This window comes from Mastigoproctus giganteus, chromosome 2, assembly GCF_048544385.1.
Source record: "Mastigoproctus giganteus isolate SK-2022 chromosome 2, ASM4854438v1, whole genome shotgun sequence".
Classification (NCBI taxonomy): Eukaryota; Metazoa; Arthropoda; class Arachnida; order Uropygi; family Thelyphonidae; genus Mastigoproctus; species Mastigoproctus giganteus.
The window spans coordinates 195,511,740-195,763,109 of NC_143576.1; the positions used below are offsets into that span (position 1 = coordinate 195,511,740).

General features: G+C 36.5%; 2 protein-coding genes across 4 annotated transcripts; both read left to right on the forward strand.

Annotated features, from left to right (window-relative positions):
- Positions 1–16,998: 16,998 nt before the first annotated feature.
- Positions 16,999–167,235, forward strand: LOC150089885 (WD repeat-containing protein 89). Of its 3 annotated transcripts, none has more exons than XM_090368884.1 (14): positions 16,999–17,128; positions 51,417–51,588; positions 65,565–65,656; positions 76,238–76,322; positions 78,319–78,368; positions 106,480–106,591; positions 112,067–112,130; positions 112,663–112,794; positions 112,986–113,072; positions 131,781–131,831; positions 137,704–137,780; positions 146,207–146,312; positions 151,579–151,680; positions 166,997–167,235. In XM_090368884.1, exons 2-14 carry the CDS (start codon positions 51,455–51,457, stop codon positions 167,051–167,053), a joined length of 1,149 nt encoding a protein of 382 aa, XP_090225010.1. In that variant the 5' UTR covers positions 16,999–17,128; positions 51,417–51,454; the 3' UTR covers positions 167,054–167,235. The 3 variants fall into 3 exon arrangements, with proteins under 3 accessions (XP_090225010.1, XP_090225011.1, XP_090225012.1); XM_090368885.1 differs by lacking the exon at positions 16,999–17,128 and adding an exon at positions 17,404–17,498; XM_090368886.1 differs by lacking the exon at positions 16,999–17,128 and adding an exon at positions 43,872–43,972.
- A 22,656-nt stretch (positions 167,236–189,891) lies between these two features.
- Positions 189,892–237,992, forward strand: LOC150089886 (serine/threonine-protein kinase H1 homolog). Its single transcript, XM_090368887.1, has 3 exons — positions 189,892–191,082; positions 228,943–229,184; positions 237,911–237,992. The coding sequence occupies exons 1-3, from the start codon at positions 190,138–190,140 to the stop codon at positions 237,912–237,914; spliced, it is 1,191 nt and encodes a 396-aa protein (XP_090225013.1). The 5' UTR covers positions 189,892–190,137; the 3' UTR covers positions 237,915–237,992.
- Positions 237,993–251,370: the final 13,378 nt, after the last annotated feature.

The window sequence follows — 251,370 nt, forward strand, 5'->3', positions numbered from 1 at the left end:
ATGAAGAAATTAGGCACCAACTCAGCATTGTGATGGGCGTCTATGAGAGTTTGAAAAGAGTAAGATACCCTCAAAGGAATTAAAATGGGGGAGCTCATAAGGCTCCCGGCTTATTATTCAGGCTGCCCAACTCGATGCCAGAGCTCACGCTTGAAGATTAGGCAACACAGCAGCGGTCTTCAAATCAGGATCCGCTGGTCCCACAGAAGCTAGTTATTGTCGGTGACTCAATTGTCAGGGAAAGACATTGTGTAAAAAAGATAGGTGGCTTAGGACCAGGGTACGTCTGCCATCGGCAAAAGCTGATTACATTGTAGAACAGATATCTTTTAAGGGCACAAAATGTGATATGGTTGTGTACGCTGGCACTAATAACATTAAGAGTAGCAGACCTTCGAACTTACTTAACAAATTAGGTCAATGTCGAAAAAAAGTCAGGAGTTAGGGTTAAATTTGAAAGTTCCTGCAATTCTGCACACGATAGACGAGAATACATGATCAGAGCCTTCTCAGTGAATTCGGCCTGGAAAGACTGCGCAAGGCTCTGGGGCAGAATTTTTTTTCAGTGTGGTCTGTGCTTGTTAACAGGAGAGAGTGCATCAATAGGAATGGTATACACTTAAATGGAAAGGGTGGAAGTTATCGAGGCAGTGTTATGTGGGTATAAAAACTGCTAGCTTCGGGGTTTTCACAGACTAATAGATTTACAGTAAAGTAACAGTAACAATAGATTAAAAGTGATTCTTGCACTGCTTCTATTGGAATGAATAGCAGCCTGGAAAGCAAGTAGCTGGGGATTTCAAGAACTGCTTGTGGAAATCATCATGGAACAAGTAAACACATGGGCTGTGTTCTGTAACTAAGACTAAGAACATATGCATGCATACTTGATGTACACCAATTCTAGGAGTATAGTAAATATATTTGATGAACTTGGAATGCTGGTCAAGTCATCAAAGGCGGATATTGTTAGGATATCAGAGATGTGGTGCCACTCACATATATGTGGCGCAGAATTTGAATTTAGGGAGTACAACTTGTACAGAAAAGAAAGACAGGAAGAGGGACGACGCTGTTAGTTAGGAACCAACCTTAAATCTAAGGCAGTGCATCCAGTTTACATGGATGTCAGGTGCAATATAGAGTCAATGGGGTGTAACATAGACACTGGGAAAACAAAAATGAGAGTAGGTGTGTGTGTGTGTTATAGGCCTAATGACTCGGATGAGTACAACGAACAATGGTACAGAGAAATAATGTGTGCCAGTAAAACAAAATGTCTTTTAATGTGGGATTTTAACTTCCAAGACATTAATTGGGTCTTGTGAGTTTTGATATGGTTGTGTACACTCGCACACTAGCAAGACTTTCCTGCATTTATTGGATGATTATTTTCTACAGCAGCATGTTCGAGAGGCAACCAAAGAGTGTAATACTCTTGATCTGGTTATCAGCAGTGATTATTCGTGCATTAAGAATTTGCAGATAAAGGAATCACTAGGTGGCAGTGATCACAGTGTACTGATGTGGGATTTACTTAAATATGTAACTAGCATCAAGGGTAAAGGAAAGGGTTTTTGTTTCCTTATAGGTGACTACAGTGGTCTCAAACAGTTTTTAAATTCTATACAATGGAACCAATTTATGATATTACCAACAGCAAATTCTGAACGGAAAGCATTCAAGAAATTAATTTGGAGGCTACTAGGCTTTTCATGCCAAGAAATACTGGACAACATTTAGGCCTAAATGAATATCAGATGAACTAAATAGACTCGTAGCAGATATGATAATACATGCGATGCATAAATTATCCGGCGACACAGAAGCCTATGGTAGATATTAACTAGTCTGTAATCAAGTTACAAAGCAGGATAGACAAGAGAAGGCAGATTACGAGAAACCTTTTGGCAAAGGATGCAAAGAAAAACAACTGAGACCTCTTTACTTAAGTAAACTGAAGAAGGAATGGAATGAATCAGATTGGTCCACTTGATATCGATAGTTCGACTGTTGATGATCCTGCTCAGGTTACTGACAAACTGAATGAGCATTTTACATCTACATTCACACATGAGGAACTCTGTAGGGAAGTGGAGGCCAGACGTTTCTCAAACTCTAACAGGGAGCTAAATGATTTTGTAATAACTGAGAGCAAAGTGGAGGAGAGACTGTTCAAGTTGAACATTAGAAAGGCACCTGGAGTGGATAGGATCTATCCAGTGGAGGAGATATTAATGAGGCAGCAAAGGAAGTAAGCGAACCCTTAGTCATAATTATGAGGGCAACCTTAGATTCGGGGGAGGTCCCCACGGACTAGAGATGTGCGAATATATGGCCAATGCACATAGGATGGTCAAAGGGTGGCACGAGTAATTACAGACCTGTTAGTTTAACTTCTGTTCCGGGGAAAGTAATGGAGGTTAAAGAAGCATTGTAGGATCACCTTTGACAACACTGTAGTTATAGTTTAGACAGAGCATGGATTTGATAAAGGGAAATATTGTCTGACCAATTTAATTCTATCCTACGATCTGGTAACAAAGAAATGGATGCAAAAAATTATTTTGATATCATGTACTTGGATTTCAGGAAACTTTTTGATACTGTTGCATATGGAAGACTACTGTACAAATTGGAGCAGTATGGCATTAAGGGCAAGTTGCTGCTCTGGGTAAATGGATGGTTGAGTGGGAGAAGACAGACAGTGGTAATCAATGGACACTGCTCTTGTTCAGTGTTGAGCCATTATTGATTTGTATATTTATCGATGATATTACAAAAGGTGTATCAGTCTTAATATCCAAGTTTTCAGACGATACGAAGGTTAGCATTGTTGTTAACGGCAGTAATGACAGTACGTTACTGCAACAGGATCTAGAAAACTTTGGCACATGGAGTGAAAGGCAGCAACCGAAGTTTAACATTGACAAATGCAAAGTACTGCATATCGTCATCATCATCACTCATTTTCAATCTCAATCCACTGCAGGATGAAGGCCTCTCCACCAATTTTATAATTCCTTCTGTTTTGTGCAATAGCTATCCATTTACTACCCATGAACTCGTGAATTTCACCTTTCCATCTCCGTCCTTGTCTTGCAGGTTTTCTTCAAGCAGCTTTCCATTTCCCGAAACAAACTGTCTTTGTCTAGTCTAATAAAGGAGGTAGCGTTCTCATATATTTTCTTCAAAATCCTAATATATGGGGTATCTATGCATTGTCTTTCCATTACCCGAAACTTGGGTATATTCTATTATTTTCTTAGTCCATCTGTCCTCATGTCTTCGATCTATGTATCCTACCCAAGACCATTTTAGTTCTTTAGGTTTGAAAAGAATGTCCTTTACTTGTGTTTGCTGCCTAATCCATGTGTTTCTCTTATCTAAGAGTCTGATTCCTAATATAATTCGTTCATTTTCTCTGTGTAGTTCTCAGCTTCTCTTCCATTCTTTTGGTGAGTGCCCAAGTTTCACTTCCATAAATTGTAGTGGGGAGTACACATTGGTTCATTAATTTACGTTTCAGAAAACTTGGGATATTTCTCCTCAGTATGTGACTATATTTTCTGAATGCTATCCATCCAAAATTTATTTTTCTCTTTACTTCCATCCATTTATCATTTTTACAGCTAATGACTTGTCCCAGATAAGTATATAAATACACCTTTTCAATTATTGGTCCTTCAATGATTATATCCATTTCTGTGACAAAATTGTTCATCATTACTTTTGTTTTAGCTATATTCATATTTAGTCCGAAATTCTTACTAACTCTGCATAACTTATTAAGATTTTCCTCTAATTCTTTGGGTTCATGGCTTATGATCAAATGTCATCTGCAAATCGTAAATGGTTTAGGTACTCTCCGTTCACAGTGACTCCTTTCTGCGACCAGTCTAAACTTCTGAAAACTTCCTCAAGTGCAGCAGTAAACAACTTCGGAGACATTATATCTCCTTGTCGAACTTCTTTCTCAAATTTAAATTTCCTACTGTCTTTGTCTAGTCTAATAAAGGAGGTAGCGTTCTCATATATTTTCTTCAAAATCCTAATATATGGGGTATCTATGCATTGTCTTTCCATTTCCCGAAACATTGCTTATGCTGCATGGAGTCAAATGCCTTTTCATAATCCACAAATGCCAGGCATAATGGTGTTTTATATACATTTGCTTTCTCCATTAGATGTGATATTACGTGAAGGTGATCCATAGGTGAGAATCCTGTACTAAAACCAGCTTGTTCTTTCGGTCGATTCTCATCAAATATTCTTTCTAATCTGTTAGGAATGACCCTTGTGAACAACTTATAGATGTGGGATAACAATCTAATTATTCTATAATTTCCAATTTTTCTGATTTATCTCCTTTCTTATGAATCAAACTATGATTGCATTGTTCCGCTACTTAGGCGTCAAGCGTAAGGAGTGCAATAGGGAATACTGCATATGGGAATACAGCAGTAACCCCAGAAAAAATTACCAACACTGTGGTACTACACTGAGGGTAGTGAAGAACAAGAAAGACCTGGGGGTAATTGCACAGTCAGATATGAAGCTTTCTGAGCAGTGGCGGCAGGCTGACAGAGTAGGTCATGGGGTCCTGTCAATGATATACCGGAATTTTCCTAGCAGAGATTACAAGGTGATTATCCCCTTGAATAAGGCAATGTTCAGGTCACACCTTGAGTACTGCATATAGATCTTGTGGCCTTGTTTTAGGTAGGATGTAGTGCTGCTGGTACGAGTAGAGAGAAGGGCAATGAGATTGGGCAGGGGAACCAAGGGTTGTTCTTACCAATAAAGACTTAATTTCTGAAAATTACAGCGTCTGGAGACTAGGCATTTGCGAAGTGATCCAAAGTGAGATGTATAAGGCCTTGAATGCTTTGAACAAGTTCAATGCTGATGGGATTCTTCTTCTTCTTTTGCTTAGATTATGCACCTGAGGGGCCATAAATTTAAATTGAGGAAATATAGTTGTAGAGTAGATGAGCTGAAATATTCCTTTAGCCAGCCAATGATGGATTGCTGGGACAAACTTCCATCTATCGTAGAAGTTGTTAGCGTAAATAAATTCAAGGAAGAAAGGGACAAACGTTTGGAGTGAATGGATGGGTGAAATGGAATGGGTTTTTTTTTTTTTTTTTTTTCGGCTGATACTGTGTAAACTTGCTTTCTTGCGTCACATGTCTCTAGTAATGCTAATCTAGAAAATTCCTTTCAGAAATACAGAAATTGCCGTCGAACTTAGATGCCGTTAAAAATGCCACAAAAATGAGTAGGCAAGGAAAAGATAACTATTAGAAATCAATTACAGGGGCTAACATATGGTGATTATAGGCTGGGCACACCCATAGTCCTGAGGCGGATGTCATCATTCTTCTCTTTCTTGCTCACTCAGGGTTCTGAGCAGGATATCATCATTCCTCTCTTTATTGGTGACTCTCTCTCTCTCTCTCTCTCTCTCTCTCTCTCTCTCTCTCTCTCTCTCTCAGGGGAATACTACAGAAAATTTTTTTGGCTGGTGCAGCATAAGCCTCAGGCTTCCCCCCATCATATAGCTAATAATAATTGGCTAAAAGAGCAAACAAAGAGAACACTGATTTCAGTAGCAATGGAAAAAAATTAGGCGGGAATGATTAAAAATGCAACAGTAGCTAATCCAAATAGGATTGATGTTTTAAGGAAACTCGGCTTAATTTTTATGGGGTGATCTTGTTTAACTAACTTGATAAACTCGTATTATAACTGTCTCTCGTTTAAGTTGGCTACAGAAAATAATTTTGACGTTGTTTATTTGGACTACTACAATACATTTGACTTCATCCCGGACGAGGGCCTGCTATACAAGGTGGAATACATTAGAATTAAAGATAATGCGCATAGTTAGATTACTGGATGCAAGAAAGTAAGCTTATACAGCATCAGCCAAAAAAATATATATATTTATTGCACTACGTGCAGCTTTTTGGGAAACAACTGGCGCCGCCTAACATACACACTACGCCGTGCGGCCACTTTATTAGGTACATCCTAATAAAGTATAAATGATTTGCCCACAACGTTGCAAGTCACATGACCACAGTTGTGAATATAAATGCAGCAGAACAACCTTTCTAGTATCAGTTAAGCGAACAAACTGTAGCAAGAATGGGGAAAAGGAGTAATCTAACGGACTTCGAACATCGCATGGTAGTAGGTGCAAGACGTGCTGGACAAAGCATCTCTGAATCGGTAGTTCTCCTAAACTTTTCACGCACCACAGTTTCAAGGGTGTGTCGAGAATGGTGCAACGAACAGAAAACATCCTCTCAACGGCACTCCTGTGGAAGAAAATCGCTTGTTGATGAGAGAGGTCAGAGGAGGATGGCTAGAATTGTGCAAGCAAACAGATGGGCCACAATGTCGCACATCATGTCAGAATACAACCTTGGTGCGCTGAACAAAATATAGCAACGGACCACTAGTCACACTTTGTCGCGAATGGGCTACAACAGCTGACGGCCACATCGCGTACCTTTGTTATCGATAGTCCACTGCATCATATTGATGCACTGGACTAAAGAGGATTGGAAAACAGTTACTTGGTTCGACAAGTCGAAGTTCCAGGTGCATCATGTTGATGGAAGGCTCCGAATTTGGCGAAAACAACGTGAATCCATGGACTCGTCATGTCTGACAACTACTGTGCAAGGTGGTGGGGGCAGTGTTATTTTGTGGGGAACGTTTTCTTGGCACACGTTAGGTCCATTGATTCCCATAGATTCACGTCTGAATGCCACATCGTACCTAAACATCGTTGCTGACCAAGTGCATCCGTTCATGTTGCAGTTTATCCTCAGTCAGATGGTTATTTCCAGCAGGATAATACGCCGGTGCACAAAGCTCAAATCACTATGGAATGGTCCCAGTAACATGACAATGACTTTTCTTTGCTGCAGTGGCCCGCTCAGTCCACGAATCTCAATCCTATTGAACATCTTTGGGATGAGCTGGAAAGGGCTGTTCACTGCAGGCTTCTGTCGAATCTCAAGGAACTGCGTGACACACTCATGTCTACGTGGTATTCTATTCCTGCACAACGTTTTCAGCATCTTGTTTAATCAATGCTTAAACGAATTCAGGCTGTTTTGAAGGCTAAAGGAGGATCAACACGCTACACGGAGGATCAACGAGTTACGTAATAAAGTGGCAGCACAGTGTATGTCCATCATGTCCGATCAACTGCTTGAGGAGGTGGGTAGATTGAAATTTTACTGTATAAGGCAATTGCACCACCTGGAACATGGTCTCCTGTGTCAGACTGGCAAAGTGACAATTATATATCTATATATTATCCCCAGATTTAGGACTCTAAATTATCAGAATTTTATGTGTGTTACGCACCACAGAAACTAAAGCTGTGAGTAGCCAGTATATAATTGCGTATATTCTTCTCTTGGTTTGACGGATTAAAAACCAAGGAAGGTTGAGTGGGAGAAGTTTTTCCGACAAGCTTAAAAAACAAAAACATGCACTCATCGCCTGAGATCAATAACTCTGCACGTTCTAATAAATTATCAACTAAAATTCGTGTCATTTATAGAATTTGAACTCAGTCTTCGGTGGAGTGTGTAACTATTGTGATTGTAACCATTGTCCTTCTCACATAGGTAGTTATTAGAACTTAGTTTAAAAGTTTGCTATTTAATTCGCTCTTCCAATGAATTATTTAATGTTCAAATAATTTCTTGAATAGGCCTGGTTGAGAATCGTTTATCCACAAAGGAATTTCTATCGGCTTTCTTTTTTTCGTATGTAATCGAGTTATTTTCGAGTAATTTCATGGTCGCCTCCATTAAACTGCGAATATTCATCCTGCTAACTAGCAGATTGACCACAGAATATATGAAATTTACAGATATGATGTAATAATGCTACATAACTTTAGTTATATCTCTAATATCAGGGGAGGTACCCATAGACTGGAGATGTGCAAATGTGACCCCAATTCATAATTAAGGATCAAAAGGCGACAGGTAATTATAGACATATTAGTTTAACTTCTGTTCCAGGGAAATTAATGGAGGCACTGGCTAAAGTAGCACTGCAGGATCATCTAGACAAGACTTCAATTGTAGCTCGGACACAGCATGATTTTGTTAAGGGGAAGTCTTGTCTGACCAATTTGATTGGATACTATGATGTGGTCACAAAGGAATTGGATGCAGGGAATAATTTTGATATCATATATTTGGACCTTAGAAAAGCTTTTGATACTTTTGCACATGGAAGACTGCTGCACAAATTGGAGCAGTGTGGCATTGGAGGCAAATGGCTGCTATGGATAAAAGGATGGTTTAGTGGGAGAAGACATGAATGGTAATCAATGAACACTGCTCTTCGTGGACTAATGTCTGTGACGAATTAAATAGCAAACTTTTAAACTAAGTTCTAATAACTACCTACGTGGGTAGTAAAATGGTTACAATCACAATCCTACACACTCCACCGAGGACTGAGTTCAAATGCTATAAATGACACAAATTTTCCTGGATAATTTATTAGAACGTGCTGAGCTATTGATCTCAGGCGATGAGTCCATTGTTGTTTTCGGTATTTATAAATGATATTGATGATGGTATATCAGGCTTAATGTCCACATTTACAGATGATACGAAGGTTGGCAGGGTGTTAATGATAGTACCCTGCTGGAACAGGATCTAGAAAAGTTGAGCAGATGGACTGAGAGGTGGCAAATGAAGTATGACAAATGTAAAGTACTGTACTGCATATGGGAAGCAGAAACCCCAGAGTAAAGTATCAACTCTGTGGTACTGCACAGACAGTGGTAGAGAATGAAAACGACCTGGCGGTAATTGTGCAGGCAGATATGAAGTTTTCCGATCTGTGCAGACGGTCTGCAAGAGTAGCTCATGGTGCCTTGCCAATGATATACAGCAATTTTTCTAGCAGGAATTAGGAGGTGATTATCCCCTTGTATAAAACAATGGTCAGGCCACCAACTTGAGTACTGTATACAGGTCTGGAGGCCTCATTTTAAGACGGATGTAGAGCAGTTGAAACAAGTACAGAGAAGGGCAACAAGATTAGTGAATGGAACGAAGGGTTGCTCTTACGAAGAGAGGCTTAAATTTTGCAGATTACAGTGTTTGGAGACTAGGCACCTGGAGGGATCTGATTGACATGTATAAAGCCTTAAATGGTTTGAGCATGTTCAGTGCTGATGGAATTCTTCCTCTTGCTCAGAATAATCGCCTAAGAGGGCCTAAATTCAAATTGAGGAAAGATAGTTGTAGGATAGATGTGCGGAAGTTTGCCTTTAACCAGAGTGTAGTTGATTTGTGGAACAGACTTCCATCTTTTCATGTTGAAGTTGATAGGCTAAATAAATTTAAGGCTGAGCTGGACAGGTATTAGGAATGAAGGGAGGGGTGAAATGGGAACGGTTTTTTTTTTTGGCTGATGCTGCATAAGCTTGATTTCTTGCATCATATGCCTACACTAATGTTAATGCTAATATTATAAAAAATTACCCCAACATTTAATTAACTTTATTACATTAATTTTAATCAAATATTTGCCGCATGTTTCACTTGTATTTTACTCATGTAAAAATATAATCCTTGAGGTTGTCACAGACATTTTCTCAGATAGGCCAGACAAGTTGTACTTGTTTCCTGTGAGACTAAAATGCTGATGGAACTGATATTCGGGTAACACTCAAGTCAAGTGGACCCAATTTTGGCGAAGTCCGGACAGTCTATGACAGCCAAATAATCCGCTTGCACCTTCACGATGGTGGGACTGTTTAGTAATCCTGGGTATAACTTCCATGCACAAGTACATGGTGCGTGACCATCCAGGTGTGAACCAACGTAAGCAGGTGTCGAGGTGTGGCGCCGACACCACATGGAGGAATGTCGCCCTATGTGTTACCAGGCAGTACTAGGTGGTAGATGACTCTCATCAACCGGCGAAATACCACCACTTTGCTTGGAGGCTTGAAGTGGTGGAACCCATGTTTAGTCTCTAGAGCAAAGTTCCGGTCAGCCCTTCCCTATCTCTTCCATCATGCAGTATGATTGATGACTTTTGAGGTTATGATGAACATCGTGGCGAGATCCAATATTCTTTACATTTCGAGAGTACAGCTCTAAAACGGTGTTCGCAGGCCGGCCGCTAGTTAGTACACCGGACCGAACCTATTGGTAACTCTCTAGGAGGCTTCCGGATCAGCTAGTGTATAATCTTGCTACCTCTACTCTGCCAGATAGTGACTGGAGGGAGTCCGAGTAGTGTGTATGCGGGGAGCATTGTCGAGGCCACGTTATGTCAAGGATCTGGGTATATTCTTACCATGTGTACGCCATATCCAAAAATTTTATTACTTCATACAGCATGTCCCATCCACTTTTTCTTAATATTGAATACACCATGAATTGTCAAACTAATAGAGCAAGCTTATCTGCGAAAAGGTCTAAACCTCCCAAGTACTTCCTAATTCATTTCACAAATATACGTGGCCTCAATTCTAATCTCAACGATGTCCATTTCCACTTGCAGTGTAAAGTGTAAAGTGTAATTTGTATTAATGTCTAACGGCACCAGGGGTTTCCCCCATCTCCGCGTTGCTTTCATTGGGGATGTACCAGTTCACTGTTCAGGCCAGACATTTAAAAGTGTATGGATTTTGTATAAGTGTAATCTTATGTATCGTTGTTCATCTGGCCATTTAGCCGCTGGACCCCTACTGAGGCCCAACGTTGCCCACACTTGGCCCCGTGGAGGCAGATCAGGTACACAGTAGTATGGAGCTTTACTCAGGCAGGCCCTTCCACCTAGTTTCCTGAGATTTCAGTGGCTAGGGCCTATGTAAAAAAAAAAAAAAAAAAAATTGTAATGCAACACGCAGCGATTTTCAGGGTAAGACGCTAAGAGATTATTAGAAGCCAAAAGGGCATGCGTGACTTGATTTGAACAATTAAAATTTTGGTAGTGTGGGGCATATGCTATGATATTTAGTCAGAGTGGGGAGGAGACTGAAGGCTGGGGGGAAAAGTCAGAAATATGGGGTCCATAGAGAAGACGGCCCCAGAGAAGATCAGTGGGGCAATCCCATGCTCCACCAGGAGGAAAAGAGGGGTGGGCGAGGGGGAGAGAAAACCAGCAGAGCCGTCCCCTCTGTCCCCCACCCAGGAATTGGAGTAAAAGCCCTGTGCAAGTGAGCACAGGTGTAGGATCGCCTTGTGGCGTCGGCAGCAAAGCTGCGTGTAGTCCCAGTAGTTGAAGTGTCCAAGCCGTGAAAGTTCGTCATTCCTGGGACAATCCCGACCTGTCTAGTAGTAGTACTGTATATCCATTTTTGTGCAGGCGATGCATCAGCGGGTATCCTCACACTCGTCATTCATATTTCCGCGTCTCTCTCAGATAGGTTGTTGTGCTAAGAGCCCGCGAGGTCCCTCCGTCTGCCAAACCCCGTGTACTTTTTCTAACAGAATCTCAGTTATCGGTTGATTCAACTACTGCTGATCTCAGATGCCCAAATTATTCGCTGTATGAATCCTTTCGCCTCAAAGGTGGTACTTGTGCATATCTCCGTTCTGATATTCCCTGTCAGAGACTTGGCAATTTGGAATCTCCTCCCTTTGATCTTCTCTGGCTTAAAATCTCTCTACCTCATTTTGTCAAATTCATCTGTTCTCTCTACCGTTCTCCCAACTCCACTAATCACTTGGAGCTCTTTGACTTCTTCTCTTTGCAACTTGACTTTCTCCAGTCCAACTTTCCTAACAGTGAGGTAATTTTCCTTGGTGATTTTAATGTTCACAACTCCAGATGGCTTCCATTTTCTAGTCACACCAACCCAGCTGGTCGAAATGCTGAGGCATTTGCAATTACTAATGACCTTGCACAGATTGTTCATTTACCTACAAGAATACTGGACAATCCTAATCATACAGCCAACATGCTTGATCTTTTTCTCACAAACAACCCTTCTAAGTACACGGTCGAAGTGAGAGGTCCTTTAGGCATTTCAGATCACAACTTGGTGATTGTCTCTTCTCCAATGGAACCTTTATCTCATGGCTATGCGCAACCTTGTGTTGTTTGGCCTTACAAGAATGCAAAATGGGATGACCTGCGAGACTTCTTGTCTTCTTTTCCTTGGTCGGATTACTGTTTCAAAACTTCTGATGTCAAAGTTTGCTCAGATCGTGTCAGTGAAATTATTCTTGCAGGAATGGAATCCTTTATCCCACAATCCAATTTAAAATCTCGTACTTTATCTAAACCTTGGTTTTCCAATAAATGTGCTAAGGCTCTTCAAGAGAAGAATGTTGCATATCGTAATTGGCTTGTTTCTAAATCTTCAGTTTCATTTTCTGCCTACACCAAAGCTCGCAACAATTGTAAAGCAGTTATTAATCAGTCCAAACTAGAGTTTGAACAGGCTAAGAGTAGAAAACTTGCTTCTTGCCCTAATGGTAGCCAAGCATTCTGTTCTCTTGCCAAAGCTATTGACCGCAACTTTTGCCATCTCTGCCCCCACCTCTGTCCAAACCAGATGGTTCTGTTTTCACTTCAGCCAAGGATAAAGCTGACCTGCTAGCATCCCATTTTCTTCCAACTCATGTATTAAGGATCTTGGTAAAATACCTCCCTCGATTTCCAACACGCTGCATTCAATGCCTCCTGTGGTCTTCTGTCAAAAGGATTTTGATAAATCTTGATGGTAAGAAAGCTCCAGGTCCCGATGGTATTTCTCCACTTGTTCTCAAAATCTGTGCTCCTAAACTTACTCCTATTCTTTGCCGCCTTTTTTCACTTTCTTATTCCAAAGGTGTTTTTCCTTCTGCTTGGAAATTTGCTCATATCCAACCAGTTACTAAAAAGGATGACAAATTCCTCCCATCCAAATATCGTCCCATTGCATTTACTTCTACTCTTTCTAAAGTAATGGAGAAATAAATTAACCGCGAACTCTTAAACTACCTAGAAACCTTCCGTCTGATCAACGATCCCCAGTATGGATTATGTTCTTTCAGTTCTTTCACCCATTCTTTTCCTATTGTATATTAATGACCTTCTTCCATTGACTGGAAATCCTATCCATAGTTTTGCCGATGATAGCACATTGCATTTCACTTTTCATTTTGAGAAACCTTGCCCTGCTCAATCAGCTTCAACTTCTCGAATATCTGCTACCAATTCCTTAAATGCCGATCTCCAGGTATTTCTCCAGTGGGGCAAAGACAACTTAGTCGATTTCAACCCTTCTAAAACTCAGTCTTCTCTTATATCTCGCAAAAAGGATTCTTCTGCTCCTATGCTTATCTTTAGTGACACTCCGATTTCTAGGCAAAATGATATATCTCTTTTGGGGATTACCCTGACTTCTAATCTCTCTCTTGGCACAAACACATTACAAATATTGCTTCGTGTGCATCTAAAAAGATTTGGTTTTCTGTTTCGCTCTCAGCGTTACTTTTCTTCCAAACAGCTGTTCACTCTGTGTAAATCGCAAATTCGCCCTGCCATGGAATATTGTTCCCATAACTGGAGTGGTGCCCCCAAAACCTCTCTCAGGTTTCTTGATTCCATTCCGAAGAGGGCGGTTAGGTTAATTAATGATTCATCTCTAACAGAGTCTCTCCACTCGCTGTCTCATAGACGTACTGTTTCTGCTGCATGCCTCTTCTACAGATACTTCCATGGACACTGTTCTTCTGAATTGGCTTCTATAATTCCATCTCTATCTTTCAAAACAGTCCGAACACGTGCCGCCACCAGCCAACATCCATTTACTGTCCATCTTGAAACTCACAGAACCAACTTTTCATCTTCTTCGTTTATTCATTCAACTGCCGTTTTCTGGAACAACCTTCCTTCATACGTATTTCCTGAAAATTACAGTCTACAGAAGTGTAAGTCCAATGTCAACAAATATCTTCTTTCGTCTTCTCAACTATCCAAGCACGGTACTAAGTACTATAGGTTCTAACACCTCTCGTGTTTGGGGTTTACATTAAAAAAAAAAAAAATATATATATATATATATATATATATATAAAGATATATATATATATATATATATATTTGAATATTTATTTATATTTGAGTATACCCACTATGTAAGAGATCTGCAAAAGGTAGGCTTTTGATTCAGTTACTAGCTATCATTTGTTTTATTTGCAGTCATATTGTTAGGAGATGGCCTCGTAGGTAGCATAGTTAGTATGATCACCTTCCTCCCCCACACTGGGTGTAAAAGATCTCAGTTTTAATTTTTTCAAATTAAAAATATATTAATTTTATTTAGTTTTAGGGTCCAACTGCATTAATTTGCTCTTTTCATGCCCAATAAACTAATTAAACATTTTCAAGTGTAAAGTTTCTTTTATCAAATTTTCTTTCTTAGTAGTATATCCACATAAAGTCTTCTTGAATTGGAATTTATATTTTATTATTAAATTTCGTTTAAAATTGATAGTTATTCCCAAAGTCAGGAACAAAACATTATTATAATAGGATAGGATTGTCAAATAGTCGAGAATGTGGCTAATTTCACTTACTCAGTAGTTTAGCCAAACAAATGTAAGGAGACGGCTTAACACCTAACAAAGTAACAGATTTTGCTCACAATTATGTGTGCTGAAATGTTTATATTTATACTTGGTATTTCTAGAGCTGATAAGAAAAGAGTAAGACGAAGGTTTCCAATGGCGTTGAAAAGTGACATTAGCAAATGTTGTCTATTGAATTGATAATTAATTACCCGGGGGGAATTCAATTCTGCTACCGCAATCCCGAATATTATGAATGTGGCTCGCAATTGTACTCTGGTCCCCCTATGTTCTAGCCTATTAAAACTTGCCCCAGAACACATATTTCTTTCGACACCACAGTCCCAACTACCAAAACTATGTTTTTGAGCACTCACTTTGCTTGCTGTCTCTACCTTGACAGTATAATGATTTCACCATTTGCAGCTCGTTTGAACAAGTCGGCGCTTTGAATTCCGTGAAACGCTAAAGAAATTCTTAAATAACTCCTCAATTGGAGCTATAGTTAGCTAATCACACAAAGGAGAGATCTTGTCTGACCAATCTGATTAACTGCTATGAGGCAGTCACAAAGGAACTTAATGTAAAAAATAATTTTGACGCCATACACTTAAATTTAAATAAAGCTTTTGATACCATTCCACATGAAAGTTGCTGTACAAATTAAAGCAGTGTGGCTTCACAGGTAAGTTAATGCTATGGATAAAGAGACGGTTGTGGGTAGGAGACGGAAGTTGGTTTTAAATGAGCACTGCTGTTCTTGGATTAATGTTATTAGTTAAACCTCTCGGAGTTCAATGTTTGGTCTCTTGCTGTTTTCAATATTTATTAAAATATTGATGAAGGCATTTCAAATTGTTTAAGTTGCAGATAATACAAAGGTTGGCAGGGTGGTTAATGAAAGGCATTAAGCCATAGTACTGCAACAAGATAATTAGGCAGATGGGCTGAGAAGTGGAAATTGAGGTTTAACACTAATAAAGGCACTTGTTGTTGTAATAGGGTTTTAGGAGCATCAACGACTAAGGCCATATTGCTCCTTATACACTGTTTGTAAATCGTGTGTGTTCTGTGATCGATTTTCTGTTTGCTTGGTGGAAAACCGAGTTTACGGGAGAAAAAAACCATGATATCCTCGCCTGAGACCGACTAAATCAGCCATGTTATGAAAAAGGCCCATAAAAATTCCTCACGTTATCGACAGGACTCGAACTCGGGTATTTTCCACGCAGTGTGTGGAGGACGGCGAACCTTCCAACCATGTTGCCTACAAAGGCCAATAAAGGCATATGAGCAGCAGTAATTGATTGTTGGAATAAACTACCATCTTGTGTCATGGAAGTTAGTGGTATGAATGAATTCAAGGAAGATTTAGATTTAGAAAAATTAGAGTTAGATTTCTGTGGTTATATGCCGTTCATTAATTAAATTTACAGAATGTGCGCCCTAATTTATTTCTGAAAAAAGGAAACGGAAATAGAGAATGATCTCACAACCCTAAGAACCAAAATTTTATTTAAAACTAAATGCGGGTTTTTTTTTTTTGGTTCAGACAACTGCTTTGTCAGATTGATTTATGATTTGAATTTCTGTGGTATTTCACTGAGTCAACCTGTAATTCGCTATTTCTTTGGAACGATCCAGATTCAAGTTCTTTCCCGACATGACAGTTGTAGAATAGATGTGCGGCAATTCGCCTTTAGCCAGCGGGTGGTTGATAGTTGGAACAAACTTCCATCTGTTGTAGTGGAGTCAGCAACTTAAATAAGTTTAAGGCAGACTAGACAAACATTTGTAGTGAATGGGTGGGTGAAATGGGAAGGGTTTTTTTTTTTTTTTTTTTTGGTTGATGCTATATAAGCTTGCTTTCTTGCATTATATGTCTCTACTAATGCTAATGAAAAGAGCTTTTGGCGCTTTTTCAAATGAAGCTGAGTTAGCTACTCAGGCTAACTCTTTGGCCCAGGATTACCTTTTTCTATTGTACAAACATAAATCGATTTCAGTATACTTCATTTACAGATAAGATATCGATATGCACTGGGGAACCCTGAGTTGCATTAAAGTGTAAGCAAAACATGCTTTAACTTTTGCTAGGACTAAAACCAAGGATTTTTTTTTTTTTTTTTTTTTGTGTACATGATAATAAAAATAATATGAAAATATCATAAAAACATGATAAAAGTATTATTTCAACCGTAGCATGATACGCTTTGGTTACTTCAAACTATTAATAAATCAAAATATTACATTGGCCAAAAGAAGATACTGTGCTTTAATAAAAAAAAAAAAAAAAAAAGCGTTTCATATCTATTAGCTAAATAAGTGATATCAAGTTCACCAGACGGCGCAAGTGTCTTTAATGTGACAGTGGAATATGTATTCTGGCTGTTGTGAATGTGTTCCTCTACCCACGTGTTGCTGTGGTGGTAGTAGAGTTCTATTTTTTTTTTTTTGCTTCCAAATTTTGTTTTCGCTAACGATATTGAATTCAAAAGCTATTTGAATTAACTTTGACGAATTCTATATCAGTATTCCAAAGAAAATATTGCGGACAGGTATATTTTTCTTTTATGTTTGGAATTCCCCCGGGTGATTTTGTTTATTTCTTTTTTTTAGATGTAATCTTAAAAGTTAAAAGTTGAATTTAATTTATTTTTGGATCCGTAAAATAAACTTTATGGTATTCAATTCTAAACACGACTCGTCGTTATGCAATCTGAAATATTTTTAAGTGCAATAAAGTTTTTTCCTTTTTTTTTTTTTTTTAAACATAACACATCGGGTTATGTTGAGCAATAGTCAGTTTTAGTTGTGATAACCAGACATTTTTGGTGCCCTAATTTCTAATAGAACTTGTCAGATTTTTTCTGTGCGCTTTAGTGTTTCCGATTCAAGTTAATAATGCATTCCCATTGTTAAATTGTTGTAAGTGTTTTAACTCTCACAAGCTTACTGTTATTTTGATGCCTTAAAAAGTAAAATAAGATGAATTTAGATAGATAGTTCTAATGCTGTTTACTTTATGTTTTATCATGTTTTTACTTTCAGGGAGGGAAAAGTGAAGGGTGCATCAGATTTGTATATGTTCAAAATATTTGCAATTAAAAGAGCGCAATCTTAATTGAATGCTTAAAGTAAATATTTTATATAGAACACTTCGTATGGTGCATATTGGCAAGAAGATAAAATTTGGAAAACGGTAGCTTATACAGTGGGTGATAATTTCTTGTACTTAAGTAGAAAATTATCGCAGCATATATTGGCTGCAGTTGTTTAATGACAGATCGAAATTATTTTTATACATTAAATGATTGCTTTAGTTTGAGTTACATATCAAGATTTCGAAATAGAAAATTTCATTATTCTTCTTTTCTTTAGTTGTTGCAAAATAATACTAAAGTAATAGTTACTAAGCTCTGCTTTGTGAGATTGGGAATCAACCAACTTTCAAAAGCGTCCTCTTTTGAACATTTGTTCCTAGAATAACTTTTAACAAAATGAAATGTATTTATTTACTTTAACTCAGTATGTATCGAAGGGTTCGAGGGTCAGATATGTTGTACAGTAATCATTAACGTTGGAAAGAACCAAAAATTTTTGTTGTGTTTCCAGTTTCAAATGTTTTATATTGCAAAAGGCAAACATAATCCATAACATATGTATATTCTGGAATCGACAGATTTGCTTTGACAAAATTCACTGGATTATTTAAGTTTGCTTTCCTAAACATGAGAGTTATTCCAGAGTAGTAATATGAGAATAATTTTCAAAATGTACTATTCATTGTGTTCCATTTGTACTAATTCGTTATTAATAATTAAATATAATCACACAGCTCCTCATGGTAGTATAGTGGCATCACCATGCATTACCCATTTCAATGAAAGATGAAGTAAACTTAAGTTTTTTCCTAGATCAGCCTGGAATGCATACAGTTTGGCTCAGTATATCGATCCCCCATGGATATTACTTGAATGGAGAATATTTACAAATGGAATGTTAATATTTGGCAACAAATATGAGATTAGATGTATTTTTTGTTAAAAATTAATCAATTTGTACAAATATTTATACACAAATTCTCAGTGCTTCTGATATTTGTATGTTGCTGTTTCAATGCTGATGGGATTCTTCCTCTTGCTCAGAATAATCGCCTGAGAGGGCATAAATTCAAATTGAGGAAAGACAGTTGTAGGATAGATGTGTGGAAGTTTGCCTTTAGCCAGCGGGTGGTTGATTGTTGGAACAAACTTCCATCTGTCGTTGTAGAAGTTGATAGCTTAAATAGATTGAAGGCAGAACTAGACAAACATTTGGAGTGAGTGAATGGGTGAAATTAGAAGGGTGGTTTTTTTTTTTTTGGCTGATGCTACATAACTCTCTCTCTCTCTCTCTCTCTCTCAGGGTAAGTCGGGGAATTTTTTTTTTTTTTTTTTTTTTGGCTGGTGCAGCATAAGCCTTAGGCTTCCTTGCACCATATAGCTAATAATAATAATAATAAGCTTGCTTTCTTGCATCATGTGCCTTTACTAATGCTAATGTTGCAATACTTATTCCCTGCAGTGACCATAATGTGTGTGACAGACCCATACATTTATAATTTTGTTTGCCCATTACTTATTTCATACAATATTGTTGCTAATCCTGGTAATAACCCACCTCTTCCACTTCTTGCCATATTATCAATTAGTTGTTTGTGGGCTTTGGTTTAGGAAATCTACCAGTACTTTTTTTGTTATGGTCTCAGATCTGACCCAGACAGCGTTACGTAAAAGGAGAGTTGTTTTTTGCAATTTCTGCTTGTTAGATTTTTAAATAATGTAGTTAACTAACTTCTGTAAACTTCATAGATTACTTCTCTTCTTATTTTAATGCACGTTAGCAGAGATGTAAGAAATGTTTGCTGGATTGATTATGATTGGTAAAATTACATAACTGATAGTGAGCATAAACAATTATGCTTTTTTCAATAATATTATGAATAATTTTCATTATTTTTGAAATTAATTTGTTGTCAGGATGGCCGAGCGGTCTAAGGCGCCAGACTCAAGAGTAAATCTTACCCATATATATGGGGTTGTGTATTCTAGGCAGCCATAGCTGAGTGGTCAGGTACTTGGGTGCATAAGTACATGTGCTGTGAGTGACCGGGATTCAAGCCCGTGACTGCTGAATATGGTGCTGTTTCTTGTATTCTGTCTATCTTGTGAACTCCTCTGACCATTTGGTTGTCCCGGTGTATAAACAGAAAATTTATTTTAATTTGGATATTAAAGAAATTATAATTTACATTTAGATTCGTGAAATTAATCAGATGAATATGTCATGATATAATTCATATATTAATGAATATTAATAAGTTGATCATTTATTGTAAATTTTTATTTTGTTTCTCCAATATATATATATATAGATAAAAAAGGTAAAAATCAGTATATTTGTGTATATGGTAGGGAAGTTGAACTTCAGGTGTAATAACCATGGAAGGATATGGAGAACCTGTAAGTAAAAAATCAATTTACCTGAAATAAAAATAAAATGCAATTAATAAGGGCATAATTATTGCAAGAACATAAAGCTGTGGGTCCTAGAACTTTAACTACTTCTTGTTTTTGCCCCATCTCTTAGATTTTTTTGAGTTTACATTTCAATCTTCTCTTTCCACAAGATTTTATTTATAATTTTTTAATTTATTTTATAGTTTATTTATTCTTTTATTCTTCTTTCTGGTCTCTGTCTGGTTGACTGTAATGTATACTGTTTTCGTGTACATCATAATAGTAACAGAGACCTGGCCTATTGTCGTGGCTCCTACGATTTTCACTGCCAACCCTTTTGTAGAAGTAGTTAAAAGTCCTAGGACCCACATCTTTAGGTTCTTACAATAATTATGCCCTTATTAATTGCATTTTATTTTTATTTCAGGTAAATTGATTTTTTACTTACAGGTTCTCCCTATTCTTCCATTGTTATTACACCTGATGGCTCAACTCCCTTACCATATACCCAATATACTGATTTTTACCTTTTTTGTCTATTATTCATTATGGTTTCCGGTCTTTTCTGTGTTTACCGTAGTACCCGGATCCATAACCCTGTCTTATATACATTTTATGAATTTTGCTTTAACTCTTATAGCTCATTCCTGTTTGATAAGACTTTTGTAATTTAATTGCATCTTTATCATTTTATATATACAAAGGGTACTAGGAAAGTTTTGCAATACAGCTTTGTTTATTTAATTTTTTCAAAGTAATTTCCTCTACATTCAATACACCTCTCCATCCTCCGAAACCAATCTTTAAACCAGTTCTGCCAAGTTTCACTAGGGAGTAAAACACACTCGTTGTCCCAAGCCCGTAGAAGGTCCTCATCACTGGAAAACCGCCTCCCTTTTAGCTTCATTTTCACATGCGGGAACAGTGCAAAGTCGCAGGGAGCAATGTCTGGGCTGTAGGGAGGGTGCTCCAGAAGTTTCAGTCCTGTCGTGGTCAAATATTCGGTGCAGGCTTTGGCGCGGTGAGCTGGAGCATTTTCGTGATGGAGGTACCAGGTGTCCATTCTTGACTTTGGCCGCAGGTTCTTCATAGATCCAATGACTTTAGGCAGGCATTGTTCAGTATACCACTTAGCTGTTACTGTCTTCTGCTTGTCCAAAACGACACGTTCCACAATTCCACTCGATTTGAAAAATACAGCTATCATTTTCTTCTTTTTACAGATCGGGATTTTCCGACAATTACGGGTGTGTCGTCATCATCAAAGACCCAAACTTTGTTTTGAGCCTTGGTCGGCAGATCGTAATAGTACAGCCAAGTCTCGTCACCTGTCACGATGTTGTTCACATACTGAGATTGTCCCTTATCAAACTTTTTTAACATCTCCCGGCACCAAGTCACACGTCGTGTCATCTGCTCTTCAGTCAGTTGATGCGGCACCCAGAGAGAACAAAGTTTCTTCACGTGCAAATGATCTTGCAGAATCGAACGAATTGCTGGTGCATTTAGGCCCAAAGTATCCTCTATCTGTTGGTAGGTCACTCGCCTGTTTTCGTCAAGCATTTTCCTCACAGCAGTAACGTTTTCCTCCGTAACTGACGTTCGTGGCCTTCCCGGCCTCTCAGAATCCTCCAGAGTGAAATTTCCCCTTTGGAATTCTCTATACCACCTGAATATCGTTGTACGATGTGGACAATCATCATCTAGTGCAAGAGTCATTTCTTCTAAGCACTGGTCTATGGTTAAACCACGCACGAAATTATACCGCAAAACTGTCCTTATCTCATTTCGTGACCACGATGCCATCGCAAGCACTTTACACTCTCACTACTAATGAATAACTGAACCCATCGACTTGGCGCGGCGGCTACTATGCACGTATGAACATGTCTCAACATGCAGCAACAAGCAGCTTCCTGTGATTCATTGTTGCGTCATATTGCAAAACTTTCCTAGTACCCTTTGTATATATATATATATATACATAATGAATATAGCAAATAAATTAACAATTATTATGGCAAGGTAAACAATTATTATAGCAAATTATACAATAAAAAACTAAAACTGAAAGGAGGAGAAGAACTGATTAATGCCATCAATGAATGTCTAGATAGAACATTACATCAGTCTTATTATGTTTGAGCATAGTTTGAGCAGTTATTAAACATGCAATTTATTAAAGGCAAGTATATATAAGCTGGTGGCAACTAAACGCTATAATAGTTATAACTAGTCCATGGTTCTAGCTTGGTAAGGATACACATAAATAATGGAAATAACAAATATTGAAAAAACAAAATAATCAATAAAGCATAAATGTAGAAAATAATAACTAAATACATATGTCATACCAATTATAGGAAAATGGTGATACATTGAAAGGGACTTTATCAAGGGCTAACCCCTTCAATGGGTCCTCCTACAATTAGCGAGCTATCAGTTTCTGATATCATCTGCCTGTTAATCCATGCCGAATGGTAATAAAAGAAGGATAGCTATAATAAAATGTGTATATATACATATACACAGGTAACCGTCATATTACACGATAGTTGAGTTCCTATAAAATCTCATATAGCGCAAAACCGTGTTATATAGGACTAAGAACCAGTACAGAAAGGTGGTTACGTTCCAGAAGCTAACAAAAATACATCATTTTTTTTATAACTTTCGTAAACTTAATTTTTATGAAAAATAGTAATAACAACAAATGTCTTACAAACTGTGATACATATATGTCAGATAATGTACGTTCATTTAATTTTCTTCCTCTTCATTGCTGCTAAGCACAATCAAACGAGAATGTTTTCTCTGTTGCAGAATATCTTCAACCTTTTGAACTTTCTTCTGCAGAATCAAGATTTTGTATATCTTCTGCTTTCTTTAAAAACTCAGTAGTCTGGGATTTTTTGCTTGATAAATCTTTGTAAATCACATGGTATGGAGCCAAGCATTTTTTAAACTCCCATTTGAACTTTGTGTTCTTTTCAATCTAAGGATTTGCATTCAAAAAATGAGATTCTGATTGCTTGGCTAAGTTTATGCCTTCCTGTATGCTTTTTTAGTGTAAAATTTGGAACTTCAGAATTTTCATCTGCACTGTCATCCTCTGAATTGATTTGGCTTACCTCCGATGCATTTCAACCAAATCTGCTTTGCCAGCCTCTTTTTCTACCAGTAATTCTTGAATGTCTTCAGTGGTTATCGTCAAAACCTTCCCCTCCTACTAACTTAGCAAGTTCTACTATTGCACTGATTCTGTTTTCTGCTGGTTCGACCACATTTCCTGAATGAACTGACTCTGGCCATACATTTTTCCAACACACACGTGTTGACGGTTTTACTTCTTTGAGTGATAAAGCTATGATTCCAATACAGTCCACAACTGAGAAATGTTTCCATGCCTGCATCACTTCAATAGATTAGGAATCAATTTTTTCCAAAATGTATTGTAACGATTTTCTAATGTAATGAGTTTTGAAGGTAGATATAATGCCTTGATCTAATAGCTGAATTAAAGAAGTTGTATTAGGTGGTAGGAACATTACTTCAACGTTTTGAATGACTTAAATCTTTTCAATGGCCTGGCGCATTATCCAATAGTAATAAAACTTTTAAATCTAGAATCCAATTCATTAGTTTTCCACAGCTGGCACAAAACAATTTAAAGCCATTCTTTAAATAAATCGGCAGTTACCCAAATTATGCCTAAGTTCCTTAGGCATAATTAGGGCTGGAATTTAATTCACAACAAAGAAATTTTTCCCATACAGTTCTTAAATATGAAGTTTAGTATACATACCCGAAAAAATTTATAAACGATCAAATAAAAACCAATATTTGAAATAAAAACCTTAAAAGTCGTGAACTGTATGCTTCAAAGTCACAATTTTTTATGGTCTCAAACAAGCACAAGTTCAATAGCACAAAACCTAACACTGGGATTTCCCAATAATTTTTTTTGCATAACGACTAGTGAGTCAACAGCGGGGATTCACAAAAAAGAATGGAAATGTTGAAAAATTACATCCAATATAATAGCAGGTTTATTTCGCACAAAATCTCAAAAACACTGTGCTATGAGTAGTTTGCTGCAATTTTCTAACCGTGTTATAAGTACCGTGTTGTGTGAGGATTGCCGCAATTTATCAATCGTATTAGAGTGAAACCATGTAGAAGTACTGTGTTATATGGGGGTTGCCTGTATTTTTTATTCTCCCCATAGATCTGAGACCCAACTGGAGTGATGGACGTTTTCTCACCTGGCCAGTGAAGGGTTAATTACGAAGACACTCAAAATTCTAACTATCTTAATATTTTTATAATTTTAAAAAATGGAATACATTGAACTTAACTTAGAAAAGTAATTAACCAGCACGTTATTCCGAGCCCAGTTCAGTAAGGCTGTAATACTGCTTGTAGCTTTATTTAATGGTTTATTATTATTAAACTCTCTCTTTATTAACTCCTTTTTTTGCTACAAAATCGCAGTTCACTTAGTGGTAACCACAGTATCTTTCAAGGAAGGTTTTAACCCAGATTTTGCTTTGTAAAGGTTTGAAAAACCTTTATAAAGGATGATAAGTGAGCCTTTTTCCTGGTCATCTTTATCCTAGTAAAAGTCATTTGGTTGCTGTTGGCATTGAATGACAGCCTATTATCATCCATCTATAATTGATTTCTTGCCATATCACATTTTGGTTTCCTAATACAATTTCCTAATGCACTGTTTGCTTGATGTTTGCAGAGCAATCGGGTACGGGACATGATACTGCCATGGGGGATGTCTTTGTGTGTGCGCGCAATGCAAGGAGTGTATCGATATCAGGCAACAACTCAGCTTTCTTGTGGGCCTATATGAGAGCTTGAAGGACAGGGTGGATGCCCTCGAAGAAACTAAATTGAGGGACCCATCAAGCTCTCAGCTGCCCACATCAACGCCAGAGCTTGCACTTGGGCATCACGTGACACAGAGGCAACCCCCAAGGCAGAATGCGCTGGTCCCGAAGGAACTAGTAGTTGTTGGTGACTATTGTCAGGGAAACGGGGAACATGCTTTGTAAAAAGGATAGGTGGAACAGGACCAGGGTATGTCTGCCAGGGGCAAAGGTTGATGACGTTGTAGAGCGAATATCATCTTTTAAGGGCACAAAAGGTGATATAGTTGTACACGTTGGCACTAATGATATTAAGAGTAGGAGACCGGCAGAATTACTTAACAAGTACAGGTCACTGTTGAACAAAAGCCGAGAATTAGGGTTGAATTTGAAAGTGTCTGCAATTCTGCCCAGACACGATAGGAGGGAGTATATGATGAGAGCCTTGTCAATCAATTCGGCCCTGGAAAGATTGTGCAAGGCTCAAGGGGTAGAATTTTTTTCAGCCTGGACTGTACTTGTTAACAGGAGAGATTGCTTCTACAGGAATGGGATACACTTAAATAGAAAGGGTGCAAGAATATTTGCTGATGCTATCGAGGCAGTGTTAGGTGGGTCTGAAAACTGCTAGCTTGGGGGGAGACAAAGACCAATAGATTGACAGTAGCCACTGGCAGAGGTGAAAGAGATTCTTGCACTGCTTCTATTAGAATGAGCAGAAGCCTGAAAAACAAGATGCATGATATTTCAGAGACTGCTGGGAGCCATTGCGGTACAAGTAAACACATGGGTTGTGTTAGGGTAGCTAAGAATAGAAACAGGTGCAGGTATACTTGCATGTACACCAATGCTAGGAGTTTAGTAAATAAATTTGATGAATTTGAGGTATTGCTCAAAACATCAAAGGCAGATATTGTTGGGATATCAGAGCTTTTCTAGCAGGGATAAGGAGGTGATTATTCCCTTGTATAAGGCAATGGTTAGGCCACATCTTGAGTACTGTATACAGGTCTGGAGGCCTCATTTCAAGAAGGATGTAGAGCTGCTGGAATGGGTACAGAGAAGGGCAACAAAATTAGTGAATGGAACAAAGGGTTGCTCTTATGAAGAAAGGCTTAAGTTTTGCAAATTACAGAGTCTGGAGACTAGGCACCGGCGAGGTGATCTGATAGAGGTGTATAAGGCTTTGAATGGTTTGAGCATGCTCAATGCCAATGGGATTCTTCATCCTGCTCAGAATAATCACCTCAGAGGGCATAAATTCAAATTGAGGAAGGACGGATGTCGGATAGATGTGCGGAAATTTGCCTTTGGCCAGCGGGTGGTTGGTTGGTGGAACCGACTTCCATCACTTGTTGTTGAAGTTGATAGCCTAAACAAATTTAAAGCTCAACTGGACAGGTATTTCGAACGAACGGAGGGGTGAAATGGGAGTGGTGTGTGTGTGTTTTTTTTTTCTTTGGCTGATGCTGAATAAGCTTGCTTTCTTGCATCATATGCCTCTACTAATGCTAACTTATCTTGGAAGCTACTAGGCTTTATATACCAACTAAGAAATATTGTTCAAGGTTTAGGCCAAAATGGATGTCAGATGAACTAATGAGCCATATGGCAGAGAAGAAAAATGCATGGGATACTTACAAATTAACACATGACACAGAAGCCTATGATAGAAACAAGTTGATAAGCAACCAAGTTACAAAGGAGGTTAGGCAGGCGAAGGCAGATTACGAGAAAACCTTGGCAAGGGATGCAAAGAAAAACAGCAAAGAGTTCTTTACTTATGTAAACTCTAGAAGGAAGGGGATGAATCAGATTGGTCCACTTGATATTGATGGGTCAACTGTTGATGATCCTGCTCAGGTAGCTAACAAACTAAATGAATATTTTGCATCGACATTCACACATGAGGAGTTATTCAGCAAGGGGAATGCCAGAGGTGTATTCAACTCTAGCAGTAAGCTACAGAATCTTGAAATAACTGGGAGTAAAGTGGAGGAGAAATTGTTGAAGATAAACTCAAGAAAGGCCCCCGGGGTGGATGGGATCTATCCAGTTATATTAAAGGAGGCGGCAAAGGAAGTAAGCAAACCCTTAGCCATAATTATGAGAGCTTCCTTGGACTCAGGGAAGGTACCCATAGACTGGAAATGTGCAAATGTGACCCCAATTCACAAAGGAGGATCAAAGGCTGACACAAGTAATTATAGACCTGTGAGCTTAACTTCTGTTCCAGGAAAATTAATGGAGGCACTGGTTAAAGAAGCGCTGCAGGATCATTTAGACAAGTCTTCAGTTATAGCTCGGACACAGCATGGTTTTGTTAAGGGGAAGTCTTGCCTGACCAATTTGATCGGATACTATGATGCAGTCACAAAAAAACTGGATGCAGGGAATAGCTTTGATATTATATACTTGGATCTTAGAAAGGCTTTTGATACTGTTGCACATGGAAGACTGCTACACAAATTGGAGCAGTGTGTCATTGGAGGCAAATTGCTGCTATGGATAAAGGGGTGGTTGAGGGGGAGAAGACAGAGAGTGGTAATCAATGGACACTGCTCATCGTGGACTAATGTTATTAGTGGAGTCCCTCAGGGCTCAGTGTTGGGTCCATTATTGTTTTCTGTATTTATAAATGATATTGATGATGGTATATCAAGCTTAATGCCCAAGTTTGCAGACAATACAAAGGTTGGCAGGGTTGTCAAGGACACTGCTGACACTATGCTGCTGCAACAGGATCTGGAAAGGTTGAGCAGATGGGCTGAGAGGTGGCAAATGAAGTTTAACATTGACAAATGTGAAGTTCTACACATGGGAAACAGCAACCCCAGAGCAACGTATCAACTCTGTGGTACTACACTGACAGTGGTAGAGAATGAAAGGGACTTGGGGGTGGTTGTGCAGGCAGATATGAAGTTCTCTGAGCAGTGCAGACGGGCTGCAAGAGTAGCTCATGGAGTATTGTCAATGATATACAGGAATTTTTCCAGCAGGGATAAGGAGGTGATTATTCCCTTGTATAAGGCAATGGTCAGGCCACACCTAGAGTACTGTATACAGGTCTGGAGGCCTCATTTCAATAAGGATGTAGAGCTGCTGGAACGAGTACAGAGAAGGGCAACAAGATTAGTGAATGGAACAAAGGGGTGCTCTTACGAAGAAAGGCTTAAGTTTTGCAAATTACAGTGTCTGGAGACTAGGCACCAGCGAGGTGATCTGATAGAGGTGTATAAAGCCTTGAATGGTTTGAGCATGCTCAATGCTGATGGGATTCTTCCTCTAGCTCAGAATAATCACCTGAGAGGGCATAAATTCAAATTGAGGAAAGACAGATGTAGGATAGACGTGCGGAAATTTGCCTTTAGCCAGCGGGTGGTTGGTTGGTGGAACAGACTTCCATCCCTTGTGGTGGAGGTTGATAGCCTAAATAAGTTTAAGGCTCAGCTGGACAGGTATTTTGAACGAACAGAGGGGTGAAGTGGAAGTGGGTTTTTTTTTTTTTTTTTGGCTGATGCTGCTTAAGCTTTCTTTCTTGCATCAAATGCCTCTACTAATGCTAATGCTAATAACATCAAGTTTCAAGCCAGTATTCCATTGCTAATTCAATATATGTCTCAAACTCAAAATGAAATAAGTTTATGTTAAGTAATGAAAATTGGTGAAATAATGAGCACTTCAACCTATGTGGAGTTTAATCTACCTTTAATTTCTTAAAGAATTATAGATTATCCTTAGACATTTTGTGCTACTTCCTGTACCACTTGTTCGAAGACTGTAGAGACAGCAGAACTGGTAAATTATGGTGACTTCATTTACAGAGAGTTGTTATTTGATTACACATTTCTTACTTGTTAATATTTAGCCTTTAGTTCTTGTATGCTTGATAGAATATGAATTAGTCAACAAATAGCTGTTAGTAAACGTCTGGTAAAGATTAATTTTATCAGTTTAAATAATTTTTAAATCAGTTAATAATTTAGTTAATAAGATTAAAATTTTAAGAAAATTAAATAAAATAAATAGATAGCCATTAATTAAGTAAATAGATATACATGAATTAAGTAAATAGATAGCCATGAATACTTAAATTCCTGAAATGCTATCCTATGACACAACGAACCTCACATATCAGGACAGTGGTTTACAATTAATTATATTTACATATTCTCTACTGTACTCTCAAACTAAGAATTTTTGAATCAAAACTCCAGTTAAGGTCTCCTGGGGCTAATCACAGTTTTTATCAGAGGGTGAGGATATTCAGAGAGCAGAGAGAGAATACGAACTTGGATGTTGTAGGATTAGATCTGTTTGGGGACTAGTCTTTGTGAGTGTCATAATTGTGTGGGTGGGTTCAAGATTACATTAGGTTTTTTTTTTTTTTTTTTTTTATTAGGTATAATTATTTTGGTTTCTATTTTTGTTTTATTACTCCGCTTTTGAAAACATGCATGTGGTTAATGTCTATCTGCATGTTTTTGTTTTGGTTAATATTGTTGATTATGCTTAGTAATAATGAAGGATTCTTTGTACAGTCTGCAATTCCTACCTGCCAGCGGTTAGAAGAGATATTTCCCATTGGTGATCCTCACACCAGATGTAGGATTCAGAAACCCATTTTGTTATTGTGATGTGAGCTATGTCATATTTATGTTCTGATAGAATAATCTTCTATCAGTTTACTCAATATACAATTTTTGGCAATCCTTGCATTCTAAATTATACAAGGGAGGGCTTTTTTTTAAATAATTTTTTTTTAATGGTGTTAATTCTTGTAAATCTGGTGTACAACTCATATTTTTTTGGCTATGGTTTTGATCTGTTCATTAATTTGGGGGACATAGGGAATGGTAATGTACTTTTTTTTTTTTTTTTTTTTTTCTTTTTCTGGTTCCTTGCTTTGTCAGATGACTATGCTTAAATAGCTCTCTTTTGTTGTTTTAATTGTTTTCATATGGATTAGTATTAGTAGCGGCAAAGAAAAACTTCTCATTTCACCTATCCATCCTGTCCAATGGTTTTTTTAGTTCTTCCATGAATTTATTCAAGCTATCCACTTCCACAATAATAGATGGAAGTTTGTTCCAACAATCAACGACCCACTGGCTAAAAGCAGATTTCTGCAAATCTATTCTGCAACCATCCTTCCTGTTTTGAATTTATGCTATTCTGAATTTATTCTGAGCAACAGGAAGAATTCCATCAGCATTGAGCTTGCTCAATCCATTTAAAGCCTTAAACACTTCAATCGGATCATGTTGCAGGTGTCTAGTCTCCAGATGCTGCAATTTGCAGAACTGAAGCCTTTCTTTTTAAGAGTACCCCTTTGTTCCCCTCACCAGTCTCGTTGCTCTTCTCTGTACCGATTCCAGAAGCTCTACATCCTTCCTAAAATGAGGCCCCCAGGCCTGTATACAGTACTCAAGATGTGGCCATTTCATTGCCTTATACAATGGAAAAATCGCCTCCTTATCCTCGTTGGCAAAATTCCTGTATATCATTGACAAAGTCCATGAGCTGTCCTGGTAGCGTGTCCTTGCTGCTCGCAGAACTTTATTTCTGACTGCACAATTACCCTTGGTTCTTTTACATTTTCCACCAACCTGGGTGTGGTACTATACAGTTAATACATTACTCTCGGGTTACTGATATGCAGTACTTTGCATTTGTCAGTGTTAAACTTCAATTTCTATTTCTCAGCCCATCTGCTTAATTTTTGTAGATCTTAAGTTTAAAAACTTAGGCATTAAGCCTGATATACCTTCATCAGTATCATTAATAAATACAGAAAACAACAATGGGCCCAGCACAGAACCCTGGGGTATTCTGTGCTAATAACTTTAGTCCATAAAGAGCAGTGTTCATTGATAACCACTCTGTCTTCTCCCACTAAACCATCTTTTTATCCATAGCAGTAACTTGCCCTTAATGCCACACTGCTCCAATTTTTTCAGCAGGCTTTTATGTGCAGCTGTATCAAAAGTTTTTGTGGATATTCAGTTTTTCTAAATATTTAGGAAATTTTGTCAGTTTATTTTTTTAAGTGCTTTATCTCTGAATTGCTGGAAATCTCTAAGAATGAAACTTGTAAGGATGCCTATTTTTGTGTTCATAGGTTGATTGTAGTTTAACTTTATAGTAGCACCATTGTTTGTTGGTTTCTTATATGGTCCTGTTAGGAGAGAGTTATTTCTTTATCAAGAGATCCACGAATGGTCTCTCTCTCTCTCTCTCTCTCTCTCTCTCTCTCTCTCTCTCTCTCTCTCTCTCTCTCTCTCTTAGACGCCTCCGTAGCCAGGTGGGAAGGAGCAGCAGTGTGTAGCACATGCTTCTTGATTACATGGGGGTTCGAGCCCATCACCACCAAATACGGAGGATGTGGAAAGGTCAGGGAATGACCACCACATATTCCTGGAGCAATATGGCCTTAGCATTAGCATTAGCAGGGGCATATGATGCAAGAAAGCAAGCTTATTCAGCATCAGCCAAAAAAAAAAAAAAAAAAAAACCCACTCCCATTTCACCCCTCCGTTCGTTCGAAATACCTGTCCAGTTGAGCTTTAAATTTGTTTAGGCTATCAACTTCAACAACAAGTGATGGAAGTCGGTTCCACCAACCAACCACCCGCTGGCCAAAGGCAAATTTCCGCACATCTATCCGACATCCGTCCTTCCTCAATTTGAATTTATGCCCTCTGAGGTGATTATTCTGAGAAAGATGAAGAATCCCATTGGCATTGAGCATGCTCAAACCATTCAAAGCCTTATACACCTCTATCAGATCACCTCGCCGGTGCCTAGTCTCCAGACTCTGTAATTTGCAAAACTTAAGCCTTTCTTCGTAAGAGCAACCCTTTGTTCCATTTACTAATCTTGTTGCCCTTCTCTGTACCCGTTCCAGCAGCTCTACATCCTTCTTGAAATGAGGCCTCCAGACCTGTATACAGTACTCAAGATGTGGCCTTACCATTGCCTTATACAAGGGAATAATCACCTCCTTATCCCTGCTAGAAAAATTCCTGTATATCATTGACAAGACACCATGAGCTACTCTTGCAGCTCGTCTGCACTGCTCAGAGAACTTCATATCTGCCTGCACAATTACCCCCAGGTCCTTTTCATTCTCCACCACTGTCAGTGTAGTACCGCAGAGTTGATACGTTGCTCTGGGGTTACTGTTTCCCATATGCAGCACTTTACATTTGTCGATGTTAAACCTCATTTGCCACCTCTCAGCCCATCTGTTCAACCTTTCCAGATCCTGTTGCAGCAGCATAGCGTCAGTATTGTCCTTAACGACCCTGCCAACCTTTGTATCATCTGCAAACTTGGACATTAAACTTGATATCCCATCATCAATATCATTCATAAACACCGAAAACAACAATGGACCCAACACTGAACCTTGAGGAACTCCACTAATAACATTAGTCCACATTGAGCAGTGTCCATTGATTACCACTCTCTGTCTTCTGCCACTCAACCATCCCCTTATCCATAGCAGCAATTTGCCTCCAATGCCACACTGCTCCAATTTGTGCAGCAGTCTTCCATGTGCAACAGTATCAAAAGCCTTTCTAAGATCCAAATATATAATATCAAAGTTATTCCCTGCATCCAGTTCTTTTGTGACTACATCATAGTATCCAATCAAATTGGTCAGGCAAGACCTGCCCTTAACAAAACCATGCTGCGTCTGAGCTATAACTGAATTCTTGTCTAGATGATCCTGCAGTGCTTCTTTAACCAGTGCCTCCATTAATTTACCTGGAACAGAAGTTAAACTAACAGGTCTATAATTACTTGTGTCAGCCTTTGAACCTCCTTTGTGAATTGGGGTCACATTTGCACATCTCCAGTCCATAGGTACCTCCCCTGAGTCCAAGGAAGCTCTCATAATTATGGCTAAGGGTTTGCTTACTTCCTTTGCTGCCTCCTTTAATATAACTGGATAGATCCCATCCACCCCAGGTGCCTTTTTTATGTTTGTCCTCAACAATCTCTCCTCCACTTTCCTCTCAGTTATTACAAAATCATCCAGCTCACTGCCAATGTTTACTTTACCTACATCATTCTCCTTCCTGAATAACTCCTCATGCGTGAATGTAGATGCAAAATACTCGTTTAGATTGTTAGCCACCTGAGCAGGATCCTCAACTGTTGAACCATCAATATCCAGTGGACCAATCTGATTCATCCCTTTCCTTTTCGAGTTCAAGTATGTAAAGAACTCTTTTCTGTTTTTCTTTGCATCCTTTGCCAAGGATTTTTCATAGTCTGCCTTTGCCTGCCTAATCTCCTTTGTGACTTGGTTACAGACCAACTTATATCTATCATAGGCTTCCATGTCACCCATTAATTTGTATGTATCCCATGCATTTTTCTTCTCTGCCACATGTCTCATTAGTTCATCTGACAACCATTTAGGCCTAAACCTTGAACAATATTTCTTAGTTGGTATGTAAAGCCTGGTAGCCTCCAAGATTAGTTCCTTGAATGCTTCCCATTTTGAGTTTGCTGTTGGTAACATCATCAGTTGGTCCCACTGTATAGAATTTAAATACTGTCTCAGACCATCATAGTCGCCTTTACGAAAACAAAAACCCTTCCCTTTACCTCTGATGGTAGTTACCTCCTTGAGTAAATCCCACTTCAACACACTGTGATCACTGCCACCTAGTGGTTCATTTATCTGCAGGTTCTTAATGCATGAAGAATCACTACTGATAATCAGATCAAGAGTATTGCTCCCTCTTGTTGCCTCACGAACATGCTGATGTAGAAAACAATCATCCAATAAATCCACAAAAGCCTTGCTAGTGTGCGAGTGACCAACCCACAAATTCCAGTCAATATCTGGGAAATTAAAGTCCCCCATTATAAGACTCTCTGATTTACTGGCCTACTCTATTTCCCTGTACAATATCTTATTATACTCATCAGAGTCATTAGGCCTATAGCACACTCCTACTCTCAATTTTGATTTCCCTATGCTTATGTCACACCAAACTGACTCGACGCTGCCCTGTCCATCGATGTCGACTGGCTTCACTTCCTTGGACTTTATGTGTTTCTTAATTAATAGCATAACCCCTCCTCCCCTCCTGTCCTGTCTATCCTTTCTATACACATTGTATTCCCCAAATTCCAGTTCCGCATTACTTATATCTGTGTGACACCACGTCTCTGATATCCCAACAATATCTACCTTTGATGTTTTGAGCAATACCTCAAATTCATCATAAATTAGTTGCTGATGCTCCTAAAATCCAAATAACAACAACAACCTCTCTCTCTCTCTCTCCCCCCCCCCTCCCCTTTCAGAAATTTTCATGAGCATATTTGAAGACATAGCCTAGGCAATTTCCTTCTAAAACCAATATACAGTGGTAGATATATTGAGACCATGCTAACCATTTGGCCACATGGATTAGAAGAATTAAACAACTTTCATAATTATATACATACTTTAGATTAACACAAAATTTAAAATAGAAATAGAGAAAAACAATAGCATGGCTTTCCCAGATCTCTTGTTAAAGAAATATAATAACTCTCTTCTAATGGAAATATATAGGAAATCAACCGATACTGGTGCTAAAGTCCAATCACCTCATGAACCCAAAAATAGCTGTTCTATGCAGAGATCAAGCACTAAAAAAAAAAAAAAAATCAACAGAATTTCCAAAATATTTAGAAACATTAGTTATCTACAAAAGCTCAAAGTGAAAAGGGTTATTAAAAGAACAGGAGAGAGGTGGGTAATTCAGTGCAAATTCATCTGACAAAGAACCAGGAAAAGAGTACATTACCATTTCCTAGTGAACGGGTTAGTGCCAATGCAATATGCTTTGTTTGTAGTGAGCTGCTGAAGTAGTTAATTGGCATCATTTTAATTGTATCTCATATTGTGAATACTTTTACAATGAGTTGCCATGGTATTGCACTACTTTGAGTAACGCTTCACCAGTGGAGAAGACTATTCTTACTTATTCTCGGCAGATACCACCACCACCAAGATAGCACCATTTCAAGGCTTGTGGCCTGGCCTCTCCTCAGTGGGCAGTTAGTTACCCTCGTGTTGCAATCATGACAATTCAGTTATGAAGTTTATCTCCACAATATACACCCAGGGTCCTGAGCTGGATATCATCATTCTTCTCTCTCTCTCTCTCTCTCTCTCTCTCTCTCTCTCTCTCTCACACACACACACACACACACACACACACACACACACACACACACACACACACACAGTAACTCAGTATTTTTTTTTTTTGGCTGGTGCAGCAAAAGCCTCAGGTTTCCTTGCACTATATAGCTGATGATGATGATATGAGAGATGGCTGATGGTGACCCGTTCACTAGTGAATCTTACACATAGTCTCATGCTTTATGCAAAATAATCATCTTAGTTTATACTATTACACACATGAGGTATCTCTCATATTGATGCATTGGCACTAATCGGTTCACTAGTGAATCTTATATGTAGTATTGTGCTTTATGCAAAATAATCACCTTAGTTTATTACCATTTCCTCGTACCCAAATTAGTGAATAGGTCAAAAATATAGCCAAAAAATATGGGTTGTACACCAGATTTACAAGAGCTAACCTTTAAAAAAATATGATAAAAATCTGGTCCCCTGATGAAGACCCTTTCCACTAAACATTGAGTGTATAATTTACAATGCAAGGATTGCCAAAATTCGTATATTGGGCAAACTAGTAGAAGGTTATTCAAAATAATTAAAGAACATAAATACGATATAGCCTATGGCCTAATTAACAGAATTGGGATCTTGGTGCGAGGATCACCATAGTGTCTATAGACACTATGGTGATACGAATTTTGGCAATCCTTGCAAGGATCACCAGTGAGATTCAAGAATACTTCTGTTCCAACCACCAACATATACACAAAATATAGACTGTACAAAGAATCCTTCATTATTGGCATAGCCAACAATATTGCCCCCCCATCTAAAGTAATCTTAAACCCGCCCACACAATAATGACACAAAGATTAGCCTCTCCCCCCCCCCCCCCAAGACAGATGTCTAATCCTGCAACATTCAAACCACTATTCTCTCTCTAATCTGAATATGAATTATAAATTTACACATTTATAATTTATAAGAATTATAACTTCTTTACTTCTCCACACAGGTTGAAGTGATCATTATTTCACCAATTTCTATACCTGTGCACCATGCTACTAAAAAAAATTTAAGATCCATAAGTTAACAAGTTAAATGGAAAAAACGAGTGCCATAAGCTAGCAGTTAATTTGGCTCATTATCATTATTGGCCATATGGTGCAAGGAAGCCTGAGGCTTTTGCTGCACCAGGCAAAAAAAAACAAAATTTCTGAATTATCTTGAGTGAGAGAGAGAGAGAGAGAGAGAGAGAGAGAGAGAGAGAGAGAGAGAGAGAGATAAAGAAAGAAGGAAGGAAATCACCAAGAAAGAGAATGATGATATCCAGCTCAGGACCCTGGGTGTGCCAAGCCCATACTCACCAGATTGTTAACTCTAAATAATTACATAATCACTATTTACAAATGCAGAATTTACCAGTTTATATTTAATTCATATCAGGTATAAATGATTTTATCAGTAGTAATGCTAACATAGGAACCAAAACTTGAGGTTGTGCCTTCAGCCCAGAATGGCCAACCCACCATGTGATAATGTGCAACACTAAATCTGATATTTAGTAGAAACTAGTATATTCAGTTTGTGGCGCCTCCGTAGCCAGGTGGGCAGGAGCAGCAGTGCGTAGCACATGCTTCTTGATTAAACCGGGGTTCGAGCCCGTGACCACCAAATACGAAGGATGTGGAAAGGTCAGGGAATGACCACTGCATTAACCCCAGAGCAATATGGCCTTAGTTGCTAATGCTCCTAAAAACCAAATAACATATTCAGTTTGTTTTTGACAATACATTATATGTTTATTGAAATTAACTGGCATCATATTTAAAGATGGCATAGCATTGGACTCTACGAGCAAAAAACAGCATGAATATTTCCCAATATGTTTGATATTCTTGATTTTTTTTTTTTTTTTTGTTTTGGCAGTGGTGATTAGTATTAGAGTTAGCAGCATAGTGCAAGGAAGCCACGGGCTTTTGCTGGCAGAAGTAATAGCAGAAATTTCCATTACATACTACATCACTTGCTCTCCATTTCATCATACCGCACCATGTGCCATTCAGAGTGCATTTCAATCTGTTACACAAAGTGCCACAATCTTTCTGGTCTTTGGGACATTTAGTGTAGGCCTTTCTGAATTGAACCCAACTTGGATGATATGTGGGCAGACCATGATTTATGCCTACTTTACACTTGATTGTACATCATGATAGTATAGTGTTTTTGCCACTTTCTCATTTGGAGAAGGTTGGGTTGGTCTAAGAGAAGTTCAAATCTCTTAGAACTTGGAAGAATCCTTAAAAGTCCTTTTCAGTGAGGGCTATTTTTAGCCGATCTCAAGCAGATGGAGTAAGACATTTCTGTGTGTTGGAGTTTTTCAGCCCACACAACATGGAAATTTACCTATGAACATATACAGAGAAGATGATAATGCTACATAAAAATCAGTAACAATAACTGAATCATGCTGTGCCAAGATACATTGAATATTCCTGTCACTATAATCAGCACCCACGTCCATGCATTTGCACATACAAAGTTGTGCCACCTGCCTCATTATAACCCTGAATTAGCTGCACTTTCCCCCATATATCAATCTATGGCAGCAAATAATTTATCTTCAGTCCCCAGAAATTCTCTTTTACTTTTTATTCACTTTGTATATATCTGCTGTATATATAACATAATGAGAAATAGTTAACAAAAAATTGCAGCCGGAAAGGAAAAGTGAAAATTGTTACAATTTTTATTTTTAACAGTCGTGGCAGGTGCCCTTTGCTCTTCAGAGATAACATTCCTGCATTTCCAGAATTTTAATCATTGATGTTAATCAATGATTAAAATTCTAAAAATTTTTCTACCTTCTAAATGCAATCAAACTTTTACTGCAATAGTTTCTGAAGTGATTTTCTTATGGTTTTCTCACAGAAATTGGATGCAAGAACCTGTCAGGTGCCCCATCACTATTTTTTAACTATTTGGATTTCACATAAAGAATGGCATGGTACTGAACAAGTGCTGATGCGATGTTTGTTTAAAGTTTCGGGTTACTTGTTTTACTTCTCCCACTGGATCAATAAACGTCTACCTTCTTATCCTAGTTGTTTTTGAAAGATTTATTATTGTTTTTGTGGCAATCAAGATGATAACACAAAACCCAGTATTTTCTCAAAATGGCTATTACTCTGTGAGAAGTGCAGCATACATAGATTAAAATTTCATGAGCTGTGAAAAGGGCACCAAATATAATGCTCAGTTGTATTAAATTAGAAAGGAAGACTAATATTATTATCAGTTCACCTTCAAGAAATGGTTTCATTTAAAATGGAACTTGAATCATCGAGCCACTGATGTCTCACATCGCTGGCAGACTTTTGTCAGGTCCACTTTTGCAATAAGTTGCAGCATTAAGGGGGGAAAAAAAGACTGAGGTGAGTTGCTCACTTCTGTATGCCCATAATCTTGTCCATGCATTAATGCCAGAATTTCCCGAGGACATTTGAGGAGTTAAATTCCAATTACTTTATTAAGTTCTGGAAATCAAATTTTAATACCAGTGATAACTCAGAGTACTCTAAAAACTTATCTTTCCAGGTAAGTTTTCCCCTTAGTTTCTCTTTTAAAAAATCAAGAAATGTAAATGTGTTAACTGTCAACGTGACTTTCATTCATGTGTTTTTACATACCAGCTAGCAGGCATATATGACTTTATTAACTGATAAAAAGTTGCATTCTTTTACCTTATTATAGTTGTTTTTACATTACCGTCATTTTTTTCTTTGTGATATTGGGCTTAACTTTGTTTTAAACATTATTTCTTATATGTAACTTTTTAATACAGTTTAATAAGTGAAAAATATTATGTATTAATGACTACCCAAAATAAATACTGTTAAACAATAATAATGAATTCTTGGCAACAGTGCTTTTGCTGCAAGCCCTTTATGAGTCAGATTTGGCATGCAGGTTGTCAAATGGTAACTGCTGTTAAAACTAATCTTATCAAACAGTTTGTTCGCCATACTCTTTCATAAAAGCTGACACTCCAGCACCTTTTTTTGTTTTCATGTTTATCGATGAGTTCAAGTTTTGTTGTATTGAAAGAACAGTCCTTTTTCTTTTTAACATGATTGGTAACTTTTGAAATAAATGCAAATAAAATGCATATGTATTTATTGAAAACCGCAACTCGAAGTGTGCCCACACATTAACTGATGAATAATGAATACGTACCTGTTTGTATGCACACGTGCCTAAGGACTGAAGGAATCCCTAAGGAACAGGATTGTACAGTAGACGCTTAGTGGTGGATAAAAGGTTTGTGGGACCCTAAGCAGTATTTTTTTTAAACATTTAAATTTAAAAATGCATTATTGTAAGTAGGTACTGTTAACTAGGGGTTTAGAGGGGAACAGGTATCCTGTGTGTTATCAGACACTCAGTCTAAAACACTGATGGATCCAATATCTCTCTATTACAGAAGATTTAGGAGAAGTCCTGTTGGCCTGCCTCCCTAAAATCCACTCATGCACGCCTTCTCGATGGTAAGCCCTGTTACATCACTTAGGTTGCAACGAACGGGCAGAGTGGTTCTCTTCAAGGCGCCTGGTCAGCGTGAAGAGGAAAAGACCAAACCCTCCAGCATATGACAGCACGACAAAACAAATGGCCCTCAATCCCAATCCCCAGCAGTTTTCACTCTCCCTCTTACGGCAGCAAGAGGATCAGAGTGGAAGCAGAAGGTGCTAAGAATCTCTGGGTACGACCAGGCTGCCATGCACGGAAACTGAACTTGGCCTGTTATAACGTAAGATCACTCATCGGTGAAGACAGCATATTAGAGCTGGAAAAGGAATTAGAAAATGTGAATTGGAATATCATCGGTTTGGCTGAAACAAGAAGAAATGAATCACTTATAAGTTTATCAAGTGGAAATCTGCTGTACACTAATGGAAACAGTGAAAGGAGTGAAGGTGGAGTTGGGTTTCTGGTCCATAAAGATTTTAAAAACAACATTTTGGAATTCAAAAGTACATCACCAAGGGTGTCAAGACTAATACTCAAGATTTCGAAGAGGTACAAGCTAAAGATTATAATGATTTATGCACCAACATCGAGCCATGATGATGAAGAGGTTGAAGAAATGTACACTGAAATTGAGTCTTCTAGATGAGCAGAAAACCCACTACACTATTATTATGGGGGACTTCAATGGTAAGGTTGGAAAAAGACAAAACAGTGCAGAAAGGGGAACTATAGGAAATTTTGGAATTGGTGAAAGACTTGTGGAATTTGCAGAATCTCAAGGACTGTCAGTATTGAACACTTTTTTTCAAGAAAAGGGTGAACAGAAAGTGGACACGGAAGAGTCGAAATGGATTAACTACTAATGAAATCAACTTCATCCTCACTAACAGAAGATATATTGTGAATGATGTTACCATCCTGAATAAGGTAAATGTTGGAAGTGATCACAGAATGGTAAAATGTACACTTGATATAGATGTAGGAAAGGAAAGGAAAAAACTGACTCGGGTAAATAATACAAAGGTCTTTGAGATAACAGAAGAGGAGAAAAAGCAGTATTTACTGGAATTTAAGAACAAGTTTGAGCTTCTGCAGACTGCTCAGGACCAAGATATCGATGAGGAATATTACAACTTTCTGAGGCGCCTCTGTAGCCAGGTGGGAAGGAGCAGCAGTGCGTAGCACACGCTTCTTGATTAGACCGGGGTTCGAGCCCGTCACCACCAAATACGGAGGATGCGGAAAGGTCAGGGAATGACCACCACATATCCCGGAGCAATATGGCCTTAGTTGCTAATGCTCCTAAAAAAAAAAACCAAAACAAAAACAACTTTCTGAAAGTGATGAAGCCCAAGAAACCTATAGGAAAAAAGAAATCCAAAGAAGAAAAAATTAGTCAAGAAACACTTGTCATGATGAACCGAAGACGACAAACGAAGAGCAAGAAAAACACTGACAGGGAGAAAATTGAGTATACTGAGTTGTGCAAAGCTATTAGAAAGAGACTCAGAGAGGACATAAGAAGATTTAACACAAGAAAAGTAGAACAAGCATTAAGGGAAAACAAAGGATTTAAATCAGCAACCATGAGAAGTAATACAGAAAGACAAATGATACTAAAACTGAAGAATAGCAATGGTGTACTTATAAACAGCAGAGAAGGCATAATTCAAATAGCAGAAGACTATAGAGAATTATACAAGGAGCAGGGGAATGATGCCAGCAGTGGGGAAGATGAATTGCAAAGTAGCAACAGATACGACATACCCGATATTCTTCCTGATGAGGTAGAACATGCATTGAAGAATCAGAAAGCCCTGGGGGAAGATGAAGTTACTGTAGAGTTGTTAAAATTGGAAGGAAGAGACATAACACAAAAACTGGCAAGGCTCTTCACAAAGTGCATTAGAAAAGGTGTGACGCCTAAGCAGTGGAATAATGCAATCATAGTTTTGCTGCATAAGAAAGGAGATAAATCAGAAATTGTAAATTATAGACCAATTAGCTTGTTATCCCACATCTACAAGTTGTTCACAAGGGTCATTACTAACAGATAAGAAAGAATACTTGATGAGAATCAACAAAGAACAAGCTGGTTTCTCAACTATGGATCACCTTCACGTAATATCACAGCTAATGGAGAAAGCAAATGAATATAAAACACCATTATGCATGGCATTTGTGGATTATGAAAAGGCATTTGACTCCATACAGCATAAGGCAATGTTTCGGGCATAGGAAAGACAAGGCATAGATACCCCATATATTGTGATTTTGATGAAAATATATGAGAGTGCTAACTCCTTTATTAGACTAGACAAAGACAGTAGCAAATTTAAAATCGAGAAAGGAGTTCGACAAGGAGACACAATATCTCCGAAGCTGTTTACTGCTGCCCTTGAGGAAGCTTTCAGAAGATTAGACTGGTCGCAGAAAGGAGTCAGTGAATGGAGAGTACCTAAACCATTTACGATTTGCAGATGACATTGTGGTCATAAGCCACGATCCCACAGAATTAGAGGAAAATCTTAATCATTTATGCACAGTTAGTAAGGATTTTGGACTAAAGATGAATATGGCTAAAACAAAAGTAATGATGAACAAATATGCCACGGAAAGAGAAATAATGATTGAAGGAGCAGTAATTGAAAAGGTGGAGTCGTATACTTATCTGGGACAAGTTATTAGCTGTAATAATGATAAATGGCTGGAAGTCAAGAGAAGAATAAATTTTGGATGGATAGCATTCAGGAAATATAGTCACATACTGAAGAGCAATATCCCAGTTTGTCTGAAACGTAAAATAATGAACCAATGTATACTCCCCACCATGACTTATGGAAGTGAAACTTGGGCACTCACCAAAAGAATGGAAGAGAAGCTGAGAACTACACAGTGAAGAATGGAATGAATTATATTGGGAATCAGACTGTTAGATAAGAAGAGCAACACATGGATTAGGCAGCAAACTCAACTAAAGGACATTCTTATCAAAACTAAAGAACTAAAATGGTCTTGGGCAGGACACATAGCTCGAAGACATGATGACAGATGGACTAAGAAAATAACAGAATGGTATCCAAGAGGAGCTAGAAGAAAACCTGGAAGACAAAGGCAGAGATGGACAGATGAAATTTATGAATTTGTGGGTAGTAAATGGATGGCCAGTGCTCAAAACAGAAGGAACTGGAAAGTTGCTGGAGAGGCCTTCATCCTGCAGTGGATTGAAAATGGCTGATGATGATGATGACTGTTAAATTATTTTTTTAAGACATTTAAATCAAAGTTTTTTTTGTCCCCATTTAATTCGCAACCCAGTTAAACTGCCCCTGGATAATCGAGAGTGGTTTAACTGATAACTACTGAACTTTCACTCATTAATTCTACTTCATTATTCTTATTGCTCTAAACAACTTAGCCCATAATCTGTTGTCACCTGTGTGATGATCATTTTGACCTTCATATTGGTCTTTTGCATACTAAAACCATTCTATTAACCCGGCCATAATTTCTACCTTTTAAAAAGTTTTTTTGCTTAGTTTCTGTATTAAAAATTCTCTGTTGATTAGGGTCAAAACGATTCCGTATGAGAGCTTGTGCAAGTGTCACCCAGTGAAATAAACATGTATTTATATTGCATTATAGTTTGATATAATCTAAAGGTAATAGCATTATTATAATCTTTTATACTTTGATTTTTTATATATATTTTTATTATATTAAGTAGCTTAATAAGTTTTGTTATCATTCAGCTGATTATCACATTACATCTTTGCCCGTGTATATTAGTTGCACTGTCATATGCCCCCCCCCCCAGCACTGAATTAATTAGAATTAGTATACATATCCTGCATAAATGTTTTATATCCACAAGTAATTTATTGCTTCAGATAGCAAAATTGCTATTAAATTAATATTTTATAATTCATTTTTATGCAGTTTTCTATTGCAATAGATAACTGCATACTTGGGTGTCATAAATTATAGAATATTAATTATAAAAAAATTATTTTGTTTTAGTTAGTTCTAATTATTTTAATTTGACTTTTGTAAATTATGTACCCCAGCCACCACACAGAGATGCTATCCCAGGGCTCAGCTGTTGGACAGAAATAACAAACCTGGTTAACCTGAGATATATTTGGTATGTGTATTCTGTTCAAGCTTTTTCCACCTCTAGAACTATTGGATTTACAAGAGGAATGGGGATTTCTGTTTTCCTGTAACCAAATATATTTCATCCCTTTTAGCATGAGTGTCAGACAGAACCTGCTTCTATATACTAGCCCTCTGACACGACTACTGGATTATCTCATCTGATAAACTTCAGTATGGTTGTATTTCTGTGAAATTATGCCTCTATCATATTAAAATATGTTTATAATCTATTCCAATATATATGTGTATGTTTAACCCAGGGTCATGCCATAGTTTGTTGCAGTGGAGATTGTGCTTGTGACTAACTTTTTTTTTTTTATTTATGGAAACATTTTTGGAGTTTTTTGAATTCTGCTTGCAGTATACCAATATATCATATTTTCTAAATAGATTTCCATACTAATTGTATCTTAACTTCTTAAAAAAGCAATTCTGCTGTAAAGAAAAAAAAATGAAGTTGCAGCCATAAAATATAAACATGAAATTAACAGTCACTTTCATTTTCCAGTGCATAAAATGGTTAAGAGCACAATTTTAAAATTATGCATGCACATAATTTTAAAATTGTGCTGAAATAAGTGTAAACTTCTATTTTATTAATTTTGCTGAAAAAAAGAAAAATTAATGTCAAAATATAAACGTGAAACTTTTAAACATTTTGATTTTTGAATTGATAAAATGTCCATGTTAAACCCACAAAATTTCAAAATTGTGTGCGTGTGCATATATACTGTGTACTACAATTGATATCTGGTGACCTGCATATCTACAAATAACCTTTATTTATTACTTTCTTTTTAAAGAAAATAACTTTTAGCTTTTATTATAACCTATAGTCTCCATGGAGCACTTTCTATTGCTTTTTTATAAATGTTCTCCAATATTTTCCACTATTCAGCCGTCTAAGTAGTGACTTATTTCAGCGGCACCTCTGTAGCCAGCTGGGCAGGAGCGGCAGTGCGTAGCACACGCTTCTTGATTAGACCTGGGTTCGAGCCTGTGGCCACCAAATACAGAGGATACAGTAAGGTCAGGGAATGACCACTGCATATCCCTGGAGCAATATGGCCTTAGTTGCTAATGCTCCTAAAAACCAACTTATTTCAGCTCTTATTTTTGGAAGATCTCTCCTCACACACGTACCCAATGACCCAGTTTATTCAGAGGTTCTCTATAGGATTGAGGTCATTGCTCTGGGCTGGCCAGTCCAACTTTTTGATGCTCATACCAGTCCTTCACAGTGCAAGCAGTATGACATGGATCATTGTCCTGTCGTTGCAGATATGGGCATCCCAAATGTGTAGCTACAACATAGGTAATGTGTTATTGTGCAGGGTGTCTAAACCTCAGCATTCAAGATTTTGTCCAAAACAACTGAAAGTCCTAGGCCAAACCATGAAAAACAATCCCCAGATTATTTGCTGCTTTTACCAAACTTTCATTTTCAGGACAAATACAGTCCAGCAGGTAGCTTTCTATGGGCATCTATCACAACCAGGCATGATTGTTAGGCTGGTAGACCATGTACCATAACTTGTGACTTCAAAGCACAGATTTCCATTGTCTATGGTCCAAGAACAGTAGGTCTTACACCAAGCTAGATGGCACCTACCATTGGTTGGCAATGGCTGCATGATCATGGTAATCTATATTGTGCAGCATCCTGCATGTGTGCTGTGACAACGTTAATCTGCATTCTGAGTGCAGAGTTTTCCCATCATGTTTGTCCAGTTTCATAGGTTTTATGGGTTGTTTGCCATGGTTTCAGCAACAGTGCTCTTCTATTTGCAGATCAGATAGTCAACCTAGGGATCTTCAGTGCCATTGAAAAATTGTGTAGAGACTGATTACTTATTGTTATTATTAGCCATATGATGCAAGGGAGCCTGAGGCTTTTGCTACACTAGCCAAAAAAAAATTTCTGAGTTACCCTGAGTGAGAGAGAGAGAGTCAGAAGTAGAAGAGAATCACCAGGAAAGAGAAGAATGATGATATCCAGCTCAGGATCCTGGGTGTGGCAAGCCCATACTCACCAGATGTGTTGCACCTTATTATTATTCCATGCTGGAAGTCTGCTAATTCTGTTGATCACAGCATTTTGCATTCACAATTGTACTACTGTCTCCTCGAATGCCTATGAGCATATTTATAGTTGTCTGATATGCTTGGGTAGGACAACTATCAGTGAAAGGATATCCAGTATTAATAATGCGTAATGATTAGAATATAACTTAATGTATAAAAAGATTCGGTAATTTTATATTAAAAATAAAAACTAAAAAACTGGAGAATTGTTATTTATTCTCATCTGATTCTTTATGAAAACAAACACAGGAAGATTGCAGGGAAGAAAAAGCCAGTTTTTCCTGTTGCTTGTTTCTAGCTAATTATTCTGGAAATGCTCTAAAATATTCCTACGAAAGCTAAAACTATACTTTATTTAGAAAGTTAGAAATCAGAGAGCATAGAGTGCATTTCTTTGAACTAGAACAGCATGACACTACTTTTATTTTTAATTTACTGTTATTTGTTTAATATACTGTATTTGTCGCCTTATAAGATGCACTTTTTTCCCTTATAAATATCTTAAAAATTGCCCTGCGTATTATAAGCTGAATGGGACAATACAGCACATCCACAAAACCGAGAGTCAACGTATAGTAGTTAACCGACAGTTAAGTACTTATATACATTAGGACTGAAAACATAGAAAAACTGGCAGAAATTATGAACACAAAATTGGCAGTAATTCTCTGGGTGGCTTAATTTCCCAGTTACAGCCGTTAGATGTTAGCATCAATAAGCCATTCAAGAATAACATGCAGAAGCAATGGAATAAATGGATGATAGAGAGGAACCATGATATGATGTCTACGGGAAGGGTGAAACGTCCATCAATAGTAGTAGTAGTGGCATGTGATGCAAGAAAGCAAGTGTATGAGCTTATGCAGCATCAGCCAAAAAAAAAAAAAAAAAAAAATTCACACAACCATTCTCTCTAAATGTTTGTCCAGTTCCTTCTTAAATTTATTTAACCTATCAACTTCCACAACGACAGATGGAAGTTTGTTCCAGCAATTAACCACCCACTGGCTAAAGGCAAATTTCCACACATCTGTTCTACATCTGACTTTCCTTAATTTGAATTTATGCCCCCTTAGGTTTGTAATCTGAACAAGTGGAAGAATCCCATCAGAATTCAGCATGTTCAACCCATTCAAGGCCTTATACACCTCAATCAGATCACCACGCAGGTGCCTAGTCTCCAGCCATTGCAATTTGCAGAACTTAAGCCTCTCTTGGTAAGAGGATCCCTTCATTCCCCTCACCAATCTTGTTGCCCTTCTCTGTACACGCTCAAGCAAAATTGTACAAGTGTGTGAATGGGTGCTGAAGCCATGGCATTGATGTTAAGACTGAAATTATGGTCAAGTCTCTGTACACGCTCAAGCAAATTGTACAAGTGTGTGAATGGGTGCTGAAGCCATGGCATTGATGTTAAGACTGAAATTATGGTCAAGTCCTTTAAAAAATGTGGTATAAGTAACGCAGTGGATGGCACTGAAGATCATTTATTGTATGAGGGGTGACAGTGATACAGGTGAAGAAGATGTTGATAATGATGACGTTGAGGATGAGGATAATAATGATCGTCAGTAATTAATCTGAAGTTGAATAATACTAAAATAATAAGAGTAATAATCCTATACCTTTCTGTATATTGGCTTTTAGGTTTTATTTTTATTGAGTTTTACGTTTCCATTGTATTAACAATAAATTTTTTTCAAAAGTTTTTTTTCTTAAATTTACCATTCTAAAATTAGGTTAAGTCTTCCACGCTGCGGAATTTTATAAGCTGACAAATACATTAGTGTTTTGTTGTTACTTCTAGAAAATAAACTAAAAAAAATGCTACTTCTAGGAAGTGGAAGAACTAGAACAGCAATCATTTGATGCATCCAAAAATAGGAATGTCACCTGTGAAGTTTCACATGCCTGTAAAAATTAATTTGAAGAGAGGGTTGCACTGCATCTGTCAGGTTCTTTCATGAAATTACTCTATGAAAACCATCAATATTGCTTCAAAAACAACTTGTTTAAAACCGAGTCTCTATATAGGACAGTAGAGAAAGTTTCAGTCATTAATCTTAAACCAACAAAAAATGTGCAGAACTTTTTTTTGCATAAGTCACCTGATCCTTCATAACCACTGCTAGGATATTTAAAAACAGCTTGGTTACAGATGCTGGTATGATACATTTTGTAACTCTTGCAAAGTTTCGTGTCCTTTTTTATATCTATCATAATGAGAGAACATATACGTCATTTTTCTTCAGTCTCCAAAGAAAAAATTGTCTAGCTGACCATTGAATGCCACAACTTTAACATATCAAGATAACTGAGTATTAGTGATTGTCCATTTGGGAAAGAATATCACAAAAGACATCCACATACCATTAATTCATATAACATGCCCTCCCCTTTCCTTATTTCATGAATATATCATGAATAGTTAAACTAATGGCACAAACTTATCTGAAGAAAGATCTGAACCTCCTAAACACTTACTTGTTCTTGTCACAAATATATGTGGTCACAATTTCAATCTCAATGATGTCCACTTCCATGTACAGTCTGCCAAGTGTCACTTACTTTTTCTTGCCAACTGCTCATCCCAGTTGTCCTAATTATTTGCTGTACTATTCCTTTCATTTCAAAGGTGGTACTTGTGCATATGTCTGCTCTGATATTCCTTGTCAGAGACTTAGTAATTTAGAATATCCTCTTTTTGATCTTCTCTGGCTTAAAATCTCTCTACGCCATTCTATCAAATTCATCTGTTGCCATTATTCTCTAAATTCCACTAATCATTTGGAACTCTCACTTCCTTTCTTTCAAACTTGACTCTCTCCATTCCGACTTTCCTAACAGTGAGTAATTTTTCTTGGTGATTTTATAATGTTCACGACTCCAGCTGGCTTCCATTTTCTAGTTGCACGGGCACAGCTGGACAAGATGCTTAGGCTTTTGCAATTGCTAATGACCTCATACAGATTGTTCATTTACCTACCAGGATACTGGACAATCTTAACTACACAGCTAATACTCTTGGTCTTTTTCTCACAAATGAAACTTCCAAGTCAAGGTGAGTTGTCCTTCAGGCACCTCATTTCACAACTTACTGATTATCTCTTCTCCAGTGGAGTCTTTCTCTTGTGGCCATTCTCAGCCTCATATTGTTTGACATTAAAAAATGGGATGATCTGCAAGGTTTCTTTTCCTTGGTTGGATTACTAGTTTAAATCTTCTGATGTCATTGCTCAGATTGTATCAGTGAAATTATTTTTGTAGGGATGAAATCATTTATTCCATACTCCTCCTTAAAATCTTGTCCTTTACCTAAACCCTGGTTTTCCAATAAATGTGCTAAGGACGTTGTATATCACAGTTGGCTTGCATCTAAATCTCCAGGTTTGCTTTCTGCCTCCACCAAAGCTGGAAACGATTGTAAAGCAGTTTATTATTCATTCCAAGTAGATTTTGAGCAGGCTAAGAGTAGTTAACTCGTTTCTTGTTCAAACAGCTGAGCATTCTGCTTTCTTGCTAAAGCTATTGGCTGCAATTTTTGCTGATCGGTACTCCCACGTCTGTTCAAACTTTATAGTTCTATTGCCATCCCAGTTGAAGATAAAGCTGACCTGCTTTATCTTCAATATCCTACTTTTCTTCTAAATTTTGTCTTGATGATCTTGTTAAACCATCTCCTGCCATTCCCAGTATATTCCATTCAGTGCCTCCTGTGGTCTTCCACCAAAAGGATGTCAGAAGAATTTTGAGCAATCTTGATGCCAAGGAAGCTACAGATACTGCTGGTATTTCTCCACTTGTTCTCAAAATCTGTGCTCTAAGCTTACTCCTTTTCTCTGTTGCCTTTTTACACTTTCATATTCCACTGCTGTTTTTTCTTCTGATTGGAAATTTGTTCATATCCAGCCAGTTTCTAAAAAAAAGGGTGACAAATTTCTCCCATCCAGCTATTATCTCATTGCACTTACTTTTACTCTTTCTAAAATAATGGAGAAATCCATTAACCGCCATACAATGGGCCTTTGCTACAACAGTCAACAAATGTCATAAGAAAATAGTTAATCATGAAAGCAATCTTCTGACACATTTCAGTTGTACATCAAAATTCTGATTGCAGGTATCAGAGAACTTGTGGATATATATTTCTGAAAAGTTCATGGGATATAAATATACATTTTGACTTTTTTTTATTTGGCTTTTAATTATTATTTGAATAATTCCTACCAAATACAGAATTTGCTGTAGATCATTTATCAGGATTCAAAATACATTCATTACAATGACTGTTTTGTACCGTTATGTTGGCAAGTAAGGGATGGAACATCCTAGTATATATACAATGAAAACTGTAAAACAATTATAAAATGCATATTGTTTAAAAACTGATGATAATCTTATGTTATATTGTGTGATAAATAAAACTGATTGTCATCAGTTTTATTTATCACAATTTAAAAACATTGTATTTTCAAGATGGCAGCACCCTTGCCATCATGCACCAAGCTAGAGCTGTGGTCTGTAATCCAATATTTGAATACAGAAGGAATAAAACCACATGAAATTTATCACAGAACATTGGCTCAGTATGGTGAAGCATGTACCAGAACTGAAGGAACAATGACTTTGATTTGGCATGTACTTCTTGGATGAGTGTGAAAGAGGTGCCTTCTTAGAAATACATAATGACTGGAAATAAATCCTGGTAACACTATTATGCATCAGAAAATAAATGCACAAGTTTAGAGCATAACCACTTATTGGCACACTTTGACCAAAGGAAAAAAAGTTGGTACCTAGTTACCTGGCATTAGTTAGGAAAGAATTGCTCACCGTATTCTGGAATCAAAAAGGAATATTTCTGTAGCATTATTTGGAGAAAGTAGAAGCAGTAATGAACAACAAATATTGTGTTATGCTTCTGAACCATTTAAAGCCAGCAATTCAAAAGAAACATGGTTTGTTGTCTCAGGTTTGAGTCTTTAGCATGATAATACCCAACCTCACACCACCTATTCTACAGTGAATCAAATATAGGAGATGAAATTTGAGGTATCACCCCACCCTCCATATGCAGCAGACTTGGCTCCATGTAGTTGTCATATTTTTTGGCCACTAAACGATGCACTTTGAGAATGCCACCGGTTATCAGATGAAGAGGTCAAAATAGTGGTGCATAAATGGCTTCAACACCACTTACAAAACTTCTCCTCTCAAGGAATCCAGGCATTGGAGGTGTGTTGACTGTAAATAGGGACTACATTGAAGATTGACAGTTTTCATGTGAAATACAACTCCTTAACTTTTTGCAGTTTTCATTTGAATCGCCTTCATATAAATAGTGTGTCCTTTGTTAATGGGTATCTTATTGCAACACCTTACTTTCTCCTTAATACTTTAGATCATTTTACGTAAAATAAGAGTGAACTGTATTAAAATATAAAATTTGTTTAAAGTCTTGATATACAGTATATCTCATTATGATTGGACTGTCTGCTAATAATTTTCTGTCTGCTATTCTGTATTTCAGGTTATTGTGATTGAGGTGGGGAAAGCACAAGAGCAGCAATGAATGAAGTAAGTGAAAGTACTCTTAAAAAGAAACATAATCCAGAAAGTTTATTCAATACATATACCCTGGAGAAGAATGCTAGACTATCTAAGACAAAAGAAGTATATGTTATTGATATGGACTTAAATAAGTAAGTTATACTTTATAATATATGCAGTCTTTATGAAATCCTGTTGCTTATTTGTATTAATGCAATAGCTTTATTTTTAAACTAGGTATTAGAAATAGGTGAAGAAAACTTAATTAGTTTAAAATTACTTAAATAAAAGAAAAAGCTGTGACTTATCAAAGTGATATTAATTTATGTAAAAAGTGTTGAATTCATGATGGTCAAGGACCTATAAAGATAAAATGTCATACTAGAAGGCTGCGTTGGCATTAAAGGGAAAAATTGAGACAGAGAGGCAAAGCATCAATTTAATGTGTATCTTGCAAATTGAACTTTGCAGACACCAGACTTCAGACATTTGTTCCTATTAGTCAATGATGGCATGACAGCCAGAATGTCATGGTAAATATGCTAATTTGTTTTTGGGCTGTGCTTCTCTTATCTTAACAAGAGCTAACTTAAGTCGGTTAATTTTTATGTAATTATGCAAGCTAGAATAAGAGGAGTGCATCTATAAAAATTACAGTGTTCAGTGCATTTCCTTTTAGTGTTTGCCACCTGTATGATGTACTACAAATCTTATATTATTACAATACATATATATTTTGCTATGGGTGTTACATTTTTATGTGCATTCACATATGGGGCGATTTTAATTTGCCTCTATTTGATTCGAGCAAATTGGAAGGAAACTTCACATGGGGGACAATTTTTAAATCAACTAGATGATTGTTATTTGTATCAACATGTCAAGGAAAGTACTAAGGAAAAGAATATTCCAGACCTGATCATCATCCATGAACCAGATGACATAATAGGGCTGACAGTACAAGGACCAGTAGTAGGTTTGGTTTTTTTTTTTTTTTTTTTTTTTAAGGAGCATTAGCAACTAAGGCCATATTGCTCCGGGATATGCGGTGGTCATTCCCGGACCTTTCCGCATCCTCCGTATTTGGTGGTGATGGGCTCGAACCCCTGTCTAATCAAGAAGTGTGTGCTACGCACTGCTGCTCCTTCCCACCTGGCTACGGAGGCACCTACCAGTAGTAGGATATGATCACAGAGTTCTACAGTGGACAATGAGGAGAGTTTTTGTTGTTATTTGGTTTTTAGGAGCATTAGCAACTAAGGCCATATTGCTCCGGGGATATGCAGTGGTGTCATTCCGTGACCTTTCCACATCCTCCGTATTTTGGTGGTCACGGGCTCGAACCCCGGTCTAATCAAGAAGCGTGTGCTATGCACTGCTGCTTCTGCCCACCTGGCTATGGAGGTGCCAATGAAGAAAGAGGTAGCAGTAGTTAAAGGCAAAGGAATTGAATTATGGTATACCTTTAAAAATTAATCACAGAAGCCTTGAATGTGTATATACTATTAAAAAATACTCCATGAGGATGATTCCAAGTTGGATGAAAAATGAAGTTGCCAGATTACTTGAGCAGAAAAAGACAGCATGGAAAAGTTACATAGCAATAAAAAGTACTGAAGCCTATAACAGCTACAAATTGATCTGTAATAGTGCCACAGAAAAGGTTAGGCTGGCAAAGGCAGATTGAGAAATCCTGGTAGAGAGAGCAAAGAGTGGGGATAAGGAATTCTTCACATATATAAATGCAAAGAAGAGAAGAACAAATTAGATTGGACCCTTATGTAATAGATGTGGGGTAGTATTAGATACCCCAGCTGATGTTGCAGATGAACTCAACAGTTACTTTTCATCGATATTTACAGAAGAAAAACCCTTTATGTGAATGAGAAATTATGGGAGTGAAGTTGAAAAATATATAATTAATGATATTGAAATTTCACATGATTATTTAATGAAAAACTTTCAAACCTACAGGCAAGTAAGGCTCCCGGTGTTGATGGCATATACCCTATAATTTTAAGGGAGGTGGCAGGTGCATTGAACCATTAAGGCTATTTATGAGAGCATCACTGGACTCAGGAGAGATTCCGTTGGATTGGAAAAGTGCCAATGTATTGCCAATATATAACGGCAGATCTAAGAGTGTAGTGGGAAATTACCGACTGGTAAGTCTAACTTAAGTAGTAAGGAAAATCATGGAGGCAGTGAACAAAGGAAGAATTCAGGATTGTTTAGATAGAAATGGAATTCTGAAGGATCTACAGCATGGATTTGTAAAGGGAAAATCATGTTTAACATAATCTGGTTAGCTCTTTTGACAGGATCACTCATGAGCTGAATTTAGAAAATAATTTTGACACTTTATTTAGATTTTATCAAAGCATTTGACTCACTTCCACATGAGTGGTTACTTTATAAGCTGGAACAGGTTGGAATCACATGGAAAATCCTTAGATGGCTTCAGGGAAGGAGGCAGAGGGTTGGGATAAACTGTTATTATTACAACCCTCTATCAGTATTGAGACTGCTGTTTTTGATTTTCTTAAATGATATTGGATCGAGGATGTGATGTCTAAATTTGCAGATGATGTGATCTAGATAGACTTCAGGGATGGTCAGAAAAGTGGCAGCTATTTTTTTTATTCAACAAAATGGATAAATTCCCCCTTGCACCTGGGGAACAGTTACCCCAAAATAACCTGTACACTTGGTGGAGTTGAACTAAAGTCATTAGTGGAAGAAAGGGACTTGGAAGTTACGATATAGTCAGCCATGAAGTCCTCCAAGCATTGTAGACAGGTTGCAAGGAAGGCCCATGGCATCTTATCGATGATTTATTGAACATTTGCTAGTAGAGATAAGGACATCATAATCACATTATATAATAAGGCTATTGTTAGACCTCACGTGGAATACTGCGTTTGGGTATGGGAGACTACACCTAAAAAAAGACATCAAGTTTTTTGAAAGGGTCCAAAAACAAGTAACTCACCTGGTGAGATCGGCAAGATGGTGTCCATATGAGGAAAGACTTTGAATATGTAGGTTGCACAGTTTGGAAACTAGGCACCTTAGAGGAGACTTGTTTGAGGTGTTTAAAGCTCTAAGCAGCAAAAATAAAATGAGGATGAAATAAAATTTTCATGGTTGAAAATGTTTGAAATTATAGCCCCTAGTTCTAGAATCAACCATGAAATAAAATTTTCATGGTTGATTCTAGAACTAGGGGCTATAATTGCAAGTTACAAGGGGGCTGTTTAGACTGGATTGCAGGAAATTTTATTTTAGCCAGCAAATTATTGATTACTGGAATAAGTTACCTACATGGGTGGTTGAGGCTGTGACAGTTTGGGGAAATTCAAAGGTCAGTTGGATAGGTCAGAAGCCAGAAAGGTCAGCTTACCTACGGGAGGAGGGAAATACATAGGTTGTCTGTTTTCTTTTTTTTTTTATGAATTAATTATTTATTTTATTTAATATATTTCTATATATTAAAATAATATTCCTCCTAGTAATATATTTATTCAGCCAATGGGAGAAGAGGGATGCGGGTTAAGTGGTAATACTTAACAAATACTAAAATACATAACAGAAGCTTGTTTTACTGCGGTAAAACAAGCTTCTGTTTAAACGTGGTCATGCTAGATAAACCGCATTTACCTAGCATGACCACGCGGCACCATTCTTGATTTTCATATGTAACATATTTATGTATTCTTTGCCGAGGAAGAGAAATGCACAGTGTTAAAAGTGTCTGTAAGTATTTTTTTTTATCAAAAGAAGCGAGCATGGTGAACAGGGGACAAAGCCCCCTAGTTATTATTATTATTTTTCTTTTCTTTTTTTTTCTTTTTTCTTTTTCTTTTTTTTTTTCTTTTTTCTTTTTCTTTTTTTTTTCTTTTTTCTTTTTCTTTCTTTTTTCTTTCTTTTTTTTTTTCTTTTCTTTTCTTTTTTCTTTCTTTTTTTTTCTTTTCTTTTTTCTTTCTTTTTTTTTTCTTTTCTTTTTTCTTTTTCTTTTTTCTTTTTCTTTTTTTTTCCTTTTTTTTTCTTTTTTTTTTTTTTCTTTTTTTTTTTTTTCCTAGTGCAGCATAAGCCATAGGCACCATATGGTCATTACTAATATATATGTGCTAAGCACCTATTATCTTCATGTCTCCCTATTCTGCATGTAACTAAGGGACTCCCAATGTGTGGATTTTCATTAAATTTTGTATTTGTGCTTATTAAAAAAATATTTGTTGTTCTAAAACAAATTTCATTAAAATCAGACAAATAGAAACATAGCAATTATTATTTCTTTTTTCCATACAATTTATATGGAAAAAAGAAATTCATAGATTAAATGTAGTTTTGTTCAGTATTTAGTTATTCCAATGCAGCAATAATGCAGTCGTTTGTTATTATGCATAACTCATGAATGTGATGTCGCTTGTGAAGAGATAGATATATACAGAGAGAAAAGAGATGAAAAAAAACAAAAAAGAGTAATACATGAGGAGAGTAATAAATATACAGTTGTAATTACATTCTATGTACTAAGTGGCTAATTATAGAGACATAAATCCATAGTTTTATTTGTAAAAGAATAAGAGAAGTTTATTTCAATATGATACATAGAACACTTCCATATGATACTCTCCAGAAATTAAAATGAAAACAATTAAAAAATCGAAAATCTTTTGTTACAGTTAAGAAATAATTAACAATAATTAAAAATTAATTTAATGAAAAAAATTGCAAAACGATTTTCCTTCCTGAAGCTGACGATGCTTTTCGACCAGTGCAATCATTTTCATGATCACAGGAATGAAAATTACCGAATAGGGGTGAGCACGGAACTTAAATAGGGATTATTTGTCTTCACGCATGCGTGTAAAGGACCATAAGTCGGAGATTAGATATGGCTGGCGAACATTAACAGAATTCTCATGTAATTTAATTTCGATAGTTTTTGCGATTAATAGTCTCATATAATTACGTTGGACACTAAGTATTTTGGCCTTTTTAAATAAAAAAGTATGTTTTTCATTAACGGCATGAAAGGCTAATTCTGACACTGCTGAACGAGAAGCACGAACTGAGGCCGCATGTTGATTAACACGAAAATTCAGAGCAAACAGCATAGAACCATGATAAGACGAGTTGCAATCACCACAAGAAATATTGTATACTAGGTCATTTATTTGTGTTGTGAATGAGGAAAGGACCGAGCAGTTGTTCAGTATAGTGTGTAATTTCTGTTGTCCTGGCTACAATTTTAAATTCGGTATCTTTAAAGAATCTGTTAAGTTGTTTATGCCACTGTTAAATGTATGGGACAGAAATAAAGTATTTTTTGATATTACTATTGTTGGTTGGTGTATTTTTTTTATATTCTATCCTTAGCTTGTCCCCTAATTCTGTCTATTGTAGCAAATGGGTTACCCCTGTTTAAGAATCTGTTGGTTAATATTTGTATTTCTGAACCGAAAGCAGATTCCGTCGTCAAATATTTATAAGCATTGAGAAATTGATTAAAGATAATCGATCTTTTGTAGGTGAATGGGTGATAGCTATTATAATGCAGAAGTATGCCGGTGCTTGTAGGTTTACAATAGATGTTAAATTGGATTTTATTCGCATCCCGAGTAAGCGTGAAATTTAGAAAATTTAATGACATAGTATCTGTATTCTCCCTCTCCAGTGTAAATTTGAGTCTAGAATGAATATTATTAAACAAATGTAAAATGTCTTGGATAATCTACTATCGGTAACGACTAGAACATCGTCTAAATACAACATAGTATGTGATACGGGGTAGAAAAGCCGTCAAATGTATATGTTCAATTGTTGAAAGATAGATCTCCGATATTAGACCGCTCAGGCTTAATCCCATTGGTAAACCAAAAATTTGTTTGTATACTTTGTCTCGAAAGGTGATATAGTTGGCTTCAACTAAGAGTTTAATTAAGTGAAAAATTTCCTTAATAGGAAGCTTCGTATAATTAATCGGCGTCAAGTTATTATTTAACTTATTCCAAAGAATATCTAATGTACATTCAACAGCATATCCGAAATGGCAAGGCTGGTGGGATGCTCACAGTCAGCCGTGGTTAGTACCTACTGAAAGTGGTCCGAGGAGGGGGGACCCACGAACTGTCTGCAAGGTTTTGGATGACCACTGCCCATCGATGCTCGAAGTGAGCGAAGGCTCTCCCAGATGGTGCATGGCAACAGAAGGGCAACTGTGGCGCAACTTGCCAGTAATTGAAATGCTGATGACAGGAGTAATGTGTCACAACACACACAGTACATCGAACCATGCTGAAAATGAGGCTGTGTAGCTGCAGGCCACTCCAAGTGCCCATGCTAACCACGGTTCACCGATGACAGTGCCTACAATGGGCATGTGAGCATCGAAACTGGACCTTGAGTGATTGGAAGAAGATCGTCTGGTCCAATGAATCACGTTTCCTGTTGCACCATGTGGATGGCTGGGTACATGTGCATCATTTACCTGTGTAAGTGATGGCACCTGGATGCACCATGGGGCGAAAACAAGCCAGTGGCGGCGTTGTCATGCTTTGGGCGATGTTCTGAATGGATACCCTGGATCCAGTCATCCATGTGCAGATATGATCCATATGTTACGTACAATCCAGGCACTCTGACGTCTACCACCTACCTAAACATCATTGCTGACTAGGTACACCCTTTCATGGCAACGGTCTTCTACTCTGGCGGTGCCGTCTTTCATCAAGGATAATGCGCCATACCATACCACCCGGATTGTTCGAGACTGGTTCGTGGAACATGAGGAAGACTCAGGTATTGCCCTATCCTCCAAATTCCCCAGACATCAATCCCATAGAGCATCTGTGGTTTGTGTTGGAAAGACAACTCCGATCTGCAGTGTCTCAACCACAGACCTTACAGTAGTTAAAGGATCTGCTGGTTACGTGTTTGTACCAGATACTGCAAGACACGTTTAGAAATCTTGTAGCATCCATGCCTCACCAGGTACGAGCTGTTTTGGCTGCATGTGGAGGACCAACATCATATTAGGTAGGTGGTCATAATATTTTGGCTCATCAGTGTATTACTGTACCATTGTTAATGGCACACTCTTCATTTGTAATACATATAGCTACGCAGATCATGTAACAGGGTAATTATTCGCAATGAAAATTTTGCCTCTGCTGGTGATTTTTGGAACTAGTTTTGTGTTTTGTGCAATTCTGTTCCACATCTTCCATAGACCATATCTGTGATTTAGCAGATATGATCCATATGTTACGTACAATCCATTCTAAGGGATCATATGTAACACCATTTAAATCCATAACATCCATTTATAGAACCATTTGCATTGCTACAGAATAAGAGATCCTGTCTTGCAGTAGAAAGGAATGAATTCTTTTTCTCTGTATCTATACCAAGTAATTGAGGTACCAAGCACCAGCTGATTCTTTTTCGCTCAAAGTGGAGCCTAAGAGTTGTGCTAAATTCTTTGGTAAATCCAAGTCCTGTACCAAATCATTCACTCAGCTTGCGTGAACTGTTGTCTTCTTTGGCGTGGCTTAACTTCTCCATTACGTTTTAAAATTCATTAGGAGAAAAATCCAGAGTCAGTGTTGGAAGTACCAAAGTTCTAAGCTTTAGCTGGTATTGGTACACCTCTGCTGTGAGGAACAGAACAAATAGCTGGTAGCAGATTTGGATATTCTGTTGCAGCTTTGTTCTTTGTGCAGTATCCTGTAATATTGCATATGCAAAAATAGCAATCTGATGTGTGCTACCTATCTTTATTCTGCATATACAGAGTGATTCACTACCAGTGCGACAAACTTGCAGGAAGTGTAGGGGGCACAAAGAATCGGAATCACATAGCATTGCAGGGTCCGAAATGCCTTCGTCATGCGGTAGAGGACGTTGAACGGGAGGTCGTGTGAACAGCGATCCTGCTGGAAGTCAGCATTTGCGAACCGTTTCTGTTGAAGAAACCAAGTAGCAAAAGTCCTCCGGAGTGGATAATCTGCAGGCTCCAATGATTGGACGCGTTGCAGATGGTATGAACTTATTTGGTTTGTTGACAGTATCCTCCATACAGTGGATTGGGAAATACTCAATCATTGGTCTAGCGCTCGAGTACTCATACTCGGATTGCCTTCTGCAAAACATAGGACATTCTCCTCATTGTCTGGCATCCTCGTCGTTCGCTCTCGATTCATGGTACCTCTCGTGAAACAACCAGTCTCACGTAACCGGGGCCGACCGGGCTAGCCGGGTAGGCAAAGTGCCTGCCTGGCAACCCAAAGGTCGCGGGTTCGATTCCCGCCTCGGGCTTGGATCAAAGTACTGCAAAAACCTTGGGAGGTGCATTATGGCCACAGAAGTCTATGCGCCAACAACTACCAAAAAAAAAAAAAAAAAAAAATCACGTAACCGTCTGTGCTCACATGCGAAAATCGTATGATGAGGAGCACGCCTGTGTGGGAAACGTTCCTGGTACAAGCGCAGAGCGGCGCGCCCATTACAGTCCGCAGCTCCATACGCGAGGTGCATGTCGGGCAGTTCAACGTTTGAATACTTGTCCATCCTACTGCCTCGGAAACCTGTTCGCAAATGCTGACTTCCAGCGGGATCGCTGTTCACGTGACCTCCCATTCAACGTCCTCTACCGCATGACGAAGGCATTTCGGACCCTGCAATGCTATGTGATTCCGATTCGTCTTTGTGCCCCCTACACCTCCTGCAAGTTTGTCGCACTGGTAGTGAATCACCCTGTATATATACCTCAAATGCAAGGGATTTTTCATAATCCATTAATCCATTCTCTCATTTTTCAGTGTGCAAATGGCAGGCAAAATGAGTATCTAGTCCTAAGTCCTAACTTTTTTTTTTTTTTTTTTTTGTAAAAGCAAAAAGGGCTTTTGTCATTGTAATTGAGGCAAGCCTGATTATGAGAACTGAGTTGTTTAATGAATTTGTTTTATTCCTATGTGTCAATGCACTATTTTCTTATGAAAAGTAATGGAACACTCTCATTGTAAAAAAAAAAATTGCGTGTGCAACTATGAAATAGTCAAAATATTTTTGTCTGTAAAAATAATTAGCAGTTAGTCTGGAATTCATTTCAGACATATACAAATGTGCACGTAATAAGAGCCAACAGAATGTATAAGGGGAATGATAGCTCTACGTCATGAGCAGAAGTGTGTTCATTCTATTGCTCCAGAATTAATATTCCCAAGTTTTGTCAATTCATGCTGAAGCAACAGAAATCCAAAGCTGACACTAAACACAATAAATGACCAGGTAGACGTAAAAATACTGAGAGAAACTGATATGGCTCAAATTACTGGTTACCTCATTCCACCATCATACTCTAGAGCAGTGCTTGTCAAACTATCTGTAGTGAAGGACCAGTTTCTTTTATTTCCAGTCTGTCACGGACGGGTACAGGTGACCCCCGCTTAACGCTGATAATTCGTTACGGAAAAACAGAGCGCTAAGTGAATCCACGCTAAGCGAGCGCCGCATTCCCATAAGGTAACATATGTATTTGTGAGTTGCGGTCAGTGCCATAGGATATTTCCTAATCAATAGTAAACGGTAGTGAAAAGATGCGCAAATGTCGGTCAAAATATTTAATATTCAAATATTTGTACATATAAAATATTCTGCATTACATACATATATAATTATGTGGTAACTACTTACGTATCAAAACTAAACTTAAAATTCCAATTAAAATCATGAATTTAATTGATCTAAATTGATTTTAATTGATGAATTTAATCATGAAAAATGTGTCGATTTTGGGTTGAACTTTGGCCCTCTTCCAAATAAACTAAAAGGGGTATTAATTTTAAATCCCCTGCAGCGTTACCACCCAACAATAAAGTCAACCAATCCTTCGCCGCTTGGAAACCTGGCATGTTTTTTTCTTCTTTCAGTATGAAACTTCTTTTAGTCATTCGTTTCCACAAAAGTCCTGCTTCATCTATGTTAAAAACTTGTTGAGAAGTGTAACATAATATCCCTATTCAACAATTTTAACAAGTTCTCTTTTGAAAGACACCTCCCTAGCCAGGTGGGCAGGAGCAGCAGTGCATAACACAGCTGCTTCTTGATTAGACCGGGGTTTGAGCCTGTGAGCCACCAAATATGGAGGATGCAGAAAGGCCAGGGAATGACCACTGCATATCCCTGGAGCAATATGGCCTTAGTTACTAATGCTCCTAAAAACCAAATAACAACAACAATCTCTTTTGAAAGTTTCGGCTCCTTCATCTGCACTTGAGGCTTCTCCCTGGATTTTAAATCTATTCAACCAGTCCTTACCAGTTTTAAATGGTTCCACATTTTTTTTTTTTTTAGGGGAGTTTTCTTCAGATCATCATATTGGCTAATCTCTCTCTCTCTCTTTTATAACATTTAACTTAACTGAATTCTGCATTAGATATTATCTTCAATAAAATTAGTTAAAAGTCTTTCCATTTCCATTTCAATCCTGAGGCGCCCCCGTAGCCAGGTGGGAAGGAGCAGCAGTGCATAGCACACGCTTCTTGATTAGACCAGGGTTTGAGCCCATCACCACCAAATACGGAGGATGTGGAAAGGTCAGGGAATGACCACTGCATATCCCGGAGCAATATGGCCTTAGTTGCTAATGCTCCTAAAAAAAAAATTCAATCCTAATAGTCGGCTAGCCCTAGTTGCTTGCAGTGGAACAGCTATCTTTCCCGCTGCTAAAATTAATTCTTTATTTTTTTATAATTGTTCTTACAGTTAAACTTGCAAGTCCTAAATTATGGCACACATCCGCTTATCGTTGACCGGAATCGATTCGCTTCAAAACATCTAATTTAATTTTCAAATTCAGTCTTTATCTTACATTTATAATCTTCGTACTGTGCCCAGACGTTGCTTTTTCATTCTTATCGGCCATTATTAACTCCCAAAATGTAACTGCATTGGTTACATTAATTACGATACAATGTTCAAGTAAACTGTCCATTACACACGATGTCTAGACTTCAGATAAATGCATATAACGCAAATATTACAAGCAATATACTTGATAATTTATTAAAATGTTGATCTCGGAACTACGTAAAAAGTCACTGTACTGTAATTAAATTAGCATGCAAGAAAATTTCACTGAACGTGGGAAAATTTCTCAAGTCGGCGTGGGAAACGTTTTAATGCCGTTTTGCTATTCATTTTCAAGCTATCGACTCCATCAAATGAAACGATTTCGTTGAATATGCTAAAAGTGCAATCTGTAAAAGAGTGTTATACTGATTTGTGACAGCGTTATAGTCAGATACGGGTTATAATATAAGAACAGCGTTATAGCGAATCAGCATAAAGCGAACCGCATTATAACGGGGGCCTGCTGTAGTATTGTAAAATACAAATCTTGTGGACTGGTAACATCTGCGACCAATTCCCAATTCATTGTGAACCAGTAACAAACAGTTTGCAAGACCACACTTTGAGTAGCACTGTTCTAGAGCTGCAGTTCCCAACCTTTTTTGAACCACTAAGCCTATATTCTCTGAAATCAAATAATAGTTCTGAATTTTTATTTTAAAATATTTCCTGTACTACGTTTTTATTAGCGGTATTGTGTATAATAATATAAAATCATTATTAAGTACCTATGCATAACAATGGCCTTTGAGAATGAAAAAAAAAATTTAGTATGGAAAACATTTATTTAAGACGATATACTGTAAGATGATGTAATATACCTGTATTGTCATTATACAGAATGTCCTACAAGTTCATTTCATAATTTCATGAGATTATTTTGAGTGAAAATTCTTTTAACAACATGGGTCTGATTCTCATTGTTTGCTAACCTGTTAATATTTGAAATGTAGCTCGATTTGGAATCGGAAAAAAAAAAAACGTAATATCGAACAAATTGGAAAATAGATATATTTTACAGTTTGTGTATTTTAACCTATAATTTGTCAAAATTTACAGAAAAACAAATTTGGAAGTTACTTAGCACTGTTCCTTGCAGATTTCCAAGCACAAATGGGAGTTTCTGGTATTGACCCAATTGTGAGTAAGTGGTCTTGTCAGCGAGCAAATAGCAGTGCAAACTGGGATGTGGTACAGGTACAGCCCTTCATTATTTGATGTTCTCTAGACTGTTGTGTGCAAAACACAGGTGGGTGGAAATTATTTGAGTACTAACTCAAGGACTGCATGATCTCACTTCAGTTATATAGGAATTTTTTTAGCAGGGATAAGGTGATTATCCCCCTTGTATAAGGCAATGGTCAGGCCACACCTTGAGTACTGTATACAGGTCTGGAGGCCTCATTTTAAGAAGGATGTAGAGCTGCTGGAACGAGTACAGAGAAGGGAAACAAGATTAGTGAATGGAACAAAGGGTTGCTCTTATGAAGAAAGCTTAAGTTTTGCAAATTAGTGTCTGGAGACTAAGCACCTGTGAAGTGATCTGATTGAGGCATATAAAGCCTTGAATGGTTTGAGCATGCTCAATGCTGATGGGATTTTTTCTCTTGCTCAGAATAATCACCTGAGAGGGCATAAATTCAAATTGAGGAAAGGCAATTGTAGGATAGGTGTGTGGAAGTTTGCCTTTAGCCAGCAGGTGGTTGATTGCTGGAACAAACTTCCATCTGTCATTGTAGAAGTTGACAGCTTAAATAGATTCAAGGCAGAATCTATTTAAGCTGTCAAAATTTGGAGCGAGTGGATGGGTGAAATGCGAAGGGGTTTTTTTTTTTGACTGATGCTATAAAAGCTTGCTTTCTTGCATCATATATGGCGCCTCCGTAGCCAGGTGGGAAGGAGCAGCAGCAGTGCGTAGCACACGCTTTTTGATTAGACCGGCGTTCGAGCTCATCACCACCAAATATGGAGGATGTGGAAAGGTTGGGGAATGACCACCGCATATTCCCGGAGCAATATGGCCTTAGTTGCTAATGCTCCTAAAAACCAAATCTTGCATCATGTGCCTTTACTAATGCTAATGTTTCCCTCCATGCCATATCTTGTTGTATTGAACATTAATAAACACTTGTAAACCTAGGATTCTTCATTGAGAAATTGTCAACATTCCTCAAAGCAGCATTGGCCTTACCATTGCAGAACCTGTAAACAAAATGCCTGTTTGCATATTCTTCACTGGAAAATGTTAATGGCATTTTTCTGTTAAATTTGTGGTGGCCTAGGTGACCAGCTGCTTCGACCTTATGTGTTCCCACAGTGTCTGACAGGTGACAGTAATGTCAGATTTTTACATAATGAACTACAGCCTTCCTAGACAACATTCCTCTGCTTATGCAATTACAGATATGCTACTAGCATGTTGGAGCATTCCCACCTTTCAATAGGCACCTCCGTAGCCAGTTGGGTAGGAGCAGCAGTGCATAGCACAAGCTTCTTGATTAGACCGGGGTTCGAGCCCATGACCACCAAATACAGGATGCAGAAAGGTCAGGGAATGACCACCACATATCCCCAGAGCAATATGGCCTTAGTTGCTAATGCTCCTAAAAACCAAACAACAATCTTTCAATAGGAAATCACATATCTGAATGAATGGTTCCTTCACTGGTAGATTGGCCACCATATTCATCTGACTTCAAACACTTAAATTCCACGTAGTAGGATCACATGAAAAATATGGTATATGAACTTAAACAAATTTTTGATCCCTCAAATCTCGTAATGATGCAGCAGTACTTCATAATATTACATATTCCGTAGTCAAACAGGCTAGGCTGTGCATCCGAGATGATGGTGGACATTTTGAAAAATTATAGTAGATTAAAATACATAAACTGTACAATGTAATGTAATCTTTTTCTTAATAAAAATATTTTTTCAAATACCAGACTCCTTAATCAAGCTACATTTCAAATAGCCATAGCTCAGTAACTGTTGAGAATTGTAAACATGTTGATAGAACATTTTTTACTTAGAATAACCTCAAGAATCTCCTCTTGAAGTTGTGATATAAAGTTGCAAGACACTATAGTCTGTTTACCACTTTTGAAACTGGGAATTGTAACAAAAGTTGCTATATGTCTAGTATTCTTTCATAATGGCATAGAAGGATTGCATCATTAAATCTTACTTTAAAATTGCTTTTCAGAAATATAGATTTTCTTGTTGCTGCATCACTGTCCGATTTTACTGTGCAATTGATTTCTGGAGAAACACTACAGGGGGTAGCATCTCTTAAAGGTAATAATCTTTTGTCTGTTGAAATGATTTTATAAAATTGGCACTTGCTTTTAATAATAGTGTTGTTTATATATATATATATATAGAATATCATTAGAAAAAGTAAATCAATCCAATAATAAGAATACCATCAAGGACTTAAGAAAACGCAAAAAAAAAAAAAAAAAAAAATTATTATTATCGCTTTTTACCGACAATCTAGATGACTTCAACTGGGGCCAACCACCCAGAATGAAGGCAAAAAACGACAAGAAGTTCTCTGTTTCTGTGATGATCAATATATGCTAAGTAAATTAAATCTAAACCAAATATAAACCAGTATAGGCCGAATATAAATCGAATATAAATAAATCGAATGAAGATAATTAATTAAGAAAAATTTTGAAATATTAGAATCAAAGGTAAGAAATATAAGTAAAATATAAATGTAAGCATATATTAATCATCGTTGACCCGACAGAGAACGTAATTTAAGGATTAAAACAAGATTAAATATATAATACATACTACATTTGACCGTATCTAGGACATAATGTAATAGTCGTCAAAATAATATGTGGTGCCCCCTATGTGATGGATACGGTAAAAATAAATAAATAATTAATTAAATTAAATTAACGCAAAGAGAAACATGCAGATAGTAAGAAGAAAAACTAAAGGAGTAGGAAAAATAGAACCTGAACTCCACAAAGGCGAAAAATAGTGGTATAGATAAGAAATAGTTTCTCCTACGTCCTTGGATTGCCCTAATAATTTCGGAGAAATAAAAATAAAGAGTGTAGGACAGCTTAAAGGCATTACAAGATATAAGTTGTAGCTCTATTTTTCCTACTCCTTTAGTTTTTCTTCTTACTATCTGCATGTTTCTCTTTGCGTTAATTTAATTTAATTAATTATTTATTTATTTTTACCGTATCCATCACATAGGGGGCACCACATATTATTTTGACGACTATTACATTATGTCCTAGATACGGTCAAATGTAGTATGTATTATATATTTAATCTTGTTTTAATCCTTAAATTACGTTCTCTGTCGGGTCAACGATGATTAATATATGCTTACATTTATATTTTACTTATATTTCTTACCTTTGATTCTAATATTTCAAAATTTTTCTTAATTAATTATCTTCATTCGATTTATATTCGGCCTATACTGGTTTATATTTGGTTTAGATTTAATCTACTTAGCATATATTGATCATCACAGAAACAGAGAACTTCTTGTCGTTTTTTGCCTTCATTCTGGGTGGTTGGCCCCAGTTGAAGTCATCTAGATTGTCGGTAAAAAGCGATAATAATAATTTTTTTTTTTTTGCGTTTTCTTAAGTCCTTGATGGTATTCTTATTATTGGATTGATTTACTTTTTCTAATGATATTCTATAGACATTGTGGGTGTATTGCATGATTGCTTGCAACTGCATTAACCCATAAATATTAGTTCTTGTCTTTTAACTTTCTTGCTTTTCTTTATTTCTTGCTTTCCTTTTATCACTAATATAACTATTTATATATATATATATATATATATATATATATAATTAATTACTACTGTAAGAGTGTAGTTAGTACCATATAGGTACTCAAAGTGTGTTAAAACTTCAGCATAAAAGTACTGGCCATTAAGCCAAAAGAACCTATAAAGACTAAGATAGCCTGTGCTGGATTACTTTGTTATACCTTAAAAAAAAAAAACATATAATTAGCAATAAAATAAAATAATGATTATGTGGCTAATTATTGATAATTGGACGTTGAATGGCACTTTTTCGAGGGCTAACACCATTCAATATACCTCATAAATACTTAGCAAGGCAATCTATATTTAAATTTAACAGCAAACAGGCAAGATAACAGCTAGCCCAACAGATAGGTTTGAAACAAATAATTAATTAATTAAAAGAAAAAGCTTTCTTGTGAACATGTATAAATTTAAATGAAAAACACCACAGCTCAAGTGAAAAAATTATGGTTGGCACTCATTTTCTGTATTATTTTGAGTATTATTTGTTACAAAGCTCTCTGTCAGGCTAGCTATTATCTTGCCTGTTTGCTGTTAAATTTAAATTTACGTACAGATTGCCTTAATGTTTATTATTTGGACCTAGTTAAATAGGCAGATAATCAGAAACAGATGATGGGATATATTGAATGGTGTTAGCCCTCGAAAAAGTGCCATTCAGTGTATCCAGTTATCAATAATTAGCCACATAATCATTATTTTATTTTATTTTATATTTTTTATTTTATTGCTAATTATATGTTTATTTTTAGGATATAACAAAGTAATCCAACACAGGCTGTCTTAGTCTTTATAGGTTCTTTTGGCCTAATGTCCAGCCTATTACTTTTATACTAAAGTTTTAAAACACTGAGTACCTATATGTTACTAATTACACTCTTACAGTAGTAATTAGATTATAGACTGATGTAATGTTTAATCTATAATTGATGGCAATCTGATGTGATATACCTTCTACATTCCATTATTTCATGATATAAGCATACGTGTGTTGTTTATTCAATTTAAATGAGTTTGAAGTTAAAAATTCTTAATTCAAAGTACTGGCATTTTTATTCTTGTGATTGTTAGGATAATATGTGGGGCTTGCCAGCATCTGTTTAGTCAACTTTTCCATCAAAATCTTGTCTCATTCAGTATAACACCTTAGGCCATGGGTCTCGAATTAATAAGAACATCTAGGCTGTGTGCATCTTTAAAGGGTTTGTAGGCTGAACTAATATGTAAAGGAAGTGTGCAAAGAAGGAAACTTAATTATCAGGCTACAATTCAGTTATTGTTCTTAAAATTCCAAAAAACATTGTCAGCAGAGACATGTTAGAATGGCCATTGACAAGAGGAGAATCGTGCATTAATATTAGTAGCAACAAAGTGATGCAAGGAAGCAAGCTTATACAGCATCCTACTTTTTAAATTTATTCAAACTATCCACAACTTCAACAACACCAAATGGAAGTTTTTTCCAGCAATCAATTGCTATGTGGTTGAAAGCAAATTTTTGCTAATCTATCATCCTTTCCCAATTTAAATTTACAAAATTTTGTCTGTGTTATCCTAGATAGAGCAGAAATGTCATCAGCATTTAGTTTACTCAGTCCATTTAAAGCTTTAAACACTTAAACAGGTCTCCCCACATATGCCTAGTTTCCAGATCTTGCAATTTACAAAACTGAAGTCTTTTTTAGTAAGTGAACCTTTTGTGTCCCTTACCAATCTTGATGCTCTCCTCTGCACCTATTCCAACAGATTCTACATCCTTCTCATATGAGGCTTCTAAACCTGTCTGTGGTATTAAAGATGCTGTCTAACCATTGCATTATACAATGGGATAATCCTGTTCCTACTGAGAAACTTCCTGTATGTCACTGACAGAACTGTGAGCTATATTAGCAGCCTGTCTGCACCACTCAAAGAACTTCATATCAGACGGTTCAGTTCCCCTAGGTCTTTTAAGCTCTCCATTACCATGGGTGGTACAATGAAATAAGTAGGTTATTGTGGTATTATTGCTACCCAGTTGAACAGATTTGTCATTAATCACCTTTGTATCATAAACAAACTTAACTATTAAATTTGATATGCCTTCTTCAGTATTGTTAATAAATGTTGAAAACAGCAAGGACCACAGCACTTTACTATGAGTAACAATTTATTTTAATTGTTATAAGAAGCTTGATAGCTTCTTATACCAGTTAAGAGATATTGTTCAAATGGGACGCTTCCCATTTAGCATTTGCAGTTGTTAACAATATCAGTATTTGAAAAGTATTTAAAAACTGTCTAATAGCTTTACAGTCACTTTTGCCAAAGCAGATGCTTTCTCTTTGCCCTTGATAGTAGTTATATAGTACGTAGTGTTATACTATTTTATATAGTAGTTATACAAGGGGTGGACAGAATAATGGAAACACTTATCACAAGATTACAGATATGCACTAGTATGGTGTTGGGCCACCCTTTGCTTTTCAACTATCTATAGAGAAATATTAGACCATTCTTCATAGAAGAATGAGTGATGAAGGTGGAGGAAATCTGCTTTTCACTCTCCTCTCCAAATATACCTACAGTGGCTCAATAATGTTTAAGTCTGTTGACTGTGCAAGCCATTGGAGATGCTTAGGCTCAGTTTCATGCTCCTCAAACCTAGATTGGACACATTTGGCTGTGTGTATTCAAGCTTTATCATCTTGAAACAGTGCCTTTGTGTGGAAAACAATTTTTACTCCCCATGGTATGAACCTGGTCACTCAAAATATTGAGTTAATCAATGGCAGTAATTTGCCTTTTCTCAGTGATGACAGGTTCAAACTGTTGTTGATCCTCCTCCATATTTGATGTTTGGCACAAGACAGTCAGAAGAAGGCACAATGCACTTCCTTTGGCATTTGCCAAACATAAACTCTCCCTGGTGTTGGAAAAAGCACGAATGATGATTCATGTGAAAATATCAGGTTTCCATTCATCAAGTGCCTAGTTTTTGTGTTCCTTACGCCCACCGCTGTATCCTCTTGCTATCATTATCATCAGTAATGAATGGCTTAGCAGAAGTGGCTCTGCCATAAATTTCAGTTTTATGAAGTTCTTGCCAAACTTTTTTGCTAGAAACTGAATTTCTGAGACTCACACTAAGTTCTGTACCACCAGTAGTTTTATGTTTTTGGGCTATAATCTTTTTTCAGCATTTGGCAAACTGTTTGTCAACTTTGATTTTCTGCCACAATCCATCCTATCAGACTTGGTTTTTCCTTACTTAATGTATACATCACTTTTAATATAATTGCTCTGGATACTTTAAACAAATCAGTAGTTTGTCACCAATGACCCTGCTAAACGTGCACCAGCAATTTGAGCTTTTTGGAATTCAGACAGATTGTTCATTTTCTTTGTGTGCCTTTTTATATCACCTCTAAATAAACAATAGCTTTTATCATCTTTCTTTCACAGTACTACCTGCTAGAAACAAAAAAAAAAATCTTCGCTGCATGTTCATAAACACGTCATGCAGCCATTTTTTCTCTCTCTCTCTCTCTCTCTCTCTCTCTCTCACACACACACACACACACACACACACACACACACACACACACACACACACACACACACACACACACACACACACAAAATGCCTAGGTTCAATTCCTTTCACTGGCAGAGTTGTGAAATACTTCCAGTTGACTGAGGAACTTGTGGACTTTTTCACAATATAGTCAAGTTAGTCATCCTTGAATTGAGGGGTGTGTGTTTTAGTAAGAGTTCAGTTAAAAAGCAATCCTTGGCATGCCTCCTCGTGGCCAAGGTTAGGAGTCTGGGTGCAGGGTACCAGATGTCCCCTGCACCCTGGCTGCAAAGTCACCAGGTGCTGGCACTGAACATAACACACTTACATACGTACACTTGCCGGCCTTGACCTTTTGCCTTTCCAGATGCTACTGCAGCATATACGGGAAACTGTGGAAGCCGCAATTGAAACAAACACACCTTGACCTTGTGTGTTTTACAGAAATTCTGGTTTTTTATTCTGCAAACTGACCATAGAATACATGCAACTCACAGACATGGTTATACTGATGCTTCCTGACCTTAATTATACCAGTGCAAATTCTAAACAACTCTAGGTTTAAAACTCTCATCTTTGGTATTCCAGTTTTGAACCTAGGGTTGTTTAGAATTTAAATCCTGTTAGTTAGACATGTAAAATTGATTGCTGTAGTACAGGAGTGAGCAACCTCCAGCCTGCAAATGTGCGTAATCCGGTCTGTGGTTGTTTTCAAAATATATATAAATATATATATTTGAATTAATGGAATTTCTGATGCAAAATTTCAAAATACGCTTCGCATTGCTAGGACAAATATCGATTCACTGATAAAAATAAACAATATCAAATCTCTCATTAAATATTATAAAAATAAAATATTGCAGTTTTTGTTACTGGAATTGTATTTTGTTACTGTAATTGTATTTTTGTAATTTTATCTCGAATTTGTATTTCGTTTTTCTTATTAATAAAATTATGTATGTGTATGTATAAATATTACAATAAATATCATAAAACTGTTTTTTCATTATACACTTTTAATCCTAAAAATTGTGGAAATTTAAAAAAAAAAAAAAAAAAAATTGTCCACGTGTACCTCATGCACATTTTATTTGGCCCACCATTCATAAAGGTTGCCCACCCCTGTTCTAGTACATGAACCCCTTTATGACATAATCTAAAAGTATTGTAAAATTTAATTATTTGTTTTATAACCATTGTATGCACTTGGGATATTAGCCCTTTGAAGTATGTTGAATGTTTCTTAAAACAGTGTGACCTATATGAATTGTCTTAAATTTTCCTGTTCATGCTGCCATGTTTTATGTGTTTCCAACTAATTGTAGACCATTTGTAATTTATGATATCACGAAAGTAGCCTTGCAAGTATACGAGGAAAAGTTATCTAAATTATTGAAAAAAAAGTAACAATGAGGTTCTGTTTGTTTTTCAACAATTTTTTTGTGATTAATAAAAAAATTGACTTAATTTTTCACAATAATTCCCTCTATTATTAGACAGTCAGATAAAATAAAAACATTGCATCTGGTAAGCTCCACATATCCAATTTGTGGGGCTTACCACAAATGGTAATGTTAAAAAAGCCAAAATTGAAGAAATTCTCTGGAATTCAGTCCCGAAAGTTGATAAAATTGAATCGTGTTACATAAATAATGTATATAGTATGAATCAGAGCTGAAATACTCAATATGTTCTACGTTGATAATAATATTAGTAAATTAATAAGAGGAGTTTACCTCAATATAGTACGTGGAACACTTCCGTATGATACCCTCCAGAAATTAAAACGGAAAAAACGAAAAAATCGACAACTTACCGGTACATTAAAGTAAAATATAAATAATCAATTTAACACAATTCAAAACAATTAAAATTCAAATTAACGCAATTAAAAGAATCTAACGAAAATATTCAAAACGATTTTCCTTCCTGAAGCTGACAATGCTTTTCGACCGACTGTCGTGATCACAGGAATGAAAATTACCGAATCCGGCTAAACCTGCACCTTAAATAGTGATTATGTGTCTTCGCGCATGCGCGTAAAGGTCCACGCATCGGAGATCAAATATGGCCGCCGAACATTAACAGAATTCTCGTGTAATTTAATTTCAACGGTTTCTGCAATTAATAGTCGCGTATAATTACGTTGAACGTTAAGTATTTTGGCCTCGTTAAATAAAAAAGTATGTTTTTCGTTAATGGCATGAAATTTTGGATTACCAATGGGTTTGAGCCTGAGTGGCTTAATGTCAGAGATCTATCTCTCAACGATTGAGCAGATACATTTGACACCTTTTCGTCCCCGTATCACATACTATGGGAGGTATTTAGACGATGTTCTAGTTATTACCGATAGTAGTACTATCCAAGACATTTTACATTCGTTCAATAATATTCATTCTAGACTCAAATTTACATTGGAAAGGGAAGATACGGATACTAAGTCATTAAACTTTCTAAATTTCACGCTTACCCGGGACTCGAACAAAATACAATTTAGCATCTATCGAAAACCCACAAACACCGGCATGCTTCTACATTATAATAGCTACCACCCGTTCACCTACAAAAGATCGATTATCTTTAATCAATTTCTAAATGCCTATAAATATTCAACGACGGATTCTGCTTTAGACTCAGAAATACAAATATTAACTAGCAGATTCTTGAACAGGGGTTATCCCATTAACACAATAAATCGAATTAGGGTACAAGCTAAGGATAAGATACAAAATACTGCACCAATCAACAATAGTAATATCAAAAAATACTTTATTTCTGTCCCATATGTTGAACAGTGGCACAAACAGCTTAACAGATTCTTTAAAGATACCGAATTTAAAATTATAGCTAGGCCTATACGGAAGTTACACACTATACTGAACAATCGCTCGGTTCTTTCGGCGTTCGCAACACAAATTAATGATCTAGTATACAACATTTCTTGCGGTGATTGCGACTCGTCTTATCAGGGTTCGACGCGGTTTTCTCTTAATATCCGTGTAAATCAACACGAAGCCTCAGTTCGTGCTTCTCGTTCAGCAGCGTCAGAATTAGCCTTTCATGCCATTAACGAAAAACATACTTTTTTATTTAACGAGGCCAAAATACTTAACGTTCAACGTAATTATACGCGACTATTAATTGCAGAAACCGTTGAAATTAAATTACACGAGAATTCTGTTAATGTTCGGCGGCCATATTTGATCTCCGATGCGTGGACCTTTACGCGCATGCGCGAAGACACATAATCACTATTTAAGGTGCAGGTTTAGCCGGATTCAGTAATTTTCATTCCTGTGATCACGACAGTCGGTCGAAAAGCATTGTCAGCTTCAGGAAGGAAAATCGTTTTGAATATTTTCGTTAGATTCTTTTAATTGCGTTAATTTGAATTTTAATTGTTTTGAATTGTGTTAAATTTATATTTTACTTTAATTATTTATATTTTACTTTAATGTACCGGTAAGTTGTCGATTTTTTCGTTTTTTCCGTTTTAATTTCTGGAGGGTATCATACGGAAGTGTTCCACGTACTATATTGAGGTAAACTCCTCTTATTAATTTACTAATAAATAATGTATAGAGAATATTATTGCATCAAAAAAAAAAAAACACAACAATGAGGTTCTGTTTGTTTTTAACAAATTTTTTTATGATTAATAAAAAATTGACTTAATGTTTGACAATAATTTCCCTCTAATAGTAGACAATCAATTAAAATAAGAACATATATTTAAAAGCATTTATTCACAAAATTTTCATTTTTCAAAACTGCAAAATTTCAATTAGAAACTGTCTAGAGAGACCACCATTATTAGAAACTTTTTACCCTTATTACATATACAGGGTGTTTCAAAAGTGATGGTAAATAATTTAAAGGTGAACTGTACAGACTACAATATGGAAAAAAAGCCTAGTAAATGTGGGCCCTTGAGTGAATCGTTTTCGAGATATTGCACATTTCTAGTTAGGATCCACCACTGACAAGGTGAACTGTACAGAGTTGGGATCCACCACTGACTTGTTTGTTTAGCTTAGGTTATGCTCATTCTCTCCCTTTCCCCTCTCTCAATGCTCTGAGATGTAGCAGGCATACTAGTACTTGTCAAAGGATAATTAACATGGAAAGAGGTTACAGCAACGAAGAGTATCCGGACATACACTTCATGTATGGTAAAGCTAACGGGAGTGAGCTTGAGGCTGCACATTTGTACCAAGAAGCATTTCCCTGCTGAAGGCAGCCCAACAGGCACTTAGTCATCAGGGTACATAAATGCCTTAGAGAACATGGGCACTTCACACGTGGAGTATGAGCAAGTAGGCCCAGAAACATAACACCTGATGTTAAGGAAAGGGTGTTAGAAAGAATAGAAAAAAATCCAGGAATTTCGACAAGAAGAATTGCTCTGCAAGAGTGTGTACTGAGTCATAGCAGTGTGTGGCAAATTTTACATCGCCAGTTACTGTACCCCTACCATATCTAGCGTGTACAAGGTCTCAGCAATACAGACTACCCTCCAAGAGTGAACTTCTGCCAGTGGCTGCAACAACAGTGTGTCCTGAATCCCCAATTTTTAAACAACATTTTGTTCACTGACGAAGCTGGGTTTACTCGTGATGGTATTTTTAATTTTCATAACTCATGTTTGGTCCAACAAAAATCCTAATGCAATTCACAAGTCACAACATCAGCAATGTTTCTCATTGAATGTCTGGGCAGGACTACTAGGAGACCATCTAAATGGACCACACTTTCTGCCAAACAGGCTAACAGAAGAGCTTTACCTTCAGTTCCTGCAGAATGTGCTTCCAGACCTCCTTGATGATAATGTTCCACTTCAGCAATGCCAGAACATGTGGTTTATGCACGATGGTGCACATTTTGCTCAAGTTGTGACTCGGTATCTAACTAGAAGGTGGTACGGTCAACAGTGGATGGGTAGAGGTGGGCCTGTAATGTGGCCTCCCAGATCACCAGACTTAAATCCCATGGATTTTTTTGTATCTGGGATCATATAAAAAGCTCTTGGTGTATACTTTTGACATTAACACAGTTGAGGAATTGCAGCGTTGGGTTGAAGGAGCCTTTCAGCAAATCAGAAATGACTCGAGAAATGACAGGAATGCTCGAGAGGATTCGCAATTCAATGCAGAGAAGACTACAAGCTGCGTACGGATGCAAGGACAGCATTTTGAACACCTTTTGTAACATCTGTAAAATCCTGTGGTGTTGAAACCAAAAATTAAAAATGTATTAGGTTCATTTGCGGCCTGATTTTCATTGGGATTTTTTGCTTATTTTAGTTTGTACTTTTCACCTTTAAATTATTGACCATCATTTTTGAAACACCATGTATGTTAGTGAAACTCATTTGTGAAAGGTTTAAAATTACAGATTAATTTCTTGTGAATAATTCAGTTTTTTCTATCTAAATGTTTATGTTAACTAGTATGATTATCTCCTGTCTCTCTCTCTCTCTCTCTCTTTCTGCAGGCCATCAGAACACTATTACAAGTCTTAGGTTTTGCAAAGTTAATCCACATTATTTGTTATCATCGTCTGCAGATGGTACTATACGGTAAGCCTGTGTTATTGTTTGTATTTTATTTTTATTAATATGATCTCATATATTTGTAAAAGTAATGACCTGCAAAATTATCAATAGCAGAAGTTTCACTTTTTTATACCATACGCTGAGGAAAGTCTTTTCACAGTGACATTGATCTTGTATTTGCAAGGCTTCTGCTGTGGTTTGCCAAAGTGTTGACTAAAATAAATAGCACTTCTCATTTTTTTAAGAAATGCTGTTGTATTGCAGATATATTTTGTTCTATAAGTCATATTAATGGATAACATAGATATGAAATTAATAATAATATTAATTGTTTTGGTTTTTCTCTATATCAGTGGTTCCCAAACTACTGAGATTTATGGATCCCTTCAAAAATCAAAAAAGGTTTGCGGACCCCTTCAAAAAAGAAAACCCAGTATGAACACTGGGTTTTCTGAAAAGAAAATTCAAAGTTTAAAGTGTGAAACAACTTTATTCTTATTTTTATACAGATACAGTACATAATAATAACTTTACTGATGAGCCAAAATATTGACCACCTACCTAATATGATGTTGGTCCTCCACGTGCAGCCAGAACAGCTTGTACCTGGCGAGGCATGGGTGCTACACGATTTCTAAATGTGTCTCATAGTATCTGGTACCAACACATAACCAGAAGATCCTTTAACTCCTGTAAGGTCCATGGTTGAGACTCCGCAGATCGGAGTTGCTGTTCCACACAAACCACAGATTCTCGATGGGATTTGATGTCTGGGGAATTTGGAGGCTAGGGCAATACCTGGAAGTCTTCCTTGTGTTCCGCGAACCAGTCTCAAACAATCCAGGCGGTGTGGCATGGTGCATTATCCTGCTGAAAGATGGCACTGCTAGAGGGAAAGACCATTTGCCATGAAAGGGTGTACCTGGTCAGCAATGATGTTTAGGTAGGTGGTAGATTTCAGAGTGCCCGGCTCATGGATGATTGAACCCAGGGTATCCCAGCAGAATACCACCCAAAGCTTGACACCGCCACCACCGGCTTGTTTTTGTCCCATGGTGTATCCAGGCACCATCACTTCCCCAGGTAAACGACGCACACATACCCGGCTGTCCACATGGTGCAACAGGAAATGTGATTCATCGGACCAGACGACCTTATTCCAATCACTCGAGGTCCAGTTTCGATGCTCGCATGCCCATTGTAGGCGCTGTCGCCGGTGAACCATGGTTAGCATGGGCACTCAGAGTGGCCTTCAGCTACGCAACCCCATTTTCGGCAGGGTTAAATGTACTGTATGTTATGACACATTATGCCTGTCACCAGCATTCCAATTACTGGCCAGTTGCGCCACAGCCGCCCTTCTTTTGCCACATACCATCCGAGACAGTCTTCATTCACCTCGAGCATCGATGAGCTGTGGTCGTCCAACACCTCGCCGGCAGTTTGTGGGTTTTTCCTCCTTGTACCACTTTCTGTAGATACTAACCATGGTTGACAATGAGCATCCCGCCAGCCGTGTTCCAGATATGCTCTGACCCAGTCGTGTGGCCATTATAATTTGGCCTCTGTCAAACTTGCTTAAATCTGCTGCCTTTCCCATCTGAAGAACAAGAATAAGACTGATTAACAGCTCAGTATCAGGTTTTTTTTATATACTGTGTCCCAACCCGTGCACGTGCCATAGTTCAACTGAAGTTGCTTCGATTTGCTTAACGACTCACTGGTCATAATGTTTTGGCTCATCGGTGTATTTATCAACAATTTGCTATACATAGAACGAATAATTTGAAATATGTTTACAATTATATACACGAATCTTATCGAAGATAAGTAATATTCTATGACAAAGTTCGTTGTGATTCTATCAGTATATTTTTTAAGAAAATAAACACATATCACTTGATACCTTGATACATCCGTGGAACTGGTCCACGGACCCTAGTTTGGGAAACTCTGCTCTATATCATATATAAATTTTCATAAATGGCAATAATAGACCAAACAAATTGTTTTATTTCAGATTGTGGGATATCCGTGTAAATTCTGGTGAGTCTTCACAAGTACTGCAAGGTATGCTGTTTATGAACTTTATAAAATTTTCAAATATTGCCTTAACATGTTGCACATGAATTGCATTTTTGCTATCAGAGAGAAGGATATTATCATCCTTCTTTAAAAATGAATAGCAAATGCTTAGAAAACGGTACTCACCTTGTATAAATCTGCAATAAAAATTTTTTTGATAGATGGTGGTTAAATTTAGGTTGTAAGAAGCATTAAAAAGAACTAATGGGGTGAAAATATTTTAAACAGATTTTAAAATGAGCGCAAGGAAGTAGAAATGCAGATCTCCAATCCTTGGTTGTCATAAAGAGGTTAAAAGACGTAAATGATTTTTATTGCAGATTTATTACTTCTCTCTGATAGCAAATTTTTATTGCAGATTTATACAAGGTGAGTACCGTTTTCTAAGCATTTGCTATTCATTTTTTAGTCAGATTTATCACAGTATTATAAGGTTACTATAATTTCACTATTATCCCTCTTTTTAAAATAATGATGAGACCATATTTGAAATATAGTATTCGGGTCTGGTGGTCTCATTTAAAACCATGCTGGGTTTTTCGCTATCCCGTATTCTCGCTTTTGTGTTCACCTTGCCTATGATGTGGAACGTGCACTCATTACTAAACACAAAACATTTAAGATGCTCTTATTTTCTGCCATGTTAGTAAACATGTCCACACAGAGTGCCTGATGATCTTTGAGAAGCTGCAGATGGTACAGCAAATTGTACCATCTGCAACTCGTATAGCTTTAGATATAACCACTTATTCTTGCCCCAAGTGCCAAGCGATTCTCCTAGTGCAATTTATTAGTGCCTTTCTAGTGCAAGTACTAGCTTTTCAAAACTTTCTCCACTTGCAATGTTATTGCTAACTGTTAGCAATGCACTTCCCTTCTGATCACTTAGTCACACTTTGTCACAGCTCCTGCCTCCATGGGGTAGGACCAGTAACCTGGAGGAAAAGTCATCCTCCAAGGCTGAAAGGAGCAGTCATGGATTATAACTAGCCTGCACTTGAGCCTAGAAGCTCATCTTACTGTGACCCAAATGAAACAGACCATGACTCATCTCAATCCAAGAGACTATGCAGAAATGAGTATCAGCTGGTATATTTAATATTCCTTCTTATTACACTCTATTTTGTCCAAACCTATTAATACCCTTTCACTGTTTTCAATTCAGAAATGTTTAGGAAACATGGTTCACTGAAAATAGTGAAAAGACTCCAACCTGGAGATTTGTTTCAATAAAACAGATAACTATCGGCATTCTCAGGCTCTACTGAAAATGCCAACTTTTGGTGGAATACCTCTACCGGTATCTTTTATTCTACATTAAATAGTTCCAAAGGGGCAATTTCAGTGAGACCTGATGAGTGGTGTAATGACAAGAAATTCAGGAATTAAAATAACAAAAATTCATTCAAGTAAAATGAATAATGATTAAAAAAGAGGTGAACTTTTTCCTACTGGACACATTATTCTTACATTTAGTATGCCAGCCTTACCATTATGTGTCAAAGGCAGATGCCTCATTTGCCATGTATGGTCCTATATACTCAATCCAATCAGATGCTACAAATGTCAAAATTTTGGACATTCTCAAACAATGAGTTGTGAGGGGACTGTGTGTTCAAACTGTGGCTTTAAAGCCAAATAGACAGCACTTTAGAAATGCTGCAATGCCTAAATTGTAAAGGCCAGCATCCAGCCTACTCACTAGCCTGCAAATCTAGAAGGTAGGAAAAAAGGTTCAAAAAGACAAGGTTGACCAAATGGTTTCCTTTCAGGAAGCAAGTTATGCTCAACATCCCAAAACTCACTTATGCTGCAACAACTGAGAAATGCTAGTCTATAGCAATGCAAATAGCTGTCACCCATGTCATTTTCTGATTGGTCTCGATCCGGGCTCTCATCTTCACAACAGCCACATACAGAGCAACATAAAATGAATTGTGCTAGCAGCACTCTACTAACAATCCCACCAACTGCTTCTGATATTCTGCCAGAAAATGTAAAATTGAAAGGATCAGCCCCCAACTAAGAGACTAGCTGTGCTTGGCAAATATGAATATCGATGCAAGTACCCTTCAAGGTGAGCCACCCTTAGATCTACATGCTGAAGATGACATGGATATTGGACACTATCTTTACAAAAAAGAACAAAGTGAAACTAGATCAGTACCAAATAAAACCAAATAATGCAGAACCTTATACAGTGGAAGAACTGTAGAGGCTTGTGCAGCAACATTTGTGATATTTATGATCTAATCAAATATTACTATCTAGTAAAGATCTGTATCAGGTGACCCCAGTAATTAAAAACTATTATATATCAACAGGACAAAAACATCAACTCAACAAGAGGAGGTATTAGCCATCTTGTCAACAGCATGGTTCTTGCCAAACACATCCCACTGCAGACAAAATTACAGGCTGTAGTGTTACATGTTGTTTTGAGTTTTATGCTAACCATAGTCTGTATCTACCTTTCCCTAAACAAAGAATTCACTTTGAAAGAGCTGGAGGATCTTATTATTCAGCCTCTGCCTCTCCTCTCTGTCTACTGGGGGATTTCAGTGGACACCACCCTATGTGGGGATCTCCCTAGATCAGAGGTTCTTAACCTGGTGCTCATGAGCACCCTTGTGCTCTTTAAAAAATAAATTTTGCTCGTGACCAGTCCTAAAATGGGTTCTCATGAGCTCCTTCACTTAAACTAAAAAATTTATGTACAGTATAAATCTTTGTATTTAAAAAAGGTGCTTTCTATTTCTTAACTTTCTGCGATATTCTACAAACCTCCATGCCAATCTTCGCTAGAAAATTGTTTCTTTTGTTAGTGATTGGAGGAAAATTATATACTTTGCAATGTTTTAATCTCAAAAATGGTCAAAGTTTGCCACTTTAACTGTAACATTTTTTTACCGTTAAAGTGGCAAAAATATTGTTAATTTGACATTTATTTAGTAAGAAAAAATTTTGCAAAATACTTTGAGAGTATGAACATTGTTGCCCTAGTGTCACTATAGACCGAGGATACTGCCTCATGTGATTTTCAGTTGTGCTGCTGCAGTAGGTACCATATTTGTATAGTTCTGACTTTAAAGGTGATGAAAGTGTTATAGTAAGAAATGTTTTGATTTTGTGTGCAAATGCTTAAATGTATTTTCTTTTAACAGATTTAGCTAAAGCTACTAAACCCTTTCAAAATGGATAAGTTTTTAAAAAAAGAACATGATGAGAAAAAAAAGGTGCATTAACACTACCTTTGCAGTCGATAATTTAGAACAAACATTTTTCAAATGCAAAGAAACAAAAAATTAAAAAGTATGCATTTCACTCCTCTTGGGAATATGATTTGGTAATAGATAATAGTAGTGGAACTGATGTAATTTGCTTATTATGGCAGACGTTTTTGGCACAATTCAACTTCTGATAGTCAGAAGTTGAATTGTGAAAGACATTACCAAACATGCCATAGGAATTTTAATGACGTTTTTCTCAAATTTAGTGATATTAGAAAAGCTTAACTGCAAAAAGAAAAAAAAATAAACTTGAAAGACATAAATATTTTAAATTTAAGTCAAGCTAATAGTAGTGAAGTGTTAGCGAATGAAGGTTCATTTAATTTATCAAATATAATTGCAAAGAATTCATTGCCTTACACTAGTGGTGAAATAATAAAAAATTGTGTAGTGTCATCATTAGAAGTGCTTGCTAGCATCTTCCCAGAAAAACAAAGCTACCTTAATTAGCTCTGCCAAAAATGTTCCTTTGAGTAATGATAAATGATAGTTTTAAATTGAGTTCATAAAATGGCAGATGCAATATTCAGTGAATTATTAGGTAGAATTGAAAGTTATGTATTTTTTTCACTGGCACTTGATGAGTTGACCGATGTTTCGGGCATATCACAGCTCATGTGCTTTGTTCATTTGATTCAACATGATGACAGCTGTGAAGAAGATCTTTTGGCTATTTTGCTGCTTACTAGTCATACAACTGAAAAAGGTGTATATGATGCACTTATGAAATTCCTCACAGTGCACAAAATTGATCTGAGTAAACTTGTATCAATTGATGCTGATGGTATGCTTTCCATGATAGGTAAAAACAAAAGCCTTATTGCTTATCTTAATAGAGATGAAAGGATACCTAATTTTGCGCATTATCACTTTGATTGATATTGAGGTCTTATGTTCACAAATGAGAGATCAAAAAGAAATTATAGGATGTCTTGAAATCATTATTAAAGTCATCAACCATTTTATTGCTAAATCACTAAATAAGCGACTTCTAAAAATATTTTTGGAAGATCTTCAAGCACCATATTCTGATCTTATTACCCATGCAGAGATTCGTTGGCTCAGTCTTGGAAAGGCACTCTCCAGAATTTGGGAGGTGTTTGAAGTAAAAGCAATAAAGAAAACCTTTTTAATGAAATTTTTACTGAAGATTTTAAGATTACACTTTCATTCATGGTTGACATCTTCAGCCGTTTAAATGAGTTAAATTTGAGGCTACAGGGAAACGATAAATTTGTGGTAGTTTTATACAAGGAGATTATTGCATTTGAGTAAAAAAAACTTCAAGTGTTTCAGAATCAAGTTTTAAAAGTAAATTTGCTTCATTTTCCTACTCTTAAAAATGTCCTGGAGAAAACTGCTGGGAGTGACCATCATTTTTAATGAATGTAATCAAAGACCTTAGTGACCAATTCCAAGGAAGATTTGAATACTTGAAAGAGCACCTCCCAAAATTTGAATTAACAATAAATTACAGAAATTTTGAAATCACTAACTTGAAATAAATTTTCAATCAAATTGAAGTAGCAGCTGCTGAGTTAGAACTTGTTGATGTGCAGTCGTCTTTAGCTCTGAAATGTCTTTTCCAACACAAAACTATTTTAAAATTCTGGGTTCTTCAGACTGCAAAAAAATTTCCTTTATAACAAAGAGAAGCATTCAAAGTACATTCTATGTTTGGATCAATATACACGTGCGAAAGTGTTTTTTCATTAATGAAAAACAAAAAAAGGACAAGATTGTTGACATCAACATTGGAAGAAAATTTGTGTTTATTACTTCATAATGGAGAAATTAATTTCAAAGGTTTGTCATCATCTCTTCAAAGTTCACACTGACAAGGTAATAAATATTAGCCTCAAAAATTTTAAATGAGAATATAATTCTTGTATGCGTAATATGGCTTAATTATTAATAAAAAAATGCATTTTTAATCTTTAAGCAAAAAAATTTATATTTTAACATCTGGTGCTCGCATTGTATTGTAAGCTGCAAAATCTTCTTAAAGCAAAAGGTTAAGAACCCCTGCCCTAGGTGGATACACAAAGAAAACCTGTTGAAACAGTCCTTGACAAGCAGACACTTTATTAAACACTGGTGCTGACACTTATGTCCGCTTTCCCACAGGAACATCTACCGCATATAGATCTTTCAATATGTTCCCTCCCAGTCATTCAGTGGATAGTTTTAGATAACCCATTGAACAGTGACTATTACCTGATTATATTCCATTTTATGCAATTGTCTGTGTAAGGTCCAATTTATTGCAACAAATAGGACCTTGCATACAGACAATCACATAAAATGAAAATTCTCTGAGGCAAATTGGAACATGTTCAGCTCTGCTATTTCCTTTAATAACCAAGTCATCAAAAGCCAGCCTGTTGATGACATTACTGGTCACATAATAACACAGATAATAACAGCCACAGCCTTTTCTTTACCCAAATCTTAGTTGGTCCTCACAGACTTCCCAACATCTGGTTGGAATAGGATCTATGCCGTGTTGCTAAAAAAAAAAAAAAAAAAGAGCTGAATAAAGCATAAAAATCTGTTCTACAAGTACCCAAACAACTGAAAACTTGATTAATTTCAAGAAACTTAAGCCAAGGCACACGATATACAGAAAAAGTGAAAAAAGACTTGATCTGATTTGCTTCCACTATTACAAAGAATATAGACAGCAGAAAAATCAGGAACAAAATCAGAAATCTGATTGGTAATTCCCTTCCAGTATCAATGCTTAATCTAAGATGGAATGGCAAAGACTTTTTCCCCTCTCCGGTGGAAATTGCAAATGCCCAGGCAGAATCCTTTGCTCAAATCTCAGCCACATCAACATACGAGTCAGCCTTTAACTGTATTTCTGTCCGCTTGGACCCAGTTCAAAGTTCAACTAATAAATTCTATCATTTTTACTCTATGGACACAGCTGAAATTCGCTATAGGTGAAGCAAGAACTGTTTTCTTCGATTTTCGAAAATTCTAATGAATTTCACGCAAACGACAAAAATGTGACATCAAGTGTGCATTTTTAGGCCTTTTTCAGTTATTTTTCCCCCCACCCTAGCTAGCCTAGGGCTTATGAAACACGATACTTGTTTCGTTTGTTTGTTTTGGAGTGGGAGTTTCTGTTTACTTGGAGCGGAGCGTGGGAACCATCACTCCGTATTGCGTCACTTGTCCGTACATCTATGTCGAGAAGGCAAGAAAACAAACAAAAGACTAATGCAAGCTACTGTTAGTTGCCATAAGAAGCAATAAAGTGAAACAATAGCAACAACTGTTTCTGAAGGGGCGAAAATATCGTATTTCCTTTCTTCAATGTGTATTGCACCTTCTAACAGAAAATCAAGGAAATTCATATATTGGAAATGGAAAAAACTGGTGTAAAACTGATTCTGAGCTGCAAATTACATTTGCAGCTCAGAATGAAATTCAGGCATCCAAACATATGACACTTTATGATGAATTTTTTTTGGGTGTGTGATAATGAAAATTCAATTTTTCCCTGGAAATTTTTTGATGGTATCAAATGCATATCAAGGAAATATCGATGTATTCAGTAACAATTACTTACAATTTCCCAATCTGTTACTACGAGACGAGTAACAGATTGTGAAAACAATCCGTTGCTTTGTAGCGTATTTTTTTATTTATTTTTTTTTTTTCGTTTGCACACCAGGTAAGGATGCATGCAAAGTTCCTTCGACATCAGTTTTCGAAGTTTATAATGCTGATATAGTCCTCTAAAAGGGCTATATCGAAGTTTATAATGCTGTTTCTGATATAGTCCTCTAAAAACAATTACAATAAAGCGAAATTTTTTTTTTATGAAATGCGCATTGTAGTGATCAGTTTTATGACAGTTTTTTTTTTTTTTTCCTCCATTTCCACTGTAGTTTCTAATAGATAAATTTCCTTGATTTTTTTGTTAGTAGATACAATACATATTGAAGAAAGGAAATACGATGTTTTTGTTTTTCAAAAACAATTCGTTACAATTCTTTCGTACAACAATTACGAAAAGCAGTAAAGCAAAATGTTGTTCGCAAGTAATGATGCTTAACTGTTTGTTTTCCAAGAAAGTTGCTTACTTTTATTTTCTCCTTGGATCACCTTGGTAATGCTAATGACATAAGCTTGACCAGTCAATTATATCTCGCGTGTGTTGATTCGTTTTAGCCAGCAGCGCCAAGATGACGCACCAAATTCAAACAAATGCAGTAACTCGTATCAACAAGGGGATCTGCCGCAGTTTTTGGAGGTCATAATTTCGTAAATTGATATGTGATCGTACATTTTTGCTGTTTTCGACGTGAATTAATAGTTTTTGCTGCAGTTTTAAAGGTAGGAAATCAAAGAATATACTTCTGTTTATATATATTGAGAGTTTCGGTTTTATAAGAAATTATGGAAATGATTAGTTTTTTTCAGGGGGGGGGGAATTTTCAAGGTAGGCTTAAGAAATAGGGTTACTGGGGGGACTGGATTACAAAGTAGGTTAAATCAAGAACAAAGCCAACATGGAATGGTATAAGCTTGAACTTCAATACAAAGGTACCTCTTCCATACAATCGGTCTTCTACAATTTTTGAGCTAGAGTGCTTGCAAACAGATCAGTAAACAGTGCACAAGGACCTGATGGGATATACAGGACCATAACGTATAATTACATAGCAATTTTTCAAAGTAAAATATGTGATTATCTGTCATTGCAATTATCCAGACAGACCTTATGCACGTGTTGGCACTATTATCTTCTCTCTCTCTCTCTCTCTCTCTCTCTCTCTCTCTCTCTCTCTCTCTCTCTCTCTCTCTCTCTCTTCTCTCTCTCTCTCTCTCTCTCTCTCTCTCTCTCTCTCTCTCTCTCTCTCTCTCTCTCTCTCTCTCTCTCTCTCTCTCTCTCTCTGTGTGTGTGTGTGTGTGTGTGTGTGTGTGTGTGTGTGTGTGTGTGTGTGTGTGTGTGTGTGTGTGTGTGTGTGTGTGTGTGTGTGTGTGTGTGTATTGATTTGTCTATATAATGATATATTAATAAATTTATAGCTTAAATGAAGAAATTTTTCATATCTTTGTTTATTGAAAAAAAAATGCAAATACTTAGCAGTACTTATAAATAAACCCATCAAAACAGCTAGTAATGTGTAGACAAGGTATTGATAATACGTTGTCTACAAAATGGTTTAAAGACATGCTGTAAGTTTTAAAATTAAATTAACATCCAATTCACCATATAAACTTTTACTTTTGAAAAAATAAATAAAATGTTTTGCTCTGTGGTTTTGCATATTTCTGCTCATACACTGTTTTTTAAAGCAGCCAAAGAATCTCCCAGTTGTAGCAGTACTCTAGCATACATATGGATTATCTAAGGGTAGCACTTCCATCACAGCTGTATTTGATAATCGGCAACAGCCTCTTCCTCCTCTTTTGCTTCATTTTCCTTGTTTCTCTATCCAGCACTTAATTCCTTATCCATAATATATCTTCTGTTTGTTTGTAATGTAGAAGTGTAATGGACCTTGCAAGGTCCATTACACTTCTTTTTCCATGTTTTTGGGCACCTCCTCCTTTTGAAAATCTGTCAGAAACTTCAGACACATCAGGAAGATGTGTCCGAAGGGACACATTCAGGACTGTTTCGGGTTTAACTGAAGCCTATGCATTGGACAGGAGGCGAATTGCATCAAGCACTGTTATGGACCTTGGAAGTTTTAGTGCACTCTCAAATTTCCCGCTATAAATCCAGCAAATAATTACTATTATGGTAATTGTGATTTAAATTTTTAATAATCCCTTGATGTAATTGTTCTATGAAGCTGATCTTGTTTGGGGGAAGAAAAACATTTCCATGGCTTGGGTCTTAACATTAGTTTTGTGGGATGTGCAATTATCTAGTAGGAGACATCCCTTACACTTTCGCCTAGTTATGTATTCATTGAATTCTATGAGCCACTCTAAATGATGTTGACTGCACTCCATGGTGACGTACTGGGTTGGCTGATATATCGATGTTAAATAGCTTTCTCTTATCTGTTTCTGTCCAGTTCCATACAACAAGGGCTATTATTCTTTCTTTGCTCACCTTGGCTCCAGATGGTTTTTCATTTGTGAAAATGAGATCACTATCCAGGAGGGCAATGTAATAGAACCCCATTTCATCACAATTATTGATGTCCTCTGCTTTGTAATGTTCATGGTTGTCAGGCCAAATGATGAGTAGCCAACGCTCCACTGCCTTGTTGTCATTATTTTTCTTTTCACCACGTAGCTGTTTGAATTGAATCATATAGTTGCTTAGTTAAAGCTTCTGCTATTTCAAGAATAGTGGCCTTGGGTGTACTAACAAAATAGGGCTTCATCACCATCTCTTGTTGATTCTCTTTGTCCTTTCTTGCTCAGATTAGCATTTCTTATAAATTCATCCATAATTCCCACCTGATTTGTTTTGATTTGTGATATCTGTGATTGCAATATTCCATACTGCTTTGCTATTTCATTTTGCGACAGCTCACTGGCCAAGTCCTTGATAACACTGACTTGTTCTCTAAGAGTTAAGTCCTTTTGTTTTTGTGACAACACTGGATAAAAATGTTTAAAATATGTTTTAACTTATGCCTTCAGTGATCTTGATTCAGGAAAGTGCAACTGACTGTAGGCTAGATTCAGCTGCTTTACTACAGAAAGAATGACCTTGTTACAACATGCACTTATGTAACGTGAGACCATAGATACATTGTGTATATTACGTTGTATTTATGTCTGTGCAAGAAATATCTTCAAGAACCAGCAAACTGGAAAACCATTGGTTAATGTAGAATTAAAATCATAGAATTAAAAACGTTATTGACCTATAGGAAAACAGTAAGCCAGTATGTTCATTAAAGTAAACATATGATAGAGTGGAAAACATAGCATGAATGTTGTGTTGAATGTAATTGCTATGTAAGTGGAAATAAAAAAATATATATTTTTAGAAAGAATAATTATTTAATTAACACATTACAAAATCAAAATGTGTTATGTTAGAAAATGTGAAATTCGACTCAGCTTGGCTATTCAAAAAAGCATTACCTGCGAATTATACAATTAACTGGACAGATATATAATAGAAATATAAGAAACAGTTTGCGATTTTTACTTTACATGCAAATAAGTGTTATATGCAATTAAATGTAATGGTCTTTATTATCTCATGCTTCAGCACCTTGACAAGAAAGCTTTGAATTCATTACTGTTGTATTTTTTAGGAGGCTACTACCCTTGCTCTTGGTGCACTCAATAGTTTTTTGCCTTTCCTAAACTTGTAAAGAATCAGTCAGATCCATAAAGCTATCGACCAGTATCTCTTAGCAGTTGCTTTGGTAAGTTTGACTTGGCACATTATAGCTTAAGACGCTGTTGTGCCGAAAACCCCTAAACAGACAAAACAAACAAATCCTTGGTAAGACATTACAAAAAATGATTCGCAATCAGTTAGGATGGTATATAGAATCTCGTTTGGTGGTGAATAAGCATATAAACACAAACTCAGTGTAAGAATGAGTATGGCTTCCGAAAAAATGGATCAATTTATGGACCTTATGATCAAAGCAGAATCCAGCATAAGAAATGCCTTTATCCAAAATAAACATCCTGGACAGTGAAAAAACCATTGAAACCACCTTGTGCTATGGCATTATTCAAACTCTGTATACCACAGTACTTTAGGATCGGCTAGCACTAATGACACCAAGCTTTCTCCAAAACAACTTTTCAAGTGTGTTACTGCGATGCTCTATCCCGAACAGTGGTCCAAGAAGGAGGAATCTCACAAGGATCAGTTCTTAGTGCCACGCTCTTTGCAGTTAGGATAAAAAATGTAGCAGAGAATATCCTGGCTAATGCTGATACCTATCTATATGCAGATGACTATGTAATATCCTGTGACTCAAAATATGCACTCCACTGAACAACAACTCTCTATAAATAAATTAGCATCATGGGCATCCTGCAGTGGCTATTGCTGCTCTACATTAAAAACCACTGCCATCAAATTTTGTAAAAAAAAAAAAAAAAAAAAAAGGATCAGCTCCATCCAGATCCTGAGCTAACACTGGGAACCCAACAAATACCACTTAACAACAATATCTGATTCTTAGGCCTAATACTTGGTACTAAACTTACCTACCAGAAGCATATAATACAAACACAAACTCAATGTATGAAGAAGATGAATATACTTAAAAGTTATCTCTTCTCTGGCATGGAAAGCAAGTCTGAGTCTCATGCCATAGAAAACAATGGAGACCAGTTTATGACTCTGCTCATAAGATGGCTTTGGCTTGGCTCCATCCAGCATAGTGCTCTCGGGATTACCCTAGGAGCTTTTGGACATCCTCAGTATAGTGTTTGTACACAGATGCCATTGAACCTCCAATATATCTTATGAGAAAGGTTAGCTTCTTAACTATGCAGTCAAAGTACATAGCCTTCCTTCCCACCCCATCTGGACATATCATTTCGATCCTCGGTGAGTAAACATATATTGAAACAAACCTAATGAAAATAAACCTGCTGCTATCTGGTTACAAGAACTTGCACAACAGTGAATGATGTCCATCTTTCAAATATCTCTCAAGCTTCAGACATAGTGCAACCACTATGGACAGTGTGCCTCCTTGTGATAACCGTGTTTTTTTTTTCCTTTAGAGGAAACACTCCCTGTGTCAAACCAAAATTTTAGAAAGTTGCATATGGCTCATGCCTTGGCCAATGCATAAACACTTCAGATACATATGTATGGATGACTCAAAAACTGACACATCTGTGGGAGCAGTCTTAATCCTTCCTTCATCCCCTGTCTCTGTCCTGTTACTCCACTGTCTCTGGCCTAAATTCAGTGTGTTTACAGCTGAACTCTGTGCAATCAAGATGGCTTTGACTCTTCTTAATAACCTTTTTAAGTTCACAGGTCATAATATATACAGACTCTTAAGTGCAATGATGGCCCAACAAAGTAAATCGCAGGATTTCCACCCACTTCTGACACAATTCAGATCTTGGTTACTTTATCTCAATGAAAATAAACTGATTGTCAAGTTTTGCTAGATATCTGGGCACATTGGAATACCAGGAAATGAGCATGCAGATCAAAGATCAAGAAGCAAGGCACCCTGCTGGCTATGATTCCATCCCATTTCCTTATACTGATTACAAGCCAGCTATGTGATGCATATATATTGACTTGTGGTCACAAATGTGGTGTTCCTAGGCATATAACAAGCTTCTTGAGATAAAATGAAATCCACGGCATCTGGAGGTCCAGTTTCCAATTAAACAAACATGAAGAAGTTGTGCTTGTGAGAGCACTGATTGACCATACACCTGCACTTCTTTTTACTGCTAGGGGAGGAACTCCCCAGATTGCTTGTGCTGCAGTTCCCTACTTACCATTAAGTATATTCTCATTGAGTATGCATTACCATTCAGCCAGAATTGCATCTTTCAGATCACTGCTTAACATACACAAAACTTTGCAACTGACTCATATTAATAGAGATGCGGCCAATTTGTCTTTTACTTAAAATGATTAGTTTATGTAATCACTTCTAGATCTGTTTCCTTCCATATTTTGATCTAGATCTATTTCATTGCATATTTTGATCTAGATCTATTTCATTGCATATTTTGATCTAGATCTATTTCATTCCATATTTTTATCCATTACATAACAACCACCACTTATTGAACAATCTGCACAATGCTTTTTGTGGTATGCCAATTTCTACCGGATGAAACTCCTCACTTTCTCAATGGTTCCCCGACATGATATACCTGCTCTCATGCATAGAACATCTGGTAACTGCAGAAGTCTTATGCCAGTCATAGATTAAATGTCTGCTTGGTGAAGATTTATCAGACTTTGTATGAAATTTTTACTTATATCACAGACTTCATTGCTTTCATCCAAAAAAATGCATTGCACTATTTCTGCACTGGAGCATGTCACCATTTCTGTTTACACCGTGGCATCACTGCAGAGGATGCTACAGCAGTCAGTAACAACTGGGTATGAAAACTTCAACTTTTAACTCTATTTTTACCACCGTCAGTGTATGTTGACTGTAGTGAACACATTTACAAACTTTTAAATCTGTGATACTACAGTCAGTCCTCGTATAACACGTGTTTACATTACATGAATTCGATCATACGTGATTTATAAATAGGGGAACAATATCTTATATAACACGAACCGAATTCGCTTATGCACGATTCGCCTTTGTGTTTACAAGAAATGACAGTCGAACGCGGAATCACCCCAACTGAACACACGATAGGAATGACGAGAAGATTCTGAAAATGTATTTATGTGTTTTATAGCAGTGAAGGGGAAACACATTTCACCATAATAACGTAAAAATCAACACAATTCCAGCTATCGGTATAATCGCAAATGCAATTAGATCGAGTTTACTACCAGTTTATAACAGATTCCACTAGCAGGAACGCAACTGGAAATTGTTTTTATTGTTTTATGGTAGTAACCCCTAGAACTGTGCTTTAGTAAAATGTGAGGTGTTAATAGTGTATCTCTGCCTTTACGGTGTTGTTTATTCAGTTGCTACACGCGCGCAGCTTTGTTTATGTGTATCAAGCTTGTCTCGTTTTGAAATTGTGCTTTATTCCCTAAAAATGAATAAAATACTTAAAAGGTGTGAAAAGGAAGTGTCCTAGTGAAGACACTGCAGATTCAGAGAGAAAAAGAAAAGCAATATTGATAAACAGAGGCGGACTGCGTCAAAAATTCTTACCCGGGAAAATTTGTAGTGGCCTCATTCTAGCTTTTATGGCCAAAATCACACTGGCCTCCGGCCCACCTCGGTTTCCCCGGTAAGGCTTATGGCCAGTCCGCCTCTGTCGATAGAGAAAAAATATGAAATTATGAAACGCTTTGAGCGAAATGAAAGACCATGTGATATTGCACATGCTACAGACCTAAATGAGGCAACGCCAAGAATTACAAAGAATGCAGAGAAAATAAAAACAACTTTCATAGCAGGAACAACTCAAAGTGTAATTAAAACCCATTAGATTAAGACACAAATAATTGGAAGAGATGGAACGGCTGTCATCTGTTTGAATAAACAAATCAAACAAAAAACAAGTTTGCTTACGATAGAAGCAAAAGCATTAGCAATAATAAATTTTATTATGTAATAGTCGTAATAAATAATAGTCATTCAGGACATTTTGAATAAACTGTTAAGTTGCATTACACAAAAAAAAAAAAATTAAAAATTGTTTGATATAATGTGTAATGAAACTTGATTAAAACTGCAGGGGTGTGTTGGGTTGCTAACCTTGTTGTGAGTGTACTATTGGATATTTATGATTATTCTGGCACAGTGATATCTTCCTAGTAAAGAAAAAAAAGTTGCAGTGAATGAGTTAAACCTATAGTACTATTTTCAAGTTGAATAGGGAAAAATATATTAAAAAAAAAAAAAAAAAAACACCTTTGGACTTAAATGTAATTTTCAGAAAATATGTAAGGAGAAAGGTTGCCCCAATATATAGAAATAGGGGGATGAAACAAGGATAAAAGTTGTGTGAAGATTATCAATTTTAATTTTGCTTCTGCTGTCTGTCTTCTCTGCGGATATTTCCACAGGCACTGTTTAGACAAATTTCCTGTGGATATATTGGCATAGCAGAATGCAATTTAAGATTTATACAGAATAGAATTTGCTTTTCAGAAGAAAAGCAACATGGCAGGCAGACAGAGAATCTAGATTTTTTTTTTTTTTTTCATTGTTAAGGAAGTGATAGATGTTTTAGGCGAAAATTTAAGGTATTTCTTGAAGTAGAAAAATATGATCTTGTTAGAAATTTTAGGTATACCTTGAGCATGGTTGAAAAAATTTCTTTTTATAATAAAAATAGGATTGAGTTTTACTAATTTTTAAGTTGGGTAGTTTATAGTTTGGTTATTTGTGCACTGTAGGCACAAAAAACCAAAAATTTCCAAGATTTATAAAAAACAACTTTTATCTATGGTAATAAATATAAAAAAAAAAAAAAAAAGTGCCTTGTGTTAATAAAATTTTTTGTCCATATTAACATTTCATATCGTAATAAGGCATTACCTTGCTGTCATGCTTTAATTAGTTAGGGAAATTAATTTTGAGAATACCTTTCCCATTGCAGTTTAGGTGTTCACTGATTAATTTCAAAACCTAATCCCCTTTGCTTGTTAGCTCTTAACAAAAAAACAAGTATAAAATCCTAAACTTGAATTAAACCCTAAGATTGAAAGACTTGAATTAAATACCAGTATCTTTATTGGTATTGATTTTAATTGGTATTAATTGTACATATACACTGCCCTACCATTAATTTCCAAACACCTGCACATATCGGCAAATAACCTTTATTTACAGGAAAACTAAAAAATATGTGCTGAAACCTTTAGCCTTTGACAGCCTCTATTCTTCATGGAACACTCTCTTCCAGTTTTTGTAAATGTTTTCTGATGTTTTCCACCATTCAAAGATCAGTTTGGTGAGCAGTTCTGCTCTGTATTTTGGGCAGTCTGTCTGAGCTGGCCAGTCCAACTTTTCAGTGCTCATATCCTCAAATCAGTCCATCATAACACGAGTAGTATGACATGGAGCATTTTCCTGCTGATACAGATATGGCCCTTTCCCGATGTGCTGTTGCAACATAGGAAATGTTTACCTCCAGGATTCTAGACAGACTTCAGCATTCTTGGATTTCTCAAAAACAACCAATGGTCCCCAGGCCAAACCATGAAAATCAGCCCCTAGACCATCATGCTGCTCTGCCAAACTTCACTGTCAGGACAATACAGCCTAGGTAGCTTTCTCCAGATATCTACCACACACAGGCATGACTGTTAGATTGACAGACCATCTACATTGACTCAGCACTCAAAAGCACAGCTTTACATTGGCCTGTGGGCCCTACACCAAGCTAGACTGCTTCTTACATAATTAGAATGATTAATGTGTTTGTGGACAGTTACACAACTTTGATAACTCGTATTGGCGGCATCCTGCATACTGGTGCTGATGCATTATAATCGTCTCACTGGGAGTACCTATGTCTGCTGCAACAACATTGACTTGCATTCCAAGTGGACAATTCTTTGCAGGACTCTCCTGTCATATTCCATTTTCTTGATAGTTTACCTGGGTCATTTTGTAACAGTTTCAGTGCTGGTCCACTTCTATTTGCAGATCACATCACCAATCATTGACTAGGGAGATCTTCACTGCCATTGAGATGCCACTTACAGACTAATTACTTATGTGGCACCCTGTTATCATTCTGTGATGGAAATCTGTTAACTCTATGAATCACAGCATCTTGCATTCATAATCATACTACTGTCTACTCAAAGACCTATGAACATATTTATAGTTGTGCCTTGGTGCTTGTGTATGACATCAACTATCAGCAGAGGAATGTATTTTTCACAAATGTGCATTGTCACTCTCCTTTCAAAACTAAAGGATTTATTTATCTTCTTCATCAAACAAGAACAGGTTTTGGAATTCATTGGACCTGTTTGAGAATTAGTTTGAGTGCTCAAAAAGTGAATTTTTGTGATTGTCACTTTATAATGGCAACTTCATTTCCATATTGAAGCATTATTTACAGAGAAATCAATTCACAGTACATTGCCAAACAGTTAATCGCTCAGTTATATAACCAAAGCCTTCAATATAGAAACACATCTTCAATGAGTGATATCACTCATCTGTGCCAGTATATTTGGTTTCATGGCCTGCTGCATAAGGGAGTACTGTATACACTTTCTTTTTTATTTACACCTTACTATACAGTATAATAAAATGTCATAATGTAAACTTTTATATGAAAGAGCAGAAATAATTAAATTAAAAAATAGACAGTGACTTTTATTGTGCATTTCTTCCACAGCAAAGGCTGATTATAAAGAAGGAAGTTGGCATATGCTGAATTAAGGACAAATTTCCAAGACAAAAATAAGGGCCAACCAGAATATACAATAATGGCAGAGAATGTAATGTGCATAGATCACAATGGATGGCTACACGCTCATGCACCATTTATTGTTTGAATAATTATTTTAATGTGCATTATAAATTACATTAGTTTTTATTTTACACTTTCACATTTTCATTCCACAACAAGTTTTTAAATATTGGATAAACACATTTTGTCATAAATAAAAATTGAAAGCTGTATAATCAATATTAAATACCAATATATATATATATATATATATATATATATATATAAAGTATGAGTATTTTTGTTAGAATAATCATCATAATCTAAATCTGTTATACTGAGTGGGTTTAGAGGTCACTTTGACAGTATAGACATATAACATTGTAGCATGGCAGTGATTAAAAAAAACAGAATTGATTATTAAAAATTAAAAAAGCTATATGATTGTCCAAACAAATTTTAAATTTAATTGATCTCTATATTTCTTTCTCCTGCATCTGGAAAAATTAATGATCTGGCAGTATAAAAAAAATATATTAATACCAAAATATATATTTTTTAAAAAATAAGCTGAGATCTCTACCCCTCTAGCTTGCTCTTCATGGACATTTTCAGGTACTTAACACTCATAGTTGGTGAATTCTTTTACTGTAATCAAAAGCCATTTTCAATCCACTGCAGGATGAAGGCCTCTCCAGCAACTTTCCAGTTCCTTCTGTTTTGTGCAATAGCCATCCATTTACTACCCACAAACTCTCAAATTTCATCTGTCCATCTCCATTGTTGTCTTCCAGGTTTTATCTTAGCTCCTCTTGGGTACCATTCTGTTATTTTCTTGGTCCATCTGTCGTCATGTCTTCGAGCTATGTGTCCTGCCCAAGACCATTTCAGTTCTTTAGCTTTGATAATAATGTCCTTTATTTGTGTTTGCTGTCTAATCCATGTGGTTCTCTTATCTAACAGTCTGATTCCTAATATAATTTGTTCCATTCTTCGCTGTTTAGTTCTCAGCTTCTCTTCCATTCTTTTGGTGAGTGCCCAAATTTCACTTCCATAAGTCATGGTGGGGAATATACGTTGGTTCATTATTTTATGTTTCAGGCAAATTGGGATATTGCTCCTCAGTATGTGACTATATTTCCTGAATGCTATCCATCCGAAATTTATTCTTCTCTTACTTCCAGCTATTTATCATTATTACAGCTAATGACTTGTCCCAGATTATATCCCTTTCTGTGCTGTGGCATACTTGTTCGTCATTATTTTTGTTTTAACAATATTCATCTTTAATCCAAAATCCTCAGTAACTCTGCATAACTGATTAAGATATTCCTCTAATTCTTTGAGATCATGGCTTATGATCACAGTGTCATCTGTAAATGGTTTAGGTACTCACCATTCACATTCACTACTTTCTGCGACCAGTCTAATCTTCTGAAAGCTTCCTCAAGGGCAGCAGTAAACAACTTTGGAGATATTCTGTCTCCTTGTCGAACTCCTTTCTCAATTTTAAATTTGATACTGTGTTTGTCTAGTCTAATAGAGGAGGTAGCATTCTCATATATTTTCTTCAAAATCATAATGTATGGGGTATCTATGCCTTGTTTTTCCAGTGCCCAAAAAAATTGCCTTATACTGTATGGAGTCAAATGCCTTTTCATAATCCACAAATGCCAGGCATAATGATGTTTTAAATTCATTTGCTTTCTCCATTAGCTGTGATATTATGTGAAGGTGATCCATAGTTGAGAATCCTGTCCTAAAGCCAGCTTGCTCTTTCGGTTGATTCTTGTCAAGTATTCTTTCTAATCTGTTAGTAATGACCCTTGTGAACAATTTGTAGATGTGGAATAACAAACTAACTGATCTATAATTTACAATTTCTGATTTATCTCCTTTCTTATGCAGCAAAACAATGATTGCATTATTCCACTCCTCAGGCATCACACCTTTGCTAATGTGTTTTGTGAAGAGTCTTACCAGTTTCTGTGGCATGTCTCTTCCTCCCAATTTTAACAACTCTACCATAGTTTCATCTTCACTCGGGGCTTTCTGATTCTTTATTTTCTTCAATGCACGTTCTACCTCATCAGGAAGGATATTGGGTATGTTATGTATGTTACTAATTTGTGATCCATCTTCTCCACTGTTGGCATCATTCCCTCTCTCCTTATATAATTCTTTATAATAGCCTTCTGTTATTTGAATTATCTTCTCTGAGTCTCTTTCTAATGGCTTGGTATAACTCAGTATACTCAATTTTGTCATTGTCAGTGTTTATCTTGCTCTTCATTTGTCGTCTTTGGTTCATCATAACAAGTATATAATTTTCTTGGTCTTTATCACTTTCAGAAAGTTGTAGTATTCCTCATCGATATCTTGGTCCTGAAAGGTCTGCAGAAACTCAAACTTGTTCTTTAGTTCCAGTAGATACTGCTTTTTTCTTCTTCTGTTATCTCAAAGATCTTCATTATTTACTCGTGAGTTTTTTCCTTTCTTTTCTTACATCTATATCAAGTGTGCATCTTGCCATTCTGTGATAACTTTCATCATTTACCTTGTTCAGGACATTCACATTCATCATTCACAATATATCTTCTGTTTGTGAGGATGAAATCGATTTAATTAGTTGTTAATCCATTTGGGCTCTTCCATGTCCACTTTCTGTTCACCCTTTTCCTGAAAAAAGTGTTCATTACTGACATTCCTCGAGATTCTGAAAATTCCACTAGTCTTACATTTCTTTCACAAATTCCAAAATTTCCTATAGTTTCTCTTTCTGCACCGTTTTGTCTCTTTCCAACCTTAGCATTGAAGTCCCCCATAATGATAGTGTAGTGGGGTGTTTGCTCATCTAGAAGTCTCAATTTTAATGTATATTTCTACAACCTCTTCATCATCATGGCTCGGTGTGTTACATAAATCATTATAACCTGTAGCTTGTACCTCCTAGAAATCCTGAGAAGTAGCCTTGGCACCCTTGGTGATGTACTTTTGAATTCCAAAATGTTGTTTTTTATATCTTTATGGACCAGAAAGCCAACTCCACCTTCACTCTTTTCACTGTTTCCATTGGTGTACAGCAGATTTCCACTTGATAAACTTATAAGTGATTAATTTCTTCTTGTTTCAGCCAAACCAATGATATTCCAATTCACATTTTATAATTTCTTTTCCAGCTCTAATATCCTATCTTCACTGATGAGCAATCTTATGTTGTAACAGGCCAAGTTCTGTTTCCATGCATGGCAGCCTGGTCGTACCCAGAGATTCTTAGCACCTTCTGCTTCCACTCTGATCCTCTTGCTGCCGTAAGAGAGGGAGTCACTGAAAGCTGCTGGAATTTGTTTTGTCATGTCATGTGCTGGAGGGTTTGGTCTTTTCCTCTTTGTGCTGACCAGGCATTTTGAAGAGAACCATTCTACACATTTATTGCCACTGAAGTGACGTAACAGGGCTTACCATTGAGAAGGTGTGCATGAGTGGATTTTAGGGAGGCAGGCTAACCGGCCTTCTCCTAAATCTTTTGAAATAGAAAGATATTGGATCCATTAGTGTTTTAGACTGAGTGTCTGATAACACACAGAATGCCTGTTCCCCTCTATTTTAATTTAGCCTGTGCAAATACAGATATGCTTAAATCCTTATTTCCTGCAAATGAATATTCATTAAACATACATGAGGATGTTACTCTGAAGGAGAAACTGTTAAATAAAATGTAGCTCAATGTAAATAAGAGTGGTGGGAAGGAAGAGTAAGTGCAATTGAGTAAGCAGGTGATAACATAGGTTGATTTGAGAGAAAGGTGTATAGCTTCTGGGGATTAAGGAAGTCTTTAATGAAGGTAGAAATTTTTTGAGGAAATAAATAATAGAATAAGTAGAAAATACAGGAGAGCAATTAAACTAATTTAGTTGGGGCAAAAGAGAAATTAGCCAAAATACAAAATCAGCCATACTTCTATAATACAGATTTTAATCATGTTTTAGCATGTGAAATTGAAAGCTGGGTAAGAAATAAAGAAATTGATCAAAAATTAGAATCTTCAGAAATTAGAGTTTTAATAAAAATGAATAGAACTAACAAATGGAAACATTGGCATGACAATATTACAAATGAGAAAAAAAGCAGTAACAAATATCCACTCAGAAGTAAGTGATGGATAAAAACAATAGAAGAAAGCAGATTAATTAAACAAGTATTTAAAAAAAAAATGAATGGTAATTGGCCCAGAGGCAGACTATGAGGAAGGTGGGTTAATGGTGTTGTACAAGCATTTGGAGAAAAAAGGCTAACTCTGGTGTGGGATAAAGGTCTAAAAGTATGGAAGAAAATAGTGAATGAAAGACTGATTTTTAATACTGTAATGACTTGTATACCTACTAGGTGTAATCAGCTTGGATGATGATGAGTAATTTTATATAACATCACTCATGATATTATATAGTGTTTTTTCATTTTAGATCAATTTTCTAATTATTTGAGGTGAGAAGTGAATTCTACCATAATAAAAATTACATATTACATTTGAAGAAATGACACCTTCACTGGATGCTTCATCAATCTAAGAATTATGATTGGAAATGAAACTACAATTTTTTGCTGCCTTACTCAGTTGTGATCTAGCAACTGTGGAACTGAGTCAGAAAAGCCCAGCACCACTTTTTTTTTTTGTAAAAAAAGCTGGCTAACATCTTAGATGTTTCACTTCTATATGGCAATCTGATGTGTGTGAACAAGAAATTTCAGTTCACTGCTGCTATCTTCTGGCCCATTCTCTGGCTATCTTGTTCATCAAATTGTGACATCTTTGACTTTTTTTTTTTTTTAAAGAAAAATTAGGAATCAGGTTTCTTTCACCACTTGTTATTTTAAAGGAAAGATATGTGTTGTTTCTGGGAGAATTCAGCTCAATATTTTATGAACTATATGGCAAGAAATTGGGTGTCTTTATATCTGCAGAGCCATACCTGAAGTACTTATGAACATTATCTTGAAAGAAAACTGAATCTTTCTACCTAAATATAACTGCTTTTCGGTGTAGCCAAAGTAAATTTTGAAATCAGAAAATTATTTCACAATATCCTTTGTATGTGCATGTTCATTTATTCCTTTTCATAAAAATATTTAAAGTTTATATGCATGAGGGCTGAAAATGTTCTAGTTTTGATTTTTATATCAGGTATAGGGTAATCAAAAAGATTTGAAAACGGCATCTATTTATGGCAGATGCACATTTTACTGGTAGCGTAGTGTAAGTTTACTGGTACCGTAGACTAGTGGTTGTTTTTTTGCAGGAAGTTCAAGCAGGTGGGCAGTGAAAAGGGCATTATTGATAGGGAACAGTGGAATTCATTGACCAGCACTTCACATGTTAATGAAGCATTTAAGTGGAATGGCCATTACAAAGTTGACACCAAATGTCAAGAAAACAAAATAACAAGTAAGATTGGCAGCATTTCTCTATAAGATTTAAGTGCACTATGGGGGCATTTGAATCTTATAGGGAAACATTTTTACATTCCATTTCTGTATATTTTTTCAAGGAAATTCTATAGTTCCTTGGAACACCTGATTTAGAGACAAAGGCTCATTTTTGCCTCTGTAGTTATATAAACAAAGAAAAATACAGAAAAATCTCATTAGCAAATATCATTTTAACAAAATTTTCACTAAAATGAAGTGCAATGAATTATTTTCAAGGTCCACCTATACTTAATTTACTGGTTCACAATGAAAGAAAAATTATGAAAGGTTTTGTGTAGCCCGAATTGTATAAATATGGTTATGGGAGCTACACCCTCTAGTCCAATATTCCAGCAGTATCTTACAAAAAAAAAAAAGTCTGATTTTAATTTTGGATTTCTATAGTCCTCTCATCCCTTTATTTTGCAGAGTAAGTTTTAAAAAAAACACCGAAATCAAAGAAAGCATGCAAAAGCCAAATTGGGGGCAGTGGAAAAACAGGCCTTGTTTTTTCATGATTTCAAGCTCTTCCACTTACATTTGCATAAGCAGTTCACTTGATCAACAAAAAAAAAAATGTATGCGAATTGGTAATTGAATCCAAGTTGGTGCTAGCTGAACCCACATATTTTCAATTACACTAAAGTTTAATTCCCATATTAATGCTGAGATAAAAAGTTTCAGCATTAAAATCAAAAGTTGATGTATTAATATGTGGAAAGTAATATTGTTGCATCTACTATATCATATTTCTGAATGTGTGATATTTCTTATAAATAAAATATATTTTCAATGATACTCTAAAAAAAAAATTTTTTTTTTTATCCTTTTGTAGTACCCATTTCAAACCTCTCCCCACAAAGGAGACTAGGCACCAGCGAGGTGATCTGATAGAGGTGTATAAAGCCTTGAATGGTTTAAGCATGCTCAATGCTGATGGGATTCTTCCTCTAGCTCAGAAAAATCACCTGAGAGGGCATAAATTCAAATTGAGGAAAGACAGATGTAGGATAGACGTGCGGAAATTTGCCTTTAGCCAGCGGGTGGTTGGTTGGTGGAACAGACTGCCATTCCTTGTAGTGGAGGTTGATAGCCTAAATAAGTTTAAGGCTCAGCTGGACAGGTATTTCGAACGAACAGAGGGGTGAAGTGGAAGTGGGTTTTTTTTTTTTTTTTTTTTTTGGCTGATGCTGCATAAGCTTGCTTTCTTGCATCAAATGCCTCTACTAATGCTAGAGTACTGTATTCAAGAAATTCATTATAATGTGTTAATATTACCATGTATGTTATAATGGATTTTACTATGTATGAATATGGGTCACAGAAAATCTCAGTGTATTATAGAGGAACCATTACATTCATAAACATGCACACTGTGGTGTGTTCCAGCCATAGGAATTTTTTATTGCATTTTCTTCACTGATACAGTGATATCTGAACATTTAATCTAAGGTCCTTGAAAAAGACTTCTTCCATTTCTCCAAGGCTGAAGAAGTGTGGCAGGTCTTCATTAGGTTTTCAGTTGTAGGAATACTTTTCAAACAATATGAGGTTCAGCTGCATGTTCTCAGTGAGTATTTTTGTAATTGTGGTATCACAATTTGGGGGGGGGGAAACTGAAATACCACATATACATAAATTCCCAGACAATGAGCTGAAAAGAAATTGCACCTATATACATGGTCTTTCAGAATCACTGTTGACACTAAACTGAACAATTTCTAATTATCAACAGACTACAAATGTCAATGTCACAAATGTCAGTTGTCAATGTTGAAAATTTATCTGTGTTGGTCACAAATGTCAGTTGTCAATGTTGAAAATTTATCTGTGTTGGTCTTGAATACCAGTGGTTTGCATTGCATGCTGAAATTTGTTTTCCTTTGATAGATTATTCTCTGCTATCAGTTAAGTCTACTGTATAAATTAACACTGAAATCATTCCTGTTATACTAATTATACTGAAAAATATATGCATTCTAAATCAAAGTGACTTTTTTAATAGAATCCTGTAGACTTAGTATTTGTGTATTATAAAAATTCATATATCAGGAAAACCTGAAATTCTCTGTGCGCTGCAGATAGTTTAGAGCAAGATGGGCCCACAGTGCCTTTTTGATGACTTTTTTTGAACATTTGCTTCCAGAGATAGGAGTCATAATCCTATTATACAAGGCAATTGTAAGGCCACATTTGAAATACCTTGTCCAAGCATGGAGACCACACTTAAAAAAAGACATTAAGCTTCTCAAAAGGTCCATGGCAAGCAGGGTGCCCATGTGAGAAAGACTTCAAATATGCATCTACAGAGCTTGGTAACTAGGTACCTTAGAAAAGACATGGTTGAGGCCTACAAGATTCTGAAAGGGGAAGATAAAATTAATAATGAATGTGGGCAGAATTTTCACTATTATAAGTTATTCCAAGAACTAGGAGCCATTATTCAAATTACGTGGGAAGAAGTTTAGACTGGATTCAATGTTCCCTCTTAATTTTTTTTTACAGCTGCATGGACCTGCCACTGCTCTGAGCAGAAAATTTTTACATGACCTGATATCTGCTTGGCACTTTAAAAGTTTTTTGTAACTTACATAATAATAAGAATATTTACAATGAAAATTGTAAAACTTCATATTTTATATTTTATTTATTAATTGAATGGTGCAATAATAAAAATCAGTGCAACAAAAAAATTATTTCACATTTCAAGAACCTTTTCTTGTCTGTCCTTATTAGAAATCCATTGATTATAAACACTATCTAGATTAATTTCACACCGAGGTGAAAGGTACATCTTAATCATCATCAGATCATTCAAATGTTCAACTTTCGGTCTGTTTCTAGATTTACATGATGAAATTTTACATTTGCCTTCAGCACTAGAAGCTTAATGTCCAAAGATCTCGGGAAGAATTGACAGTTCTTCAAATTCTTCGTTTTGAGCAAGTAGTTCAACATTTCAGTGAACAACTTAATTGAACCACTCTTAACCTTCTCTGAAACAGCGAATTTCAAATCACAGTATTGATGTGATATTATTGTGGCAGTGCTTTCATTTATTGTAATGGTAGCTGAGTATTTTTTTATTAGTTGTTTAACATTCTCTTCTCCAAATTCAAATTTGGTTGTGTTTGCCATAGCAATTGGGTCAAAAGCTTGCTATTCTCTTAACTCATCATCAGGAAATGTATTGTCCAAGTGATCACGCACACGTTTAATGAATAGAGTAACAGGCATAGTATCGACATCAGAACTTATAGATGAAAGCAAATCTTTTACTTTGTCACTCCAGTAAACAGTATGGCCAAGATACTTTGACCTTATCTTGTTAATTTTTCTACAGAGAGATGCCAGATCTTCTAAATCATCGTTAAGAACAGTTAGCACTACTCAGTATTGTGAATTGTTCAAATCCTTCAGGCAGTAGTTACTGGTTGGATTTTTACATTCATTAACTTGCTCTTTACAATACTGGATTAAAACCCATTAAAGCAGTTACGGCAAACTGTCTTGCCAACCATCTCACTTTGTTTAGTGGTCGAAATGACAAAACATCACATTCTGTGACATTGGCTAATTCTTCTAGCTTTCATTTTTTTTAATAGACGGCCTACTGAACATTGTATATACTGTTCGTAACGGTGTTTCTATATCCCACATGATTTTTTTTTTCCACGCATCATTTAATCCGGGTCTTCTCTGTGGACAATGCAGTGTTGTTCAGATGGATGTTTTATTTCTCGCTTCTTGATTAGACCGGGGTTTGAGCCCGTCACCACCAAATATGGAGGATGCGGAAAGGTCAGCAAATGACCACTGCATATCCTATCCTGGAGCAATATGGCCTTAGTTGCTAATGCTCCAAATAACAAACAAACAAACAAGCTTTATTTCTCATCAAAGAATTGCTGCCACAACATTATTCTTTCCAAGCATAACATGTGCTCTGTCTGATGTAAACATTACCATCTTTTGAAGATCAAGATTATTCTTATTGCTTCAACAATAGTTGTACTGTCACATGCAATTAGTTTCAAAATACCTGCAAACAATCCTGTAGGAAGTTTCATTTTCTGGTCGGAACTTAAAATACAAAATTAACATTTTCTGTACAGAAATGTCTGTACTTTCATCAGCAATTAATGTATGGAAAGCAGATTTCTGCATTTCTGCCATTATTTGTTTCTGCAGTACAAAGTTGATACACTCAACAAATTCAAATGCATAGTTCTTGCTGCGCCAACTCTGGTATATTTACATATTTGGATACATGCATGAATTTCCTGCATGGAATGCATTGTAGCATTAATTTTGATTGCTAAGATAATGTTATCAATCAGCACCTTGGCCATATTAGAGTCAGACTTCTTTCGTGCATCTTGTTCCACTCTTGCTTCAAGCTCTTTTGGAGTTTCAGTTAACATTTTACAAAATTCCACCTTTCTTCTGGTTGCATAATTTGGTAACTGCATTTACATGAATTCTCTGGTTGAAAATTAAGTAATGTAACTTCCATTCTTCCCATATTTTTTACACTATCGAAGTCACCCCCCAAATTTCTCTTCCACACAAATGGTGCATACAACATTGCCAGTATCTCAATATTTAAAAATATCGCCAATTGTTATTTTGTGTTTTTGATGCGAAGATAGTAGTTCAATTTCTACAAGCTGCAAAAAGCCATTCCTTCTTAAATCTTGCATAAGCTTTGTTCTTCAAAACATTTAACTCTCCTTCAGTCTTTCTTTTTGATATCGTAAGGATACTAAAAATAATAATTATTATTATAATTTTAGCAAAACAACTACTGTCATACAAATAATTTTATAGAAACTAAAATTTACCTTGTGCTAACAATTTTTAATAAAAATTAGAATCAGGGTGCACCTTCCACAGCTTCTACGTTATTATCAACCAGTTTTGTATGCATTCCTTGTGACAGTGCTTCCAACAGCGTTTTTAAAGGAAAATTGCAGCAACTGTGCACCCCACGCAGCTTAGAGGGAACATTGACTGGATTGTAGGAAGTTTTCTTTTAGTCAGCCAGTTAATTACTGGAATAAGTTGTTTCATGGGTAAGGTTGACAGCTTGGTGAAATTTAAACATCAGCTAGATGGGTGGGAGGAAAGGGAATCATACATGGTTTTTTTTTGGCTGGTGCAACAACAAAAGCCTGGTGGCTTCCTTACACCATATGGCTGATACTAAACTCTAATAAGCTTCAAATCATCTTGTTTCTTTTTGTCAATTTTGGGTAATTTAACCTTTTATTTAAATTTCATTCATTGAAGAGAAAGTATGATTTCAATATGATTTAAACCAACTTATTTTTCAGATGACACTGAGGGGAAGCCAAAACCACTTTGTTCTTTTGATATTGATCTCACTGAGAATTTTATCTGTGCCGGAACAGAACTAATAAAGGATGATGTCTTTCTTTTATTTTGGTACGTCCATATGCCAGTAAATTCCATGAAAGCTAATCATTGACTAATTTTCAGTATTCTAAATGTAATTAATTTCATTTTGTATTTGTATCCTTAGGACTTGAAGTTTTTTAATATTTCAAAAACTAAATTGCAAATATCTTTAATTTATGTACTAAACATATATATTTGTATAGGAGTGTACTTTACAGCAATATTTTTAACCAGTAAGTTTTAGCTCCAGGGGGTCTCAAAGGCCTTGGGGGGGGGGGGGCAGTCATGGCAAAATAAAAAAGGAAAACAGTCACTAAGCTTATGATCTGTAAAGGATCACATGATGGTATGAGTTTGTGAATATGACTTTACATAAAGTTTCTAGGATGTATACTACTCCAAAATAAGGAGGGAAAAGTCATATAAACATAAGGGAGTAATAATAATAATACTGTACACCCAGTGGATCAGTAACTAGATTTTTAATAAGTTAAGATAATACAAGGAGCTTTCAGGGTAATGAACCACTTCTTCAGCAAGTGAAAATAAACGCATACTGAATACTAACAAAATATAGACGTTACAGATAGAATAAAATAAATACCAAACCATGTATTAGACAGGTGCTTACTACGAGCACAAGAACTTGCAACTCATCCAAGGCTGTCCCCCCCCCCCATGACAGTGTACCCACTGCCTATATTCCTTACTATCTGTGCACGTCGGACCAGATTTCTAAGATCCTATGTAAGTACCGCATGAGATGCGTACAATTGCATTCTTTCATACTGTGTATGAAATAATGTAATGTGACAAAGAGCTACAGGGAATATAGAACATGCTAAGATCCACTTGGTTGTCACACGAGGTAATTCCTGGTGTTGATCACTATCCGAATAACTGGCAACTGCCCAGGAAGAACCAAACCAGAAGTGAAAGGGTTGTTTCTTAGGTTGATGAAGAGGAAAAATTTTTCTATTTCTGGTGGCACTATGACTGGAGCGTCTGAGTGGAATGTTTTGAAATATGTTGGTATCTTCTGTAGCTGAAGATGGCCTGGCAGGTAAAATTGTCTGGTTAATTCTACTTGTAAGGTCTGTTCATTTTGCCATCCTGAATGTGGGAGTCGGTGCCTGTTGCAGGTAGAGGGAGATTATGCCAAGGCTCTGCATTTGCAAACGCGTACCAGGTCTTTCTTAATTAGAAGCCCCTTGGACCTATTAATGGAATGGGGGAGAGCCCTAATGAAGAACAGTTCTTGTAAACATCTCCTCATCCTGTGCCAGTATCTGAAAAATGTAATTTCAGTAAGTTCCAACAGTGTCCAGTATTAGCAGAACATAGTATCAGACCTGGGGAGATATGGTCCTACATTCTTTCGCAAGGTGCACTTTGCTTATCTGTTTCAAGGATCCTTTTGAACACCTTCCAAAACTCTGACCAACATAAACGATTTCATAAACCTCCCACACTTGATGTAATACACAGGGTGTTTAATTTCACCTTTTGATAGGAGAGGAGGAGGTTTGAGGAGTTCAGATATTTCTGGAAGCAAGAATCTTATTGAGCCTAGGAAACACTTGAACCATGAAATAAATACAGCAAGTTAATTATTGCTGTTAGTAGGGTATTAGGTAATCGAGGTGCTCCTCTTATGAACCTAACACCCATATATCAAAAAAATAATAATAAATAAAATAAATTTGATTTGTTGTTGTTGTAGTATTTTTCACAAAGAAATAACTGTCCATTGGCTAATGAAAGCTAATGTGCATGTGACAGCAAGAGTGCATGCAAAAAGGTTATAATCACAGGAGAATCATCACTGCTGGCAATTCTGCCATCAGTCATGTATTGTTTTGTGTGTTATGACTAACTTTTCTAGGTAAATCCATAAGCTCTTTTAAATAAAATTTAAAATTACAAAGTATCTAGCAATAAATTCAGAAGACTTCTGTTTAATTACCTTATATAAATATGTATGAATTATACTGCTTGTTACACTAAGTAAAGTTCTATAGGAGAATTCTTACTTGTAACATATTTCTCTACCTGCAGTATAGGCACTGATTCCCACATTCAGGATTTCCTGCCAAAAAGAAATTAATCTCCATTAGCTAGTGAGAGCTTGGCATACATGTAACAACAACAAAAGTGCAAGCAAAAAGACTATAATCACAAGAGAATCATTGCTGGCAATACTCTGTGAATATTAAGGCTCTCTGAATATTAAGCTATAACTTTTTAAATACTTAGCTAAAAACAAAAATAAGCTAACATACACAAGATTGTAATAATATTTACAGTAATATTATAAACACTATACCATTTATATTCAGCTAATTAAAGTATTTTATTTTTAATTACGCAAAGAAATTTTGTTTTGGTTCCAGAAATCACTGCTGGTAATTCAAACAAGTGTTTTTGAAATACTTGCTTTAAGTAATAAATTTGATTATGTTATCAGCTATAAGAACTAAATTTATTTAATAGCTTTAATTAGTTTAATAACTAAACAGTTTTAATAGCTATAAGCTAAAAACTATTTAGCTTATAGCTATTAAATAAAATTTAGGTCACAAATAAATGAAAAAAACTTTGGAACATTTCAAAAATTCACCAAAAACTTAACTAGCTTCACTAGCGACTGGATCAGTTCCAGTTGCTGTAGAATGTCCTCTTGATAATCATTAGAAAGCATTAAATTATTTAATGATGAATTCATATTTCCTCATATGCCAAAGTCATAACCTGGATCATTATGAAATAACCTACAGCTGAACTGCGTTCATGCTTTGTCTCTAGTTTTCACATTGCTATTAAAATGTCCAAATGATTTATTGTAGAGTTCATGGAACTCTACAAAGAAAACCCCTGTTTATGAAAATCTAAACTGAAAGACTAAATAGATTAAAAAAAAAAAAAAAAAAAAAAAAAAAAGGTTGTAAGTCTGCACAAAAAAACATTCTGTGTAGCAAAAATTCCAGATCAACAAACATAGGAAAAAAGCATTGCACGTAGTAGCCAAACAAAGAAAATTGAAGGAAAAATTTCCAGAGAAGCTACTTTTGACAAAGCCATATGCCTTAAGAGAAGAGAAAAGTAACTTCTGTGATTATGAACATTGATATGTTTTAAGTGATTATGAAGTTTGATATGTCTGTGGAAAAAAAAAAGCCAAGCAGGCTGAGTAAATTGTCCAGTTAACTTCTAAATAACACCCACTACACTGATGTGAATGTGATATGTAAAATTTGGATTAATATGAAAACAGAACTAAAAAGTTCAATAGGTTTTACATTGTAACAATGTAAAACCTATTGAGGTGTAACCTCTTTTATCCTTTTGCTTATAAAAGTATAAAAGAGGTTACCTCAATCTGGTATGTAGAATGACTTCAGACTGATGCTCTCCAAATTTAGGCAGATAAAATAATTTAATGAATTCTTGCACTCACAGCACCATGAATGATTCAGCACACCCCGGAATAGGACGTCAAGGGCCCCAACCTGAACATAAAACACATCAAACCACCCCCACAAAACTGAGTGAAAGAAGACATTGTATCCAAAATTAATTACAATGAAAAAATTTTGATGATGGCATTAAAATAAATTAAAATCACTAGGATGAGAAATAAATCGAGATAAGAAATTAAAAACAATTTTAAAAACTTTTCTTCCTTAAGCTGACTAAACTTACCAATGAAGCACCTTGAACACAGGTTGGAAATAACATGGTGTGTATGTCTCAAGATTTCAAATGGAGAGGTTATTTGTCTTGTCGCATGCACATAAAAACCATGAATCCAAAATGAGGTAGGGGCAACGTACATTGATAGAATTGTATTTTATATAAAATACAATTCAGCATTTACCGCAAGCCTACAAATTCAGATATGTTTCTGTACTGTAATAGTTATCACCCGTTCACTTACAAAAGGTTCATCGTATTCAACCAATTTTTAAATGCTTATAAATATTTCACATCTAAGCTGGCTTTACACTTAGAGATTGAGATACCAACAAGCAGGTTTTTAAATATGTGATGTTATTTAAAAACCTCTCACCACTATTAACCAAGTTAAACTACAAGCAAAAGACAGGTCACAAAATATCATACCAGTCAATAGAACCAATAAAAAATGCTTTATTTCCATTTTGTATATTAAGTAATGGCATAAACAACTTAGTAGACTCTTTAAAGATGCAGAATTTAAAACTGTAGCAAGACCAATGCAGAAACTACGTACTATGTTAAAAAAAATCACATAATCCTTTCTTCTTTCTCAGTACAAGTAACCAGTGTCGTGTACAATATATCCTGTAGTGAATGAGACTCATCTTATTAAGGCTCGACCCTGTGTACCCTAGATCTGAATAAGGCTCTGTGAGATATATTAGTAAAATGAATGAAGGTGGAATTTTCAATGTTATAGAGAACTCCAGAACTCCGGGACATAAAGAGGGTTGTGATTATTGGATATTCTTCAGAGTGGTGTAAAGTCGGGAATGGAGTTCCCCCAAAGATCGGTACTTGGACCACTGTTCTATCTGATTTTCATAAACAACATTGATGATGGGAGAGAAGGCTTGATATCAAAATTTGCAGATGATGTAAAGATTGGTAGAGTAATTAATGAACAGTACCAAACAGCACTCCTTCAGGATGACTTGGAACAGGCTGCAAGAATGGTTACAATGCAGCAAAATGCAAGGTCTTACACTTGGGGAATAGCAACCCCAAAATAAATTATCCACTTGGTGGGGTTGAATTAAAAAGAGTAGAGGAAGAAAGGGATCTGGGAGTTATAATACAGGCAGATTGAAGTTTTCTGAGCAGTGTAAACAGGTAGCCAGGAAAGTTCATAGTGTCTTATCAATGATTTATCAGACTACCTTGTAGAGATATGGTGGTCATTGTCCCACTGTATAAGGCAATTGTAAGACCACATTTGGAATACTGTGTTCAGTTAGGGAGACCTCATCTGAAAAAAGACATTGAGCTTTTTGAAAGGGTTCAAAGATGGGCAACTCACATCATGAGATTGGCAAAGGGATGACCATATGTGGAAAGTCTCTGATTATGTGGGCTACAGCACTTAGTAACTAGAAACCTCAGAGGTGACCTGTTGAGCTTTATAAGCCTCTGTGAGATATGTTAGTAAAATGAATGAAGGTGGAATTTTCACTGTTATAGAGAACTCCAGAACTTTTGCAGGTAGTTGGTTGAGGATTAAGTATATCAATTTCTTTGATTAAAATTAAGGGAAAAATATTAAATAAAAAACATTTAAAAATGTTTTGGATAATCAAGATGTTGAACAACTGCAATCCTACTATGTATGAGAACCATTTTTCTCTTTGAATCTGAATTTTTTAAAATATATTCTTCAAAATTGACAACTGAAAACTGGAAAATTATTAAAAATTTATAAGTGTAAATATATATATGTGTATTTCTTTGTTTTATCTGCTTAAATTACGATTTTTTAATTTGTAGGGATTTTAGGAAGTATGAATTACTTGGTGGTTACTGGGATTCGCATTCTGATGATATAACACAGGTAATTTTTTTTAAAACTTTCTAATCTGAATTATTATTTATTTGGAATAGTGCATGCATTACAATGCTTAAGCACTAATTCAGTTCAGTGCATAAATACAAAGAAAGTATTAACATGAAATTAAAATAATCAATAATATGCAACTATTATAACATGAACAACATGTAATAACATAGGAATTTTAAAGATTGAGATAATAATACCCTTGTTCTGTCTTTACTGAACATGATAGATTAATAGTTAAATAAAAAGGAAACAAAGTTACTTTAGCATATCAAGAGTCAACTTCCTGAATGAATATTTGGGAACAAAAATATCAATCCTGTGAAGATTAATTATTTTCATACCACGAAATACCAGACATTGTTATTGATGATGTTTGTACATAGTACATAGTTTTTATACCCCAAATTTTTCGAAAAAGGGTGCATCTTATACATGGGGAAATACGGTAATTGGAAGCAGATATATATATATGCTTGCTCTTTGCAGCATAATAGATTTCTATCCTCACTTTTTTTTTTTTTTTTAGGTGAAGTTTCATCCAGAGAAGAAAGATTACTTAGCATCTGGTTCAACAGATGGATTAATAAATATATTTGACATTGGTGAAAGAACTGAAAATGGTGCATTGAAAAATACTTTTAACACAGAATCCTCTGTGGTGAGTTTAATTAGAAATTGTGCTTTTAAGTAGTTAATATTAAGAAATTTGGTTAGTGGATGGGAAAAAAACATTATTTAATTTTATATTTTATATAAATGTCTGATAATAACAATGTAAATATTTTAATATTTTGTAGCTTTCATATTTATTAAATAATTTGAAAATTTATATCTCTGAATCATAATTAGGGAATACTCAGTTGGACAACTGGGCCACAGGATGGATTATGTTGCATCACCCATACTGAAGAGCTGCAAGTGTGGAACATTGATGGTGTATGTATTATAAAAGTTAAACATGCTCCCTGTTTATAAATTTGTTTATTCTTAGTTGTTATACCCTTATAGCTAATATACCTGTATTTATTTAAAATATAACATAATAGCCTTTTTTACATATTTTAGTGTCAAAATGAGATGTGGTCCAGCTTTTTAATCACGACCATTTTCTGTGTTTCACAAAGAACATTGCATTCATGCCATTAAATCTTATTTATTAAAAACATTTTTCAGAAAATAAATATGAACATAAATTTTATTTTCAATAGCTAGGTAGCAATCTACTTCATGAGTAGTCAAAAAATAGTTTTGCTCATAATTCAGAAACTAAGGAATGAATCCTCTCAGTAGTTCACAAACTATGTGCATTAAATAGTATATTTAATTTTTATCAAATAAAATATTTGTGCTGTAATTTAATTATTAAACAATTAGATTCATTAATTTAATTTAGATTTATTTTAATATATTTATAGAGATTATCCTTTTATGTCCAAAATAAGATACAAAATTTAAATGAATCAGTATAGTCCACAGTTAATCAGTAGGATTCAAAATTCACTGAAAAATGCCAAAAATTATATATCTAAGTATGGTTAGATTGAAAATAACAGGCGAGTTAAAATTTTTACCAAAGACACAATAAATTATGAAAAAATTAGCATCCAGAAGAAAATTCTGTATGGCTTAGTTAATCTACAGTATATTTCAGCCCAATAATTAAAAAAAGAAAAAAAAGACTTCTTGAAACAGGATATGGTGTGAATAATCTTTAGTGTTCTCTTATTGATTACGAAGAGTGTAGTTAATTATAAATGATGACCTGAAATAGGATTTGATGTCAAACAAGACAGTTGATAATTATAGACAGATTAGCCACATGGTGAAAGTGCATAATGCAAGCACAGTTGTCTGCATAGGACCAATAAGTTTCTGGAATATTGTAGAAATACTGGTTGTTGCAACAGAACACATTTTCCAAGCCTGAAGGAAAAGTTTTATACATGAGCAACTGGTAATGGTAACTTTAACTAATGCTTTAAAATTGGTAATGACAGAAGAATAAGAAGCAATAGATAGTATGATAACAGAGTCATTCTAGTTCCATTTAGCCAGTGTTTAACAGATGGGACTATTTTTACAGAGATGGGATGCATTTTAGCAGTTACATGGGCTTGAACCATGCTCTAATCAAATGTGTATGCTTTTGCGCTGTTGTGCATGACCAATTGGCCACACACTGTACTGGCAAGGTAATTTGTATGCTGTTACAATTTCAAATATGTAGTATGCTTATGTCAGAAGCTGTATGACTTTATAAATTTGGTGAATTTTAGACGTAGTTTGACACTTTCTATCATGAATTCCTTACAGCATTTGTAAGTCTGCTAGCTCCATATGGAACTCGTGAGATAGCAAATTGGCCAAGTAGATTATCAAAAACATTAAGTTAAAATTATGTTAAATGAATATAATCATATTTGGAGGACCAGTTCATCATCCAGTAATGTTATTGAAAGAAAAAGCTTTTTGAATCAAACCAAATTCATGATAGGAAGAGTGAAATTAATCAATTTGGCAAAAAAAAAAAAAAAAAGAAAAAAAGTTTCTAGTTTTTATTAATAATTCAAGGTAAAGAAATAGATATTTTGTCAATCAGTTCTATCACTTTCCGTATGAGAACCTATCATATACTTTTATAAAATAAAAAAATAATTAATGCACAGTGGTCCTTGGAGAACTGGTAAGTGCACAAAGATGAATGAAATATAACAAGTTATCCCAAATCAGTCATGGCATTTGAATAATTTCTCATAGTGGTGTAGAGTATCAGAGAATATTCAGCCAGGTGGGGGGGGGGATGGACTGAATTTGCATATATTTCTGGTGTACGTCTCTTTATACAGTTTTGGAAATGCTCTTTGCAGCCAAGTCATTGCTATAAACCAAACTTTAACTCATCATTTCTGAAGGGTTGCAAAGTCTGCTACATTATCTTTCTTGAAACAGCCATAATCATAAGGTCTAAAATATAGTTCCAAACAGAAAAATATTAGATAAGCTAATGTTTCAAAGCAAACTGTACTAGTAAACAATTTATATAATGTGTATTTGCCAGTGAAATTTAATTGCTAGTTTAGTGTGTACTTTAGAAAAGTACACACTGCACTGGTAATTTAAAGCTTTTTTTTTTTTTTTTTTTTTTGAAAAATCTCCTGTTCTCCTGCCTGCAAATATCTAACTTTAGATATTAAACTTTTGACTGAAAGTCAAATGTTGATAGTTATAAATTAGATAAGGAAAAAAAAAAAATTTCCATCTTATACAGAGCTCAGTTTTATTGACAGATTGAACATAAACAACAGTAAATAGTGTTATTGAGGTATGATGTAACAATAAGTATAATTTTGAACAGTGCCATAAAAAATGAGAAAATCTGTAACTAATATCCAACTTAAACAACTTAAAAGAAGAACCAGTTATAATCATCAATTTATGCTTGGTATAAATTGTTTAAAGAATGATACAAAAGATGTTACATAATTGTTATGAGGATTATATGTGTCTTAGTTTCTTGCATTGATTCGATAGTAGTAGCATACGCTGCTACAACTGTTGCATGCCACCATGAGTTGGCAATGTTATTCTTTAAAAAGAATAATTAATGGATGTTTTTGAACTACAGCCACTCCTTGACTTACGTAAAGGTTGCATTCTACAGAATGCTATGTAAGTCAATTTCCCTAAATTTATGCAGCACTCACAACTATGCATGCTGAATTTGATTGAAGCAAAAACGAAATTAGCATTAGCATTAGCATTAGTAGAGGCATATGATGCAAGAAAGCAAGCTTATTCAGCATCAGCCAAAAAAAAAAAAAAAACCCTCTCCCATTTCACCCCTCCGTTCGTTCGAAATACCTGTCCAGTTGAGCTTTAAATTTGTTTAGGCTATCAACTTCAACAACAAGTGATGGAAGTCGGTTCCACCAACCAACCACCCGCTGGCCAAAGGCAAATTTCCGCACATCTATCCGACATCCGTCCTTCCTCAATTTGAATTTATGCCCTCTGAGGTGATTATTCTGAGAAAGATGAAGAATCCCATTGGCATTGAGCATGCTCAAACCATTCAAAGCCTTATACACCTCTATCAGATCACCTCGCCGGTGCCTAGTCTCCAGACTCTGTAATTTGCAAAACTTAAGCCTTTCTTCGTAAGAGCAACCCTTTGTTCCATTTACTAATCTTGTTGCCCTTCTCTGTACCCGTTCCAGCAGCTCTACATCCTTCTTGAAATGAGGCCTCCAGACCTGTATACAGTACTCAAGATGTGGCCTAACCATCGCCTTATACAAGGGAATAATCACCTCCTTATCCCTGCTAGAAAAATTCCTGTATATCATTGACAAGACACCATGAGCTACTCTTGCAGCTCGTCTGCACTGCTCAGAGAACTTCATATCTGCCTGCACAATTACCCCCAGGTCCTTTTCATTCTCCACCACTGTCAGTGTAGTACCGCAGAGTTGATACATTGCTCTGGGGTTACTGTTACCCATATGTAGTACTTTACATTTGTCAATGTTAAACTTCATTTGCCACCTCTCAGCCCATCTGTTCAACCTTTCCATATCCTGTTGCAGCAGCATAGCGTCAGTAGTGTCCTTAACGACCCTGCCAACCTTTGTATCATCTGCAAACTTTAAACTTGATATCCCATTGATGATGGGATATCAAGACATTAAACTTGATATCCCATCATCAATATCATTCATAAACACCGAAAACAACAATGGACCCAACACTGAACCTTGAGGAACTCCACTAATAACATTAGTCCACATTGAGCAGTGTCCATTGATTACCACTCTCTGTCTTCTGCCACTCAACCATCCCCTTATCCATAGCAGCAATTTGCCTCCAATGCCACACTGCTCCAATTTGTGCAGCAGTCTTCCATGTGCAACAGTATCAAAAGCCTTTCTAAGATCCAAATATATAATATCAAAGTTATTCCCTGCATCCAGTTCTTTTGTGACTACATCATAGTATCCAATCAAATTGGTCAGGCAAGACCTGCCCTTAACAAAACCATGCTGCGTCTGAGCTATAACTGAATTCTTGTCTAGATGATCCTGCAGTGCTTCTTTAACCAGTGCCTCCATTAATTTACCTGGAACAGAAGTTAAACTAACAGGTCTATAATTACTTGTGTCAGCCTTTGATCCTCCTTTGTGAATTGGGGTTACATTTGCACATCTCCAGTCTATGGGTACCTCCCCTGAGTCCAAAGAAGCTCTCATAATTATGGCTAGGGGTTTGCATACTTCCTTTGCTGCCTCCTTTAATATAACTGGATAGATCCCATCCACACCAGGTGCCTTTTTTATGTTTATCCTCAACAATCTCTCCTCCACTTTCCTCTCAGTTATTACAAAATCATCCAGCTCACTGCCAATGTTTACTTTACCTACATCATTCTCCTTCCTGAATAACTCTTCATGCGTGAATGTAGATGCAAAATACTCGTTTAGATTGTTAGCCACCTGAGCAGGATCCTCAACTGTTGAACCATCAATATCCAGTGGACCAATCTGATTCATCCCTTTCCTTCTCGAGTTCAAGTATGTAAAGAACTCCTTTCTGTTTTTCTTTGCATCCTTTGCCAAGGATTTTTCGTAGTCTGCCTTTGCCTGCCTAATCTCCTTTGTGACTTGGTTACAGACCAACTTATATCTATCATAGGCTTCCATGTCACCCATTAATTTGTATGTATCCCATGCATTTTTCTTCTCTGCCACATGTCTCATTAGTCCATCTGACAACCATTTAGGCCTAAACCTTGAACAATATTTCTTAGTTGGTATGTAAATGTTTGACGAATATGTAAATATAATTATTTATTTAATTTTTTATCTCATTCACAGGAAAAACTACAAAAGTGTGCAATTACGAGAAATTTTACTTTAACGTTGTGGAAACCAGAATGATACTTGAACCTATTAAACCACCTGTTGCTTGACACAAACTTGGCTTAGAGTTTGCCATACTTATTCTTAATACCTTCATAAATACTTCTTGCTTTTGCTGGAATGGCCATTAGACTCAGGGGCACTCACTTCTGAATCTAATTTTCCACCCATATTATTAATAGCTTTTCCCTCTTCTAGTACCTGAGTGCTGTTTTGTGATCACTGTTGATCTTAAATGTGTTGATCCTTTAACATGTTCTTTTATATGCATACTGTCCTTTAAAATAGTATTCACTGTTGAAGCAACGAGACAATTCCCTTACAATAGATGACAAACTTTGTCCTGCTTTGTACTTCTTAATCATTTTCATCTTCCTCTCTAAATCAATTTTGTTTCATTTCCTAGCACTGCCACCACTTACAATTTCTGTTGGTTGCTTTCCCTTTGTCATTGTAATAAGTAAATAAGAAGTGAAGAGAAGATTCTGAAAATTTGTTTTTTATATAATTTAAGATTTCAGTGAAGGGTTCACCATAATAACGTAAAAACTCACACAATTCCAGTTATTGGTATTGTAAATGCAATAAGATCGAGTTTACTACCCATTTATAATAGATTGCACTAACAGAAAAGCCCAATAAACTGGAAAGTGCAAATTGTTTTTGTTTTGTGCACTGCAGAAAATATCACAAGGCGTTCAGAATTGATTCTTTTAACAGAACATATGATAATGATGAAAGTTTAGTGCATTCTCCGGCCGCACCAATAGTAACGTTTGTAAACGTGTTGACTGCGTGTTTTGTTTTTGCATCCTTTAGTTAAAAGTGATTTTTGTGTTGTGCTTAATTTATATAAAACTAATACAATTTCCATTATAAAAATTACCTTTTAGGGAGATAAATAGCTTAGTTGTATATTAAAAATTTTCAACTTCCGAGGTCTTGGAACGAATTCCAAGACCTCGGAAGTTGACTTTTTTTTTTTTTTTATTTACACCCCGGCTGGAAAAAACTTACGTAAAGTGAAATTGACGTAAATAAATTTGAGTATTATGTAAGTCGGTGAGTCCCTGTATTATGGTGTTTTTTCTTGTATACTGTATGAATACATTTCACCATCATCCAAATCTGTTTTACATCTTTAGTGTATGGGTAACCATGATAATAAAAATCTGTCTTTTTGGACTATCAGCCTTCCATTCACTATTTTCTTCCATGCTATCCAGTTTCATCATTTGTATTCTAAATTTTGATCAATTCTTTCTTTTATTTCTTAATCAATCCACATACTAAGAGAATCTATTCCAATTAAACAACATTTGTACAAATAACAATGATATTATTCTTTTTACTTAAAATATAAAAAATTAATTTGCAATATGCTAGATTGCAATTTTTTTTTTTTTTTTTTTTTTTTTTTTTTTTATGAAAACCCCAAGCACAAGAGGTATTAGAACCTATAGCACTTAGTACCATGCATGGGTTGAAGGTTGAAAAGATGAAAAAATATACTCGTTGAATTAGGCTTGATTTTCTGTAGATTGTAATTTTTGGGAAATACATATGAAGGGAGATTGTTCCAGAAAAAAGGAAGTTGAATGAATAAATGAGGAAGAAGAGAAGTTGGTTCTTTGAGTTTAAAGTTGGACAGTGAAAGGATGCTGACTGGCTGTGGCTTGTGTTTGGACTGGTTTGGAAGATAGACCAGAAATTATAGAAGCCAGTTCAGAAGAACAGTACCCGTGGTAGTGTCTATAGAAAAGGCATGAAGCAGAAACAGAACATCTATGAAACAGAGGGTGATGTGACTTTTTTAGAGATGGGTCATTAATTAACTAACTGCCCTCTTTTGAATGGAATATAGAAGCCTGAGAGAAGTTTTGAGGCCACTGCCCCAGATGTGGGAATAATGTGCCATGGTAGGGCCAATTTGCGATTCCTACAGAGTGAGCAGTTGTTTGGAAGAAAAGTAACATGCAGAGTGAAAGAGAAAACCCATTTTTTTTTAGATGCAGAGGAAGCAATATTTGTGATGTGCTTATACCAAGAGAGACTAGAAGTCAGGGTAATCCCTAATAGAGATATGATATTGCCTAGAAATCAGAGTGTCATCAAAGATAATAGGAGCAGAAGAATCCTTTTTTGCAAGATATAAGTTAGGACTGAGTTTCAATGGGATTGAAATTGACCAAGTTATCTTTGCCCCACTGGAGAATTACTTGACAATTAGCATCGGGAGAATTGGTAGTGGATATTCAAGGAGTTGAAGCTGGCTGAAGAACCCTATGAGGTCAGGGGTTGGATACATATTATAATTTCTTGCATGCACCAATGAAGAAAAAATAACTTTAAAAGGGAGCACATACACACAGTTAAACAAAGCATGTAACCATTGAAGCTGTTTGTGCGAGGCAAAGTTTCTCAAACTGGAAGTGGAATTCAACATGCTATCATTAGAAAAACAGTGGATAGAATTTCTAGTCAGTGGAAGATCATTAACATACAAGAGGAAAAAGAATGGGAGAAAGAACTGACCCTTGGGGAACACATGCATTAATGGGAAGTTAGAAGACATGCCCATTTACCATCACCCACAGTGAGCAATCAGAGAGAAAACTCTATACCCAATGACAAAAATACAGTTGGCAAACCCTAAGATGGGAGCTTATTTAGAAGACCTTTATGCCAAACACAGATCAAAAGCATTTGAAATGTGAAAGCAACTGCATGAGTTCTGCCAAACATTTCCATTGAATTTGTCCATAGATGGATAATCAAGCCAGTATGTTACCAGTGTATTGACACTGATGGAATCCATATTGGTGATCATTGATCAGATGGAAGGTTTCTATATAGTTTAGAAATTGGCAGTTAATAGATTTCTCTATTACTTTAGAAAATGTAGAAATAAATTCAGTGGGACAATAATTGGATGGGAGGGATTTGTCACACTTCTTAGAAACTGACTGCATATAAGAAAATTTCCAAACAGAAAGAAAAACACCAGCAGAATAAGTGCAAAGAAGGCGATGCAGAACAGAAGTAAACTCGGGAGCACAGGTTTTAAGAACAAGTGGAAAAATACCATCAGGACCTGGCACTTTCTTGGCATCAAGATTGCTTAAAATTCTACTGACATACTTTTGACGGAAGATCACAGGAGAGACATTGAATGGAATATACTGGGAATGGTAGGAGGTGGTTTATCAAGATCATCAATACATGAGCTAGAAGAAAAGTAGAATGTTAGCAGGTCAGCGTTATCTTTAGCTGAGATGGCAATAGAACGAACGTTTTATTAGAGGTGTGAGTACAGGTGGGCAAAAGTTGCAGCTTTGGCAAGAGACCAGAATTCTCTACTATCATTTGGACAAGAAGCAAGTTTTCTATTCTTAGCCTGTTCAAAATCTAGTTTGGCCTGATTAATGACTGCTTTACAATTGTTGAGAGCTTTGTTGTAGGCAGAAAATGAACTTGGAGATTTGCATGTAAGCCAATTGTGATATGCAACATTCTTATCTTAAAGAGCCTTTGCACATATATTGAAAAACCAGAATTTAAATAATAGATGAGATTTCAAGGTGGAGTGTGGAATAAATGATTTCATCCCTACAAGAATAATTCCACTGATATGATATGAGCAAATGTTTACATCAGAAGATTTGAAACAGTAATCTGACCAAGGAAAAAAAATCTTGCAGATCATCCCATTTTGCATTCTTATGTTGTTGTTGGTTTTTAGGAGCATTAGCAACTAAGGCCATATTGCTCCGGGGGATATGCGGTGGTCATTCCCTGACCTTTCCGCATCCTCCATATTTAATTCCCAGTCTAATCAAGAAGCGTGTGCTACGCACTGCTGCTCCTGCCCACCTGGCTACTGAGGCGCCATTCTTATAATACCAAACAGCACAAGGTTCAGAATGGCCATGAGAGAGAAAGGCTCCATTGGAGAAGAGAACATCACCAAGTTGTGATCTGAGGTGCCTAGAGGACTGCTCACCTCGACCATGTCATTAGAAGGGGTGTTTTTGAGAAAAAGATCAAGAATGTTGTCTGGTATTTTGGTAGGTAAATGAACAATGCGTGAGGTTGTTAGTAATTGCAAAACCTCAGCATCTCGACCAGCTGGATCCATGTGGCTAGAAAGTGGAAGCCAGCTATTAAAATCACCTCAGAAAATTACCTCACTGTTAGGAAAGTTGGACTGGAGAAAGTCAGGTTTCAGAGAGAGGAAGTCAATGAATTCCAAGTGATTAGTGGAGTTAGGAGAACGATAGAGACAACAGATGAATTTGACAGAATGTGGTAAAGAGATTTTAAGCTAGAGAAAATCAAAAAAGGGGGATTCCAAATTACTAAGTCCCTAATAGTGTCAGAGCAAACATAAGCAAAAGTAGCCTTACAGCAAATAATTAGGACAACTGAGAAAAACAGTGGTTGAATCAAATGACAATTGGGATTCTGACAGAAAAAGTATGAAGTTTGGTGGGCTGTAAGTGGAAATGGGCATCATTTTGATTGAAACTAAGACCCGTATATTTGCAGTGTGAATATGGAGGCATTGTTCTAAGTGTGCGAAAAAGCAAAAGAAAAGAAACTGTATATAAAGACATTTTATATATTTCTGTTTGTAACATTTTATTGTGGGAGATGAAAACGTGATTATATTGTTTTAAAATAAATTAAATTTAAGAAAAATTTAACCAAGAAATAAATACAGCAAATTAATTTATACTGTTAATAGGATTATAGGTAAGGCAAGGTGCTATTCTGCTGCTATGAGCCTGACCACCCCTATATCAAACCAAAATTGAATAAATAAACATGAAAATAAGGTAAAGAAAAGAAAGAAAAACCAAAGCAACACTTGCACTCAGAGGACTGAACACTTGGCTCCTCTACCGTTTATACTTGTTTTTATACTCTGACTTGGTGACCTAATTCGTTAGGCCACTGAAAATTTTACTTTTTATGACTAGGTTTTGGCACATTATAGCCTTAGTCGCTAATGCGCCAATAAAACCCAAGCAACAACAACAACAACAACTCGACTCCTCACCCACAGAGACATGCGCGCACCCCACAAGAGTAAGCTCTACTAAAATAATGACACAACAAAAAACAAGGGCCCACATTTGCTGCCTTTTCAAGGAACACTAACATGTATTTCGAAAGTGGGTTTTACTTCAACCACTAATTGCTATCCCAGCCAAATATTAGTGGATGTCCAGAGATGCCCTGGACTTTAAGAAAAATAACAAGCTAACTAAATGTAAAATAATGCAAATTTAGATGTCAACTCCTATTATCAGCAAATCCAAAACAACATGCAAATAGCTACTCAAAATTAAGAAATCATAATAAACAGAGATTGAAGTCAGTTAATTAGATTACTTAATAGTAATTGTATTAATTGAGTTATTTAAGTTCAGTCTTTGTTTATTATGATTTCTTTATTTTTATATACAGGGTCATCGAAAAAAGTGTCCATGAGTTTTCTTTTAATTATCTTTGAAAATATTTGATCAATTGCTGATTGTAGCAGCAAACAGTATGGTAACTCACCAAATTTTATTTGACACCTCAATGATGACCTTGGCTGTGCCGTGAGTGTGCACAGAATGACTTCTACGCACACTGCCTGGGTCAGTGTCAGTAAGTGTGTGTTGTGTTGTGTTGTGGTATGCTGAATTTCAATATCGACGTTGCACTGTTACGACAGATTTAAATTCAGCATACTACAACACATGCTGCGCTTTCTGTTGCATAGCCAGCTTACTGACGCTGACTGAGGCAGTGCACATAGAAGTCATTCTGTGCATGCTCACAGCACAGCCAAGGTCATTGTTGAGGTGTCAAATAAAACTTAGTGAGTTACCACACTGTTTGCTACTACAATCACAGCAATCGTTCAGATATTTCCGAAGATAATTAAAAGGGAAATCACGGACACCTTTTTCGACAACCCTGTATTAGCATCAGAAACCACTCCTAATATTAGATAAATGAAAGGCTTGCAATGATATTAGAAAACTGAAGAAAACACTACAAGCACCTTACTGTGAATTACAGTAAAAATTCATAATCTTGGTGTTTTCCAAAATTTAAGCAAATGAATACTAAAAGTTTGTGCATATTATCAAGCTATTTGAGGCATGAATGGCACAAATTCCACTTGATAACATGCACAATAATTCTGCTTGGAATAATCTATTACTTTTGCCATATAACAAAAAGAACTTGTAAATTTTTGCATTTATATGTTGGAAATAAAAATGTTCTTGTTGTTTTCAAACTAATTGAATTTTTTTTTATTTTGTCACATGTCATGTGACAAGCATAAGTAATGTTTACCTCCGTATTCCAGTAATCATTAATCATGGCCTTCATATATTTCATCAGTGAAATATGGCGGAGGTGGGGTACTAATTCATTCTTGGAAAACAAGCCTTGAGCTTCGGGTTGCATATCACTATATACTTTCTGTTCACAACCAACAAATTGATTTAAGTTAAAATGAATACAAATTAAAATGAATATAATTCTGCCCAGACACGATAGGAGGGAGTATATGATGAGAGCCCTGTCAATCAATTCGGCCCTGGAAAGATTGTGCAGGGCTCAAGGGGTAGAATTTTTTTCAGCCTGGTCTGTACTTGTTAACAGGAGAGACTGCTTCTACAGGGATGGGATACACTTAAATAGAAAGGGTGCAAGAATGTTTGCTGATGCTATCGAGGCAATGTTAGGTGGGTCGGAAAACTGCTAGATTGGGGGGATACAAGGACTAATAGATTAACAGTAGCCACTGGCAGAGGTGAAAGTGATTCTTGCACTGCTTCTATTGGAATCAGCCGCAGCCTGGAAAATAAGATGCAGGATATTTCAGAGACTGCTGGGAATCATTGGGGTACAAGTAAACACATGGGTTGTGTTAGGGTAGCTAAGAAAAAGAACAGGTGCATGTATACTTGTGTGTACACCAATGCTAGGAGTTTAGTAAATAAATTTGATGAATTTGAGGTATTGCTCAAAACATCAAAGGCAGATATTGTGGGGATTTCAGAGACGTGGTGTCACACAGATATAAGAAATGCAGAACTGGAATTTGGGGAGTACAATGTCTACAGAAAGGATAGACAGGATAGGAAGGGAGGAGGGGTTATGCTATTAGTTAAAAAACACATAAAATCCAAGGAAGTGAAGCCAGTCGACATCGCTGGACAGTGCAGTGTCGAGTCAGTTTGGTGTGACATAAGAATTGGGAGATCAAAATTGAGAGTAGGAGTGTGCTATAGGCCTAATGACTCTGATGAGTATAATAAGAAACTGTTCGGAGAAATAGAGTGGGCCAGTAAATCAGAGAGTCTTATAATGGGGGATTTTAATTTCCCAGATATTGACTGGAATTTGGGGCCTTGTCACTCACACAGTAGCAAGGCTTTTGTGGATTTATTGGATGATTGTTTTCTACATCAGCATGTTCGGGAGGCAACTAGAGGGAGTAATACTCTTGATTTGATTATCAGTAGTGATTCTTCATGCATTAAGAATCTGCAGATAAATGAACCACTTGGTGGCAGTGATCACAGTGTGCTGAAGTGGGAGTTACTCAAAGAGGTAACTACCATTAGGGGTAAAGGGAAGGGGTATTGCTTTCGTAAAGGCGACTACAATGGACTGAGACAGTATTTAAATTCTATACAGTGGGATCAACTGATGATATTGCCAACAGCAAATTCAAAATGGGAAGCATTCAAAGAACTTATCGTGGAAGCTACTAGGCTTTACATACCAACTAAGAAATATTGTTCAAGGTTTAGGCCTAAATGGTTGTCAGATGAACTAATGAGGCATATGGCAGAGAAGAAAAATGCATGGGATACATACAAATTAACACGTGACACGGACGCCTATGATAGATACAAGTTGATCTGTAACCAAGTTACAAAGGAGGTTAGGCAGGCGAAGGCAGATTACGAGAGATCCTTGGCAAGGGATGCGAAGAAAAACAGCAAAGAGTTCTTTACTTATGTAAACTCTAGAAGGAAGGGGATGAATCAGATTGGTCCACTTGAGATCGATGGGTCAACTGTTGATGACCCTGCTCGGGTAGCTAACAAACTAAATGAATATTTTGCATCGACATTCACACATGAGGAGTTATTCAGCGAGGGGAATGCCAGAGGTGTATTCAACTCTAGCAGTAAGCTAGAGAATCTTGTAATAACTGAGAGCAAAGTGGAGGAGAAATTGTTGAAGATAAACACAAGAAAGGCACCTGGGGTGGATGGGATCTATCCAGTTATATTAAAGGAGGCAGCAAAGGAGGTAAGTAAACCCTTAGCCATAATTATGAGAGCTTCCTTGGACTCAGGGGAGGTACCCATTGACTGGAGATGTGCAAATGTGACCCCAATTCACAAAGGGGGATCAAAGGCTGACACAAGTAATTATAGACCTGTGAGTTTAACTTCTGTTCCCGGAAAATTAATGGAGGCACTGGTGAAAGAAGCACTGCAGGATCATCTAGACAAGACTTCAGTTATAGCTAGGACACAGCATGGTTTTGTTAAGGGGAAGTCTTGCCTGACCAATTTGATTGGATACTATGATGCAGTCACAAAAGAACTGGATGCAGGGAATAACTTTGATATTGTATACTTGGATCTTAGAAAGGCTTTTGATACTGTTGCACATGGAAGACTGCTGCACAAATTGGAGCAGTGTGGCATTGGAGGCAAGTTGCTGCTATGGATAAAGGGGTGGTTGAGGGGGAGAAGACAGAGAGTGGTAATCAATGGACACTGCTCATCGTGGACTAATGTTATTAGTGGAGTCCCTCAGGGTTCAGTATTGGGGCCTTTATTGTTTTCTGTATTTATAAATGATATTGATGATGGTATATCAGGCTTAATGTCCAAGTTTGCAGACGATACGAAGGTTGGCAGGGTTGTCAAGGACACTACTGACACTATGCTGCTGCAACAGGATTTGGAAAGGTTGAGCAGATGGGCTTCGAGGTGGCAAATGAAGTTTAACATTGACAAATGTAAAGTACTACATATGGGAAACAGCAACCCCAGAGCAACGTATCAACTCTGTGGTACTACACTGACAGTGGTAGAGAATGAAAGGGACCTGGGGGTGGTGGTGCAGGCAGATATGAAGTTCTCTGAGCAGTGCAGACGAGCTGCAAGAGTAGCTCATGGTGTATTGTCAATGATATATAGGAATTTTTCTAGCAGGGATAAGGAGGTGATTATTCCCTTGTATAAGGCAATGGTCAGGCCACACCTAGAGTACTGTATACAGGCCTGGAGGCCTCATTTCAGGAAGGATGTAGAGCTGCTGGAACGAGTACAGAGAAGGGCAACTAGATTGGTGAATGGGACAAAGGGGTTCTCTTACGAAGAAAGGCTTAAGTTTTGCAAATTACAGTGTCTGGAAACTAGGCACCAGCGGGGTGATCTGATAGAGGTGTACAAAGCCTTGAATGGTTTGAGCATGCTCAATGCTGATGGGATTCTTCCTCTAGCTCAGAAAAATCACCTGAGAGGGCATAAATTCAAATTGAGGAAAGACAGATGTAGGATAGATGTGCGGAAATTTGCCTTTAGCCAGCGGGTGGTTGGTGGGTGGAACAGACTTCCATCCCTTGTCGTGGAAGTTGATAGCCTAAATAAGTTTAAGGCTCAGCTGGACAGGTATTTCGAACGAACAGAGGGGTGAAGTGGAAGTGGTTATTTTTATTTATTTATGTTACTTTTTTTTTTTTTTTTTTTTTGGCTGATGCTGCATAAGCTTGCTTTCTTGCATCAAATGCCTCTACTAATGCTAATGCTAATAAATTAAAATAAAAACGTTAAAATACATAGGTAAAGAGCAATAAAACAAGACAAAATACACACACACACACACACACACACACACACACACACACACACACACACACACACACACACACACACGCACACATATATACACACTGTACGTTAGATAAAGTAACAGGAGTTGACTGGGCATGATCATCAACTACAAATCCATAGTCGGTAATACATAATTACATATACGTCACGAATAGCAGAGCTAAACACACTGCAGAATGGTGGACTACATAATGGGGTTTTTTTTTTTTTTTTTCTTTTTTGTTAGTTGTCGGCACATCAGCTTCTGTGGCCATAATGCACCTCCCAAAGTTTTTGCATTTTACTCTGATCCAAGCCCAAGGCGTGATTCGAACCTGCAACCTTTGGGTTGCCAGGCAGGCACTTTACCCACCTGGCTAGTCCAGTCGGCACCATAATGGGGTGCATGTGTATTCCCCTATTATGGTCCATAGTACTGTTGCAGTTAACTATGTGCAGTGCCTCAAGCTATGAGTGCTGGCGATAATCACATAAATAGTCTATGATCTCAATGTCACATTGAGGTCATCAACTGCATGTACAGGGTGATTCACTACCAGTGCGACAAACTTGCAGGAGGTGTAGGGGGCACAAAGACGGAATTACATAGCCTGCGGATTATCCACTCTGGAGGACTTTTGCTACTTGGTTTCTTCAACAGAAATGGTTCGCAAATGCTGACTTCCAGCAGGATCACTGTTCACGCGACCTCCCATTCAACGTCCTCTACCGCATGATGAAGGCATTTCGGACCCTGCAATGCTATGTGATTCTGATTCGTCTTTGTGTCCCATACACCTCCTGCAAGTTTGTCGCACTGGTAGTGAATCACCCTGTATATCAAACGTATATATACACACAGTACACCATTCACTGACTAGCTGAAGAAGGGACACCTCACCCCAAAGCTACTATTTTATTGCTCTTTACCTATGTATTTTAACAATTTTATTTTAATTTATATTCTTTTTAATATTATATTTTATTTTATCTTAATAAAGTTTATCTTAAATCAGTTTGTTGGTTGTGAATAGAAAGTATATTGTGCTAATTCATCCTTATATAATGCCAAATAAAAATTGACAAACTAATTAAATGAGATCCAGTGAAATTGCAGTGTGTCTATGTAGCACAGTTATGCACCTGACAGTATGCAAGATGTGCTGCTAACATCTGGGCTATTTACTGAGCCAAACCATGCCTATAACCCTCACAGCAGTTATGCCCATCCTACAGTATAAAGCATGAAATAATATGACAGCCGAAGAGTAAAATATTCCAGTATAAATATGCAAGTTGGGATTTTTTTTGTGTGGGGGGGGGGGGTTGATTAATTTATCCACAATTTGAAAAACTGTATATTCAAGGCACCACCACCACCATGCTGGAATTTGGAAATTTTTGCTTCACTTAATCACCATTGATTACACTTTTTGCTGTAGTGAGGGATTGAATGCTATGATCTGATTCCACGACCTGCCATGTTTAACAGGTGTTAGATCACTAGGTTTGATTTTTATGAGTTTTGAGCTTAATTTTCTCAGTTTTTCCAACTCCGGTGGCAAACCAATGATTTTAAAATAAAAATTATTGAAACAGTTGAGGCAAAGATCTTTATACTGGGATATTGATAAAAATACTTTCGGGGAACACTTACAGAATGTTTTTAGCACTTTAGTAAAACTTTAAGCTTCTCTGAAAGAGTGGGACAGATTGTTCTATCTTCTTTTTTTGCATTTAAGTTGTAAACATAATTTGTGTTTGCTATATACTTTTTTCTGTTGTTCCATTACGTAGTGTGCCATAAACAAATTGCTCTGTGATTTTCTTTTTTGATTATAGGACAGAAAATGGGTTTTGAATGGAATAATATTAACATTTATTTTTGTTAGTATTGAACTCAAAGTATTTTTTTCTAATAAAAATTAGTGATTCTTTTGCATGTTACCTTTTGCAGTGCTGCCTTTTTCTTTCCATTCTAACTTTTTTTTATTATTATTATTAAAGGTAGTTTCTCAACACAGTACCACATACACCATGCAGACAAAATATAAAATATAAAAATATAGACAAAGTAGTCCTTTGACATGCTTACTCCATCATACCAGAAATGACTAGGCATGTGTTAAGAAATAGTAAGTCATGTGGTATATGCATATTTACTTCTAAATTGATGTATAACACAAGTGACTCACTGTGTTCTTGGGATAGTCTATGATAGCCTATATCAGTGGTGTCCAACCTGTGGCCCAAGAAAAATTTTTATGTGGACCCCATGGAAAATGAACTAAATTATCAACCAGATTTTTTTTATTAAATGTTAACTTCTGTTCAGTAAATGTTATTGTGTATAGTACTTATAATAAAGTTTTCAAATAATTTCAATTTAAAGTGTATCATTATATTTATTTATTCACCATAATATTGAAAAGCAGTGATCCTTTTCAGGTTGTAAATTTTCTAAAGTGAACATTTAAAAGCAAAAGTAATTTTAAAAAACAAAAATAAGTCATTTTTATAATTTTAATAAAATTGACTGACAGATTTGTTCACATAAAAGTGTTGGGAATTGGCATTTTTTATATATAGCCTGAAAATAAAAAAAATGGTAACATGAAAACAAACTTTCCTTTTACATGTAACAAGATATGGAAACTGTAACACACTAATTTTTCTCGAATCATTCAGTGCGGCCTGCAAAACAAATCTAACTTTAAATATAGCCCCTGTACGGGAAAAAGTTGGACACCACTGGCCTGTATGATCACTGGCAGAACCTGAATTCATTCAAAAAATGTACACTTGTTGTTAATTGAGTGATAATATACACTGCCCTACCATTAATATCCGGACATCCATGGATGGGGAAACAGGTCCTATGCATGCAACACGTCACAGAACCTGCTATAAATATGCATACTGAGCTTCGAACAGACAGTTGCAAAAGTGGGCATGCAAGAAGACACATTCAACAGAATTGATCACAATGTCTGTGGTTTCCAGAATCTGTTAATGTTCGCCGGCCATATCTGATCTCCAATTCATGGGCTTTTACACGCATGTGTGAAGACAAATAATCCCTATTTAAGTTTCATGCTCGGTAATTTTCATTCCTGTGATCACAACATTCAGTCGAAAAGCATTGTCAGCTTCTGGAAGCAAAATCGTTTTGCAATTTTTTTGCTAAATTCTTTTAATTAATTTTCTTATTTTTAATTGTGTTAAATTGATTTTTAATTATTTGTTACTCTAATGTAAGATTTTCGATTTTTTTCGTTTTAATTTCTGGAGAGTATCATACAGATTTTGTTTATTTTTAAGTGATAGTTTACTTATTCTGTCTTGATATTAGCTACTTTACTGGTGCACTCCTGCATGTCTGTGACTGTCCTCAGCAGCTAATTAATTTTGATTACATTCAGTCTGTAAATTCTTTAGGATCATATTATTTTAATACTTCATTGTGAAGAAGCTTATGAATGATTTGGACAGTGCCATCCTTCAGGGAGCAAAATTACTGAAACTAATGTACATACCTTCACCAAAAGCGAAATGCAGAATTTATGTTACTCATTTTCTTCCCTGCCAGAGAATGGCCCATGAATATGCATATACAGACAATAAACAATGGCACAATGGTCATAGTTCTTTACTGAAGGAATTTGATATTCAATCAAAAATGTGTAAAAGTTTCTGATTGTTCAGATATTGAATAAAGCAGTTTCCTTGCAACTTGTTGCTTAGTGTACTTTTCCTTAATAATTGTCTTACATATAGCAAATGCTATTTAAAAAGCAAGCTACCATTTGATATTTCAGGCTAGCCGATCTAATGTATTTGCTAGAGAAGATTTTGGAAGCTCTCTTTTGGTAAGTTTAGATTACTTTGCTGTAAACCTTTTGAAAACAAATTTCCTTTAAATTTTTTTTACAAATTTATATTACAGAAACAGATTTTATTTGGTAAAAATTGTTCAAAAGATCCCTCTTAAAATTTATTAGAACTTAGATGATCATTAACCCTTCTTTTGAAGGCCAAAATTATTTTGCTTCCCATACAGTTCAGCTCTTAAAAACCTCAAAAAATAATTACTCAAAATCCTGCAATCCTGAATTTCTGAAGTATGTCTCATAATACTAAATCATTTCCTTTCTCTCACTTCTAACGCTTCCTTCGCTGCATACTACACTGTCTTTCTTCTTATTTGGATTCCCAACTTTCACCACTAAATGAGGAGAAACATTGTCTCTTTTGTATTTACCCTTGATAGCCTTGTTCTAGAAAAAATGTTCTCATTTCAGATGTTTCCTACCAGCTGAACAAACATCTTCTTTCAAAACTGCTTGTAATGAAGGTTATTTTAGGATGTATCTGCTATTTACATCAAGAAGAAAAGTGTTTGCAATTGAGAATTCTAAAAGTCAGAAAAACTTGCTTCACCTTTTCACGGATTTTCGACTTAACAAATAACTAGCATAGTAAAAGCTCCATCTGCAGCATCCATATTTCTTGTATATTCACAAATAGTGACTAGACTTTTCAGTTTGATTTGCCTTCTCCCTCCCTCTTTAATATTGCTGTTATTACTTCAGTTTTGGAATATTTTTTTTGATGTCTTCACTCTGATTGCAGTCCCTTCATATTTCCCATAACAGAGCCTCCTGGTTTACTTATTCTGCACATCAGAAGTATATTTAGTTAATGAATTTCTTCTGCTAGTTGAGGATTAGTGTAAAATCAGTCAGTGAATAAATGAAATCTGCTTCCTTCAATACTGTGAAAGTTTTTGGATGAGATGAAGCATGATCTGTGAGGTGAAAGTCAAGTTCTCTTATCAAGCTGTCAATAATAGTAGGCTTTCCAAAGTATGACACAAGAGCTGATATAGAAATTAAATATTTATTTCAGCAGACTCAGAGAAAAATTTGTTCCTTGTATTATATTCTGCCTATATTTTCATTCTGTAAACCTTTTACTTGTAAATCATTGACCTGTCCTGACTTTTGGTTCCTATTGTATGAGTAAAATAAGCAAAACTTTTTTTTTTTAATCTAAATTGAAGTCAACAGTTCTATTGTATCCTTTTATTATAAGCCAGTTGTTGCTGATTTGTAGGATACAGGGTAATTCACTACCAGTGCGACAAACTTGCAGGAGGTGTAGAGGGCACAAAGAAGAATCGGAATCACATAGCATTGCAGGGTCCAAAATGCCTTCGTCATGCGGTAGAGGAGGTTGAACGGGAGGTCGCGTGAACAGCGATCCCGCTGGAAGTCAGCATTTGCGAACCGTTTCTGTTGAAGAAACCAAGTAGCAAAAGTCCTCCGGAGTGGATAATCCGCAGGCTCCAACGATTGGACACGTTGCAGATGGTATGAACTCATTTGGTTTGTTGACAGTATCCTCCATACAGTGGATTGGGAAATACCCAATCGTTGGCCTATCACTCGAGTACTCGTACTCGGATTGCCTTCTGCAAGATGTAGGACATTATCCTCATTGTCTGGCGTCCTCGTCGTTCCTCTCAATTCATGGTACCTCCCGTGAAACAACCAGTCTCACGTAACCTTCTGTGCACACATGCAAAAATCGTATGGTGAGGAGCACGCCTGTGCAGGAAACGTTCCTGGTACAAGTGCAGAGCGGCGCACCCGTTACAGTCCGCAGCTCCATATGCGAGGTGCATGTCGGCCAGTTCAACGTTTGAATACTCGTCCATCCTACTGCCTCAGGAACTGGTTCACAAATGCTGACTTCCAGTGGGATTGCTGTTCACGCAACCTCCCGTTCAACATCCTCTACCGCATGACGAAGGCATTTCGGACCCTGCAATGCTATGTGATTCCGATTCGTCTTTGTGTCCCCTACACCTCCTGCAAGTTTGTCGCACTGGTAGTGAAAGTGAATCACCCTGTATATATCATTTTTCATAATACTGTAATACAGTGCTTCCCAAACCACCTTCATGTGTTTTGCCCATATCCATATACCACTTATGTTATTATTTACTTAATATTTTTCTTTAAACAATATGAAAAGGTGAAAAAAATTAAATTAGGACTTAAAAAATTTGCCAATAGAATGTGCGTGTTATTTGGGACACTGTAAATAAATTATAGTTATTAAAAATGTTGGTTTTTAATGCAACACTCACGTTCCATCAGAAATTTTGCTTTGATTATATTCATTTTCCTCATTTGAATTGTGATAATTTGATCATGTGACATTGACTATTTTGGGCATTCTTTATAAATGAATTATAGCCGTTAAAATGGCTATAATTTATTTATACAGAATACCTCAAATAATATGCACATCCTTTGGGAAAAAACCTTTCAGTCCTAATTTTAATTTTTGCAGCTTTCTTTTTTTTTTTTTTTTTTTTGTAGAGGATGCCATTAAAGGGTAAGTACTGCAAAGGATTGAGATTGTTCTCAATTAGCTATGACTACTTGGCACTTAAGGTTTAAATCATTAATTCTTGATCTTTGTATAGTTAATTTGGTAATTTTATTGATGAGGTTGATCAGATAATCATTATTTTTAAAGGTACTTAAAATGTAACTGAGTTCATTATTGAGAGCTTGCCCCTTGTGTAATCCTGCTGCTTTGTGTTGATTGGGCCCCACATGTCTCATAGGATTAACTCTTCAATAAATTCTGTATCCACTTACTGCACACAAAATATAAAATAAACTATTTAATAACTTATGCAAAACTAAGAAAGGTAAATACAATAAATCAATTAAGAACTGGTAATTGATAAAATATAGCTAAAAGCAAAAGCAGAAAATAAAGAAATAATTTTTTGAGGCAGAATGCTTTCTCAACATTTTTATCCATTATATTTTATGAGTTCTTAATTGGTTTTTGTTTTGTTTCTGTTATATTTACCAATCTTGAATATTTATAATTTATTAAATATTTTATTGATGTGATTTCTGATGCTCAAGGCCTTTTTGTCTGAAATGAGCTCCTTCCATGCATCTAAAAACTTTACCTACCTGGCCTTTAAGTTTAATTTGGACATGGAGGGTAACAACTGGATCTACAATAGGAATTGTTGCAACTTGCATACAAGCAAAAAATTGTTAAAAAAAAAATCAAACTATCGTATGAAAATGTTTATTCTACATTTTATTTTATATATATTTATTCTTTTCATTGAGAAATCTGAAATTTTAAAATTGTTTGCTTGTATGCAGGTAGCAATTAGGACCTCTTAAGGTTGGTTATAATGAGCATAATTAATCAGTTCATTCACTCTTATTATAACCAAGTTTCACTATTTGAAAATGAACTTCATATTTTTAATTTTTAGGTAATCCAAATTAGATAGTATGAATCAGAGCTGTAATACTCAATATGTTCTACGTTGATAGTAATATTAGTAAATTAATAAGAGGAGTTTACCTCAATATAGTACGTGGAACACTTCCGTATGATACCCTCCAGAAATTAAAACGGAAAAAACGAAAAAATCGACAACTTACCGGTACATTAAAGTAAAATATAAATAATTAAAGTAAAATATAAATAATTAAATAATCAATTTAACACAATTCAAAATCAATTTAAAACAATTAAAATTCAAATTAACGCAATTAAAAGAATCTAACGAAAATATTCAAAACGATTTTCCTTCCTGAAGCTGACAATGCTTTTCGACGGACTGTCGTGATCACAGGAATGGGAGGTATTTAGGCGATGTTCTAGTTATTACCGACAGTAGTACTATCCAAGACATTTTACATTCGTTTAATAATATTCATTCTAGACTCAAATTTACATTGGAAAGGGAAGATACGGATACTAAGTCATTAAACTTTCTAAATTTCACGCTTACCCGGGACTCGAACAAAATACAATTTAGCATCTATCGAAAACCCACAAACACCGGTATGCTTCTACATTATAATAGCTACCACCCGTTCACCTACAAAAGATCGATTATCTTTAATCAATTTCTAAATGCCTATAAATATTCAACGACGGATTTTGCTTTGGACTCAGAAATACAAATATTAACTAGCAGATTCTTGAACAGGGGTTATCTCATTAACACAATAAATCGAATTAGGGTACAAGCTAAGGATAGGATACAAAATACTAGACCAATCAACAATAGTAATATCAAAAAATACTTTATTTCTGTCCCATATGTTGAACAGTGGCACAAACATCTTAACAGATTCTTTAAAGATACCGAATTTAAAATTATAGCTAGGCCTATACGGAAGTTACACACTATACTAAACAATCGCTCGGTTCTTTCCGCGTTCGCAACACAAATTAATGATCTAGTATACAACATTTCTTGCAGTGATTGCGACTCGTCTTACCAAGGTTCGACGCGGTTTTCTCTTAATATTCGTGTAAATCAACACGAAGCCTCAGTTCGTGCTTCTCGTTCAGCAGCATCAGAATTAGCCTTTCATGCCATTAACGAAAAACATACTTTTTTATTTAACGAGGCCAAAATACTTAACGTTCAACGTAATTATACACGACTATTAATTGCAGAAACCGTTGAAATTAAATTACACGAGAATTCTGTTAATGTTCGGCGGCCATATTTGATCTCCGATGCGTGGACCTTTACGCGCATGCGCGAAGACATATAATCACTATTTAAGTTGCAGGTTTAGCCTGATTCGGTAATTTTCATTCCTGTGATCACGACAGTCGGTCAAAAAGCATTGTCAGCTTCAGGAAGGAAAATCGTTTTGAATATTTTCGTTAGATTCTTTTAATTGCGTTAATTTGAATTTTAATTGTTTTAAATTGATTTTGAATTGTGTTAAATTGATTATTTAATTATTTATATTTTACTTTAATTATTTATATTTTACTTTAATGTACCGGTAAGTTGTCGATTTTTTTCGTTTTTTCCGTTTTAATTTCTGGAGGGTATCATACGGAAGTGTTCCACGTACTATATTGAGGTAAACTCCTCTTATTAATTTACTAATATTAGGTAATCCAAATAAGAAAAATAAACACTTATTCAACACAATTTCTTTTACAACATTAGTTATGAAAGACAACGTTTCAAAAATAAATTTTTAAAGAGCAAACCTGAATTTAAGTAATGGAATCCATAAATATTTCATTATTATTAATACAAGAGCTTAATTGTTTTAAAATGTTAAGAGAAGGTATTTGCCATTATTTTAACTTAGATATTGTAATTCCAGTATCTTTCTCATCTTTTAAAAAGAATGTTTTTCTTTAATGAGTGGCCTTGATAAAAATTTAGTAAGAAATATGTGGGTAGCATTCCAAAGTTGTGTACAAACTTTGACTATAACACCTTGAGAATTGTGCTGACAATTTGACAGTTTATTTTGAAAAAGTGTTTGTGCTTTTTTTTTTTTTTTTTTTTTCTCTTTATAATGGATCCTGAAGTTTCAACCTAGTATGAGTTTAGCCCTGTTACATTTTTTGCAACCTTAAAGTAATGAAGATATTTAGTACTTCACATTGTATCAAGCACTGAAAATCATTCTAAAATAATGGATGCCGAGTACATCCTATCATTAAGACTAAATATACTAACTTGCACAATCGTATTCCATATTAAATTTAAGTACAGAATTGTTAATCATGTGTAACTCACAAATATGTTAACTGTCTTTCCTATTCTTTTCTCAGTATTTTGGTAACTTGTACACTTTGTTAAGGAAATGAACAAAATATTTGTTAATTTAAATACTTGCTAATTTTCTTATTTTTTTCTAGGATAATTTAACTGTTGACTACTTAGCAGATGTCTTTCAAAAAGATGATTGTGTTTATCTTGTAACTGGCTCCAAAGGGTAATTCTTTTATCAGTTTTTTTTTTTTTTTTTTTTTTTTTTTTATAAAGCAATAGTATAATTTATTTTTATAAATAAGAATTAGTAAAATTTCAGAACTGCAAGGTTCAATATCTTCCACGATTTTTCAATATATTAAAAAAAGTAAGAGATTACCTCAATCTCTTTTTTGTGGAATGCTTCCAGTCAATTCTCTCCAAATGTAACAAAAAAAAATAAGATGAAAAAACGAATTAATGAATTCCCTCACTTGTAGAGATACGACCAAATTCAATGCCCAATGGAATCAAAAGCCGAGAGCCCCAACCCAACCCCGAAATACATCAAACCACCGCAGCAAGACCATGCGTGTGAGAAGACATTGTGTCAGAATAAATAAATTAAAACCACTTCCGATCGTAAATAATTAATATCACAATTAAAATTTGAATGAACACTTAAATTAAACGAAATGCACAGCTATTTCCCTTCCTTAAGCAGACCACGCTTTTCAGCTGATCACTGTGTTCACTGGATGGGAATATCGCGAAGTTTTTTTGTGTGTATTTGGCTCCTAAAATAGAGGGATTAGTTGTATTGACACATGAAATCCAAAATTAGGTAAGGATGTCGCACATCATTGATAGCATTTTCGTGTAGTTTCGTTTCAGCAATCAATAATTTTATGTAATTGTGTTGTATGTTTAAAATTTCCACTTCATTGAATAGGAATACGTGACCATCATTGACCGCATGAAAGGCCAACTCCAATGAGTTTGTGCACGATGTGTGGACGGAAGCAGCATGTTGCTTGACACACAAATCTAAAGTACAGCGAGTGGACCCCTCATACGATGAATCACACTGACTACACAAAACCTTGTATACAAGATCATTTACCTGTGCCAAGCAAGAAGAAAACTGATTTTTTTTTTAATATATTATGGAGCTTCTGCATAGGCCTGGCTATAATTTTGAATTCAGTATTTCTAAAGAGTTTATTGAGCTGCCTGTACCGTTGTTTGACATACGGTATGAAAATAGTGTTTTTTATTGGTTCTATTAATGGGTATCATATTCGCTGTTTTATTTTTAGCCTGTAATCTGATTTGATTTATAACGGTTGGTTAGTTTAACCTGTTGGTTAGTTTAACAATTTCTAAGTGTAAGGTGGGTTCAGAAGTGGAATATTTGTAAGCGTTGAAAAACTGGTTAAATATAATGGATCTCTTATACGTGAATGGATGATGATCATACGCATAATGAGGTGACACATAAACAAGTTACTAATTTGTCTTCATACGTGTTATCTGAGGATCAGATTTCACTCCTTTCGAAGGGTCTGAACTTTAATTTACCCCCTCATAAACTCCCCAAGAAACAATTTATGATAGACTTTGAATATGGTCTCCACAACATTCCGCAAAAAACTTATTGGTCCAGCAAGTCAATCAATAGTCAGTAACTCCAAAACTCTTCGGGTACCCAAACTGAATATGAATGAAATTATAGCGTTGCGTAGTCTTAGAGAGAACAAAGGTATTGTTATCCAAAGAGCAGATAAAGGAGACACTGTAGTTATTATGAATAAAACAGATTATTTTAGAAAATTGGACTCTATTATATCGGACAGTTCCACTTACAGGGAGATAGACCAGTCTGTATTCACAAATTTAGTAAACCAATATAACAAAACCCTAACCGCATACCATAAGAGTGGTTTTATTTCCATGGTCCAATTAAGAGCTGAAAGCGAGGACATATAATATTCCTGTACTTTTTGGACAGGTTAAACTTCACTAACCCCGTTTTCCCATATGCCCTATTGTATCATACAAAAATTCAGCGTTTTCATACTTAACTGCACACTTATACAACATCATAAAACCATTTAGACAGTTGATAAAGTTTGGCATAAAAAATTTTCACTTTATTTAATAGTATTAAAGATGTTAAGCTTAGCGTTCATGATAAATTATTTTCGTTAAATGTTACCTCCATGTACACCAATCCAGGGTTTGGGCCGTCCTGGTGGTTGCTGACCCCCTCATTACTGTAATAAAAATTTCTAGTCTTTGCTCCGCACATGCCGCATGTGCATGCTTGGAAGGCTGTTTTGAAAAAAAATTATGTGGTTTCTCTATGCCCAATGTAGTCAGGCCGGGCAGGCCATAGAGCCATTTCTAAATTACATGGAAGACGTTTTGATCCGTATCTGTTTATCTGGTTTTCCTGTCATTTTTATGATCGATGTTAATGCTCACTCCCAGCTTTGGAATAGCCCTACTACAGACTCTAAAGGTGAGCTTTTGGAGGAGCTTATTCAGTCCAATAACTTCACTCTGTGGAATACCCCAGACCATCCGCCTGCTTTTGTTTCTTCTCTGGGTCAGTCTTATATTGACATTACCCTTTCAAACTCTACTCTTGGTTATGGCATTTCCAACTGGCTTAGCCATGCTCCGTGGTGCTCGAGCGACCACAATGTCATCACTTTTGTGATCAATCTAAGCAACAATCCTCAGGTGCTGTTTTGATTTCCTGCGGTTTAAGACAAAATGCATTGATTGGAATATCTTTGTAAAGGTTCATGAGCTTATTTCAGAAAAAAATAATTGTCCAACTTGGCTTGCTTCCTGCTGATATGCAGGTTTCTAGGTTTCAAGAGATTCTAATCACTGTCTGTGAGTCCACTCTAAAAAGAAAAAAACTAAAAATGAATAGTTTCATGGTGGACTCTAAATCTCACAATTCTCAGAAGAAAACTTACAAAATGCTCCTCGTAATTTTCAGACAGCAAAGAGAGCTAACAGGCCCAGAGATGAGATTGACAGACTTGGTGAGTTTGTATAAATCCTTCCAAGTGAAGGAGTTATTTCAATACCATTTTCCAAGAGAAGAAACTTGCCTGGAGAAGGTTTGTTCAGCATAACATAAACGAAGATCCGTGGGGATTACCCTACAAACTTGTTACTAACAAGGTTCATCCCGGTGATGTTATTTCTTCTATTATTGTAAATGGTAATGAAACCCTGGACTGGAGTTTGTCAATTAATGCCATCTTGGACGGCTTGCTCCATGAGAACACTGCCTCCTGTGAAAACACCATCCAAACTACAATGAGATTAGATCATTTATCATACCAAGGGCCCCGAAGCGAAACTCCTTTTACGGATACTGAGCTGGAATCTGCTATTTCAATCTTAAGGGATGGTAAATGTCCTGGACAGGATCTCCTTGAGGTTTCTGTACTTAAAAGGTTTTGGAAAAATTGCCCATTAATTATATTAAATCTTTTGAATGCTTGTCTGTCTTCGGGATTATTCCCGCTGGCTTGGAAACAGGCTAGACTTAAGCAGAAGTTAAGTCCTTTGACAAACCCAATGATCTGGCCTCTTACAGGCCCATTGCACTGCTGCCCATCCTTGGCAAAGTCTTGGGAAAATTAATTATTTTCCGTCTTCTAAATTACTATTTAGACAGAAACCTAAGTTCCCCACTTCAATTTGGCTTTACACTTGGAAGGTTTTCTGTTGATGCTATTTGTCAGGTTTTGAGTTCTGTTCAAAATTCCAATTCTAAATATGTCTTCGGTCTCTTTGTTGATTTCAAAGGGGCATTCGATGCTATTTGGTGGCCGAGTGTCCCGGTGAGGTCCAGGGAGGCCAGGGTCTCTGCTCCTATTTACCGCCTCCTTTCGAATTACTTTGATTCTCTTAAATTTCTTAAATTTAAGAGAATCAAAGTAATAAATCAAAATAATAAGAGAATCAAAGTAATAAATTTCTTAAATTCTCCTTGAATTTCTTAAATTTCACTCTCACACGTGACATGCAAAAAAATCCAATTTAGCATTTCCTGAAAACCCACCAATTCGGGGATGTACCTGCATTACCGGAGTTATCATCAATTCACGTATAAGAGATCCATTATATTTAACCAGTTTTTCAATGCTTACAAATATTCCACTTCTGAACCCACCTTACACTAACTGACAGGTTTTTAAATAGAGGCTATCCTCACTCCATTATAAATCAAATCAGATTACAGGCTAAAAATAAAACAGCGAATACGATACTCATTAATAGAACCAATAGAAAACACCTTATTTCCATGCCATACATCAAAAAATGGTACAGGCAGCTCAATAAACTCTTTAGAAATACTGAATTCGAAATTATAGTCAGGCCCATGCAAAAGCTCCATAATATATTAAAAAATCACACAGTTCTTTCTTCTTGCTCAGCACAGGTAAATGATTTTGTATACAAGATTTTGTGTAGTCAGTGTGATTCATCATACGAGGGGTCCACTTGCTGTACTTTAGATTTATGTGTCAAGCAACATGCTGCTTCCGTTCGCACATTACGTGCAAACATGTCGGAGTTGGCTTTTCATGCGGTCAGTGATGGTCACGTATTCCTATTCAATGAAGCAGAAATTTTAAACACAATTACATAAAATTGATTGCTGAAATGCTTGAAATGAAACTACACAAAAATTCTATCAATGTGTGATGTCCCTACCTAATTTTGGGTTTCTTGTCTTCTTTAAGCATGTGTCAATACAAATCTCTCTATTTTAAGAGCCAAATACACACACAAACACTTCGCAATATTCCCATACTGTGAACATGCCGATCAGCCGAAAAGCGTGGTCTGCTTAAGGAAGGGAAACAGCTATGCATTTCGTTTAATTTGAGTGTTCATCCAATTTAATTGTGATTTTAATCGTTGTTGTTTTTATTTGGTTTTTTTAGAAGCATTAGCAACTAAGGCCATATTGCTCTGGGGATATGCGGTGGTCACGGGCTCGAACTCTGGTCTAATCAAGAAGCATGTGCTATGCACTGCTGCTCCTGCCCACCTGGCTATGGAGGCGCCCTTTAATCATTATTTTAATTATTTATTATCGGAAGTGGTTTTAATTTATTTATTCTGACACAATGTCTTCTCACACTCATGGTCTTGCTGCATTGGTTTGATGTGTTTTGGGGTCGGTTTGGGGCTCTTGGCTTTCGATTCCATTGCGCATCAAATTTGGTCGTATCTCTATGAGTGAGGGAATTCATTAATTCGGTTTTCTTTTTTTTCCATCTTATTTTATTCATTACATTTGGAGAGAATTGACTGGAAGCATTCCACAAAAAAGATTGAGGTAATCTCTTACTTTTTAAAAATTTTTTTTTTACAAAAAAATTTATCACACAAAAGTCTGTAAATTTTATTTAAATCAGTATTATTTACATGTGGTTACCTGCACCCCCTTGAGGTACTCTTAGTCTCCAAATAATGCTTGAAATTTTTAACCTTGCTGAAGCCACTGATACAAATTATAAAATATAGTAGAACTTGTTAAAACAACCACCTGCATATGATGGCTTGTCTGTTTAAACTGGCCAAAATTTGATGGTTTCAACAGAAAAGTTATGGATCCTTATGTGTGGAAAGCTTAGTATAATGTGCAATGTGACCACTTTGAATGGGTAATTTTGATTTTATATATATATATATATATATATATATATATTTTTTTTTTTTTTTTTTTTAGTTTTTTCAAGTTACTTTTAACTCTTTTTGGGATAAAAGAGTGAATTATGAAATGAAACTGAATTATAGTGTGATTATTTTCTTTCAGAATAACAACATTATACATCAAAATAGGCTTTTAAATAAACTAAAATAGTAATAAAGAATTATGCTTATAGATGAACAAGATGGAAACAATTGGAGACAAAAATATAGTAAAATAAAATCACATGCAGTTTTAAAATAAACCGAGTAACAGAAAATATTAATTTTACAGTTTGCTATAACACCTTGGGAAATGTGTTGCCCGTGACCTTTCTTAACAATTTATTTCAGCAGTTAGTAGATTGATAACTGCAGATGCATTAGTGAGTGTGTGAAGGCTGAATAACTTCTTTATTAAAAAAATTTATTACTGGGAAGATCATATCTACCTACTGCTCCGCATCCTCCTTTCATGCTTATTCCTCATTTGGGCATAGTTTGTTTAAAAATTGTGCATTTTAGTGGTAGTCATGATACTGAGTAATCAATTAGAAAGAATTAACAAAAAGATAAAAGTGATAAAATTTAAGAAAACTACACTGAAATAAAAGTTGCAGAAACTTTCGGAATAACAAAGCAATAGTATAATTAGGACAAAACAGCAAAGGCAGCAATATCAAGAAAGGAAAATTGAAGTATCTTGAGCAGGTCAAAAATAGTAGATTATGTAAAAAAAGTAAGAAAAAACAACAGTGATGAAATTAATGAAACAACTCTCCTTTGGTTCTACAAAATATGGGCATTGAGAGCCCACATTTTATGTCCTTCAATAAGCAGCTCTATTTCTCAAAAAAAAATTAAGTGAAAGATTTTCAAGAAACAGTGGATGGTTAGATAATTGTTGGTTGCTTGGGAGTCATTTTTAACTCCCTTCCCCTTTTTTGCTATTTTATTTTGGATATGTTTTCCATGGTAATTTTTTGTCACAGTACTGACACTACTAAAAATTCAATCTATTGAATAGGGTTTAAATATGTTACAAAGTTGACAATATCTTGTAGTTTCTTGTGACTGCCAACAGGTCAAGACAAAAAATTTAATATTCCCCCTCCCAAAAACAATAATAATAAATAAATTTCTGTTAATTCAAGAGATGAGACCAGAAGACTTCAGATTCCTTGGACTATACAGCGTGTCTCAAAAATATTGGTACAAACGTTTAGGGGAGGTAGCTAACGTCTAAAGGAATGTGAATCACATAGGAACCCATAACCGAAAATGTCACGGGAAAGTAGTAGCAGAGGCAGAAATGACACAAAACAGTAATTAGTGGCAAACATTTATTTGACATAATATTAACAATGGAGTAAGAGATGGATGCATATCATGATGTTACAACAGATGCTCGAAGGTTCCACCATGAGACGCAATGCATGCGTGACACCGACGCAGCATGGATTGGCAGACACGATAGAACACACCTGGAGTTTCTTTGACAGTAGCAGCAGCACAGACGAGTCTCACCACGAGATCCATTTCCGTCTCCACAGACGATTCATACACGATTTGAGGGGCCCCACAAAAAAAAATCAAGGGTCGATAAATCAGGTGAGCGTGGGGGCCAGGCAACGGGTCCACCACGGCCAATCCATCGACGCCCAAAACGCCTGTTCAAATGGTCACGAACACACCTTCCATAATGGGCAGGCACCCTGTCATGTTGAAACCAAATATTGCGTCTCACATTTGCTGAAACATCGTCAAGTAACACTGGTAGAACTTGTTCGAGAAAGATCCGATATTTAGCAGAGTTCATGTGGGATGGTAACAGGTATGGGCCGACTAAGCAGTCACTTCGTGCGGCGACTACTGCTTGAATGAGTAGACCAGAAATTTTCCCTCTCCCGAACTGATGAACAGTGCCATGTACCGATTTACGGTGACGTTTCCAGTTATGGGTTCCTATGCGATTCACATTCCTTTAGATGTTACCTACCTCCCTTAAATGTTTGTACCAATATTTTTGAGACACCCTGTATACATATTGAATATGCATATCACTATATATATATATATATATATATACATGTTGAATTAAGGCAGCCGTATTTTTGGTACTACAGTTAACAATAGGTTGTCTTTTTTTCTGGAAGCATAAGAACTGAAATCCAAAACCTTGTGACTGCACAGCTAATCATATGATGTGGTGAACTTCTTGTTTAGTGGAATTATTTTGGATTTTTTAACAGGAACCCGCAGTCATATATGGTTTTGGTGCTGATGAATGTGGTTTTCCATTTCCAGTGATGCTTGATGAATACATCAGTAACAAAAAGTGACATAAGAGAGAGTGAGAGAGTGTGTTATTTTATTAGTTATGAATGCTACTGGTGAGAAGGTGAAATTGTAATAGTCATGGACAACCAGCTTGCTTGAAAATGGATGAGTTGTAAAATGTGATAATAAACTCCGTCTTCTACTGACTGCAAGTCTGGTTTTACACTCATGATCAAGTTTAATTTTTTTATTTTTGTTAGATAAGGTTGCCTGCATATGCTGCTTATTTTATTTGAAAGTTATTATTTCGGTAAGATTATTATAACAGTGGGAAAGTGAAATGTATATAGTTAGCAGGCTTTGTTCATTGTTTTTCAAAGACATAACTGATATAACTATAAACATGAATTTATTTCATGTTCATAATATTGATAACCTGAAAAAAAGTTATTTCATTTATTATTACTATTTTTTATTAATTATTATTAATATTATTTTTATTAAATTAGTTTTTTTCTTAATATATAACACAGTGAATGATAAAACTTTGTTTTATCATTCACTGTTACATTACAAAATGGTTAGAGAACTTATTTTTTTAAATAAGAAATTGCCAGTTTCTTCTCTTCTGCAAAATAATTTTTCATTTACTTTCAGCGGTTCATGCCATGTGTGGAATGTCACAACTGAGAGTCTAAATTTGTGGACATACTTGGACAGTGGACATGGTACTGTAGTCCGGAAATTGTGCTGGAAAGATGAAGTAAGTCTCCTGGTTTGATTTTATGCTGTGCAGTATAGTTTTACAGTTTTTCTTCATATTACATAGCAGGTTACGTAGCACCCATTAGTTCTGCACTGACGTTTCCTTTTAATGATCATTTTTATAGATGATAAATCAAAAATGCCTAAAAATTGCAAAAATGCACTATACCCAGAGCTTTAGGAGTGTAATGCTTCTGGAAACTTATTGTGTGATATATGTTTCTTTGTATACAGAACTGGAAGCAGAATTGGGTTAGCAACATCGCTCAGTGCAGGTCAACTTGCCAGAAGTGCATTTTTAAAAAAACTTAATCTTTTTTGTGAATTAATTTTTTTAGGATCTTTTGTACGTTAATTTTATTGTTAATTTTTGCATATTAATGGTACATTTGTACTGCTTGGTGAAATACAATAATAATAATTCTGCTTATAATTATTCTCAATAAAATTACTAGACATTTATCATATGTAACCTTGTCACATTCTCTCTTTCAATAAATTAATTCATTAAATTTTTTGAATGAAACCAAGCAGTTCAAAATAACAATAACAAAACAATTTTATTTTAAAATAACCTTCAGTTTTCTTAATTTTAGTATTTGTACTAGAATAATTAAAATTGAAATTATGGTCTTTAGTTATCCACTTCAAATGCTAGCAACTGAAATTTTTATACTTCTGCTTGATATATTGCATTTGATAAATAGTAAATTTTTGGATAAGAGGACTTTGTTTTTACTTAATACAAATTGGAATGCAGTTTTAAAGAAAAGGCAGTGTCATCTTAATTGTTAAAAATGCCTGAGTATTGATTTGATTTTCATTGCCTAACCCTAAACTTCTGTACAAAGTAATCATAAATTAAAGTTTGTTATCTGTAAATATTAACTCTGAAATTAAAAAATAAAAAAATGCATTAGTAGGAAAAAATAATGCTTCAAATTGTATTCCTGTACAGTAAATAATTGATCAATATTCGGTTAAATAAATTCCATTTTAATTGGCAAAAGGAGGTGCAAAAAAAATTATTAAATTTATGATTTTACAAAGTTAGAAGTTTACTAAACTTTGAAATTTGTAAAGTGTACAAAACATTAAAACTTTACTTGCTTCCACATGCTTGATATGCATGACTCATAGCAAAATTTATGGATGCTAGACATGTGGAGAAGCAATAATTGAACTGTTTTATGTTTTTTTTTTTTTTTTTTTTTTTGAGGGTATTTTTGTATCCAGCTTGTGGAAGTTATCCTCTGAGTGCGATAGGTTTTCCGGAATATGTGCATCCTTTGAAGAGTTAACAAAAACCTTTTTTTTAGCCAGATATGCATGTAAAAGCATGATGTGTATGCATATCTTGCTTGGAGGTTATTTTTCTTGCCACACAGTGATGAAATTCATAATGCAAAATGCTTTGTGGCTGCTGTCATTAAAGATGATCATCATTTTGCCCAAAACAAAGCGAACTTATGATCATCTTGGTCATAATTTCACTTTGTTTTGTGCAAAATGATGATCAGGAGTGTATATCCTCCTAATTATAAGGAATTATACACTGATAAGCCAAAACATTATGACCACCTACCTAACATGATGTTGGTCCTCCACATGCAGCCAAAAAAGCTCGTACCTGGCAAGGCAAGGTTCAAGACTCTACAAGATTTCTGAATGTGTTTTGCGGTATCTGGTACCACCATGTAACCAGCAGATCCTTTAACTCCTGTAAGGTTGAGACGCCGCAGATCTGAGTTGCTGTTCCAACACAAACCACACAGATACTCGATGGGATTGATGTCTGGGGAATTTGGAGGCCAGGGCAATACCTGGAAGTCTTCCTCACGTTCCGCAAACCAGTCGCAAACAATCCGGGCAGTGTGGCATGGCACATTATCCTGCTGAAAGACTGCACCACCAGAGGGGAAGGTCATTGCCGTGAAAGGGTGTACCTGGTCAGCAATGATGTTTAGGTAGGTGGTAGACATCAGTGTGCCCAGCACATGGATGACTGGACCCAGGGTATCACAACAGAGCATTGCCCAAAGCATGACACCGCAGTCACCAGCTTGTTTTCGCCCAACGGTGCATCCAGGTGTCATCACTTCCCTGGGTAAATGACGTACCCAGCCGTCTACATGGTGCAACATGAAATTTGATTTGTCGGATTAGACAACCTTCTTCCAATCACTCAAGGTCCAGTTTCGATGCTCACATGCCCATTGTAGGCACTGTCGCTAGTGAACCGTGGTTAGCATGGGCACTCATAGTGGCCTGTGGCTATGCAGCCCCACTCTCAGCAGGGTTTGATGTACTGTGTGTTGTGACACATTACTCCCATCACCAGCATTCCAATTACCAGCAAGTTGCACCACAGTCGCCCTTCTGTTGCCATGTACCATCTGGGAGAGCCTTTGCTCACCTCGAGCATCGATGAGCTGTGGTCGTCCAACACCTCACCGGCAGTTCGTGGGTTTCCCCTCCTCAGGCAACTTTCAGTAGGTACTAACCATGGCTGACTGTGAGCATCCCACCAGCCATGCCGTTTCGGATATGCTCTGACCCAGTCGTCTAGCCATTACAATTTGACCTTTGTCAAACTCGCTTTAGTCTGCTGCCTTTCCCATCTGAAGAACAAGAGTAACACTGATTAAAGAAACTCAGTATCAGGTGTATTTTATACTGTGTCCCTACCTGCACATGTGCCGTAGTTCCCCTGCAGTTTCTTTGATTTGCATAATGACTTGCTGGTCATAATGTTTTGGCTCATTGGTGTATATCTTGGAATAATGACATAAGCCTTTGAGTGTTATAATCAGTAAATGTTTATTATAACACTCCTGCTTATAGCATTCTCTCCCACTTTTAACAATTTTTTCTACTGGCCCCATGGTCGATCCTATGAATCGCCATAATTTTTTTTTACATTTTTTTTGCATTTTTAGCACTCTCACTTAAAACACTTTCCCACTTATATTGCCTTTTTTAAGCTTCACAAAAAAGAAATTTCTTATTTTGAAAAAGGAATTTTGGTTAATCACTAAAACTGCAGCCATTATCAACCCACTGCAGGATGGAAGTTTTCCCACGATTATTTATAAGCTGCACAATGAAATGTTCCTGGTGAACCTCACCCTGCTTCCTTAATCAATATCACGAAGCCTCCTCAACAATTCATGTTGAGGGAAATGGGCCATAATCTGCCACGCTGGTCCAGTGCGGTTTGGCAGATCGACCATGTTTAGCAGTCAGGGGCTTGAACCCCGGTCTACTCAAGGAGCATGTGCTACTGCACTCCTACTCCTGACCACCCGGCTACGGAGGCCCTTAATCACTAATGATTTACTTAATGTGTGTATGCTTGATGCTAAAAAGTCCAGTTTCATCTACATTAAATATGTCTTTGAGTTCATATTGTTGTGTTCCAGATAGCAAACACAAAACCCACTGTTCCACATAATTTTCATTCATAGATGCACTTACACCATACAGTCTTCAAAACAGTGTTATTTTCATTACAAAATTTACTAAGCCATACATTGCTAACGGAAATTCTTTTTTTTTTTTTTTTTTTTCAAAGTTTTGCAAAATTCAAAGCATTTTCTTGTAATAGTGAACCACATACTGGAATTGATCTAGCACAAGCACACCATAAAACAAGGCAAGTGTTAACTGATTAATTTGTTGATATTTCTTAATGAATATTTTTATTTGCATTCCAAATCCACTTTTTTCACTTGTTTTCATGAAGCACTTTTTGGTGTGAAAACATCTTTGGCGGCACCTACTAAATTTCGGACTAGTTTTTATGGAATTTTATGGAGACATGTAAAAAGTGTAGTCCCATGTTAAAAGCTTGTTTTTTTGAGGAACTTGTATGTACTAATTTAAGTTCAAATGCAAAAATGTATTTAAAATGTTTGAAGATAAGACAGATATCTTTCATGAAATTTTTTTTTTTGTCTAGTATTGTGTACCCATATTGGCCTAAAACCACAATAAATTTGCTTTCTTTTCATTTACAATTATTATTTTTTTTTTCTTTTTACCTGCAACCCACTTTATTGAATTTAAAGTGAACATTTTATGAAATCTGTGTGGACTTTGTCTACTTTTCAGAGTAGGAGCACTACTCTAAAATTCAGCAATATTCGTACTTGGAAATACATTGTCATATTCAATATTATATCGCAAAATTTTTGTGTTACCATTTTATTAAATTACAGATTATCATATAAAATAAAAAGTAAAATTAATCTTGCTAGTAAATAAAAGGTTTAATTATATCATTGTATTTAAAAGATAGTGAATATTATTAAACTATACATTTTTATATATAGTTTAATATTTTTCTGCTCCATGGCTTGCCGACCGGGCTAGCCGAGTGGTTAAAGTACCTGCCCGGCAACCCAAAGGTCGCGGGTTCGATTCCCGCCTCGGGCTTGGATCAAAGTACTGCAAAAACCTTTGGAGGTGCAATATGGCCACAGAAGCCGATGCGCCAACAACTACCAAATCAATCAGCTCCATGGCTTCCACCTCATATATAAAAAGGTCCATATCCAAAAAAATTAAACACTGCCTTAGACTATTAATTTTTCTATTATTACTGATTACCCGTTTGCATTGGGAATTAATTTTTCAAGTCACAGATATCCTCAGCTTTTTTAATATGAGTATATATTTTTGTTAAAGAGTACAAAAGCTTTAATAATCAATGATTATTAGAATACCTAAAAATAGCTAAATGAAAACTATCTTAAAACACCAGACAGCATAGAAATTTATTAGAATAAATTAGTTTTTTTAGTGTTTTAGTGTTAAAAAAGTTCCTAAAACACTCCTAAAAAAAGTTAGCTTACTACTACTTTCTTCAGAATTTTAACCTGTTGACATTCATGCAAAATCATACACAAGATGTTACAGACTTTGCAGTATATTTTCATCCTATTCAATAGAGAGGTCTCAAAATTTTAATAGGGAAAATGTTAAAAAAAAATTACCTTAGAAAGCATTATAAATTACTCAGGATGAATGAACAGAATTATTTTCAAGTGAAATCAGAATGATATAGCAGAGAAAAGGGAGAGAGATGTCAAAATGACCCTCATATGACTAACAGGTTAAAATTCATGCCAGTAATTTTAGAAATATCTTTCCCTGGTAACATTCTTTTATTTATTGAAATACCTTCAAAACTGATGTTAAGTTTGCTGTAAAATTTTTGAAAGTTTTTTTTATTTAGTCTGGCCCTTTCTCTTTGCTATTAGCTACTAATAACTGGAGATGAAGATGCAGTTATATGTGTTTGGAAACCTGAAGATTTTAATAAGTCAGATATCCTTAAGTCTTCAACATCAGTTAAAAGAAAGGTACCAGATTTTTTTCTCTCTCTCTCTCTCTCTCTCTCTCTCTCTCTCTCTCTCTCTCTCTCTCTCAGATAATTTCACCTTTATTAAAATATAAATGAATTGCTAATATCTATATAATATCAGTATAGATGCACTATAGATAACTCTTAAGCAACTACCATCGTAGTTGCTTAAGATGGTAGTTAGTGTGGGAGGCATTATTTGCACTGTATCTCATATTGTGCTCTTCCTTCACAATGAGTTGCCATGGTATTGCACTACCTCAAATAAGTAATGCTTCACTAATAGAGAAGACTATCGTTACTTATTCTCAGTGAGTACCACCACCCAGACGGCACTGTTTCAAAGTTGTTGGCCTATCATCGGTGGGTAAGCACAATATGAGATACAGAGCAAATAACTATGGTGTATCTACACTGATATTACTGTATTTCCCCATGTATAAGACGCACCTTTTTTTTGAAAAATTTGGGGTCTAAAAACTGGGTGCATCTTATACAGTGGTTGTAGAATTTTTTTACTTGCCTTTTCCGCTTTTTCGCGCTTGTTGTCTTTGCACTTATTGTTTCGAACTTGTTACCGCTATATTAGGTTACGTTTTGCCACGTTCTGCCCAGAAATGGCTCAGAAAAGATTTTTGTACAGTGCTGAATTCAAGTTAAAAGTGATCCAGTTTGCAAAAGTGAATGGAAATCGTGCTGCTGAATGTAAGTTTGGTCCTCCTCCAACTGAGAAAACAATCCGAGACTGGCTACGGGAAGAAGAAACCCTACTGAAAACGCCACAGCAGAAGAAGGCCATTAGAGGAAAGTCAGCAAAATGGCCTGATTTAGAGAGGGAATTGAAGATATGGATTGAGGAGCAAAGGGCAATTGGAATTCCAGTGTCCACAAAGATGGTTCAGCATGAGGCAAGAAGAATTGCTGATGAAAAAGAAGTTACTGATTTCAAAGGAGGACACAATTGGTGCCTCAGGTTCATGAAACGGAATGGACTAAGCATGCGTACACGCACGAGACTTGCCCAAAACATGCCTGAAAATTATGAGCAGAAGGTCCTTGAATTTCATCGTTTTGTTATTCAATGTTGGAAGACACATCAGTTTGATTTGGGACAGTTTGCAAATATGGACAAAGTCCCCCTTCAATTTGATGTCCCAAGTAACAGAACTGTTGATAAGAATGAAGTGAAAACTGTAACTGTGAAGACAAGTGGACATGAAAAGAGCCATTATACAGTTGTTCTAGCTTGTTGTGCCTACGGAACCAAGCTGCCTCCTATGCTGATTTTCAAATGCAAAACAATGCCAAAAGAAGACATCCCTCGAGGAGTGATTGTCCACATTCATGACAAGGGTTGGATGGATCAGGATGGGATGAAGATCTGGTTTGAGAAAGTTTGGAGCAGGAGACCAGGTGGGCTCTTACACAAACTTGCCCTATTGGTGCTTGATCAGTTCAGGGCACACATAACAAAAAATACAAAGAAGATTGCTGCAGAGCAAAAAACAAAACTTGCCGTCATACCTTGACATCCCAGCTCCAACCACTTTATGTCAGCATTAACAAACCCTTCAAAGCTGACATGAGAGACGAATGGAACCAATGGATGAAGTCTTCTGGGGACAATTTGACACCAGCAGGAAGAGTGAAGAAACCAACTATAGGAGAAGTTTGTACCTGGGTTAAAAGATCCTGGGATAATATCAAGATTGAGATCGTTGTCAAGTCATTTAAGAAGTGTAGCATTTCAAATGCCATAGATGGAACTGAGGATGAGGCAATATATGAAGACAGTGATGAGTTGTATGAATTTTACAATGACTAAAACTTGAGTTCAATAACTTTATGTAATACATTTTTTTTTCAAATTTCGGGCCCCAAAATTAAGGTGTCTTATACATGGGAGCGTCTTATACATGGGGAAATACTTTATATAGATATTAAACTGTTAACTCTTAAAGTATTATGCCTTGTGCATGTGGTTATTTTTAAATATTATCATATAAACCTTTTGGCATCTCTCATATTGTGTGATTATCTTCATAACTGGGTTGTTATGTCTGCAATACCAGGATACCTACCCGCCCACCGATGATAGGCCAACAGTTTTGAAACGGTGTCGTCTGGGTGGTGGTACTCACTGAGAATAAATAACAATAGTCTTCTCTATTAGTGAAGCATTACTTATTCGAGGTAGTGCAATACCATGGCAACTTGTTGTAAAGGAAGAGCACAATATAAGATACAGAGCAAATAATGCCTCCTACACTAACTGCCATCGTAGTTTCTTAAGAGTTATCTATGGTGTACACCGATATTATATAGATATTAAACTCTTAACTTTTAAAGTATTATGCCTTGTGCATTTAGTTATTTTTAAATAAATGAATTGCATATAAAATATATAGGATTCACATCTGGTTAATTGAAAGAGTACAAAAGATGAAGAATACATAAGAAGTGAATCTTCCAGATCCAGCAGGATCTTGGCTATTTAAACTATAATTACCATGCCTTGTGCTATAGATTTCCATTTAATATGATATTATATTGTACTTAATCAGCCCTGGATTGGCCCCGAGTGCCAAGCGATAGTGCCCAAGCGATATTTTGTGCGATACATAGCGTTCTTTCACAGCGGATTAGTTATATTTATTTTCCAGTGTCACTACTCTCCTTGTTTTTCTTAAGTGATTCTTTACTTAAAAGTTTTGAAGTAGAATCCAGAAAGGAAATACACCTTTCTTTCCTTGTGTATATATATATAATCCTTACTAACCTAACTAAACCTATAAACCGCTTGGTCACTGGTGGCACCGCTCCTGCCTCCACGTGGCGGGGCTGGAAACCTGGGAGAAGAAAAACACTCTCCCAGGGCAAAAAGGAGCAAAGATGGACATAAATAGACATGCCACTTATGGATCTCATGATCCAGATCTCTCAAACAGAGAAGATTTAAATGCAGGAAATGCAAAACGGCAGAGAAAAGAAGGAACAGAAAGCCCTGCTCCTCTTTTTTTGATACTGCATTCTTTGACTGACAATCCTTTGAGTAAGCTCTCCCCATTCTTAATACAGAAATGTCTTGAGAATGTGGCGGGCCCACCAAAAATGGTTAGAAGATTAAAATCCGGAGACCTTCTAGTGGAGATGAACGAGAATAAACACTCGGAAAAACTATTAAAAATATCGACTTTTGGTGGAATTCCCACAAAGGTTACCCCGCATGCCACCTTAAACTCCTCTAAAGGGGTAATAGCCGAGTGGGATCTCCTTAACGTATCTGAAGAGGAAATCGTTCAGGAATTAGGCGATCAAAATGTAATAAATGCCAAAAGGATAGTCATTAAGAAAGATGGGGTTCTTACTCCTACCCGAACGGTCATTCTTACATTTAAAACACCAATTTTACCAACAACTGTTAAAGCTGGATATTTAAGGTGCAAAATTCGACCTTATATTCCAAACCCAGTCCGGTGTTTTAAATGCCAAAAATTTGGACACTCACAAGCAGTCTGCAGGGGTGTAACCACCTGTGCCTCCTGTGGTTCAAAAGAGCATGTTCACACAGACTGCCCCACTGAAATACAAAGCTGCCCAAACTGTAAGGGGAATCATTCAGCATTTTCAAAGGAGTGCATCCAGTGGCAGACTGAAAAGAATATACAAAAGTACAAAGTGGAACACAAGGTGCCATACCAAGAAGCAAAAAGACATTGCTTAATTTCAAATAAATTGCCATCTTATTCTTCAGTTGTAAAAAAGCAACGATCCATAACAGTACAAACAGATTGTTCAGTTCCGCCAAGTATCTCAATTTCTGATTGGGCCAAGTCAGTCCTCTCTACACTAAAAGAACAGCCTACCCAACAGCAATCAACTCATTCGGTAAACACACCATTGACAATACCGCCAGATAAAAATCCTGTAAAACAGCCAGTTAATCAAACAAGCTCTGAAATAAATAATCAAAAAACCAGTACTGATACCATGGACATAGATAGAAATTCACACCGAGATGAACCACTACTTGAACTTCATGCGGAAGAGGAAGACATGGACGTCACTAGACCAAATTTCCCAAAAAGGGAAAAAAGACTAGACAGGCGCAAACAGACCACATCCCGTAAGCAAGCAGACACACCCGATAATCCTCAATAATGCACAGAATCATTCAATGGAATTGTCGCGGACTCAGAGCTAACTTAGACGATGTTTATGACTTAATTACCGAATATAAGCCTGCTGTTCTTTGTCTACAGGAAACAAACCTGACCCCTAAAATAACTATGAGCATAAAACACCATATAATGCTAAGAAAGGATAGGAACGACTCTAATACAGCACATGGAGGTGTAGCATTGCTAGTAAACTCCAGAACTCCTTTCAGACCAGTCCCACTGCAAACAACTTTAGAAGCGATTGCCGCAAGAGTTATGGTTAAGATAGCGGTAACAGTTGTTTCCATATACCTTTCGCCAAACTATTCATACTCCCTAGCAGATTTGAATGATTTAGTTACTCAGCTGCCACCACCTTTCTGTATCTTAGGTGACTGGAATGGGCATCACCCCGTATGGGGTTCCTCGCACCTTGATAAGAGAGGTCAGTTAATTGAAAAATTTCTTGAAAGGCACAACTTAACATTATTAAACAATGGGACTCACACGTATGTGCATCTTTCCTCAAGGTCAACTTCAGCAATTGATCTTTCAATATGCTCGCCAAACCTCCTTCCTCTTATTGATTGGACGGTCACTGATAACCTGCGAAATAGTGACCACTTTCCAGTAATATGCACACTATCGACTAACTCTCCTCCTCAAACTGAGATAAAAACTGTTTCAAAATTTGACAAAGCTAACTGGAAGAAATATCAAGAGCTGGCACATCTAGATATTCAGACTATTGAGACTCTCACCATTGACTCTGCCGTAACTTACATAACTCAGCAAATGATAGCAGCTGCAGAAACCAGTATACCCAGATCATCCATGAAAACTCGCTCCCACCCAAAAATATGGTGGAATGAAGCTTGTAGCAATGCAAAAAAAGAGAAGAATAGATACTGGAACTTATTTCGTAAATACCCGACCACAGCTAATCTCATACAGTTCAAGAAAGCTAGAGCTAAATCTCGTCACATACAACGAATAAGCAAAAAAGAAGCATGGTCTAAATATGCCTCCTCTATAAACAGGACCACAAATATCAGAACTGTTTGGACTAAAGTTCGAAGAATTAATGGAAAATATCCACCTATAACCACTCCGATAATATATCTAAAAGGCAAAGAAATCTGCAGTCCTCTCGATATATCTAATACATTAGGCGAAACCTTTGAAAAAATCTCCTCCGTAACCGCATTTGAGCCAAGTTTCCAGGCACATAAAATACAGGCAGAAAGATATAATCTCAATTTCAGTACTTCACGACAGCATCCATATAATGTACCCCTTACCATGGCAGAGTTACGTTGCGCACTCGCAAGATCTAAAAATAGTGCTGCTGGCCCTGATGGAGTGTACTATGCCATGATATATCACTTGAGTGAAGAATCCCTTTCAGCTCTGCTAAAACTGTATAATAGAATCTTTGGCGAAGACTACTACCCTACCAGTTGGCGTCATTCTACTGTATTAGCATTCCCAAAACCAGGAAAGGACCATTCAGATCCAGCAAATTACCGACCGATAGCATTAACTAGTTGTATAGGAAAAGCATTAGAAAAAATAATTAATGCCAGATTGACATGGTTCCTAGAGACTGAATGCATTCTAAGTCAAAATCAATATGGATTTCGAAGAACTAGATCAACACTTGATCTTATGGTCAAAGCTGAAGGAAACATCCGAAATGCATTTCTCAGAAACGAACACCTAGTGATGATATGTCTTGACATCGAAAAAGCTTTTGATACAACCTGGCGGTATGGAATTCTTCACGATCTCTATGAATCCGGTATTCGTGGTCATCTTCCAAAATTTATTCAGAACTTTTTGAGCAATAGGACCTTTCAGGTACGTTTTCACTCTGCCCTCTCACAAACATTTGTGCAAGAAGAGGGGGTCCCTCAAGGTTCTGTGCTTAGTGCCACGCTCTTTTCTCTCAGGATTAATTCCATTACCAAATGTATTCCCGACACAGTTGAAACTTATCTGTATGCCGACGATCTGGCAATCTCAAGCCAGTCACAAAACATGCGTTTCATTGAAAGGCAGCTTCAAGGTACAATTAACAAGCTTGTTCAGTGGGCCAAAAACAATGGATACAGACTTTCAAAACAAAAAACAACAGCAATTCATTTTTGCCGTAAACGGAATTTACATCCAGATCCCGATTTACATCTTGATTTTCATCCAATTTCTTTTCAACAGAGTATTAGCTTTCTTGGACTAATTCTGGATAGAAAACTTAGTTTCTTAGAGCATATTAAACACATTCGTACAACCTGTCTAAAGAAGCTGAATCTCCTCAGAGCAATTTCCGCTATGTCATGGGGTGCAGATCGGTACATGCTGTTGCACTTATACCGGTCGCTCATAAGATCCAAACTAGACTACGGGTCACCTGCATATGCCTCAGCTAGAGAAAGTGTATTAAAATGGCTCGACCCAGTACATCACAATGCCCTCCGAATTGCACTGGGAGCTTTTCGTACATCGCCAGTTCAGAGTCTCTATACGGAAGCACATGAACCACCCCTATTTCTTCGTCGGCAAGCTCTGTTACTAAGTTATGCAGCAAAAATCAAAAGTTTCTCACATCATCCAATAAAGCAGTATTTATTCACTCCAAAATGGCATAATTTGTACCAAAATAAACCTTTGCAGAATAAACCATGTGGCATTAGATTAGAAAGCATAACTACGTGCTGGGAACTAAATATGAATGACATAACTCCAGATATTAGCACGGCTATGCCACCATGGCAAATACCCTTGGCCAATGTTGACCAACACTTCCAACAATGGGGAAAGAATGCACTTCCAAATTTCAGTTTTCAGCAGATCCATGCAACTCACTCTTTTCAGTTCTCTAGTTTCACCCAAATTTACACTGATGGTTCCAAGACAGATAGTAAAGTTGGAGCAGCTGCAGTTCTACCAACCATTACAATATCCCAGCAGCTTCCTTTGGAGTACAGTGTTTATACCGCAGAACTGTATGCTATCTTGATGGCTCTAGACAATGTAAAACAGTCATTATATCCTCAAACTATTATCTACACCGATTCCTTAAGTGCTGTATCTGCCCTTCAGTGTAAATTTCCATCCAGTCATCCGTTTCTACAACAAATTCAAACCAAGTTAATGCAGCTTCTTGCAAACAGGCAAAAATTAATTTTCTGTTGGATACCTGGGCACTCTGGAATCAGAGGAAATGAACAAGCGGATCTTGCAGCCAAGAACGCCAGTCACATAAAATCAGACATGCAGATACCTTACACAGATTTAAAATGCATCATACATACCAATGTTAAAAAAAAATGGCTATCCATTTGGCAGGGAGAAAAAAACAATAAGCTTTTTCAGATCAAAAAGGATCACAAGAAGTGGCTATCAAGCCTAAGAGGCAATAGAAAGGAAGAAGTAGTACTTGCTAGAATTCGAATAGGACATACTCACCTAACTCATAGTTATTTACTCACTCAGGATGACCCTCCACTATGCAGCAACTGTCAAACTCAACTCACAGTAAACCACTTGCTCATTGAATGCCCATTATATCTGAGAGAACGAAAAACAGCCTTCTCTTCGCATCTATCTTCTTCTAATAAACTTACCTTACAACAGATTCTCGGAGACCGACAAGATATTAATGATGTTTTTACCTTCCTCAAATTGATAAACAAATATCACCTGATCTGAATCCCTTTATTTAATATAACAATCATGTACCAAATAAGACTGAAATAGGTGCATTATGGCCTTAGTAGCCCTTGCACCAATAAATCCAACAAACAACAAACAACAACAGCCCTGGATTAAACATGACTGAGGTCCTAATGCTATCTTAAATAGGAGCTCCCTCCCCCATAACTGCAATCATTCTCCTTTAAAAATTACAAAAAAAATGAAAAGCAGTATATTGCTTTGTCAGGATGCTAAGTAAAACATATCTAAGCCTCTCCTAAGTCCAACACCAAAATGCATTGCCTTTCAAAAAGTATCTGAATACTTCCTATTTCCATTGCCCATTGGACCTACCTGGATGAACACGTGACTCAGATCAGTATATAAGGAAAGCATATGAGCCACACAAATTAACTGTTCTGTTTGTAGCACATAGGGTCAAGCTGATCAATTTCAAAAGGTTTGGTATCTTCAGATGTCACATTCCTGGCTTGCTGATTCATGCCATTGCTGACAGACTATGCCATCCAGAGATAACCATCGCTGATGTTATCATGAAATGGGATCATCTCTAACTACTTCCACAGCAACCAACACTTATAGTCTCAACTATATTGATAGATGTAATAGTGCTTAAGTAGTCCTTGTACCAGAAACTCCCATAACACCACCAACAGTAATGGTACTGTCATTATTGGTGGAAGATCCCAGTACTTAGAAGAGTAGTACAATATCCCTGCACCATCATGTCTGTACAGACACACTATATACACAGCTCCACACTCATTGGTCTCACCGATATATGGTGCACTAAACACTATACTTTATCCGTAGAGCAATGGGAATCAATTCTATGGAGTAACAAATCTTGCTATGTCCTATTCTGATGAGATGGGTGGGTATTGAATATACCTGTAGAATGTCTTCCTCTGGAATGCATTGTGCAGGGATGAAGTGTGAAGGAAGTAGGGGTATTTTCCATAAAGTGGAAGCTGTTTCTCATGATATAACCTAGGACCTTTGGTGGTTGTGCAGGAACGATGAATGTGAACATCCACCTTTTTCATCATTGTGTTCCCTGTGATGTGAGACACTTCTTTGGTACAGACCCATGTTATTTCAGCAGGTTATTGCCCCACACTGCACTGGTACTATTCAAGAATGGTTCATAGATGTCAATGTACAAATTGTAATGGGCCATGCAGAGTTCAATTTTAACCCTATGGAACACCTGTTTAATATAAACTAGAATGTTGGATGCAGCCCAGACCAGCATGTCCAATATTGGTAGGTACCTCAACTAGGTTACTGCTCATTTATTAGTGGAAAACCTTCCCAGGAAGGTGGATTGCATCGGTGACCAAAGCCATTTACCACTCATTGTCATCCCTTCAAACCTCTCTACCTACCTACTTATTTAGAGGAATGTTTCCAGCAAACACATTGTCAATAGTGGACTTAAGTATTCTCACTTTCTGAATAAAGTGAGAATGCCTCAGAATATATATCAGTTTAGCAAAGTTTGAAATGATGTATGTATTGCATTATATGGGTTGTCTATTGATATAATTTGTGTATTGCACATTGATCCCACTTGTATATATTATATATACATTTGTTATATATTTGTATGTATAATATACTACCCTGCTAGCTACTGCCATTCGGAGGCAAGTAGTACCAGCTATTAAAAGAATAAATACATAACTTTTTTTTTTTTTTTTTTATTCTTGATGTATATTTAAGTTCAATGTGTCCTCCATTTGAGATCAAAGAGGAAATACTTGAAAAAAGTTTTTTTTTCCCCGTTCTGTGAAAGCCATTTGCAGCTTTGTTGAGATCATCACTTGAAAATCAATGTCCATGCACATGTTTCCTCAGATTTCTGAAGAGGATATAAGCAGAGGGCTAGGTCTTGATCTGTATGGCAGGTTTGTTTAACTCTTGGAATCCACAGTCTCTCAGAGCAATAATTGCTTTGTGAGATTTGTGTACAGGAGCATTGTCGTGAAGAAACAAGATACAGTCAGTCCTCGTATAGCATGATAGTTGTGTTCCTAGAAACCCTCGTGCAATATAAACAACAGGCCCTATGAGAAAAATAGGGTTAGATGTCGACCACCCAAGATTGAACACACATTTGTAATCAAAACATTACCAAACAATAAATAATCATAATAAAATACTTATGTATTTTATTACGACTATCACGTAATAAAATATTGCTAATGCTTTTGCTTCTATCGTAAGCAAGCTTGTTTTTTGTTTGATTTTCTATCCAAACAGATGACAGCCGTTCCAATTCTTTGTGTCTTAATCTAGTGGATTTTAATTACACTTTGTTTGTAGCAGTTGTTCCTGCTATGAAAGTTATTTTTATTTTCTCTGCATTCTTTGTAATTTTCGGCGTTGCCTCATTTAGGTCTGTAGTACGTGCAATATCACATGGTCTTTCATTTCACTCAAAGCATTTCACAATTTCATATTTTTTCTCTATCGATAGAGGCGGACTGGCCATAAGCCTTAACGAGGAAACCCTGGTGGGCCAGAGGCCGGTGTGATTTTGGCCATAACCCATAGTATGAGGCCACTATAAATTTTCCCGGGTAAGGATTTTTGATCCAGTCCGCCTCTGTTTATCGATATTGCTTTTCTTTTTCTCTCTGCAGTGTCTTCACCAGGACGCTTCCTTTTCACACCTTTTATGTATTTTACTCATTTTTAGGGAATAAAGCACAATTATAAAACGAGGAGGCAAGCTTGATACACATAAACAAAGCTGCGCGAGTGTAGCAACTGAATAAACAACACCGCTATGGCAGAGATACACTATTAACACCTCACATTTTACTAAAGCACATTTCTAGGGGGTTACTACCATAAAACAAAAACAATTTCCAGTTGCGTTTCTGCTAGTGGAATCTGTTATAAACTGGTAGTAAACTCGATCTAATTGCATTTGAAATTATACCGATAGCTGAAATTGTTGGTCTTTACGTTATTATGGTGAAATGTGTTTCCTCTTCACTGATATAAAAAGCAAATACGTTTTCAGAATCTTCTCTTCATTCCTATCGTGTTGTGTTCGGTTGGGGTGATTCTGCGTTCGACTGCCATTTCTTGTAAACACAAAGGCGAATCATGCATAAGCGAATTCAGTTCGTGTTATATAAGATATCGTTCCCCTATTTATAAATTGTGTATGATCGAATTCGTGTAGTGTAAACACATGTTATACGAGGACTGACATCATGTATGTGTAAATTTTTCTCACAAATTTGAATCTACACTGTTTCTGAAGAGGTGTGAGCATTATTGGCACCTGGCAAATACTGACCATTGACATAACCAACTGTTCATGGAAGATGGTCAATACAATCCCTTCAGAAATATTAGCTTCTGTGGCAATCATAGACATTTTAATAATGTGGCCTGCTAACCATATTCAATTTTTAATACTCTGTGAAGTGTTACTTCATTGGTCAGTCCAGGTTAGAGATCATCTGTGGATTCTTGACCCCATTTAAACTGCTTAAACTAAAATTTTTGTCTGACATTTGGAATAGCTCCTTGCCCAATTTCATGATATCCATTTTTAACTTTAAAACATTGACTACTTTAAAGCTCTTTTGTTCTTCCGTACTTCACTTTATTAAGTTGGACCTGTCCAAATAGGATACAGACATTTGTGAGAGCATAATAAAACTACAGTTTTTTATATATCAATCATAATTGAAGTAAAGGTTATTAATTAAAGTCAAGATCAAATTATGATTATAAAGGAAATCAGTAAAAAAACAATTCTGATATGATGAAAAAATGGGACAACATCCACTTTTGAAAGTTTTGTTATAACATACCATTTTCCTTCATGCTGACTTATTCCGTCAACAGTATAGAGCATCGGTCAAATAAATTCATGGCAGAGATAGTTCTCAAATTAATTCATTGTCGGTTATGCCTATTTGATTCCCTGTAATCATAACTGAGCACACCTGGATACCCAACTTCAAAAAGGGAAAATCCCATAGCTTCCCTAATCAGCTGGACCCAGCTCAATGGCTGGATCATATCACTAGATTCACTATGCCTGCAGGAAAACCATACCCTCTTCTATGTCCCAACCATGAATTACAACAAGACATCCTACATTCCATCTCCACACTCCAGCTGATAGCAGCAATAAATTCACTTCCAGCAACTGCAACCACTGGTGCTGAAAAAGTGCCACAATTCATAATAAAAATGTCTCAGTCCATTCATCCTCCAACTGTTCAGGTCCATTTTCAGTGGAATTCTGACCACGAGAATCTTTCCTAAAGCCTGGAACAGCTACCTTGTCAGACCACATCCAAAAGTTTAAAACAAGCACTTTCAGCCAATATCTAGCCCCTCAACACTCCTAAAAATCCTGGAAAAAATTATGCTGCTCATCTTATTCTATCCAAAACCAGTCCACAGTGATGAACCTCCTTGCAACTACATGTACTATATTGTCTGCTTTTTTAACAGCACGAAGAACTCATAATCACGTATCTAGATATTGAAGCTGCCTTTGACACCATCAACATGCCGGCACTCCTTTGTCTAACAGCACGAAGTCCACTATCTAATCTGAGGGAATATCCTCTGGTTCATAGCATCACTCCTCCATGACAGGGTCTTATAGATTGATAACACACAAGAAGGTGATATCTGCTGATGTTTCACAAGGAGGAGTCCTATCTGACTTGTTATTTACAGCCATCTTCGCACTTCATATCAGAGGCGCCTTCATAGCCAGGTGGGCAGGAGCAGCAGTGCGTAGCACACGCTTCTTGATTAAACCAAGGTTCGAGCCCATGACCACCAAATACGGAGGATGAGGAAAGGTCAGGGAATGACCACCGCATATCCCCGGAGCAATATGGCCTTGGTTGCTAATGCTCCTAAAAAACCAAATAACAACAACTTCATATCTGTAACAATGAGAAAATCATTACGTATGCAGACGACATAAAAATTCTAATACCTGTTGCCTCCAATCTTGTGATCACAGCATGTATTAATAATAGTTTTGTCAACATTTCCTCTTACCTCAAACAGTATAAACTCTCAATCAATCCACAAAAAAACAAAACTAATGGTGTTCTTCCCTCAAATCAACCCCTACAGTGATAGCCCCAACATTCGACGGAATTGTAATATCTGCCACTCCTAGCGATGCAGATTTGGGAATTGTATTTGACCCAAAACTTCACTTTTATGCTCATGTAGACAAGCTCACATCCAGAGCAGCTTCGCTTCGATTTGCAACTAAACAGTGATTAATCTATGTCAAGGATCTTCAAATAATTAGGAAATTGATTAGAACTGTATTTTATTCTCCACTCCTGTATGCTGCTGAAGCATGGGCATCAGCAGCTACTACAACAAAGAAGCCAATCCTCATTGCAGAATTCTGACTCCTTAAATGGCCTAACTGGAAAGCATGCCTCCCACCAGAAGACAACTAGCCTTAGTTACTTCACTGTGGATGCAGCAGCTACCTGATATCATTGAAATACAATGACTGTAGCCACAGTTAAAATGATCATGGGCCAAATCTCAACACCATGCATTTGGGATTCACATTACTGCCAAATACCAGTAACATGAATCTTCCCAAATCAAATGATTCCCTGTGATCATAACTGAGCACACCTGGACACCCAACTTCAAAAAAGGAAAATTCCATAGCTTCCCTAATCGGCTGGACGCAGCTCAGTGGCTAGATCATATCACAGAAATACAGCACCTCAATGCCAACTTGAATAATTTTTGTACCATTAAAACCTATAGGAAAGAGGTTTTATCAGTTTGCTCAAATCTAAGAAGCCAGTAAGAACAAGCTCATGCTCCTTCCCACACCATCTGCCAAGCTCTCCTGTGCTACAATAAAATATTGCTATGTCTGAAGACTGAGTACACATACCCATGCTTCTGTAAACAAGAGCTCATTGATGCATATGCACAGAGAAAGTATGAATGACATTTATATATATTGTAAATTGAATATGATACGTTTGCACTAACTTGTACGATATATATTGTAAATATAACCTTGCGTGATGTAACATTGTGAATACAGTTAATACTTGCATCACGTGAGGAATCATGATAGCATGTTACCTTTAAATTATTGCATACATAATCAAATTATTTAATTCTAATGTGAACCTCTGGCCTTTGGCTGTAATGGGACAGTTGCAACTTTAATTACATTTATCTACGTTTTATTCATCTAGTCACGATAAAAAATTTCTTCCCCCCCCCCCTCTCTCTCTCAATAACACTACCTGCCAATTAGAAGTCATCATCTCTATAGTTCAAAAAATAGATCCTGTTTTGAGACTTTGATTCTGATATCATACATTGGGTGCAGTGTGATTCTGAGATTTTCTCCTTTGGTACTTCAGTCATTGTTCTTTTATTACTGTAATTATCTTTATAGATTTTTGTATTGAATGTGAGGAGTGATAATCACTTTTCTCTGATGTGAACTATAGTATTCATCTATAAAGTAAGTCTCTATGCTGCTAGTATATTCGTAGTTGACTATTAACATCACTATAAATGTCATTTGCATTTCTTCTTAAAAGCACTTTAAGTTGAAATACCATTCTGTATGCAAATTTTTTGTTAATTCTTACATCAAATCATACAGACATTCCTCCCTATGATGAAATCTGTTTTTTCTTTCTTTCTTTTTTTTTTTCTTTATCTATTTTAAGTTTGTAACATATTTTAGTATTGCCTGACCAAAGTTACAACAGCCCATATGATAGGGAAATTTTTGAAATAAATATCAAGTTGTATCACATACTTCCTTGCTAAGGTAATGGTAAGGAAGCATAGATGGCAAACTTTGACAATTAGTGTCACCTATGAGTAAGACTAAGACAGATCACAAATGCACACAATTCCCTTGTTAGCATGCACACTTCTCACCCCATTATTATTTGAAGTGTCATGCTATAATAATGAGGTCAGACAACTTAACAGCTTGGCGTGATCACTTTCGAGTGTACCCGAGCAATGCAGTTGTGTGACATCATTGTTTGTGCATATAGGATTCTTTCTGTACTATGATCATTGTTTTAACATTTTATATTAGCTTCACCTTACCATTATTAGTGTTTAAGTAGAAAAATTTGAGAACAAGTAGGCAGAAGTAAAACTTTTAGTGCAGATAACATTTTGTTGTCTTAATGGTTTCACCTGATGTTTTTACAAACTATGTTAGGCATTATTATTTGAAAGATTTAGATATTGCATTTAAAACTGAAATTGAATAAAATGTATTTTGATAAACAGTACTTTTTAATAAAATTCAAACATCAGAATACAAAATAGTTGAACATATTTCAAATTTGCTCTTTTTAGTTGGCTTATTTATAACTATATGATAAACCTTAACAACTATATCCTTTTATACAGGAGACATCACAAGTCAAGAGGAAAATCAGCAAAAAATCAATAATAAAACCATACTGATTTCACATGCATCATAATTTATTCTAGCAAAAATAAGAAATAAGCTGTAAGGTTCTTGCAGTGTTTTTGCTAAGACCAGTTCTGTGCAGATTCATTCATGGATTTTTAAAAATAATGTAATTTTACAATGTAAATATGAAATTTCTTACTGATGTGAAAAATTTTATCATTCGCTTTGAAGATAGAGGGATAACAAGAATGCTTACAAATGTTTGATTTGGGCACTCTAATTAAAGATGCAAATCCCTAATTCTGATAGATCTTACATATTATCTGTAAATAAATCATAAAAGCTATGCTGTTTTAAACATTGCATACTAAACTGTAAAGTGATAGAATATATACATATATAAATATATATATACTGCTTCTAAGCAGTATAATTGTAATGGCATGTACTTTTGTTTTCTTTGTGTGCACATATCAAACCTTCATTAGAGGAAAGCATTATTTTTTTTGCAAAAATAAAATTAGAATTGAAAATTCTAATACCTATGTGTTGTTTTATTTTCTGATATACTTATTTTAAACACCAGAAGAATTTTAAAATTATAATTATGTTATAATTGTGCTAATGGTTTTAAAAAATGTCTTCAGGAATCATTTTTTAATAAAGAGTCTTTGGATTCATTCTTATGTCTTTTTAATAAAATAAAAATTAACTGCTGCTTAATTATAGTGGTTCAACTATTGTAGAATAAAGACATTGTAGTTACCATGCATTAAATCTTTACAGATTTAAAGATCATCATTAACTTTATTTTACACACAGTATATATTTTGTAAATATTCAGCGTTTTTCATAGTTTTTAAGCACATGTAAAACATTAATTTAAAAATGTACAAATATGAAAATAAAATTTGTAATAATTTAGACGATTGTAGTTTAGAAAGTTTAGCGTTCACCTGTGCAAGAAAATATTTTTCTTAAAATGTATAGAGAGGATAAATGGTAATTTTAATGTAATAAATAATTATTTTTTTTATTGCATTATGTGCATTTATCACTTAAAGCTGCTTTTCTTTCCTCAGCAGTTAATATTTTTAGAAATCGTTATGTTTACTTCATTCCCTACATGATATTTCTCTATAAACATAACTGTAACTGCAATTGAAAGGATCCTAACTAATTCAAAGAAAAAACTTTTTAAAAATTCCATTGTTAATATTTGAGGATTATATCTGTGCATTGTGTTAATAATTATAAAGCCAAATTTGTATTTCTTTGTCTGATCACTCCAATATGCTCTTCATATCACATGAGAAAAAAAAACAGAAAACCTAATAAAATTAATTGACTGCATTTGAATAATGCCGGTATAGTCATACATGGACATATTTTCTGTGAATAAATTCATTTTGAAAATTAATCTAAATAATATTAATGTCTTAATATATGTAGTCCATTCTTTGGTGATATTTTCATTTACTTGGACATATTTCCTTAAGGATATATCCATATAAATTTGCCATAGGATTGTGAGCTCTATATCTGCATATTCCATATTCATTAGATACTGTAAATAAATATAGGATTTATAATATAATATAATATTATATATATATATATATCACATTGTATAATTTTTAATAAATGATTCATAATCAGAACTCTTATTTGTATGCAATTTATGAAAATCCAGAACATTTATTGAAGAAGTCAGTTTTCAGTTAATTTTTCATACAGAAGAAACTAATTTTTCCTTTAAGTGGGAGAAGCAGCTAATAGTATTTAAATTATTTTTGCTGCACATTTAAGTTGATATTTCTGTTATCACTTTTATATCTAAATATCAAATCAGTATTATGTGAAACAGCATAATTGTGTAAGATCTCTAAAAAATTTTTTTATTATTAATATAAAGTTATAGAATTTTGCGTATTGATTTTTGATATATTTCATTTCAATGAACCAGCCTAGAGAAAAGTTGTTCAACTGTAGCTTGGTTCCTTTTGTGATTATTTTTCTTAATTTTATTGTTGGATGCCATGTAAATTACTCTGTTATATTTTTATGCAATCATTTTAGGATTTGTGTCAGAGAATTAACTTTCCAAAGATTTATGAGTCACTTAACAAGAAATATGTAAATCTCTATTGTAGGTTAATGATTCTTTCAGTATTATTAAGTAGAACTGTCAATCATTGAGTCAGATATTAAAGAGCACTTAATCTTCCTGTGTATATTTCTGTTCTTGCTTACATTTGAGTATGACATGCTTCCAGTCAAGTAATGAAATGCAGACATTGAAATTATTTAAAAGTTATACACTTGCACAATTTATTTACTTTTCTGAATCAAACTTCAATAATTTAGCACTCTGCCACTGATAAATTCAATTAATCATTGTTCAGTACCACAAATAAGAAAAAATTATTTTTACACATATACACTGGTGTGCAAAACTTAAGGACCAACACTATTTCTAAAGGTTACAACCACAAAATCTTTACTTATGGTACTCTTTACTGATGAGAGTAGATTCAGTTTCAGCAGCAATTCTGGAAGTCAGCTAATCTGGAGAGAAGTTGGCACACGGTATCACCCCCGCAAACATCACTGAAAGGGATCTGTGTGGCGGTCACGGTGTCCTTGGATGGATGTACACAACTCCAGATACTGGAAGGCATTACTGTAACCGATGCACGCTACTGCCCTGAGGTAATCCTTCCCCATGTGCATCTGTTCTGAGGTGCCATTGACTCAGAGTTTGTGTTTATGGATGCCACACTCTATCGCACTGCAGCTGTTGATATGCTTTTGGAAAGTGAGGACATGGTTTGTATGGATTGGCCTGCCCATTCCCATCGAACACATATGGGACTCTGGGGAGATACCTAGTGGCATGTCCACACCCACCAAAAAATGTTCACCAGCTGAAGATGGCACTGACAGGAATAGATGATGTCACCGCAAGAACTTATCAACAGCATCGTTTTAAGTATGGACAGGTGGTGCAAAGCCTGCATCGACATTATGGGTGGCCATATCTCCTACTGCGGACCACCTCGGTAGGAGATATGGCCACCCCTAATGTCAAAGGTGGAAATTTGGATCGAATTGAAATTCTCAAAGATACTCAGCATGGTTTTGTAAAGGGAAAATCATGTTTAACAAATCTGGTTTGTTATTTTGAAACGGTCACTCACAAGCTGGATTTAGGGAATAATTTCGACATTGTTTATTTAGATTTCAGCAAAGCTTTTGACTCAGTCCCACATGAGCGGTTGCTTTATAAGCTGGAACAGGTTGGAATCACTGGGAAAATCCTTAGATGGATAGCAGGAGGCAGAGGGTTGTGATAAATGGCTATTCCTCAGATTGGGTTGATGTAAGAAGTGGGGTTCCCCAAGGATCAGTATTAGGACCACTGTTGTTTTTAATTTTCATAAACGACATCTATGAAGGGATAGAGGATGTGATGTCTAAATTTGCAGATGTTAAAATTGGTAGAGTAGTTAATGATCACTGCCAAGCTGAGCTTCAGAGAGACCTAGATAGACTTCAGGAATGGTCAGAAAAATGGCAGCTATGCTTTAATCCAACAAAGTGTAAGGTATTACACCTGGGAAACAGTAATCCCAAAATAACTTATTCACTTGGTGGAGTTCAACTAAACCCAGTACTGGAGGAAAGGGACTTGGGTGTTACGATACGGTCAGACATGAAATTATCTGAGCATTGTAAACAGGTTGCAAGGAAGGCCCATGGTGTCCTATCGATGATCTATTGAACTTTTGCAAGTAGAGATAGGGACATGATAATCCCATTATATAAGCCTTTTGTTAGATCACACTTGGAATACTGTGTTCAAGTATGGAGACTGCACCTAAAGAAAGAAAAACATTGAGCTTCTTGAAAGGGTGCAAAGACGAGTAACTTGCCTGGTGAGATCGGCAAAAGGGTGTCCTTATGAAGAAAGACTTTGAATGTGTGGCTTGCAGAGTTTGGAAACTAGACACCTTAGAGGAGATTTGATTGAGGTGTTTAAGGCTCTGAGAGGCATCAGTAAAATGAATGAGGACGAAATTTTCAAGGTTATAAATGGTAGAACTAGGGGACATAAATTCCAAGTTATGAGGGGAAATGTTTAGATTGGACTGCAAGAAGTTTTATTTTAGCCAGTGAGTTATAAATTACTGGAATAAGTTGCCTACATGGGTAGTAGAGGCTGACGGTTTTGGGGAAATTCAAAGGTCATCTGGATAGTACCTTCGGGTCAGGGAAGTGCATAGGATGATAGGTTTAATTTCCTTATCTTTTACTAATTATTATTATTAATAATTTTTTTTGTCATTGTTTTATTCGGGTTTTTTTTTTTTTTTTTTCTCTCGACTGGTGCAACATAAGCCATAGGCTTTCTTGCACCATGTGGCCAATACTAATACCTCTTCCCTTTGTTCCATCTTTGGTAGTGATGCATCTGTATCATGGCAGCCAGTGCTATGTTGCCATTTTTAAATAAAGTCTCTGTATCGTTTTGTTTCTGTTGTTATGTCAGTATTGTTTCCTTCATTTCTGTATCTCACAAGGTTCCTTTGGCATGCTTTTCCCATATCCAGGCCACTCCTATGAAAAGCTACAGGTGAAAACCTGACTGGTCTTTAAATTTTGCACACCAGTGTACTAGTATATACAGTCAGTTCTGCTATAATGTGCATTTTAGCAATGCGACTGATATATTAGGGAACAATGTGAATATAATGCAATTTTTGTGCTGGCTCATGCATGATTTCTGCAAGTAACACCAGGTGAACACAAAACCTGGAACCAAGCTGAACCTAGCAACCTGGGCAGCAATACATACAAGTTTGCAAAGCTTAAAAAATGTCAATTATGTGATATTTCCCATTTACTGTAGTTGTATTGGTTGGAGATACTCTTGTCATTTGCTGGATTCACAAGATAACAGATGATATTGTAGGCTGGCTCACATTTTTCTATTCAAACAGAAATTTCAGGAGGTAGGATAGTGTGATTGGAGGAGCACATTTCTGGAGGTCACTACTGTAAAACAAACAATTTGCAGTTCCCATTTTATTTCGCTTTTCTGTTAGTGCAATATAATTATAAATGTGTAGTAAACTTGATCTTATTGCATTTGCGATAATACCAATAGCTGGAATTCTGTGGGTGCAAGTCAGTGAACAGAAATATCAATTAGTATGTATATATTACGGTGCTGTATTTACTGTAATATTTATTTATTAGAAATTTAAGATGTTTAACCTGTGTTAGCAATTTTATTGGGTTTTAACTTTTTTTAGTGTTTTACTTACAATTTTTTTTTTTTTTTTTTTTCAGTTCTGTGACCTTATGTTTTTCCCATAAGCCCTGTTGTTTTTAATGCACAAAATACAATAGCACAGAGATTTTTAGGAACACTTGCTGTGTTATAGCAGAATTCACTGTACCTTTGATTTGAAACAACCCAAACCAAAATTAGTCCATTCAGAATTCTGACCTTATATCTTCTTAAATTTAGACCTACCCTCTCTCCTCCTTTGGAGAGGAAATTACTGGTTTTTAGTTTTCTACTGAATAAGACAGTTCCTTCTCTGATTTGTCATAAAAAAAACTTTGATATTGTAATCATGTCACTAAATATTACTTTTAAAAAAATCTCACAGGAATAAATTAATTTCCATATATTTATTCCCATTAGTTGAAAGGCATCCTCTTTGTTCTTGGGTAGTCACAAAATAATTTCTTTTAATTTGAAAGAAAAAGGTACAGTATCTTATCAAAAGTTTATATTAGTGTATCTGCATATATGGGCCTTTGCAGAGGGATCAATAATTGCAATCCTTTCATGCTGATGGCTGGTTTCGAAATTCACCATTTCCAAAACTTTTTTGGGTGCCTTCTCATGCTGTGGCCAGGTTAATCAGCTTTGATCATGAAACAACCAACTATATAGACACAAAATACTGATACCTCATTGTTTCAGTGCAAATCACTTTACTGTCACAATTCAATATGATCAAGTTTTGAAAGACAACAGAGTGATGTGATTCTTCAAATGTTAGTGCAGTAAAGTTTTTAATCAGTTTGAGAATTGTAATCATCTCTGTATTAATTATTTCCATTGTAACAAATGTACATTTTGCCATCAAATTTATTTGTGTAAATTATTTACAAAAGAGTAATAATTATAACTGCAGCATTATTTGCTGCATGGATTTGTGTATTAGTTTTAGCGTTTACTTAAAAATGGCAAAGATATGATAGTTTAACAAATTATATTCTTAAGGATTTACTTGAATTAGTCAATCAAGGAAGCTTGACTTTTATCAGCTATTGGTACAGTATTTGAGTTGAAAAAGTCCAGGGTTTGCTAGGAAAACTATCTGCTAATTTATTGTAATCTGTCAGTTTTTAAGATTGGTGCACTGAATACTTTCTTATATGGGAAAAAGGGTTAAATTTTTTTTTTATTATTATTATTCAAAGAAATAAAATTTGTTTATATTATAAGGCAGTGGTTCCCAACAGTGTGGGACCCATTTTTAACATTAGAAAATTTTGCAGATCCCACATGTGATAGTAGTTTGGCATCCATTAAGAAAATGTGTAATAACAAAAAGTTACTACGAATTTATTAACACTTTCAAGTGAATTTTTATTTTATTAATTCACATTGCATGTCTTGGTGTTAAATAAGGATCAAAATGAAAATTCTTGATGTTATGCACATGAATTTGCATATCCCTTGCACTCCAAGGGCCCACAGGGATAAATAGTAATAGTTTTTTTGCTTTACTGACAACAAAAATAAAATTATAAATTAATACATAAAATATCTACATGTATATAGTATGCCCCCCCCCCAAAAAAAAAAAAAACGTGTCTAGACAGTTTCACATTGACTTCACTTCCACTGGTTCAATAGCTTATCATTCCTCCTCTGAATTGGATTCAGTGACACTCCAATATCCAGGTTAGGCTTTCTAGCAACGAACAATAGATGGCAAGGAGTAGTCCTGCAGAACAGTGATCTATTTTGATTGCCCTCACCTGCAATTCCAGTTCATCCCATAGGATTCAAATTACGACTGTGCACTGCCTGTTCCAACTTTTGTGCATTCATGTCCAAAAACCATTCTTGAACAGCAATGGTTAAGGCATCAAATTGAATGCAGTGTGGGTGGGGCCAAAATATGGGGAGCAGGCAGTGATCCAAAATGTTAAGGTAGGTGTTGGCATTCATTTCACTGTCCAACCATCAAAGGCCCTACTGTACTGTGAGAAGTGGCCCCACCTCTGAATTTTATCATCAGCATGATGCACTCTAGCAGCCAATTCATCACTTGAACCAATTACAACTGATCACAGTTGATGTTTGATTTATTCGCTACTATCTCATGAAAACAGGCTGTGGAGCTTTGTGTAAGTAGTGTGTTCATAAACCCCAACAAGTGCTGATATTATTATTAGCCATATTGTGCAGGGAAGCTTGAGGCTTATGCTGCACCAGCCAAAAAAAAATTCCCAAGTTACCTTGAGAGAGTCAGAAGCAGAAAGAGAAGAATGATATCCAGCTCAGGACCCTGGGTTTGCCAATCCCATACCAGATGGGAGCCCCTGGGGTTCTGTTACCCTCATGGATAATGTTTTTTCAGAGCTACCTGTTGAGACTAGTAATGTTCATCATTTGGTGAACCAATTACTATTAATTGCAACAATTTCATATAGGAAGGGTAATGAGATTGGTGAAGGGGAACAAAGGGGTGCATCTGGAGACTAGGCACCTGCACCATGATTTGATTTTGTTCTTTTAGGCTTTGAATGGTTTGAGCATACTCAATGCTGACGAGATTCTTCTTCTTGATCACATTACACACTTGAGGTGGCATAAATTCAAATTGAGGAAAGGTGTTGCATTATAGATGTGCAGAAATTTGCCTTTGGCCAGCGAGTAGTTGATTGCTGGAACAAACTTCCATCTATTGTTGAAGTTGCTAGGTGAAATGGGATTTTTTTTTTTTTTTGGCTGATACTGTATAAGCTTGCTTTCTTCCATCATATGCCACTACTAATGCTAGCATTGACCTTTAGTTTAATGGTAATGACTTAACTTTTCAATATTGAGTATCCAGATGCATTTTATATTATCTGTACTGGATTATTCCATTAAAACTCCTAAGTGTAAAGCTGTCACACATTTTTGGCCTCAGTAGGGGTTTGGGAGACATACATTTTGTTGTGCTTCCAATGTGACTGCAAACCTGCCATCAAGATATTGAAGTGAAACTTTTGATCTGTCACAAGAAGTTCTGTAGATAAGTACATGAGAAAGTGGTGATGCTTCGTGGAGACAACAGTTGTAGCCTTTTCATCTGTAGAAAGTGCAATCATTGACTTCAGAAGACTACCTCAACGATGCAGTTCTAGCAACATGCCCAATATCCTGACTTTGCAAGCTGGATACTGTCTAATGATGAAAAATTCTTTGCAGGCTGAAATCTCAAATTACAGACCTTGCACAATGGGCTGGGGAAAATTCATACACATCAAGAGCAATTTCCTGTTAACATCTGCTGAAGTATCTTTGGTGACCAACTGATCAGCCGGCATGTCTTTTCACGGTGACTGACTGGCCCAGCTTATCGAGAATTTTTTTGGAAGAATTTTGCTTGAAGATGTTCTTTCCAGATGAGATATGAAATGTGTGGTTCATGCACGATGGCACTCAAAAGATCGTTTAGGTTTCAATCATTGCCAAAGAGAGTTCTTAGATGTCTAGTGTGTCCACATACTAACAACGACAGAACATTTGCAGGTTTACTGTTCCTCCATTTATGGATTAGCTTCTAATCTCTGATGCTGCGCTAGGAAATAACTCAGATTCTCATCCCATCACCCTTCCTCACATCCGAGTTACTTCTGCTGGCATCAGGAGGTCCCAAAGAATTTTTTTAAGGCAGACTTTCCAGTCAACTAATAGCCAGCCAACCGAACCAAGTGCCCTTGTGGGTATCATACTGTTTAGAATCGCCTTCCTATAAACATGGTGGAAAGGCCGGAGTTCAAGTCCCATCGATGATGTGAAGAATTTTGATGGGTGTTTCCACAATATGGCAGAGTTAGTCGGGCTAGGGTAGTATGGTTTTTCTCCCAGAAACAGGATTTTCTTTAAGCAAAACAGAAAATTGACCTCACGACTTGGAGACTGTATATACTATGCACTTAGTCACTGAAGCTCCTTAAACTACTACAACAACCGAACCAAGCACCATCCATCTAATCTTAGTATGTATTGAAAACAGACAAGTCAGAGTCAATCATCATATCCAGCTTTCTCTCGAGACCACGATGAGATCGCACTCTTTCTAACTCAGAACTGTTGACAGTATGCAACTTACATAGACGTCCGACTCCAACTAGTTACAATCATTCTTTCGTAGCTACCACCGATCGTTCTGCGGAGGTGAATACTTCTTATGCAGTTTTTTTCCCAGTCTAAAAAAAAATCCTTTTTTGAAGGTCATTTCATATAATTTTGACCACACGTGGTGTAATCTCCCCATTCCCTTACTTTTTCCATATCTACTTCTGCTGCTTACAAATGTTTATTTTAGCTTATTATTCAGTCTGTATGTCAAAAAATGGCAATTGCCATCTAATAATTCATTAAAAGCAATGTTCTATTTTCCATTCTTAGTAATATAAATAAATAAAATAAATATTCATAATTCATTTCACAAAAATATGTGGTCTCAATTCTAATCTCAACGATGTCCATTTCCACTTACATTCTGCCAAGCCCCATGTACTTTTTCTGACAGAATCTCAGTTATCGGTTGATTCAACTACTGCTAATCTCAGTTGCTCAAATTATTTGCTGTATGATTCCTTTTTACTTCAAAGGTGGTACTTGTGCATATGTCCGTTCAAATATTCCCTGTCAGAGACTTGGTAATTTGGAATCTCCTCTTTTCGATCTTCTATGGCTTAAAATCTCTCTACCTCATTGTTTCAAATTCATCTGTTGTCTCTACCGTACTTCCATCTCCACTAATCACTTGGAGCTCTTCGACTTTCTCTCTTTGAAACTTGACATTTTCCAGTCCAACTTTCCTAACAGTGACGTAATTTTCCTTGGTGATTTTAATATTCACAACACCATCTGGCTTCCGTTTTCTAGTCACGCCGATCCAGCTGGTCCAGATGCTGAGACTTTTGCAATTACTAATGGCCTTGCACAGATTGTTCATTTACCTACAAGAATACCGGACAATCCTTACCATACAGCCAACATGCTTGATATTTTTCTCACAAAAAAACCTAAGTATACGGTAAAGGACCTTTCAAAGTGAAAGGTCGTTTAGGCACCTCAGATCACAACTTGGTGATTGTCTCTTTTCCAATGGAGCCTTTATCTCATGTCTATTCACAACCTCGTATTGTTTGGCATTACAAGAATGCAAAATGGGATGACCTGCGAGATTTCTTTTCTTATTTTCCTTGGTCGAATTACAGATTCAAAACTTCTGATATCATTTTTTGCTCAGATCGTGTCTGAAATTATTCTGGCGGGAATAGAATCCTTTATCTCACACTCCACCTTAAAATCTCGTCCTTTATCTAAACCTTGGTTTTCCAATAAATTTGCAAAGCTGTTCAAGAGAAGAACTTGCATTTCGTAACTGGCATATTTCTAATTCTTCAGTTTCATTTTCTGCCTACACCAAAGCTCGCACCAATTGTAAAGCAGTTACTAGTCAGTCCAAACTCGAGTTTGAACAGGCCAAGAGTAGAAAACTTGCTTCTTGCCCTAATGGTAGCCGAGCATTCTGGTCTCTTGCCAAAGCTATCGCCACAACTTTTGCCCATCTCTGCTCCCACATCTGTCAAAACCTGATGGTTCTATTGCCACTTCAGGCAAGGATAAAGTTGAACTGCTAGCATCACATTTTTCTTCCAACTCATGTATTAATGATCTTGGTAAACCACCTACCACCATTCCCAACACGCTCCATTCAATGCCTCCTGTGGTCTTCCGTCAAAAGTATGTCAGAAGGATTTTGACGAATCTTGATGCTAAGAAAGCTCCAAGTCCCGATGGTATCTCTCCACTTGTTCTCAAAACCTGCGCTCCTGAACTTATTCCTGTTCTTTGCCGCCTTTTTTCACTTTCTTATTCCAAAGGTGTATTCCACCCTTCTGCTTGTAAATTTGCTAATATCCACTCAGTTCCTAAAAAGGTTAAAAAATCCGTCCCATTGTAATTATTTCTACTCTTTCTAAAATAATGGAGAAATCAACTAACTGCCAACTCTTAAACTAACTAGAAACCTTCTGTGTCATCAACTATCGCCATTATGGATTCCGTCAGTGTCGATCCACTGCTGATATTCTCGCTTATGATACCCACATATGGACTAATTCAATGGAAAAGATCCGTGAAACACAAGCAGTTGCTCTTGACATCCCAAAGGCTTTCGATCGTGTTTGGCATAAAAGTCTTCTAAACAAGCTTCCATCTTATGGTTTTCCAACTGTTTTTTGTAATTGGTTATCCAGTTTTCTCTATGAGGGTGATGGTAGATGGCTCTGTCTTCTAATTCCTCCACTTTCTTGCCCCCACTCTTTTTCTCTTGCATATTAATGACCTTCTTCCATTGACTGGAAATCCTATCCATAGTTTTGCCGATGACAGCACATTGCATTCCACATTCCATTTTGAGAAATCTTGTCCTGCTCAATCAGCTTCAACTTCTCGAAAATCTGCTACCAGTTCCTTAAATGCCGATCTCTAGGTAATTCTCCATTGGGGCAAAGACAACTTAATTGATTTTAATCTTTCTAAAATTCGGTCTTCTCTTATATCTCTCGAAAATGATTCTTCTTCTCCTATGCTTATCTTTGGTGACACTCAAATTTCTAGGCAAAATGATATATCTCTTTTGAATATTACCCTAACTTCTAATCTCTCTTGGCACAAGTACATTACAAATATTGCTTCGCGTGCATCTAAAAAACTTGGTTTTCTGTTTCTCTCTCGGCGTTACTTTTCTTCCAAACAGCTGTTCACTCTGTACAAATCGCAGAACTGCCCTACCAAGGAACATAGTTCCCACATCTGGGGTGGTGCCCCCAAAACCTTTCTCAGGCTTCTTGATTCCATTCAGAAGAGTTCAGTTAGGTTAACTAATGATTCATCTCTAGCAGAGTCTCTCCACCCGCTGTCTCATAGACGTACTGTTTATGCTGCATGCCTCTTCTACAGATATTTCCATGGGCACTGTTCTTCTGAATTGGGTTCTATAATTCCCGCTCTCTCTTTCAAAACAGTCCGAACACGTGCCGACACCAGCCAATTTCCATTTACTGTCCAACTTCAAACTCACAGAACCAACTTTCCATCTTTCTTGTTTATTCATTCAACTGCCGTTTTCTAAAAACTTCCTTCATACGTATTTCCTGAAATTACAGTCAATAGAAGTTCAAGTCCAATTTCAACAAATATCTTCTTTCGTCTTCTCAACCTCCAACACAAGCATTAGCATTAGTAGAGGCATATGACGCAAGAAAGCAAGTTTATGCAGCATCAGCCAAAAAAAAAAAAAAAAAAAAAAAACCTTCTTATTCACCCCTCCGTTCGTTCGAAATACCTGTCCAGCTGATCCTTGAATTTATTTAAGGAATCAACTTCCACAACAAGGGATCGAAGTCTGTTCCACCAGCCAACTATCCGCTGGCTAAAGACAAATTTCCGGACATCTATCCTACATCTGTCTTTCCTCAATTAGAATTTATGTCCTCTCAGGTGATTATTCTGAGCAAGAGGAAGAATCCCATCAGCATTGAGCATGCTAAAACCATTTAGGCTTTATATACCTCTGTCAGATCACCTCGCTGGTGGCTAGTCTCCTGACACTGCAATTTGCAAAACTGAAGCCTTTCTTCGTAAAAGCAACCCTTTGTTCCATTCACTACTCTTGTTGCCCTTCTCTGTACTCGTTCCAGCAGCTCTACATCCTTCTTGAAATGAGGCCTCCAGACCTGTATACAGTACTCAACGTGTGGCCTGACCATTGCCTTATACAAGGGAATAATCACCTCCTTATCCCTGCTAGAAAAATTCCTGTATATCATTGACAAGACACCATGAGCTATTCTTGCACCCGTCTGCACTGCTTAGAGAACTTCATATCTGCCTGCACAATAATCCCCGGATCCTTTTCATTCTCTACCACTGTCAGTGTAGTACCACAGAGTTGATACATTGCTCTGGGATTGCTGTTTCCCATGTGTAGTACTTTACATTTGTCAATGTTAAACTTCATTTGCTACCCCTCAGTCCATCTGCTGAACCTTTCCAGATCCTGTTGCAGCAGCATAGCGTCAGTAGTGTCCTTAGCAATCCTGCCAACCTTTGTATCGTCTGCAACCTTGGACATTAAACTTGATATACCATCATCAATATTATTCATAAACACAGAAAACAATAATGGACCCAACACTGAACCCTGAGGGATTCCACTAATGACATTAGTCCACGATAAGCAGTGTCCATTGATTTCCATTCTCTGTCTTCTCATCCCGCTCATCCACCCCTTTATCCATAACAGCAATTAGCATTAGCATTAGCATTAGTAGAGGCATTTGATGCAAGAAAGCAAGCTTATATAGCATCAGCCAAAAAAAAAAAAAAAAAACCCTTCCTATTTCTCCCATCCATTCACTCTAAATATTTGTCTACTTCTGCCTTGAATTTATTTAAGCTACCAACTTCTGCAACAACAGATGGAAGTTTGTTCCAGCAATCAACCACACGCTTGGCTAAAGACAAACTTCTGCACATCTATTCCACAATTGTCTTTCCTTAATTTGAATTTATGTCCCCTCATGCGCTTAATCTGGGCTAGAGATTAATCTAGAATCCCATCAGCGGGGAGCTTGCTCAAACCATTCAAGGCCATAATCAGATCACCTCACAGGTGCCTAGCCACCAGACGCTATACTTTGCAAATCTTAAGCCTTTCTTCGTAAGAGCAACCTTCTGTTCCATCCACTAATCTTGTTGCCCTTCTCTGTACTCGTTCCAGCAGCTCTACATTCTTCCTAAAGTGAGGCCACTAGACCATTGCCTTATAAAAGGGGATAATCACCTCCTTATCCCTACTAGAAAAATTCCTGCATATCATTGACAAGACACCATGAGCTACTCTTGCAGATTGTCTGCACTGCTCAGAAAACTTCACATCTGCCTGCACAAATACCCCCAGGTCCTTTTCACTCTCTACCACTCTCAGTGTAGTGCCACACAGTTGATACCTTACTCTGAGGTTCTGCTTTCCATATGCAGTACTTTACATTTGTCAATGTTAAACTTCATTTGCCACCTCTCAGTCCATCTGCTAAGATTATTGCAGAAAACATGTACATTTCAACAAAATGCCTTGGCAAGTAAGAATAGAAGATAACATGCTATGAGAGGAACAGCAGTCGAAGAGACGGAAGTGCTGCCTCACCTAATTAAAGGGCATGTGTAAATCAAGGTCAAAAGAGAATTTTATGATTTTGAGTTTTAAATAAAAATATTATCCATGTTTTATTGCATATTTATTATTTTGTTGAATATTTTCCAATTAAATTTTAATCTGATTCGGGCCATACTTGAGAGTGTTGTGGGCCACGTGTTTGATACCTCTGCACTAAGGAACACTCAAAACAAAAAAAAAAAACAACAAATAGGGACAAACCAATGAGGAACTAACAGTCCCATTTAATATAGTTGCCCTTCTCTAGAAGTTCTTCATCAATTTTTAGGTGAGGCCTCCAAACCAGAATACAACTGCAAATGAAGATTTGCAGTTGCTGCAAAGTTCTAAAGAGGAATAACAACAACTTTCTCCTTACTAGCAAAGGTCTTATTGATCAAGATCTTTATTGAGGTCAATGAAGTTGTTGCTAAAAGTAAAATGTGAAAACTACAGTGTACACAAGATGTTTAAGACCATTACAGTAGAAAGGGCAGTGAAGTAGTAGAAGTTAGCATTAGCATTACCATTAGCATTAGTAGAGGCATTTGATGCAAGAAAGCAAGCTTACGCAGCATCAGCCAAAAAAAAAAAAAAAAAAAAAAAAAAACACTTCCACTTCACCCCTCTGTTCGTTCAAAATATCTCTCCAGCTGAACCTTAAACTTATTTAGGCTATCAACTTCCACGACAAGGGATGGAAGTCTGTTCCCTAAACAACCAACCACCCGCTGGCTAAAGGCAAATTTCCGCATGTCTATCCTACATCTGTCTTTCCTCAATTTGAATTTATGCCCTCTCAGGTGATTATTCTGAGCGAGAGGAAGAATCCCATCAGCATTGAGCATGCTCAAACCATTCAAGGCTTTATACACCTCTATCAGATCACCTCGCTGGTGCCTAGTCTCCAGACACTGTAATTTGCAAAACTTAAGCCTTTCTTCATAAGAGAACCCCTTTGTTCCATTCACTAATCTTGTTGCCCTTCTCTGTACTCGTTCCAGCAGCTCTACATCCTTCTTGAAATGAGGCCTCCAGACCTGTATACTAGGTGTGGCCTGACCATTGCCTTATACAAGGGAATAATCACCTCCTTATTCCTGCTAGAAAAATTCCTATATATCATTGACAATACACCATGAGCTACACTTGCAGCCCGTCTGCACTGCTCAGAGAACTTCATATTTGCCTGTACAACCACCCCCAGGTCCCTTTCATTCTCTACCACTGTCAGTGTAGTACCACAGAGTTGATACGTTGCTCTGGGGTTGCTGTTTCCCATGTGTAGCACTTTACATTTGTCAATGTTAAACTTCATTTGCCACCTCTCAGCCCATCTGCTCAACCTTTTCAGATCCTGTTGCAGCAGCATAGTGTCAGTAGTGTCCTTGACAACCCTACCTACCTTTGTATCGTCTGCAAACTTCGACATTAAGCTTGATATAACCTCATCAATATCATTTATGAATACAGAAAACAATAATGGACCCAACACTGAGCCCTGAGGGACTCCACTAATAACATTAGTCCACGACGAGCAGTGTCCATTGATTACCACTCTCTGTCTTCTCCCCCTCAGCCACCCCTTTATCCACAGCAGCAATTTGCCTCCAATGCCACACTGCTCCAATTTGTGCAGCAGTCTTCGATGTGCAACAGTATCAAAAGCCTTTCTAAGATCCAAGTATATAATATCAAAGTTATTCCCTACATCCAGTTCCTTTGTGACTGCATCATAGTATCCAATCAAATTAGTCAGGCAAGACTTCCCCCTTAACTTCCCCTTAATTTGCTTCCAATACCACACTGCTCCAATTTGTGCAGCAGTCTTCCATGTGCCGCAGTATCAAAAGCCTTTCTAAGATCCAGGTATATAATACCAAAGTTATTTCCTGCATCCAACTATTTTATGACTGCATCATAGTATCCAATCAAATTGGTCAAGCAAGACTTTCCCTTTACAAAACTATGCTCTGTTCGAATTATACCTGAAGTCTAGATGATGCTGCAGTGCTTCTTTAACCAATGCCTCCATTCATTTTCTTGGAACAGAAGTTAAACTCACAGGTCTATAATTACTTTTGTCAGCCTTTGATCCTCCTTTGTGAATTGGGGTCACATTCGCACATCTCCAGTCTATGGGTACCTCCCCTGAGAAGAAGAATTAGAAGCACTAATTATAAGCTTTCACTGGATAGATCCTATCCACCCCAGGTGCCTTTCTTGTGTTTGTCTTCAACAATTTCTCCTCCACTTTATTCTCAGTTATTACAAGATTTTCTAGCTTACTGCCAGAGTTGAATATACCTCTGGCATTCCCCTCGCTGAATAACTCCTCATGTGTGAATGTCGATGCAAAATATTCATTTAGTTTGTTAGCTATCTGAGCAGGATCATCAACAGTTGAACCATCGATATCAAGTGGACTAATCTGATTCATCCCCTTCCTTCTAGAGTTTACATAAGTAAAGAACTCTTTGCTGTTTTTCTTTGCATCCTTTGCCAAAGATTTCTCATAATCTCCCTTTGCCTGCCTAACCTCCTTTGTGACTTGGTTACAGACCAGCTTATATCTATCATAGGCTTCTGCGTCTTGTGTTAATTTATATGTATCCCATGAATTTTTTTTCTCTGCCATATGTCTCATTAGTTCATCTGACATCCATTTAGGCCTAAACCTCGAACAATATTTCTTAGTTGGTATGTAAAGCCTAGTAGCTTCCAAGATAAGTTCTTTGAATGCTTCCCATTTTGAATTTGCTGTTGGTAACATCATCAGTTGGTCCCACTGTATAGACTTTAAATACTGTCTCACACCATGGTGTACACGCAAGTATACCTGCATCTGTTCCTATTCTTAACTACCCTAATATAACCCATGTGTTTACTTGTACCGCGTCTCCCAGCAGTCTCTGAAACACCCTGCATCTTGTTTTTCAGGCTTCTGCTCTTTCCACCGTAGTGGTACTAGGTACTAGTACTATAGGTTTTAATACCTCTCGGTTTGGGGTTTAGATTAAAAAAATATATAATAATAATAATAATTCTATTATTTGAAGTCTTTGTAATTAATTTCTCTATATATCTGAGAATTTGTCACGTCTTTAATTTACTACAGAAACATTTTAAGGGCTTATTAATTTGATAAGCAATAACTCAACCACTCAGCAATATGCTTTCTAGCTTACCAAAAACCTCAGCCTGAAAGCTGCTTTTCAGATTTGGGTTTGCGGCAATGCATACCGATTACTGACTTTTGTTTGGGGACAAAATGCTGATTACCAATTTAGGGCCATTCCTTATCATGGACCATTTGGAGAGAGAGAGAGAGAGAGAGAGAGAGAGAGAGAGAGAGAGAAAGAGAGAATCGTGATGTAATCTGCAGAATATTGAATATTCTTCCCTTGACAAAAGTAATCAAGGTGCTTAATGATTTCCAGTCCTTTAAAATCAACTTGCCAGGAACACATTCTAAATACACGGGCGCTTCGAGGAGAAAAATAATTTCTGAGAACAGTTAATTAATTTTGGAAATGCCTGATAACCTTTTATTATAATAAACTAATTTCTCTTCGGATTACAGTATATTGTATATTTCCCATAGATGAAAAAAAAACTTCGACAGTGCTTTTCTGTATTATTAAATAAAAACTTATATGGACTTTTATATATTTTTTAAAAACGTTAAAGCTAAAATATTATTATTGTTATCCACATATTATTTCCCTTTGATTGGGGGTTCCACCTGGTGACGGGTATTGCTACCAACTACCAGGGTGGTTGTTATTATGTATGGTGTTACTGTTGGTCGGGGAACTCTCTGATCCTTCTGCAGGTGTTCAGGATTGCGACTTTCTGGAGTTCCTTGTAGGTGTCCCTGGGAGACCTATTGCTGCTAGGCTGTTATCTAGGGTCTTTGTCACCATATCTGTGGTTGACACGATTATCGGGATGGTCGTTACTTGTTGCATATCCCACAACTCTTTGATCTCCTGTCATAGGTTCATGTACTACCTAATTTTTCCCCCATGGGTTTTCTGCAGGTTGCCAGTGTTGGGTACCGCTATGTCAATCAGATAGGTAGCCTTGTCCACAAGGGTTATGTGCGGTATTGTCCTATCAGTTATTATGGCGCGTTCCCAGTACAGCTTGTAGGTTGGGATCTCTAGTACTGCCCGGGGTTCGTACTTGTAATGCGATAGACGTCCTTTGATCAACTGTCATTTCCTTGCTAGCTTCTGACGTATTATCCTGGCTACCTGGTGGTGTCTATGAGTGTACTCAGTCTGGGTACACTACACTTGCATCCCGCGGTGATGTGTTCGATCGTTTCTAAGGTCAGATGGCATCGTCGATATGTGTCCTAGAACACTCCGCGATGTATTTTCTATAGTTTCTAGTGTTAATTAACTGGTCTTGGATGGCGAGCATGAATCCTTTGGTCACGGGGTAGAGCGTTCCGCTCGTGAACCATGCTTTGGAAGCACTTTTATCTATGTGATCTTGATGGAGATCATTATAGTGTCTGCTGAAGTGTCTTCTCTGCCCGTCTTTCTAGCTTCATTTGTGCCTCTTAGTGGGGGGCTCCGCGCTTTAGTTGACTGGGATATACTGCTTGTCTATCTTTCTTATGGCCTGCTGGAGTGCTACTGTGTGTTTCTGGAAGTAATCCTTCAGTTTAACTATCGCTGTCTTCTGTTGCTCAATGAGGTCTATCAGGCCCCTTTTTCCCGGGCAATTGTCAGTCTCTCCACGGCAGATTTCGGGTTGTGTTGGCGGCTCTTGGTCATCATTGTTCTTGTCTTTCTCATGATAGCCTCCTGTTCGGTGTTAGTCCAACCTATGACCCCATAGGAATATGTTAGCACTCGGACTGCATAGGTATTTATGGCTTTAACCATGTTCCGTCCGAGTGACGGAACATGGTTAAAGCGGGCTTCTGAGTCTCTGATGGTATTTTTCGGTCTAGCAGGCCTTAATTTCCTTGTGCTGTAAAGAGCCTGGATCATCCCCAAATATTTGTATGCTTCTCCCTCTGCAATGGCTTCGGCCTCTTTACCAGTCTGCAACTAGTAGTTTCGGTTGACTAATTTTTCCTGGTGCAATCCATTGTTCTCGCATTTGTCTAGACCAAATTTCATCCTAATATCATTGCTGAATTCTTCGGTGATCTGGAGTAGTTTCCTGAGGTGCTTCTCGGTTCCCGCGTAGAGCTTGATGTCATCCATGTACATCAGGTGGGTGAGGGCGTACAGGTTCTTCCTTCCTTCTTTGAGATTATATCCGTACTTCCTACTGTTGAGCATGGTGGATAATAGGTTAAGTGCTAAACAGAATCACAATAGGCTCAAGGCATCTCCCAAAGATTCCTCTCCTGATGGGGAATTGGCCTGGTTATGATGTTTTTGACCTTAATGGTAGTACTCCATTTCGCCATCGTTTCTCCTAGGAAGTTTGTTACTATCTGATTTACTTTGTAGATGTTGAGCACCTCTATTAGCCAGGTATAAGGCACGGAGTCGAGGGCCTTGCGGAAATCGATGTAGGCTGTGTACATGTTGCGGCGCTTCTTGTAGGCTAGCTCCATAACCGCAGCATCTATGGTTAATTGCTCCTTGCATCCTTCGGTCAGCCGTTTGCATCCTTTCTGCTTTTTCCCCTTATGTTCTGTCTCTCCAAGTGGTCTGATATCTTCCTGCTTATGCAGTTGGTCAGGATCTTGTATATTGTTGGGAGGTGATTGGCCTATATTTCGCCAGGTTTCTTGTGTCTTCATCTTTAGGCTTTAGATATGTGATTCCTTGAGTGAGAAACTTCGGGATTGTCTCTGGGTGCCTTATCATTCCACTGAACTGCTCTGCCAGGTGCTTGTGTGTGTGCAAGTGGGCTTCTTGTACCAGTAGTTGTGGACGTTATCTATTCCTGGCGTTCACCAGTTGTGAGAGTTCTTTGATTGTCTCTTTTACTTCTTCCAGAATCTCCAACCCTCTCATTTCTTGTACGTCCTTGGTTTTCTTGCGTTCTAGTTCTATCCAGGGGCTCGGCCGTGATGTCTTACTTCCCCACTGCATATGTTTCCCCAGAACTCTTCAATCGTTTTCTGCTCGGGTGGTCCGTTCCCTTCTTTCTCGTCTTCTCCGAGATTCCTCTGGCAGCCTCTTTGGGCCTCATCGATGAGGACCGATATTAATTATTATTATTATTATTATTATTATTATTATTATTATTATTATTATTATTATTATTATTATTATTAGCAGCAGCCCTATGGTGCATGGAAGCCTGAGGTTTATGCTGTAACAGCCAAAAAAATAATAATAATAATAAAAATAAATAAATAAATAAATAAATTTCTGAATTACCCTGAGAGAGAGAGAGAGAGAGAGAGAGAGAGAGAGAGAGAGAGAGAAATAAAAATAAATCGCCAAGAAAGAGAACAATGACGATATCCAGCCTCAGGGCCCTGGGTGTGCCAAGCCCATACTCATCAGATGTCAGCCCCTAGGCTGACTATACGTCCCCTTTTCAACAGGACTGTGCCGTTTTTTGCTATGCCCTGGCCATCGTGTCGTTTTACTAAATATGTAATTTTTGCCCGATTTAAAAAAAAAACTTTAAAAAACACTTAAATATTGGCGCCACATACCCTACAATCGTGATTATGTCGTAGGACGACTGCCATCATAGGCAGTATTCATTTGTGTAACCAAAGGTAGAGACGCCTGGAAGTACAGCTTCCGTGGAGCGAATATTTTCTATAATGAATATCATGGTCGAAGGAGAAATTTAGATTAAACGTTGGAACCTTGAAGGACATGTTAATTAAAAAGCAAAATTGTAATATGGAGTGTGATTAGTTTTATAAGACCTTTTAAAAGACCAAAATTTGTTATGCAAATATGTATTCTTAGTATGAACTTGATGATATGCAGTCCTCCTCCACGTGACCTAAAAACATTTTGTTGAATATTTTTTCTGCTCTTTCCGAACAACATTTCTTCTCCTGTTCCCGTTTTGGTCTCAAGGAATTACGGTCAGCCTAAGCCAGAGGTTCCCAACCTTTCTCGGTTCACGGCGCCCTTAGCGTCCCAGTAATTTTTTCACAGCACCCCGATGCCAAAAGAAATACCTAACACAGTGGTTTTCGACCTTTTAATATATACCTATATAATAATTTTATTCTTTATATAGAGGTACTAAATAAAGATCAATTATAGATCATCACAAAATTAAAAAGATACTGTACAATATCCATTGTACCATTTTATAATGAAATAAATTTCAAAATAATAATAATAACTTGAAGTAACTTAAACCCAAATTACACGGCACCCTAAGAATGTTGTTGCGACACCTTAGTGTTCTGCGGCACCCCGGTTTAAAACCATTGTTGTTTCATTGCAATGATAATCAATTTTATATGAAATTTTATATTAAAATATTCATTCAGAATTCTGTCGTAATCTGCAGGGTGCCAGAGCATGGTATGAATTTGATGATGTGCAGTCTTCCTCCACGTTGACCTAAAAATATTTTGTTGTAAATTTTTCTGCTCTTTCCGAACAACATTTCTTCTCTCGGTCCCGTTTTGGTCTCAAAGAATCATGGTCAGCCTAAACTAAAAACTATAAAAAATTATAAATATATAACATAATATATTATTTTTAATAATAAGTTTTTATATATAATAAATATTATGCAAATATTGTTTCATTACAATGATTATTAATTTTGTATGAAATTTTATATTAAAATATTCATTGAGAACTCTCGAAATCTGGAGGGTGCCAGACCAGCTCTGCATACCCAGACACTATTGCACGGCTCTGCGTGGCAATACAAAAAATAAACCATCTCAGGTTCGTCTTTTCGAGGGTTCTATTGAGTTGTGCAGCTTATACGCCGTTAACCCAACCCCTACCACACCCACAAGTTTAACTTTTTATGGAAATACATATTTAGGGAAAAAAAAAAAAAAAACAAGATGAAGAGGGCGCGAAATTTAAGTTTTGGCTCCGGCGCGAAACCATTGCCTTGTGAGTCATTGCGGTCTTGATCTGAAATAAAATTTTTTATTTATTCAGTGGTCTTGCATATCTTTATATGGTGATGAAAATTATATTTATGATATTTCAAACTTATGCAAGCAAGTTCTGCAATTCCGAAACTTTTAATGGACTCCTGCAATGTTCGTATTTGAATTTATAATGTGTAATCTCGTTCACTTAGGTATATAAATGGAAACTTTAAACGGCGCCACTTGCATTTACAGTCTTCCAATTGTATAGTTCGTGTTGGTTGGCATATTCTCAAAGTGTTGACGAATGGTGTGTTTTAATGGGCAAATAGTTTGAACGTCTAAGTTTGTTTTATCGGTGTTTAACTGCTTTGCATAATATTTTGGTGAGTTCAATCTAAGCTATGGTATAATGTGTTTTGCAGTCGGTACAGTTGACAACTGATCGCTCTTCATTTAGGAGTAGTGATTTGAACTAATGAGACCTCATGTTTTGTCAAAGCATAATTGTTCTGAATATTAGACTTGGCCTCATGATATATAATTTCGTGAATATATTTAGGAAACGGAAGAAAGTATGGGTTGTACCTTTAGCAAGTTAGATGAAAAATTAAGTAGTAACTTTGACATAAAAATCCAACCCGTTTTAAAATTAAATGTTCAGGAATCTGAACTGGCTGATAAATGTCCAGCGAATAATTCTTTCCAAACGAAACTTTCAGGCAAAAGAGTAGTAAAAAGTAAAGAAAACCAAAGACATAAATCACCCGGAAATGTGGGTAATCAGAATAGTCAAAAGATTTCACATTCCAGACATTTGCATGGCGTAAAAAGTTTTCTTGACGCTAGAATTGCTGCAAAATATGTGATGAGAGGTGTAATAGGAAAGGGAAGGTTTAGTAAAGTATTGCGAGTAGAACATCGCATAACCAAACAACCCTATGCGATGAAAATGATAGAAACACCAGAAGCATGGGATTCTTTCGAAACCGAACTTGCTGTACTCCAGAGAGTGAATCATCCCAATATAATTAAACTCATAGAGATTTTCGAATCAAATAACAGTATTTTCATGATAATGGAGCTGGCAACTGGTGGAAACTTACTTGACAAATTAGAAATGTGTGGATATTTTAGTGAGGAAGAATCCAAACGAGTAGTACAAATGATTTTAAATGGTTTAAGTTACTTGCATGCACTTGGAATCACACATAGGAACTTAAAGCCCGATAACTTATTATACTATCATCCTGGTAATGATTCTCGGTTAATGATAACAGATTTCAGCTTTGCAAGTATACGAAAATCTAACGGTAATCCATTTATGCACACTATATGTGGAACTCCCCAGTATATTGCACCAGAAATTGTTTCCAAACGGTCATACACTTGTGCTGTGGATATGTGGGCTGTGGGTGTTATATCCTACATTGTTTTAAGTGGAACTTTCCCATTTGATGCTGAACATGATGCTCAAATTTTTAAATTGATTTTGTTGGGAAATTTGGTTATGGCTGGGAAGGTGAGTGAAATTTTGTTTTGTGAAAAAAAAAAAAATGGTGTATATATATATATATATATATATATATATAAAATTATTACTGCCTGCTTTGATTTATTTTATTTTATTAATTATACCTGTTACATTAAACATTTCATCAATTATAAGAGTTGCCAGTGTTCTTATGTTGGAGTGAATAATTACTTATGTGTGACTTTCCTAACAAACATATTTGCTAAAACAAAATGTTGAAACATGAGCACTCACATTAAAGATGTGAAACTGCTGTTACGACATATCTTAGAAATAGCAAGAAGCTTGTAGTGTGCTTTTAAGAGTACAGTATATTAGTATTTTTTAATATTAGTATTAATAGTGGCAAATGATGAAAGAAAGCAAACTTATATAGCATCAAAAAAAAAAAAAAATTCCCATATCTATCCCCATATAATAGTTTAGTTATATCTGTCTATAATAAGTTATAATATGTCTATCCCCATATAATAGTTTGCCAATTGAATTTAATCAAACTACCCACCCCTGCAACACCAGATGAAACTTTATTCCAAAAATCAACTGGCTGTTGACTGAAGGCAAATTTCCACACATCTAACCTAACACATTGCTTATCACCCGAGGATTGGGATAATCTGAACTTTTGCTGACTACAGTGCCGGATTAAGGTACAGGCTAGCAGGCCCTTGCCTGGGGTGCCATTCTTTAAGGGGGTGCCAAAAACAGAACAATGTGGCAAAAATATCTTTAATAAAATACAATCTCAGTTCATATGAAGCACAAATTTGATTGCATGAGGGCCTCATAAAAATGAGGTTTTGTATAGTATCATATGAACTGTGACACCACTATGTAAATGCACCTCCCATCCAAACAACATTTTCTTTATTGTAGTTTGCAGTCAAATAATATACTTCCTACTTGCTTGTTCATGTTGATATGAAATTGCAGTATCATGGAGGTGGTTTTGCTATTATTCCTGATTTAATTAATTTAAAATCTGCATGGATTTTGAAGAAAATTTCAAAGGTACAAGAAGTGGTGTACCCAGGGTAGGGTTAGCAGGTATTATACCCCTGATGCCGAAATCTAGTATTATGTTGCTTTTTAGCATTAGGCAATTAGCACCATTTTTGTGAATTTACCTGCTGACAAAAAATCCTGGCTACACCATTGGATACTAGCAAGGATGCAAGACAAGAAATTAATTAATTAATTTTATTTTATTTAATTTTTCCCCCCAAATTTAAGTAGGGTTATGGAATTCTGTCTTCTATTAAAAAGTTCAAAGCCTTAAATATAAATTATGGATGTTGACTCTAATTTTTATTCTTGAGATGTGTGCTTTCTGAAATTTAGCTGAATAAATTTCTTGCAGACTTTTCTCTTGGTGATGCTAACATAAATGAAGAAATGTTCATTTATACTGTTCTGGATGACTGAGGCCAGAAGAGGTTACAATTTCATTGTAATAGTTTCATTGCAGCTGACATAACAGTGGGCTGCAGCAGCATAAGAGATCAATCTTGTAGTGGGTGAATTTGCATCCATGCACATTACCCCCAGGACCACAGTCAGTTATGTTTCCTGTGTGGTGAATTCCTTTCTACATAAATGTTGATGGCATAATCTTATTTTTTAAAAGCATTTTAAAGCTATTATTTTTCTTATTTCTCTTTCATCCAATGAATTGAGTGAGAAGTTGATAAAATACAAGCTCAGATTTGCTGCTAACTTCATTGTACACTGTGCCCCCTTCCACTGATTAAATTGCAATACAACTTCATTGTCTGTTAGGAAACTTTAATCTCAGTGCAAAACAATTGCTTATTTTTTTTTTTCTTGTAAATATAAAATTATCTACCAAAATTATGTTAATGCTATGCCAGGAATAAAAAGGTAGTTGGATTTTCTTATGCACGGCACATAAGCATATATTAACTATGAAGTTTGAAATAGTATCATTATTTAACAAACTTTTTCACTAATAAAATATATTGTCACATTATGTAGAAAGATTTAAAAATTAATTTTTTTCTCTTATGTAGTTTACATTCTATTGGCAAAAACCAGTTGCCAACATGGCTGGATTTTGCTTTTACTGATAGTATCCATGCACATGGATGTAATTCCATTATATTTATTCTTGGTGGAACCTTATACCTTGTTAATCACTAATGGCACCCAAATTGTCAGAGCAAAAAAAAAAAAAAAAAAAAAAATCTCCACTACAGTTCCTCTAATAGTTGTATATAGTTTCTTATTTTATTAATTAATAATAAAATGATGAAATGGATATCAAAATGAATGCAAACCAGAAAAGAGTTTGTACATAGACCCTTCTTGCAAAATTCATGTGGAATTCAATCACGTTTATCAGCCATTAGGTAACCATGCGTGGAACTGGGATTCATAACACCTATTCTCTAGAGTCCATAAACAATGAAAACAACACCACTCCATATGGCAATTTTTCATCATTGGTAAGCAAGTATTGGCTTATACATAGCTGTCCTACATGTTGTTGTTTGTTATTTGGTTTTTAGGAGCATTAACAACTAAGGCCATATTGCTCCGGGATATGCAGTGGGCATTCCCTGATCTTTCCGCATCCTCCATATTTGGTGGTGACTGGCTCGAACCCCGGTCTAATCAAGAAGCGTGTGCTAAGCACTGCTGCTCCTTCCCACCTGGCTATGGATGTGCCTGTCCTACGTGAACTGAAGGCTGTTCAGCCTACTGCAGGTGGTTGTAACATACTATTGGATGTTCTTTCTCTTGGAAGTGCTTTGATGCTTTTCACAGATGATGAATATGGTTTGTTGAACATGTTCTGTGAGTTTGTGGCCATCCACACTTTTGTTTTTCATTGATCTATGTATGATATTTAAATAACATCATCCATAATGAGTTTAAGAGATTCAGAGAAGTTGCAGTTGTGTGCACAGAAAGGTTACAGTTGTGACATCCAACCACCATCCCAAGTTGAAAGTGTAAGCTCTAATCTGCAGCCCATACTTGTATAGTTGTTATTTGTTATTTGGTTTTTAGGAGCATTAGCAACTAAGGCCATATTGCTCCGGGATATGCGGTGGTCATTCCCTGAATGACCTTTCCGCATCCTCCGTATTTGGTGGTGACGGGCTCGAACCCCGGTCTAATCAAGAAGCGTATGCTACGCACTGCTGCTCCTTCCCACCTGGCTACGGAGGCGCCACTTGTATAGTACTTCTGCTGCTTAGGCTGACCCACAAGATTGGGGGGGGGGGGGAATAGTTCTGTCATAGTACACAATATTCACAGAAAGGTATTCAGAGAATACCTTTTGGACATCACTTAGTCTGTGGTTCCCTGAAGTACTATCATATAAATTATTAAAAACACACTGCACATATAAATGTGTGCAGTGTGTTTTTAATAATTGAAGCATTTTAGAATTTTTTCATTCTTAAATGGCTGATAAAAGGAAAGATCACTGGCTAAATAATAGATGAGTGCCTTAAAGGCAAAAGTCAAAGGCCATTATGTCAGAAAGAAGAAAACTGATGAAACTTAGTGAAGTTGTTGGAAAAGTATTTATAATGAACTATTGAGTACTTTTTATGATTGTTTTTGACTAGATCGTAGATATAGCTTAGCTTAATTTTTCAGCACTCACCTCATAGTAATCCGCTTAGTTGGTTGAAAGTTTTACCACGTACATAGTGGTTATGAGATTCTAATAACTTACTGGGATTATAAATTTAAAAACTAAGTTATGGGCTTTAAAAATGGAAGGTCCACTTTTCTTTCTTAGAAAAATTTTTAAAGCCCATAACTTAGTTTTTAAATTTATAATCCCAGTAAGTTATTAGAATCTCATAACCACTATGTACGTGGTAAAACTTTCAACCAACTAAGTGGTGAGTGCTGAAAAATTAAGCTAAGCTATATCTATGATCTAGTCATTACATCACAGCACATAAGGACTTCTTAAAATATCATCAGTGATTGTATTTGATTAAATATGCCATTGGTACTTTTGTGGGGGAAAAAAAGTATCACACCTTACCAGTAACAGAAACCCTCTACTATAACATTTCCTATATGAAAATCTGTTTCACTTTTGGCATTTTAATTTATTGGTTCCTTTTATAGGAATGTAATTGCTATAAGTTCAAGATCCACCCATATAAGATTTTATGCTGTTTGCCATTTTGCAAATTGATATGTGTTGGATTTCTTTTATAGAAGGGCTCACGGATTGTGAATGGATACAATTTTTATAAAGTTAAAATAATTAAAACTAACTTATAAAACACAATTAGATTGACTATCAGGAGAATAGATGCCTACTCCTTTCATTGGCAAAAAATCAACCTGAGGGGCTCACATCTGGTGAGTATGGGCTTGGCACACCCAGGGTCTTGAGCTGGCTAGCATCATTCTTCTCTTTCTTGGTGATTCCCTTCTACTTTTCTTTTTCTCTCTCAGGGTAACTCCGGAATTTTTTTTTTTTTGGCTAGTGCAGCATAAGCCTCAGGCTTCCTTGCACCATATAGCTAATAATAACATACAAACATTCCTTTTTCAAAATTTTTGTTTTTAAATTATGTTTACATCCACTGTAAGGCTCCTATCTTTTTACCCCTTTTCCTACTTAGATAACATTTTCTTCTATTTTCACAAGAAAATAGTAAACCATAGTTTTGCCATTAAATTTTACATTTCTATGAATTTCTGCTTGCTTAATTGTGTTAACAAATTAACCATCAGGTGTTGCCAGTCTTACATTGTGGAAAATGATATATAGTAAACTCAAAAATTTGGCACTTTACATTGTGGAATTCTTTAAAATTGGCATGTTATTAAAAAAAAGCATTTTCAATCTGGAAATATTAAGAAAGCAATCTTGCACTCGTGTTTTTGCAGCCAGCAGGGTTTGAACTATATAGGTAATGCAATAGTAATTCTCACAGCTGAAAACAAACTTATCTTTGCAATGAGGTGTACTGGTATTTGACTACTTTCAAACAGAGGGCCTTTCCAAAAATTTAATTGGCCATTTAAAAGATGAGATTGCTAGGACAGCCTGTTTCAGGACTAATTAGTCCCTCATTGGGTAGCAGGTGGTCTTTAGTGATCTCATGGCATATTAAATCAGGCTTTTCAGAGTTGCGATATATACAAAACTATTTATTATTGAAAGAAGTACAATACTAAGGAAACTTGTTACAAAGGCAAGTTTGTTCTGTTGTTATAATTAAGACCATTGCATTATTGTGTTGGCTGCAAAAACAGATAAAAAGACAAGATAGTTGTAAATGTTTACAGATGTAAATAAGTTCAGTTGGTTGTGTGTAAGTGTGTAATATTTATTGAAATGTGCTCCTCCAAAACTGCTCCACTACTAGATCTGTAAATTCTTAAAATCTAGCCTCTTGCAATTATGAAGATGCTGTATTAAATATCAGAGTGCATGTTTTACTGTGTCAGAATTGTATTTTGTGTGCAGTGCAAAGCCAGATCTGATTTGACGATTTCCTTCAATAAGATGCCAAAGAAATATGATCTATTGTTTTTAGAAGGCTTTTGTGTGTTTTAAAAAATTTGCAAAAGGAAGCATGTTTGCTTTGTGTAGTGTGTGTGTGTGTGTGTGTGTGTGTGTGTGTGTGTTCTGTTTCAAGAAACAGAAAACACAATGTAGTTGGACATTTTGCAAACATAAGTATAAGCACAGTATGCACTGCTTAATTGATTTCAATAACCATTTACCGAACCAGGCCTTTATTCTGGGTCATAGTTATTATAAAGTCATAATCCTGAAAGTAACATGAACAACTGCTTTGGTCCGATAACATCAGTTAAAATATTTTCCAGCCTTTTAATGAAAAGGCTAGCCTTGTACCATGCAACTGATGAATACAGTATTACAACATTTAATGTTTTTTTTTTTAAATTTTTATATGGATGTAAGAATACTGGCTTACATCAATAAAGGTAAAAGGTAAAGTGCAGCTGTTATCAAGGATGGAAGCCTCCTCAACAATTCATGCTGAGGGGAATGGACCATAATCTGCCACGCTGGTCCATTGCGGGTTGGCAGATCGACAGTATTCAGCAGTCAGGGGCTTGAACCCGGTCTATTCGAAGAGTGTGTGCTATTGCACTCTCGCTCCTGACCAGTCGGCTACGGGCTTACATCCATATAGACTGTTAAAGTGAGTTTTTAATGTATTAAAAAATGTACCCCAGAGGTTAAAAACTTGTATGTTGTAGTCAAGAACATACCCTTTCTATGTATTCCTACCTGGTCCATGTCCATTATTTCCAATTGCAGCCCCCCCCTCCCCCAGAGATGTATTGCTAAAAAAAATAGTACCGGAACGCTCGTTCTCCAGAAGACTATATGATAACACCACATCGACTGTACAGTAACTGAATCAGACTTGTGGTTCATAGAACAACCGGTTCTAGCGTTCAGCTCATGGCGGATCAAAATGCAGCGTCATATGCATCACAGTATATCTCATTCGTTGGATCTCTTTATCTAACACATTGTACTTTAGTAAGAAATGTTCAGGTTTCATTGTGAAATTTATATTTTTGTTTTTAAATAAATTTTTAAAGAAATCTATTAATTTTAAGATTGCTATTAATATATACAGTAATACCCCGACTTACGCGAACTCAGAGTTACGCAGTTCTTGATTTTTTTCGTTTCATGTATATCTAAAATTAGCTTGCCAGTGATTTGGAAGTCAAATCATAAAGCTTGGGTGACAGCTTCCGTTTTTGAGGACTGGTTTGGTCACCACTTCAAACCCAAAGTCGAATGTTATTGCAAGTCTAAACATATTCCATTTAAAGTGATGCTTCTTATTGACAATGCACCCGGTCACCCTCCTGCCACCCTAATTAATTTCGACCCACGTGTGAAAGTTGTGTTTTTTGCCTCCAAACACAACCAGCTTGCTTCAACCGATGGACCAGGGAGTCATCAAAACATTCAAGACTTACTACACTAGGCGTTAGTTTGCACGTCTGAATGAAGCTATGAGACAAAATAGTGAGATCTGTTAAAGACTTTTGGAAACAATTCAATGTTTTAGATGCTGTAAGAATCATTGAAGAATCTTGGGATGAAATTCACAAAAAAAAACATTGAATGGTCTCTGGAAGAAACTTTGTTCATTTTTTTTCAAAAACGAGACTAAAACAACACCAGAAACTGATCATGTCGCTCATGTGATAAAGTTGTTAATCTTGCTAGGCAATTAGATTTGGAAGTCAGTGGTAATGTCAACAAGCTGTTGGATTCACATAGTCAAGAGCTGACAATATATGAGTTCATAGAGATGCGTGAGCAAAACGTTACTGAAGTATCCGACACTTCAGACCCAGTTCCACCAGAAAAGCACATGGCAATTGCAAATTTGACAGGTCTCAGCTCAATTGAAAGGGCTTAAAAATTTTAGAACACAAGAGTCCAACGAAGAATGCATTATAGCTACAAAGCAAGGAATAAAAAAAATTAACTTCCTACGAAGAAATTCTGCGTGAAAAAAAAAGGTGCTGTGTCGTCAGACAAATTTGTTAGATTGTATGAAGCCATCGACATCGAAATAACATTTATGTAACTCATTTATTTTTTTTAATACATATTTGGTATTACTATGTATAAATAACTGCAATTTTATTAAATATTTTTCTTCTAAACTAGTGTTTTTGTTAGTCCTGGGTTCCAATTAAACAAAATTTATATGTATTTATATGCAAAGTTGTACCCCGACTTACGTGAATTCGACAAGCGATTTTCGTCGGACCACCTATCGCGCAATGCACTCCCTGCCTCACATCCGACCCTGCCAAAACGAAAAGGAGTTCTGAGAACCCAGTGAGTTGCATAGTAGCAAACACCATTGATGAAACCTCCACATCCGTGTGCACACCTGATAAATCTGACAAAACAACATTGGACCTACAAATAGTATATCAAACAGACAACAATTGCTACGATGCTATTTTCCAAAAAATAAACTCAGTTTATGCAGAACAGATCACAATAAAAAATGAGATGAGGGACAACACAATGGATCATCAAAAACAGCTGTTATCTTTGCAGAACAAACTACAGCTCATACTCACTAATCAAGGCTTGCTATTGCATCATCAGTTACAAAGCATAAAATCACATGTGCTGCTAGATACGATAAAAAAGGAAAAAAAGGAGACAGCAGTTCGGCTAAACCAAGTCCTCGTGCTTAAAGCTCCAACCACCTGGCCAGGCATCAGACAAGCTCACCTATATCGAAATTCAACCCGTCACCAAACCCTCAATGTGAAGAAGTGTCTGGCGAGACAGATAGCATTACGAACCTTAGAGTAAACGAATTGTGCGCCCCAAATACACCCACACAAACGGAGGACCGTGACAATATGGGATCCCACGAAAGCACATTGCAAACTAGTCAGACCACCTCAATCCTCAGAGGAAGTAACCAGCCAGCACTCAATGACCGTATAAGTCTGCACAACATACAGCTAAGCAAACAAAGCGAATACCCTGATCATATGATGTCTGAACAGCTCCAGCATCACTCATTATTCTCCCAACCACCTACTGCATCATTGCATCACACAAGAAGTCAACCTTTCCCTGGAAACTCCATATTGGCATATGCTCGCCCGAAACCTGTAGACATCATGCACTCCCTTAGTAAGGAGGTCCGCAACTCTTCCGATACTACTTCCCATACTAACCAGCCACGGAGGAAGCATACCCATTACGATAATTCTTCAACCTGGGCAAAAGTCACAGGTGGATCTTGCATCGCGCACAACAAGACTCCTCCAGCTACCTGCCTGGAATCCACTCATCGATTTCTGCTAGTACGAGAGCGCCTATTTGCCATGGGCACCACAGCCACATCGTCTCTGTGCAATAGAACAGCCTACAAAAGCAAGAACAAGCATCTTAGTCTCAAAACTAGATCCTCGTACAACCCGCACCCAAGTCGTAGCTGTAGTTGAAGAAGAAATCCAAATACGTGTTTCTGTAAAGCAGCTGCCAGTCAGAAGTAATAACTATGCAGCTTTTAAACTGGAATGCAACCCAAGAGATTCAATAAAACCTTCCAGCCATCTATTTAGCCAATTGGAACGATAATCCGACCATTCTGTGAGACCTCTCACTGAGATAGACCCTCCTCAGCCTTAGCAAAGAACCACTGGATGCCAACTAGCTGACTCCTACAGGACCCTGTTACTAAATTGCCAGGCTGAGAATATGATCATAGTGCATTCGGTCGCATGTATCCACTACCCCCTAGTAAACACCAATCTTCATCTCCTGCATGCATGCCACCTCCAAACCAAATTGATATGACTATCCCAACCAGGATCACAAATCGCTCCTACCATAAGCCACTGATAAATAAATATTATAGGCCAACAATCTTGGTAAGAATTCCTATGACTGCTACGTTTCAGCTACTTTACCAAAATGTGTGTAGCATCAGAAATAAAATCGACGCCTTAGAGCAGTTACTCCTAGCTGCACGCTTGGATCTTCACCTGCATAACGTAAACGTGGATAGAACCCCGTCAAGAATGTATTGTGATCACCGTCCCAGCTGGATACGGGTCTGCCTTTACATTGAGAGATAACAGGAGGGGATGGGGTACCGCCATCTTTTATAGACAAAGCCTCTTCACACTGATCTCTACCATTTCAAGTGAATCACAACATTTTGAAGCCACCTATGTCAAACTCAAGTACCAATCTACCGTACTTCAAGTGACTGTAGTCACTTGTGCCCCATCACCATCTCAAGACCTTATCCTTGAAGTAGCAAACTGGATCCTGCACCAGCTGCCACTGTACACATCGTATGTGGTGACTTCAATCTACACCTTCAACTTAATAACTTAAAGCATCTGTTCCTGTCTCACCTCTTACCGCAGATCTCTGCCTTGTCAGCGAACTCCCAACTCGTGGGCCTAACCAACTTGATCTAATACTAGCTTCCATACCATGCATCATCGATAAAACCTTAGAGACTGTGCTCAACTCTGAACAAATTGCACTTTTAATGCTATTTCAATTACCAACTAATTGCCATCTTCCAATCGGCAGAACAAAACCATGTCACATGTCAGCCCTACATTCCTGAACATACCGAGATGCATCAAGGCAGCGTCGTTAATCGCTTGGTCGAACCTAGTCATGTGATGTGATGTCCAGTTAGCCCTCACCCTCCTTACCAATTGGATTATATCTGTAACAAGCTATGCAGCCACAAGAAAGATCACAATTTCCCCTTACTCTAAAAGCATGGTGGTCCCACGACCTGAAGAAGCGATTAGACCTCAAGCAACATCTACATAAATTGTGGAAGCAATCTCACAACGTTATGGACAGAATTGAATTGTGGATTTCTGGCAGTCAGAAATCGCTGTGGATTTCTGGCAGTCAGAAATCCATAGCGATCAAATGGTACCTTGACAGGACTATACACATAGGGAAATTTCCATATAAGGATACCCCTTCAGGTTTTCCCCCTCAACTTGATCCCCAAAGCTGGCTTGACTACATCACTAGGTTTACTACCACTATCAACCCAGAAGACCAGCCCTCGCTACCAACATCTGACACCAGTTTTGACCCACTGACAACCATAATAATATTAAGACGAGAATTAATTAATGCCATCAATTCACTGCCAGCAACTTCTACTACTGGACCTGACGGGATTCTGCAATTTATGCTTAAGAGCCTGAGTCCTTACATCCTGCAACCTCTGTTACAAATCTTTAACTCAGTGCTCTCAAAGCAGTTTTCCACACCAATGGAAGGAATACCTTGTCAAACCAAGGCCAAAAATTCGAGTTCCGTCACTTGCGATAGAACTTGAATTTTTGGCTATAGACCGATCTCAAATTCATCCTGTCTGTTGAAACTGCTAAAAAAAAATACTGCTCCCGATCCTCACTAACCAAATCCTGCCAGACAATCCTCCAGAAATCCACTATGCACTCCCACACAGATCAACTGTGACCAACCTTCTAGCAACGACTAACAGAATCCTCACAGCCTTTGAGAACAGAGACGAGCTGGCAGCCACCTATGTAGACATTGAATCTGCATTTGATGCCGTGCACATCCCATCTCTCCTAAAACTACTAGAAAAGCACTATCAGAGAAGTGGTGACATCTTAGCTTTCCTCACATCTCTCCTGAATAACCGAAGAGTCAAATTATCTGTAGATAACTCACGATACTGCAAAGTAATCTCGGTTGGAGACCTGCAAGGGGCAGTGCTATCTGGCCTCCTCTTCACTGCACTTATTGCTCAACTGGTAATCCAAAAGTTAAATATCCTGGTATATGCTGAGGATCTAAAGAAAGCAAGCCAAAACCCTCACCAAGTCTCAGAAGAGCTAACCTCCACTCTCTCCTCAATATGTATCTACCTCAAACAATTTGGTCTGCATATCAATCCTGAGAACTCAGAAATCATGGTCTTCTCATTAAAGAAATAGCGAACAAAAATCTATCCAACCCTCAATGGAGCCTCCATCCCTCTTTACCAACATCACATTGACCTAGGAATAAGTTTCGATCCGAAGATTCTTTTCGGCAAGCAAGTAGACACTCCTCACAAAAGCCGCCAGACTGAGATGGATATGTAAGCAACATTTGCACCATGTAACAGGCAAATCCATCATGGTGAGATACTTCTCAGCAATAGTGTATCTGCCACTTCTCTATGCTGCAGAAATTTGGGCATCTGCGTCTCCTTCTACCATCAAACCAGTATTCTCATCGGAGTACTGGCTTCTCAAGTGGGCATGCCACAAACTTAGCCTGCCTCCACTGATATGGCTAATGCGTTTAACATCCCAAGGCTCAAGTTGCTCATTAATGAAAGAAGGCTTGTCACAGCAGTCAAACTCATGACCGGTCTCATCTCCTTCCCCTCCTGGGAAAACTGTGCATGGAGGATCCCACAGGAACGTCTATGACCAATCCCCCAGTTGTCCTCTGCAAAGGCGCCTTCATCTGTTGGACTGGTTTCTTCCTCAGCAGATGCTATCTCGAGTCCAGGATCTAGATGTTGACTTCAATAAGTTCTGTCATGATAGACAATATACAAAAGGAATACTCAGTAGGGTAGCCAAGGCTACTACTATTATAATTTGATTCTTGAGCAATGTATATTCTTAACCCAAAAAAATTTACATATTTATGCACTTCAATGTATATCCTTACTGTATGTATTCTGAAGCAAATGATTGTACACTCACTTAATGTTCTATATATGTAGTATACTAAAGTCATTTCTCCATTTTCCTTTACTTATTATTTTTTTTTTGCACTTATTTATCATTTCTATTATTTATTTATTTTGGTTTATTATTTATTTATGTATTTTGGTTCCTGAGGCAATGTCTCTGTAGTACAATGTTAACCTCTGGCCACTGTGCCGTGACCTGACGTGCTGTTGCTACTAATATTACCGTATTTCCCCATGTATAAGACGCACCCTTTTTTTTCGAAAAATTTAGGGTTTAAAAACTGGGCGAGTCTTATACAGTGATTGTAGATTTTTTTTACTTGCATTTCTCGCTTTTTCGCACTTGTTTTCTTTGTGCTCGTTGTTTTGCACTTTTTCCGGTATGTTAGGTTACGTTTTGCCACGTTCTGCCCAGAAATGGCTCAGAAAAGATTTTCGTACAGTGCTGAATTCAATTTAAAAGTGATCCAGTTTGCAAAAGTGAATGGAAATCATGCTGCTGAACGTAAGTTTGGTCCTCATCCAACTGAGAAAACAATCTGAGACTGGCTACGGGAAGAAGAAACCCTACTGAAAATGCCACGGCAGAAGGCCATTAGAGGCAAGTCAGCAAAATGGCCTGATTTAGAGAGGGAATTGAAGATATGGATTGAGGAGCAAAGGGCAGTTGGAATTCCTGTGTCCTCAAAGATGGTTTAGCATGAGGCAAGAATTGCTGATGAAAAAGAAGTTAGTGATTTCAAAGGCGGACACAATTGGTGCTTCAGGTTCATGAAACGGAATGGACTAAGCATGCATACACACACCAGACTTGCCCAAAAGATGCCTGAATGCTATGAGCAGGTCCTTGAATTTCATTGTTTTGTCATTCAATGTTGGAAGACACATCAGTTTGAGTTGGGAAAAATTGCAAATATGGACAAAGTCCCCCTTCATTTTGATGTCCCAAGTAACAGAAATGTTGATAAGAAGGGGGTGAAAACTGTAACTGTGAAGACAAGTGGACATGAAAAGAGCCATTATACAGTTCTGTCATGAATGTGGACAATCACGTTCATGACAAGGGTTGGATGGATCAGGATGGGATGAAAATCTGGTTTGAGCAAGTTTGGAGGAGGAGACCAGGTGGGCTCTTATGCAAACCTGCCCTTTTGGTGCTTGATCAGTTCAGAGCACACATAAAAAACAAATACAAAGAAGATTGCTGCAGAGCAAAAAACACAACTTGCCATCATACCTTGACATCCCAACTCCAACTGCTTGATGTCAGCATTAACAAACCCTTCAAAGCTTCCATGAGAGACGAATGGAACCAATGGATGAAGTCTTCTGGGGACAATTTGACACCAGCAGGAAGAGTGAAGAAAGAAACTATTGGAGAAGTTTGTACCTGGGTGATAAGATCCTGGGATAATATCAAGATTGAGGTCGTTGTCAAGTCATTTAAGAAGTGTGGCATTTCAAATGCCATAAATGGAACTGAGGAAGACAGTGATTTGTCATCAGACACAGATGAGGACAAGCTAATGGATGGGAGTTTTGACAGTGATGAGTTGTATGAATTTTTTGAAGAATAAAACTTGAGTTCAATAACTTTGTAATACATTTTTTTTTTTTTTTTTTCAAATTTCGGGCCCCAAAATTAAGGTGCGTCATACATGGGGAAATACGGTATGTAAATTATCATTCTAAGCGTTGCAATAAAGATTCTTCAGTGGTAGAATAGATGTGCGGAAATTTGCCTTTAGCCAGCGGGTGGTTAATTGCTGGAACAAACGTCCATCTGTGGTTGTGGAAGTTGATAGCTTAAATAAATTTGAGGAACTGAACAAACATTTAGAGGAAATGGTTGGGTGGATTTTTTTTTTTTTTTTTTTTTTGGCTGATGCTACATAAGCTCATACGCTTGCTTTCTTGCATCACATGCCTCTATTATTGTTCCCGTTGGATCTCGTTATACCAAGTTCGACTGTATATTAATTAAATTTTATAATGATAAAATTGATTTATATTAATTGCAACACCTGTTTTGACTATGCTACATTGTGATTAGCAGAATTTCACAGTGGTGCATTTAAATATTTTACCACTTTAATTGCAATCCACTACTTTGGTGCCCTGGTTCTATTATTTTAGTTTAGGACTACATTACAGGTCTAATGATGGATTTGTGCTTGCTTTTTTTTTTTTTTTTCCGTCGCTTGCTCGTATAGCTCTTACAAACATGCCACACACGTTTCTGGCATTGAGTCCTCTATACTTCACAAGATAACAGATTACGCAGTTGGAGACCACAGGTGGCGGCTTACCCCCAAACGCTATGCTCCTATAGGATCCACAGACATATCATTAAAGTATAGCTTACATAACTTCTGTACAGTATTGCCCTCAGGTGGCACATTTTGGAGCATTTTTTCGCTCATCATAGCATTCCTTTCTAAATTGGTATTGACCCTTCTAAATTTCAACTATGCGATTAGTTGTTCTGTCTGCAGTTCTTTGTAAGCCGCTCAGTTCAGTTATAATCACCCAGTATGAATTTTTTTTTTAAATTAGTATTATTATTGCTACTCGTTTTACATGAGCGAATGGACCGCTGCTGCTCATGACCTTTTAATTTTATTACAGAGTAATCGCCAACATTGACTGAATGGGAGGTTCACACGTTGTCCTCTTGCCTTGACATCAAGGTGAGAAAAATCCCATTCGTGGCAATTCCCTGCAGTGAAATTACATGGTCATAAGGATCATCTAGATATGAATAGTATCTTTAATGGATCTCAGTGTGGATTCCTGATCAACTAGTTAATTATTATAACGAAGTTATAAAACAGTTGATGCAGTAAACAACTGACGTTATTTACCCTGATTCTTGCAAATTATTTGATATCGTTCCCCACGAAAAGCTGCTATATACACTAGAGCAAATTGTGATTACCGGCAAGATCCTTTCTTCAAGGTTTGGCTAGAAGACAGTCATAAACGGATATTCCTCATGGCTTAACAAGTGGAGTCCCTCAGGACTCAGTATTGGTGCCATTTCTTTAGCTCATCTTCCTTGATTGATGAAGTGCAGAGTAACTTGTCAAAGCTTGCTGAAGATTTTAAAGTAGGAAGGATGGTTAACGGCTAGAACCATGCAATTTTGCTTCAGAATGTCAGATCAGTTGCACAAGTGGTCTGTAAAATAGCAACTTAATAAATACTTTAGGAGTTCCTTATAAATTAAGGAGAGTGCTGTTAAACTGCTAATCTCAAATTGATTAAAGACAATTGTAGAATAGATGTGCGGAAATTTGCCTTGAGCCAGCGGGTGGTTGATTGCTGGAACAAACTTCCATCTGTTGTAGAAGTTAATAGCTTAAATAAATTCAAGGGAGAACTGGACAAATGTTTGGAGCGAATGGATGGGTGAAATGGGAAGTGTTTTTTTTTTTTTTTTTGGCTGATGCTGCATAAACTTGCTTTCTTGCATTATATGCCTCTACTAATGCTAACGTCGACTATGACAAAAACACTTAAGATGTTGCGATTCGGTGAGACGATTTCCTGCCAGTGGGCCAGGTAGAATTGGACAGCCACTTTTTGACAAAAGTATGAGTGATAAAGAACTTTTTTTTTTTTACAAGCGGTAAAAGTTAGTTTCTTTGCATCTTTTAGCCATTATAAATGATACAAAGCAGTCGGGGATGCAACTATTTCCCATTTCACGAATAGTATTGATTCTCAGTGCTGTTGTTGAAGCCTTGCGTTATCTTAAGCAATGGTCTTGGATTGTTGACCCTTTTCTTTTTAAAGAAAATAATGAAAATGACACGGTTCTAGAAAAGAGCATGTAATTCGTTTGCTAAGTATTCACCAACCTCAGTTTGAAAGTGCTGCGCCGTAACGTTTATTGTGATTCAAATTATACCCGGTTTCAAGTTTTCGTTCAATTAAAACTGTAACAGAGCTGCGTTATAGAACTTTGAATTTTCCTTTCAGACTGTGACAGAGTGGTGCCGTTACACTAGTCTTGCTGTTGGCTATCCCTCCACCCAATGATGTATGTCACTTTATAGCTGCTTTGCATCCTTACGTTTCTCAGTAAGCCAGAGAGGGGAAAAAACAAACAAAACTCATTATTGCAGAAGGAAAAAACTTAATCATGCCTTATGTTTAAAGCAATGTTGTCTTATCTTCATTAATTGATTACTTAATGGTTGAGCTTGGTTTTCTTTCTACATTTACTCTACCAGTATTTAGATTCTTTTTAATAGAAATTAAATCCTTTTGAACTCCTATAGTTAAGATTTTGAGCTTTTGTCATGAATTTTGTTACGTGTCTCACTCTCAAACCAGTCCGAAACGTTCCGTAACCACCCAACATTCGTTTACTGCCAAACTCGCAGAACCAGCTTTTTTTTTTTTCTTCATTCAAATTCCGTTTTCTGCAATAACCTCCCTTCGCACATTTCTTGAAAATTACAATTCACAGAAATTCAAGTCTATGTCAACGAGTATGTTCTTTCAACTCAACCCATGCACGGTACTAGGTACTGTAGTTTATAATACCTTAAAACTAATAAAGTTGTCATAGTGTCACAGCAACCCATAGTAAAGTATGGGAAATCAGTTGCCTTAATGAATCTTTATTGCTTGGGGTTCTCGTAAAACTTTTTTTTTTTTTAATTTTTTTTACGAGAATCCCAAATGTTGCTTTATACTCCAGAATATACAATGTACTGTTTTATTATTTATTTATGATTTTTGTCATCTCGCCAATGAAATGACTGACTTAACTTACAAAAATGTGAGATGTCAAAAAGTTCTCATTGTACCCCCTTTTAGCAGCTCATTTTTGAGTCGAATCTTCAGGGGGTTGTCAAGTCCTGGAGTGGTGCCTCTTTTACGAGCAATTAGTATTAAAAAAAAAATCAAAGCTGCTGTCTGTATGAGAGGGGGAACGCTGCTTATTTGGAGATTATATTGAGGCAACTCAATGCGTTAGTCTCACAAAACACCTATTATTTCTTTCTTTAACGGCACACGTAAGTGCTGCTTAGTTTGCTTTTGATGTATGTCGTATAAATCAATGTATTGTCTTCCTAGCTTGCATCTGAACAAGGATCGCTTTCTTCTACTGCAAACCGATCCTGTAAATAAATAAAAGTTACCGAAAACTGAAGTTGTTATAACGGTTAGCAGAATGCAGGACTACGTGATTCCTTTCTCTCCCCCCCCCCCCCCCGGTATTGTTTTATATTCCTTTTCCGAGAGGAGTACGATCTTAGGACACACCTCAGATTGTCAGCGTCATTTGGCTCGCATGACCTTCTGCAGTTGTTGTAACTAAGTGGACAATTGTTACCACTTGCGTTCATGTTTTTGTCCCCCTTCTGTTGCCTGTCACATGGGAAGATGTAGGAGGGTTTGAAATAAAAACGTGTAGCCAATATTTAACTGATAGTTGCATGGCTTCCTGCACGTCTCTGTTAACTCCGGGAATACTGGGTGTATGTTTACTTTTCAGAACCGTGTGCGTAATTTGATCTCGTGGTCGAGGCCACTGAGAAAGTAATGTAGAGAACAATGTCAGACTAGCCAATGGCAAAGGCTTTATTTAATACCAAAGTTGTCCTCTGGCAACAAATCACTTAATGTATCGACGATAGCAGAATGGAAGACCGAGAATTTAATCCTTTCATAAATACTCTGATTGCATACAGTAATCCTAAGAATCTCGCCGAGACAAAAGTTAAGCGTTCGGGCATATTAATAATTTCATTCATGAATTATGTTAAAAAAAATAAAATAAAAACGTGCTTCCCAATAGCATGCAAAACATTTTGTCCAAACTTATATTTACCTATAACGCCATTTTTACATTCAAACAATTTATACAAGTTAGACTGCCATGGTCCAGCAGGCGCGGCCACAAATAATGCCAGTTGTTGGTTCGAGCCCTTTTTCTGTCATAAAAAAATGAACTGCTCGTTGTGAACTGTGGTGCCAGAAAACTGGTTGTCCTAATAATTCAGTATACAGTATATGCAGTTATTACAATGAATTTGAAAACTTCTGGTTTCAGCCGTCTAGAGAATATACAGAATTTCATTAATTAAATTGGAACAGATGTATTTTCACGTATTCCTTACTCATGTATTATGTGGGGAATCAAATTTCTTTACTTTCTGTATTCTTTAAAAAAAAAAAAAATTATAAATCAGAAGGAAGGAGAGGTTAACTTTTAACCTGTAAAAGTTTGTAATATAGGACATTGGTAATTGTAAAATTTACAGCCTTGAAAATGACATGATTGTCATTTTCAAAAATATTCTTGAAAATATCCTTGAATTCTCACATTATTTAATAATTTAAATAATTATTATAAACATACCTTAAGTGATAATTAAAGGCATTGAAATGATCTGTTATTGGTATTATTATTAAAAAAATATTTTCTCCTCTTTTTTTTTTTTTTTATGGATATATCCGCTCCCTAACGGGTACTAGTACCAAGTGCATGGGGTGAATGGTTGTCTGGTTACTATTACAGTATTATGTTTCTGTTAGTTGAGAAACTTACTGTCCTACAGGTGTTCAGGATCGTGGCTTTCTGGAGTTTCATGTAAGTGTTCTCTGGGAGGCCTATTGTTGCTAGGTTCTTATGAAGGCCCTTTGGCACCATGCTGGTGGTTGACACTAGGATCGGGATGGTCATTACTTGTTCCATATGCCACATCTTTGACTTCCCGATCGTGTCCGCGTATGTTTATTGGAGGTTGCTGGTGTTGGGCACTGCTATGTCGATCAGGTAGGTAGCCATATCCTTTTTGTTAGTGAACGTTGTCTGGTCAGTATCGTCTTTCCGTTATGATGGCGCGGTAACAGTATAGTGTGAGTAGAGGTCTCACTTACTGCCTGAGGCTCGTACTTGTAATGCGGTAAACTTTCTTTGATCAGCTAGTACTCTTGCACTAGTTTCTGATGTATTATCCTGGTCGTATCTGCGAGTATTACTCCGTCTTGGTGATCATTCTGCGGTGCGGTGATGTGCTGGATTGTTTCTTGGGCCAGGTGGTATCGCTACATGTGTCATCTGTTACTCCAGGGTATTTGGCGATGTAGTTCCTGGTCTTGTTTAGCTGGTTGATTAGCCTTCCGTTCATGAGCCAAACGGTGGAAGCCATATTATCAATGCAGATAAGATGGCTTCTTGATGGAGGTCATTGTAGCGTCTGCCATGGAGTATCTTCTTCGTCCATCTTTCTTTGTTTCTTCTGTCTGTGTCAGTGTGGTCCCCTTGTTGAGGTTGAGTTATGTCGTTTGTCTGCCTTTCTTATGGCTTGGTAAATTGGTGCTGTGTTTTCCTGGAAGTAATCCCACAAGTTCTTAATCGCCTTTTTCTCTTCAGTGAGGTCAGTCAGCCTCCTCCCTCCTTTACGAGCTATTGTCAGTCTATCGATGGCCGACTTTGGATGGCGTTTGCGGCTCGTGATCATCGTTATCCTGGTTAATCTCATATCCCCCAGCTCGGTGTTAATCCAGTCTATGATCCCGAAGAAGTACGTTAGTACTTGGATTTCATAAGTGTTGATGGCTGTGATCATGTTCTTGCTATTCAGTTTTGATTTTAGCAAGCTTCTGTCTCTGATAGTATTTCCCAGTGAGTCGGGCCTTGATCTCCTTGTATTCTGACTGGTGGGCCTGCATCATCCCCAGATATTTGTCTCTTCCTCTATCATGTCTTCAGTTGGTAGTTTCGTCCGACTGGATGTCCTTAATGCAATCCATGGGTCTTACATTTGAATAGGCTAAATTACATCCTGATGCCAGTGCTGAACCCTTCAGTGATCCAGACTAGCTGTTGCAGTTGATTCTCGGTTCCGGTATGGAGTTTTATGTCATCCGTGTACAGGTTCTTCCTCCCTTTTAGGGTATATCGATATTTGCTGTTATTGAGCATGGTGGACAGTGGGTTGAGTGCTAGACAACCATAGTGTGCTCCGGGAATCTCCCTGGAAGATTCCTCTTCTGGTGGGCATTGGTCATAATGGTCTGGTCATGATATTCAAGACTTTGATGGTGGTCCTCCATTTTTCCATGGTTGCCCTTGGAAGTGTGTCAGTGTCTATGAACCAGCTATGGGGCACGGAGTCGAAGCCCTTGCGGTAGTCGATGTAGGCCGTGTACAGGTTGCGATGCTTCTTGTAGGCTTGCTCCATAACTGCATCGTCAGTGGTCGATTGCTCCATGCGTCCTCTGCTCATCTTCTTACATCCCTTCTGCTGCTCGGCCATGATGCTCTGGCTCTAAGTGGTCTGATATCTTAGTTATGCAGCTCCTCTGTTAGGAGATAGGTGATTGGTCTGCACTTTGCCGGGGTTTTGGTCTTTGTCTCTCTCCTCTTTATTATTATATATTGTTTAAATGAACACTCCAAACACGAAAGATACTGGAACTTAGTACCAAGAATGGGTTGAAAGTAGAGAAGAGAGACAGAAGATACTTGTTCACATTAGACTTGAATTTCTGTAAGTTAGGTTGTAATTTTTGGGAAATACGTGTCTCCCCCCCCCCTTCTCTAGGATGTTTGCTGGTTATGGTACGGATTCGGTCTGGTTTGGAAAAGGTGGGGAATTTTAGAAGCCAATTCAGAACAGTGCCCATTGGAGTATCTACAGAAAAGCACGTTCAGCATAACTGAACGGGTATGAGACAGAATGAATAGACTATAAGATATGGGTCATTAATTAATCTGATTACCCTCTTCTGAACGGAGTCGAGAAGCTTAAGAGAGGTTTTGGGAGCGCTGTCCCAGATGTGGAAACAGTATTCTGTGTTAAGGCGGATTTGGGATTTTTACATAGTAAGTAGCTGTTTGGGGGTTAAAAAAGTAATGCCGATATCGAAAAATACTCAGTATTTTTAAAGCAGAGGAAGTAATATTTGTGATATGCTTATGTCAAGAGAGATTAAAAGTCAGGATAATCACTGATAGAGATGTGATATTTAGAAATAAGTGTGATCGAAGATCAGTAGGAACAGTAGACGCTTTTGTGCGAAATACACTGTTTTTGAAGGATTGAAGTTAACTAAGTTTTCCTCGCCGCAATGGAGAATCACCTGAAGGTCAACATTTAATGGGTTTGTGGAAAATACATTCGTAAAGTTGAGGCTGTTTGTGCAGAACAATGTTTCTCAAACTGGAATATAGTATGCTTTCATCAGTAACACTACGGATAGGATTCCAATAAGTGGAAGGTCACTAATATACAAGAGTAAAAGATTAGGAGAAAAAAACTGAACCATGGAACACCAGCATTATTGGAGAAGGTAGACGCAGCGCCGTCTACCATTATCCGCGGTGAACGGTCAAATAGAAAACTAGATATCCAATTGCAAAAAAAAAAAGTCGGCAAGCCATAAGATGGGAACTTGTTTAGAACATCCGTATGCTGAACGCAATCAAAAGCCTTAAATGTCAAGAGCAACTGCTTGAGTTTTGCCAATTTTTTTCATGGGTGAAAAGATGAATAATATTAGCCTGAATCACCAGATTCCTGTTGAGTAATTTTAAAGTTAACTCACTATATTTAGTTATTGTGATAATGAATAAATCTATTTTATTTATTCTGATAGTAAAACATTTCCCTAGTAACGAAATACTCGCACTGAAAAGTATTGCCCTTGTTTTAGCTGCACCAGAGTGAAGCCTGGGTGTACCTTCATCTTTAGGATTCGCGTTTTCAGAGGTCACGGAAAGTTTAAATAAGGTTTTTTTTTTTTTTTTTTGTTATAGCCATCCTCAAATATGTGGATGGTTAGTGCAAAGTGGCGAACGGCAAACACGTGAGAGAAGGTTCGTTCCAGGCGAGTTGTAAAATACAGAAACGCAATTTTTAAAAAGCAAGGTTACCAAATTTTCAGAATGACTATGTTGACAATATTAATATTAAGGCATCTAGAAAAGCCAAGCTAAAGAAGTAAAAATTTAACATCGCCCTGGCTTTCATAGCTGGGTTCCACCAATTCCTCGATATTCCTTCAAAGTGGATCTCGATTTTTCATCGCCAAAATTAATAACACTAATATCATGACGTTAAAATATTCGTATAGATTTTTCATAAAGTGGTGTACAAATAGATCAGTAACAAGTAAAATTATCAGCCAGTTAATTGTGAGTACAAAAATCCAAAAATCCTAGTCTAATAACTCGTCTTATATTAGAAAAATGACTTAAGTAACGCAAAAAACAAAATCTAGTTTTTCGTTAGATTTTTGTGTAAACGATTTTTTTTTTTTTTTTGTTTTCTAATAAAATTAGAAGATTCCAAGAAAGTAAATTCCAAAACCAGATTTATCGAGTTGTTCAAGGAACCAAGATACGGGGGTTCCGGAACGTTGCATTATTGTGTGTCTCAGGATTCTCTCTCTCTCTCTCCATCTTAATCTTAGAGCCTCAAGAAATATGTGCGCAAATTCCTAGACCACCAAATCGGGCAGTTCTAGGGCGCCTCCGTAGCCAGGTGGGCAGGAGCAGCAGTGCGTAGCACACGCTTCTTGATTATACCGGTGTTCGAGCCCGTGTGAGCCACCAGGGAATGACCACCGCATATCCTCGGAGCAATATGGCCTTAGTTGCTAATGTTCCTAAAAACCAAATAACAACAACGGTTAGTTGTAATCAGTTGTTGCTACTTTCAGCGACTGATTGGAAAGGAAACAAAACCGAATGGTAATGTATGTACACATCAGTTTAGTTTCGCCCTTTTCTTATGCGTTAAGAGGTATAAAATATTGTTCCGTCTTGGCATGACGTGAAGGAATTAAAATAATATATGGGCCCAGTTTCAATCCTAATGCTCTGTTTCATCCCTTTTTTTTTTTTGTTTTTTTTACAGGACCAGTACTCCATTTTTCTTAGCGCTGCTTAGGAATATTACCACTTTTTTGTAAAAAAAAAAAAAAAAATACATTAAAAATTCTTCTATTCTACAGGCCGCGGTAGAATAGAAGCGCGGTAGCCTTGGGTTCAGGCGCGCGGGTGCATAACTAGACGTGCCTTGAGTGACCGGGGTTCAACCCCGTGACTACTGAATACGGTGCTGTTTCTTGTATTCTATCTACCTTGTGAACTCCTCTGACCGTTTGGTCGTCCCGGAGTATAAACAGAAAATTTATTTATTTAAATTAACTTATGTTCAATCAAGACTAACCAGGGATATCCTCTTAATCTTTACGTTATTATTGTTTTTCTCCCTCGTGGGTAGCACAATTAGTAGAATCGCCGTCCTCCCCACACCGGGTGGAAAAGATCCGAGTTAAAGTCCCGTTGATGACTTGAGGAATTTATGGGCCCTTTTCACAACGTGGTTGAGTTAGTCCGCCTCAGGCGAGGGTTTGTTTTTTTTCCTCCCGGAAACTCGGGTTTTCGTCCAGTAAACAGAAAAGCGACCACAGAACACAATCTACAGAGTATACTGTAAATAATCTGTTTATACTCCGGGATGACCAAACGGTCAGAGGAATTCACAAGATAGACAGCATACAAGAAACAGCACCGTATTCAGCAGTCGCGGGCTTGAACCCCGGTCACTCAAGGTACGTGTACTTATGCACCGGCGCGCCTGACCACTAGGCTACGGCGGCCTCTGTATAAGGAGCAATATAGCCCCTTAGTCGCTGATGCTCATAAAACCCTACTGCTACAACGTGTTGTTCACAGCTGTAAATAATTGTACATTCGTGTTAATTGTTTTGTATTCTGCCTAGTGTTTAATCACTAATGTATGCATTATTCCAGATAAATAAAGTGGTACGTAATTTAAGCTGATCTAGTCAGTATGTTAGGTTGGCCAGGTTATTTGATAAGGTAATGATACAAGGGGCGGGCTGTCCCGAGGTTGAGAGGAATGCACTGCACCCGGGCGCTTAAGTTCAAGGGGCGCCTGAAAACATGAAACTTTCATAGACATATGAAGAAAATTTTAAAGGGGCGCCAAATTGCCATTTGTACCTGGGTGCCGCATATCCTAGGAATGCCCCTGAGTGATACATTGTTTTCATATTTTATTTTTATTTATTCAGTTGATTGCAAGTTACAATCGCCTCTTGTACCGCGTGCAAGCCAGGGGGTTATTTACAATGCAGAGAATTAATTTACAAAAATATTTAGTTTAGAAATAAAGGAAATATCTTCTAATCTTTGCACATTACAAAAGTTTTCCTCCTAGTGTTATTTGTTCGAGCCAGTGGGAGAAGAGGGCAGGGTAATTAAGTCACTAAAATGTACAGGTAAATAATTACTTAGGTCACTTCCTGATTAGATTTCGATAAGTACATTATAATGGTAGTATATTTGTATAATATTATTATACAAATATTTACAAAATACTAAACTATTTACAATCATACCTCTGCTATATCGGGACGATAGGTACCTTCATCAGCTGATAATTAATATACAAAAAATGTTACCATGGAACATGATGCTGGGCATGGTCATATATTAGACAGTGAAGCACGAGGTTGGTGAATGTTAAATGGAAAGAACACAAATGGGTTACTGGGCAGACTTGTACACTTGCTGTTGACGGTGAATAGCACGTATGTGGGATGCATGGCAGCGTTCTCGCATTGCAAGACAAAACTGCCTCCATAAAGTTCACCAACCTTGTGCACATGCTTCACTGTCTAATACGAGACCACGCCCGGCATCATTTGATGTTCCATTGCAATGTTTTTTTGTATATTAATGTCAGCTGATGAAGAGACCCATCGTCCTGATAGTTCATATATTTGTAAATAGTTTAGTGTTTTTTTAAATAATTGTATTGTTTGCAAATATTTTAGTTAAATATTTTAGTCCTGCTCTTTAGGAAGCAACAATATTCCTCATGCATTATGGAACTCCTTGCGCCGTAAAGCCCTTAAACAAACAGCATTATAGAATCCAAAGCAAAAGGCCTTTTCCTAAGTGACTTATTTAAACGCAGGTAAATAATTAGTGATATTTATTCGACGTTGAGAATGCTGCGTGGTGGTCGGGTTGGGTAGCCAATGAGAGAAGAGGAATGAGGGGCATGTAGTACAAGTGGGCGGGGAAATTGCGTCACTCACTACAAATGCACAGGTAAATAATTACATAGGTCATTTTTCGTGATTAAATATCGATCAGCGCATTTAGACAGGTGTCTTTTACGTAGAAAAGATTTGACTTACTCCGCCATATCTCAGAAAATCTTACGCAGAAAAGCGTGCGCGGGGGTTGGCGAGCAGGAGCGAAGCCCCCTCGTATATATATTAATAATAAAATTGTTCATTCCTGGATGTCTTCGTAGAGGAGCATTCGCAACACTAAAATTTATTAACTTCGCACTCGAACGCCATGATGACAGCATAACTGAGAGTAACTAAAAGACGATGTGTTCCAGCTACTAGTGTTGCGACTTAATTGTGTTTTTGGTAGATAAGTCTTTGTAGACCTTATTGGAGCATTGTTTTTCACAGTTAACCTGAAATGGTTTCTATGGTAATTAGTGGGAACATCCTGTTTAAACTTTTTTTCAAGGAGATTAGATTAGAGCGAAGTGACATAATTTGCAGGCTGCATGATTACCTTTTGACTTCGTGTGTGCCTGTAAGTATTGGCGCATCTTCATGTCAATAGCTTGGCTAGGATATGAATATTTGCCAAATGATAATAAACATCCAAGGTGTCCACTCTATAAAAATGTAAAGGTAAACTGCAGCCATTATCAACGCACTGCAGGATGGAAGCCTCCTCAAAAGTTTTATGTTGAGGGAAATGGACCATTAATCTGCCACGCTGGTCCAGTGCGGGTTGGCAGATCGACCGTATTTAGTAGTCAGGGGTTTGAACCACGGTTTACTCAAAGAGCGTGTGCTATTGCACTCCCGCTCCTGACCTACGGAGACCGTTCACGTCCTCCACTCCATATTAACAATTAATCTGTAGTATATAATTATAACCAATTAGTTTGAAAGCTACATAATGTAGCTATGCTTAGATAGATGGGAGTTGAATTATAGGTAGGAGTTGATTTACTGGTAGCTTATCAATATCATGGGCTACTAATGAAAAGCTAGCATATTGTCTGGAGAACATTGCTGAACAACCACTAAGTTTGTTTAATAGGGAATTTTTTTTTTTGGCCGGTGCAGCATAAGCCTCAGGCTTCCTTGTACCATATGGCTAATAATAATAATAACTGCCGTGGTGACCAGGGCTGTGGCATGAGGTGATATGGAGAAGTGTTTACCTTGGCATAATTATTTTTTTTTCTTGACTCGAGCGGCATATTTTTACTTCAAATTTTCACAACCCAGGTGTGGGACGATGTGATTTGTTGGAAATTCAAGTATTCGCGCAGTCCATTGTGTCAAGAATATTAGGGAGCACAATTTTCGTGTGTATTGTGGTCTTGAGTTTAGTTAGATTTCAAAGTAAGTTTTGAATCTTGTCATTTGTGAATTCATAAATCGAAACCAAGTGTGTTGCTCCAGTTTGTGATATGCCGGTCTACCTCATAAATTAGTGTGTTGTGTACTCTCTCTTCTAAGTTGGTAGTAGATGCAGTGTTTCCTCTGTTTTTTAGCCACTTGTGTTTTCTTTCACGATGGCTATAATACTTTGATTCAAAGGTTTCCGAGACAAAGGGAGCTTTGACCTAAGCACTTGCAACCGTCTCTTATTTTGAGAGTACTTCGACAGTTCCATACGAAACGTTCAACGGATGCATTGTGATATCTTTCTTTACGCTTGATTTGTACGACCGCAGTTAACGGTCTCGCGTGTTAGTGGAAGTAAACAAGTCTCTGTTGTAGTTGTTACGTCAAAGAAATTTGAAAGGATATGGATACAATACTAGAAACCTTTTAGGTGGGAGGGCGAATGTGTGAAGCAGTTGTGTACTTGGCGATTTGATCAATCCAACTTTTGGAGAAACTTGCACCGATTTCTGCGAATAAGTGAGGTACAAGTGGAAGAAATATAAACATTCATATGTAGACTGTCACCTGCAACTAAAAATATAAGCAAGGATGTATTACTATTCAAAAATACCGATTTTCGTGTGCTAATCTGTGTTATAATGTGGAAAAACGGTTGAAATTTTGTAATTTTAGTGGTTTAATTTTTGTACAAAAATTAAATCATTTCAAAGGGTTTTTTATTATTATTTTTTTTTTTATAACAAACACGTTTTTAATCGTTTGCTACAAACAAAATGGGTGGATTCAATGCGTGTACAGTACTTGGCTTGATCTGATAATATATTAGGGACATCGCATATATACCAGATGCACTATTTAATTTTTTTTTTTTTTTTTTTCAACTACGTAAAGTATTGTACTTTAATTTTAAAGATGAAAAAATGTCTTAAATTAAATTCAGCAAAAAAAATATATATATATATTATTTTTCAGTTAGCGGCTGAACTTACGCCATTTGGGTGGGGAATAATAAAAAAACTTGTTATAATACGAGTTATAATACGATGCTGTAAAACTCCCCTAAAATAGTGTAAATTCCCCTAACAGTTGAGACCTTGTAATTATTTTGGAGTTGTAGGAAATTCCCCCTAAAAACCTGAAGAAACAGCAGCACATCTCGTAGAAAGTGCAGTTACAAACAGCGATGCCAAATATAGGGCAAGTTATGAGTTGAACGTGGTCATTCGTAATTAAAATTTTGCAAAGGTTTTAAATTAAGGCAGAGGTGCTGTACTAAAAGGTGTTTGGCATTTTTAAGTGTGGTGTTTCTGAGAAGTACGTAGTTCGTTATTAGCATTGGAACGCTTAACCGTATTTTTATCATTTAACATGAACCTTGTACTGGGCGACTTTTGGAGCGGCAGAAAATGTCTGCAATGGCAACATTGCAAATGAGAAATTAGACAAGTGTTTCGCCTTTGTGATGATCCAAATGAGAAAACATGTATATGGGATTTCACTAGTAAAATCTTACGTGCATGTTTAAGTGAATAGATAAGCAATAACTTTGAAGTTGTGTTCTTCAAATACCTGAAAAGAAATGCGTATAACGCGCGCCGTAATTCTTCCTCTACGTAAGAATTTGTAAAGTGTTCAACGTGCTGCAGCATTGTGAGCACTTTGTACAATGTTATGGAAATAAAAACAAGTCAAAACTAACTTTCTAGTAACTAGCGATGATAACTGCAAACTAATAATTTTATTTTCTGTAATTTTTAAATGCTTTGGGAAGTTTAATTATTAAGCACATTTCTATTTAATTATGTACAGTACACAACTACGTGCTTTAAGGGTGTCGTGTACCGGTCCTAATACTGAAAAAAGCTCCAAAACAAAGGAGGGTCCCCTCAGTTCAGGCAAGGAAAACTTTTTGCTGTCTTTTGTCCCAGCATTCTCGTACCCGGAGGAATTTAAAAACGTCATTTATTAATTATCAGGATAATCAATTGGATTGACTAACTTCTGCGATTACATAAGGTAAACTTTTAAGGACGAAGAGGAAGCATATCCCTAAAGAATCGGATGTGGCTTTCGCTGACATTACTATTTCTACTATCCCTTAGTGTTACCGAAGGATTTGTATGGGATAAATTAATAACGTCAGAAAAACTGCTTTCATGAATAGAAATATAATTTCTTCCGAAGGGTGAATACTGGTTTTATTTAGCACCTTGCTTTGTTTTCATAAATGTGTATAAAACCTCTGCCGTATTTAAAAAAAAAAAAAAAAAAAAGTGACATTGTTTTTTGTGCTCGTTTCCCTACTGTAGCTTTATTGTCCCTAATCACATAGGAATTGATAGTTAATAGTTTTGTAGCCCACACAACATGAAAATATCACCCATGATCACACTTTTACAGACATGACGCAGATTATTGGATAATTGTTTTCTGCAGCAGCATGTTCGAGAGGCAACCAGAGAAAGTAATACTCTTGATCTGGTTGTCAGCAGTGATCATTCGTGTATTAAGAATTTGCAGATAAAGGAACCACTAGGTGGCAGTGATCACAGTGTGCTGAAGTGGATTTACTCAGAGGTAACTACCGTCAGGGGTAAAGAAAGGGTTTTTGCTTCCGTAAAGGGGAGTACAGTGGTCTCAGACAGTTAAATTCTGTACAGTGGGATCAACTGACGATGTTAAAAACAGTAAATTCTAAGTGGGAAGCATTCAAGGAATTAATCGTGGAAGCTACTAGACTTTATATACCGATTAAGAAATATTGTTCAAGGTTTAGGCCTAAATGGTTATCAAATGAACTAATGAGACTCGTGACAGAGAAGAAAAATGCATGGGATGCATATAAATTATCAGGTGACGCAGAAGCCTGTGGCAGATATAAGCTAGTCTAATCAGGTCACAAAGGAGGTTCGGCACTCGAAGGCGGATTACGAGAAATCTTTGGCAAAAGATGCTAAGAAAAACAGCAAGGACTTCTTTACTTATATAAACTCTAAAAGGAAGGGGATGAATATGATTGGTCCACTTGACATCGATGGTTCGACTGTTGATGCTCCTGCTCAGATAGCAAACAAACTGAATGAGTATTTTGCATCTACATTCACACGTGAGGAATTATTACAGTTTGAAAATGGAAGAAGGTTATCAAATTTTAGCAGTGTGCTTAATGATTTTGTAATAACTGAGAGCAAAGTGGAGGAGAAATTGTTGAAGTTAACATAAGAAAGGCACCTGGGGTGGATGGGATCTATCCAGTTATTTTAAAGGAGGCGGCAAAGCAACTAAGCAAACCCTTAGCCATAATTATGAGAGCATCCTTGGACTCAGGGGAGGTTCCCACGGACTGGAGATGTGCAAATGTATCCCCAATTCACAAAGGTGGATCGAAGGGTGACACGAGTAATTACAGACCAGTTTAACTTCTGTTCCGGGTAAAATAATGGAGTCACTGGTTAAAGATGCATTGCAGGATCATCTAGACAAGACTGCAGCAATAATTCAGATACAGCATGGGTTTGTTAAGGGAAAGTCTTGTCTGACGAATTTGATTGGTTATTATGATGTGGTCACAAAGGAACTGGATGCAAAAAATAATTTTGATATCATATACTTGGATTTCAGGAAAGCTTTTGACACTGTTGCGCATGGAAGACTACTGTACAAATTGGAGCAGAATGGTATTAAGGGTAAGTTGCTACAATGGATAAAAGGATGGTTAAGTGGGAGAAGACAGAGGGTGGTAATCAATGGGTGCTGCTCTTCGTGGACTAATGTTAGTGGAGTCCCACAGGGTTTGGTGTTGGGTCCACTGTTGTTTTGTGTATTTATCAGTGATATTGATGAAGGTATATCAGGCTTAATGTCGAAGTTTGCAGATGACACAAAGGTTGGCAGGGTTGTTAATGCAGTAATGGCAGTGTGCTACTGCAACAGGATCTAGATAATTTGGGCAGATGGGCTAAGAAGTGGCAACTGAAGTTTAACCTTGACAAATGCAAAGTACTGCATATGGGTAGAAGTAACCCCAGAGAAACGTACCAACTGTGTGGTACTACACTTGAGGTAGAAGGTGGTAGAAAATGAAAAAGACCTGGGAGTAATTTTGCAGTCAGATATGAAGTTTAAGTAATGCAGACAGGCTGCTAGGGCAGGTCATGGGGTTTTGTCAATGATATATAGGAATTTTGCTAGCAGGGAAAAGGAGGTGATTGTCCCTCTGTATAAGGCAATGGTCAGGCCATGCCTTGAGTACTGCGTACAGGTCTGGAGGCCTCATTTTAGGAAGGATGTAGATTTGCTTGAGCGTGTACAGAGAAGGGCAACAAGATTGGCGAGGGGAATGAAGGGATCCTCTTACCAAGAGAGGCTTAAGTTCTGAAAATGGCAGTGGCTGGAGATTAGGCACCTGCGCGGTGATCTGATTGAGGTCTATAAGGCCTTGAATGGGTTGAGCACGCTGAATTCTGATGGGATCCTTCCACTTGTTCAGATTACGAACCTACGGGGACATAAGTTCAAATTAAGAAAGGACAGATGTAGAATAGATGTGCGGAAATTTGCCTTTAGCCAGCAGGTGGTTAATTGCTGGAACAAACTTCCATCTGTCGTTGTGGAAGTTGATAGGTTAAATAAATTTAAGGAGGAACTGGACAGGCATTTGGAGGGAATGGTGTGTTTTTTTTTTTTTTTTTTGTTTTTTTTTTGGCTGATGCTGCATAAGCTCCTACACTTGCTTTCTTGCATCATCATGTGCCACTACTACTACTATTAGCGCCATTAGTCGAGTTGATGATGCCTAAAACAATACACTTAAATTTAATTTGTGTCGTAATTGTTCTTTTGAACTGAAATTAAACAGTATTTAGTCTCTCTCTCACACACACACACACACACGTCCGCTGGACAACTCACTTATTAAAACAATTAATTCATAAAATTGTTCGATACGATTTCTTCAAATGTGTACTATTCACACAATATAGTTCTTATTAACATATGCAGTTATACACATTTGATCTACGTGGACTGGGCAATAACTTGCATTGGATAAATGGAATAAAACCTGCATCACGTTACTTGCGTTGCACTTACGAGTATTGCAAGTTTATCAGTTATTTGATACGTATGAATTATTTGCCATTCTTTATTTAGTTAAAACGGTAGGCTTTTGTTTAAATCTTTGTATTCTTTTTATAGCTTTGTTGGACTCTTCCATTAACTTGTTCTTGGCTGATTTTAGGCTGCTTTCCTTCACTGTATTTCTTATCAATTTGGAGGGCATTGATTGAAAATACCTAGGCTTTTGTGGGGAAAAACTTTCTCTCGTTTAGTGTACAAAGAAATAACTCGAATTCACGTGATCTTTGTAGGACAAGATTGGGTGGATGAGTTTAGCGTCGGTTCTTATATTCCATCCCTCGACTGCTTCCGAGGTTGGGGAGGTGCGTTCAGATTTGTGGATTTAGTGGTGCACATTCAACCATTTCAAAATTCAGTGTTCTAGCTTATGATCATAAATTTAGACCGTGTTTGTGTGTGTAGGGGGTGGAAGCTTCCACAGCGCAGTAGTACCTCTGTACAGTATAAAGAATTGTGAGTTGGGTTAAATATGTATCTGCGATTCCTTGCGTCGGGCCTCGAATAGCCCAGGTCCCAAGGAAACAGCCCATCTGGTCGAGTGGTGAGGCGCGAGGCTGCAGAAACATACGCGCTTTGAGTGGCTTGTGGTTCAAGTTCGCTTGTGTTCATTGTAAAAATAATGAATGTAAACTCCTCTAACCTAGCGGTCGTACCCGAATATAAACAAGAGCATTAACAGCATTAATTTTTTGTTTAATCTCATTTTTAATGCATACCGGGAGTAACTGAACGCTGTTTTTATTTTATTTTTTATTAGTTTTTCTTGTTACAGTGACATGGAGAAAACCACTGAGAACAAAATGCAACATTCAAGGTTATATTAAGTAATTGACAACTCCTCCGTGATAAGTGTTGAGATAATTTGAAAAGAGTTGTTCATTTTCTTATCAAATGATGTTGCTCTTCTCTCAAGATAAATTCAGTATTGTTTGGTACATTTTCATGTGCCTTAAAGCTACAGATGTTAATCGGGAAAATTTAACAAAGTTATTTTTTTTTTCCTTTTTTTTTTTTCTTCAAGATATAACAGATATGAAAGATGAAACAGATGTTTAGACAGACTGTCCATAAGATTTCTTTGTATTATGCGACCAGACATCGATTGCAGGCGGAATTTGATTGCTTGCAAGCAATTGCATTTTGCCATAGATGCAGTTTTAATTCAGACCTTAAAAATCTTTGTCAGAATTATCATGATTTTATCACTAAATTGTGCATCTGTGTATCAAATTCCTAAAGATAGCTAATATATTATTCATAGTGGAATTAATTTACTAATTAATTCGCTCTGATTTTTCAGTAATGGATATCAATTTAATTTAAAACTTTAGTCTGTTTCACTACTTCCAAAAGGTGTGCGCCAAGGGCCTGATACATACTTCAAATTGCATGATTATATGCGAGGTCTTACAGGCTTCTCGAAGAAAAATTACGGTAATAGAGGACTTTTTTTTTTTACACCGACTTTTTGCTGTTTTAAAATTTCATACATACGGAATTCGTCTTCCCAATGCAAGTCCGGCGAGTTATATCATCAGGATTACAAAAAGTCCTTTTCGTGATTTTTGCTATCGCTATGGTGACTGTTTCATTAGTTAGCTTTATTTCGCGCTAACGTTTTGTTATAAAATTTGTTTATTACTAGGTGCTTTGTAAAATCATTTTTTTTTTCTTTTTTTTTCTTGTGTAGCCCCCTTTGGTCTTTTAAACTTTTCCTGCTTTAAACCCTGTCCAGGAGTATTGTCTTTTAAGTGTAGTCTCCAGACCTGATTACAATATTCCAGATGAGGTCTAGCCATCGGCTTGTATAGAAGGATAATGACGTCCTCCATAGAAAGATTCTATAAATCATGGACAGGACACTACTTTCCTAGCTACTTCTAGATTTGGCATATTGTTCATATTTCGCGCACCGTTCTTGCAATGCTGGCTATTATGTTGTTATTTGGTTTTTAGGAGCACTAGCAACTAAGGCCATATTGCTCCTAGGATATGCGGTGGTCATTCCCTGATCTTTTCGCACCCTCCGTCCGTATTTGGTGATCACGGGCTCGAACCCCGGTCTAATCAAGAAGCGTGTGCTACGCACTGCTGCTCCTGCTCACCTGGCACTGGCTATTAAATCACTTAGTGTCACTCGTCTATCAAGAAGACTTATTTGGATTTTGAAATACAGTACTGTAGTTGAAACGTGCTGCCATATAACTTAATTTTGCCTAGTTCAGTGAATATAGTAGTTATTGTATTACATAATTTGAAAGCATTTTTCTCTGATTAATAAGATAATTTTCCTACTAACAGGTAATTTGATCTGAACTTTTTTAAAGTAAATTATTTTATTTTCATATGAAATTTACTCGTGCAGTTAATTGTACTATTTTACCTGAGAAGAATCCAGAAATTATGGGGGTCCATGCAGTGGCGCGTTTTCCTATAGGCAAAAACAAAAAAAGACATCTTCCTAGAACCCCGATCAGAGGGGGGGAGGGAAATCACTTTAAAAAACTCATTGCTGTTTTTTACTATTTTAAAGTGATTTTTATAGGAAACTGAACTTTCTACCTGCCATAGTCAATGAACTTGAAGATTTAGGGGCTCACATCTGGTGAGTATGGGCTTGGCACACAACCCAGGGTCCTGAGTTTGGATATTTTTTCTCTCTCTCTCTCTCTCTATATATATATATATATATAATTCAGAATTTTTTTTGGCTGGTGCAGCATAAGCCTTCCTTGCACCATATGGCTAATAATAATTAATTTGAAACTTACTGTTTTTTTTTTTTTTTTTTTTTTCAAAAATGGTTTTACCGATTTTGATAATTTTATATTTAGTTATGTCATAAGTTTTGTTTTGTTGTTACAATAAAATGAAATTGAAAATGTTCTTTATTAATTTTTTCTTTAGATGGGCCAGGGCCTCGTTAACGCTACGGCCAAACCGGCCATGGCCGGGAGCCTCACCCGAAGAGGGGCCTCATTTTTAGTGCAAATATTTTCTAAAATAAGTGATAAAATTTTCTAATAATAATAATAAACCAAGAAAGCGTGTAATATAAAAGCATACTTAAATTGTTAAGTGTTTAAATTTTATTCTTATCTTTTTTATTTTTCAATAAATAAGTTAAGTTTCTATTAATTTTTTTTATGAGGGGCCTAATTCATCCTTAATTTGGCCCCTGATGGGCCCCCCCAAATTCCATTTTGCCTTGGGCCCCACGAAGGTATAATACTCCACTTCCACTGGGTCTATGGGGATACGAAATTTAATTAGTAAAACTCCCGCAGAAATTATTTAGAAGAAAATAGCTACCCACTGTAGGACGAAGTTTAAGAACCACATGTCTAATTTGTAGTGTTAACAAAAACTTGAAGTTGTCCTCAGAATGGCAAAATCCGCAACCGGGTATTGGGCCAGAAGTTGAAAAAAGTAAATTCCTAACAGCTATAGAGATTTTGGGCTTCCATTTATTAGCGTTTCTATGTGGTTACACTGTATAAGCAAACGGCACATTCCTTCCCTTTATTTATTCTTCCCCCTCTTTGTTGTTCTAAATTTAGCAAGACATTTTACCACTACTTGCTTTACAACTTGTACGCTGAAAATAAATGTATCGGAATGTACGAATATAAACTTAAAATTTTTCTTTCATTACTGTTCAGTAATGTGTATCACTTACATCATTCGAAGTATGTATGAGCGTTGTTAACTGGTCACATTTTACGTTCTTCACAATCTCTTCCGCCCCACGCAGTGCATGTCCTAAATTTTTGACCTCTAAACAAATACGGGTGTGGCACCAGCGATCACATGCAGCACATCTGTTAAGTGTGTATCTCTTTAATGGTTTGAAATGTCAGAGTTCATTCATCGTAAAGTCGACGTCTGATATGGCAAATAATAGTATTATCCGTGGTTTTTCTTAAGATGCATAACTTAGGTGGAAAAAATGGTGGGGAGAGTCTTCCTTATAGTTTCAAATCTCATTAAGTCGCACTGCAGCTTGTGCATTGTTTTTTACATAATTCTTTTAATAAAATATTTGTTTTAAATTTTTAAAAATGTGGTATAATCGTTAACGGAGGAAGAATCTTAATATATTTGAGATCTTATATGCAGTGGCGACCGCCAGTACCCCCCCCCCCCCGACTCTTCGCCTCGCATCACTTCCTTCCGGTGGCGTAATGATTAAAGAGCACGAGAGGGTGTTCTAGAATCTTGTGGAGAAAGGGCTGAATTTGTAGCAGCTTATATGGAAAAAAATCTTTTAATATTATATAATTCACTTTAATATTATGTCACTTGCTACAAGGTGTAAAAAAGAAAATCCCCTGTAGGATGGTTGCAGTTGTATCTATCAGTAGATATCAGTATATGCAATAATCTCCTTTTATAATTATCTGATATTGTTTTCTACATAGCAAAGCCAGAAAAAGAAAATAAAATGCATACAACTACCCTGTACCACCCCCTTCCCCTAATGTAATGAATGGTATGAACAAGATGTATAGAAAGCAGGAAGAGATGTATAATGTACAGGAAATAGTAGACACAAGATGGATCCATAATTTGGGTAGGGGACATATATGTTATTGAATGTCACACGGGATGATAAACTCAGTATTAGTAATGGCCACATGGTGCAAGAAAGCCTTTGGCTTATTCTGCACCAGCCAAAAAAAAAAAAAAAATCCGAATGAAACAATGATAAAAAAACAAATTAATAAAATAAAAGGAAATTTAACCTATCATCCTATGTTTCCCTCACCCAAAGGTACTATCCAGATGACCTTTGAATTTCCCCAAACTGTCAGCCTCTACCATCCATGTAGGCAACTTATTCCAGCAATTTATAACTCTGGCTAAAATAGAACTTCCTGCAGTCCAATCTAAATACCCCCCCCCCCCCACGTAACTTGGATGCAAGCAAGGCTTTTGCTGCACCACCCAAAAAAAAAAAAAAAAAAAATTTGAGTCGAGTTGACACGACACCAAGAAAGAAGAATGATGATATCCAGCTCATGACCCTGGGTGTGCCAAGCCCATACTCACCAGATGTGAGCCCCTGGGGGTAATGTTTCATATTCAATTCAAAAGGTCTTCAAGAGTGAATAAAATATCTGAATACTATTGCTATAGCTTCCACCTGCCATTAATTTGCTAGATAACAACAGTGTGTACTGGGGTGGGGAGGGGCATATGCTTGTAGCTGGATCCATCCTCCAGCAGAGATACAATAAAATATCACAAACACTGAGTAGCCCAATTTTAAATGAAGGCTTGGATGGTTTGACTTTTTTTTCCCCCCTGAAAGACCAAATATACAACTTCATGACAATCCATGAAATTGTTGCATACCAATTGTCAGAAGGGTGAAGCAGATAGGTCCTTTACACATTTGTAAATGGGTTGATATTGATATAATACCTCAATGATCTTGTTCCCTCTCCATTGTAATATTTAATATTATGACAGAAGAGAGAATACTCTTACCACAAAAGAAATGCAACACATTAATATTACAATTAGTTGTACTTGACAAGGTGTCGTTCTGTTGTTTCAGAACACAATTGTCAAAATGAATATCATAAAAATAAGAAAAACAAAGCAACTCTTATTTCAGCAGTTCAAATAGGGGATCCATGTACTTGCACACCAGTAATGTATTGCATATGTGCCTCTTCTATCATATCCTCGGAGAATTATTCATTCAACTGCTGTTTTCTGGAATAACCTGCCTTCATACATATTTCCTGAAAATTACAGTCTACAGAAGTTCAAGTCCAATGTCAACAAATATCTTCTTTCGTTTTCTCAACCTATAGATTCTAATACCTCGTGTTTGGGGTTTACATAAAAAAAGTTTTTTTTTTTTCTATAAGAAAATTTCTTATAATATTTAAGAATTAGGCTAATACTAGATACCACTTTTTTAAAGTTATATATTAACATATTACACAAGCTTATTATAACTTGTTTTATTTGGTAGATCTGGAATTCTGTGTCAAATAAAGCCAAAGATTTCATTCAGAATTTGTTGACTCAACATCCTGAGCATCGTTTTACAGCTCAGCAAGCATTGCAGCATGTGTGGCTTCAAGAGACAAACTATAATCTAAAATATAAGTGTTCATCTTTATCTTATAGCAGAAGTCAGAGATCTTCACATTTTGGACTTTCAAAGAGGTCTTCTAATTCAGTACAGAATAGTGAGAGTGACATAGAGCATGGGTAAGTTGTTGGAATTTTGAGGGGAGAAATGCAAGATTTTTTTTATAAAATATGCACTTTTATAATTCTTTTCTTTATTCTGATGCTCTGTTGGATAATAAGAAATTTTTGACTACCTCACTTTCTTCATGACAAAAAAATCAAAACAGAAACATGGAGATTTTCACACTGACATAATTTTAATAGATATTATTTACTAGGGGGCTTTGCCCACTCCCCATACACTTTTCTACGTAAAATGTAGAGGTATATGGAGTAAAAGCTTTTCTACGTAAAAGACACCTGTCGAAACGCACTGGTCTATATCTAATCAGGAAATGACCTATGTAATTATTTACCTGTGCATTTGTAGTGCGCAGCATTCTCAAGGCTGAATAAATATCACGGTAAATCTCCAGAATGGAGGCAAGCAAAATTATGGGAAAGCAGTGATTGACAAGTTTACTCCCATATTTCAACAAATGGACAGGAACAAAGCAGTGATTGGTAGATGCCACTGCTTTCCCCGCCCATCCTAGGTTGATATGCCTAGGGTGTTTTCCCCACATTTGCCACTGTTTTTAAATCGGGAACTCATTTTTTCATTTTAAAACAGCAGGATGGAGGGGATAAACACCCTAGCTAAGCTAAGCGCCGCCTCCTCGACAACACCAAAATAATCAGAAATATCACGGTAAATCGGAAGGGAGGTGCCTTCACCTGTCAATTATCTGTTGCCATCTTCCTCGCTTTCATCAAACTACCTGCCAGTGATACTATTCTGGACTTCAGCCAATATCACTATGTAATTATTTACTTGCATTTACATAGTCACTTAGAAAAAGGCCTTTTGCTTCAGGTTTCTTAATACATGAGGAATATAGTTGCATCCCAAAGAGCAGGATTAAAATATTTAACTGAAATATTTACGAACTATGTAAATATTTACAAAATACTAAACCACAATATTTACAAATACAGTATACAATATTCATTAATATAAAAAAAGTTACGATGGAACATCAAATGTTAGAGAATCACGTGCACAAGGTTGTGAATTGCATTTGTAGTGACATAATTGCCTTCTCCATTGGCTCAAATAAATATCACTAGGAGGAAAACTTTTAATGTATAGATAGAAATGTAATTTGTTTAGGTGAACTGGGTCCAACAGTGTGCTTGCTTCAGGTATTAATAACTCCAAATACATAATAAAGTGCCTGTGCAAAACTGGTTTTGCTTGCCCTCCAAATTACAGATGTACATGTCCTCCATGACAGTATAGTGGTTTTGCCACTCATTTGGAGTGGCCTGGATTCAAAGCCAGTTGGATACAGCAAGAATTCCTAAAAGCTTCTTCAGTTACGGCTATAGCTGGAATCTCAGGTGGAGGAGGGAGTGTAGGGTTTCTGCATTTTTAATTATTCCAGTTTCTTTCAGCATACACAGCATTCAAATCAGACCAGATGGTGTGTATTATGATTACCATACTCTTATACAGTCATAATGCACACAGTGCAATATGGCCTTAGATGGCAATGCACTATATAAATAATAACAGATGTAGGTTGCTAACAACATCTTGGCTATATAAACTAGGCGCCTCCGTGGGCAGGAGCAGCAGTGCATAGCACACTCTTATTGATTAGACCGGGGTTCGAGCCAGTGACCACCAAATACGGAGGATGCGGAAAGGTCAGGGAATGACCACCGCATATCCCCGGAGCAATATGGCCTTAGTTGCTAATGCTCCTAAAACCCAAACCCGCAAACAGCTATATAAACTACCAAATGAATGACACTTTATGTTTGCTCAAATTTCTCATTAGAAGCCGCAGGTTGGCCAAAGCCTTGTGGTAATGTCTTTTCAAATATGCACACATGCATGTTCAGTAGCTATTTTATTATTTATACCCATTGTTTTCATGAAATGGAACACCCCTTCTGTATTAGCACATGTAACATTATGTAGAGATGTTGTATGTGTACTTCAGTGCAAGAATGCTCAAGTTAAAGATTTAAGTGATTTTGAATGTAGTGTAGTAGTCAGCACTAGATGTTCCACTTTCAGGAACTGTAACCCTGCTGGGGTTTCATGTTTAACTGCATCCTAAGTGTATTGAGATTTGGTCCAATAACCAAATAGCATCCAATCAATGATGATTCTGTAGTCACAAACAGCTTGTTGATGCAGTAGACCAACAGAGGATGACAAGACTTGTGCAGGGTATCAGAAAGGTCACAGCCAATCAGATAACAACCCACAGCAGTAGTAACTAGTCATTTCAGAAGGCACAATTTGTCATACCATTTCATGGATGGGGTACTGCACTTGATAACTGAACTGTACTCCACTCTTGTCAGAAAAAAACCAAGGCTGTATGGTAACAGTGGGATCAAGAACTTCAACACTGGGCTGGAGGATTAGAGAAATGTTGCCTGGCATGACAAATCCTTATACCTGTTCTTTTTTGCTAATGGGAGGACTAGAATGTGGTGAAAACTGAAACTATCAACACATCCTGCTGGGTTTCATATGCAGGCTGGTGGCAGTTGATTGTAATGGTGTGGGAAGTGTTTTCATGGTGCCCATTTGGCCCCTTAGAAGGAAGTAAAGATCAACAAAACTACTTCTAGAAACAAGTATTTCAAGAAATGTGGGATCAGCAGTGCTTTTGATGGCACTGAAGATAGTCTTTGAAAAAAGTGGAAGTTTGGATAACACCAGTAATGACAAATAAAAGCTTTGTTCTTCAGTGACTTTTTTTTTTTTCTTTTTTTTTTTTTAGTAAGCCTTGTGAATTTGTTTTCCAGATATGCAATAAAATACTTTTTCCTAAAATCCACTTTCTAAAACCTGAGTATGTCTTATGAACCAGATAATATGGTATATTTAAGATTAGTAAATTAATAAGAGGAGTTTACCTCAATATAGTACGTGGAACACTTCCGTATGATACCCTCCAGAAATTAAAACCGTTTTAATTTCTGGAGGGTATCATACGGAAGTGTTCCACGTACTATATTGAGGTAAACTCCTCTTATTAATTTACTAATATTATTATCAACGTAGATCATATTGAGTATTACAGCTCTGATTCATACTATCTAAAGTATGAAAATTTGGTATATTTAAGAATAATAAAATACAAAATTCAAAAAAATAGCAAGGGCTTAATTTTTCAGTACTCACCTTGATCAATCTGCAATTGTTATGGTTTGAATGGCAAGATGTGACTAGCTTTAAGGTGATTGGTTCTTAAATTAAGGGGTGGGTAAATAGTAATTATAGTGGAAACGGGATTAATTTTGCTATTTTTTGAATTTAGTCCAATAAAACAGTACTTTAAGACATACTATAACTTCTAAGTGAATAATAAAATATTAAAGAAAACATTTTAGCTAATGATGGATGCACATATAAAATGGGGTCCGGAAAATTGATCGCCAGCAATTTACCGCCGCGTCAGTGTATCACGTTTTACTGTCTAGAAGCAATGAGATATGTTTGGTCAAATCATAAAAAGTTATTTTTTATTCAAGTTTCTGCCTTAAGCTATGATTAGCATATTTTTGGAATTCTATGAACTGTTAGGGAATAGTACGGAAATAAAAAAAAAACGCATGTATGGAAATATGTAATTTAATAGGTAGATTGTGTTTTAATAGTTACATGTATCACAAAAATAGTCAAAATCCATTATTTGAACAATATAACAATTGGTTAATTTTAAACTAAACTAATTATAACATTAGCTATGTCATAGTACACTGCAAAAATTCAAAATGAATGTTTATGCAATCTTCAGAATCAGTCATGTTGGGATAATTAATTACTAAGAAACTGTAATATTTACAACACAGTATGTAAATTATTAATAAGAAATATTATGCGCTATACCTCTTAGATAATCAACAATATTACCCCTAACAAGCCTTTTAATTCGTTCATCACAATCGCGATACTTCTGTTTTTTTGTTGCCCATATCACTTCCACTTAAATATTGTTCAATGCGCATTTCGTTAATACTTTCTTTTTTAATGCCATCGATAAATTTCCAAATGTTGGGATAAGCAGCGACTTGTTCCTCAAATCCTCTATGCCACTCTTCAACAGAATTATTTGTTCTTGGTAATCCTTCTAGAACAAGCTGGCGTACATTCCACATTTCATGGGAATACTTTGGTGGTCGACGAAGATGTCGTCTGGTTGGGCGTCCAATCCATGTATCCTCAAAATAATCAACTTCTTGCGATTCTGGAGGAAAAACACCATTTTCACACAATTGTTGAAAAACGACCGTCACAATTGGAGTGGGCACAAATGCAATTGCTGCCAAAATTCACATATTTAAAGCAAGATTAGCATCAGTTTCATAACGTTGTTTCAATCCATTATTCTGAATGGAACGAAAAATACATTGCGAAAAGTGGAAAAAAACAACCCCGTTGCGAAGCATCAGGAAAAACTCTTCTGCAAGCATTCACCATCGCAGTCTCAATCTATAGTTATTGATTGTGGGGACATAGCCACCGGTTCCAATACTTTCAGCTGCTGTAGTAGAGATACATAAGTTTCCTCAGATTTGTTAGGCAATAATGCATAAACTAATGGAAGTGATATTTTGTCCCTGATCCATGTATTGTTCCCTTACTTTTTTTTTTTATCAGCTGTATACAAGCTGATAAAAAAAAAAAGTAAGGGAACAGTTTTGAAAGTCCCATCGGCATACCAGTGTTCACTTCGTGCTAACAACTGCAAATTTCTTTTCGTACTGAAAATTAACATATGATTGTCCTCGGGTCCAGAATCAAATTGTAGAAACAATTCTCCATTGCATGATGTTTTATATTCTTCTGTGAAAACTGTCTCTACGATACATTGGAAGAGCTGGGCCATCAAAATTTCGATTTCTATATTTTGGATTGTTCGTTTCATTGTGTCTACACTTGGAAGCTTAGGGGCTGCTGCTTGGCTACAGATTCTCGAAACATTTGAAATAATACTATGAGGCGTATTATTTGTTGTTTCTGCATAAGTTCGAATGGTATCAAGAAGTTGTGCTGCCTCAACTCCTGCTGCGTCTCCACAATGATTGTGCTCCTTCCATGTTTTAACGATGGTGTTATTTACTGTAGTAACTAGTGGCACATTTGGTTTTTGGTAATTTTGACACTTCCAATGAATTTTTGTTTCATTTTGCTTGTCTTTATGAAACAAATGTCCACTAAAGCACAATTTCTGTTTTCCTTTTTCTGATTTCAAAAGTTCCACCGACATGATGTGTTCACAAACTCAAAAGGATAAAAAATAAACTCAAAATAAAATCTTGTGATTGTAAGAGGTTATAAATATAAGTACCTTTCTAATCGGCACGCCCAACTCCCACTTCCCTAAAACATGCCACTTAAGTTAAATAAATTTATATAAATTATATGTATTGCCTGGCGATATTTGTAGGCTATAAATTGTTTAAGCGATAAACTGACGCGGCAGTAAACTGCTAGCGGTGAATTGCGGGCGATAAACTTTCCTAGACTTAGTCGAGGAAAGTTTAAGAAAATTTAAGTTTATAAACAATTTATAGCCTACAAATGATCGCTAGCATATTTTATCGCCAGGCAATACATATAATTTATATAAATTTATTGGTCATTTTAAATTGAAAATATGGCTTTTCTATAGGTGTTATTTAAGAATTAAGTGCAGTTAAAAATGGAAGTTATATGCTAGGTATACATTTTCTAGAAATACATACCATTGCAGGTGCTTTAATTTAATTGCTGTTATTTTCCAAAATTGGAATTAGGTAGGTACCTACTTAATTCCTTTATATTAGCACATAATATTTCTTATTAATAATTTAAATACTGTGTTGTAAATATTAGTTTCTTAGTATTAATTATCCCAACGTGACTGATTCTGAAGATTGCATAAACATTCATTTTGAATTTTTGCAGTGTACTATGACATACCTAATGTTATAATTAGTTTAGTTTAAAATTAACCAATTGTTATATTGTTCAAATAATGGATTTTGACTATTTGTGTGATACATGTAACTATTAAAACACAATCTACCTATTAAATTATATATTTCCATACATGTTGTTTTTTTTTTTTATTTCTGTACTATTCCCTAACAGTTCATAGAATTCCAAAAATATGCTAATCATAGCTTAAGGCAGAAACTTGAATAAAAAATAACTTTTTATGATTTGACCAAACACATCTCATTGCTTCTAGACGGTAAAACGTGATAAACTGACGCGGCGGTAAATTGCTGGTGATCAATTTTCCTAGACTAATATAAAATAAGCAGCAGAACAGAAACATGTGTAAAATATTCCAGAGAACATGGCTGGCACTAATTGTTTTCAGCTCTACCCTCCTCCAGTTAGGAACCAGGTGAAAATTATAACTTTTTTTTTTTCCAGTTTTTAAAAAGGAAAAAAAAAAATTAAACCCCCCCCCCCCCCAATTGCACTATAAGACTTAACTGTCAAACATTTTTCACCTTTCAAGCCTGACAGAGTTAAATGAACAATGAGTTAGCAAATATTAACAGATTTCATACATAAAACCTTTTTTATGGTTCTGTTTTATAACTTCATCACCTCTGTTGCTGTGACAAAAAATACAAGCCACGGTTTTAAGGAAGTCCTGATATTTTTATTTCTTGAATAAAAAGCCCATGTGTATGCCTCATAAGTTTGGAACTTGTTTCACTCATGAATTTTGAAATAGTTCAACCTAGATTGTTGTTCCTCTACCAGGTGTAAACAGCAGTGTGACAAAATACAAGGACAACTATGATTAATCAGGACTGCAACTTGAAAATGTGCACAGCTAGTATTTAAAAGACTAACCAAAAAGTTTGACTCTGTGGTGCAAGATAGCTATAAAACAAGGAACTTGTAATAATTTTACTCAGTTAAGTATTTCATTAAAAGTGTGAAATTAAATTGTAATTATTAAGTAATGCAATTAATAATCTATTGCTAAATTTAGCTGATGAACCACAACTGATCTCTCTCTTTCTCTCTGGAGTTCTTGTTGTAGATAACTCCAAATCTTGCTCATCAGCAAACTTGTGTCCAATGTAGTAAAACAAAATGCAAAATAATATATTATCGTGTGTGTTTTAATTCCAAAACATGAAAGATTAATAGACCTATAGTAGCTGTGAATGGATAGAAGGTTGTGACCTTTAGCACATCTTTAACATATTAGAAACCAAGGTTTAGATAAATGTGAAGAGCTTAAAGGAATAAAGGACTTTTTTTTTTTTTTTTATGGCAGTGATTGAATTTAGCGATATGATTCAAACAACAGAATCAGCATATTTAAGCTGAGGGATAAAGATTATATAGATTACCCACTTAGCACTGTAATGCCCAACAACATTAAATTGGAAAAGATGAGAGTGCTGAGTAGTGGCATAGCTACCATGTAGGCAGGCAAGGCAATTGCCTCCAGGTCCTTTAGGGGCCTGGTGTCTTTAACTGTCTCCTCTTTTTGCAATTTTCATTAATTAAGTAGGGACCCGAACATGTTCTTTGCCTCCGGGCCCAAAAAAGGGTAGCTACTCTACTGGTGCTGAGTAATGAACTGTTATCACATTAGGACAACTAACATTTACTGTATACTCTGAAGTTTGCTTGTGAGGAAAAGCCCAAGAAGTGAATGGTTAGGACTAGTTAATCCACAGATAAATATTCTTTATATTAACTCAGTAGAGACAGCAAAATGCATCAACATTTCTACCAGCTAGGTTCTAGGTTAATACAACTTGGAGAAAAAAAGTATCCCTGTGAATGAGATTTAATAGGAACATCAAGTGAATTTGACAGTGGGGGATTGAGACTTTTAATCAATGTAGATCAAAAAATAGATAGAAAATTACTTTTTCTAACTGAATTTTGTAACTACTGGTTTCCTCAACCAGTAGTTCCAAAATTCAGTTAGAAAAAGTAAGTTGGTTAAAAAAAAAAAAAAATGCATTGGAAATGGATGCCATTGAGATCACAATTCTCTGAATTTGCAATTTTTTTTTTTTTTCTTCTTAGCCTAACCATTGTAAAGCATATTTTACTTTCTCCTAACAAATGCTAGTTCTACTCACTATAACTGTTAATCCTAAGATGAATTAAATACTGTTTAACACATTCATTGCCCCTATACTCGAAAGACTGTAGTCAGTATGCCATAATATTTAGAATGTTGAGGATCATCTAAAAATAAAGGGTTGAAAAGTAAGAGTTTGGAATTTGTTGCTAAAAGCAAACATTTACTTTTGGGCCAAGCTGTAAATTGGAACAATCTCTATATTTTATCCAAGTTTGTTCCATGTACGTAAACAACCTCGACACAAGCAAAGAACAAATAAAACTGTGTACCAAGTACACAATTTATCAGCAGAAGTGTACTATACAGCACACTTCTGTTGATAAACAAAATCCAAAGCATTACTGCAAGTTGCAGAGATGTCAGTCATTGTGCTAGTATTGAACAGTTGTTAAATTTGTTTGTCTTTGCTTTTACACTACTCTTTTGGCAACTTAAAAGATGACTAGAAATGCATTATGGTATATCACTCCGGTACCATTTGACATTTATGCATGTCAGTGGCAGCAAATGTGTTAAGCAATGCAGTGTGTTGCTGAAACTTAGTTTTGTGTACTATTGACATCCTGAATTAAATTTCATTAATGATATATTTATGGTTACTTCTTTAAATTCTAGGTAAGATTGAAGAAGATAATAGTACATTCCATTCCAAAGTAGTGGATGCATTACTTCATCTTAGAATATCAAAAAAAAAAAAAAAAACATTGATTTTTAGATATTCAAATGGCAAGCTTTTACATCATACTGTGTATGCAGAACCAAAAATTTGTTATTTAAGCTATTGTAATTTAGACTTATTTAAATTTGTCATAAATATTTATTTTAGAGGATGATTTTTAGCATGTTGTACATGTATGTACAGTGCCTGGTAAGGTGGGCATTAAATATTATTTAAGAGAAAAGTGGTATATTCAGTTGCTTTATAGATTGTTATTAAGGAATGGTATATTTATTCATAAATGGCTGGTATTTTGCTACCTTTTTGTTTGCAAATTCCATTCTTCATATGAGAAACCTGTCAAGTATTAAAACTTGCAAAATATCAGTTTGTTCTATGAACTTTGATTTTTATTGCAGATAGTGAAGAAGTGTTGTTCATTCCTTTTACATCTCCTCAGGTATTAAAAATGCTAAGTGTTTAAATAACATGTAGGAGAGGGAGAAGTGGCACATATGCACTTACCTTAACCTTGCATAACATACTATCCACATTGTCAGATCCAAAGTTTATATTCATTGAAAAATTATGGTTCATGTGAAATGAAAATTGTAAAGTGCAATAATTGTGCTGCTTTTAAATTCTTTACAATAGTGTAAATATATTTAATAGTGTTATCTTGTCACTACATTCCATTTGCCATTATATATTGTAGATAACTATGGAATGATATGTCTTATATTTACTTTTAAAACCCATATGAACATTTTTAGCATAAGTTTTTGTCAAACTTCTAAGCACCAACTTTATTGAATGAAATCACAAAACTTTTCTGATCCAAAATACCCATTACCAGATAGAAACATGCTACAGTTACAATATATAAAATCAAATTAAATGTGCACATTAAAATAAACTGATAAAAAAGTTTAAAAAGCAATAAAATGTATAGAGATATACAGGATCTTTTTAAACTTTTGTTTCATTGGCTAGATAAGTTAAGTGGCCCATACTAATTTAAAACCCCTGTAGAAGTCCTGTGTCCAGCAGGTATATAGCATATAATGGTACGGTGTGATCACATAACACAATTGTGATTGTACTGTAATTTATGTGCTCATACCCATTGGCTACAAAAGACTAGCTTTGTCTTCTAAACTTTCAACCTAGTGAAGGTAGCTGATAATTTAATTCTCTTGTATATTTAATTTCTTTGCTTTCGCACCACACATTTTATTTAGTTTTTAATGCCTGACACATTTTGCCTAATTTTATGCAATGTAACTGTTCATTGTCTGGTAATGAACTTTTATTCATAATTGTTTTAGCCTTTGTAGGTAGCTTTCATCTATGTAAGGATGGTGTTGTTGGAGGTCAAGGATTTTAATCCCAGTCACCTAATACATAATTTTTGTCATGCATAACATGTATATATTGCTTATTTTTTGTATAAATAATGTGATATTTTAATGTACATTCTACAATCTACTGATTTAAAATATGATAAATAAAAGTTTTAACATTGTGTTATTGAAGGTAATTGAATTAAATAGCTGCATGGTTAACTCTATTAAAATGTACAAAATATAGTCAAGCCCACTTATGAGATTCATGTGGCTAATGAACAATGCTCAACTCTTTACAGCCGACAGGGCTAGCCGAGTGGGTAAAGTACCTGCCTGGCAACCCAAAGGTCGCGGGTTCGATTCCCGTCTCGGGCTTGGATCAAAGTACTGCAAAAACCTTGGGAGGTGCAATATGGCCACAGAAGCCGATGCGCCAACAACTACCAAATCAAAAAAAAAAAAAAAAAAAAAAATCAACTCTTTACTCATTGTAACATTTTTCAGAAATAACAACAAAAAAAACTTTACAGAAATTGTTGGTTATGCACCCATAGGAAAGATGTTTATTGAAATGTAATCATCTCAACACATTTAATATGGTATTTTGGCAATATTTCAGGATTCAGTTGAAACCAGTCTTCAATTCTTATAAAGTGGCTGTCATTGGGGCTAAGCTGCTGGGTTCCCACATCTTAGTCAATTTGCAAGCACTTTATATATAAAAAGAATTATTCTTCCTTGAATTTATTTAAGCTATCAAGTTCCACAACAGATGGAAGTTTGTTCCAACAATCAACTACCTGTTGGCTGAGGGTAAACTTCCACAAACTGACTTGATTTCACAAACATTAAAATAAGAAACCTTAATTTGTAATACAAAAAAATATTGAAAATAACTTTCAGAAAAGAACAAAATTATAAAATGGTGGTAATGAATGGTACAGGTGAACTCTCTCGCACAGTTTGTACTACTTTCATATAGTGTTAACCCTCTACTCACACAAACAAAACAACTTAAATACTCTGAAATAGACAGGAATTGGGAAGGTGTTGACAGTCAATTTGATTTCAAATTAATTTTTATTTGTAAGAGTGGTATCTTCTAAGCAAAACTTTCTGCGGTTAAAGCAGTTCTTTTATGTAGTAAAAAAAGGTAAAGGTAAACTGCAGTTTACCTTTACCTTTTTTGGAAGCCTTCTCAACAATTCATGTTGAGGGAATAGTAATAAGTGTTTATTTCAATTCACTTATTTCATGATTATATTAATCTAAATTTCCATGCCTTTTTATCACCTTCAATAAAAAAAAAAAAACAATAGAAAAGACAGTAAAACTTATGTGTAAGTAAAATGTAATTTTGTGCCCACTTACATCATTTATTGTTATACTTGCTGTTTCTTTTCTGAAATTTAATATTTTAGTAACTGTAGTTCTTGGGTTAATGTCTGTGGATGCAAAAGTGCAAGATAAAGCCCAACTACAGCTCCAGTTGAAGCAGCTTTTAAAAATTGCATTCTCTGATGGGCTTCAAAACCAGACCAGTAACAAACACTATACTATCACAGAGGACAAAATCCTGTAGAGGAGTTCTAGATACTTGCGCATGAATTTTCCAGTACCAGTTACAAATTTCACCACCTTCTCAATGTCTTGATGGTAATCTTCTTGCCCTTTCAGCATGAAAAAAAAAGTGCATCTACCTACAGCCACAAATATTGTTAATCTTGTCAGAGAAGTTTCTGTCGTATAATTGCTTCAGTGAATTTTCCCCTTCATGACCATGAGAGTTAACCTACTTTGGAAAATCAAGTCACTGATGTGAAACTAAACACTCAGTGGTAAAACACTGTTACTGCCCTGGTAAATGACTTATTATAAACAGAATGGTCATGCTGGAATGTGTTGGCCCTTTGAAAGGCAAATGAAAGTCAAGGTCTCCCCCCCCCCCCATCCTTTTTTGTTCTGGGATCCCATCCCTTCAAACAAAATAACCACCATTCTCATTATTCCAGGTTCAAGACACTAGTTCAAATGTTGTTGGGAATTGCTTTCACATATAAAAACTGGAATGAAGCATTTTTGGACATGTCTATGACTTATTTTTGGCACATTATAAAGCAGTTAAAGAATGGTTTATAAGATAATTTATTGTACTTGGAGATGAAGGTGCATTTCGTAAACTTAGTGCACCTGTTCTCACATTGTGGAGGCAGCCTGCCATGAGTTGCCTTGGTATTGCACTATAAATAAAATGCACTGCTCTAATGGGAAATTATGTTGCTGTTTCATTTAGTGTATACCACTACCAATCCAGACTAGTTTCAATTTTGGGATAAGAAATCTCAATCTCAAAAAAGCATTTTGATAATGGTAAACAAAAGCAAAAAGTTGGTATAAAAGAAAGACAGGCATGAGATACTCAAGGAAAACAGAAAAGGCCCATATAAACCAAACTCTTTTACTCAGTTGAACCTACAGGATGACAAATTCCCATTTTTGATCTCATTGGTGGCAGATAGGCAATGTTGAAGACCTTAACAACCCAGTGATGGAAAGTATCCACAATGTAAAATGAAGTGTGCAGAGGGCTATGCTTATGAGTGGCAAATACAGTGGATTCCGGTTAATTGGGGCAAATCTTAAAAAACAGAAACCAATCGCGAAAATAGCCAGGGTTTACTTTGCTTAATTGGGGCGGGAGACCACAGCACTGGAGATTACCCTAAGATTGTCTCCGATGATACCATGTGGTTCGGTTGAAATTCTGGAGCTCACAACCATAAAACAAACAATTAGCAGTCACCTGTTTATTGGTCTTTTCTGTTAGTGAAATCTGTCATAAACACACAGTAAACTCGATCTTACTGAATTTGCGATAACACAGACAGCTGGAATTCTGTGGGTTATTATGGTGAAATGTGTTTACACTTCCATGAAATCTTCAATCATATAAAAAAATTAATTTTCAGAATCTTCTCTTCATTCCTATTTTTAAAGCTTTGTAACTCGTTACTCAGTTCTCACTTGTGTGTATTGTTCTTTGTTATTGATTGCTTATCTTGTTACTGTTTTACTTTTTACAGATGTCAGTGAACAGAAATGTCAACTAGTTCTTACGTACATATTAATTATTCCGATTATCATGTATATTCTTCCGATCCAATTTTCATGTATCATTTAATTTTAATTGGGTAAGGTAATAAAGGGTAAATTTGTGCTTAATATCTTTGCTTTTATAGCCTGTGAATAATATTCCTCCTATTTTTGCTAATTAGAATCACTATTTAATTGAATTAAAATTCAATTCACAAACGTGATCACAATGACCGGCGCTTACTGCACATCGTATAGTGAACGGTACTTTACTATGTTGAGTTCGCTGTAATGTGATTTGATTTTACAGTGAACCAATTGTAAGGGGGGGGGGTATATTGTATTTTTAACACTGACAGATTATCTCAAAATGGTTGTACTGTGACTGAAGTAGCATTTCAATCTCAATTAAAGAAAAAGTTGGAAAGCTGTCAAAATGAGAGCACCTGCCCATGAATAATGCCCCTGTGCTTTTTAACTATTTACATGAAACTTTGGATAATTGGGGCAGCCGCTTAATCGGGCCAAAATGCACTAGTCCCAATGTGTCCCAAATAACCGTAATGGACTGTATTTTAAATAATTATATACTTCATTGGAGCAGAGCATTTTATAGTATTGCAGTACAAAGCAATTAGTAGCATAAGCTTTTGCAATACTTTGCATAATTTTTTTCTCTGCACTCCCTTGTGCGTTCACATTGCAAATACTGAGTTAAGGTATTAATTATCTGTGCCTCCACCAATGAGATCCAAAATATGATCAAAACTTAACTGTAGGTAGATGAAAGCAGTTTAAATGAAATAGCTATACTTCTTTACACACTCAGTGAGGTTTAGAGAAGTGTAATACCAAGGCAACTTGTGGCCAAGCATCTCTACAATGCAAGATAGGTGTACTAAGCAGCAAACTTAGTTTGTTCAATGCTACCTATGAAATGCATGTGCTCTCCAAGTACAGTAGCACTTGTAGTATAGGCTTTTGCTAAAAACAAATTCACAAGCTCATAGCTTTTTTGTATGAAAATATACCAAGTAATTATCTTCTCATATTCATAAAATTATATTCAAATTTTAATCTTAACCAATGTTATTTATTTCGCATCATTAACCCAAAGATGAGTATCAGAGTGCAGAAGTTTTAATTTTTTTGGGGAACTTTGAGACTCCAAATATTTTTTAAAAAAATGTATGCAAGTATATGTTACATTTTGTAATGCAGTCAGTTCTGCTATAATGTGCATTTGCTCCAACGTGATTGATATATTAGGGAACAATGAGTATAACAAAATTTTCAGTTTGCCTGATGCACAATTTTGTCTGCGAGTAGCACCAGGTGAATGCAAAACCCGGCACCAAGCTGAATGTAGAAACCTGTGGAGCAATACATTCAAGTTTATGAAGCTTAAAAAATGTCAAACATCAAATTTATGAGAACTATATTTCCTATTTACTGTAGTTGTATTGGTTGAAGACACACTGTTGTCATTCACTGTATTCACAAGATAACAGGTGATAGATAGGCTGACTCATGTTTTGAGGAGCTCCCATTTTTCTGTTCAAACAAATTTCATGAGGCATGATAGCGTGAGTGGAAGAGAACATGTCTGGAGTTCACTACCATAAAACAATTTGCAGTTCCTGCAAATTGTTTTATGGTAGTGATTTTTAGCTCCAAATTTTTATTTTTAATCTGAGGCTTACATAATAATATTCCTAATTAAACACTGAGCTGGTTTTTGAACATAGAAACAATATCTCTACATTTTAAAAGCATATTTCAATGAACTTGCAAATATAAGATGAAACCATTCTAGCTTGCAAAAAAAAAAAAAAAAAAAGTTGAATACAGAGATCATGGGCACAACATGTACTTTGTGCTGAAGAGGTAGCATTTAATATCCCCCTCATTCACTGGACTTCATGCCATTGGACTTTTTCTTATGTATCTGAATTGAAACTGTATTAATAAATATTCAAAGTGTGTATACATTTTTTTGAGATGCCCTATATATATATATATACACACACACACACACACACAAATAAAGAAAACATCCAGGCCAGCTGCATCTTGATGTCATTGCCATCAGAGTACTTAACAAGCACTTTTTTTTAATGAAAGCCATGGAAGGTATTAGAATCTATTGTACTTAGTACACTAAAATTTCTGTAGATTGTAGTTTTCAAGAAACACATTTCTTCAACTTCCATTGTCTGGAACAATGGAAGTTGAAGAAATAAATGAGGAAGAGAAGTATAAAACAATGTTAAGGGTGGAGAAACTTAAAACTTTGTAAGAGATAGGTTAATTAATGACCCAACTGCCTTCTTTTAAATGGAGTCTAGAAGTGTTACGTTAGGGGGGGGCACTGCTCCAGCAGACATGGGAAAAATATTCCATGAAAGTGAGTAGCTGTTTAGGAGAAAAGTCACGAGCAAAAGAGAAGCACCAGTTTTCTAGATACAAAACAAGCAGTATTTCTCAGATGTGCTTATGTCAAGGTAATCCTTAATAGAGGCATGTGATCTTTTCTAGAAATCTGAGTTGTCAAAGATGAGGAGCATAGCATTAGGAGCAGAAGAATCCTTTTTACAAAATATAAGACAAAAAAAATAAGTTTTTTTTTTTTTTTGTCCCACTAGAATTACATGAAAATCAGCATTTTAAGGAATAGGTAGTGGCTATTTGAGAAGTTTTAGCTGTTTGTGTAGGGCAAGGTTCCCCAAGTGGAAGATAGAATGCAGTTTGCTATCATTAGCAAAACTATGGATAAGTAAGATTTCAGGTCAATGGAAGGTCATTAATATACAAGAGGAAAAGAAGTGAACCTAGAGGAACATTAGTGAAGTCAGATGGCAGTCTACCATCATGCAACAGTGGGTGGTCAGAGAGAAAACTGGATATTCAATTTAAAAAAAAAAAAAAAAAATGGAATACCATAAGCCAGAAGCTTGTTTAGAAGGCTTTTATGCCAAAAAGATTAGATTTAAAGGTGGAATAAAGGATTTTAACCCTTTAATAATAAATTCACTGACAAAATCTGAGCAAATTGACATCAGTTTTAAACTAATCCAAGGTTAAGAAATCTCACATATCATCCCATTTTCCATGCCTGTAATGCCAAACAACAATGTTGACTATTCTTCATTGGAGAATAGCTCATCACCAAGTTGCAACCTGAGGTGTCTAGAGAACTACTTGCCTCGATCACGTACTTCGTGAGAAAAAAGATCAAGCACGTTGGCTGTGGGCAGGACTTGTCTGGCATTATGGTGGATAAACGAACAGTGAGTAATTGCAAAAGCCTCAGCATCTCAACCAGCTGGGCAGTGCAACAACAGATAGATTTGTGACTAAAATCAAGGAAAATTACCTCAGAAAATTTGTACTAGAGAAAGTTGAGTTCCAAGTGATCAGTTTATTTGGTTTTTAGGAGCATTAGCAACTAAGGTCATATTGTTCAGGGGGTATGAGGTGGTCATTCCCTGACCTTTCCACATCCTCTGTATTTGGTGGTCACGGGCTTGAACCCTGATCTAATCAAAAAGTGTGTGATATGCACTGCTGCTACTGGCTACCCCAAGTGATTAGTGGAATTGGGAGAATGATAAAGCAACAGATGAATTTGACAGAATGGGGTAGGCAGATTTTATGCCAGAGAAGAAATTCCAAATTACTGTCTGATTGGAAAGAATATACCCAGCTCCTTTACATAACATGGCTTGAACAATGGCTCTCTGTACCCACTGCTCAACTTCCTCCAGTCACTATCCAGCAAGATTATGCACTAGCTAATCCAGATACCTCCTAGAGAGTTACCAATAGGTTTGGTCTGATGGACTAATTAGTAGCTAGCTTGCACATAGCATTTTAAGGAACGTATCTCACTATGATGCCCACAAAACTTGCGGATAGGCCTGTACAACTGAAGAATAACAGTAAGTTGAGGTGCCCAGAGAGTGCAGTGCAGAAAGCAAGTCGAATAAATGAAAGTGTGTGAGAAAAAGAACACAAACCTTAAGTGCTACAGTTAAGTACACACTAACCCTAGTTTTAATTTACATTACACATTGCATTCCCCCTGGTGTGTGAGAGAAAGATAAATGAGTGAAAAAAATATATATAAAAAGTCAGGGGGAAAAATGCAAGTAGAGTGAGAATGCAGATTATGAATGAAGTAAATGTCTCTCTCCTTTGCCTGGTGGGTTCCCTTTTCAGCTAACATATCCCACCCCCAGAGTGAGATGGGCGGCTTGACCTTAGCAGATTCGACACATGGACATGACAACCATCACCAACAAAGATATACTGCGGTTTTGCTGCCAACACACCATTGGTGATCTGAACTGGGTACTCTAACCCGGTTTCCTTTAAAACCCCATCCTGAGACAGGTATCGCAATCCCATTAAACATTAAAGGCAAATGCATGAATTTTTTTTTTTAGTCATAGCCACTGAAATCCCAGGAAACTAGGTGGCAGGAACTGCCAGAGCAACTTGTGATACTGGACACACCCAGCTAGCCTCCATGTGGTGAGATATGGGCAATGTCAGGGGCCTAGCGGCCAAACAATGGGCACAACACATCACACACTTTCAAGGCTCTGGCTTGACAGTGTACTGTCCTTGATACAGCGAACACACAGAGATGGGAGAAATCCCAGGTGCCATCTGACACGAACATACCTTATAACGCCCATCAAAAGATATTGTACTGCATGATGGGAAGTTTCCAGAGCTTTGCTCTGGAGACTAAACTTATTGGAGGCTTAAAGTGGTGAAACCATCTCAAGGAGCTTCCAATAAGCAGTGGTGTATTGCCCTGGTTGATTGCAAGTCGTCTACCACCACATATTACATTTTTTTCACCAGACAAAATGACATTTTTGCCAGCTCTCAATACACTTCTGCAGGCCATTTTTGTAGAAGTCTGGCTGTCCTTCAAACCAAAACTTGGCAGCAGAAATCGCCTTGTTATCTTCAAAGTGGCAAACCACAAAGAAAGGACTTCAGTGGAGAGAAGAAATCTGAGGGTGCAAGGTTGGGGGAATAAGCAGGATATGGCAATATTTCAAACCCACATTCGTGGGCACACCACTGGTACAGTATGAGGAATGCACAAGGAGCAGATAGTCTTTCCTTTTTTTTAGTGGCAAGTAACTTTAGGAGGAGGAGGAGGTTGGAATACTTCGCCATTACAGTACAGCTCTTTTTGAAGGTAATCAGTATCACACCAAGCTGATGGCATCACCTTGCCAGCACCTGGTTGGACCTTTGCCTTTTTTTGGGTTGTGGTGATTCCACATGCTTCCATTGTTTTGTTTTAGGATTGTAGTTTTGAATCCAAGTTTCATCCATGGTGACTTGGAAAAAAAAAACTTGGCTTTTCCTGGCATATTGACATGTGCAAATTGTGCCCTTTCCTTCTGGTGAGGGGTAAGAAGTCTGGAACCCATCTAACAGACACTTTCATATGCAACTGTTGATTTATGTTCTCTACAGACCCTAGCTAGTTCTTTGATGTTAATAAGGCAATCTTCTAGGATTAATACTTTAATTTTTTACAGCATTGTTTGCACATTGACATAAATCTTCATAACTAGTGACCATTTCTTCATAAATTGTTTTTCCCTTACAGATGAACTGAATCTGTTTCAAGGTATCAAACAAAAAAATTAACCTCCTATCAACTAAGTGAATATAAATCTTTATCCCCCCCCCCTGTTTTCAGACTTTTCTTAAAGATTACTCAGTCTCTTTTACTAGCTGCCTGTCTGATCAACCATGAGGTGGTATGCTTGATGAAAAGGGAACAGACAGAATTCTAGTTAAGCAAGACCACAATACAGATCTTTCTGGATTGTTTTTCCATGTTTTATTTCTGGTTGGTTGCTCTGTTCATTTGAAGCTCACTTGAGTAATTTATGCTGCACATGCAGAAGGCAGTTCAAGTAGCCTTCATTGTGGGCATCTACACGTGTAACAATCGGTGCGATCTTGCTATGGCTTGCATGAAAGGCATCATGAATATGTGGAGAAAACCCCCTTTCAATTACCTATCTAGATACTGCAACAGAACAAGTAAATATTGTTATCATGCATTGCTGTTTTAAGTAGTTTATTTTTGAGTACAGCAATACCCTGCATAGCACTGATAATTGGTACCAAAACTGTTCTGTGAAACCCTGCTAATCAAGATATAATTATAATGGATTTTAATTGAATGTGTACTAGAGAAACAGATTATAATAAATCTATAAACAATTTGCACTTGATAGCCAATAAAAACGATTTGAAATAAAAAAAATATAGGCAGTTCCCACTTTACGAGATTTTTTCCAAGAGTCAAGTATCAAAAGTGAAAATATGAAGATTAATTGCAAAAAATGAATGTTAAACATTCATAAATCCCACATTTCAAACCATGCACGTAGAGTGCGCCCTGTTTTACGATATTAATACATTCCATCATATTGTGAACTGAATAACACATTATTTGTTCCAAGGCCTTGGAAGTTGAAATTTTTGGTGTATAAGTAAGCTATTTATCTCTCTAAAAGATAATTTTATAATGCAAGTTGTATTAGTTACCAATTCAAATCATTAAACACACTACACTTTCATTGTTATCGTATGTTCCAATATAAGAACCAATTTTGAATGGCTTTGCGATATTTTTCTAAAGCACATTTAGGGAAGTCAAGACCATAAAACAATTTACACTTTTTGGTTAGTGCAATCAATTATAAACAGGTACTAAACTTGATGTTATTGCATTTGAGAAAATACCGTTAGCTGGAATGGTGTGGGCTTTTACGTTATTAGGGTGTAATGTCTTTACCCTTTGCTGCAATTTTCAATCACATAAAAAATATAAATTTTTAAAATCTCTTCATTTTTTTAAAAGCTTCATAAACTTGTTACTCCCCAAGAATTGTTAGTTGCAATCTTGCTTGTGCGTGCCGTTAAAAGTCTACCCTTAAGTTAATAAAGAAAAGAGAAGAGCTTATCTTGGAAACAAATGCCTCTTGAAGCATTTCTGAAGACACTCCTTGTGCAACAAACCAATGAGTGATCAACGAGAGTACATTTAGTTGATGAAGAATAAACATTCTTTAACATTTAAGTCAATTTCTTTAAATTATAATTTACTTGATTTTACAGGCTGTTTTTATTTCTTTGGATAAATCAATCATTGTTTAAACAAACTAATTTCATTGTTGAGAATGTAAACCCATTTTTAATATTGTCTATGGGAATAAATTCCTGCTTTACAAGTGCACTCTAGGAACAAATTAACCCAAAGTCTGGAACTATCTGTGCTGCCAAAATTTTATTAACAAAAAGGTAACATCATGAGAGATGAGAAAAAAGCTTTGTTTATTTAGGTATTTCAATAATGAAGTTCTCTTTTTTTCCTCTCGCACACAAGTCTTTGTAGCACTGAATCCCAAATTGTAAAATTTGCTGTATCCTGATGCTATGTTCCACATTTGGATCTCCATTCATAATCACCTTGCAGGCCATGTCAACTCCCTGAAAAACTTTCTCCTACAATTCTTCTGTTGCAAATTCTTTTGGTGCCACTTCAGAATTGTTTTCCTCTTCTTCATATGCAGTTTGCTTGTCAATTTCAAGGAGAGTTGCATCATCTAAGTCATTTGCATGCAAGTCAGTGCAGTCACATACATTGGCAGTGTCCAAATTTTCAAATCCCAGATCTTTTCCAATCTTCGTAATGTCTTCGGCTGAACTTACAATTCAAAACCAGTGAAATAATTTACCAAATGGGCCAAAACATGCTGCCAAACAGAATGCATGTTGGCAGTGATTTCTAGCCAAGTTTTTTGGTCATATTTAAAGGGGTAAAAAATAAATTGTGAAATGAAAAGCTATTACATCAGGATGGAATTAAGAATACAATAAGTCCCCGCTATTTGTGGTCGCCGATTTAATATAAAATAAAACCTAAAAAAATGTGAATTTTAAAGCGCAGTGAATGTTTTCCTGCCATAAAAAACATGGGTGTGGCTAAAATTATCTTTCCTGGTCAAAACAGTGCTCAGTGAGTGGGGTGACAAAATCGCTAGTGTGGATGTTTCTTGCTAATCCTTGTTCAGTATGTGTTATGCGCTTGTCATGGAAGGTTTCGTCATTTGCTTTTAATTTATAAGCTTATAAATTGATATGCTTACAAAAATGATAAATCTACCGTTTTGCAGTGTAAAACAGACTTTTTCGAGTGTGTTAACAGAAGAAAGTGACTTTATTGTGGACAAGTTCTTTCTAACCCCTACAAAAATATGGCTATGAATAACAGGAGAAATGTGAAAATATCAAAGAAGGTGATGACATTAGCGAATAAAATTGAGTTATTAGATAAAATTTCTAATAGTGAAAGTGTCTCAGTGGCAAAACATTATAAAATCAATGAGTCAACAGTACGATCAATCAAAAAATCAGAAGAAAAAATCCACTGCAGTGTCCATGAAAACGTGCTAATTGCTTCAAAAATTTGCTCTGTAACTTGTGATGTTAAATTAGAAAAAATGGAAAAGGCTTTAAATCTGTGGATAGAAGACCGAACTCAAAATAAAATTCCGTTAAGTTCACTCATCATTCGTGAAAAGGCAAAACTCTATCAACACTTTAGCGAAACTGGTGATAGCACTGGCAGGATAAGTTTTTTTGCAAGCAAAGGTGCTTGGTTTGAAAGATTTTTTTGAAATTTCTAATAAATATTACATTTAATATTAAATTGTTTCTTATTTTCATTTCGATGCCATATGCTTGCATTTAACTATGTACTGTCTATGTATATAGTCATATTATGAAGGTACATAATACATACATAGACAAAATTTTAGACTAGTTTTTCTTATAAATTTCATACTTTGGAACCGAACCCCTTTATTACTATGGGAGCCATAACTCAGTATTCTTGTTTTCTGTATTCGCGACATTTCTCAGGAACG

Bases quoted from the DNA above. Each gene is read 5' to 3' on its own strand.
- LOC150089886 (XM_090368887.1), top strand. From the start codon at position 190,138: ATGGGTTGTACCTTTAGCAAGTTAGATGAAAAATTAAGTAGTAACTTT. The intron at 191,083-228,942 runs GTGAGTGAAATT...TTTATTTGGTAG, and splicing joins ATTTGGTTATGGCTGGGAAG to ATCTGGAATTCTGTGTCAAA.
- LOC150089885 (XM_090368884.1), top strand. From the start codon at position 51,455: ATGAATGAAGTAAGTGAAAGTACTCTTAAAAAGAAACATAATCCAGAA. The intron at 112,795-112,985 runs GTGAGTTTAATT...AATCATAATTAG, and splicing joins TTAACACAGAATCCTCTGTG to GGAATACTCAGTTGGACAAC. The intron at 113,073-131,780 runs GTATGTATTATA...TTGATATTTCAG, and splicing joins AAGTGTGGAACATTGATGGT to GCTAGCCGATCTAATGTATT.